Here is a 279,622-nt window from a genome sequence, read left to right on the forward strand (position 1 = left end):
ACGCAGCCGAGCAGCTGCCCGGCCATGCCCACCCGTCCCTGCCCCTGACTCTGCCGTAGCTGATTTGGGGGAGGCAGGGGGCATATAAACGTGAATTTGCAGCATGCCGGGCGAAGACGATCGTCGATTAGCAAGTACTTTCATAAATCCAGAGTGAGGCGGCAACAGAAAAATGGCTGAAATGGCCTCACTGACTCACTGCCCCTTTATTCAACAACATCTGTGGGGCCTCCCGCGAGGCAGGCGCTACTGCGCAGGTGCACGGGGAAAGGGTTCCTCGTGGCCAGCGTCTCTGCACGCCACGCCTTCCATAAGGCAGCACTTCTTACCCCAGCTCCCCCTGTCGTCTTCCAGGGCCGGTCTCATTTCAGCTTAACATTCCTAGACCAGCCTACAACACCCTAAATAATTTACCCCAAAACCTCAGTCTCCCTGTCTCTGTCCTAAGGACACCAGCAGACTCATAACATGAGGCAACCCTTTCTTTCTCTCTCTGATGATGTAAAGCTGCTTAATTTTTTACTGGCTAGGTCTGCTCTCCCATGAAATATTTATTCCCACGTGGCCCCAGAGCATTTCTTTGCTTGGAAAGCAGCCCCCACCTCTGCCACCCCAGAGAGGAGACATCGGAGCTCTCAGGAGGGGTTGACTCAGAGAGGAGAGGACAGAGGGGAGCTGTATTGCTGGGGACCAGGCTGGGGTCTCAGGGCCTGAGCCCCCTTCCCTGACCTGCACCCAGCCCTGGCCCGAGGCAGCCAGATGAGGTCATGGTCACCATGAATATTTAAGGAGATCGTTTTAATGTTCACACATGGATTGCTGCTGAAATGCAATCCCCCATCACCGTAGGTGCTTCCTGGATGCCCTGGAGAAATAGGTCTCTGTGGAACCAGGGCCAAGGGAGAGGAAGAAGGGGCAGGGCCCTGACCAGGACTCAGCTGTGAGGCAGGGCCCAGCAGGCTCAGGAGTGCATTGTCTCAGGGAGATCGACATGGAACACCAAACAGCTTCATTTTATCATGGCAGCCCCTCCCGGTTTAGACCAGGAAAATTAATTTGTAAATGCTCTAGAAATAAATGAGAGAGAGAGAGAGAGAGACAGAGAGAGAGAGACAGAGACAGAGAGACAGAGACAGAGAGACCGAGAGACAGAGAGACAGAGACAGAGAGAGAGAGACACAGAGAGAGAGAGACAGAGAGAGACAGAGAGACACAGAGAGAGAGAGAGAGAGAGAGAGAGAGAGAGAGAGAGAAGCCAACACTAACCCTAGCTGCTTCTGCTGCTTCTGCCGTTTAGGAAGCTTGGCAGGAGAACCACCTCCGCCTGCCCCTCAATCTTGGCCTCCAACTTCCCAGTTTCTATTTCAACCAGAAGAGAAAATGCTGAGCCCTCACTGACCATGGGAGAGTCAGCTGCTCAGCTGCTCAACCCCGCGGCCTCAGAAGGGGCAGAGGTCTCAGGCCTACCGGCCTGTGGTGGCCTCCTTATTCTCCAGAGCCGTCCTGGGCCAGGGGCCGCCCAGCCCACTGCCCGAGCCAAGCACCCTCCCCGCTAGGGCCAGACGGAACCCCATGTGGGGTGAAGGCAGAGCCAAGCTGAAAACCAAGGAGAGGCTGTACCCAGGCAGTCCCAGCCACCTGCAAGGGGCAGCACCGTCCAAGATTCCGTCGAGTATGAGACACCTTGGAACGTTATTTAGACAGATTCGTAAAACGTTTTATGCCCAGGGATTTGATAAGCCTTTGAAACATGATAACTAAATATAGAGAAGCCACAGAAGCAGAGAGAGGTCCACTTGGCTCAGGGGACGGCACTGCTTTCCTGGGGCTGGGGACCCTTAGCAAGTGCTGGCACTGGGCACCCACACAGCAGGAAGGTCTCGCAGTCCTGGAGGCCGACGTGAGACCAGGCATCTGGCAGGGCCAGGCTCCCTCTGAAGGCGCCGGGAAGGGCCTGTCCCAGGCCTCCTCCTGGGCTTTGGTGGGCATTTTCTCCTGCCTCTGTGCCACCATCCCTCTAGGCCCGCCTGGGTCCACGCCCCTTTTATAAGGACACTGGTCACACTGGTCAGGGGTGACCCCGTGGCCTCATCGTCACACACACCTTCAATGACCCTGTCTCCAAAGAAGTCACGCTCTGAGTCTAGGGTCAGGCCGCCCACCTGCGGATGTGGGGGCACAGGTTAGCCCATCACAGACCTGAGTCCGCGGCTGGGCCCAGCCACGACTCCGCGACTACCCCCCAGCCTCCCTCGAGGAATCACATGTTGTGGTTTCTTAGTGGGTAGATTCATGAGTTACCATATGGGATTACAGGGTGCTCGCTGAGCAGCGTGACGGGGTGGGGGACACAGTCATCCCCGGAACTGAGCACTGAGGGAGGGCACCTGGGCTGAGGGGGTCCTGGGGCGGCTGTGGGCCCAGCAGCATCCTGGCCTGGGGCAGAGCTGACCGACCCCTTATGTATGACCCGGCCAGGCGGCGAGGCCAGCACCCCCAAGTCCTGGGCCGGACACCAGATGCCAGAGCTTCACGGAGCCCCTCACCCACCTGCTCACCTCAGCGGCTGGCACCAAGGCGCCAACAGCATCCCACAGCTGGGGAGGAAAACTGGAATGCAGGCCCCCAGTGCCAGCAGGGCTCGCTGTGAAAGGAGAGGTGAGGCTGGGTCCGGATGTCAGGCAGGGGCAGCTGCCGCCGTTGGGGCCTGGGCTCCATGGAAAGGGGCTCAGGGAAGGGCCCGTCGCGCACCCCAGTGACACGTGTGCAGTGCTGGAGGCCCACGGAGCCCCGCAGGCTGGGGGGGCTGACCCCGAGGGACCCCATTTGGCAGGAACGTGGCTCCTCCTGGTGCCCCCGGAGGTCCAGAGCTCTCCCTGCAGCCGAGGTCTGCGCCCCGGGCAGCCCCCGCCCCCGCCCCCGCCCCTGCCCTGCTGAAACAGCGTCCTGTCGCCACAGGGCCGGGGGCCTCCCAAGGAGAACTTCGGGGGACTCTTCCCACTCCCTCACTCTGCGGCTACAGAGCCCCCCAGCCGGCTTGGGAGCGGAGAGGATTCTGGGCTCGGCCCCTGGAGGGAGAACGCAGCCCCCCTGAGCTCTGAAGCAGCACCGGGCTGTGGCTCAGAGGGGCGGGCAGCTCCTTGTGAACGAGGCCCTTCTCAGGAGTTCCCACAGACGAAGCCATCCCACTACACAAACAGCCCCTAACGACCCTTTTCTGAAACCAAATTTAAAACGAGACGGCAGGAAAATGGAAGGGGTCCTGCTCCCGCCGCGGCTTGCCTCACTCGTAAGTGTCGGCAGCTGCTGCTCGCTTCTCAAGGTCGAAAGGAGCCCCCTGGACAGGACTCAGCAGGACAACGGGGCAACCTTCCAATTTCAAAGAAAACCGCTGCCCTGCCCGGCGTGGGCCCTGCGGGGCCTGAGCCTCGCGGCCTGAGGCCTGCCCCCTCCGCAGGGCTCCTCCCCAGCTCAGCCCCGTCCCGGACTCAGGGGGGCCCTGGAAGGGCGGGGGCGCCTGGGAAGGACGGGAGGGGTGGGGGCGGCGCACAGCGGCCAGGGACGGAGACTCTGGGAGCCGGGGGGACCCACAGAGGGCAGGGAGGCCATGGCTTCCAGGCGGGGCTGCCCATGAGTTCTGTGTCCGCCCCCGGCAGGGCTCGACCCTGGTGCGTCCCCAGCATGTTTCTTGGGGGCGCTGGAGGCTGCTGATGCTGCCCAGAGTGGCCGGACACTCCTGCCCGAGGCCTCCTTCCGCCCTGAGCCCCCCAAACGTGTGGAGTTGGGAAGAGGAGCGGGCCGGGAAGGAGGGCGCGGGGGAAGGAAAATGGAGAAATGAGGAAAACGTGTCGGTTCTAATAAAACCATGTCTCCCTGTTCCCGGGCACGCAGCGGGGCAGCTGGCTCCGGAGGCGGGGCCGCCCACTCAGCACAGCCGCCCAGCCTGGCCGGCTGTAAACAGCTATTACTGCTGATCAAAGGCGCTACAAGGACTTAATCACAGGGCTTAAGGTGAAGGAAGTGAGAGGGGGCTGCGCACGACGGGGCACAAACGCGGCGTTAGGTTTCCACGCACCGCGATTCCCGCGTGCGGAGCGTCGGTCCCCGCCCTCGACAGCTGGAGTGGGGCCAGACGGCCGGGACCCCAGAGTTCAGAGGGCCACTGTGGCCCACCCGACAGCCACGTATTCACATGAGAGGGTGCGGGTTTCACCTCTCAAGGCGAAGGAGCCTCGCCCGACGCTGGGTGGTGAGCACGTTGAAGATGAAAACATCTGAGAGCGCCGTGCAAGATGGGCGACGTAGGAAAAGCAAGGAGCGCAATTCCGCCTCAGATGGCAGAGGGGCAGCCGGCAGCGGGGGAGGGGCAGTCGGCGGGGGAGGGGCGGCCTGTGGGGGGAGGGGCAGTCGGCGGGGGAGGGGCAGCCGGCAGCGGGGGAGGGGCAGTCGGCGGGGGGAGGGGCAGTCGGCGGGGGGAGGGGCAGCCGGTCGGGAGGCATCCAGGGGGAACGGGGCCCTCCTCGCTGCCTGCCTCTTGGACAGAGCCCAGGCGGCCGGTTTCAGCTCTGAGTCCCACAGCCACCACCCTCTCTAGGCCACGGACATGGTCCTCTTGAAGGTTTCCTGCAGCACCCACACCCCTGGACCTTATGGCTGCTGTGCCTCCCCAGAGAGACGCTGGAGGGGGAGGCAGCCCCAGGGAGTCCTAGGGACAGAAAACGAGAGCGACCTTTCAGGCGCACCACAGATCACGCCACTCTCCTTGTGAGATCTGCGCTGCTGTTTGTCGCTACTTCTAGAACAAAATCCAGAGCTGCAGCTGCCCCCAAGGTGCTGAGACCCACCCGCGCCCCCAGGCCCACTACCCATGCCCTTGGCTCATGGATGCACTGAGGCAGCCTCTGGGGCTCGGGGCTCAGGCCTCAGCTGGAGCTCTGGCCTGGGGCCTTTGCACGGCGGCTGCTGCCATCTGCTCCTCCCTGGCGCTGTGGGGCCAGCTCCTTTCTTCGAGTTCTCTCACTGGACGCATTGCCACCTCACACGGGACCCCTGACCCTGAGCTGGCCGGGTGGGGCCAAGTGACCCCAGCACCCAGGAAGTGGGCCCCCGCCCAGAAGCTGCTGTTTGTTTCTTACTAGCACCTAATAAGTTGGAATGTACTTCGCAAAGCCGTGGCTTTCGTTGACTGTCGACTTGTTCAACACCGCATCCCAGGTCTGTCTGTGCTCAAAGAAGAGTGAGTGCCTGACCAGAGGCGACCGGGGCATCCAGGCCTGAGCCACACAGCCCTCTGTGTCACACACACGGCTGGACTTCTCTCTGGCGCGTCCTGAGGCTGGCGGGCGTCGCCTTTGCAGGTGTATGAATACAATCTTCCCACCGTTACTCAGCAGGCACAGGCTCCTGGGGCTCTGCCCCTTCACTGGATGCAGGAGAAAGAATTCTGGGTAGGCAGGAGGGTGCCGGGCTCTGCCAGGGCCATGTTGGCCACGGGCAGGGCAGCCCAGGCCTCTCTGGGCCTGTTTTCTGTCTCGTTTCTTCTCTCCCAAGTGTAGCAGGATTGCAGAGTGGGGTCCTTTCCAGGTCTAAAATCATGTAGCCTCTTGTTTTCCTGCTGTGCATGTGTGGGGAGGGAGATTCAGATGACTGTGCACAGCAGAGGTCTGCAAACGAGAAGACAGGGTGCCTTCGTCTAGGACCCATTTGGGCTGCCACAGGCAAAATGACACATTTCCTGGTAAAGGTGACTGGCACGGCTAGGATCCTGTGCCCTCAGGAACCCAGCGAGCTGGAGCTGGTGTTCAGTAGCTGATGGCGTGGGGCTTCCCTGGCTGGGCCCATGCAGGTTTGCTTAGGCCGGTACACTCGCGTGGGGTCCACACTGCCTGAGGCAGGCACCCCCGCGCCCCATCCTTGTAGGTTTGTAATATGAGCGCCTCCTCCAAGCAGCCCGGAAGCCGGCCAGGCCCTGAATGGGTTCTGGAGAGTCTTGCAGCCCCATCCAGCACATGACCCAGGACAGGGCCACCCAGCTGTCCTCCCCAGCCCCATCCAGCACCCAACCCCACCCTGCATCAGCTGCTCTCCTTGGAACCAAGCTTGCGGGGTGGGGCAAAGGTGACCCCAGCACGCAGCACGGTGCCAGGCATGGAACTGACACGTGATGCCCGTCTGTTTAACGAGTGAACAAAGGCACCAGAGGCTTTCTTCCCTTGAACACCAATCTTCCAACCTAGATTAGCAGCCGAGCGAGAGGTGGCGTCTGAACAGCCTAGATTAGAGGCCGAGCGAGAGGCGGCGTCTGAACAGCACCCTGGGATCAGGCAGCGCACGCTTCCCACATGTGTCTTGCTCGTTCACTAAACAAATATTTGTGCTTGGCACCAGTTGATATGTTGGCATTGTGTTTCATCTGATTGTGTGTTATTTAAAAAACTCCTATTACTAAATCCATTAAGCAACCAAACTGCTAGAGTCACTAGATTAAAATGCATGACACACAACTACAGGAAAATGTCAGGAAATGCAAATCTAGGCAGGCGTCCTCAGACATATCAGCTATGAGGAAACTCTCTCTAGGAGATCTGTGTTTTCCTCCCAAAAGAAGATCATCTTTCCAGAAAAAGAGGATTTTACAGTCAATTTGCTAACATAATATAAATTTGTCTCCTTCCGGGGACTTATATATGTTAGTACATAATTGGTGTCTTTATTGATGGCTGTAAGAACCAATACCTCCAAAATAAACAGAATTTGTACAATAGTAAAGCCATTTAAAAAGGCATGCTCCACTTTATAGAATATAACTTATTAATCACATTTTGAAAGAATAGAAATGCATTCACTCTTAAGATTGCAAGCTGAGCATATGCTGAAGTCTTTCCCCATATGCACATCAAACTGTGAAATGATAGGAAAAAATAGTAAACATATGGAGAGGCATCTGGAAAAACAAAGAACAGGAATTCTCTGAGAATCAGCAGCTCTCAGGAAACCCGGACAGGTTCCATTAAAGATGCAGCTGCCGTTCCAATATTCGCCCACTCCTGGACTGGCTCATGGGAGCACACAGCCACTCCAGGAGTTCCACGCCAGGGAGGAAGGCAGGCAGGTGCATCCTGGAGAGCACACGGGAGTTCCCCAGGTCCCAGTAGAAGGGGCTGGCTTTCCAACTGCTACCGATCCCCTTACCCAGGCTGGGAAGCTGGCAGAGGGGTCAGGACCAGGCAGAGCAGCAATTGGGCCAGGGAGAGGAGGCCGCGCCAGAGATGTGCTGGGGAGGCCTGAGCCAGCCCAGAGAGCAAGGTTCAGAGGTCAGAGGCCACTCATCTCCCACTCTCCCTGGGATAACCCAGAACTCAAGCCCCAAAAGGTGACTTTTCTGGCAGGCTGTGTACGGGGGAATAACTACCTCAAAGACGACCCCACAGTCAAATATAGTCAGACGTCTGAAGCATCAACGCCATGAAGACAAGATTACCAAAGAATTTGCACTTGAGAAAACTGAGCTAATAGCACCACCGAAACAGAACATTTAAAGTGTAAGCAATAGCCTCAGAGAGCCAAAAGGAACATGCAGTATCTGCGACTCAGGAATGGAAAGTTATGAGTAAGAACCAATTAGAAATACAGGAAATTAAGGATACATTTGTTGAAACTTAAAAATTCAAATTATGCTTTGAATTTTAGAATGAATATAACAGCACTGTGAGTAAATGAGCTTTAAAAACAAGCAGAGAGATTTTTCCAGAATGTCAGAAATCTAGATGGTGTTAAAGTTGAAAGACATGAAAGATTAACTGAACACACATGTTCGCTCTGGCTCTTGGAGGAAAGCGTGGAGAAGTTAGAACGCCAGCCCATGGAGGGATGGTGCAGCTGTAGGCACTTCCTCTGCACTTTGACAGGAATACATTTGCGAGGTGTTTACCGATGGTCTTCGTCCCCACCCCACTCACCTAATTCTCTAACGTAAGAGGCCTCCGAAGTGATCACGCGTATGTCCCAGTACCAATGTTGCAGGCTCTGGAGAGGAGTGTGCCCCGCTGGGAGGGACATTGACGCCCACTAAACATGGACACCTGGGCCACTGCGCTGGCACCGGGAGAGGCAGCGTGTTTATGGTTGATTGACAGGAAGTTTGGTTGGAGCACAGTTTTGCTATCCTCTTCAAACACACACAAAGAGGTGCGTGGGGCACAGGTCAGCACTGGGTGGACGTGGTGGCTTGTTTTGGGTCAACTGGGTCAGCTGGGAGGGTGGTGAAAGAGTAATTTTGCATGGAATCTGCAGGCAGACGTGGGGCGGCAGTCGAGACCCTCCAGCAGGGCAGGGCAGAGCACCCCACAGGTTCCCGTGGGCCTCACTGTCCCTCGCAGCCTCCAGCTCCTCTTCCCAGCGGTGCCCTAGGCTCACCAACAGAGCTTTGGCTGAAAACTGCGGAGGCCACAGCCACACAGAGCACAGCCTCCCTCAGGCTTCCCTTGAGCTCCTGCTTCACCTGAGAGCTGGGGACACCTTGGATTCTCATCCTGGCTGGAAGCACCGTGTCTGTCCCCAGCTTTCCTCCCAGACCTCCACGCCCAGCTCCACAACTCCTGTAGCAAAGACCTCACCCAGTAACACGGATTGATTAGGGACTGCTCTCCACACTCCCATGGACCCCTGAGTAAGACACCAACAAGTACTTGTTGATGGTCTAGCTTGAAAGGCACTGTGCGAAGAGCTGGGAACTCAGAAAAGGGCCAGATGACGCTTCTGTCTTTAAGGAGTTTGTCCTTTATTATGCTCATGGTCCAAAGGCTCTGCTAGGATGGGTACGAAGAACTCCTTTTCCTGTTCCACGATTGTCCATGCTGTCAGGGCTGCTGCTGTCATATTCTGTAAAAGCTGCTCATGCACCCATTGCTGGCAAGGACTTAGAGAAGCTGGAGCTCTCATCACTCATGGGACTGTGGGTCACTGCCATTGCTTTGGAGCTCCTTTCTAGTCTCCACTACAACTGAACCTTTAGTAAATGGACACCCTGCGGTCCAGCAGCTCCACACCTAGAAACCATGCTCACAGGAATTTTCCTGGGAGTGCTGCCCTCCTCACAGCCAAAACCTGCTGGAAGCCACATGGATGCCCATCAATAGTAGAGGGATGCCTTCTGTATCCTCCACAGTGAGAATCCACACCTACACCCACAGGCAGGAACACGCACAAATCACACACAGGAAACAGCAAGAATCCACACCTGCTAGCGGGAACACATGGAAATCATACCCAGGAAACAGAATCCACACCTGCAGGCAGGAACACGCACAAATCTCACCCAGGAAACAGTGAGAATCCACACCTGCAGGCGGGAACACGCACAAATCACACACAGGAAACAGCGAGAATCCACACGTACACCTGCAGGCAGGAACACGTGGAAATCACACACAGGAAACAGTGAGCATCCACACCTGCAGGTGGGAACATGCGGAAATCACACACAGGAAACAGTGAGAATCCACACCTGTTGGCGGGAACACGCAGAAATCACACCCAGGAAACAGGAAGAATCCACACCTGCAGGCAGGAACACGTGGAAATCACACAACAGGAAGCAGCAAGAATCCATGCCTATACTTGCAGGCAGGAACACACACAAATCACACACAGGAAACAGTGAGAATCCACACCTGCAGGTGGGAACACACGCAAATCATACAGACGAAACAGTGAGAATCCACGCCTACACCTGCAGGCAGGAACACGCGTAAATCACACACAGGAAACAGCGAGAATCCACACCTGCTGGTGGGAACATGCATAAATCACACACAGGCAACAGTGAGAATTCACATTTGCAGGCAGCAACAAGTGTAAATCACACATAGGAAACAGCGAGGAAGAGACCAGAGGCACACGGATCATATTGTTCGATTCTGTCTACAGAAAGTTCAAAATCAGAAAAAACTGATCTGCAACATCAGAAATCAGGCTGCTCCAGGTGGGAGACAGGGGCACACGGTGACACTCCGGGGAAGGGACCAGCTCCCGGTGGCATCAGGCTTCCTCGCGCAGGTGCTCGGCTGTGTGCTTTGAGAGCTTCGCATTGTGCACTCAAGATTCATGCTCTTTCCTCTTCAAACACAAAAGTGTATTTCCCTGAAGTTACCCCTCTTTTTCTAATCTTTTTATTTCGTGCCCTAAAAATGTGTTGTCTTGTCATCATCCTCTAGTACCCAGTCAGAGTGAACAGGCACATCTCCGCAGTTCTCTTTGTGTTTTTCATGATAGAGGGCATTGTGCGCTCAGGATCTTCACAGAGATCTTTTGATGGTGGTGGTGGTAAAAGGAAAACCTTAGACAAATTAAATTGAACAGAGTTTAATTCAGCAAAGAACACTTCATGAACCAGGCAGCTCAGAACCTTCAGAAAGACTCCAGCATAGCCACGTGGTCAAGATGGTTTATGGACAGAAAAAGGAAAATGAGGCATAGAATGCAGGGGTGAGGTACCGAAACTGCCAGATTGGTTACAGCTCTGCATTTCCCTTATTTGAACACAGTTTGAACAGTGGGCCATCTTTGATTGGCCAAAACTTGGTGATTGGCACAAGAGTAGGTTACAGTCTGTTTACAGATCCAGTTAGGTTACAGTGCACTATGTAGAGAGAAACTTTTCAAATAAGAAAAGAGGCAACTTTAGGCTAACTTAACAGTGGTGATAGTGATCATGATGATGTTGGTAGTGGTGATGATGATGGTGATGGTGATGATGGAGATGGTGGTGATGGTGGTGTTGGTGTCAGTGATGGTGATAGTGATAGTGATGATGATGGTAATCATGGTGGTGGTGATGATGGTGATGATGTTGGTTATGATGATGATGGTGATAGTGATATGGTGATGGTGATGATGATGATGATGGTGGTGATGGTGCTGATGGTGCTGATGGTAATGGTGATGGTGATGATGGGGATGAGGGTGATGGTGGTGGTGGTGATGGTGATGCTGATGGTGATAGTGATGGTGATGATAGTGATGATGATGGTGGTGATGATGATATTTATCTCAGTGCATGTGACAAAAATGAATTGAGAATACTAATGTGTTTGAATTATTAGATAAAAGATATAATTAAAATTCAAAATAGTGTTATTTTATGCCATGCTCCCAGCTCTAGCTGGATTTCTGAATTACAATTTGGATCAGCAATGCAAGAAGAATTATGGCACTCTTTGGGAAAACCACAGTATGCCCTTTTCCTACTGCTGGTCACTTTTATTTGTAAACACTTAGCAACAACTGGAAAGGATTTTAGACAGTGAAGCACCTCCTGCGACCCCCTTTTCATGAGTACATGAGAATTCTTCCCTAGGGATGTCACTGTCAAACACAGACAAACACATACCCACGGCGACAGCCAAGGAACACCTCCCTCATTTCCATTTTCCACTTGGTTATCCAGAGGGTTAGAAAGAAAGGCGAGGACAAGACCAGAGTGACAGCCCAGAAGCCATGCTCCTGTCAGCACTTCCCAAGCCACAGGCTGCTTTGTGTGTCTGGGCCCATTTGCATGGGGAGATGGGGCTGGGTTTTGTTTGCAGCAGATACTGGGGGAGCATAACCAGAGGCAGACAGCAAGGCCACAGCCACAGCAACGGCCCGCCGGAGCCACAGGAGGGGCTGCTGATTCCGGAACTGCAGAAGGTGCCTGCCACCAGCTTCCTGTGGCCCTGGTAGTTTTCATGATTCTTGGTGACTGTTGTCTCTGTCTGTGGCAGAGGTGAACCAACAGCTGGCACATGTGGCAAGAGGATGAGACTTAAATGTATTCTCACTTCCAGAACGTACTGCAGCTAGGAGTGGGAGTCATCTGCCATCTTCTTTTTTTTTTTTTTTTTAATTTGAGACAGAATCTCGCTCTGTTGCGCAGGCTGGAGTGCAATGGCACAATCTTGGCTCACTGCAACCTCCGCCTCCCAGGTTCAAGCAATTCTCCTGCCTCAGCCTCCTGAGTAGCTGGGATCACAGGCACGTGCCACCACATCTGGCTAATTTTTGTATTTTTAGTAGAGACAGGGTTTCACCATGTTGGCCAAGATGGTCTCGATCTGCTGACTTCGTGATCCACCCATCTCGGCCTCCCAAAGTGCTGGGATTACAGGCGTGAGCCACCGCGCCCAGCCTCATCCCCGCCTCATCTGCCTTCTTTAGGTCTTTGTCTTCACGTATTAACCAATAAGCATTAAATAACTAATGATGTTTTTCCCAATAATCCTTGTGTATCTAAGGATGTTTATGATGTGTCTGCAACTTTTCAGAAGTTTAGAAAATATAATTATTATTACTCGACTTCTGGCAAGCAAGGGGAAAAAAGTGAATCACCCCTTCAATGGAGGCACCAGCTGCTCACCTGAGCATCGCCCCAGGGAACGCTTTGCCAGCCCCCCATCCTCCTCCTGTGCTCCACAGCACGCTGTGCAGACGCCACACACACAGACTCTGTCCGTGTGTGCCCTCAGGCTTCAGTCCCTGCGGTATCGCCCATGCTTAGAGGCCGCCCAGTGCTCAGTAAGTGCTGGCAGAATCGGGTACCGTTTTCTAGAAAATGTTGTAATTCTAACGCCTCTCTTTGTTCTTTCATTTGCATCAACAATAAAATATTCTTAAGCCAGGGATGCCCGTCCCCTCACACAGAATTCTGATCACATGATGCTTCCATAAAGTCTAAGAGACCTTGTCAAACGTCCCATTGTCACTGGCAGGCAGGACTCGGACACTGAGATTAAAGGGGCCCACCGTTCCCTTCACAGAACCAGCATCTTCACTCACCGTCGGACGTCCTACCGCTCGGCTTACCTTCCCGGCTCATGCAGCGATCCACGGAGGCCGGGCTACCGATGAAACCTCACCCACCCCAGAGCTCACCTCCTTTACTTTGGGAAATGGCGGCAGTTCCATCAGCTTCTGGAGAAACAAAGAGAACTCAGGTGAAGTGTGGAGCCAAGAGCCCAGAGAACCCAGCCACCAGCTCCCTTTCTTCAGACATCTCGGCTTCCCTGGGACTGAGGCCAGCGTGAGCTGGAGATGTTCTCAAGGCCGCGTTAATCCTTCTCAGAGGCAGCAGTGGAGGGGGCAACGTGGGCTCGACCCAGCAACCAGCTCATCCAGCCCCTCCCGTTTCCTTCCTGCTCTCCTGAATCTGCCCTTCCTTTAAAGCCGGCACAGGCCAGGCTGGGCTCCAGACGCTGTCCCAGGTGAGCCACGGGGTGTCTGGTGGCGATGCCATGGTCTCAGGCTGCCGGGGTCCTCTGTGTGGCCCGCTTTCGCCCAGATCACTCACGGCACACCCTGCCTGGCAGGAAAGAGGGGCCCTGCTGCCCCACCCCCATCTCTGACAAAGACGCAGGAATCCTTGCGGGCATGCAGACCCAGCACCACTAGGGAAGGCGACACCTCACTGCAGGGACTGCAGGGGACTTGGGCTCAGGGAAGCCCACCGTGGTCTGCCCGGGAGGAAGACTGAGGGAGGCCTCAGCTGCTGTCTGGCCACACCCCTGGGGGCAGATTGCTTCTGGGCTACACCCGTGGCCACATGCAGCCTCCTCCCCACTCCCCACACACACCTGTGTGCACACAAGCGGCTCCACCCTCTGTGGCCAGCTCAGGATACCCCCTGGGGGTGACAGGGTCCCTAGGTGTAGCCCCACGTGGCAGAACAGCCGCAAGGAGCTGAGCACACGAGCCCAGGGGAGTTTGGTGCAGAGGCCGAGGTAGAGACCTTGTGGGGAGAAATCTTACCAGCCAGAGCGAGGGCCGTGCCAGGCCGGGCCTGCCTAGACTGCAGCCTGCCCCAGCACTCGCCTGAGACCTGGAGCTGAACTCCAGCCACACCCGAATGTAAAAGGCCAGGGTTAGGGTTAGGGTTAGCCAGCCTGCGGGAAAATCTCTTCTGCGTTAATGCTAAGAAAACACAAAACCCAGCTTGCACTGGGAGCCCAGCCAGCCCAGGACAGACCACATGCCCTGCGGGGGCTGAGCAGCATCCACCCACCTGGAGGCAATTGGGGCAGAAGGCCCTAATTACACACGACACGTGGGACCCTCAGCTGCAGGTTTTCTGACTCCTCCCAGACAGCCAAGACCTGCTCCAGACCCCATGCCCACCTGGGTAAGCATGCAGTCCTCACCCTGGGGGGGCAGGGAGGGAACACCCCCACTCCACCACCTGGCAGCCTCACACCTACCCAGCCCAGCCCCGATGACAGGATCAGGACACCTGGCTGGGTCCCCAGCCTCTCGGTGTCTGCTTTTTCTTGAAGCCCAACATTGTCCAGGCCAGGTGCTGACACAGCGGCGGGAACAGAACCCGCCCTGGCACGGACAGCAGGCAGCCCGCAATGAGGTTAGTGGGAATCTCACCCTGGGGTCACAGAACTGGGGCAGCCAGCCTTGCCAAAGAGGAGCTGGAGGCTCCTGGTGTAGGGGCCTCCCCTCCTCCCAGCCCGAGATGAGACCACCAGGAGGGGAGGCATGGACCGTATTCCTGGCAACAGGTCCAGGGGACACCCGGTGAGGGGCAGGCCCCCCGCCCCGCCCCAACAGATGCTCCTGGGCCTTCTGGAGGAGGGTGCAGAACTCAAGGGCAGTGGCCACTGCTTTGCTGCCTTCGTGTGAGGCCGTGAGGTCTACTCGTGAAGCCCACTCAGTTGACGGCCACATGTCCCACCTGAGGTGCAAGTGTTTCCTTGGTGAGAGCTTGTGGCTGTGACCCCCACAAGGAAGCATGGTGCCACCGTTCCTGCATAAGAAACAGCTGAGTGCATACCAGACCCCGAATATGATTCCACCAAGGCAGCCAGCCCCATCTCCACGCCAGGCCCTCTCCTGTCCTGCCTGGCCATGCTCTGACCTCTCATGCCCAGTCTGGCTCCTGTCCGCTCGTCCATGGCTGCCTGGATCCCGGGCCCCTTGTCCCTGAGCTGTGTCCCCTTCTTCCTCATCGGGAGAGGTCCACTCGCCTGCCTTTGGGGTCTCTACTGCCCGGTGAGGTCTGGGATGCTGCATCCTGGCTCCTGATTTATGCCACACAGCCACACCGTCACCTCATCGCACGGTGTTATGGAGACTCTGCATTAGCAGTGAAGATGTAACACGTGCAAGGCCCTGGAACTAGAAAATGGGGCAGGAGGAATCCTACAGGGGACACCCGAAAGCCCAGCACCCGCAGTAAACTTCTGCTCCTCACAGCCAGCCTGGGAGGGACGTCGACAAGGACACCGTGCTGTGGGGCAGAGGCACCAGCCTCGCTGCTGGACTGGCCCTGGGGAGGCTGGTCCCACCATGCATGGTGAGAATAAAAATCCTGTCCTCCAAATTCAAGAAAGGACACACCTGACGGTTCTTTGGCCTTAGAAGCTGTGAACAAGTAAAACACAAAGGTGACTTAAGCCCCGTCCCAATGGGTCAGCGACGACACTTCAGAAGCTTCTGAAAGGTGGGACCTTGCCCTTACCAGAGCGCCCTGCAGGGATCACGCCCCCCTTGCTTCTGAACCTTTGCTGGTTCTGGACTCCACGCTTCCTCAAAGGCTGGGCAATATCTGCTTTTCGCTGTGTTCAGAGACCGTGCCTTGGAGATACAGCTCTCTACTGTGCAAGTAATAATTCCCCTTCATTTCAGATGCTGGAATTGATTTCCTCCTTCCACAATGGCGGGGGGAGGCCAGCCAGGTCACACTTTCCCAGGAGCCAGGCCAGCTGATGGACCCAGGAAGCTGGAGTTGGAGGGCAGCGGAGCCCCACAGGCTCTTCTGTGCACTGGGAGCAGGGCCCCTGGCTGAGCCAGCAGGACAGGATGGGCTCCAACCTTAGGGAACAGGTCTGGCCCAAACAAGCAGGTGGCTAAGAGCCTGGTTACACCAGGGGCACAGGGGACAGCTGCAGCTTGAGTGGGAAGGACACTGGGCCGGGCTGGACTGGGGAGAAGAGCAGAGGAGGTTCTTCGTCTGTTCTGGGAATGGAGCCCAGTGTACCTCCAGGGTGCATGCCAGACCCAAGCTGGGGCAGGCAGGTGCACGGAGGCCGAGCTGGCCAGCCTGTTTGCAGGCACAGGGTTCCCCACTCCAGGTCCAATCCAGGAGCCAGCTACGAGCCCCCTGTTTATTCCAAACAATTTAACATAGATTGCAACTCCAGGTTAAAAAAAAAAAAGTATTTTGCAATTAGTCACAACAGAGCCATCCTATAGACAAAAAAAACCCATAGTTGAAATGCTAGATAAATACTATTTTCTAAGAGACTCTTTCTTCTCAGCCACACCAAGTGAGAGCAATTCAGGTGCTGGACCTCAAGCCTCAGAGAGGATTCTGCTTTTCCTGTAAGTTCAGGGATCTTCTGTCACCTCCCCACAATGTCGATCCACAGAGCTGCATACAGCAGCTCAGGCCTGGCACACATCGGGCCGGCCTCCTGTCTTCAAGACTCCATCATCACCTCCTCCGGGGACCTGTCCCAAGCAGCCCCAGGTCTGTCCTCCTAGGGCCCACAGCCACTTGAGGTACAGCGTCCGCGCAGCTTCCTCACTGTTCCTGCCAGACAGCCAGCGCCGTCCCGACATGACCAGTGCCCAGCATGGCCTGGCACAGCCCAGAGGCACTGTCCATGCTGCTGGGCACGGATGTCACCAATGGCTGGGTGGGCTGCACGGCCCTGAAGGCAAAGTTCCAGGGTTGAGAACAAATATTTAAAAAAGGAAACCATATCTGGAGCCTACTAAGATTCAAAAAGCTTCATTTTACTCCATCTTCTTTCCATCTAACTTGGAAAGTACTGATTTAGGTCTGCAGACACCGGGTAGAATGTTTCACAAACCCTATAAGATTTCAGTGAAGTCTCATGTGGAACAATCTATGCAGGCCTTTTCTAAATGCCACTGGCGTGAAGGAAGAGCACCTGATCTATGCAGGCCTTTTCTAAATGCCCTTGAGGTGAAGCGTCTGTCACTTGTGAATGCTCAATCATTTCACATTCTATTTCTCTCTCCTCCCCTTTCCCACCCCCACCCCTCAAAAATTATGAATTTGCGTTTTTATTCTAGGCAAAAAATAAATAAATAAATAAATAACACTATCTCATGACCTTTTTAAATAAAAAGTCCCTCTTGCATAGAACATACCCGCTCAACAATGTTACAAACCTGCTTCTGCAGAGCAAGCGCTGCCCTGCTTGGCCCACACCTGGGCCCCACATCCACTCTGGTATAAAACACACAAGCCCGCTACTCACAAAAGTGTCTCCAGGTCACGCAAGGCCACTAATGAGCAAGTCTCTGCCTGGCTTGCCTGAGCAGGACACAGGTGGTCACCAAACCTAGGAGCATGCATCAGAGGGAGCTTTTCCAGCAGCACTGAGCTGTCTTCTCACCAAAAATCCCAGCAGTCTTATAATCCATCCCCTTCTCTCTGACCTCTGCACCAAGGACACCCAAGAAGACAACGTTCCCAGGGTCAGCAGACCATGCCTGTTCACAGACTGGCACATCATCCCATGGAGCAGGAGCTGGAGCCACAGGGCCAGGCCAAAAATGAGGGCGCGCCTCTGCTCCAGACTTGGCAGCAGAGATTCTCAAACCTGCTGTGAGGAGACCCCAGTCTCTGAGATTCTCAAACCTGCTGTGAGGAGACCCCAGTCTCTGAGATTCTCAAACCTGCTGTGGGGAGACCCCAGTCTCTGAGATTCTCAAACCTGCTATGGGGAGACCCCAGTCTCTGAGATTCTCAAACCTACTGTGAGGAGACTGCAGTCTCTGAGATTCTCAAACCCGCTGTGAGGAGACCCCAGTCTCTGAGATTCTCAAACCTGCTGTGGGGAGACCCCAGTCTCTGAGATTCTCAAACCTGCTATGGGGAGACCCCAGTCTCTGAGATTCTCAAACCTGCTGTGAGGAGACTGCAGTCTCTGAGATTCTCAAACCCGCTGTGAGGAGACCCCAGTCTCTGAGATTCTCAAACCTGCTGTGGGGAGACCCCAGTCTCTGAGATTCTCAAACCTGCTATGGGGAGACCCCAGTCTCTGAGATTCTCAAACCTGCTGTGAGGAGACCGCAGCCTCTGAGATTCTCAAACCTGCTGTGGGGAGACCGCAGCCTCTGAGATTCTCAAACCTGCTGTGGGGAGACCGCAGCCTCTGAGATTCTCAAACCTGCTATGGGGAGACCCCAGTCTCTGAGATTCTCAAACCTGCTGTGAGGAGACCGCAGCCTCTGAGATTCTCAAACCTGCTGTGGGGAGACCGCAGCCTCTGAGATTCTCAAACCTGCTGTGGGGAGACCGCAGCCTCTGAGATTCTCAAACCTGCTGTGGGGAGACCGCAGCCTCTGAGATTCTCAAACCTGCTGTGGGGAGACCCCAGTCTCTGAGATTCTCAAACTTGCCATGGGGAGACCCCAGTCTCTGAGATTCTCAAACCTGCTGTGGGGAGACCGCAGCCTCTGAGATTCTCAAACGTGCTGTGGGGAGACCGCAGCCTCTGAGATTCTCAAACCTGCTGTGGGGAGACTGCAGCCTCTGAGATTCTCAAACCTGCTGTGGGGAGACCCCAGTCTCTGAGATTCTCAAACCTGCTGTGAGGAGACCGCAGCCTCTGAGATTCTCAAACCTGCTGTGGGGAGACCCCAGTCTCTGAGATTCTCAAACCTGCTGTGGGGAGACTGCAGTCTCTGAGATTCTCAAACCTGCTGTGGGGAGACCGCAGTCTCTGAGATTCTCAAACCTGCTGTGGGGAGACCGCAGTCTCTGAGATTCTCAAACCTGCTGTGGGGAGACCCCAGTCTCTGAGATTCTCAAACCTGCTGTGGGGAGACCCCAGTCTCTGAGATTCTCAAACCTGCTGTGAGGAGACCGCAGCCTCTGAGATTCTCAAACCTGCTGTGGGGAGACCGCAGTCTCTGAGATTCTCAAACCTGCTGTGGGGAGACTGCAGTCTCTGAGATTCTCAAACCTGCTGTGAGGAGACCGCAGCCTCTGAGATTCTCAAACCCGCTGTGGGGAGACCCCAGTCTCTGAGATTCTCAAACCTGCTCTGAGGAGACCCCAGTCTCTGAGATTCTCAAACCTGCTGTGGGGAGACCGCAGTCTCTGAGATTCTCAAACCTGCCGTGGGGAGACCGCAGTCTCTGAGATTCTCAAACGTGCTGTGGGGAGACACCAGTCTCTGAGATTCTCAAACCTGCTCTGAGGAGACCCCAGTCTCTGAGATTCTCAAACGTGCTGTGGGGAGACCGCAGCCTCTGAGATTCTCAAACCTGCTGTGGGGAGACTGCAGTCTCTGAGATTCTCAAACCTGCTGTGGGGAGACCGCAGTCTCTGACATTCTCATACCTGCTGTGACATGACGTCATCACAATGTGAACCAGTGCATGGGGCAGAGCATGGAGACCACAGGGTTCCTGGGTGAGTCTGGGACAACTGCCACCCTTGGCGACACCTGGCTGGCAGGACAGATGGGCATTCGCCAAGTGCAGCTAAAGCAGATGGTGCCAGGTCCCCCGGGTGCACCTTGGTAAGAGCGGCTACTCTCTGGCTGTGCCTGTTTCTCAGAGAGCAAATCAGGAATGAAGAGGGAATGTCCTGGCCACCAGGATAACCCAGGCCCTGCTCTCTTGGGACCACACAGGAGGCAGCCTCTGCAGAGTGAGGTCCTAGCTGGGGCCACAGCCTTGCCACACCGCAGTCCAGCCGCCCCTCACTCAAGCCGTTCTTCCCAAAGAGGACACGGTGTCTGTCACCAGTGCAAGCTTTGAAGCCAGGCAGCCTGGACACCCAGCTCCTTTACTGGCCAGCCATGGCCCCTGGGACCAGGGTCTGGAGTCTCCAAGCCTCCATCCTCTCGCCATAAGGAGCTGGCGGTGTTTGATCTCTCAGAAAGCTGTGATGACCGAATGCGACATGTGAAGTGCATAGGAAGAGCCTCCACGGAGCAAGCATTTAAAGATTTTGGAGACTATTCTAGCAAGAACAAGAGGACAGTCAGCAAACTTCAGGTTGATGGACAAAACTGTTTAAAAATACTTGACAGTATAACTACTTTGCAACATTGGGCATCTCATGTAAAGACGTCAAAGCTATAAAAGCATAAGCCAAAGAGCAGTTTCTTCGTGACAAGGAAGCAGAGAAAACCGCAGCAGTGACACGAATGCAAGTTCTGCTTCCAGAAAGACGGGGTGGACTTACTGTTTCCTACTCCTTCAAGCACAACAAAAACCCTGGATGTTACCTATAAAACAAGATGCTGAATGAGGGAGAAAAGAAAGACCAGCCAGGGAACCCAGGACCCAAAGGACAGCAGGGTGGCAAGTTCCTGGGCTTTCTTTTTGCCTCACACATCTCAGACTTGGAAGTGCAGAAGCCACAACCCAGAAACACCAACGGGCACAAATAGAAGCAGCCCCACAAACGCTGACTCTCTGCAGCCAAGGCCCTGGAGGGGCCGCCCAGAAGCAGCCCCGGCAAACGCTGGCTCTCTGAAGCCAAGGCCCTGGACGGGCCGCCCAGAAGCAGCCCCACAGATGCTGGCTCTCTGCAACCAAGGCCCTGGAGGGGCCGCCCAGTGAGACAGAACTCTTCGAGATGGTGACCACTGCATTCCTGCCAACACCACAGAAAGAAAACGTGGTCCCACCCCCACACCATGCCAGGGAAGGTCAGGTCAGGGCCTCGGAGTCCACCCTCATGAGGCTCTGCCAACAAGCCTTGTCCAGCCCCACTGGAGTGGTGGTGGAAGAGGCCGAAACACACCTCCCCGCTGTGATGCAGGGACCATGCAGGAAGCCTGAGCTTTCACAGTCAGCACTGTCTTTCCTCTGTCAACAGGACCACATAGGAAACCTGGACTTCCAGCCCCATCCCACCCCTGCCAGAGCCGCTCCAGAAAAAGCACCCTCACGATGCAACACAAAAAGGTCTATATTTCATTCAAAAACCACTCATTGTACCAAGAACCAGGAAGATCCCAAACTGAATGGAAAAATAAATAATCACTACCTGCCAGCACTGACAGGGATATTAGAAACAATAGAAAGATCTTAAAGCAGCTATCACGAAAATACCTCAACAAGAAATTATAAACACACCTGAAACAAATGAAAAAAATAGGAAGCCACAACAAAGAAATAGCAAGTCTCAGCATAGAAATAGAAGATGTAAATAAGAACCAAAGGGAAATCATAGAACTGAAAATAATACATCCAAAATAAAAAGCTTAGCGGATGACTTCAACAGTATAATGCAGGGGACAGAGGAAATAATTGGTGAACTGGAAGACAGAATGAGAAAAATTACTCAATCTGAACAACAGAAAGAAAACAGACTGCTTAAAAAATTAACAGAGACTTAGGGGTCTTCTATAGGACTATAACAAAGATCTAACATTCATGTCACTAGAGTGATGAAAAGAGGAGAAAGTATGGAGCAGAAAATGTGATCAAAGAAATAATAGCTGAAAACATCTCCAATTCTGCAAGAGATGTAAACCTACAGGTTCAAGAAGCTGAACAAACCCTAAAAAGGGTAAGCCAAAAGAAATCCACATCAAGACACATCATAATTATACATCTGACAACTAAAGGCAAAGAAAAAAAGCCTGAAAACAGCCAGAGAAAAATATTTTACCTTTGGGGGAAAAGTTGCAATAACAGTGTATTTCTCATCTGAAACCATAGAGACCAGCAGGAAGTGCCACAATTTTTTTTAAAAGAACAGAACCGTCAACTCAGAATCCTATATCCAGTGAAAATGTCCTTTAGGAATGAAGGGAAAATTCATACATTCTCAGAAGAAAGAAAACTAAGAGAATTTGTCATCAGCAGATCTACTCTAAAATAATGTCTAAAGGAAGTTCTCTAAACAAATAGTAAATGATAAAAGGGGGTGTTTTAGAAATCAGGAAGTCAGAAAAAAACCCAGTAAGCAAAAATAAATAAATAAATAAATAAATACAATAGGATTTTTTTCTCTTGAGTTTTCTAAATTATGTTTGAATGTTGAAGCAAAAATTATACTGCTCTCTGCTGTTCTTCTAAATGTATATAAAGAAAATATTTGAAACAATTATATTATAAACAGGGTATAACAAAGGAAGATTAAAAAGAGTAAAGGTTTCTCTACTTCACTTAAACCAGTAAAATGATAACACTAGTTAACTGTGATAAGTTACCTATATATAATGTAATACCGAAAGCAGCTACTAAAACAGTTACAAAAAGATGTACTCATAATCACTATAGATAAATCAAAATGGAATTCTAAAAATGTTCAAGTGAACCACAGGAAGTCAAGAAAAAGAAAACCAACAAAAATGAGAGAGAATAATGAAAAAACAAAAAACATGCAAACCTAAGCCCTAACATATCAATAATTACACTAGATGTAAATGGTCCAAATACTTCAAATAAAAGAAAGAAATTGGCAGAGTGGATTAAAAACGATGACCCAAATATTTACACTCTACAAGATGCAATCTTCAAATATAGCAATACATAAAGGTTGAAAGTAAAAGGATATAAAAATGTATAGCATGCAAACATTAAAGGAAAGTAGGAGTGGTTATTCATATTAGACTTCAGAGCAGAGAAAATTATCAAAGAGGGACATTATATTATAATAAAGAGTCAATCCACCAAAAAATTTATAGCAATCCTAAATATGTATGGCCTAAACAACTGAGCTGCAAAATACAAGAAGCAAAAAGTGATAAGCGGAAGAAGAAATAGAAAAATTTACAATTATAGTTGGAGACTTCAACAACCTTCTATCAACAATAGGTAGAACAACTAGATATAAAATCAACAAGAATAAAGAACTCAACAACACAATTTACTAACAAGATCTAATAGATATTTACAGAATATTCCATCTAACAATAGCAGAAAATACACTTTCTTCAAGTGCTCATGGAATATACATCAAGATTGGCCATCTCCTGAGTCATAAAGCAAACCTCAACAAATTGAAAAAGAAAAAAGAAATTATAAGGAGCATGTTCTCCAATCACAGGAAATTGAGCAACATATTTCTCTAAATAATCAATGAGTCAAAGAGGAATTCTTGTAAAAAATCAGGAAAAAACATTGAAAACTGAAATGAAAATACAACATATCAAAACCTGTGGGATGCAGCTAAAGCAGCACTTAGAGGAAAATTTATAGCACTAAATTCACACATTAAAACAGACTGAAATCAATAAACTACATTCCTATCTCAAGAACCTAGAAAAAAGAGCAAAATAAACCTGCAGGAGGCAAATGAAGGAAAATAAGCATAAGTCAATGAAATTGAAAACAGAAAAACAGTAGAGAAAATCAGTGAAACAAAAAGCTCCTCTGAAACAAAAACAATAAAATTGACAAACCTCTAGAAAGACTGAAAAGAGAGAGAGGACACAAATTATCAATGTCTGCAATAAAACAGGGGCTATCACTACAAATCCTAGAGCCATCAAAAGAATAATAAGAGAATACTTTGAATAACTCTATAAAACTAAATTTGGCAACTTAGACAAACTTGACAAGTTCCTTTAAAAATGCAATCTATTACAATTCACCCAATTTAAAATAGGTAATTTAATAGCGCTTTAACACTTAAGGATATTGAGTTTGTGCTTTTAAGGCCCCCAGAGAAAGAAATTTCCAGGCTCAGACAGTTTCAGTGGAGAATTCTACTAAAGCTTCATAGAAGAATTAACACCAATTCTATAAAATCTCTTCCAGAAAATAGAAGCAGCAGCACTTCCCAATTCATTTTATGAAGCTAGTATTACCCTGATACCAAAACCAAAGACAGCACCAAAAAAACAGCAGCAAACCAATATCCCTCATGAACACAGGTGTAAAAATCCTTAACAAACATTAGAAAATAAAATTTATTAACATATGGAAGAAATTATACACCATGACCAAGTGTGTGGTTTATTCCAGAAATTCAAGGCTAGTTTAATCTTCAAAAACTAATCATTATAATCCACCACGTAACAGACTAAAGAAGGCAAACCACATCATCGTATCGGTTGATGCAAAAAAAAATTTGACAAAATGTAATGTCCATCTTGGGTTTTTTTAATCTCATAAAAATAAAAATACAGGGAAACGTCTTCAACTAGATAAAGAGCATCTGTCAAATTCTACCATTCATTAACATTGTACTTAATGGTGAATATTGATGCTTTTCCCTAAAATTGGAAACACACTAAGCCTATTCATTCTCACCACTTTTATTCAACATAGTTCTGGAAGTTTAGCCAGTGCAATGACAAAATAAAAGGAAAAGCATACAGATAGAAAACAAATAAACTGTCCCTGTTTGCAAATCACATGACTGTCTACGTAGAAAATTCCGAGAAATCTATGAAAGAACTAATAAGAGAGTTCAACAAGGTCACAAGATATAAGAGAAACCTACAGAAATCAATTGTATTTCTTCTTGTTCATAACAAACACATGGTCACTAAATTTTAAAATACAATACCATTTACAATTGCTGAAAAAACATAAACTACTAAGCTATAAATCTAAAACACCATGGACAGTGTGTGTGTGTGTGGAACACTACACAACATTCATAAAAGAAATCAGAGAAGAGCTATAAAAATGGGGAGAGATACCATGTTCATAGATTGGAAGGCCCCCACACAATAAAGATGTCAATTCTTTGCAAATCAATATATAAATTTGACACAATTTCTGTCAAACTCCCAACAGGATTTTTTTGGATTTAGACAAGATTATTCAAAAATGCATACAGACAGACAAAGCTAGCCTAGCTAAAACAATTTTGAGAAATAAGAAGGAAGTTAACGGAATCAGTCTACGTGATTTGAAAACTTACTATACCCCTATTGTAATTGACACTATAATATTGACAGAGGTAGACACATGGGTCAATAGAATAGAATAAACAACCCAGAAACAAACCTGCACAAATATGCCCAGCAGATTTTTTTTAAAGTACAAAAACAATTAAATGGAGGAAAGATCACTCTCTGAGTTAGTAGTGCTGGAGAAATTAAATATCCCCAGGAAAAACATGGCGGCATTTCCCCATGACCTAAATTTCACACCTTATACAAAAGTTAACTCAAAATGGATCACAGATTTAAAGGCAAAACATAAAAATGATAACATTTCTAGGAAAAAAGTCATAGGAGAAAATCTTCAGGATCTAGAGCTAGGCAAAGTTCTTAGACTTGACATCAAAACCTAATCCATAAAATGAAACATTGATAAATTGACTTCATCAAAATGTAAAACTTTTGCTCTGTAAAAGACCTTGTTAAGAGGATCAAAAGACAAGCCACAAACTGAGAAAAAATGTTTGCAAACCATATGTCCCAGGGCTGATATCCAGAATATATAAAGAACTCTCAAACTCAATAGAAAGAAAATAAACACTCCAGCTAGATAATGGGCAAAAGACATGAACAGACTTAGTTACCTAGAAGAATATACAGAGGGCAAATGAGCACATGAAAAGATGTTCAGAATCATTAGCCATTAGGGAAATGCAAACTAAAACCACGACACCCCTATCAAAATGACTAATAAAAATAATTATAACTTCAAATACCAGGAAGGATGTGGGGGAAGCATCACCCACGTATTGTGGGTGGGAATGCACAATGGACAGTCACTCTGAAAAACAGTTTGGCAGATTCTTAAAAAGCAAAATATGCAACTGTCATACAACCCAGCAATAATACTCCAGGGTATTTATCCCAGAGAAAAGAAGACATATGTTCACACACAATCCTGAGTACAAATGTTTGTAGCAGCTTTATTTGTAATAGCCCAAAAGGGGAAAACACACAGATGTCCTCCAACCAGAAAGGTTAAACAAACCATAGTGCATCCACACTGTGAAATACAGCCAGGCAAGAAAGGAAACACACTACAGATACACAATTCAGATGGATTTCCAGAAAACCACGCTGAGTGGAAAAAAAAGACAATCTCAAAAGGCATACACTGCATAGTTTCACTTATGTGACATTCTTGGAATGACAAAATTATTAAAACGGAGAACCTGTGAGTAGTCACCAGGGGCTGAGAATGGGGATGGAGGCAGGAGGATCTGGGATTGATGGGAATGGCCTGCGTCTTGACTGCACCGATGGCATCATCCAGGTTATGTGATTGTGCCACCATTTACCAAATGTGATGAATGGGGAAGTTGGGTAAAGGCCACACACAGCCTCTGTGGTATTTCTAACAACAGCATATTAACCTATAATTATCTCCAAGTTAAAAGTGTGATTTCAAAATAAGAATAATACCATCCTGGCTAACACGGTGAAACCCCGTCTCTACTAAAAAAAGTACAAAAAAATTAGCCGGGCATGGTGGCAGACGCCTGTAGTCCCAGCTACTCGGGATGCTGAGGCAGGAGGATGGCGTGAACCCGGGAGGCAGAGCTTGCAATGTGCCAAGATCGTGCCACTGCACTCCATCCTGGGCAAAGGAGCGAGACTCTGTCTCAAAAATAAAGAAATCAATAAATAATAATAACAATAATAATTCAAAAATAAGGCAAACTAAAACATTTTAAAAACCTTTCTACTTTGATTAACTAGGTATTTACCCAGGAAGGACATATTTCAAAGAATCAATGGCTTCTCTGTGGCTTCTCTATCATTTAAATAAGATAAACATCCTGGTCTCCCAGACAAAGATGGTGACAGTGACATGAAGCTGAATCGCAAAATCCTCTCCCACCAAACCTAACGAAATGCACCAAAGGAAACTGTTTATTAAAAAGACAACAAAAAATTAGCTCTTTATTTTCAGCTCAGGAGAGACCAAGGTGAAACTTTCTTGGTTGTCCCAAATCTGGGTTTACCTGACAGTGGCCACCGCCACCATGCACCTAAGTTTGACCCCAAGGAGATCAAAGTCGAATTCCTAAGTTCACTGGTGCTGAAGTCAGTGCCACGTCTGCCCTGGCCCCCCAGATTGGCCCCCTGGGTCTGTCTCCAGAAAAGGTTGCTGATGACATCACCAAGGCAACCAGGGACTAGAAGGTTCTGAGGACCACAGGGAAACCGACCATTAGAACAGACAGGCCCAGGCGGAGGCCATGCCATCTGCCTCTGCTCTGATTATCAAAGCCCTCAAGGAACCACCAAGAAGCAGAAAGAAACAGAAAAATATTAGAGTGGAAATATCACTTGCGATGAGATTGTCAACATTGCCAGACAGATGCAGCACCGATCTTTAGCCAGAGAACTCTCTGGAACCACTAGAGCTCCTAGGGACTGCCCAGTCTGCAAGCCACGGTGTCGATGGCACCACCTCATCATGCCACGGATGACCATGAAATGTGGAGTGCTGGCTAGTTAAGAAGCACAAAGGAAAATATTTCAATAAAGGATCACTCACGACCCAAAAAAACAAAAAGTAAATGAGTAGTAGAAAATGCAGTTAAAAACAAAAAATAATGAATAGCAGTAACATAAGGAAAGATGTCATAAATTTCAAAATGGTAAGATGAAGAGAAAATAAGGGCTCTGTCTCATCTCACCGCCCACATCCCAGAAGCAGGGGAGAGACAGTAAGAGCATGAGTCCCCCGCCAAGAATCCTCCCCAGCCCTCACAGGCGAAGAGAAGTGGACTGAGGCATAAACAGGCCACCCACGGAACAGTCAAAGGTGTCCCGGAGAAGAGCAGCCTCCCCGACAGCATCTGTGCAGAGGCAGAAGAAAACACCAGGCTGCCTCGTCCCAGAGCTCACAGCAAATGAGGGGACATTTGGGAGCCCAAGGCTTTCCCTGTAGGGATGTGAACCCCAGGACAGAATAAAATCTCAGAAGGAAGGGTGGCACTCGAATCCCACCAGAAAGCCTGGACACAGCTTCCGGCCAGACCTACAGTGGCCAGGAGGAGCTGGTGTGCAGAGAGTGCCAAGGAGAATGACTCACATTACGGGAAACAGGCAAAACTCAGGTTAGTAAGGCCATTTTTGGCTACAAGTGATGGAAATTCAATCCAAGCCATCTCCTGCACATCAAAGAGCATAAAGTAAGGAAACTGAAAATAATAAATTAATAAGACAAGATAATAAGTTGGTTCTTTGACAAAACTAAAAGTATAGATAAAACCCTAGAAAAACTAAAACAAGAAAAAATAGAAAAGACACCACATACATTATTTGAAATGAAATGAAACAAATTTAATTACAAGAGAATATCATGAATGATGTATCATGTAGCCATAATTTTAAAACTTCAATAAAGTTGATGATAGTATTTTTAAATATATAGTCAAAATCAAACCAAGATGAAATATATAAAAAGTAAATGAAGGAATAATCATTAAAACAAAAAAAAATACATTCAAAAACCAACCTTTACTGTAAGTTTTCAGTCCTAGGTGGTTATACTGGAAAGTCTTGCCAGACCATAAAGGGAGCAGCAGCTCCCGTCCCTCCCACACCGTTTCACGGAATAGAAAAGTAGGAACTACTATTCACTCTATTTTATCAGGCTGCTATACCCTAGATATAAAACATCAAACAAGGACCATGTGCCTCAGTCCATCCAGGCTACTGGGACAAAATGTCATAGACGGGGGCGCTGATACACAGCAGAAACTCGCCTCTCACCTTTTGGAGCCTGGAAGTCCAAGATCGCGGTGTCAGCAGGTTCGGTGTCTGTGAGGGCCTATTCCAGGTTTATGGGTGAATGGCCATCTTCTTGCTGTGTCCTCACGTGATGGAAGGGCTGAGGGAGCTCTCTGGGGTTCCTTTTATAAGACACTGATCCTATTTGTGAGGCTCTGCCCTCATGACTGTGTCACTTCCCAAGGATCTCACCTCCTCCACCATAACCTTGGGGGTTCCAAGATTTCAATTTATGAATTTGGTGGGGTGCAAATATCCAGACCACAGCACAGCAGGAGAAACTTTTTAATAATCTCCCTTATGTAAAAATGCTTAAGAAAACTCCCCCAAGAAAGAAGTGAGTTACATCTAAAAAAAAAAAATTACATCACAGCCAATTAGTACTATGTCAGCAAAGGAAGAGTAATTCAACATCAAAACAATATGTTTGTACAATTAACATATTACTTGTTACTAAATATATAATACTATCTGAAAGGAAAAAAATTATCTCAATAATTTAGTAACTGATAGTTATAATAGTATTATAATAGTTTATAATCAATGTTTTATTAAAAACTATTTGATGCAATTGTATACTCATCCATGGCTACAAAATGCAAAATATATTCTTAGCAAACTAGGAATAGAAAGGAACATTGTAACTAACCAAAAGCTATCTGTAAAGAATAATAAACTCATACTTAATGCTGAAACCTTAGAAGTATTCCCATTGACAAGAACAGTGTGGACCTCCCCTCTCACCACTTCCCTTTGACTCTGCATTAGAAGCCCTGACCCATGCAATAAAACAATAAAAAATGCTAAAAGATGCAAGAAACTGAAGGAATGAGCCAAAACTCTCATTATTTGTGGGAGGTATGATTACTAGAAAATTCTATAGCATCTACAGCCTATTAAAATTCACAACAGAACTGAGTGACATCAACATCAAGTCAATTTCTTTCCTATTCCCCAAGGATAACCATTTAAAACATAATCCACGTATGCTCGTTCACGCATTCCACAAGTGTTTTCTGAGCCCCCGCTGTCTGCTCAAGGTTCTGGGCCCTGGGGGAGAGACGTGAACAGAGAGATGGAAGCCCCCCGCCCTCCCTGAGCTTACAGTGAGAGCAAGGTCAGTGTGAAATACACCACAGATGATGACGAGCGCTTTGGAAAGTAACAGAGCAGGGAATGGGGTGCGTTTCAAGATGTCCTCACTGAGAAGGTGACTTTCAGCAGAGACCTGAGGAGGGAGGGAGTTGGAGGTGCTCAGGCAGGGAGAAAAGTGTGTGCAAAGGCCCTGGCACAGGAGTGTCTCGAGAGGCTTGAGGAGCCACAGAGAGGCTGGGTGGGTACAGCAGGGCAGTGGAAGCACCACCTCCAGCTCCCACTCAGAAAGCTGACGAATGTGGCAAAGGAAGGCCCAGTCTACTTTCTGCACTTCCATCTGTGGGAAAGAAGTCATGGTGGGCTGGACAGGATGGCAGTGAAGGAGGGCAGGCAGGGCTAAAGGCTGGAGAGGTCTCCCAGGTAGAGCTTTTAAGACTTGCAGACGCCATGGAGTCGAGGAGGAGTCCAGGTCAGGAACTCCCAGTTCCTGGTCTGCACAAGCTGGAAGGAGGGAAATGCCATCTGCTCAGGGGAATCACCAGAGAAGCAGTGTCAGTGAACAGTGAGGTGTGGGGTGAGGAGATCAGAAATGCAGAGTTAGACCTGTCTGGTTTTGAGATTCCTATTACATATCCAAGCAGAGATGTTGAGAGATGTTTGATAGACAAATCTGGAATGCGGGGGAGGGATTTGTACTGGAAACTCAAAACAAAAATCATCACGCCACAGATAATATTTAAAGTAACTCACAAAACCAGATGAGATCATCAAGCGCCTGAGGACGCATGACATTAAAGGGCCAGAGAGATGGGAAAGTCACTGGAGGATGAGAAGTCACAGCCAGAAAACCAGGAGCAAGCCAACGGGTATGGTAGACCAGAAGCCCAGTGAAGAACACAAAGCAGGAAGTGTCTCAGGGATGTGCAGGCACTCACTCCACCAAATGCTCAGGGCAATCGGGTCAGACAAGGCCAGGAAATGGACCACTGGATTTAGCAATGAGACTAGGAAGAATGAAGACAGTGAGTGCAAATAAATAATAGTAAAAAAAGATATTCACAGAAGCAACAAAATCTTTAAAATGAAAGAAAGTTAACCTGGCAATCTAACCAAAAGTAGGAATGACCTCCAGGGGGGAAATGTATAAAATATTATTGAAGATGATTTGAAAACACCTAATTAGACAAATATATGATATCATATAAAATATGATATCATATTTTACATATATATAAAATGTATAAAATATTATTGAAGATGATTTGAAAACACGTAATTAGACAAATATATATATATAAAATATGATATCATATTTTATATATATATATTATTTAAGGATACAAAGATTGAATGCCTTTTAATGGGAGGTAATTGAATCATGGGGACAGTCACCCCATGCTGCTCTTCTTGTGATAGTGAGTGAGTTTTCACAAGATGTGATGGTTTTATAAGGGCCTTTTCCCCTCCTTCACTCTGCACTTCTCCTTCCTGACACCATGTGAAGAAGGACATGCTCCATTTCCACCATGATTGTAAGTTTCCTGAGGCCTCCCCAGCCCTGCAGAACTGAGTCAATTAAACCTCTTTTCTTATAAATTACCCAGTCTTGGGTATTTCTTCATAGCAGCATGAGAATGGACTAATACAGGGGCTGTTGTACATATTATTTCATCACCCAGGTACTAAGCCGAGCACCCAATTGTTATTTTTGCTGCTCCTCTCCCTCCTCCCACCCTCCACCCTCAAGTAGGTCCCAGTGTCTGTTGTTCCCCTCTTTGTGTCCATGTGTTCTCATAATTTAGCTCCCACTTATAAGTGAGAACATGCAATGTTTGGTTTTCTGTTCCTGCGTTAGTTGCTAAGGTCTCCAGCTCCATCTATGTCCCTGCAAAGGACACAATCTCATTCTTTTTTTTATGACTGAATAGTATTCTATTCTGTCACAAAGACACATGCCTGCAAATGTTCATTGCAGCTCTATTCACAATAGCACAGACATGGAATCGACCTGTGTTTCACTTTAATATGTATTCAATAAGTAACATGAGATAGTCGGCAATGTATTATAAAATAAACTTTCTGTCAGATGATGTAAGTGGCCGGAGCAATTTAAGGCAGGCCGGGCCCCCATTTAAGGCAGGCCGGGCCCCCATTTAAGGCAGGCCGGGCCCCCATTTAAGGCAGGCTGGGCCAGCCTATGATGGTTGGTAGTTTTGGTGTAAATGCATCTCAACTTAGATTATTTTCAACTTATGATGGTTTATTGGGAAGTGCATCTGTATTCACATTTGAAACTGTTAAAATTAAATTGGATTAAAATTTCAGCTCCTCACCAGCAGAAGCCACATTTCAAGTGTTCATATCACACATGGCTGGCTGCTTCTGTATTGAGTAGCACAGAAAGTTCTATTGCACAGGGCTGGTACTTCAGGGTAAGCCTGCCTTACACCTCACAGAGGAAAGGTGCAATTAGGGAGACTCTGCCTCATTTAACCCTTGCACACAGGGACACCCCTATGCATGTATAACCTATGCACGCGCATGTGCACACACCTATGTATGCACATGCACTCTTACACACCTACACCTGCACACACCCACGTACACACATCTCTCGTGCAACCTAAACACCCGTCACAGCTGGGAAGGCCTTTGTGCAGGGTAGCACCACTCACTAAATGGGAGTGTGTGATGAGTCTAGCAGTTGTTCTCAGCCTGAGGCACTCGGGCAAGCTTTCCCCACTGCCCACCTTGCCTTGGGTGGGGGTGGTTCTCATGTTGGCTATGGAGGAAGAAGGTCATCTTGAAGGCACTGATTGGAGGGCCCTATTAGGGTGCTAATGTGGGTACTACAATTATGAGAACACATGGACATAAAGAAGGGAACAACAGACACTGAGACCTCCTTGAGGGTGGAGGGTGGGAGGAGGAAGAGGAGCAGAAAAAATAACTACCAGGTAGTCAGCTTAGTACCTGGGTGACGAGAAGTGGAGTGAAGGCCCCTATTTGGGAAGTTTGAGAGCATCGGTGAGGTTCCTGACTTCCTGGAATTGTCCAGCACAGGCCTGTCAGCTGGTGGGCGATGGGTAACCCCAATAGCGGTGTCTTTACTTCAGAGACAGATCTCAGAATGACGGGCACCCATGGAACATGCCATGTTCTTGTGCATGAGCTTCTACACTTAAGAATCGCCGTCAGAGATTTTTAACAGCCATCCCCTTCTTATGGACAAAAATCTCCCTTAGCATCGATCAGGCAGTGAGCAAAGTAACTGTTTTACTTTGCTCTCTTTTTAAAGATTTACAGCTGGCACAGTGATAACATTTCAAAACCCATTAAAACCCAATCCCTGGAAGTTGTCCAGTGCCTCACAAATCATGAAGTGATGATGTAGCAGAGCTGGCCCTAAAACTCAGCTATGGCCTCTGTGTGTGCGAGTGCATGCGCATGTGGAGGGGCGTGAGCACATGTGTGCTTGTGTGAGAGTGTGTAAGTGTGTGAGCAAGCATGTGTGTGAGTGGGTGTGAGCACGTGTGTGCATGGGTGTGTGTGGGTGAGTGCATACATGGGAGCAAGCAGTTCTGTGTGCATGTGTGTGAGCATAAGTGCATGTGTGTGCACGTGTGACAGCATGGGTGTGTGTGAACATAGGTAATACGTGTGTGCATGTGTGTGATCATGGGTGAGTGCATGTGTATAAGTGTGCATGAGCAAGCATGTGTGTGAGTGGGCATGAGCATGTGTGTGCATGTGTGTTAGCATGGGTAAGTACGTGTGTGAGCAAGTGTGCAAGTGTGAGTGTGTTAGCAAGCATGTGTGTGGGCGTGAGCACGTGTGTGCACACCTTTGACCATGGGTGGATATGTGTGAGCATGGGTGAGTGCCTGTGTGTGTTTGGGTGTGAGAATGTGTGTGCATGTCTGTGAGTATGGTTGAATGCATGTGTGTGAGCAAGGGCATAAATATGTGGTCGTGTGTGCACAGTGAGCATGTGTGAGTGTGTACGCATGTGTTTATGAATGTGTGAGCATTTTGAGCACATGCCTGAACACATGTGTGTGCATGTGTATAAGCAAGTGCATGTACACTTTAACTGGAAATTTCAGGTGTTCAGGGTGTGGGTCTACACACACGCACACACACACGCACACACACGGACACACCCACACTGCTCCCTCCTTCCGTCCCCCTGGCCTGGGGCTTCGCATCTGTCCCTCAGGCATCATCCCTGCTAATAGCCATGCAGCCCAACCAGAGCCAGGAGGAAGCTGCATTGGTGCCGCCACGTGGCCCTGCACAGCTGGCGAACAGCAGCTTCTCTCACTGTGGGGATGAGCTGGTCAGCCTGGAGCCAGTGTGGCCGCAGGCTTCCTACCCAGCCTCCCTGGGGTTGGGGAGGAAAAGCTGCCTCCGAGGCCTGGACTGTGCTGTGCTGATGTTTGACTGCACCTGCTGCCTGCAGGGAGCACAGAGGCTGTGGGTCCCTGCAGGAGTGGCACAGGGACAAAGGCCACAGCCTCCGAGGCCTGGACTGTGCTGTGCTGATGTTTGGCTGCACCTGCTGCCTGCAGGGAGCACAGAGGCTGTGGGTCCCTGCAGAGCACAGAGGCTGTGGGTCCCTGCAGGAGTGGCACAGGGATGAAGGCCACAGGAGGCGCAGGCGGGTGGCACATTTTCACTGGGTGTATTTGGTGCCTGAGAAGTGTGCACCCCCCAGCACAGCCCCGCTAACCAGGATGGCTGGCACCTGACACTCTCATCAGGAAAGCAGAGCCTGGTGAAGACGATGCCCCAGGCTGTGACCACTCAGCAGAAAAGTCAGAAACCCTGGCCTAGCAGCTCCTGGATGCAGGCTGCTCTGTGATCAATGAGATTTCAACCAAAAATGAGTCGCCGCTTATTTATTTTGCATTTGTGTGGGCCTGTTCTCTGCTAATAAGAAAAGTTGGCAGAAAAGCCCACTTCCTGGGGCAGGCAGCTATTCTAGGAGAGTGTGGGAATGGGAGATGGGTTCGAGGTAACCCCCACCATATGGCTTTCCTCGAGCCCCTCTCCCGAGTCCCCTCTGAGGGCCCTGAGACCAGCATTCCTGACCTGCATACCTCAGGTGGCAACAAAGGTCTCTGCTCCACAAAGGGAGACCTCCACAGACCACCCCTTCTCCAGCTTCACCCGGCGGCCTCCCTTTCTCATGTCCCAAGAGGAGTGGGGATCGGGTTTGGCTTTCTGTGGGGCATACGGTTTCCAAGTGGATGTTTAATTCACACGCCAGTCCCTGGTGGCAGATTTGGTTTTCCACTTCTGTAACAGGAGCTGGGCTGTCACTGCTGTTGGAATCAAACAGACCACTTCTTCCAGAAGAATCCTAGGCCGCACTGAAAACAAAGCAAAATAAACTCATCATCCAACAACCACCCCCATGTGGCATATCATCCTCCATTTGGATTTCCTTCGGCTTTGTTTGTGGCAAGAATGTGGAAACATTGAAATCCAGTATCTCCCCTGGAGACAGGGGATTTTGTTAACATTTGGGGGAAAGTCAAGACTGAGACTGGGGCAGCCCCAGCGTCCAGACCGCACAGCCCCCGGGTTCCAGCGTGAGGATGGCCAGCTCCTGGAGCTCCATCCCTTCTGCGCCTGGGCCCCAAACGGTTGTGCCAGCACCAGACAGGGGCTCACTCCTTTGGCGCCAGGTCGTTTGGACCACAGATGGGAGAAAGGGCCCTTAATGGTCCTGCAGGAGCGGTATAGGACTGTCCACAAAGAAGAGGGCACCTGGATGCTGTGGCGGGGCCATGTCAAGATGCCTCTGTGAGTGCCATGCCTGGACGCCATGGGAACCGACCGAGGGTCCAGCAATCACAGGAGTCGTTTCCTCATCAGAAGGATTTGCAGCTGTTCCTGTGCTGGCATTTAAGAGCTGATTCACGCACACTGACCATCAGCCCTGCTGAAAAGGGGGTCACAGCTGCTTGTGAGAAAATAAGAAAACCAGCCAGGACCCAAACCTGAGCATCTGACCTCCGCCATGTCAGGACCCGAACCTGAGTATCTGACCCCCGCCCCCTCAGGTCCCGAACCTGAGCATCTGACCACTGCCCCCGGGGACCCAAACCTGAGCATCTGACCACTGCCCCCCTCAGGTCCCGAACCTGAGCATCTGACCGATGCTGCATCAGGGTTGCAGGAGGGAGAGCAAGATTGCCCTTGAGGCCCTTCCGCCCTCACTTGCATGCACTCACCCACATTCGTGACTCTCCACTCTCAGCGGCTGTCAGGAGAGCACAAGCGAGTGCTTTGCAGACCAGGAGTATGGCCTGTGCCATGCCCAGCACCCACCAGGCCCAGGGGCTGCCCCTGCCAATGCCTGGCTACAGCTCATAGTGATCCCCATTCTACCCAGAGGCTCAGGGCTGAAAAAAGTGGCTCGGTTGGAATGTTCTTGCCCTCATCACACCTCAGAAGCTGAATTCTCGGATGAGGGACACGGACTCTGGAACCAGACCACTGGGCTCGAATCCCAGCTCTGCCACACACAAGCTGTTGGCCAGAGACAAGTTCTGAGCCTCCTCCTGCCCTGCTTTACTCCCTGTGAAATGGAGCTGTTAAGGGTGCCCCCCTCACAGCATGGTGGAGATTCCAGCGTCAGTCAGCATTTGCAGAGCCCTTGGGCAGCATCTGGAGCCCGGCAAGCGCACACAGGAACCTGATGGGCAGGCAGGACAGAGGGAGCCTCATGAGCACTGCACAGGCACCTGCATACAATTGGTAGCTAGAGGGGAATGCTTCTACCCACAACAGCCTGACGGCGTGAGAGGCATCTCCACCCCTGTGAAACAGGCTACAGGAGGACAGCTGGGCCGTGGGGGTCCCGATCACACGCTTTGGGGCAATTTTAAGCACCTGGCATCCCTGGCTGACCCATTCCGAGGGGCAGCCCGTGTTGTGGGTCCCTCCGGCTTTCTTGGCAGAGCCCTGCAGCAGAGGGAGGCTGAGTGTCCAAAGCCCTAAAGCCACAACCAGCCCAAGCAGACATCTGGAGTGGTGCTTGGTGAGCAGTGGCACGCCGTGCCCCAGGCCTTCGGCTCAGGCCTGCAGAGCTCCAGAGCTCCGGAACGAGAGAGCCAGGACACAAGCGTGCAGCCCGCGATCGCCCAGGATGGCCGGTGGCCCTGGCTGCAAGCCTCACCTTTCCCTTGGCCCACTGTAACCAGGCACAGCCCAGGCTGTTCCCCTCCCTTTCGAAGGGAGCCGGTCGTCAATACATCAGTTTGTAATCACATGAACAGGAAGGTTTCTGGAAGTGAAGCCACCAACAGGCCAGGGGTCCTGGCATTGCCTCGACTGGCTGCCTGGGGGTTTCCTGCAGCCAATGGAAACTGATCTTCCTGCGGAGGAAACAGCCAGCCCAGCCAGAGGCAGGAGGAGGCTCGGTCCAGGTGCCCTGGGGGGTCTCTTCTTCCCTTGAAAGGACAAGGGCTCGGGGAGGAAACACACAGGTGCATTCCCCAGCCCCCGGGATTCCCCGTGGTGGTTTCCTTCACCACTGTCAGCGCTGGAAACACAGAAATTGACACAGTCCCATTGAAGTGGGTCAAGTGTGTTGTCGAACGTAGTGCACACGTACAACGGCAGGTCTGTCGCACACGGACGACGGCAGGTCTGTCGCACACGTACGACGGCAGGTCTGTCGGCACCTGAGGTGGCCGGCCCAAGGTAAAGGCTCATCATGAAGCCATCAGTAACCACATCTTTTTTCTTTCATTCAATCAGAGCAAAGTGTACATCTTCAATGCATGACCTGGCGAGATTTAATAAGACACAGCAGAAACTGTGGAAAGAAAGAGGTTAATTCCAATCAAGGAAATCTGATTTGGCTTGAATTAGGCCGGCTGTTAATGGGGGTAAGGGCATTGCCAGCAGAGGGGAGACGGTGAGGTTGATGATGGCATTACTCAGAGAGCAGGAGATGGTGGGAAAGGAGAGTGAAGGGTTCAGCTGCAGGAAGACATGAACGCCCCTCCACAGGTTTGAACTCTACCAGTGTTGAGGGCCATGAGAAGTTTCTAAATAGGGGATCTTGGGTGTGGATGTGCTTTAGGGGGTCAGTAGCTTCGAGAGTAGAATCGTTTGGGCAGGAGAGAGGTTACCATGAGGACAGCTCAAAACAGATTCCAACAATACCAAGCAGACGCCTGCGGGCTGCACCAGCAAAGGAAGAGACATTCGGGAGGGAAACCCTCTGCCAGGCTGGTGAAGGTGAAGATGGGGCACACTGTTGCAAACAAGTCCAAGTTTTCTGTTAAAGCAACACTATCACCTTAACCTTATAAATGTCCTCAACCTGAACAAAATTACCCTTCTTGGCTGAAACTTGCAATGAATACTAATGACAAATTACAGTGCTTTTCCCTAATGCTAATGTCTACACTATAGCTACACAGCTGTACTTATTTCAGCCCAAGCCTAACTCCGAGACTGAAAGAGGCAGCCTTTCCACCTCCAAGGCCCTACCTGGCCCTGGTGTGGATCTTAGGGCTCTGGATGCTGCTTCCCCTGGTGGTGGCTGGCACCGTGAAGGGCCTGACCACCGCCAGCCGCGTCTGCCCCTCTCTGGAGATGTCATTCTAGACACAACCTCTCACCATCCAGCACTTTTATTTTCCTACCCACAATACAACAGCAAGCATTAACAATGTTCCTCTGATGTGTCCAGCACAAGGAGAGAACCAGAGAGTGTATGTAGGACCTGGCTTCTGCCTTCAAACATCTTGCAACTTGTTCAGAGAGTCCAGAATGAAACAAACGAGGTGTACAAAAGGCAAGCGGTATTCAGTCCCTGGCTTGTGTACAAGCTCACGGGAGGAGGAGGTTAACCCTCGGGAGAAGCTGTGCTGGGGAGGCTGCATGAAAGTCCTTCTTGGAAGCCAGAGACCAGGTTGGGGATCCAGACTGCGAAGTCACATGACTTGTGCCTGGCACGCCAAGAAAGACACGCAGCAGGAAGGGCCCCCGGGCAGGCTGGAGTCATGGATAGAGGGTCCTGCATGCCAGGCTGAGGGTTGGGATCACTGGTTTGATGCCATGGCTTCCATGAGGCCACCTCTCAGGGGTCAGGCGGATCAGGGCAGGGTGGTCCCAGGAATGGGCAAACGCGGGGTCTCGGGGGATGCACTGAGAGGGCAGGAGCCCAGCTATGGAAAGACACCTCGAGTTTTCCTGCCAAAAGTGATTCAATTCACTTTCCCCAGCACTGACCTGACTCTCAGCCCACATGAAACCTGAAGAAACACTGCAAGGGAAGGCTCTGTCTGTGCACAAGCAGATAGTCCATCCTCCAGTTCAGTGGCTTCTTACGATGCATTCTTAACTGGTTTAACATTTGTTTTGCAACCTCATACACGAATCCAAGCCCCTCTTCCTATAACAGCCATCACCATCAATTAGGCACCAAGTAAGTCTCCGACCCTGTGCCTAGGGCTTTACGTAAGTGGTTTCTTTAATCTCACAACAATGTCAACAAGATCAGCCCTGCTAACACTGAGCCCTGCGGGTTGTCTCCTATGAGCCCAAAGGGTCAGGGCTTATCAACTGCACAGGCAAGAGGGGCCCAGACCAGCCAACCAGGAGGTGGGCTCTGTCCGCCTCTCCCTGTGGCCCCAGTGGAAGGCGGTTCATTCACAGACGTGGAGACTGAGGCATGGGTGAGCTGGATCAGTGACTGCGTGTGCACCAAGGAGGCGGCTGCCACCACGTAGCTCCATCCACCAGCCAGAGCCCAAGCCTCGCTGCAGCCTCACTGCCGTTTGCTTGCCGCCGCCTCTGCCCCGGAGCCCAGGCAGGGTGTGGATGTCAGTGCAGCCTCAGCACCACCCACTCCTGACCGTTTTGCCCACCTTCACCGTCTTTCCTGCTGGCTCCCCAGTGCCTTCAGAATAAAGACCCTTGAGACCGTGTCACGGCTCCTGCCTCCTCCCGCACCTCCAGCTTTGTCTCTTGCCTGAGGTCCAGCGTCCTCTGCTGGGCTCCAGGGCCTTTGCCCCAGGACCGGACCCAGGCCCGGATGCTCTCAGCCTGCCTCCTGGCCTCGTGTTTTCTCTCAGGGCATTCCACAGTTGTACTTTTGTGCATTTTATGCAGTTATTGGATCAGCTTCTGCCTTTCCCAGTAGACTACACGCTGCATTACGGTGGAGACTACATATTTGATAAACTTCTGTAGAATGAATGGTCTGGAGCCCAGGAGATGGAGAGAACGTTGGCTCCCTTGGCAGGAATAGCAAAGTGGGCACAGGAATCCCCTCTGTAGAAGGGAGGAGACGATTTTGGTTTCCGACCAGTTGCGTCTGGGCGTGGGGCTGGCTCACGTGCTGAAGGTGCCCCTGAGCAGCAGAAGTCAGAGGAGGTGCGGGCTGCGGATGCGAGCCGGGGCCTTCACACAGAGCCTGAGCGTGAGTTTCTGAGGGAGGTGAGACTCACAACACGAGACTCCCACAGGGGAAGAGCAGACCCCGGGACCGAGCCTGGGGAACGCAGCAGAGCCAGCCCAGCGAGGCTGAGTGACCGGACCCAGGGAGGCAGAAGACAGACGGGCCCGGGGAGTCAGTACTGAGAGACACGGAAGGCGGCGCACTGAAGACTCCACACGGGGAGTCAGTACTGAGCGGCCCCCAAGGCGGGGAGCGCTGAAGTCTCCACACAAGGAGTCAGTACTGAGAGGCTCCGAAGGCGGGGAGCACTGAAGACTCCAGACGGGGAGTCAGTACTGAGCGGCCCCCAAGGCGGGGTGCACTGAAGACTCCATACAGGGAGTCAGTACTGAGAGACTCCGAAGGCGGGGAGCACTGAAGACTCCAGACGGGGAGTCAGTACTGAGACGCTCCGAAGGCGGGGATCACTGAAGACTCCAGACAGGGAGTCAGTACTGAGAGGCCCCAAGGTGGGGCGCACTGAAGACTCCACACGGGAGTCAGTACTGAGAGATCCGGAAGGCGGGGTGCACTGAAGACTCCATACGGGGAGTCAGTACTGAGAGATCCGGAAGGCGGGGAGCACTGAAGACTCCACACGGGAGTCAGTACTGAGAGATCCGGAAGGCGGGAAGCACTGGACTCCAGACGGGGAGTCAGTACTGAGAGACCTGGAAGGCGGGGAGCACTGAAGACTCCACACTGGGAGTCAGTACCGAGAGATCCGGAAGGCGGGGAGCACTAAAGACTCCAGATGGGGAGTCAGTACTGAGAGATCCGGAAGGCGGGGAGCACTGAAGACTCCACACGGGAGTCAGTACTGAGAGATCCGGAAGGCGGGAAGCACTGGACTCCAGACGGGGAGTCAGTACTGAGAGACCTGGAAGTCGGGGAGCACGGAAGACTCCACACCAGGAGTCAGTACCGAGAGATCCGGAAGGCGGGGAGCACTAAAGACTCCAGACGGGGAGTCAGTACTGAGAGACCCGGAAGGCGGGGAGCGCTAAAGACTCCAGACAGGGAGTCAGTACTGAGAGATCCGGAAGGCGGGGAGCACTGAAGACTCCAGACAGGGAGTCAGTACTGAGAGATCCAGAAGGCGGGGAGCACTGAAGACTCCATACGGGGAGTCAGTACTGAGAGACCCGGAAGGCGGGGAGCACTGAAGACTCCCCACGGGAGTCAGTACTGAGAGATCCGGAAGGCGGGAAGCACTGGACTCCAGACGGGGAGTCAGTACTGAGAGACCCGGAAGGCGGGGAGCACTGGACTCCAGACGGGGAGTCAGTACTGAGAGATCCGGAAGGCGGGGAGCACTGAAGACTCCACACCGGGAGTCAGTACTGAGAGACCCGGAAGGCGGGGAGCACTGAAGACTCCATACGGGGAGTCAGTACTGAGAGATCCGGAAGGCAGGGAGCACTGAAGGCTCCACACGGGAGTCAGTACCGAGAGACCCGGAAGGCGGGGAGCACTGAAGACTCCACACGGGAGTCAGTACTGAGAGATCCGGAAGGAGGGGAGCACTGAAGACTCCAGACGGGGAGTCAGTACCGAGAGACCCGGAAGGCGGGGAGCACTGAAGACTCCACACGGGAGTCAGTACCGAGAGACCCGGAAGGCGGGGAGCACTGAAGACTCCACACGGAAGTCAGTACCGAGAGACCCGGAAGGCGGGGAGCACTGAAGACTCCATACGGGGAGTCAGTACTGAGAGACCCGGAAGGCGGGGAGCACTGAAGACTCCACACCGGGAGTCAGTACTGAGAGACCCGGAAGGCGGGGAGCACTGGACTCCACACCGGGAGTCAGTACTGAGAGACCCGGAAGGCGGGGAGCACTGAAGACTCCACACGGGAGTCAGTACTGAGAGATCCGGAAGGCGGGGAGCACTGAAGACTCCACACCGGGAGTCAGTACTGAGAGATCCGGAAGGCGGGGAGCACTGAAGACTCCACACGGGAGTCAGTACTGAGAGACCCGGAAGGCGGGTAGCACTGAAGACTCCACACGGGAGTCAGTACTGAGAGACCCGGAAGGCGGGGAGCACTGAAGACTCCACACGGGAGTCAGTACTGAGAGATCCGGAAGGCGGGGAGCACTGAAGACTCCACACCGGGAGTCAGTACTGAGAGACCCGGAAGGCGGGGAGCACTGAAGACTCCACACGGGAGTCAGTACTGAGAGATCCGGAAGGCGGGGAGCACTGAAGACTCCACACGGGAGTCAGTACTGAGAGATCCGGAAGGCGGGGAGCACTGAAGACTCCACACGGGGAGTCAGTACTGAGAGACCCGGAAGGCGGGGAGCACTGAAGACTCCACACCGGGAGTCAGTACTGAGAGACCCGGAAGGCGGGGAGCACTGAAGACTCCATACGGGGAGTCAGTACTGAGAGATCCGGAAGGCGGGGAGCACTGGACTCCAGACGGGGAGTCAGTACTGAGAGATCCGGAAGGCGGGGAGCACTGGACTCCAGACGGGGAGTCAGTACTGAGAGATCCGGAAGGCGGGGAGCACTGGACTCCAGACGGGGAGTCAGTACTGAGAGATCCGGAAGGCGGGGAGCACTGGACTGCACAGCGGGAGTCAGTACTGAGAGACCCGGAAGGCGGGGAGCACTGAAGACTCCACACCGGGAGTCAGTACTGAGAGACCCGGAAGGCGGGGAGCACTGAAGACTCCACACCGGGAGTCAGTACCGAGAGACCCGGAAGGCAGGGAGCACTGGACTCCACAGCGGGAGTCAGTACTGAGAGACCCGGAAGGCGGGGAGCACTGGACTCCAGACGGGGAGTCAGTACCGAGAGACCCGGAAGGTGGGGAGCACTGAAGACTCCATACGGGGAGTCAATACGGAGAGACCCGGAAGGCGGGGAGCACTGGACTCCAGACGGGGAGTCAGTACTGAGAGACCCGGAAGGCGGGGAGCACCGAAGACTCCACACCGGGAGTCACTACTGAGAGACCCAGAAGGCGGGGAGCACCGAAGACTCCACACCGGGAGTCAGTACTGAGAGACCCGGAAGGCGGGGAGCACTGAAGACTCCACACCGGGAGTCAGTACCGAGAGACCCGGAAGGCGGGGAGCACTGGACTCCACAGCGGGAGTCAGTACTGAGAGACCCGGAAGGCGGGGAGCACTGGACTCCAGACGGGGAGTCAGTACTGAGAGACCCGGAAGGCGGGGAGCACCGAAGACTCCACACCGGGAGTCAGTACTGAGAGACCCGGAAGGTGGGGAGCACTGAAGACTCCACACCGGGAGTCAGTACCGAGAGACCCGGAAGGCGGGGAGCACTGGACTCCACAGCGGGAGTCAGTACTGAGAGATCCGGAAGGCGGGGAGCACTGGACTCCACACGGGAGTCAGTACTGAGAGATCCGGAAGGCGGGGAGCACTAGACTCCAGACGGGGAGTCAGTACTGAGAGACCCGGAAGGCGGGGAGCACTGGACTCCAGACGGGGAGTCAGTACTGAGAGACCCGGAAGGCTGGGAGCACTGGACTCCAGACGGGGAGTCAGTACTGAGAGACCCGGAAGGCTGGGAGCACTGGACTCCAGACGGGGAGTCAGTACTGAGAGACCCAGAAGGCGGGGAGCACCGAAGACTCCACACCGGGAGTCAGTACTGAGAGACCCGGAAGGCGGGGAGCACTGAAGACTCCACACCGGGAGTCAGTACCGAGAGACCCGGAAGGCGGGGAGCACTGGACTCCAGACGGGGAGTCAGTACTGAGAGACCCGGAAGGCGGGGAGCACTGAAGACTCCACACCAGGAGTCAGTACCGAGAGACCCGGAAGGCGGGGAGCACTGGACTCCAGACGGTGAGTCAGTACTGAGAGATCCGGAAGGCGGGAAGCACTGAAGACTCCAGACGGGGAGTCAGTACCGAGAGACCCGGAAGGCGGGGAGCATTGAAGACTCCACACCGGGAGTCAGTACTGAGAGACCCGGAAGGCGGGGAGCACTGGACTCCACACCGGGAGTCAGTACTGAGAGACCCGGAAGGCGGGGAGCACTGAAGGCTCCACACGGGAGTCAGTACCGAGAGACCCGGAAGGCGGGGAGCACTGAAGACTCCACACGGGAGTCAGTACTGAGAGATCCGGAAGGAGGGGAGCACTGAAGACTCCAGACGGGGAGTCAGTACCGAGAGACCCGGAAGGCGGGGAGCACTGAAGACTCCACACGGGAGTCAGTACCGAGAGACCCGGAAGGCGGGGAGCACTGAAGACTCCACACGGAAGTCAGTACCGAGAGACCCGGAAGGCGGGGAGCACTGAAGACTCCATACGGGGAGTCAGTACTGAGAGACCCGGAAGGCGGGGAGCACTGAAGACTCCACACCGGGAGTCAGTACTGAGAGACCCGGAAGGCGGGGAGCACTGAAGACTCCACACCGGGAGTCAGTACCGAGAGACCCGGAAGGCAGGGAGCACTGGACTCCACAGCGGGAGTCAGTACTGAGAGACCCGGAAGGCGGGGAGCACTGGACTCCAGACGGGGAGTCAGTACCGAGAGACCCGGAAGGTGGGGAGCACTGAAGACTCCATACGGGGAGTCAATACGGAGAGACCCGGAAGGCGGGGAGCACTGGACTCCAGACGGGGAGTCAGTACTGAGAGACCCGGAAGGCGGGGAGCACCGAAGACTCCACACCGGGAGTCACTACTGAGAGACCCAGAAGGCGGGGAGCACCGAAGACTCCACACCGGGAGTCAGTACTGAGAGACCCGGAAGGCGGGGAGCACTGAAGACTCCACACCGGGAGTCAGTACCGAGAGACCCGGAAGGCGGGGAGCACTGGACTCCACAGCGGGAGTCAGTACTGAGAGATCCGGAAGGCGGGGAGCACTGGACTCCACACGGGAGTCAGTACTGAGAGATCCGGAAGGCGGGGAGCACTAGACTCCAGACGGGGAGTCAGTACTGAGAGACCCGGAAGGCGGGGAGCACTGGACTCCAGACGGGGAGTCAGTACTGAGAGACCCGGAAGGCTGGGAGCACTGGACTCCAGACGGGGAGTCAGTACTGAGAGACCCGGAAGGCTGGGAGCACTGGACTCCAGACGGGGAGTCAGTACTGAGAGACCCAGAAGGCGGGGAGCACCGAAGACTCCACACCGGGAGTCAGTACTGAGAGACCCGGAAGGCGGGGAGCACTGAAGACTCCACACCGGGAGTCAGTACCGAGAGACCCGGAAGGCGGGGAGCACTGGACTCCAGACGGGGAGTCAGTACTGAGAGACCCGGAAGGCGGGGAGCACTGAAGACTCCACACCGGGAGTCAGTACCGAGAGACCCGGAAGGCGGGGAGCACTGGACTCCAGACGGTGAGTCAGTACTGAGAGATCCGGAAGGCGGGAAGCACTGAAGACTCCAGACGGGGAGTCAGTACCGAGAGACCCGGAAGGCGGGGAGCATTGAAGACTCCACACCGGGAGTCAGTACTGAGAGACCCGGAAGGCGGGGAGCACTGGACTCCACACCGGGAGTCAGTACTGAGAGACCCGGAAGGCGGGGAGCACTGAAGGCTCCACACGGGAGTCAGTACCGAGAGACCCGGAAGGCGGGGAGCACTGAAGACTCCACACGGGAGTCAGTACTGAGAGATCCGGAAGGAGGGGAGCACTGAAGACTCCAGACGGGGAGTCAGTACCGAGAGACCCGGAAGGCGGGGAGCACTGAAGACTCCACACGGGAGTCAGTACCGAGAGACCCGGAAGGCGGGGAGCACTGAAGACTCCACACGGGAGTCAGTACCGAGAGACCCGGAAGGCGGGGAGCACTGAAGACTCCATACGGGGAGTCAGTACTGAGAGACCCGGAAGGCGGGGAGCACTGAAGACTCCACACCGGGAGTCAGTACTGAGAGACCCGGAAGGCGGGGAGCACTGGACTCCACACCGGGAGTCAGTACTGAGAGACCCGGAAGGCGGGGAGCACTGAAGACTCCACACGGGAGTCAGTACTGAGAGATCCGGAAGGCGGGGAGCACTGAAGACTCCACACCGGGAGTCAGTACTGAGAGATCCGGAAGGCGGGGAGCACTGAAGACTCCACACGGGAGTCAGTACTGAGAGACCCGGAAGGCGGGGAGCACTGAAGACTCCACACGGGAGTCAGTACTGAGAGACCCGGAAGGCGGGGAGCACTGAAGACTCCACACGGGAGTCAGTACTGAGAGACCCGGAAGGCGGGGAGCACTAAAGACTCCACACGGGAGTCAGTACTGAGAGATCCGGAAGGCGGGGAGCACTAAAGACTCCACACGGGAGTCAGTACTGAGAGATCCGGAAGGCGGGGAGCACTGAAGACTCCACACCGGGAGTCAGTACTGAGAGATCCGGAAGGCGGGGAGCACTGAAGACTCCACACGGGAGTCAGTACTGAGAGATCCGGAAGGCGGGGAGCACTGAAGACTCCACACCGGGAGTCAGTACTGAGAGACCCGGAAGGCGGGGAGCACTGAAGACTCCACACGGGAGTCAGTACTGAGAGACCCGGAAGGCGGGGAGCACTGAAGACTCCACACCGGGAGTCAGTACTGAGAGACCCGGAAGGCGGGGAGCACTGAAGACTCCACACGGGAGTCAGTACTGAGAGATCCGGAAGGCGGGGAGCACTGAAGACTCCACACGGGAGTCAGTACTGAGAGATCCGGAAGGCGGGGAGCACTGAAGACTCCATACGGGGAGTCAGTACTGAGAGACCCGGAAGGCGGGGAGCACTGAAGACTCCACACCGGGAGTCAGTACTGAGAGACCCGGAAGGCGGGGAGCACTGAAGACTCCACACGGGAGTCAGTACTGAGAGATCCGGAAGGCAGGGAGCACTGAAGACTCCACACCGGGAGTCAGTACTGAGAGACCCGGAAGGCGGGGAGCACTGAAGACTCCACACCGGGAGTCAGTACTGAGAGACCCGGAAGGCGGGGAGCACTGAAGACTCCACACCGGGAGTCAGTACTGAGAGACCCGGAAGGCGGGGAGCACTGAAGACTCCACACCGGGAGTCAGTACTGAGAGACCCGGAAGGCGGGGAGCACTGAAGACTCCACACGGGAGTCAGTACTGAGAGATCCGGAAGGCAGGGAGCACTGAAGACTCCACACCGGGAGTCAGTACTGAGAGATCCGGAAGGCGGGGAGCACTGAAGACTCCACACCGGGAGTCAGTACTGAGAGACCCGGAAGGCGGGGAGCACTGAAGACTCCACACCGGGAGTCAGTACTGAGAGATCCGGAAGGCCGGGAGCACTGAAGACTCCACACCGGGAGTCAGTACTGAGAGACCCGGAAGGCGGGGAGCACTGAAGACTCCACACGGGAGTCAGTACTGAGAGATCCGGAAGGCGGGGAGCACTGAAGACTCCACACGGGAGTCAGTACTGAGAGATCCGGAAGGCGGGGAGCACTGAAGACTCCATACGGGGAGTCAGTACTGAGAGACCCGGAAGGCGGGGAGCACTGAAGACTCCACACCGGGAGTCAGTACTGAGAGACCCGGAAGGCGGGGAGCACTGAAGACTCCACACGGGAGTCAGTACTGAGAGATCCGGAAGGCGGGGAGCACTGGACTCCACACGGGAGTCAGTACTGAGAGATCCGGAAGGCGGGGAGCACTGAAGACTCCACACGGGAGTCAGTACTGAGAGACCCGGAAGGCGGGGAGCACTGAAGACTCCACACGGGGAGTCAGTACTGAGAGATCCGGAAGGCGGGGAGCACTGGACTCCAGACGGGGAGTCAGTACTGAGAGATCCGGAAGGCGGGGAGCACCGAAGACTCCATATTCACCTGTTTTTGTTTTATAATTGGAGTCATCAGCAGACAGTGTTTTTTGTTTTGTTTTGAGATGGAGTCTCGCCCTGTTGCCCAGGCTGGTGTGCAATGGTGCGATCTCGGCTCACTGCAACCTCCGCCTCCTGGGTTCAAGCGTTTCTCCTGCCTCCGCCTTCCGAGTAGGTGGGATTACAGGCGGGTGCCACCACGTCCAGCTAATTTTTTGTATCTTTAGTAGAGACGGGGTTTCGCCATGTTGGCCAGGCTGGTCTCAAACTCCTAATCTCGTGATCCGCCTGCCTCGGCTTCCCAAAGTGCTGGGATTACAGGCGTGGGCCGCCATGCCCGGCCGAGTGAAGTGGTTTTAAAGATCCAACTATAGATTTGGCTTTAGAAAAGTAATTGCCAATCTTAGATGCAGAAGCCCAAGGCTTTGATGGCCAGAAGTGGCGGTGGGGGGTGGGGTTGTCGGAGGGGCTGGAGCCGCGCAGGAAAGCGCCTTTCCAGCAAGGGGCTGCTGCCGTCTGGTCACCTTTCCAGAACTCCGACTAAGAAAGTGAGGATAGAAATGGGACCGTAGACGGAGAGGATCCCAGAGGAAAGAGAAGTTTCAGTTAGAACGTTTTATTCAAACATGAAGGGGAAGTTCCACCCCAGTGAGCACTGGGAAGTGCGTTCTCAGACGGGGATGGTTAAGAAGCCACAGTGGTGTGCCCCAGAAACCAGTAGCGTGAGCCACAGCTGCCTAATCCGTGCACAATAACCTCGCTGCCCATTCGTCCACATTTTCCTTAGGTTTTCAGAGAAGTATAATTTTGTGAGAAAGTTGTTGCATTTGGACTTTTAGCCTGGGAACAAAAAGAAAGTCCAGTGGACTGTGTTAGCACGCTCGGGAACCCGCGGCAGGCGAGTGGCTGTCTGGCACACCAGGCATCGATCTCCGCAAAACGAACTGGAAAATGCTCTTCCCCAGAAGCGCAGCACCTGAGCGTGTGACGTGCACATGTTTGTGTGGAAGGCCCGAGACGCCATCCAACCCCGTGGCTCTCAAACCGGGTCTCCAGAACCACGGCCTCAGCAGCATCTGCAGCTCCCAGCGTTCCAGATTCTCAGACTCAGCCCTTACCCACGAGTCGGAAACGCTGAGGCTGGCTCTGGAAACCCGTGTTCTCCTGGGGTCTCCACCCTGACTCTGATGCACCTGAAATCTAAGAGCTGCTGCTCGAGTTTGACAGTTCTCACTCAGTCAGAACCACCTGGGGACGCTGTTGAAATCCCACACTGGGATCCTGTTCCCAAGGACCCTGTGCATTTTGTCCTGGCTGTCAGCGAGTTTTAAAAGCTCCCCAGAGGCGTTTACTGTGCATCCAGGGATGGGGCCATCAGCAGGGTGGCTCCGTGGTGGAAGCAGACCTCGCAGTTCGAATGCACAGCTCCCATTATCTCATGTAAAGAGACAGGTTTTGTGTTTTTGAGCCTTTTGGAAGAGAAGCGACATGGAGATCTAAAAGAGTATGTGGTTTATGAAAGTTCAGTTAAAAAATGGTTAAGATGGTAAATTGTATGTTATGTGTATTTTACCACAAGAAAAAATAGAGGAAAATGTAGGATATTAAAAACAGTACTACCTGGAATTTGTATGCACACAAGTAATTTAAAGTCCAAAATGACACAAACTCCCTGGGCCGCCTCTGAACCAATGTGCTCCTGAGCCCTCTTCGGCCTCCCTGGGTCACGTCTCTGCAGATTAGAACCATGCTATGCTGAGCCCACCTTCCTGTTGCCATTTTGTGGGGAAGGAAAACGAGTTTAATCTCTTTTCCTGACCCCACCCTCCTTTTCCATAGTGAACAACAACAGAAGTCATATAATGGAACTCAGAATTGATGGGGCCCACAGCATACCGAGGCTCATTAAGCAATAAAGATCGTGACTGAGAATATTGTTCACGATTAATGACAGGCTGGGGGCCGAAAACGCACAGCTGACGGCCAGGAAGCCCAGTTGGTGAGAACCCTGCCAAGCATCCCCCACAAGGCGGTCGGTGCCATTGTCAGCAGCAGAGGACGCAGACCTGGGCAGGGTCTCCTCCCTGAGAAGCCCGCCCTCCGCGCCCGCACCTCCCCTCTGTCTGCCGCGCCCCTTCCCCGCCGAGCCCATCTGCGGCTGCAGCCACATCCTGCATTCCACCCACTTAAAGCCTGTTGTGCAATCCCTTTGGACCGGTGGACACCTAATTAAAACAAATTAACGATCTGAAGCAGAAACTGTGTTTAATGAAGCCTCGCTCAGGCTTGCGCGTAGTGCCAGGGCTGTTTGCCTACAAATATTTACCAGCCCTTGGTGCGGAAGAAGCACGGCCACCTGTCCCCAGCCTTCCTTCCACCCGCAGGCAGTGCCAAGCAGGGTTCCTCCCACCATCGCCACCACGACCCCTGGTCCCCATGCCCATGGAGCTGCAGGAGCAGCATCCACCTCCCTCTGGCCTGCTCTCCCTTGGGCCAGGGTCCTGCCAGGCCTCTGCTGGCCAACCCTTCTGATCCAGTCTGGGTCCAGCTTTGGCAACCTCAAGTTCACCCAGCAATTGGGTGGGGCTTCCTGTGGGTAGGGCCAACAGCCAGAAAGCCACCTAGGGTTAAAAGTAAAAAACTTGTGATTATTTTCCCGAAACAGAGATGAGACCCACCTTGAGGGTACTTGCTTCGAGAATTGCCTCAACTCTCATTTCAGGCCTGGTAAGATGGTGCGATTATTATAACAAAGAAGAAATAATTTGTTTTAAAGACAAATGGAAGGAGAAAGAGGAGAGGGGAGAGGAACCTCAAAGAGAAGGCGAGAACTAAGGTAGAAAGGCGGCCCAGGACAGCAGGAAGTGGACCAGCCGAGGGAGGCAGGAGGATGCCCCAGAGCCCTGACCTCCATCCGTCTCGAGTTCTTGGCCTCATCTGCCTCCTTCCCAGCATCTCACCTGACAGTGACTCTGAGGAGCACCTCCAGCCGGGGGCCCCCAGATCCGCACACTGTTCCCACCACGAGACCCTGCACACCCGGCTGCCCAGGTGAGGGCTCAGCTGCTCTCAGCCCTCCACGCGGCACAGGACTCCGCAGCCGTGAGCGTGAGTAATTCCAATGTCAGCCCCACAAGGCAAGGCCCAGAGGGAGCTCAGGGTGAGCCCCCTTCCACAGACAGAGTCCCTGAGCCACGCAGGAAGCCAACAGTCTCTGCAGGATCACAGACAAGGTGTAGAGCAGGTGCAGAGCTCTGTCACTGCTCCCAACATGCCCAGGATGGGATGGGATGAAACGGCCTCTCCACCAGGTGCCCAGGGCAGGGCCTGAGTCCACAGGACTGTCAGGGCCCCACAGAAATGTTTTCATCCCTTTTAAAATAAGAAGGAAGAAAACAAACTGGGAGGTAGAAGAAAATGTTTGATTGTATACAAATGTATTCATGTTTTTCCGATGCGGTTGTAAAATGTCATTTTTAATCTTTCTTATGGAGGGCAGGCCCTGCAGCAGCAGCTCTAGGGGCCAGGCCTGTGTGTCGCTTCCAGGACACTTCCTGGGCCGGCAACGACAGCACCAGGCAGCCAGCAGGGAGGCCAGCAGCCTTCCTTATCAGCCGCAGCCTGTGGTCTGGGCCTCTCCTCTAGAGTTGCCCCTTCCCCTTAAAAGAGCGTCTGTGCTGACAGTAATGTCTGGGCTGGCCCCTGGCCCATACTCTAAAGAAGACAGCCCCACTGCTGCCGCACACAGGCAGGCAGGTCGCTACCTGTCAGCTCAGGTCCCTGGAGACTCTGTGGCCCCACTGACCACCCCTGCCTCCTGGGCCCCGCTGGGGACAGGGCCGACACACGTCCATGCCTGCCTCTCCTTCCACACTGTCCCCGCTTCCCTCTGCCCTGCATTCCTGGTCCCTGCCTGCAGCCCCGAATTCCTGCAGTGTGCGAGGCAGCATGTGCATAACTCTGGAATTCACTTTCTCATCTGCCTGTCACAGCCTGAGCCCGTGAGCCCGCAGGGCTCAGCACAAGTCCCATCTGCTCACCGGGCAGACGCATGGCAGGCTGTGACTCAGGAGAGGGAAGTCCCTGGGCTACAGACTATTAATTGTAAACCCAGGAGGCCAGGTGACACCCTATTCTGAACATCAAATAAGGGAAAATGAATGCATCGCATACTAGGCAGGCCAGCTCCCAGGTGCTCAGGCAGGACACGGCCATCCCTGGGGTTGGTTCTCCCTGTGCCTGGCACTCTCCTCTCCAGGTGCACCAGAGCTGACTCTGCACTGCCAAGTGGGCTTGGGGAGCACTGCACCCCACAGGAATGCTACCTGCTGGGAAGGGCACAAGAAGACAGGAAGCCATCAGCCACACAAAGGGACAGCCTCCAAAATCAACACGTTCGGAATCAGCCACGCAAAGGGACAGCCTCCAAGATCAATACGTTCACAAGAAACCAGCAGCCGAAAAGAAGACTTTACCTCGAGCCATTCCGGGAAGCACGAGTCACTCCCACTTCCAGGCACACACCAGCATTTACCTGGTTTGGAGCTGCCCAGCCCAGCCCAGCACTCTTGCCAAGGTACCAGAGCCTGGAGGAGGAGAAGAGGTGCCTGGCCCCACTGTGCTGTGGGACGGGCAGGGCTGACACACATGTGCCACTGTGTTGCACAACCACAGCCTAGCGGGCTTCCTCTGCCTTCACCCAACCCGCTAAGGACATTGCTGAGGTCAAACAGGTCTTACATGCAGTTTTTTGGACTCCTGAACTGAATGGACTTCGTAAACATAGTTTACTTCTTAAATTTAGTCTTTTATCACGTTCTTCCAGATAGAGAACGGCTCCCTTAGGGACACCTAGATCATGTTTCTCCCAACCAGCCATTGTTTGCCGGAAAACCCAGCTCATGGCCACCACCTCCACAGCGCAGCATAATATCCATGTGAACCGGTTAGTGCTGTTAGCATTAGAAATGCCGGATTCTTAATGCTTAGAGCTGAAAGCGACCGTCCTCAGGGCCAGCGCTGTCACCTCACACGGGAAAAGCACGACGCATCACGTGCTCTGAGGTCAGCCCTGCTGTCTGTGCAGCTCCACCTCCAGTCTCACCATCCCCACAGCCCTGCCCCAGTAAGTTCACTGGACGCTGGATGCTAGATGCTGGCCTCGTCCGCTTGTAGCCTTCACCCCTGCCTTCCGAGTATTGTCAAGTGAGAGGCCCGCTCACATCAGTGAATGCCCGGTACTGCAGGAGGAATCGTGATCTGAACAATCAGATTTGAATATCTTTCATAAGCCTTCTTTCTAAATCTCCAGCGAGCTCACACTTGCCTGATGGAATCTAACCGTCATGCCCTCCCCGTCTTGGCACCCCAACAACTTTTGCAATATTATCATGACCTGGCAAGAATGTGCTGTTTGCAGATGCAGGCGACCGCGTGTTCTTTGTTGACATGCCAAGCAAAGGAGGCTGGAAGAGGAGCCCTTCCAAGATGCCACCTGCAGTTCTCACTGCTCTCGTCACTACATTAAACATATTTGGCCGCTGTTAGTCAGTTCGGATAAAAATACAAGTAGATTTCAGCCGTGTTTGGTAATTCCTAAGAGAAGGTTCACTGAGTCCCACGAGGGGCACCAAGACACTTTATCCCCCAAGACGCCCACCAGGAAGACAGGTGCTCCATGTTCCGCTGGTTTCCACCTCACACTGTGAACGGTGGTTTGTGTTTTTCAACAACACCCAAGGCTTTTTTTCTTTTGCCTTATAAGGAGTACTTTCCCCACGTGGTCAGCAGTGTAGGGACTGGTGTCCTCGACTGCGGAATCTGCAGGGCCTGTGCCCACTGCTCTCTCCTGCCTGTGTGTGGGCCTGACCTGGGGCCCCCTGCTCTGGATATGCCCAGGACTTCCCCTTGGTGTAGCCCCGGAAGTCCTGTGTCCTGGAGCGAGGCCTCTGTGCCAGGCAGACCAGGGTGGTTGGTGGGGTCCTGTGCCGACCTCCTAAAATCACGCCCCCTTCCATTTGTCTTATAGCAAACAGATTTTGACAACACAAAGCTTTCTTTAGAAATTTAAGGTTGGGCACGGTGGCTCATGCCTGTATTCCCAGCACTTTGAGAGGCCAAGGTGGGCAGATCACCTGAGGTCGGGAGTTTGAGATCAGCCTGGCCCACATGGCAAAACCCCGTCTGTACTAAAAATACAAAATTAGCCAGGTGTGGTGGTGCGCACCTGTAGTTCCAGCTACTTGGGAGGCTGAGGCAGGAGAATCGCCTGTACCCGGGAGACCAAGTGAGCTGAGATCGAGCCACTGTAGTCCAGCCTGGGCAACAGAGCAAGACTCCACCTCAAAAAAAAAAAAAAATTAAAGTGCAATTTTTAGTGAAGGCTAAAGAAAAATGGTGGGAAGAGCTGAGGGATGTGATCTCAATCCTGATGAAGGCCTGAGAAGAGCCATCAAAGGAGTCAGAACCAGAATGGGATTCTAAGGAGCTCTGGGGCCCCTCCCTCGTCCTCAGAATGCATGGCTTTTATTTACACGTGACGTAGTCTGCATTTGCCGGGGGACTGCTGGGACACTCCAGCAGGTTTTCCATCTCGAGTTCCTGTAACCAGCAGCGAAGGCATCAGAACGGCCACACATTACCAAGCTGGGGTGCATCCTGCCTGGTGGCTTCGCCCTGATCCTTGCTGCGTGGCCTCAGCTCTTCTCCCTCAGGAGCTGCAGGGGCTTTGGTCCCTGCCCCCTGTGAGACTGAGGCACCAACAGCTGCCTGGTTCTCAGCACTTACTGGGATTGAGTTGAACATCACATCAAAACTTGCAGAGAGCAGTGGTCAGCGGCCCCCAGGCTGGGCTAGTGCCGGTGACTCAGCCCTGAGCACGCAGGAGGCAGCCTGCCTGTGCCCGGCCCAGGGCCCTGGGTTTCCCCTTTGCTTTGTTCCCCAGGGGGTGCTGGCTGGCACGCTGTCTTGGAGGGGCAAGGAGACGCCAGCCCAGGCAGTTTCCAGGGCAGGCCACAGCAATGCCTGGCGTGCGTGGCGGTGAGTGTGGCCATCTGGTCATTAGGGCCGAGCTGCTGCCAGCGCCAGCGGCTCTTTCTCCGTCTCATTCCAGGGGCTTTGGAGCCCACGACAGAGATCCTGGGGAGAGCCTGGCTAAAGTTCATTCTCATGTCTTCTCCATCTTGGACAGAGAGAACGACTTGCACTGTGGGAAGATGTACACCTGTGCATGTGTGTTCTTGCGTGTGTGTGAAGACTAAGACACCAGGTGTCAAGGACAGCAGGAGAGTGAGGAGCCAAGGGCGACATGGACCTCAGAGTCCCAGGGAGCAGGAGTTGCAGGAGGAGGAGCAGAGGCCAGCTAAGGGCGGAAGACCAGGACCTCGTGCGAAGCAGAGGGTAGGGAGGCCCAGGGCAGTGGCCACAAAAACCAAACAAGGGACAAATTCTGCCCTGTGTTGCCGAGGAGAGAGGCTTCGAGCTTTGTTCCCCACGGGAGCTGTCATTGGAGCAAGGGGACAGATGCAGGGGGCTCCCGCACTGGCTGTGCACCAGGCTCTCACCCTCTCCTCACCCACGCGCCAGGCTCTCACCCCCTCGTCACCAACCACACTTCTTGGCACGTTTTCTTGTTAATTTCTAGCACGCTGACTTCCATGATAAAAGCTGCCACACACTTCAGAGCTAGTAAGAATGAAGCTGTTGAGGGAAAATTTGCTTCTCGTAAGTGGGTAAACCCCAAGAGCTCAAGCTGATCAGGTCCCGGTGGATAACACACCTCCTGCAGCTGAGCCTCCCACCTCACTCTCAGCCACTCACAGAGGAAGCCACTGATGCGGACGCTGAAGGTGTCCCCCAGACCCTCAGCTCCCTCCAATGAGCCCCCAGAGCAGGAGGCCTGGTCATCCACCCCCGTGCACAGCAAGTCAGTGCTAATGTGCCCTCAGCCCTCAACTGTCCTGAAAAACATGTAACAAAACATTCAGAAAATGCATGCACCCAGGAGCGTTGCAGAGTCCATGACAAACATTCACCGCCACACTTTTTCAGGGAAGGAATAGGGGTTGGTAACACTCTCTGGTCCAGGGGCTCGGGGAGGTGAGGCGGCTTCTCCACACAGCGAGGGGTCCGCTCCAGCCAGCATGGTCTGCAGACCTCGCACAAAGTGCCTGGAAGTGCTCAGGGCCATCCGAGGGTGAATGTTCTGCTCCCTCAGCTATCCTTGCCCTTGGCACACCCGGGCTGCAGACGGCCGGCAGGGAAACCATGGAGGAGGCCACGCGGCAGTGCCGGTATCTGATCACTCACCCAGAAAGGAGGCAAGTGAGTGGATTGTCAGGTGAGTCGCAATCCTTTGGAAATCGTTCATCTTACCTAACATTTATTCTAACTCCCTCTGAACCAGGCCTCCCCTGCCCTGCTGGATAACAGAGAAGTGACAGGCAGGACGTGGAATCCCACGCAGCTGTCCAGCCCTCCCCAGCACTCATGGCTTTGGGCTCCCAGACCTTGGCCCAAACCTGGAAATTTTACCATAGCCAGGGAAGAGGCTGAAAATACCACAAGAATGGAACCTTATAGCTCTTGGAGATTTCTGCTTCTAGCCGAGTGGGAACCAGGAAAGGCAGTGAAGCCAGCAGCCGTGTCCCGTGGCCTCCTGAGTGTGGGATCTGTCACTGAGACATCGGGGCACCAGGGCTCGGCGTATTGTCACCGCCACCCCACACTCGCCGCACTCGATGCTTCTCAGCCTGAATTGCAACGCCACATAGGTCTTCTGCTTCGGAGAAATAAACACGCTGAGAGAATGTGAAGGAGTTTTCCCTAGGGACACGGAAGAGGGTTCCGGTTATCTTGCTCACTTCCCAGCAAATTCTGTTCAGGAGCCAAATGCCCTGATAGGACAGAGACCTTAAAAATATGGGCCTAGTTGCTGCTGCTGTGTTTGTTCTGGAAGCTTCCAGACCCTGAGGGCCGGCAGCTCTGGTCTCAGGAACCTGGCTGTGCTCCGCCTGCCCTGGTGTGGGTCACTGCAGCCAGGAGGAGGATGTGTAAAACCCTCCCTGGGGCCACATAGTGGAAAGAGAGGTGTCCCGCCCAGCAGGGCAGTTTTGCCCCATCAGCCCAGGGACTCAGGGACACCCAGGAGCAAAAGGAGCCACGGCCACTCACAGTGCCACGAGGAGTGAGTTACAAGGCCGGGGAGAGTCACACAGCCACGGAGCATCAGTCACACAGCTGCAGAGCATCAGTCACACAGCCATAGGGAGTCACACCGCCACGGAGAGCCACACGGCCGTGGAGAGTCAGTCACACAGCCATAGGGAGTCAGTCACACGGCCTCGGGGACTCAATCAGACGGCTGTGGAAAGTCAGTCACACCACAACGAGTAAGTCTTGCAGCCGCAGGGAATCAAATGACAGCAGGGCAAGTGACACCTGATTGGAAGCCAGCATTCCAGGGCACTGGAGGTGGTAGCTCAAGCTCTACAGCTGGTGGTCCCTGATGGCCGCAAGAACAACCCCTCGAGGCTCCGCTGCACCCCCCAGCTTTGTGCCAGCCAGCGTGCGAGTGTGGGCGCCGAGTGTGCTTTGGCCCGATCCTGGAAAACGAGGCAGCTCCGATGCCGAGATTCATATCTTGATGCCAGACAGGGCCCTGCACGTGCCAAGTGGGCTGAGTGGGTCTTGAGGGGCTGGAGGGACCCAGGCGGGTGGCTTTGCACCCAGACGAAACACATGGGTGAAAAGGCAACTGACTAAATCCCGGCTTCTTCAGAGCTATTTGTAGATGGCACACTTGGCACCCTCAGTGGGAGTGTGTGCCAGCCTACGAGGAGCCCAGGACCTGCGTGGGGGCCTTGCAGCCCTGTCAGCCTGCAAATCTGGCTGAGAAATCACGTCATTTTGTGTGTCTAGAATAAACTGTATTCAGGTTGGAGTGAAGTGCATTGCATTTTCGTGATGAAGGCCATGAACTCTGAGTTACACGACAAGTATTTTGAGGGAGACACATGGTTGCCCAGTTGTCCAAGCACACTGCCCGGCTAGGGAAGGAGGGTGGAGTCTGGAATACTGGAGTGTTTGCAGGACTCTGGGGGAGCAGCTGGTGTTGCATGTGGGTCCCATGAGATTATAGACGTGTCTCTTCTTTATCAAAGTGGCAGTTCCTCCAGCCACGCCAGGTTCTATTTCCCTGGGATCACTTAGTCCCGTTGGAACCCAGAATGAGCCTGCAGACCTTCATCCCACTCACTCACCCAGAGACACCACCCACAGAAGCGGGCACGGGGGAGGCCTGGCCTGGCCGTGGCTCCCAGGATCCAATGTGAAATGCCCCCTGCGTGTTTGAAGACAGAGCTTGCTTCTAAGGGGAAGCCATAGAGAGAGCAGAAGGACACAAATGCTGCTGCCAAGTCCCTCCCACAGCTCGATGCAGAGGACACAGGTGATGGGAGGCTGGGCCGCTGGGGGCCTCTCACCACTCATCTTTATTCATTGCATCTTAGTTCTCTCCTCGTTATTGAGGCCTAACGTCCAGCCGCTAAACTGCTGTTTTGTGTCTCCTACACTGTGTTCAGGACACAAGCACAGAAGTCCATTCCCACTTGGCCAACAGGCTGCTGGTTGGCACCTCTGGTGAGTGACAGACCCTTGGGAATTAAAAAATAACAACAATCAGCACCGCTCGATCCCCTGTGGTGGCTGCTTCTCCTGGGCTTCTCTCCTCCTGGGTACGATGTGTGAGCCCTGCAAAGCCAGTGCTCCCAGAGCCCTACACGAAGCCGGGCTTTGCCGTCGCTCCTCTCTCCACGTGCCCCTTTTTCCTCCCCACCCCAGATAGTGCGGGGCCCCAGGTCGCCTTTCCAGGTAAGGGTGATGGACCAGAAGAGCCACAGCTGTTCCTCCCTCGTGTGGCCTCCCAGGCCAGCTCTGTAACTTGCAGGATTTGACTCTGTGAGATGCAGTTCTGTGCGTCTGAAGAAAGGGTTTGCTCCTGAACAGTGACAGCAAGAGTCACTTTCTGGTGATTTCTCTCTCCTTTGAATCACATTCCTCTGGCTCTTAAGCTCCAAACGCTGACATGCCTGAACATGCCGTGGGGTCGGGAGTGCTGAGATTTGGCCCAGGGAAGGCTGCTGACACCACTGGCGTTAGCTCAGCCCTGACCAAATGGCCAGACAAAGCTCAGCAATTTGCTGGACTGCCCTGGAAAACAGCATCCCTGTCTACAGACTTAGGGAGTTCCTGGAAAACAGCATCCTTGTCTACGGACTTAGGGAGTTGGACCTGGTCACTTTTTAGGCTGTTCCTAACGCTGAAACTACGTTCCCACTTGACCAAGTCCACAGCAGCCCCATGGAGGACTGCCTGGTTGTCCCATCTGAACAGAAGGGTGAGCCAAGCCCGGGGAGAGCCTGCGCCACTGACAGCGCCACGGCCAGAGCAAGTCTGGGGTCGGTGTCAGGGCGCGTGAGAGGCTGTGTGCTGCCTGCCTGCCAGAAATAATTCAGAAGGGGTAACAAGCTAATTAATTAATGGGAGAGCTCTGCGACCCTTGTGTGAAAGCCACACCAAGAGGTGTTATTAAGTCCCTGTCACAGAAAAAAATCTGAGAAACGAAGGCCTGGTCAGTTGCCGCCTCCTCCACCCAGAGAGCTGCACTGTGGCCCGAGGGTCCGAGGACAAGGTCTCAGCTCCCACGGTGTCCCGAGAGACCCCCACCCTGGGTGGGGGGGATGAGGGCAGGGGCTGGTGGGACCAGCGGCTCCCCACGCTGGAAGGCCCCATGCAGGCCCCGCTGTTTTCACTAATGTTTAGGCATAATGTCTGTCCTATAAAATAACCGTGTTATCATCCAAACAGCTGACTCACATCTTCAGAGTTTTGACCCAAACTTATACATCTGACATTTCAGATCTGTGAGTCAGCTCTTGCATCCAGCCACCTTTTGGAGTTTCTTCAATGGAAATATGAGGACTTAGAGTCACCTCTGGCCCTTTCCATCCTGGGGTCCGAGCCTTCTCCTCTCTGCTTCCTGCGCTGGGAAGGCTCTTCTCACCTGGTGAGCACCTCGACCAGGAGCAGCCACGCAGCTTCTGCAGCTGCACATCAGCCAGGAGAGGCTTGCATTTTATTTATTTTTATCTTTTTTTTTACGTTTTTAAGACAGAGTCTCGCTCTGTCACCCAGGCTGGAGTGCAACCTCCGCCTCCCAGGCTCAAGCGATTGTCTTACCTCAGCCTCCCGAGTAGCTGGGATTACAGGCACCCCCACCACGTCCAGCTAATTTTTTTGCATTTTTAGTAGAGACAGGGCTTCACCATGTTGTCCAGGCTGGTCCTGAACTCCTGAGCTCAAGTGATCCGCCCGCCTCGGCCTCCCAAAGTGCTGGGATTTCAAGTGTGAGCCACTGCACCAGGCCTGCATTTTAGATACAACATGAAAATCAATCCCTGGTTTCTTTCAAAACACCATCTGTGGGTTCAGGGCTGTTTTCCAATTCCATGATGACATCATTTCATGTGAGGGAACAGTCAGAGCTTCCGACAGCCAATTGGAAGGGTGGGCAGGTGTCCGCACTGTCCACAGAGAACCAGTCGGAAGAGTGGACAGGTGTCTGCAATCTCCACAGAGAGCCAACTGAAAGAGTGAGCAGGTGTTCACAAAGTCCACAGAAAGCCAATCGGAAGGGTGGGCAGGTGTCCACAGTGTCCACAGAGAGCCAATCAGAAGGGTGAGCAGGCATCCACAACATCCACAGAAGGCCAATTGGAAGGGTGGGCAGGTGACCGCAGCATCCAGAGAGCCAATCAGAAGGATAGGTAGTATCTACAATGTTCACAGAGAGCCAATCGGAAGGGTGAGCAGGTGTCTGCGGTGTCCACAGAGTGAGGCTCTCCTCAGAGTGAGGAGAGAAGACAGTGCGGGTCACCAGCCCAGGCCAGAGAGAGACAGTCTGGACTTGAGTCCAAACCCTGCCAAGTGCCGCTGTGGACTCGGCCTCGCGTGTTCTCTCTCTAAGCCCGAGCTCCTCTGCAGCAGGACCTGTCTCACAGGCTGATGTGAAGATTCAGCTCATAGGGTGTTCAGTGCACTGCCTGGCAAATGCAAGGTGCCAATGTTACCTGTGGTTGATGCCACACCAGGGAAGGACTCCCAAGCCCTCCCCACACAGAACACACAGCAGACACTGTGACTGGAAGACACAAAGGCCTTTATTTTATTAATGACTCTTGATTTTCTGTGGATTTCCTTTTGTCAAAAAGAGCATCCTTTGCCCTCCTTTTTAATGTATCATGCTGAAATCGCAGTTTTACGAAAGCAAATATTGCAGTAACGTGCACTATAGAAACAGAAAGTGAAATAAGAAAGAATTGCAGATTTGTTTACCCTGCATATTAAGTGGACTCCAAAATTACTTTAGAAATAAGCCCCTTTCAGGGAACAAAAAAAGTCTAGCACACTTACTTCAAGTGCAGAGAATAATCGCGTATCAAAGGACCACTAGGACTTACCAAGCTTCCCAGGGCAGAAGGCTCACCCTGTGTTAGGGTTCCGTAATCAAGTTGACCGAGTCAAGGATGGAAGGAATGCCTCCACTTTAACATCAGATGCTGCTTTTCTCCCATCCTCTGGGTCTCTGAAATCAGCGCAGCAGCGTCTGTGCATTCCCAGCAGCCTCCTTGCCGGCCGTCTCTGGCCGCCAGGACTGCGCAGGGCTGCCTGGGAGGCTGTGGCCGCCCTGCCCACTGCCTCAACTCCCTGGCTTTGTGGCAGGATCATCTGTCTCCCTGTTGAGTTGCTCTTTGTTCTGCTGGTTCTGACTGTGGTTTTAAACATACATGACTGACCAAAGATCCTCAGCACAGAATGGAGTTGTTAGACATTCCTGTAAAGTAATGCCATGAATTTTTCAGCAAAATTAGTTGAATTCGCCACTAAATTTTGCTTGTCAGACTGGACACTGTTCTTATTAAATCTTTGCTAGAAGATTTAATTAGACTCTAGTAGAAGATTTTGAAATCTGTAAAAGATTTAATACAATAGGATTTTATTTGAAGTAAATGATGACTCCATTAAAGGATCAATTAATAAAACATTCAAAAAAATTGTGACAATAAAAAATGTATATTTGGAAATAAGCATAAGATTCCACCAACAGTAAAAGAAGCTTTTTATAGATTTTTGTTGTGGTGGTTTTCCTTATATCTCTTTTCTGTGCTTTCTTTAAAAACGCCGCCAATTAGATGGATTTAACATTCAACCGAGGCAGGTTTTTATTCAAAGGAGACGATTTTAGTCTGAAGAGCAGCGGATTTAAAGCAGAGACTTCCCTGCTGTGCACTGATCAGCTATTGATTAGGGGGAGGGGGGGTGGTTAAACAAAATCATCAATGCCAAATAATAGGCCCTCAGCCTGCGGGGACTGACCTGGGCACATTTGTGATAGGAAAAGTAAAGCCAGCCTTTGTGGAGAACCAAAGGCCCTGGTCTCTCTCGAGCAAAAGAAATGTTAATTGAAAAATTCCTTAAATAGGTGGAGGCTCTGAAGTCTGCTTTACATAAAAGGTATGAAATCACAATCAGGGGAAAGAAAGGCCGTGGTGTCGAGTGGGAGTTTTCTCCCTAATGGCGCTGATTAATTTCCCATTCATAGATGACAGGGGCTGACGGAACAAGTCCCTGACAGCTGGACCTGCCTGCACAGGGAAGTCTGATTTAATTGGCTCCTTGATGGGGAAAAGTAAAACAAAGAAACTTCCTATTGCATGCAGAGAAATAAAACCTGACGATTTACATAGATAATCAATGGTTGACTGTTTTCCATTTGTCAGTTTACAACCGCAGAAAAATGGTCACTTTGCCACCGTTAGTTTCTCACGATGATCCTTAAATCACATCTGGGAAGCGACTCTTCCCCCCAGAGCATCTCCACGTGACCACGCTCCCCAGATGGAGGCCCAGGTCGGAGGTCAGCCACTCACTTTCCAGATAAACTGAACTCAGAGCCGCACCAGGAACCTGGCGCCTGCAGGGCCAGCTCAGGAAGGCTGGGGGGCTGTGGCTGTGAATGGAGAGCCAGGGGAGGGCCGCTGGGGGGTTCCTCCTCCAGAAACTGAATTCCACATTCCCCTCTGAAGCCTGCCCCCCTCCCTGTCTCCTGCCACCACCCTCCAGCATCCAGGACCCTGGGCAGACACAGCAGATCAGGCCCCTTCCTCCTCTAACCCCCCTGCACCACTCCCCCACAGCCAAGGGAGCAGGTGACGTGTCATTAGCCGGAGTCGACGGAAAGAAAACCCTTCAGTTCCTTTTTACTTCACCCAAAAATCAACCAAGACAGAAGAGGTTGGAGCAGCCGCCCAGGGCGCCCAGCATAAGCACTGGCCACCAGGACAGCTGGGGAGACACAGTCAGGCCCAGCACGGTGTCGAGAAGCTCCATCGCTCAAATACCACATCCCCCAAAGACCCCGGCGTCCCAAAGATTCTCGAGGCCACAGGAAAGCCTGCACCCCACACTCTTCCTGGGTGCAGAGCTGCTGATCCAAATATGTGCACACACTCCTTTCCCATCTACTCAACACGGTACATGGAAAACACACAACAAATCCAAAAGTAAGAGGAACGAAGATTTGGAAAGTGGCTTTCAGATATCAACTGAGCAGGAACAGCAGAGCTGGCCAGCATCTGAAACTAGCTTGTATGCCTTAGAAATTCACCCCTCCCTGCAGAGTAAACACTGTCTCAACACAGAACCTGTGCTTTGGAAGCAAGATGTGGTGAACATGGGGGAGTTTCCGTTTAAACGACTGAGTCTCCCTCACTGCAAAGGACAATGTCGCTGGATCCCACGTGTTAAACGACTGCGTCTCCCTCACTGCAAAGGACAGTGTCGCTGGATCCCACGTGTTAAACGACTGCGTCTCCCTCACTGCAAAGGACAGTGTCGCTTGATCCCACGTGTTAAACGACTGCGTCTCCCTCACTGCGAAGGACAGTGTCGCTTGATCCCACGTGTTAAACGACTGCGTCTCCCTCACTGCGAAGGACAATGTCGCTTGATCCCACGTGTTAAACGACTGCGTCTCCCTCACTGCGAAGGACAGTGTCGCTTGATCCCACGTGTTAAACGACTGCGTCTCCCTCACTGCGAAGGACAGTGTCGCTTGATCCCACGTGTTAAACGACTGCGTCTCCCTCACTGCAAAGGACAGTGTCGCCGGATCCCACGTGTTAAACAACTGCGTCTCCCTCACTGCAAAGGACAGTGTCGCCGGATCCCACGTGTTAAACGACTGCGTCTCCCTCACTGCAAAGGACAATGTCGCTTGATCCCACGTGTTAAACGACTGCGTCTCCCTCACTGCAAAGGACAGTGTCGCTTGATCCCACGTGTTAAACGACTGCGTCTCCCTCACTGCAAAGGACAGTGTCGCTTGATCCCACGTGTTAAACGACTGCGTCTCCCTCACTGCAAAGGACAGTGTCGCCGGATCCCACGTGTTAAACGACTGCGTCTCCCTCACTGCAAAGGACAGTGTCGCTGGATCCCACGTGTTAAACGACTGCGTCTCCCTCACTGCAAAGGACAGTGTCGCTTGATCCCACGTGTTAAACGACTGCGTCTCCCTCACTGCGAAGGACAGTGTCGCTTGATCCCACGTGTTAAACAACTGCGTCTCCCTCACTGCAAAGGACAGTGTCGCCGGATCCCACGTGTTAAACAACTGTGTCTCCCTCACTGCAAAGGACAGTGTCGCTGGATCCCACGTGTTAAACGACTGCGTCTCCCTCACTGCAAAGGACAATGTCGCTTGATCCCACGTGTTAAACGACTGCGTCTCCCTCACTGCAAAGGACAGTGTCGCTTGATCCCACGTGTTAAACGACTGCGTCTCCCTCACTGCAAAGGACAGTGTCGCTTGATCCCACGTGTTAAACGACTGCGTCTCCCTCACTGCAAAGGACAGTGTCGCCGGATCCCACGTGTTAAACGACTGCGTCTCCCTCACTGCAAAGGACAGTGTCGCTGGATCCCACGTGTTAAACGACTGTGTCTCCCTCACTGCAAAGGACAGTGTCGCTTGATCCCACGTGTTAAACGACTGCGTCTCCCTCACTGCAAAGGACAGTGTCGCTGGATCCCACCTGTGCTCTTAAACGACTGCATCTCCCTCACTGCGAAGGACGGTGTCACTGGATCCCACATGTGCTCTGTGCCTCTCACTGGATCCCACATGTGCTCTGTGCCATCCTCCCAGCCTCCAGGCTTCCAGAAGGGCAGGAGCCCGGTGCTGGGCTGGGCAAAGGAGCACCTGGTCCAATGAGGCTCACAGAAGAAGTAACTCCTGGCGGAGCCTGTCCAGGGAGAAATGCAGCCCAGCAACTCCACAGCTTCCTCAGAAAGGGCCTGTGCAGGGTGATGGAAAGGGCCCAGGAGGGCAGGCTGGAGCCCCAGAGCCGATTTGCACATGGAGGGGCTCGTACAGGGCTGGAGCTCAGGGCAGGAGTCAGGAACTCGCTTGTGTGTTCTTAAAAACAAAACAGCCCCCAGGCTCCAGAAGGGTCCTGACACCCACATCCCAGGGTCTCAAGTCCTCAGTCAGGAGCAGCTGCAAAAAGGGACTGCAACTGCCGTGCTCCATGGAGATGCAGTCAGCCCGGGGTCCCTCCTCAAGGGAGCACTATGCTGCCCGGAGGCAGGTTGGGGGACTGTGGCTTTTCGGCCATCGCAAACAGGAGAGACCCATGGACAGCACACCAGGCCCCGGCTGCCAGGTGCCTTGGGGTCTCTGTACATGCTGGCCCCTCTCCCGAGGAAGGTCTTGCTCCTCGGCCCCGCCTGGTCAGCCACAGTGGGTTCTCCGGGTGTCTGCTCAAATGCTCCTTTCTCAAGGGAAGTGCTCTATGGCCACAGCCCTTGTCAGACTGGGTTCAGGGCCCAAGTACAGCTTCTAGTGACCACGAGCCTGACCCTCTTGGCACTTGGAAAAGCCAAATCCTTGCGGGGGATTGTGCATGTCTCTGCCCCAGCCTCTCCCTGGGGTGAGGCCGTGCTATCTGAGTCCCGGGGCTGACCCAGTGCCTGGCTCACAGGACCCTCTCCACCAACAGCAATGGAGCGAAAAGCCCGATGTCTGGGGGACTCCAGCAGAGCCCCTCGTGACTCTTCCCCCTGCTTCACGGTGATGCCTGCACCAGCCCACAGTGGAAGAGAGAAGCTCCTTGTCAACTTCTGTGTGGCACACCGTTCCAAGGGATGTCGGGGGCCAGACTCCCCCAGGAACAAGAAAGGCAGGTGCAGCGCCACTAATACGGCGTGATCAGTTCAGAGCATCGCTTTCTTCTAAGCTAAAATATCAATGGTTTGGGAGGCTTGAAACGTGTTTTCTAGAGAGCCTGTGAGTATGGCTGTGTGGTTTTATCAGCCTCGACGCCCAGAGTGGCCTTGAAAACTAAACTGGGAGTGAGTGTTGGGGGCGTGCACTGGCCACTGCTCCCAGGCCTCTGAAGTATAAACAATGGGCTCAACTGCAAAGACTCCTGTTAGACATCAGAAGGAACCAAGGCTGCAAAATGCTAGGCATCAGAACAAGAACTCAGTCATAAAAATATATATTTATAACAAAATATAGCTAGAACATAAATGCCCAACAAAAGGGGGCTAGTTAAATAAACTTAGAATCTGTACCAATAGAACATCCTGTAGACACTAACAATTATGCGTAGAAGAAATTTCAAACCACCATCTGCAATTAGGTTGGTTGCTGGCTAGCCTCCACCTCAAATGTCTCTGACTTCTCTGTCTCAGAGCCACGGACTCCTTTGACAAGCCAGTGAAAGAAACTGACCATTTACCTAGAAAAACTCACCAACACCCACCATTTTGCCCAGTTTTAAAAGTCTCACAAAACCAACAAAGCCCACACGGAGACCTCCTACTGGGAATACCACATCTCCAGGGGCCACGCCTCCAGCTTCCACGCCTCCAGTGGCCATCACTGCCTGCTGCCTTGTCCCAGAAACCATGGCAAGAGTGCCCAGGCTTGAGCCCACACGGGTGTCAGTGGGGTGGGTGACACACATCTCTTCAAAAAGCAGCATCCTTGTTCCCTGCATGCTTGCTGAGCTTGACATAAGTGGAGTCCCCCAAACCCAGAACTCAGGTCCCCCACCAGACCTTAGTTTGGAATGACTGAACTACTGATCAGTAGGATACTCCAGCCCCAGAAGAATTAGGAAGGGCTGAGGGGCCTGGGGAGTGGTAGCTCCTTCCTAAGAACTCTCCAGCAGACCCCCATGTCCTGTAATACACAGAGAGGAGAGAAAACACCACTCAACCTGTTGTCCGTGGGGAAAGGGCCCTGTGGTTTCCAAGAGACCGAAGGATTCCAGACCCAGTTAAAACAGCACAATTCTACCTGAACTCAGGGACACAGGGACGCAGGCAAAGTCAACCTGGTTTTCCCAAATCCACCGCAGATCCCATGTAAGAGTAAAATGGGGCCACGCTTTCAGGAAGTAGCTCGTCCCTAAGTATGAAGCATCTGAAGTGGGTTCTAGAATAAGCAGTTCACCAAGAAGAAATGCAAGTGAACCATGAACATATTTTTATAGGTTAGATTCACAAGTAATTAAAATTGTACATGGTACCAAATTTGCAAACTTTTTAGTATCTATATTATTAATGTGATAAATATTATAATAAATACATTTATAAATATTCCATAATATTTAGTATCTGTATTTAGAGTTAGCAAGGACACAAGAAACTGTCATAAACTACACACACACGTTCAGATATTGGGAGGACAATGTAGCGTATAACTGAGAACCTTTCAAAGGTTTGTGCATTTTAACCAGTAATTCTGTTTCCCAAAATTGATCTTAAAGAAATAATTAGAAGTTTATGGAACCATTTTTATACGAGCATATTCATCGCAGCTTTATTTAATAGGAGTAATAAATAGATGCAACAATCATGATCAATGAAAGGGGGTTAAGTAAATTTTAGAATATCTGTATGATTAAACACTTTCTAGACATGATAAAATCATGTTTTAAAGAATATTTAATGACACAGGAAGATGCTCACAACATCGTAGTTAAAGAACTAGTTCCATTGCACGGCAATGAGTGTGCGGCTGGCAGTATCACACCACGCGCATGGGAATTTTGAGGAGAGTGAGTTTAATGCTATGTGGGTTTTTCTCACAATTAAAGGAAAGCTGCTTACAAAACTGAAGGACCCCAGTTTTGAGAAAGATGTATGTAATATAAGCAAAGGGAGGAAAACTTTAAGGATACACATTACATATTAACAGTGGCTCTGTTAGTTTTTTCTTTCTTCTTTCTTTCAGCTAGCTACAATGTCTCTTTATGAACTGAAAGAAAGGGAAATTATTTTGTTTCATATTTCTTTTTTTTTTTTTTTTAGATGGAGTCTGGCTCTGTTGCCCAGGCTGGAGTGCAGTGATATTTTGGCTCACTGCAACCTCTGCCTTCAAGCAATCCTCCTGCCTCAGCCTCCCAAGTAGCTGGGATTACAGGTGTGTGCCGTCACGCCCAGGTAAGTTTTTTTGTTTTTTGTAGAGATGGGGTTTCACTGTGTTGCCAAGGTTGGTCTTGAACTCCTGAGCTCAGGCAGTCCACCTGCCTCAGCCTCCGAAAGTGCTGGGATTACAGGCATGAGCCACCGTGCCTGGCCTTGTTTCCTGTTTCTACATGTGTCCCATTATTCTACTCCTGAAAAGTTAGCCCAAATAAGTTTTTTTAGCTCTAGAAAAAGAAAATATCTTTAAAGCAAGTTTATCCCAGAATTGTCTGTGAAAGCAAAGACTTTTACCATTTCAAATGTTCAAATAAGTATTAAAAAGAAGAAAATGTTAAATAAGAGAATATATCAAGTCAGTGGACTATTATATAGACAAGACAAAGGCAGAGACATGCACACATAATAATGTGAAGCAAACGAATCAAGGTTTAAAGTGAAGCTGTGACCCTAACTCTAAACACAGACAGTGGACGTTACGCATGGGAAAGGGAGGAAGAAATACCGGTCTCAGGCCGGGCGCGGTGGCTCACGCCTGTAACCCCAGCACTTTGGGAGGCCGAGGTGGGCAGATCACGAGGTCAGGAGGTCGAGACCATCCTGGCCAACATGGTGAAACTCCGTCTCTACTAAAAATAAAAATAAAAATAAATAAAAAAATTAGCCGGGCATGGTGGCAGGTGCCTGTAATCCCAGCTACTTGGGAGGCTGAGGCAGGAGAATCGCTTGAACCCGGGAGGCGGAGGTTGCAGTGAGCCGAGATCGCGCCACTGCACTCCAGCCTGGGCAAAAAGAGCAAAACTCTGTCTCAAAAAAAAAAAAAGAAAAGAAAAAAAGAAATACCAGTGACCCTAACTCTAAACACAGACAGCGGACATTACACGTGGGAAAGGAAGGAATACCACATGGCCAGTGCTGCCTATGCTGGCGAGACACAAATGATTTTATTTTTCTACTTCTTTCTTCTCTAGATTTTCTAGAATGAGCAGCAATTACTTTTGAATTGGAACAAATTGTGTTCATAAGCATAAAAATCACATCTAGATTTCTTTCTACCTCAAGGAGAGAAACATTTTATTTAAGGTCAAAGACTTGGAATTCTTCACACTTGCCCCTTGCTATACCATCGCAGACCGTAACGGCCCCAACAGAGACGCTTTGAGTACAGGGTGCCTGAGGCAGGATCCAGGCCTACAGAGGGCTCGACAGGCAAAGCCCCTCACAGCCCACAGGTCTGCCCCAAGACACTCCTCTGTGCGGTCAGGAAGCCATCTCTGAGCCTTGGAAAAGACGCAGGTGTGGCTTAAGGTATTAAAACATAAACGTTGTAAGAAATCCTACTATCGTGTTGGCCGTAAATGTGATAACCCTTAAAGAATCTTTGGATTCATTTCTGAAAGCATTTAGAACACAAGTTTTCTTTCTCTCTCTCTCTCTTTTTTTTTTTTTGAGACAGAGTCTTGCTCTATCACCCAGGCTGGAGTGCAATGGCGCAATCTCGGCTCACTGCAACCTCTGCCTCCCGGGTTCATGCCATTCTTCTGCCTCGGCCTGCCCAGTAGCTGGGAATACAGGTGCCCACCACCATGCCTGGCTAATTTTTGTATTTTTAGTAGAGACAGGGTTTCACCGTGTTAGCCAGGATGGTCTCCATCTCCTGACCTAGTGATCTGCCCGCCTCGGCCTCCTAAAGTGCTGGGATTACAGGCGTGAGCCACCGCACCCGACCCCACAGGTTTTATTTTTCATAAGGTAAGCTATTAAGGGATGTCTACACCTACACACACACACACACACACACACACAGCACCTCCAGTCAGCACACAGGAACACAAAGACACACTCACATATATGGACGGCAGACGCCAGTCCCGCCACATGCAAGCACACACCAAATCACATTCTCCCTCCTCACAGAGTCATACTCCTTTCAGTGAAACCAGAACGTCCTCCCGAGAAAGTCTCCAGAGTGGAATTTCCATCCCCAGAGGTCACGGGGAATCAGGTCTCTCCTCTGCCCGCTGACCTTCCACTGAGGAGTCTGCGATTTACAAGAACTTCTTTCTGAACACTCCTGATTACAGACACTCTAAACTGGGTGCCGCCTGAGCTCATAATAAAGAGAGAGTGAGTATTTGTCTTGTAATGAAAACAACTGACCTCGCACAATAGGATGATAGATAATGCATCAAACCAGCATATGAGCCCTTTAGAATCTCACATTTGGAACTGGCCAACATCAATTATTTAAACACAAATTGAATTAACAAAATATTCAACATATGTTCTTTTAAACTCTGCTAAATTGGATGAGACATCTAAAAGCTGATCTGTGGGCTCAGCCTCCTTCGAGAGGGGGGCAGGCAGCGGGGCAGGCGTCGGGGAGGGGCGGAGTGAAGCGCAGGGAGGTGGTCAGCTCCGGGCTGTGCTGGAGGCCTGAGCTCTCCACTCCCAGAGGAAGGGGTGATTAATGCCACCACCAAATGTGCCTGTGCCTAACCCTGACCTCATCCAGCCCTGCTGCCACCATCTGCTGTTTCTAATTCCTCTGCAATATTTGTATTTGCTGCCTCCCTCCGACAAAGAGCGGGGGCGGGGAGCAGTGCTCCCTACTTAGCGACGTGTGATCTGGTTGGCTGGCGGGGCCCGGCCAGAAGCATCTGTTGCTGCAGTCCAGCAGCATCTGCCACTATTTCTCACTTTCCCCAGCATGCTGGGAGATACGGTTTCTCCCAAAGGTGGCCTTTCCATGCACACTGTCAATCCCATCATTGTCCGCCCGCCTGTTCCCACGGTGCCGGCCCCGTTGCCATGCTGCCGGGCCTTTGCTTGCTGGCTGTCTGTAATCCAAGATATTGTGTGACTGAGTTATGCCATTAACCCTCCTCCTATGCATCGGGACATTCAATTAAGCTCAACAGGAGAGGCCGGCTGAGAGGGAGGTCTGTCTGCTGGGGAGGGACGGCCCACTTCTAGGAGCATTTACAACAATAATAATAACTGCGACGACCCGCGGGTACTGTCATAAATAGTGCTGAGGGCCAGGGAGACAGGAACGGTTCTTGGCAGGGCAGCTTTCTCCTCTCTCACTGTTTTTGTTTCTTTAACTTAAAATGCTATAAAAGGATGCATTGTTTTCTCCTGATTCTTGATAAGGCTATTAAGCATTGTGATAAGATGTGTGTGTGAACGCTATTATTTATGTGTCGAGTGTTAAACACCTTCTGCTAATGGGGTGCAGCCTGGCTGTGCATGCACGCAGTGTCCCAAGCTGTCCCTGGGCCTCACCCTTGGTCAAACGCCCAAACATCCAGAGCTGCTGCGGGGACCTTTCCGAGGCGGGAAACTTACTGAGGCAGCGCCTGCACACAGAACTGCAGTTCCCCTGGAAGATGCTCTGAGGCCCAGACGTAGAAGGACAGCAGCCTGTCAACAGCAGGGCCGCCCTTGGCAACTCGGCTCTGTGTCCCCAAAACACTCCCGAGAGCTCAGGGAGGCCCCGGGGATCTCCCCTAATCACTTCCTGAGAGCAAACGGCCTTCCTACGAATGGCCAGGTGTCAGGATGGCCCCACAGCTGCACCATCCTCCTCACGGGCCCCCCACTGTGGCTGGTCCTAGGTGGCTGAGCTGAGGGAGCGCTGTGGTTCGCTGTCCCCGCAGGACACAGGGCCCCGCGAGAGAGGCTTGTGGCCGCCCCAGATGACCTCAGCTCCCTGTCTGTGGCCGCTTTGTCTGTCGACTGCAAGGTCTCCAGGCCACACGACCACTTTGCAGATGATATTTGAGTACAACCAGACTTTTAAAGTAAGTTCGGAGCAGGAAAAGACTTTCTTCAGTTAGAAATTTCAGTGCTGATGAGTAATGCCATATTGAATATTCAGGAATTCTGGATATTCTAAATTTGTAAATAATCAGCAACTTGCTGAGCAGGGGACGTTGACTGAAGGCCAACTGTGCACCTGGCAGAGACACACGAGGAGCTTGTTTTCTCCTCCTGCCAGGCCCTCGCAGGTGATCGGGTCTCCTCACTTTATGGATGAGAGATGCAGCTAGCGACGTCCCGCACCTGACCCTAGACAGCACCAGCTCCTGGGAGAGCTGGGACGGAACCCACGTCGGCCCCAGGCCTTCTCCTCAAAGGCTTTGCTGTCACAAAACGTGGATGAGGAATAAATCCAGGAGAGGCCGGGGGAGAGCACCAAGGTCAGATTGCACCACGGGGTGGGAGAGCGAGGGTGAGCAGCCGTCGCGAGGGCTCTCACGCCAAGCCTGCAAATGCAACCTGAGGGCCTGGGATTTTCCCACATGGCTGAAACGTGAACCCCTTCCCATGGCCCTGGCTGTGCAGTCCTCCTGGTCGGAACATCACACGGCTGTTCTCCAAGAGTGGTTCCTGCAAATGGCCCCCGCTGTGAAGCCCTGGGAAGCCCTGGGACCTCACACCCAAGCGGATGCAAGCAGCGCCTGCCTGGAGCCCTGATGCCCGGCTGCTGGGTGCCCACGGGGGTGAAAGGGAGATGTTTACATGGCAGGCGTGGGCTCCCCTCCCTGGGCGAGAACCGTGGGAAACCAAATTTTATAAGTGTGGTTGTTTGCCTCACAAACCAGCTTCTGTGATCATCCATTATCATGTCATTCATTACACTGCATCCAGTCTTAATCAGAACTTCCTGGCCATGCGGAACACGAAGGTGAGTGCTGGCGCCCTTCTGCAGGCTGCTGTGTCTCCGTCCTGCAGCCGCCCCCAGCACCGGCCCTCACCGCCCCTGCAGCCGCCCCCAGCACCGGCCCTCACCGCCCCTGCAGCCGCCCCCAGCACCGGCCCTCACCGCCCCTGCAGCCGCCCCCAGCACCGGCCCTCACCGCCCCTGCAGCCGCCCCCAGCTCCAGCCCTCACCGCCCCTGCAGCCGCCCCCAGCACCGGCCCTCACCGCCCCTGCAGCCGCCCCCAGCTCCGGCCCTCACCGCCCCTGCAGCCGCCCCCCAGCACCGGCCCTCACCGCCCCTGCAGCCGCCCCCAGCTCCGGCCCTCACCGCCCCTGCAGCCGCCCCCAGCACCGGCCCTCACCGCCCCTGCAGCCGCCCCCCAGCACCGGCCCTCACCGCCCCTGCAGCCGCCCCCAGCTCCAGCCCTCACCGCCCCTGCAGCCGCCCCCCAGCTCCAGCCCTCACCGCCCCTGCAGCCGCCCCCAGCTCCGGCCCTCACCGCCCCTGCAGCCGCCCCCAGCACCGGCCCTCACCGCCCCTGCAGCCGCCCCCCAGCACCGGCCCTCACCGCCCCTGCAGCCGCCCCCAGCTCCAGCCCTCACCGCCCCTGCAGCCGCCCCCCAGCTCCGGCCCTCACCGCCCCTGCAGCCGCCCCCAGCACCCGCACTCACCGCCCCTGCAGCCGCCCCCCAGCACCGGCCCTCACCGCCCCTGCAGCCGCCCCCCAGCACCGGCCCTCACCGCCCCTGCAGCCGCCCCCAGCACCGGCCCTCACCGCCCCTGCAGCCGCCCCCAGCACCGGCCCTCACCGCCCCTGCAGCCGCCCCCAGCTCCGGCCCTCACCGCCCCTGCAGCCGCCCCCCAGCACCGGCACTCACCGCCCCTGCAGCCGCCCCCAGCTCCAGCCCTCCAGGCCCCTGCAGCCGCCCCCAGCTCCAGCCCTCACCGCCCCTGCAGCCGCCCCCAGCTCCAGCCCTCGCCACCCCCAGCAACTGTGCTTATGGCCCCTGTTCTTTCTGTTTGTCACTCTTTCCACACTGAGGTAAAACCTGACGAACAGGAAGGAGTGTAAAAGGAACAGCTTTCAGGGCAGACCTGAGCCACAGAAAAGACACTGTTCAGGGCGATGCCGCCTCCCTGAGCATAAACACGGGCTCTGCCCACGCGGCGCTCGCCGGAACCCCAGGATAACAAAGCTGGAATGACTTCACCCCGGCTCCGACACGGCTCTGCTCTCCGTGTGTGATTGATGACATCAGTCTCAGCACCTCTCCTCACACACTCAGAACACTTTTCCTCAGTTGCCACCAGCATCCACCGAGGTGGGGTCATGAAGGGGACCCAGGGGCCCGGCGGCTGCTCCTTCCCATGCACTGGGCAGCTGCGGCCCATGGGCCCCTCCGCCGGGTGTACCAGGCTCCTGGACAGGAGAGAATGACGCCACGCAGGAGACGAGCTTGCAGAGGCAGGAGGGCAAGGGCAGCAGCAGAGGCAGGAGGGCAAGGGCAGCAGCAGACCCAGGAGGCACCATGAGCTCTTCCCGAGGCACTGCCTCACATGGGCGCCATCCACCCAGCTCAGCTCCCAGGGGCTGGGAAGTTTCCACAGAATATAATGGGGTGGTCTTTTCTAAACTGTAAATCATCGTACAGCCTTAGGGCAGAAATATCAAAGGCAAGGACAAAGGACCAGGATGCCAGACCTCCTGACCCATCACTGGGCCCCTAGAGCCAAGCCCACTCCTGTCCACACCTTCGTCACACGTTTACAGAGTGAACAAGTGAATGAATAATGAGACAGGGAGATGAAGGGGCATCTGGCCCCAATGCCGGTGAAAACCAAGATGCCGGTATATGCAGAGAAGAAAACTGAGATGACGGTGTACACCGAGAAGAAAAACGAGATGACGGTGTACACCAGAAGGAAACCAAGATGAAGTCAAGTCGAGGCCTTCCAACAACGGTCTGTGTGCGGCCCGCGGGGCCAGAGGTCCAGCCAGGGTTTCCGGAGGGCTCCCTGAAGGCTCACAGCTGTGCCTGGCACTGGCCTGCTGCAGACAGCCAGGGTCTTTACAACACGGGGCTGTGTGTGGGAAGGGCTGGATTCCCATGCAGAGGAAAAGCTGTTCACCAGCGTCTGTGGCTCAAAGTTACTGCAACGCAGAGCGGGGAGCGCTGGCCGGTATGAGCGGCTGCATCTCACACCACAGAAACGCACTTGGAGACGTTTCCCAGTGAGCGTCGCCTCTCCTAATGCTGAGCCCTGTGGGAGCAGAAACTGGAGCCGTCTCACTCACTCAGTAACAACTAAGAGCATGATGTGGAAGCCGGCAATTAAACCCCCTCCAGTGGGCCGCAAGGTTCCCCAGCCATACCCCACCATCAGCTCTCAGAGCGACGCGACAGGGAGAGCAGGGTGTGCCCGCATGGTCGGATGGCAGCCTCCGAGGCAGCTGCAGCCTGGTCTCCGGCCACCCTCCTCTGCAGCCCGACCCACACCGTGCGGGAACGGACATCCAGAGAAGCCACCTCATTTCAGCGAGGCTGTCCCCAGAGAATATGGAGACTATGGAGATGCAGTGAGACGTTGTAGAAGAAGGCGGCTGCAGGTCCCTTGTTAGAGCACTTTAGCCTAAAACAACATTAAAGAGTGAGTTGGAAAAGTTGATTTTTCCTGTGAATATTGGTGCATGCTCAGGGACCAGCAGCACAGCTGTCCCAGCGGAAATGGAGGAATGAAGTTTCATTCATAGTCGCACTAGAGGAAAGCCAGCCCAGGACGAAGCTCAGCCCAGGACGGAGAGTCCCGCGGAGTGGGGGGGGTCCGGCTGCCTGCCTTCCCCTCCAGCGGCTGCCCCTCGGTGTGGAGACCCAGCCCCACCCCGGCCCCCAGGCCTTGCCGGAGAGGGGTCTGGCCTGCAGCCCTAGGGGGTCTCACTCCCTCTGGGGTCCGGCTCTCTGGCAGCCTTCCTGACACCTTCACAGCAGCACATGCGGCTCCCACGCTGTCCCCCACCCCGCAGCTCCCCTCATCTTTAACTACACACACGTTCTTCTCCCTTTCCTTCAACTCCCCGGGGGTGGGGCAGCAGTGCTGTGAGGGTCTAAGAGGGGTCTGTGATGACTGAGGGTTTTGTCATATCCCATCCATCCCGTCCTGGCCACCAGCAGCCCCAAGGTTGGGCCGGTGCCCGTGAACATGGCAGGTGAGTGAGATGTGGAAACGGGACAGGCATCCCCCCGCCAGCTGTGGGGTGCGACCCAGGGCTGTGGGCAGAGCGGGAGCCACAGGCTGGGCTGGGCACAGGCCCCACATAGATACAGGATGGATTTCACAGCCCCTCTGCTGCTCCCTTTGTCGTGCTGAAGTGAGGTTGGAGCAAAATCCACACCTGCCCCGTGCATGGGCCTCAAACCCCCTTCTCACTGCGCACTGGGCATTCAACACCCAGGAGCAAGGCCTGGGAGGGAACAAAGTCTACCCTCCCCAGCTCAGAGACACACACTGACCCATGCTCGGGCCGCAGGAAACACAGACCAAACCCAAGATTAAAAACCCAGTACCTACAATCAAATCTCGACCTTTAACGCAAGCTTTGTTTCTCACCTGAAAGATAGAATTTGACCTTAAAATTGGGGGTGATTTCATTCTGGATATGATCAGAGGACTAGTGAGGAAACTGAGGCTGAGGCCATGACATCACATCTTACAGAACCCATGGGAAAGTCCGCACATCTGTGGGGGACGCTTTGTGTGTGTTCCTGGAAAGTTGCAGGACTGTGGTTGGAGGGTGTGGACGCGTGCGTGTCCCACGGCCTGGGCAGGATCTCGCTGTGATGCCGGCCTGGAAAGACACTGGCCGCGGCCGCTGCCCTTCCCATTGGAACCAGACACCAAATGGTGTCTGCTTTGCTCGGTGCCTGTTATTTTGAGGAGTGGCCCTAACAGCTCTCCTGAGGGGTGGCCTTGTTAGCCTGCCTTTCCCAGAGCCCCTCGCTGTGAAGCCACCCCTGTAGCAGCAGCGTGTCTCCGGGAGGACCCAGAGAAGCAACATCACCCATGTGCTGCACGGAACCCTAACCCCCGCATGTCCACCCTCCTGCCTCTGGGCCTGGACACCTCAAGACTCCAGGAAGAAATGTCTAGTCCCTTTGCACCTCCCAGAAGCTGCAGCAGCACCTGCGGAGCAGACACAGACGCAGACGCAGACGCGACTTTCTCTCAAGTCAAGACCACATCAGACCTGAAAATTCAGTCATGCCCTGGCCTGAATGCAGCACCGCGAATGGAGCACTTTAAACTTTCTTAAGAGCTGTGAAAATGTATCTTTTAAAAATATTTTTATTTACTTAACATGTTAACAGTTCCTGCTAGGCACATTTTACCAAAAAAAAAAAAAAAAATACCCACACACACGGTTTGGGGCATCCAAAGGCTCTGGGAGCAGCTGCAGGGCTCACGGGGGGCGACACAGGCCTGTGAGTCAGCTCTTTTACTACGCTTTGTGCTGCCTGTATAAATGACCTAATCTATCCGCCGGGCGTTTCAAGGGGGAAAAGGAAAGGGTTTATGAAACCCAGGTTGAAATGGAGACACCGAGGCACAGTGCCTCTCCGGAACCCAGAGGAGAGTCACGGAGCCCACTGGAGAAGACCTCAGCCGCCATGAGACCCTGTGCATTCATTTCTGTGCATGCTGTTTTTAAATTAGAAAAACTCAAAGCTTCTCCCTGTGACAACAGCCATTCAGGACGAAGCAAGGAGCCATCCTGACACTTCATCAGCTGATTGATTGATAGGCTGGAAAGTCTACGGCGAAAGGGAAAAGAAAAAAGGACACGGGCGTTCACTGACGGGATTCGTGGCTTCCCTCGTGTGGCCACCTCATCCAAACACGGGCCAACGGGAACTTCACAGGAGATCACAAGTAATCCTGCACAGGCAGAAATTCAGATGTGCGGCCTCACCTAATCTGACTGGGATTTGGAAGAGGTAAGATGTTTGTTGAACTGACTCATCGGTGATAGTTCTTTTGTTTCAAATAAAATGGAAGTAAGGCTGACACCCACATGCCCTGTGTTCAGCTTGTGACCTGGAACGGATTGTTCCTGCAGAAGGAGCTGTGTGATCCAAAAGCCCAAGTATTTCTGGAGATTTTCCCCTTGGCTTGCTGCACCATGACCATAAGGTGGACGCCTCTCATCTGGAAACCAGGGTAGTAACATGAAAGGCTAAGATTATCTAGATGTTCCTGGGACAGAACGTGGAGAACGTGGCCCATCTGAGCTGTAGCCCTTTCCAGGGGCGTGAGCTCAGCATCTGCAGAAGACGCCTGTGTCAGAAGGGACCAGTGGCTTTTCCCACCCAACGTCCACGGGGCTCCAGGCCCAGTGGCCCCTGCAATGCCCCTGGGCAGGCACCTGCTTGAGCCCAGGAACATTCCAGGAAGCCCCACAACGGTGGTCCTGCCAACAGACCCCAGCCAGTCATCCTCCCCCACAGGCCGCCTTTTCCTGAGGGAAGCTTCCAGAAGCCAGGGTAGGCTGCAGGCCCAGAAAGCCCACGAAATGCCAGGCAGGCACCAAGGTGTTCCTGTGGCACTGTGTGAGCACCCATCGGCGGCGTGCACGGCCCTCTATGAGCTCACGCGTGTCAGCGTCTGCAAAGCCCATCGGCGGCGTGCACGGCCCTCCATGAGCTCACGTGTGTCAGCGTCTGCAAAGCCCATCGGCGGCGTGCACGGCCCTCCATGAGCTCACGCGTGTCAGCGTCTGCAGAGCCCTCCACCCGCACATGGGGTCCCAGCCACCATTCACTTCTCCTTACAGCTGACACGAGTCGTCCCAAAGCTGAGTGGCCTTGACAGGTCTTAGCAGCCTCAGTGGCTAGGTGAGGTCCTTTCTGGAGGGATGCAGGACCTGTCTCTGGGGCTGGACCCATGTGAAATGGCGGTCAGCATCCGCCGTGTGAGAAAGGCTCCGGCGTGGATGAGCTGAGCTCAGGAGACCTGGGCCATGGCGGCTGCTGGTATAGGAGGTGCAGTCACACAGCTCAGACCCAGGGCTCAGCTCCTGCTGCACGAGCGCTGATGGCATGGATTGCATAACAGGACAGTGTTCTCTAGGGCCCCTGCCTCTGAAAGCCCAAGTTACACAACCAACCCGACCCCAGGGTCCTAGGAAAGCAAAAGCCATCTCGCCAGAGGTGAGCTCCACTGACCCTGAGAGCAGCTTTGCTGTCGGTGGTTGGGGCACGGCGGCCCCGTCACTCGCCCCCACTCGCCAAGCATGTGCTGGGCACCCAGCCGAGCACTCACATCCATTATCTTCTTTAATCCTCCCAATACCTTATTAGGGAGATATTTTAATCCCAGGTCACAGAGAAGGGAAGTGTGGCCGATTGTACACAGCGATTACAGACAGAGCCAGGCCTCGGAGCCGTTCTGCACAGCTGTGCCCCAGCCCACAGGTAACCTAAGTGAACTCAACAAACACATTTTAAAGGTGGCCTTTCTCCAGCCTTTGCTCCATCCTTGGCAGCTTTGGCGTCTTCATCTAATACCAATGTCAATCAGCTGTACTTACCAGGCCTAACATGTGCATCGAGTGTTCACTTAAATGACCACTTGGCCCTACACTGCAGCCTGGATTCGCAGCCCCGGCCCACCTGCATGGCTAAGGAGTTCAAGCTGCACAACAACAGAAGTTTCAGATGAACAGAAGGAAGACGCGAAGGTTGGCGGTTTCGCTGGGAGTTAAATCGGCGCAACGATTCCCTAGGAAGTTCAGAACGTCCCTTCCTCAGGCTGTCTCCAAAGACTGCCGTTCAACTAAAGGGCAAGAGTCCGAGGTCAGTCCAGCTCTTCCCTGGCAGCCGTGGGTTGGGGGGCAACCCCAGGCCTCCCCCTCTGCTTATTTTCCTGAAATTCTGTGATTAACGGGAATGTCGGGTGAATGCCTGGATTCTCAGGATTAAGCCTTATTGCAAATCTAGAAGAAATCAGCCCTGCTGAAACACGGCACACCTTCAAACTCCACTGGTGCCGAGTCGTATCCAGCCTTTGTTTGGCATCCCCGGATGCCTGGACCTCTCGCTGGAACTCAACACCCCAAACGCTGCAGGGTGCCCTCTCGCCAGGCTGGAGAGGAACTCAACACCCCGAGCTCTGCAGGGTGCCCTCTCGCCAGGCTGGAGAGGAACTCAACACCCCGAGCTCTGCAGGGTGCCCTCTCGCCAGGCTGGAGAGGAACTCAACACCCCGAGCTCTGCGGGGTGCCCTCTCGCCAGGCTGGAGATGCATCTCAGGCCGCCAGGAACCCGCACTCTGCATCCCACCAACATGGGCATGCCCAGGAGTTGCCCTAACCAAGGAAACACGGAAACATCACCACAGCATCAAAGCCAGCGGCTCTCACACACCGGAGCCCAGAGCCCGGACACAGGGGCAAAGACGAATTGGTCTGAAACGAAAATCCACCAGGATGTGAACCTGTTTTCCCGAAGTTGATGGAGGAAGCCACGGAGCAAGGGTCAGACCTGACATCTGCACTCGCTGAAGGTCACAGGCTGCGGAAATGCCGACGCCGAGTCGCCTCAGGTGCAGGTCCTTGACAGTGCAGTTAGAAACTGCAGCCCCCTCTGCAACCTCAGCGTGGCTCTGCCGTCTCTAACTGCTGCCCAAACCAAGGGTTCCCATTTTTGACCCAGCGTGTTCCCTGTAAAACACTTCCAGATGCTTAGTTGAAATTTCCAAACTATAGGAGAACCAGAGTGTCATCTCCCCTCTCTGTCTGTGAGAGGAAACCTGAGGACCGCAGAGCTGTGTCAGCTGTGGGTTTTATCCCCCTCCGGAATCCCTGGGTCTGCAGCCACAAGCAGGCCAGCAAGTGTCTTCACTGTAATTACCCTTGAGAAGTCACGGATCTCAGCCCACGGCAGGACGGACGCCACTGAGAGCCACAGGGATCCATCTCTTAGCTGAGCAGCCAGGATAATAATTCAAGAAGTGAATTCAAGAGGCGTTAAGTTCATAATAGGATAAAAACGTAAGCCTGTGGCAGCAGGAAAGTGTGCGGAGAGAATGGGGTGTAGTTACTGCTCTTAGCACATGGTGGGTATTGTGGATCTTGTAAATCTGATACAGAAAAAAAACACCTGATACAAATGTTAATTCAGTACGTCTCATCCTTCAAATATACTGACCATGTGTTCAATAAGCACCCAGTGTGTGCCAAGAACCAGGTGGGAAGTGGAGGAAAGCAATGAAAAGACATCACAAGGACCCCGGGGAGCTCGCAGTCCAAAGAGGAGACAGGCACACCACCCAACACTGACCGGCGATGGAGGGTGGAGGGCTTCCCGGAGGAGGTGACTGTGAGCTGGGATTGAAGGATGAATAGGAGTTTCTGTAAGGATAATGGTGTGTTCAGAAAACAATTCACACAACAATATCTCTTCCAGTATGTGCAAGCAGGCAGGAGGTCTCTCCAGCCCAGCCCAGGGATGCTGTGTACAGGATCCATCAAAGTCCCTCCAGCCTGGCCTGGGAATGCTGTGTGCAGGATCCATTGAAGTTGTCTGAGGAGTGGCCAAGCCCAGATCTGGTCCTTCATATCTTCTGACACCCGGGGGCAAACAGGGCCCTGCCCTCACGCAGATACCTCCTGAGTGCCAGATGAGGCTTTTCACTCCAGAACCCTTTTCCTCTGTGGGCCTGGTGGGCACCAGGCTGCAGAAGCTTCTGTGCGGCCGTCTGTCAGCATCCATCTCCAACGCAGGTGGAATGCAGCTCCTTGTCAGGCTGGATTGTCCAGGCCACCCAGTGTCGGGGCCTAGCAGCTTCCTCAGGGCTGTGCAGCCTCACCACGTGCTGCCAAGTCTGGTCTCTGCCTCTGGTCATGCCCACTTCCCACATGGGAGGGTGCAGGTGCCACCCCGGACTCTGGTGCCATGGCCTCCAGCCACTCAAAATGCCCTGTGGAATGTGCCTGTGTGGGTTTAGTGTGTCTTGGTGCTTTGGCAACATGAAGAGCTGTACATTCATTCTTTCTGTAGGAAGCACTTCATATGAGAGACAGAACTCTCTAGAACGCATGACGTACCTCTGAGAAATGGAGAAGACCTGATTCACGCACACGACAGGTGTGATCGAAGGCACTCCAGGCACGAAAATGAAGAAGGAAACTCCCAGCCAGGGGCAGTACTTGTACTTCCTGAAGTTCACCAAGAATAAAACACGATACTCTTACTTCATGATACGGGTCTCTTTCAAAGACTCTAGTGCTCTACAGACACATTATTGCATTTAAGTTAACAAGATTCTATTGGGTAGATACTGTCGTTGATAAATGTTTCTCAGTTTCCATCAGAAAACTGGGCTGTATGAGTTTTGGAGACTAGCCAAAAGTAACAATAAACCAAAAACACATCCTGCCTTCATTACCAGTGTCCACGAGGAACTGCTGTGTTAGGCAATTTAGTATATCGGAAAGCCCCTAGGCGCACTCTCCACCCTCCCTGCCCCTGTGTGAGTGGCGTCCACTGGGATGCCTTCTCTGCAGTGGTCACAGGGAGACACCATGGAACCGAGCCCCTATGTCCTGTGCACCACAACAGCCAGCCGTGACCCACTCCCTCGTCCACGACCATGGAGCCAGCCGTGACCCACTCCCTCGTCCGCGACCATGGAACCGAGCCCCTGTCTCCTGCACACCACACCAGCCAGCCGTGACCCCACTCCCTCGTCCGCGACCATGGAACCGAGCCCCCGTCTCCTGCACACCACACCAGCCAGCCGTGACCCCACTCCCTCGTCCGCGACCATGGAACCGAGCCCCCGTCTCCTGCACACCACACCAGCCAGCCGTGACCCACTCCCTCGTCCGCGACCACGTAGGTCGGACACCTGACTGCCCCACAGTGTTTTTAACCAGAATTCATTTCTGGTGCCCTCTTCTCAGCTGAGGGTGCATTTCTGGGTGATTCTGTTGCCCTCTTTTCTCAGCTGAGGGTGCATTTTTGTCCTTGTCAGTTTTGTCTGTCTGAGACCCAAGATCTCTCTGGACCATGTGTCTCACCTGAGGGGCACAAGCCTGGTGGTGGATTGGCAGAGCAGTGACACAGGTGAGCACCCCGATAGGAAAATCTGAAATCCAGAATGCTCCAAAATCAGAAATGTTTTGAGCCTCGACATGACACCACAAGTGAAAAACTCCACCAGTCCTCATGTGATGGGTCACAGTCAAAACACAGTCAGCACTTTGCTTCATGCACAAATTATTTAAAATGTTACATAAAATGACCTTCAGGCTATGTGTATGAAACATAAATGAATTTCATGTTTAGATTTGGGTCCCGTCTCAAGATATCTCATTATATATATGCAAATATTCCAAAATCCCCCAAAAAATCCAAAAATCAAAGCATTTCTGGTCCCAAGCACTTCAGATAAGAGACCCTCAGCCTGTGCTGAAGTGGCTGCCGCTACCCCTAAAAGAGCAGAACAGTTTCTCACAAGCAAAGCCCCTGGGACCCGGGGGATGGGGAACGAATCTCAACTAGAAGCCCCCTGTGGCACCGAATCTCACCGCCCGCAAGTCCCAGCCTGAGCAGTTTTCCCAGGCCTTCTGAAAGAAGGAAGGCTGCTGTATCTGGCAAGTCGGGGGAGGACTGTTAACCCGGGGGCCTGCTGTAACTCAACGAAACATGGAGAGGAGTTCTGTGCCGACCCCAAAGCAACGCTTCTCCAACGCGAATGTGCAAGAAACCGCCTGGGTCTGCTTAAAATGCGCGTTTGGATTCAGGAGAAACCAGCACCCAGGTGGCGCCGAGGTCGACAGACGCTGGAATCTCATCCCTGAATTCTCAACGTTTGCTTCCCTCAAATAGACTTAGTAGAACGATCATGCGTAATACCTGACTCTATCACTATTCTGAAGACTGATGTGATGTTACATTTCGTATACTTTAAACGTGTTGGAAAACAGAAAAAATGTAAGTTGTGATTGTGAAATGTATTATATGCTGGAATCGCTAGTCCCAGTCACTAAAATTGTGGCACCCCAAAGACACGAGGAGAGAAAGATTAAAAGTGAGACACTCCTCAGTCTTAGTTCTTGTATCTCTCTTTCCTGTTCCTTTATTTATTTCATCTCATGTTTCTCTTCATATGAAACCGTGTGCAAGGTGTAGCTGTACCCCCACCCAGGCCGGTGGAGAGACCCCGTCTTGTTTTGGAGGTTACCTGTGAAAGTCAATGATGCCAGCTACAGACAATAGACTGCATGTTTATTTGGAGTGACTGCATCAAACGGAAACCAAGGTCCTGTCTCCAGGCAGCCAGCTGCTCCCATCTGTCTGTGCCCATGGCACAGGTGGGGCCTTCCGTGGGCTGCAGCCAGCACCAACCAGTACATCTGGTTGACCACAACGGGCAAAAGTAAAACCTCATGCCAATAAATGACCAAATCAAAATAGAATTTCTTTTTCTGGCTGATCTCTGCCACACAAAAACCTATCTTCAGAATTGGCTGAGTCAAGCACCCAGCCTGCCCTTGTCCAGCCCCTGCAAAGGGAGGTAGGATGGAGCCATCTGGCATGGACCACATGCACTGGCCAGTGTGGTCTCTCTACCTCCTGAAGGCCAGCACTTTGAAAACAGCATTGCAGTTTCCGGCTCACACTAAGGAGTCAGTTTGCAGATTCTGCTGGAGGACTGGCCACTATTCGAGATTCTGTAAGATATTCCAAGACATCGAACACATGGTTCCTGCCCTCAAAGAGCTTATAATCTACTCAGGCACAAACATTAAAATGCACACAGCAACATAAGGCTAAATGTAACTACTGCTGGCTTACTCCATAGAACAGGCCCTAACTGCCGAAAAATCTCAGCTGGAGTAGAGGGATTCCTGCCTGGGGTAACAGTAAGCTTCCTATAAACTTATTCACAGCTGGGATCAGCTGAGCCTTGAAAAACAGATAAAATTTGACTCAGAAAGCACTTTTTCTGGGTGGAACACAGGCAGTGACTGAGAATACGAAGTGTGTCTCTACTAAGCACTTTTACACATATTTATCTCGTTTAACCCTCACAGCAGCACTACACACTTGGACCTGGACCTGAGAGAGCCCAGAACCCCAGTAGCAGCTATTATCCCCATGTTTCCAATGGGGAAAGAGTTCTGAGAATTTGAATCACCTCACCAAGGGGACAGAGGTAACGGCAGAGTCACGCTGACCAGCTCCAGAGCCACCGCAGCCCACAGTTTCTATGTGACGCTTCGGCCCTTCTGCTGCTACTGGGGTTCTGGGCTCTCTCAGGTCCAGGTCCAAGACCTAAAGAGAAATAAAACACTCTAAGTGATGTGGGCCAAGCCTCACATGAGTATTACAAAACCAAAGAGGCTTCACAGTCCCCAGGAACCCTGCCCTGCTGCCGAAAACTGGCCACCCCTCGAGGGAAATGACACATAATTCCCTCCAATCTCATCATTAGTGGCCTGCTTGGTTAGCCACGGCCAAAAAGAGGAAATCTCAGGGAAACATTCATTTCTTCTGCCCTAAGCCCTGCAGCCATGATTGCTTTTATAAGCAAATTGTCTGCTTCATAAAAATGTTTACAGCATTTATTATATTTTTCTGATACACAGTTATTGTTTAAAAAAATCTTTTAATTACAGAAAAGGCACAAAGAAGAAAATTAATCCCTAGGCAACTTGTCTGAACCATGTAAAGTCCATACTTGGCCCAGAGCCCTAGACCAATTGACAACTTTGAAGCTTCAGATAAAAGATTAACAAATCCCGAAGGGATAACTGGGCAAGAATGGCGTCAGTGTCTCTGTTAGGACCCACAGCCAGTAAGAAGAGCGTAAGATTCAAGTCGGACGGGTCACGGCACTGCAGGTCACCCACCACATCACCAAGGAACACTTTACCCTGAGTTTCCAGTTTCTCCAACCTGGAGTAAAAAAACCCACCAGCCTTTTAGAATCGTTGTGAGGAGCAGAGACCGTTTACACCAAGCGCCAACTCAGTGCCTGGCACACAGTCAGCAATGATGTTTATCGATCCAGCTTTCTCACAATGCTTTGGAGGCAGAATAATTTTTCGAGAATTTCCATGAGTCTTCCAAAGTTCTGAGTCCTAATGTGAATTTGCAAAAATGAAATTAATTCCTGGCACCTCCTCCCTGCCCTGGGGCCCAGCAAGCCTCCTTCTCAAAGCCCTCAGCAGCCCCAGGAAACCCTGGGGCGTCTGGGCACCTTCTCACTGCACCCCAGTGAGTTCAGGCAGAGGATGACGCAGGCTGCAGATGGCTGGAGCCCATCGACCTTCCTGGAAGTGGAAGTCCTGATGGGAATCCCCGCGCTGTCATCCATCCTCCTTACAGAAAGGGTCAGAGTTCATTACCCATTCCATGCCCTGCAGAAACCAGGGTCTTTACTTTGGGCTGGCATGACATCAAATCAGATTTGCACACTGGTTGACCAACTCAACAGCTCCCTTTGGCAGTTAAGTGTGACTTCCATCAACCAAATGGTAAAACATTAAAGTAAAAATAAATGCAGGTTCTATGGAAAAAACAATTAAAAAATGGCCTTTGATGTTCCCGATATATTCTGACAATCCTAGAGATTTAAAAAGCAGCATAAGGGATTATTTATTACATAAAAAGATCAAACAAATTGATAGAAAAATGTATCGATAAGAAATCCATTAATATGATTTAGATAAACATGAAAGAAAAATTGTAAATCTTAATGAGAAAATAGCCAGACTTGCTCATGGTCAAATAATGTAATTAAATAATCGTTTATTTCATTATGTTACAAAAATGTAATGATAAGTTGTGGTGAAATGTATCCTTATATATTAGTGATACTGAAGCTTGTTCAATGCGGGGAGGAGAGATGTGGCAATGTGTATCAAGAAACAAAATTATGTTTATGTCCTTTGACCCAGTAATTAACATGGCATGAGGGAGGGGCATATATTGGTCATAGTGTCATTTATAGAACAGAGAATTTTCAAAATAAATGCCCGATGAAGTATTAAGCAGACTTTTACAATTATGGTTTTGAAGACTATGTAGCAACTTAGAAATTGCAGATAACATACTGAGTAAAAAGAAAAGCAGAATGTAAAAATCGTTCCTGGACTATGATTGCAACTTTGTAAAAAGTGCACATAGGAAAAAGAAGTGCAAGAAAAATGGCAAATGACTGTGGTTAAGAATACTAGGATTGGGCCGGGCGCAGTGGCTCACTCCTGTAATCCCAGCACTTTGGGAGGCCGAGGCGGGCGGATCACAAGGTCAGGAGATCGAGACCATCCTGGCTAACACAGTGAAATCCCGTCTCTACTAAAAATACAAAAAATTAGCCGGGCGTGGTGGCGGGCACCTGTAGTCCCAGCTACTCGGGAGGCTGAGGCAGGAGAATGGGGTGAACCCGGGAGGCGGAGCTTGCAGTGAGCCGAGATCGCGCCACTGCACTCCAGCCTGGGTGACAGAGCGAGACTCCATTTCAAAAAAAAACAATACTAGGATTGAAGTTTGCTTCCTAACTTCCAGTGACACGGTTTTTTCAATCTAGGATTTAAAACAAAAATTATGCTTTACAGCAAAGGAGAGTTTGGGTTTTCACTCCCGGAGGTGTTCGGAGGCCACCGCAGCCCACACCACGCCCAGGTGGAGCCACCACCTGTGCCTCTGCAGCCACTGATCTGGGAGCTGCCCCCAGAGGCAGCTGTGCAGATAGCAGATACTGCTCCTGGTTGAGGACCAAAATATGAATAAACGGGCTCTTCAAGGACAGCGTGACAATATTAAATAAATGTTGCATAATGCAAACACTGCACCTAGGTAAAGCCACTTACAAAATTGATTTATTTTGATCTGTTTTAAATTTAAAGGTTTGTAATGTGGAATTACCGTGCTGGGTAATTGCCCACACACCACATTCTACTGAGCCGAATGACATTCCATGTATACTTCAGAGCTGTATCTAATTTCTTAAACACAACCTTTTTTTTCAAATTTATGTCACTCCATAAAAAGCAACTCTTTTCACAGTGACAATTGTAAGTAAAAAATATGAAAATATTTTCCGTACCTTTTCCCAAAATTTCACTAAATCTTGAAAACAGACCTTAAGAATATTTTTCCCGCACTTACATATCTCTCTCCTCTGCCACCTCTGCTGCAGGTCTTTTGGACTTGAAGGCCTTGGTTGTATTGGGATTAATAAAATATGTTTATATACATGATTTATAAAAAGTAAAACAAGGTCGGGCATGGTGGCTCATGCCTATAATTCCAACACTGGGAGGCCAAGGCAGGAGGATCACTTGAGGCCAGGAGTTTGAGACCAGCCTTGGCAACATAGTGAGATCCCATCTCTACCAAAGAAAAAAAAATTGTTTTAATGAGCTGGGCATGGTGGTGCCTGTGGTCCTAGCTCCTTGAGAGGCTGAGGCGGGAGGATTGCTTGAGCCCAGGAGGTTGAGGCCGCAATGAGCTGTGATTGCACCCCTGCACTCCCGCCTGGGCAACGGAGCAACACCCTGTGTCTATTTTTTAAAAATAAAAAAGTAAAGCAAGACAACACTATGACTCTCCATCCTAACACAAGTCAAGTCCTGAGCTTCTGTAGAAAGAGCCCACCACGGCCATGCAGGACCTCATGGAGAATCAGCAGGTGCACGGGTGCTCACTGCAGCTCCCGTCTGCATCCTGGAAGCTTTGGGTCTTGGACTAATGAGGACTAAGCCTGCGCAGTCAGTTCTCTCAGCCAGAGACTGAAACCACCACCAAAGAACCTTGAGGAAACGCGCCCATCCTTGCTCCTTGGGAAAATGTGGATAGTTAACGTGACCAAGCAGGACAGCGCGGCAGCCTCCCTCGTGTTAAACCCACGTTGTACTCATCCTGGGGGTGCCTAAAACGTGGCAGCCTCAATTCCTCAATGGCTCTGGGATTCTTGGGAACCGAGGGGAGGGAAGGGTGGTGCTGGCTGCCCGAGGCTCAGCCCTCCAGGCCTTCCCAGAGCGCCAGGGCCGCCACTGCCCTCCTTGGAGCAGCGTTGCATGGCTCCACGAGGACCAGGGTTCGAAAATTTGAGGTGCTGTCTCTCAAGCTCGGAGTTTGCGGGAGCCCTTGCCCCGCCGGCTGCCGTAAAAGCTTTGGTTAAATGCTCTGAACTGAAGGTCCTTCCCGCGCCCCCTCAGAGACTCCAGAGGCACACTCACCCCCAGAGTGAAGCAGCAGACAGAACCCAGGACCTTCTCTGCACTCACACGGGAGAGGAGCATGGACGGGCCTGAGCCTGAAGCGTCGTTTCCTAAAAAGAAGGCGCTGCTCCCGGCCCCCGCACGAGGCCCTGCCGGAGTCTCTGCCAGCACTGCGCCTGCCGCTCTTCCCTCAGCCCCATCGGCAGGAAGTCGGCTCTTTAAAGAGTTTTAAATCAGCAGTAAATCACAGTTTCTAAAGCTGTAGCACTGATTGCAGCGAACCCTCCAGACTGGGCATCACGCGTGCCCGTCAGGAGCAGCAGCCGCTGAGACTGTGATTCTCCTGCAGCTGTGGGGAAACAGAAGTCCAGTGTTTATCCAGATGCATCATTTGCAACTATTCACTCGTGTGAATTAATAACAAGGAAAGCACACATGGTGGGGGGAGCCCGAGCTTCGTCCCCACACAGTGTGCCCCTGCTGTGTGACCTCAGGCCAGTCCCTTGGCTTCTCTGGGCCTCAGCAACTCACGCTTTTTTTTTCTTTAGGGACAGAGACTTGCTTGTTGCCTAGGCTGGAGTATAGTGGTGCAATCATAGCTCACTGCAGCCTTGAACTCCTGGGCTCCAGCCATCCTGCCACCTCAGCTTCCCAAGTAGCTCGGACTACAGGCATGCGCCACCACACCTGGCTAATTTGTGTATCTTTTTTTTTTTTTTTTTTTTTTTTTTTTTTTTAGAGATGGGGTCTTGCCACATTGCCCAGGCTGGGCTTGAACTCCTGGGCTCAAGCAATTCTCCTGCCTCGTCCCAAAGTGTTGGGATTACAGGCGTGAGCCACGGCACGATTCTACTCACACGTTTTGAAGCTTGCCACACTGACGCTGTCTTCTATTCTATTCTCTGCACTAAATTATGAGAAAGAATTGAGATTTTTTTCAGGGATCTAAACCAAATTGTACAGCACTGGTCTACACACATGCACACACACGCCCTGTGAAACAGCTTTTACCTTTCAGAGCATAATCGGGACATTGTAAGGTGTTCTATGTAGTTTTAAAGGAGTGGAGAAGGTACTCACATCCACCAGCAAAGACGTGAGACAAGGGATTCAGGGGCAGGGTGACATTTGGAGGGAAAGGGAAGGGTCCTTCACCCACAGGCCCTGCAGGAAACGCTCGCGGTGGGAGGACCTGGGCTTTGCTCATCACCTCCCTTCTGGTCAGGACCCCACAGCAGGACAGCGTGAGCCCACGTGCTTGTGTTCTGAGCAATGTCACCTCAGCAGATACACAGCAGCCAGGCGGTCCCAGGCTCCACAGGCAGAGACTCAGGTTGGGTGTTGGCTGTTTCTTTTTTCCAATATCCACCTCCCTTGAAATCAGGACTTTGAAACTTAGTTTTGCAGAGATTGTGTTTCCCTGCACTCTACTGAAGTAATTACCAGGTTTTTCCTGACCTTTGCTGACCCCAGGGAAGTGTTTTTATTCACATTTCCATTCTGGGATTTCTGCGATCTCCTGGATCCACTGCCTGCAATTCCTTGGAAAGACCCAAACCGGAGGAGGCAGAGGGTTCCCTTCAGCAAACACGCTGGGCCCCTGCAGTCACAAGGCACAGAGAGCACGAGGGTCCCACGTTCTCCGCACGGTCCCTGCAGTCTGGAGGTGCAGGGAGTGTGTAGCTGTTACACATCCGATGGCAAGGGCGTCGACTGTGATCACGGGGCCTGATGAAATGGATTTAGAATCAGTTTCCCCATCTGTGAACTGAAAGGCTGGGAGAGGTGATTTCTCCACCCAGGGGGCCTCCAGTCCTGGTGCATTGGGGCCATTCTTGGAACACCCAGGGGCCCTTCTAACAGCAGATTAAACATGCACTCACCGGTCCCTGCCACACAGAACATGACACTTCTGCATGAGTGCTGAGGGGTCTGGGTGGGAGCCATGGGCAGCTGACGCCATCAGAAAAAGCTTCCGCATGCAAGGCAGGAGGAGGAGGAATACAGCTGTGTGTTCTGAGAGATGCATGTGAGGTGATTTTGTCACTGTGTTAACATCACTGAGGACACACACACACACCTAGAAGGTGTAGCCCACCGCACACCCAGGCTACGTGCTGGAGGCCGAAGCTCCAGGCTACAAACTCACACAGTGCTGAATACTGCAGCCAATTGTCACACAATGGTAAGTATTTGTGCACCTAAACATATCTAAAAAATAGAAAAGAGGTACAGTAAAAACAAGACATAAAAGATGTAAAGTGGTACGGCCGTGTAAGGCACTTGCCATGAATGAAGCTTGGGCTGGAAGCTGCTCTAGTGAGTCCATGAGTGAGTGGGGAGTGAGTGGGAAGGCCAGGACATGACCGTACACTGCTGTAGGCTTTATACACACTGCACACGCAGGCTGCTCCGGTAAGTCCATGAGTGAGTGGGAAGACCAGGACATGACCGTACACTGCTATAGGCTTTATACACACTGCACACGCAGGCTGCTCCGGTGAGTCCATGAGTGAGTGGGGAGTGAGTGGGAAGGCCAGGACATGACCGTATACTGCTGTAGGCTTTATACACACTGCACATGCAGGCTGCTCCGGTGAGTCCGTGAGTGAGTGGGGAGTGAGTGGGAAGGCCAGGACATGACCGTACACTGCTATAGGCTTTACACACACTGCACACGCAGGCTGCTCCGGTGAGTCCATGAGTGAGTGGAGAGTGAGTGGGAAGCCAGGACATGACCGTGCTGCTGTAGGCTTTACATACACCACACACTTAGGCTACACTAAATCCATTGTTAAAAATTTCCTTCTCTAATAATAAATCAACCTTAGTTTACTGTAACCTTCTTGCTTTATAAACTTTTTAATTTTTTAACTCTTTGACTCTTATAATATGTAGCTTCAAATACAAACATGTTGTACAGCTGCACAAAAATAGTTTCTTTCTTTATATCCTTATTCTATTAGCTTTTTTCTGTTTAAAACATTTTAACTTTTTAAACTTTTTTGTTAAAAAACTAAGACACACACATCATCCTAGGCCTGCATGGAGTCAAGATCATCAATATCACCGTCTTCCCCTCCACATCTGGTCTCACTGGAAGGTCTCTGGGGGCAGTGATGCACAGAGCTGTCGTCTCCTGTGATAACACGGTTTCTCCTGGACGCCTCCCGCAGGACCTGCCTGAGGCTGCTCTACAGTTAACTTTTTTTTTTAATAAATAGAAGGAACGCACTCTAAAATAATGACTAAAAGTTTGGTATAGTAAATACGCACCCGGGAACAAAGTTTATTAACATTATCTGGTCGTGTGTGCTGTGGACGATCACGTGTGCTGGACTTGTGCCCGGCTGGCAGCGCTGTGGACTTGTTCACGCTGGCGTCACACAGGGGCGGGAGCCATGCGTTGTGCTGTGATGTGACAGCCAGGTGACAGCCGAGGGACCAGACGCTTTCAGCTCCATGACAATCTTACGGCGCCACCGCCACCTGTGGGGTGTGCCGTTGACGGCAAAGTCCCTGTTTGGTGCCGGGCTGTATCTGAGCACCTCGGCTCATCCAGAAGGGGTCTAACCAGTCTAAACTTCCGTCTGAAACTGGCCCATTTCATCAGCGTTCTTGGGAAAATGAGGCAAAATAGACTTGGACATTTCAGAGAAAACATTCACAGTGTTAGTACGTTTATCTGACATTATTTACAATCCCTCCGATTACAAGCAGTTAGAAGAGGAGAAGGAGGTCAGCTGGCCGTGGCAGGGAACAGGGCCTCCTCTCCTGATCTTTCCCATCTCAGCAAAATGCCCCATTGTGTGGCTCAGGGGAAGTTGAAGTCGAAAGCCTGGCGTGGGGAAGCAGCTGCTGGGCCATTGTTTAATCTGAGCTAATGCAATGTCACCACGCCCAATTATGTGGCCGCAATTTGGGTTACAGTTGCTTTGGTCAATATGATCACTTTCTTTTTTGTTTTTCAAAGAGGTCAAAGGTTGGGGGCTGGAGGCTGAAGCAGTCAGGCAGTGAGGGGATTGGGGACCCAGAGACTGGTTTCTTGGAAAACACCCCCAGGAAAAAGATACTCTGTCACAAAATATCAATGCCAGCCAGATGTCACCAGTCTTTTTTTTTTTTTTTTTTGCATGTGTTTCTTAACAGCTGGTAAGAATATCAGCTGAAATTATTCGCCACAAGCACACACTTTCTGTTTGTCTCCAGATAAAGGGATTTAAAATCCCGTTTGTCAGTGAGGGAAGGTGGAAACTGTGGAATGGATTTTTCTGGACCAAAAGGTAGGTGATTCCCCCCTTCCGTGCTGCCCAGCCACAGCCCAGAGAGACAGAAAGGTGGAGACTCACGGCAGGGCCGCACGCAGGGCTGTGTTGTCCGCTTCCTGGGACGGTACCCTGCGTCCAGCACACTCACGGCCAGGGCCGCACGCAGGCCTGTGTTGTCCGCTTCCTGGGACGGTCCCCTGCGTCCAGCACACTCACGGCCAGGGCCGCACGCAGGCCTGTGTTGTCCGCTTCCTGGGACGGTCCCCTGCGTCCAGCACACTCACGGCCAGGGCCGCACGCAGGCCTGTGTTGTCCGCTTCCTGGGACGGTCCCCTGCGTCCAGCACACTCACGGCCAGGGCCGCACGCAGGCCTGTGTTGTCCGCTTCCTGGGACGGTCCCCTGCGTCCAGCACACTCACGGCCAGGGCCGCACACAGGCCTGTGTTGTCCGCTTCCTGGGACGGTCCCCTGCGTCCAGCACACTCACGGCCAGGGCCACACGCAGGCCTGTGTTGTCCGCTTCCTGGGACGGTCCCCTGCGTCCAGCACACTCACGGCCAGGGCCACACGCAGGCCTGTGTTGTCCGCTTCCTGGGACGGTCCCCTGCGTCCAGCACACTCACGGCCAGGGCCGCACACAGGCCTGTGTTGTCCGCTTCCTGGGACGGTCCCCTGCGTCCAGCACACTCACGGCCAGGGCCGCACGCAGGCCTGTGTTGTCCGCTTCCTGGGACGGTCCCCTGCGTCCAGCACACTCACGGCCAGGGCCGCACGCAGGCCTGTGTTGTCCGCTTCCTGGGACGGTCCCCTGCGTCCAGCACACTCACGGCCAGGGCCGCACGCAGGCCTGTGTTGTCCGCTTCCTGGGACGGTCCCCTGCGTCCAGCACACTCACGGCCAGGGCCGCACGCAGGGCTGTGTTGTCCGCTTCCTGGGACGGTCCCCTGCGTCCAGCACACTCACGGCCAGGGCCGCACGCAGGGCTGTGTTGTCCGCTTCCTGGGACGGTCCCCTGCGTCCAGCACACTCAAGGCCAGGGCCGCACGCAGGCCTGTGTTGTCTGCTTCCTGGGACGGTCCTGTCTGGGAAACCCGGACAGTCGTTCCTGTCTCTTCAGTCTTGGTTTTCTGTTAGTATGACACCAATCTCCTACGTTGAGTTGCCTCCTGTAATTCCCTGCAGGATCTGTAATCACATGGCGTCTGGTTTGGGTGCCGGCCACACGTCCGCTCACACGTGCTGTCTCCGACTCCCCCCAGCCCCATGTGCAGCTCCCTCATGGCATCTTTTTGGGAGGGCCATTTTCCACGTCATTTATACCATCTGGGTGCTTTGAACCCAAAAAGTTCTCAGAAAAAGCTCACTGAAAAAAAAATGTATAACAGACGTGCCTTTGAAAAATTCATTTGATTGATGGTAGTAAAAGGCTCTGTAGTGGGCTGAGAGGTGTTCCTCCAAAATCCACGTCCCCCCAGAGCCTCGTGATGTGAGCTTGTGTGGAAACAGGTCTCTGCAGATAGTTGAGAGTGGAGATGAGGTTGAGCTGGATGAGGGTCAGCCTGGAATCCAGTGACTGGTGTTCTTATAAGGACACGAGACACAGAGGCAGGGCAAGAAGGCTGTGGAAGAGGGAGGCAGAGATCAAGGTGATGCACCCACAAGACAAGGGCACCAGGATCTCACAGCACTCAAAGCTGGGAGAGGCCTGGAGTCTCCCTGACAGCCACAGAGGAGCCAGCCCCGCCCACACCTGCATCCAGGAATTCTGATCTCTAGGACTGTGAGAAAACGAATTTCAGTTGCATAGAGGAGGTAATTTGCCATGGCAGCCCCCGGGAACTCACTCGGTGTACAAGGAGGAGGAAAGTGCCCGCTACTCCTAAGATAGAGCAGCCACACCCGAGGTAAAGGGGCACCCCATACCCGGAACAGCCCCCACTGCCCCACGGTGACCATCAGTCCTTGTCACTGAATGGATTCAGAACTCAACAACCTCACCACCCGCTAAGGAAGCCCCGTGGGAGGATGGGTCACTGTCTCCTAGGTGTGAGCCCGCACCTCACCCGTTGCCTGCAGCCCTCCCGGGAGGAAGGGTGACATCTGGGGTGCCAGGGCCCTCGGCCTGTGGGGCAAATGCTGGGCGGAGTGGGCTGACTGAGGCAGGAAATGTGAGCAGCTATCCAGAGAAGTCGGCCCCCAAAGCGTGAGTCTACTAGCAGCCTGAGAGCTGGCTACTGGCAGTCACTGGACAATTCCCACTTTACTTTGACCTGATAAATGGCAGGAAAAGTGCCCACCAGGAAGCCTGGGAACTCAGCAGGTGGTTGTGACGACAAGGCTCAGAGACCAGGTCACACTGGCTGGGGCCACTTTCTACGAAAAAGGCAGGCCACGAAATCCCTCCCTAAAACCCAGTCAGTGTGGACAACGGGATTCTACCTAATGCCTTGGGGACATCAGAGGTAAGTGTGCTCTTGTTTCTTAGGTGACATTCTTTTTTAATCTAAAAATATCTGTTGCCACCATTTAACGGTATGGCCCTAAGCAGCTTTCATTCCCACAGATTCAACACATTGTGAGCAAATAGCACCCGTTACTACAAATGCCTGTGAGGGAGAAAAGCCTACAGCCTTCCCCACAGAAGCATGTGTGACGCGGGGTGGGGACCCTGTACCTGCTCATATGTATGGAGAAAGTGGGGACATCTGTAATCCTCCACCTCAGGAACTAGCTGACTTGACTTGGACCCAGCTTTTCAGGAGGCACAAAACACAAATGAGAATCAAGTACGAAGCCCTTAGTGTTCCGGTCGTTCCAAGTCTAAGAGCTGTTGTGGGCGCCACAGAGCCTGCTGCTACTAGCGATCCCAGTTTGGCAAACACCGGGGCCTCACTTTGTCTCTTGTGTGGGGAATGCACACACCTCACATCTGTCTCACGGACCATAAACGCTCTCCCGAGAATCATGTTGACTCTGCTCACCGAGCCCAGGCCCAGCACAAAGACACACCATAAACACCTGCGGAGGGAGCGTGGCCCAGCCCAGGGACTCTGGGGCTCCCAGAAGACAGGGCCCTCCCCCAGCCATGCCGGGAATGCTGCGTGACAGCGGATCAGGAAATGGGGCAGAAGCCCATGAAACCCTCGGAGTCAGGTCACCAGGGCGGGTGCTCGCCCACCCCCAACGCCTGAGGGTGACATTTGACAGTTTACACACAGTCTCTGAGCGCCTGTTTTAGCCTAGGTTTGTAAAGGAGTCAAGAATTCATCTCAGAAAGCTGCCAGTAGACAACCAAATGCTATTTCAAAGCAACTGCAGGGGTTAGTAATTGAGATTTTTTTTATCCCTCTAACTTGCTACTTCCCTAGTTCTGTGGCAGGCCTCTTGACTCAGCTTATAAATACTAAAACTGTTGCTGTAATAAGAAAAAACAAGAAACATTCCTTGAATATTTCAGAGCAAAATGCTTGTGAAAGCCCTTGGTTTCCCCACAGAAAATGTATTTAAAAGAAGAAGAGCCGTGAATCGGTGGCAGCTGCTCCCAGCACCTGTTCCCCGTTCCCATCATTGAAGTTCTCGTGGCATTTTGGAAAGAACTGAGCAGTTTTCCTAGAGAAATACTCTGGGTTCTCGATTACACAGTTGACTGCACTCAACTGTTGGCTGAGACAAAGGGGCCTGAGAGGTGTATCCGTGCACAGAGCTCCGCACCCTGAAACCGCTCAGGGCATGGACCGCGGTGACGTGCCGCCTCCCTCCCAGTGCCCACTGAAGCGTCCTGCTCCCTTCTTCGCACAGATGGCAGTGTGGGGCCAGGGGACGTGTGGCATCATTTGCCCATGCCATTTTCACTTTGTTTTTTTTGTTTGTTTTTGTTTTTTTGAGACAGTCTCACCCTGTCACTCAGGTTGGAATGCAGTGGCACAATCTCAGCTCACTGCAACCTCTGCCTCCCAGGTTCAAGCAATTCTCCTGCCTCAGCCTCCCGAGTAGCTGGGATTACAGGTGCACACCACCATGCCTGGCTATTTTTATTTTATTTTATTATTATTATTATTTTTGAAATGGAGTCTCACTCTGTCACCCAGGCTGGAGTACAGTGGCATGATCTCAGCTCACTGCAACCTCTGCCTCCCGGGTTCAAGCAATTCTCCTGCCTCAGTCTCCCGAGTAGCTGGGACTACAGGCACACACCACCACACCCAGCTAATTTTTGTATTTTTAGTAGAAACAGTGTTTCACCATGTTGACCAGGCTGGTCTCAAACTCCTGACCTCAAGTGATCTACCCACCTCGGCCTCCCAAAGTGCTGGGATTACAGGCGTGAGCCACCACGCCCGGCCACCTTCTTCACTTTCATAGAATGTCTGGACTAAGTCTTCAAGGCACAAGGGCATCAAGCTCTAATGAGCACACGGGGGCACCACTGCAGATGGCCAGGGGGCAGGCGGAGGCCACCATGCACCCTCCCTCTTCATCGGCTCGCAGCCCCTCCTGGGGAGCTCTCGCTGCCATCACAAGCTGAGAGGCTTACAAGACACACATTCATCCCCTCACGGTTCTGCAGGTCAGGAGCCTGACAAGGGTCCCACTGGGGTAAAAAACCAAGGCTTGGCCAGCCTGGCTCCTTCCGGAGACTCCGAGAGAACCTCTTCATGTCTCTTCCCGTTTCCAGAGGCCACACATTCCTGGGCTCCTGGCCCCTTCCCTGTCTCTGAGCCACACTGCATCTCCAGCCTCGCTGACCCACCCCTGCCGCTGCCGAATTCCTCCCTCTGTCCCCTGTACAGACCCTGTTCTTCCACTGGGCTCCCCTGGGGAATCCAGGCTAATCCACATCTCAGGGCCTGGGGCTTAATCCACAACGTGCTGTTGGCTCTGGGGTCGGGAGGTTGGGGAGGCCGTGCCCGGGGGCCTTTCTTCTGTATTCCACACCATTGATCCACATCATGTTCAAATGATCTCCTAAATGGAATGGCTTCCTATCAACCCACGTCACTGGCTTCACCCCACTGTTACCAGGAGCTGGTTCTTGTTGGGCTCTGGAGGCCAAGAAGGGGCTCCTTCCCTCTGCCCATCAGCAGGTTGCTTGGCACGGTAGGGTGGGTGCCCCCGTGAGACACAGCTTGGGAGCACGAAGCGGCCGCAGGCCCTGGGCCCGGGCTACGGGCTGGGGAGGAGGGAGGATGAGGCGTGCAGACACTGAAAGGGCGGCTGCAGAGACTTTTTTGTCCAGAAGTAACCCAGAGCGAGCAAGTCCCTGTGGGTGAGGACCACGCATGCCCGGTTGGCGCTGATGTGTGGGAAAACGACAAATGGTGCAAGCCACACGGGTCACGTGCGTCTCCTGTGCTAATCGTGGATTTTCATTTCCTCCGGAGACCCAAATGAGAAAGTAAAAGTGTATGCAGGAGTCAAACCCACTTTCTAGAATGTGGTTAATTTCTAGAGGCAGCTGGGTTTCCTGTGGAGAAGACAGGTTTGCCTACGCAGCGTAGAGAGGAGACGGCTGTGTGGGCTCCAGCCCCAGGGGAAGTAGGGCCCGGGGGTCACCGCGAGGAAGCTCCATCGGCCGCGGCGGCTCTGTGGAATCTGAAGCGCGTGGTCTCACGGCCACCTCCCCCTGCACCAGCCGTGTGGCCCAAGGTGATGTCTGTGTGCCTTGGTTTCCTGATGCGTAGAACGTAGCCAGCTGGAGGACAGGGGGGCTGTCGGGTTCTTTGTGTGGAGGTCTCCAGAAGGCTGTTCGTGCTGTAGGCAAATTCCACAAGACCTAGGAGCCAGGACCCCAGGTGCCTTGATGCTGGAGGGAAGAACCTGGCTGAGACGCACCTGCAACTGTTTGGAGCTGGTGACCTTGGGCCCAGCACACCCTCGCTGCTGGTGGACACAGCCCCTCACAAGCAGCTGCGAGGCCCTCGGGCAGTGGCATGGGCGCCGTCGCTTCCTGCTAACCCCACATCCTCATTTCCCACGCTTCTCCTTCCACCTTCCATGATCACTGGGACCTACTGCCTCAGGAACCGCCTCAGAGGGACAGAGGGAAGCAGACCACCCTTTTCTTCAGAGAGTTCATGGCCCAGGGAGGGAACGCTGGCTGGGGACGATCACAAAGCCTCTCTGGTGCCCGGCCAGCGACAGGGACCCTCGGGGCTGCGGGGGGAGAGGACGCCCCTGCCCTGGCCGCACAGGGTTGGGTTAGAGGTGAGCTGGGGCCGGAGAAGCCACGGGAGCCATGTGGCGCCTTCTCAGGAGGTGCTCCCGCAGCTTCGCCTCCTCTCGTCTTCCGTGCGCAGGGAGGGACCAGCCCAGTGACAGCTGGGAGCAAAACTGGTCACCTCCCCTCGGGCTCTGGGCAACTGTCAACCTGCAGCTTTGAGTCTCTCCCCCTGGAATCTTCTATCTGGGGTATGATAATGTTATTACATACGTTGGTTATTTACAGCACAACATGAAAAGGCAATTTGTAAGGACTGGTCCGTCTAATCGGGGCGAATCACCAGTCTTCTGAGGCATCGTATTGAGTTTAGTTTCCGACTGATTGCTAAATGCCTTCACGCTGCGTGGATATTGCCCAGCTCTGCCTCCCTTGCTGCAGGTGCCCTGTGGATGCTGAGCTTCCACGGAGGGGCTGCTGCCCCCTCTGCCCCCACAGCTCAGCTCGAGTTCACCAGTGGGGAAGGCCGAGGGCCTGTGGAACGAGGGCTCCGTTCCCCCACCGCAAGGAGTGAACGGCACCGAGGTTCCCGCCGCCGAGCCGCAGCGCTGTGCAAGCCCCCGATGGGCGACGGACACCAGGCCCCAGCCCAACGCGCTTCCTTTGGCTCCTCCTGAACTGGGGGGGGGGCCTCGCACCCGCCTTGCCAGGGCCCTGGCATCTGTCTCACTGGCCTTTCTCACCTGGTATTCCAGTGAGGAGGGTGCTTCAGTTTTACTCCCTTTGAGAGGCAAGATCTTCTCAACCCACAAGAAGAGGCGACCAGGTCCTGGGTGACTGTCGAATAAGCCTGGTCCAACTGGGAACAAGTCTTCTGGGCCCTAATTTCCCACATGGTGTTCTTGTCTGACAAAATCACAGCCTTCCACGTTCAAGAATCTTCATTCATCTCTCTCTTTCAGCGAATGTTCCCTAAGCTCTCCCATCACTGAGCACTGCTGCCAACAGCCCAGCTGCATGCTACCACTTTGGTTTGATGGAGAGAAGGGCTCAGAACCTCGTGCAAGTGGGAGGCAAGCACAAGTACAAAGGCATCTTCCGGAGCCAAGGTGGGGGCGCAGAGGGCCTGTCTCAGTGAGATCCCACTGTCTTCCAGGGTTTGCCACCGCAGCAGTAAGCCCTGGAGTGGCCCCACACCCTAAGATCCACGGGGGAAAAGGTGGATGTCTCAGCATGGGTTTGTAACATTGTTCTCTTAAATAAGCAGAGGATGCAGAATTAGGAGCAAGCATTCCGAGGGGTGGCCAGCTGTGGCTTCCGAGGGGCACCTGACCTCCCATCTGCCTTCTGAGCACCAGCTGCCCCAGGTGAGGTGTGTGGAGTTCCACAGCTACGATGAGCCGTCGCCATGGAGAACAGCAGCTCACGATTGCTTTGATTTAAATTGAATTAAGGTGAAAATGAATCAGGGCATAACTCTCTTCTTTCAGCCAGACGTCTTTCTGAACCGGTGTATATATGACTTAAAAAAGTCACGAGGGTTTTGGGCCCAGGGATCAGGCAGGAAGGAAAGGCAGTGCCGTGCAAGGAGGGGTGGGTTAGAAATTGTATCCAGAACCGCTGTGGCTTGTACTGAAGGAAGAAACTTCGTAGTTCTGCTTCTATTTCTACCACAACACCAAGGAAGGTGTGTGGGGTGGGGAGCAGGTACACACAGGTCCTTGGTATTACCAGTGGTCCAGGATTGTATAATTCCGCTTATTCTACCCATCCCACAGCCTGACCCTGACTCAAGTCCTGCAGCCCCTTGGTGCCCTGAGCCCCCTCCCCTGCCTGTTCCTAAGCAATCAATCACCCTAAGACCCCGTTCTAGGTTTCAGCAGATGATGACGAGTTAATCAGACAAATAAGCCATGGGGTAGGCAGGGGTTGTGGGTGCTGCTTCCTGGTCCCTCTGGCAAACCAGAAGGGAGCTGCCTCCCTGCGGTCCCCACCCTGTCTCCAAGCTTCCCAGCAGAGCCCCACATCCAGCAACTGGGCCCAGCTTTAACCAGACGGAGGAGCAGCCTGACGTCCTGCCAGCCCCAGAGACAGATGTGGGCACAGGAAGGGAAGGCAGGGAGGAGAGGAAGCCAATAAAAAGTGTTAGCATCCGTCAGGGTGACCCTTTGCAGAACCTGCGTCAGCCTGAGGACGCAGGGAAAGGCTGCGCGGGAGAAGCCGCTGTTAGCATCTGCCAGGGTGACCCTTTACAGAAACTGCGTCAGCCTGAGGACGCAGGGACAGGCTGTGCGGAGAAGCCGCTGTTAGCATCCGTCAGGGTGACCCTTTACAGAAACTGCGTCAGCCTGAGGACGCAGGGACAGGCTGTGCGGAGAAGCCGCTGGCCTTTGCCGCTTGAAAGCTGGGTCCCTGCGGCCTCCTCACCCCAGGGCTCCCTCAGAGAAATTCTCATAGAACCCCTAAGCAATACGCGGGGAAAGAACGGATGCCACCCGGAAGCATGCCGAGGAAGAGTCCATTCATGGGAACTTCCAGAGCCGGTCACAGAGGCCAGATCCACGATCAGGTGCATGGCAGGGGCTTGTCCGCAGGACCGGAACCTTGGTGAGCATCAGCGATGGGCACTGTGTTTCCCCAAGAGTGACCTGGGGTGCCTTCAGGCCAGGCGCAGCTTCTACTCCTCATTTATCTCCACCACGCAGAGCAACGTGCGGCACAGACGAAGCACTCAGGGAACATTTAAATGAGTCCGTGGGATGCACCTAAAAGAAATAGAGGTTTCCAAAGAATAAGCAGGTACAAGTTAGACCCCACAAAAAAGATAGGCAGGCAGGCATTTGTTAAGTCCATTTCATTTCACCCTAGGGTTTTAACATCAAAGTATCCCTGTAATGAAGAGGCATTTTGTTACCCAAATTCTCATGTTCTTCAAGAGGGAGTAGAAAGGAAAAAAAGATGAAAAGGGAGAAACAGTACAGCCCCTACCTTCAAACTTACTACCCCCACCATACACACACACAGACACACACACAGTAAATGACATGGATATTTATCCAGTCTGCCATAAGACACCTGGCCCCACCTTATAAATGAGGGAAGCCTGGGCCAGCACAGTGGCTCTCAACTATAAGCTCAGTCTTTGGGTGGTCAAGATGGGAGGCTCACTTGAGCCCAGGAGTTTGAGACTAGCCTGGGCAACATGGCAAAACCCCATCTCTCCAAAAAATACAAAAATTAGCTGGGCATGGTGGTGGCACATTCCTGTGGTTTCAGCTACTCAGGAGGTTGAGGTGGGAGGATCCCTTGAGTCTAGGAGTTCAAGGCTGCAGTGAGCTGAGATTGTGCCACTGCACCCCAGCCTGAGCAAAAGGAGTAAGACCCTGTCTCGAAAAAAAAAGAGGGAAGCTCGGTGCTGGGTATGTCAGAGATGGAAAGACTCTTTCCAGTCTTTATGTCTCATTGGACAACGTGAAGATTCAACTTCCAGGGCTGCTCAGTAGAGCCAAGTCTGGAAAACAAGCTCGTGGGCACCACATCACAAGCACGTTTTCCCTGGAGCCCGCGTTGTCACTACTGTATTCCCAACTCCACTCCGAGGGCCTTTCAGGGTGGAGGAGAGAGCTGTGGCCAAAGGCAGTGAGAGGCAGAACCCCCAGCCCAAAAGCCAGATTTCAGCCTCAGGGACGAGCCAGGGCTCACCACCCCCGCGACACCGCAGGCCTCTGTGCGGAGACTGTGCTCAGGCCCAGCGCTTGCGCTGGAGAAAAGGCGGAGACATTCAGAACCCAGGGGATTCCAGGCTGCCTTCTCCACAAGGGTCAGGTTTGTGGAGGAGAAAGGGGAAGATTCTCCACCCACCAGGCGCCTCCTGGACTGTCAAGAACTAACAGGGACTAGATCACCCGAAATAGCAGATCAAATTGAAACAGCATACTTAGCTTTTGGAACGAACCACGAAGCAGGCAGGAGGACCGGAGATTGCAACATACTGACCTTCCGAGTCCTGTTTGGGTCAGTTTGTTAAAATTAGTTTGTCCTCCCTGGAGACACGGCCAACGCAGCCTTTTCCGTGGCAGGAGTCCAAACACAGTCTCTGCTGCTCTCCACGCACGGCAATGGGAAGGCAGCCCTTTCCCCTCCATCACTCCGGGGAGCTCACGTGCGGACGGGGTCCTCTGTAGCATCTTTAAATTGGAGGTGACTTTGTACCGTTGGAGCCGGGGGCAGAGTCAGCAGTGACCTCAACAGTTAGGACCAGGATAAGTTCCTTCTGCTGAAAGAGGACGTTAAGATGAGAAGGGCTTGGCCGGGCGCGGTGTTTCACGCCTGCAATCGCAGCACTTTGGGAGGCCGAGACCATCCTGGCTAACACGGTGAAACCCAGTCTCTACTAAAAATACAAAAAATTAGCGGGGTGTGGTGGCGGGCGCCTGTGGTCCCAGCTGCTCGGGAGGCTGAGGCAGGAGAATGGCGTGAACCCGGGACGCGGAGCTTGCAGTGAGTCGAGATCGCGCCCCTGCACTCCAGCCTGGGCGACAGAGCGAGACTCCGTCTCAAAAAAAGAAAAAAAGAAATGCTTTTAGCGCACTTAGAGCATTTAGAGCAATGGGATGATTAATTCCATTTTCCATTTCGGGCCTCATCTCAAGTATTTTTATTTCTTTCTCTTCCTCACCTTCCTGCCACCATTTGTGGTGGCAAATGTGACATTTCACATTTACACCATTGTCCAGTTTCTCTAACAGCTTGACTTTCTGTGCTATAAACATAAACACTTCCCCTTTATCCCCTTTAACAAACTGCTGTCTCTCTAGGGGTATCTGCAGGCCTCTTTGACATTTTCAACATTAACTTTAAGCTACTGAGCAAAAAATGAGCAAAAAACCCAGTCAGGGCTAGAGTGTAATCATGACGAATAAACTGGGGGTTTCATGATATTTCTGACACCTGTTTGACTACAGAGACACTGAACTGTCCTCTGCCAGGTCCAGCCTGGGCTCTAGAGCCTGCGTCTGAGGCCCCTGCCCCACTCGTTGGGAGCAGCTCCAGGGCTCCCCCACCTCCCTTCCCTCTCCTGTTTCAAAAGTATTGACTTTGAGGATCAGAAATGGTCCTAACTGTTGCTTTTTCATTTTAACTAAAACTCTCAAATTTAGAGTGTTTTTCCCTTTTCAATACACCTTTTTAATATTGCTTTTTTTTTTTTTTTTAAGATGAAGTCTTGCTCTGTCCCCCAGGCTGGAGTGCAGTGGCGCAATCACAGCTCACTGAAGCCTCGGCCTCCTGGGCTCAAGCCGTCCTCCTGCCTCAGCCTCCTGAGTAGTTGGGACCACAGGTGCCACCAGCACACTCAGCTAATTCTTTTAAAATTTTTTTGTAGAGACAAGATCTAACTCTGTTGCTTATTGCATTTTTTTATTTCAAATGTTTATACCAAATTTTTTTCTAAGCTTCTAAGAAAGAGCTGAAATTCACAAAATCCAATTCATACTAATTCTAGAAGAAACAATACTTGCCCTTCTGCAGGTGAGCAATTCCTATTGTAAGCGTCTGACACCAGACGCCCTTCCCCCCTTCTTCCTTCCTTCCTCTCTCCCCCCACAGGTCAGGGTGGGACAGCGCAAGAGAGAAAGTTGGAGACACCACGAATCCCGTCACAAACACTCTTAGGCCACTTCCATAAAAGTGTAAGAGGTTCTAGGCATCAGGCTAAAGTACTGCTGTTGAGGTCCATAATGTCTACACCAGGGTGCCACTTGGGGGTTTGGCAAGGCAGGCTGAGGAGCAGGAAGTAGCAGATTCTGATCCTGTCTCTGAAAAGTGATTTTATTTGTTGAATATCCCAGCACTGAGCTGTGAATTAAGATTCACTAAAGGAATCAAGGTTCTTGTAAAATATCCAGGACCACAAAGCAGAGATATTTTTCCTTATGGTTCAATAATTTTAAAGTTCAAATTAACTTAAAACAGTAACATGCTTTTCGTGAATGGTGCTTTGACCATGGGTTTAGACACCGAGGAAGCAGAGGAAGTTGGTGCACAGGAAACAGCCTGGGAGGCCCTTGGCAGCTGAGGCACACGTCTGCACCTCTTGCCATGGAAGGTTGGCTTGTCTTCTAAAAATCGTATCCGAGGAAGATTCTACCACTTCCTCGATAAACCACTGACAGCCTTGAAGTTTTCTTCATGCCTCGATCCAACGAGAATGCCCTGTCCTGCAATTTTAGATGATTTCCTCTTACACTGACCTTATTTTCTTTGAGAACGTAATTAATGACATGAGTCTTGTCATTTTTCTTTTCTGTGCTTTAAAAAAAACAAAAGGTTCTGATGCTCATGTTGCAATACATTTTAAAATGCTGCTTCATTCTGCCTTCCTCAGGTACCTCACTCCGGATTCTATTAAAATCGTAATCTCTAGAAGATGGATTCAGCAAATGCCAGGCGTGGAGCCATGAATGTTTCCATAAGAAACAAGAAAAATAGAAAGAATGTGTGTTAGCCAGACGACACCTTGATGGCACCCCTGCCACCTCCCCAGCCCTCCTCAGTGGCAAAGTGATTTAGCTCAGTTGGGCTTCTCCAAAATGGAAATAGTCACTTGTTTGAGCAAATAAATGTAATGAAAGTTGTTCCGGAAAAATTCTAGTACTCTGCACTAATACATATCATCTTAAAAACTTATCTCTGAATTGTTTCCAAATGACAAATGTGTAAAGTTTCTAAGTACTTTTTGTTTCCTTATCCTTGTAGTGGAAGATACTACATTCAACACAGACGTACTGTGTGCCTCCTGCGTGTGAGGCCTGGTGCTCATGGCGCGTGTCCTTGCATGCAAAATTCTACTCTTCATCTTGACGTTTCTAGACATTCAGCTGTTCCTCAGGAAACGATTTACCTTCCCTCTGCCTTTTCTGTAAAATGCATGGACTGAGGAATTACTAATGCATAACACTTTGTTTGCTGGATACCAAGTAGACGCACTCTTACCATATACAGGGCTGTATCTAGGCAGCCAGTTATTAGAATAAAAACAGAATACTATGTTCATCCGCTCAGATAATCCCTGTGTTTGGCTTCATGTTATGGTTCGAAACTCCTAGTGACATTGGTAAGAGTGAACACGAGAATGAAGCTTCTTTCATGATGAAATGTCCTGAGTGTGTGTCTGTGTGTTCTCAAATTATAGCTCACATGGATAGAGAACGTTTTCTTGCTTCAGCCTCAAGTGGGGATTGGGTTGCAGTGGTGAACCAGGGCCAACACAGCCCGCCCTCTTTGAGGTTGCAGTCTCCTGGGACACACGCCCACTAAACAAACAGCTACACGAATTAATCATGCCACAGGGCAAACTGCAAGAGCACCATCACGTGCGGCAGGTAACCCAGGCGGGTCATTTTCGTGGCGGAAGAAGGTCACACTGGAAGTCACCAGACAGATGGAAGATCCCACTCAAAGTCGCAGAGTGGGGGCGGATGGAGAACCAGGCTGCCAGGGCGCTGGCTGGAGCCGAGCGGTAACAGACCCGTGGGAGAATAACGAAACGAGGCTCCAAGACAGGCGGGAGCCGGATGGTGCATGACCTGAGAGGCCAAGTCAAGGATTTTGAACTCCACGCTAAGAGCAGCCGGAAGCCGTTCGCTGGCGCCAGCTGAGCACATGCGCAGAACCGTGCCCTGAAAGGCACCGTCCCCTGCAGACGGGAGGAGGTGCTCCCAGCACTGCTGCAGACGCTGCCGTTTCCCTTTCAAGGACTCAGCAGAGTGGGCAATCACCTAGGCGCGCCACCAGCGAGCCTGAGACTCTGCTACCAGCGTCCTTGACCGGACTCCCGCTCTCCACCCAGTTTAATTGGCTTGCTTTTGGCCTTGTAAGATTTCTCATCTGCGATGTGCGTATGCAACCACAGCAAGCCTCCCTCAGATGCATTCTGCTGTGGGTCACGTCACAGACACGGCGGTCCATACACACCCGGAAACTGTCGTGTTTGCGTGTGCGTGTATTCACTGTATGGTCCGGCTTAATGCTTTTGCTTATGGGAAGTTTCAAACGTGTACGAAAGAGGAAAGAACACGGAAGTGAGCGCCCCCATGGGCCACTCCCAGCTGCAGCGACCCCCAGCAGTGCTCGTGGGACTCCCCGTGCCACCGTGCCCGCGGCGGGGGGCTCCGAATCAGTCCCAGGCCTCGTATTGTTTCATCCATAAATATTTCAGAATTTTCTCTAAAAGATAAGGTCTCTTTTTAAACTGAACAGTAATAACACATCACATCTAAACTATTTAGCAGGTGCACTTTAAAATCATGTGGATATCCCAGTCAGCGCTTACATGTCTCCAGTGGGTTCATAAAATTTTTAAACTGTTTGAAACAGGAACCAGATCCAGACGCTGCGATGGATTGATATGTCCGTGTCTCTTTGTATCTATGGGTTCCCCCTCACCATTTTCTTGTTTTTTCCTTGCAATTTATTTGGCTACAGAGTTCCCTGGATTCGGCTGCGCAGATGCGTGGGGCGTCGAGGAAGGAGTTTTCAGTCCCGTGTTTCCGTAACTGGTAATGAGACTGAGAGCTGTCATCGGATTCAAGCTCAATGTTCTTAGCAAAACACTTCTCCTCTTTGCTGGTGTTGCTGGCCTGGCATTTAACGTGCCCTTAATGCAAGGAGGAAATGCAAGCGGAGTCGGGTCTGAGGGGAGTGAGCGCCAGTGCCTCCGCGCAGCTCCTGCTACATCGGTCGCCCTCTTTCCATCCTGGGAACCGCTCAGCGCTTTGAGGTACGCGCAAGTTAAAAATGCAATCACTACCATAAGGAACCCGGGCTTAGCGGGGGGCAAAGCGGCAAATGAGGGGTCAGCCCACAGGGAGCCCGTGCGGTCCTGCTGAGCCAGCAGGCGGGACGCGCTTAGAGACGGGGCTGCCCACCGACGGGAAGCGGAGGAGCAGCTTCCGTGACTCCCACGCCCCGTCTGGGGCCATGTTGGCGTCAAACGGCGACAAAATCATGACAGCTGTGACCCACTGGGTACAAAATAACTCACAAGTCTACACTGACATGAATGAATGAATGAATGAATGAATGAATGAATGAATGAGGAACGCTCATTCTTTCTGCGGAAAGAACTAATAAATGCATGGGGGGATGGAATTAGAAAATCGCGGCTGCTTCATGCGCGTGCCTGCTCTTACCAAGTCACCTCATGATGGCCAGCAAGCAGCTTCCTGAGGGAGGAGAGGAACGGGCTGCTTCTCATGGATCCAGGGAAACCAAAGCCTTGAAAAGAGAAACACCAAGGCCACCTCTGCCCTCAGCCTCGCGGGCCGCAGGTGAGTGAGCACACCTCCGCTCTAAGGCAAAGCCAAGTAACTACGCCTTCTGGTTGTCATTCATAAAATTTATTTTGGAAAAATATTTTAAAAAGGAATTTCTTCATTAACAAAACAGTAAAAAACTCAAATAACATTTGCACAATATTCCATAAATACATTTATATACAAAAAAATATAGTCACATAGACCCGAAGTGCCTTTGTACATATTTACCAAAATTTAAATTATAAAAAACGAACATCACAAAATACTCAAGCTTTACAGATATCATGAAAAATATTTTTACAAATCCAAAAAATAACACACATCTTTTCCATCTAGAAAAAGCACATCTTCGTATCAAAAAGGACAATAAAGGCAGTGTTTGTGTTTCTAATTCAAGAAAAGACTGGCTCATAAGAATCCAAAATATACACTCAGGCAGTGCATGCTTCTTATGCGTAATTCAGTTCACCCATTTAAATATATATTCTCTTAAGAGCAACTGTCCATAGTGCAACGGCGACGTCACGGAAGGCAGTGCCGCAGGCGGCCGGGCCGCGACAGGCTGTCGGCAGGCGTCGAGGACCTCAGGAGGAGAACCTGCTCGGTCTGAACTCGGTTTCTCAGCAGCAGTCCACGAGGCCTCCCTCCTCTTCAGCAGCATTCGTTGGGGCATATATCCTTGGAATTTTACTTATTTTAAGAGAAACGGGAGTCTTGCCATCTCACTTCCATTTTACACCTGGGGGGCCACAAGACAAATGGGAAGTTAGCCTGAGACCGATTCCCGTGCTCCAGCTTCAGGTGCTCCCATGCCGAGGAGGAGGGAGCGGCTGCTGCCTGCACTGACCTCAGTTGCTATGACGCACTCATCCTTCTCCTCGGATATGACGTACACCGACTGGTACTTGGTGTCTTTTGAAGTTGAACAGCCCGAGTCCGGCCTTTTTCTTTCAGATGCTTCTCCACTAAAAGGAAAATAGAGAAAATCCACAATGAATGCATGAGAACATTTGGGAAGAGAAACGGAGCAGTGGTTCCAGGAAGACACCCCCCAGGTACCCCCTCCTGATGCCCGGCCCGCAGCACGCACCCCCTGAGTGTGGTCGGGGTCCCCTTCTCCTCCCCTGAGGAGCCCTGGGGCTGGCACTTGGTGTCACGCTTGCTGTGCGCGTCCCTGACGGCGGTGTCGTCACCCTTGAGGTCCTGCACGAGGTTATAGTCCACCGCTGGGTAGCGGGCCTTGAAGCCATTCTTGTCGGCGCTGTGGTCCCCGTGGAAGTCCGCCTTCTTGTTGGTGTTCTTGATCTGCGTGGCCCCGATGATGCTGACTGAGATGTCCTTCTCACGCTGGCAGTTGGCCAGGTTGTTCATGGTCTCCGTCTCCCCCCGGCAGGGGTCGGCTGGGGGCCGGTGCTTCTGCAGCCTCAGCCGGACGCAGACCACCACAGCGGCACAGCCCAGCAGCAGCATGAGGACAAGGATGACCCCGGCGCACACGGCCACCCAGGGGAATGGCCCGCCCTGGCCCTCTAGCTTCTCAGTGAGGTCCACCACCGCTGGGCCCGGGGGCAGCTCGGGGAGCAGGAACTGGCAGTTGGGACCCCCGTAGCCTCGGGCACACTCGCACACATAGCGGTGGCCCCTCTCGTGGCAGGTGGCCCCATTGTGGCAGGGTGCGTGCTCGCACCTGCTGACGGGGGCACTGCAGTTCCTGCCCGTGTAGCCAGGCGGGCAGGTGCAGGAGAAGTCGTTCACGCCATCCCGGCAGGTGCCCCCGTTGGCGCACGGGGAGGAGGCGCAGTCGTCCACGTTGTCGTCACAGTGCCTCCCCGAGAAGCCGGCCTGGCAGCGGCACAGGTAGGCATCACCGAGGTCCACACACTTGGCACCTGGAACACAGGGACATGAACATCACGTGTCTCCTCGTAGGTTTGTTCACCAAAAAGTCACTCTGAAGCATCTATCTGTCTGACACTGTAGAAACCAGACAAACCAAAGACAGTCTGTGGCCTGAATGAGTCCACAGCGCAAGGTGACATGGTTTAGGACCTCAAATACGAGAGGTGTCCAGGTCTAGCTCTACAAGTCAGAAACCACACGGCCAGCATCTGGACAGGCGCTGTGCAGAACACTCTGGTGGCTGCATTAGTCGCCACAACAGCCGGGCAAGAGCATGTGCCACTCGACCCAGGTTTCAGATGGGGAAACTGAGGCTTAACGAGGGTGTCCTTGCCCACAGTTACACAGCAAGTGAGAGGAGCAGGCACTGACAACAGGGGAGGGAGGGAGGGGAAGGATGACCATTCCGGAATGCTCCGGCACATCTGGGGCCCAGCTCTCCTTGCTGTGTGTCTCCTTTGGGCAGCCAGCCCCTCGCTGCTAGCAGGAGGCTCTCTGTCCTCACTCAGGGACACCCCCAACTACTGTGCTGGGTGGCCACACAGCTGGGCCATCCTCCCAAGCTGGAGTGGCCGGCACCTGTGGGCATCACTTACTGAACCTCAGGCGGCCGCAGGTGCCCGAAGCACCTTGTGGCCCTGAGCAAGTCATTCACTGCTTGGTCTAGGTTTCCACAGAGAACTTCATAACAAATGCCCTGGCCTCTCTCATTCCCCAGGCCTTTCCAGACTCAAAGATAGAGTTTCCATCGAGAATTCCTGGCGGTCTGGATAAAAGTGATTCATAAACTCGAGGTCACTCACAAATGCTTGTTTTTAATGCCACCTCAGTATTGACCGCTCGCCCGAGTCTCTGAGCAATCACCAGCTGCCCCCTTACCATTAGAACAGGGTGAAGAGCTGCAGTAGTCAATTTTCTTCTCACAGTTGAAGCCGGAGTAGCCCACGGGGCAGCGGCAGCTGTACCCTCCATCGGGGCTGTCTGAGCACCGACCCCCGTTAAAGCAAGGGCCGTCCGCACAGGTCATGGCACTCAATTCACAGATTTTGCCGTAGAAGCCGGGTGGGCAGGTACAGGAGTAGCTGTTCTCGAGATCCTACACGATGGAGAGGTCAGAAAAGGCTTTCCAAAGTTGCTCCAAGGAGCCCACACACTCCATTCAACACCAGGGCACCCCAGCTTCCGGGTGAGATGCCATGGAGCCTCCGACTCACCGTGCAGCTCCCTCCGTTCTTACAAGGGCTGGGGTCACACTCGTCAATCCCCAGCTCGCAGGTGGCACCTGTGTACCCAGGCCGGCAAGAGCAAGTGTAGCTCCCCTGGCCCGTGTTGGTGCAGGTGGCTCCATTCTTGCAGGGCTTATGGTGTGTGCAGTAGTTCAGGTCTGTGAAGGGTGGGGACAGGAAAAGTAGGAGATAGGAAGCTCGACATCAAATGCAGGAAGACTTTATTTTTCCAGTGATCAAACAGCCAGGGAAGTCCAGGGCTGCTCTGGAGGGAGCAGGCTGCCTCAGGGAGAGAAGGCTTACCCTGGTTGCAGAAAAGGCCCCCCCAGCCTTCCTGGCAGTTGCACTGCCAGGGCTGCTGGCAGGTGCCATGGAGACAGCCTGGATAGCGGATACACTCGTCACAGTACCGGCCCTGCCAGCCCACTCTGCACCTTGGAGAAAAGCAGAAGACTCAGATGGACGTTGACTGTTGCTGGCTTTGCAGTGGACATTCTCACCCTAGAAACCATCTTCCCGCAGCACCAGTGAGCCTCTGGTTCTCCAGATTAGCAGAACACTGGGTCACCTTGGGAGCTGCAGCCTGGGCCTGGGCCCCACCAGAGGTTCTGGCTTCTTGGGTGTTAGGGCAGCACCAGTGTCAGCATCTCAAAAATCACTCCCTGAGTGATTCTAGGATGAGGCAACATTTGAGAACCATTGAACTATACTATCATTTCCTGTGCCAACTCTTTTTAAACTACTATCTGTAAATTCTCATAGCCGTTAAGGGGCTTAGACGAATGACAACTCCATGACCTTACATGCTGCCAAACATTGATTAAGTAGAAACATGAGAAAACGGCCCCCTGTTCAATCAATCTTACTGGAGTTTTTCGAATGATCACCTAGGGCTGTTTTTACAAATACACCAGCTGTGAAAAGATAACAAGAAAAGGCAACAAAACAAAACACCACCTTGTGCAGACTTACTTGCATTCCCCTGGTTTGTCACAAAATCCATGCTGCTCATCACATCCAGGCAGGCAGATCGCTACAAGCAAAGGAAAAACAGGGTCAAGCCCCACGCCAAGTACGTCCCAACAGGGCTGCCGCCCTTGGGGCCAGGACACAACTCGCCGGCTTCAGTCAGCAAATCCCAGCTGAGTTAATCTTCCCAGGTTGTGGAGGACTGACCCCCCTGCCTAGTAGCCTGGGACTTGACTCAGCCCTGGGGATGAGCATTCTTCTTAACACAGGGGCTCAAGGACAAAAGGGCTCTCGGAAGCCCCCACCCCCACCCTATCCCCTTTTCTTCTAAGAGAGGGTCAGAAGTCTTCCCCCTCCTCCTCCCCCACTTCCCAATTCTGTGCACAAAGCTCCACCTCTTAATATCCCAGAAAGTGTGTGTGCAGATAAGAGTGGACAGCTGGTATGCAGGGTGCCAGGGCAGGACAGCTGCTCCATTGTCTGTCCTCCACGGCAGCTGCCCCAGCGCAACAATGCCGGCCTCCCCCGCGCCCCCGGCCCCACCTCCTCACACACACCCCTCGCGTGTACACACACACACACACACACACACGCACACGCACCCCTTCCGCCAATGGGAGCCGGCGGGTGTCCCTGCGCCTATCCCCGGAGAGATCTAATCTATGGCACGCGCGAGCTGGGGGCGGGGAGAGACTTCAGTGTTTGAAGAAAAAAGTTTAAGTTTCTGGCTACCCTGTGGTGAAGAGAGGCAGGGAGGAAGGGTGGGAGGCAGCAGACTGGCCAGAGGCTCCCGCAGGGCAGGGAGTAGACAGTGGGCTTGAGGCTTGGAGCTGGCTCTTGCTGCCTGGTTATGAAACTCATTAACAAGCAGCTCCACAAGTTGTTTTTTGTTTTTTTGTTTTTCCCCAGAACCAGTTCAGGCCAAGGCAAAGCTTAGAAGGAGCTCAGTAAGTTCCGGAGGGAATTTGGGAAGCTAAGGAGCAAGGACATCAAGGCACTCAGTGAATGGGAAGACCCACCCTCAACCCCAGGCACTACCCAGCTCCTGCCAGAGGTTCTGGGCCTCCCAGAGCCCCTCTCCAAGGTTGTCCAGTTCCAAGGAAGGAGAATGACAGTTCCCTGGAGTTTCTGGGCAGCTCCAGGACCTACCCAATCCCCAGCTGTAGAGAAATCCGGTACCAATGGGCTGGGACGGCCAGGCGTGCAGGCGAGGCCTCAGTCAGCTGGAGAGAGGGCTCCTGAGGTCCCCATGAGCCAGAACCAGGAGCCAGCACGGCCCCAACCCTGCCCTAGTCACCTGCCTGCCATGACATTGACACATCAATACCTAATAAGAGGCAGGTAGAGCCTCTGTCACTATTGGGAAGACATTGCTTCTCCAGACAAGGTGCTGCCTGAGCATTCAAGCCAGACGGGGCTGTGCACCCCTCGCCCACACAGGCCTTGGAGACCTGGCCTCAGCAGCCCACAGGAGTGAAAGCCTGCTCTCTGGCCAGCATAGACAGTGCGTGTCACAGGGAGTATCCGGAAAGGCGTTTGCTCCAGAGAGGTCAAGCACACCAGCTCCAGAGAGAAAATGGAACGTTTCCCAGTGTGATGCTGTTCCAGCACTGGGAACTCGGGTTGAAATGGTGCCCCTGACACACAAGCTCTCTCTGTGTTCCTCCCTTCCTTCCTCCTCTCCCTCTCTAATACACACACCCTGGGGGTAGCACTGGCTTTACTTCCTGACCCCTGGCCCTGTCTCTAAAATCCTCCCTGATTAAGAAAGGCAGTTCCGATAGTGGATAAACACAGCCTGGGATGTTAAAATGTCTGCGTTGACCCCAACCCCCCCACTGACGAGCTGTGACTTATAGCAATCCACTTCTGTCCTCTGGGCCTCAGTTTCCCCACCAGAACATCTCTACAGTCCCAAGCCCCCCGTGGCTCAGGAAGCCCCGTCCCTGCGCGCGGTCCGTGTTCGTGGACGAGTGAGCCAGCGGTGCCTTCCCAGAGACTCACGCTCTGTGCAGTAGGGCCCTTTCCAGCCAGGGTTGCACACTTTCTCCCCACGCTCCCCACAGGTGAAGTGGCCGAAGGCATCGTCCCGGGGACGGCAGAAAACGGAGCAGCCCTCTCCGTAGTAGTGTTCGTCACACACGAAGCGGTAGGAGTACTTGAGGTCCGTGCGGCCGCTGCTGTGCAGGTCCTGGGACCACTCCTCGCCCACCGTCAGGTGCCTCTGGGTGGCCAGGCGGCTGATGAGTCTTTCTGGGTTTTCTACGGGGAGAAGATGCTCCTGGTTGGTTCTGAACGAGAACCCTGTGACTCGGGACAGAGCGGGGGTGGGCCGAGACATTCAGCACGGGAAGGAGGCCCAAGCTGCTCCACCCTGAACTTTCTGGGGCACGTGCAGAATGAAAGCTGTCCGGGTTTGGCTGGGGGATGGGTGGGCAAAGTCCAATGCTATTAACTGGGGAAAGCAGTTTTGGGGTTTGGGTTTTGTTTTTACCTGTTGCGAGGTCATCAGGAGAATCTGTGTGGAGAGCTTCAATAATCAGAGAGAAGGTGCCCTGGGAGAGAGGGGAGAAGACGTTAGACAACCCAGAAAGGTAACGAAAAGAAAACGGCAAAAAGCAGTCATTCCTAACAGCCAGGTCAGCAACAGAGGCCTGAAGGCTGCAGGTCTGGGGCAGCGTGTCTGGAGAGGGTCTCCACGCACCTCCTGCCTGCTCTCACCTTCCCTAAGGAAATGGAAGAACTTTTTAAAGAGTGGTTTCCTGACGTGTTTTTTCAGCCTGTACTACAGGATATTACGTTGTTTTTTTAATTAGAGAGAGAGAGAGAATGCAGGCAGGATGGGGTGGAAGAGGCCCGAGGGCCCTTGTCATTTTTCTTGGGGGATGGGCACGCTCCGGGTGGTAGCGGTCGCGCTGCGCGGGTAATCGCGCCACCAACGCGTCTAGGAGTCGGGAAACCAGAACCTTCCCACGTGAAGGGGCGCCTCTGACTGGAGACCTGGCACAGAGGCCGGATACGGAAATCTCCCGGGCGCGCTCGGCCTCTCCTCCTCGCCCCAGCGCGGTCCCCTCCTGCAGGCCGCGGGGCCCCGGGGCGAGGTGTCCGCGCTGCTGGGCTGGAGTCCTGGGGCCGCCGCTAGGCAGATCGCAGCGCCCACCTGCGCCTCGCGGGGTCCCCGAGGTCCCGCCACCGAGCGCCCAAGGCGGGATCCCAGCGCGTCCTGCAGCCCGCCCAGCTTCAGGGCCGGCCCGGCGCGCGCAGGTGCGGCACTCACCGGCCAGGTGAAGCCGAAGGGGAAGCGGATGGGGTTGCTGAACGCGGAGTCGGCGCCCCCGCCGTCGGGCAGACTGAAGGAGTCGACGCCCAGCACGGGGGTGACGGCGCTGCCGTAGGTGCAGGGCGGCTCGGGGGACACGCTGGCCTGGTAGTGCTTGAGGCACACGCGGAAGAAGGTCCGGCAGGCGCACGGCGGTGGCCCCGCGCCCCCGCGGCAGCAGTTGCGGTTCCCCAGCAGCCCCTTCTTGTTGACGAACTCCTGCAGCTTCAGTTCGAACACCCCAGAGCTCCAGACCTGCACGGGGGAGGGCGGGGGCGTGAGGACGCGGGTCCCGCCCGAGCTAGGGGGCGTGAGGCCTGGGTGGGGGGTGTGCGGAGAGCCTGGAAGGGCTCAGGGGCCGAGCGCGCTCGCTGCACGGCCGGCGCTGGGGTCGTCGCCCCCGGGATTCATCTTCCGGGCCGTGGCTGGCGCGGCCCGTGCCGCTGTCCGCCCCTCCCCGCGCGCTCCTGCCCCGCGCCCCGGCTACCCGTGAGACCCCGCGGGGCCGCGGCGCCCCCACCTGCCCGCCTACCTGACACAGCAAGGCCGAGAGCACCGCCAGGGCCAGCGCGCACCGACTGCCCATGCTGCTTCGCTCCACGCGCGAGCCTGGGGGGCCCCCACTTCTCTCCTTAGAACAGCGGCGGACGCGCGGGGGATCGATGGGCCACGGGGAGCGTGGGCAGAAAAGCGCCCTTGCCTCGCCCCAGACCGCAGGACCCAGGACTTCTTTCTTTAAAAGCCGGTCTCCGCCTCTTCCCAAGGCCGCGGTTCTTTATATCCGCCCTGCGAGGTCCCGCGGCAGCCCCAGGGATGCCCGAGGAAAGGCAGCTCTCGGGGGACAGCGCGGCGGCGGCGACTTTCGTTTTCCTCCTTCCTCCCAGCCCCCGAGGAGGTGAGGGTCGCCGGCTTCCTGGTTTTGTCTTGAGCTTCTTCGCAGGAGAGGGAGGGGGAGAAAGAGAAAGAGAGAGAGTCCAGAGATTGAGCTTAATTCCCAAGAGAGCTGCAGAGCTTCCTCCCGAGCCGATTAGAAAGCCGCGGTCTGGAAATCCCACGGGCAAGGCGATAATCCGGGGCCAGCGGCGCGCGCTGAGGGGACGGTCGGCGGCGGCGGGTGTGCGCGGCGGCCCCTGCGGATCGCGGCCCGGTGTCACTCGGCGGCGGCGGTCGTTCCGGGAGCACTCCGGGCTCCGATCTCCGGTGTCACAGCAAAGATCCGCGTCTTTCCGATGAATCCAGCCAATGCCATCCAGTACACACGCGCAGGACCGGAGGGGCCGGGCCGTGGGAGGAGGCTCTGCGCCGCGGCTGCCCGGGTTCCCCTGCGCTCTGCCCTCGGCCGGGTCGGGTCTCCGCGGGTGCGCGCAGAGGATCTGGCTCTCGCCGGCGCCTGCCGCCCTTATATTCAGCCGGCCGCCCGCATGGCTAATGAGATGCAAATCAGCAGCCCCCCAATCTGGCGAGAGCTGTCACAAAGGAGCCACTTTTCCAAACCCTCCTCTCAATGGATCGCCAAATGGTCAGTGAGCTGTAAAATGTGCAACCCTCCTCCCCGCCCCCACCCTTCCCCGCCCCCCCAGTCCTCCCCTGCCCCCGCCCCCAGCCCCCCCTTCCTCCCTCACCACACAAAACGCACTCATTTACATTCCTGCAAAATGTTCACCGCAAGAATCCCCCTGCTTCTGGAGCTGGTGCCGCCGCCCCGTCCCCTCCGCACGCCCTCCCGGGCCACAGACGCCCAGAGACCCTCGGCCACACGCGGGGGGCGGCGCTGCGGGCCCCACTTGAGCGGCGGGACGCGGCCTCCGAAACTCCGGGCCGCGGCGGCAGCCGAGGGGTCTCCTTGCGCCGACAGCGTCCCGGGGGCTTGGGGAGGGCGGCTGCGAGCAGGAGGACGAAGTTCGAGGCCCGAGCTCTTGGCGGGGCCGCCCCTTCTTCGGGGCAGGCGCTTCCTAAGGAGGAGTCTCTTGGGGGCGGAGGCGGGGGTGGCGATTCGGGGAGCATCGTAGGAAAGGGGCGGGCGGAGCGGTGGGCCGAGGGCTGCCAGAGCGAAGCGGCAGTTTCGGGAAGTTTGGGGAGGTCCGAGGCGGGGACACCTCCTGGCCCAGGACGGCGACTGAGCCTCGGGGAGTGCAGAGCCGACGCGCGGGCGGGGCCGGGACGCCCCCTGGGACACCCGCATCCCCGCGCCTTCGGTGTCCTCTCGTGGTCCGCGGCCACTGGGAGTAGGGGCCCGGGGGCCGGACAGCATATCCCCGGAGCCAGGAGAACCTGGCCTTCAACTCCCCCCACAGACACGCGCCCTCCCCCACAGGATCCTCGGCCGCCGCCACCTTCCCCGGGTCTCGGCCCCTCTCTCCCGGGTATCCCCCTCGGCCTCCCTCCGCCTGGTAAGAAGTGAGTTTGGTGTGTGTCGTTCGCGTGGCTGTCATTAAGGCAGCCTGTTATTGTGCGAGGCTGAATCAGTGGCTCTTTGTGCGCTCAGCTGTATGGTAATGCAGACAGCACCTGCTCCCCGCACAATGCGGAGAGAAAGAGCTCCCCTCCGCGCGCGCCGCGGCCTCTGCAACAATGTCCGGCGCATGTTCTAAAGCCCCTCCAGCCCCGGCCCCCAACCCACAACCTTTACACAACCGTCACCTTATTAGGTTTTTACACGTCCATCAGACACTAGAACTTTTGTTTTCATTTTTTAAAGGGAAATGAGTTTATTGGGAGGGCCGAGAACACACGTATGACACAATGAATTATCTAAATTGCCCTCCTAGGCACGATGGAGAAGTAAGTTGGGGCAGAGACTCCTACTCTGGCACCTAGCTTTGCACTTCTCCCTCTCTTTACCATCCCGCCCGTGGATCCCTGCCCACCCCCAACACCTCCGTAGCTTCATTAGGGTTCCAGGTGAGTGTTGGAGTGCCCCCTTTGATTGTAGCTCAGCCCCAAGGAAGCAGCCTGGCCACAGTGTCCTCACTGTAGGTGTGTTAGAGCTGCCTTATTGGTGAGAACAGGGCACCGTCAAGGTAGAACGAGACTTTCATCCCGGCAAATGTCTTGATCAAAGTGTCTAAGCAGAGGGAAAGTCTTCAAACACCAAGGACAACCACTGCAGCCAGAAATCTGAAGGTCACGTGGTGAAGTCGTCCAGGGCAGGCCCTCCGGCTGCTACGCAGCTGGAATTGCTACTCTGCGGCTCCTCTTCAAGTGACCCAGCCTGTGTCCTGCTACCTTGTTTCCCAAATACCTGTAAAGTTTTAGGATCAACAGAGATGTCCACTTTAGGTTTTCCACTGTTGCCTCATGGAATAGCGAAGAGTTAACCACAAGAAACAAGCATATGATGTTTAGTGCCAGGTGAGAAAGGCAGGCTGGGATCACCGTGAACCCCCTACTGTTTGGTTCAGAGCAAATGGAGGCTTCAGAAGATGCTGCCACCCCCATGATGGTGTCCTTTTTGGACTCTATAGGGACTTGCTGTCGCCACAGGGAGGGGCCAGCTCAAATCCTAATTTAATCTTGCCACCTAGTGTCAGGATCCTTTTTTCTCTAGGTTGATGTTTCCTCCAAAAGCTGACTTCGGAGCATTCTGCTTCCCTAAGGCACAGGAGCTGTTCCCTGTGCTGGGGGCTGGGGGTGGGGGTGAGGGTAGGTGAAAGGGTTTCAGGAGCAGAAGAAATGTAAAAAAAGAAGAGAATGCGAGGTCAGAATCCAGAATCCTCTGCCTGCAACACTGAGTGTAGATTTCAGTAAGAAATGAAATATCAGGAACCTTTTAATTAGAAAATGGAAGTGGAAAACAGGCTCATTTGAATGCCTGTTTAGAAAACTGGAAATAAAAAGTTCCACGCGCAAGGGCTTAAACCTTGGGGGGAAAAAGACTTGCCCCAAATCTCTAACAAACCCCCCTCAGTATCAAGTATTTGTTAAATTGACATGGCACAGATTTCTCGATTACGGCGGCAAAGCGGAACTGAAAGGCATCGTAAAATCCATCAGAATCCTGCCCAAAGCGTTCATTCTTTTCCAACTTAATTTATGCCACGCGATTCTGTATTGGGGAAATCAAGCAGAAAGCCCTTTTCTTCTTCTCCCTCTCCTTCCTCCTCCTCCTGTTCTCCTTTTTCTTTTCCTCCTCCTCCTCCTCTTTCTCCTACTCCACCTCCTTCCTCTTCTTCCTTCTCCTCCTTCTTCTCCTTCTTCCTCTCCCCCATTTCTCTCCCCCCACCCCCAAGTTGGTTCCTCTCTCCCTCTCTCTTTAAAAAGCTGTGCTAACGGGGAGACTGTTTAACTTCAGCGTTTCTATAGGAGCCTGTTGTAGTTTAACTCCTGCGCACCAGTAGCTGGGATGAACAAAGGAGAGACTCGAGGTCCAACTATTCATCCTTTCTTTGCACTTTAATTTTCATTGATTGGGAAGACAAGGGGAGCCCTTAGGGATTCGAGCTGGAGGGGACGACACGCCTTTAGACGCCATCAGCCCCCTAGCCAGCCATCTGCTCCGAACCAAATGGCGTTTTTTCACTCCCTAACTGCATGTCTCTATACTCCCACAACTAAGCACTCTGAACCCCACAAACGCAGGAGGGAGCTTAAGCCAGGGTATGTTAAATAGGCTTGCCTCAGTGTTGGCCCCGGCTGCCGGAGTCCCTCCTCCCCACACTATAAATCCTCACCTTGCTCATTAGGAAAAAACAGGAAACTTTCTTTTAAATACTTTTTTATGTCTCAGGAAATTTACTGTACAAAGTGAGGCTCATTAGGGCTTAGAAGGCACCCAATACATCAGACACAGAAGTGGAAGGAGGAATTTGCTGCCTGGTGGTGGTGTTTTTTGTTTTGTTTTGTTTTCTGGGCAGCACAACCCCACAGGCTGAGTAACCCCAGTGTCTAGGGTAAGCTCAGGCTGTATAATGATCAGAGCTGCAGCCACAGCAACCACATGTGGAGTTCTCTGTTTGCTGGAGACACTGAGTATCTCCCCACCATTTTATGAGGCCACCTGGGAATAAAAGCTTATGGCCATCATCTTATCAAATTCCAGTGCGGCCATCCTCAGCAGTGTGTGCATGACCTAATACCATGGTCACTCAATCCTATTCCAACCCCCCTTTCCAAAGAAAGGTTCTATTCTCCAGGTTCGTGTGTGGTGGTGACTGTGGTGGGGGCAGGAGGGCCTGGGCAGATTGCAATAAACAATGCCCAGAATAGGCTCAGACTCTAGGCCAGCCACAGGTTCAGTTTTCTGTGTAAACAAGTCTGGAGACTTGAGTGGGGTTTGTGTTTTCTCAGACCAACTGAATACTGTATACCCAACAGAGAGGTTCTCTTATTCGTAAGAAGAATTAGGGTCCTTGTTCAGAATAACAAGATAAAAAACTTCCAGGCAGCAAATCTGGTGTTGATCAAACATGCCAGCTTACTTGAAATAAAGAAGAAGAAGAAGGGGACGTAGACCATGCTTATTAATTAGTATTGGTATCACATCTGCACCAACCACCCTCTGCCCATTCTCCTTCCGTCAGTTTTGGAATCTGAAAGCAGTTAACGTAGCAGAGGAATGGACCTGCTGGCTGCCACACGGGAAGTTCTCAGAGGCGTCCGTGGCGAAGCCTCTGTGTCCTGGAGCTATCATGGTTACTTCCTTGCTGCTTACTTCTTAAAGCTGTCTTTGGACACGTGAACATAGACCTTACCCCCCAACACACACACTCACTGGGCCATGTCCCCTGCCCAGCCACGCCCACCCAAGTGGGTGCACAGATGTGTTCACACTCGGTTGCCGCGCGTGGACTTACAAGCCCACGAAGCCATCGTTCGTCACAGCCTGGAAAAGGGAGGGGGCATCGATCTGGTTTATGTTTGGACCTCGAGGCTCCACCAGCGCTGGCGCAGGCAGGAAGGAGGTGAGCGCCGCCCGCGTGCACACAAGGCGCGCGGCCCCCAGGCAGCCGCGCTTCCACAGCGGGCAGGAGCGCGACCCCCGGCGCGGGCAGCTCTGCGCGAAGGTGGGCGACGGTGGGGGCACAAGAACAGCAGCCGGGGGCGAAGGAATCAGCCCCGCAGCGGCTCCTAAGCCTCCCCGCTGGCCGCGGCTGCGCCGCTGGAGACCCGGCGAGTGACTTCCCCGGTGCGGCCGGGTCCCGGCGCCACACGCCCTTTTCCTTTCTCAGGATCCGCGGCCGTGCAGAGAACAGGAAGACGGGCTCCAACCCCACCTGGTTCGTGTCGGGGGGTCGTTTTGCGGTGGGGGGAGTCCGAACCGCGCCACGGGCCCGCGAGACGCCCACCTCTCGCGTGCGTGGAGCCCGGGGCCGAGGCCAGGCCCGCTGCGAGCAGCGGAGGCATGTGCTGATTTGCATGAGAACGGGCGGGTCGCGTGGCTCAGCTGGCGGCCCCGGCGCAGATGACGGCTCGGCAGCGGGCCCCCGCCCCCTCCTCTGCGCCGCGGCTCCTTCCCCTGGAACCCGCGGATCATCTGCTGGGGCTGTCCCGCGCCCCATCTCCATGACAAAGCGCGTGTTTACCTGCGGCCGGAGCACCGGCGGGCACGCCTTTGTCCCGGGATCAGATTACCGCAGCAGCTGCTGCGGGCCCGCCCCGTGCGAACCCCGGAGCTGCCCCTCCGAACTTTGTGCCGACTGAACGCGCCGGGACCCGGGGCTGGGGGGCCGGGTGTTGGGGGGTTAGAAGGAGGCCGCGTGTCCCAGGGAGGGGCTGTTTTCAGTGCGATGATTGCCGGACGCTGAGATCCGCGACGGGGAGTGAGCGCACCTGAGGGCTTCCTGGAGGTGGTGGCGGCGCCAGGCAGCATTACGAGGGGCACCAGTGCAAGGCCCAAAGCGCGAGGGCACAGGCGGCGCGGCCGTGCGGCGGGTCATCCCTGGGCCACTGCGAGGGCGGAGGGCGGCGCCAGGGCCCTCCCGGTGGACCCCAGTCGCCGTCGTGACGGCCCCACGCAGCCTCGCGCCCGGCCGCCGCCTCGTGCGGGACTCGTGCCCGCATTCCCACCTCACCGGGTGCAGCCGGCCCGGCCCCGGGCTGTGCGAGGCGACGGCGCACACCTCGGAGCCCTGGGGGCCGGGGTCGGCGGGCGGGGCCGGGGCGCGCCCTTTGTGCGCTCTTAGCGGAAACCGCGCGTTCCCAGAGGAGCGCGGCCCGCCGAGACCCCGGATCCCGACGCCAGGAGGTGCTGCAGGAGCCCGCGCGGGGTGGGGGTCTCCGGCCCAGGCCCCTCGGTACGGGCCCCCTGCGGCCGCCACCCTCCGCCTCCGCGCGGCGGCTCCTTTCCGGCTGCATCCGGGGGGTCGAGGCGTCGCACCTGGAAATCGCAGCCTGTGACTTTGTAAAAAAGTGAATGGGGAAGAAAAGGCGCTGAGAGGGGCGATGGGCGGACGGGCCGTGCCCACCACAGGGAGGTCGCGGCACCTGTCGCTCCTGGTTCCCAGGGCGGCCTGTCAATCACCCACGCTGGGCTCAGCTTGCCGGGAGCGGGGGCACGCGGGGGGCTTCAAGGCCCAGAGCTCAGAGGCTCGCAAACAATAAACTCAGAAACGTGGCGCGCACCCGCAGGGCCTGACACAGCCTCTGGAGTGGCCCCTGGGCCTGTCTGGCTGCAGGGTTGGTTGGCCGTGGGCGTGTGCGGCTCAGGGTTTCCTCCACGCCCTTTCACGAATGTCCCCACGGGACCCCGCGTCCCCCCAGGCTGCTCCAGAGGAGTCCCGGAGAGCGCGGCCGTGGAAGCTTTCGAACGCGCCGTGCTTCCCCGCCGCCCCCGCCTCCCTTTCTGTGAGCATCTGCCGGGGAGAACAGATGTGGGCACCTGCGGTGACCGGCTGCGTGCGTTCCATCCCATTCACAGGCATTCAGACGTGGCCACAATGAGCGGCCTTTGTGTGCACAGAGTCACTAAATATATTAATCTGTACTCCCCAGAGCACCGGGCTGTTTAATTTTTCACTAGCAATAACATCTGATCTAATCCTTAAATCGGCTCCCAAAGCCTTCCCTCCAGCCCACCCCGCCCCTCCCCCCGAAAAACGTGTGAAGTTATTCAACTTTCCACCTGTTGCCGGCTGCACTGGGCGTGGGTTATTGCAACCTCTAATGTTGGTTCAGGCTGGGTGGAGGTTGGGGGCCCGTGCTGGGGAGCTGTTGGCCCACATGGGCATAGGGAGGGTATGTTTATCAGACGGAAAATAAACACAAAGTGCGGAGTGTGGCTCCCCAAATGTTGTGCAAACAAAGAACAATAATTATTAAACAGCTTCCCAAGCAACCCAGCACACCCACCCCTTCTGTGTAAGGCCTTTAAAAATGTACATAAAGTTCCCATTTATCTTTTTGTTTATTAAACTCTAGCGGTTGTTATAAATACCGGTCAATAGGCCACACAGCCAAAAGGTAACATAAATCTCAGATGTAAGACTTAGATTTTTTAAGCAATTTTGTTGCATGACTCTTTTATCTTAGCATCCCTTATTTTATTTTGATTTGTTTTCGGCCACAATGAGTCCTTTAGTGCCATTGTGGACTCACAATGCACATGGACATCAGGCTGTGAATGAAGACAGAGGCAGTTTAAACAAACCAAGCTCTTTCTTTCCTTTCCTTCCATTGTAATATGAATGGGCCTTCTGCATTTGGCTGCTAGGAGACCGGCTTTGCAAAGCCCTGCTCCAATAAATGGGCTGGAGAGAAAGGGACCCCAATAAACAGCCCAAGTATCCAAGTATCAGAGGGGAAAAAAAAGAAGGAACAAAATTTAGGCAAGTATTTTCTCACTTTCAAATCAACATATTTCCTAATCTCAGAATGTTAGTTTCTATTGTTGCATTCCTTGCTTTCAACAGTTTCCTTCATTCTTGTCATTGTAATTCCTATTCCCTCTCTCCACCACTTCCAATGAGGAAACAGAACAGGGATAGTTCTGGATCACCATCAAGATTTGTTTTCAAGATGCAATATTTTCTTTTTTTTTTTTTTTTGTTCCTTTTAGTAAAATGGGAACTGGAGTGGCATATTTGTCGGTCATCATCACTAATAACTCATGATCATACAATGCCTTCAAAATTTATTCATTGGGGGATCAGTAGTAGCCTAGTTGGTGAGTCTGAATTTTTTTTAGGAACCATCACAAACTATGATTTGCTTTTCTACTATTGAGACTGTTCTTATTCCTGTTAATAAGCTGATTGAGGCAAGATGTGAGGCTGCTTGCAGGTTGCGAAGGTCCCAGGCACTGATTGTGTTAGAAAGTACCACCACCTGCCAGCTGTCACTCATTTCTCAGTGGCTAGAGCTCAGGCATCTGGGCACCAAGGAGCCAACCACTCTCCAGGCAGAGGGGAACCCACACTGACTTAGAGCTGGTGGGCTAGGGCAAGACATGCAGGAAGTAGAAGGCCACTTCATTTCCTCACTGGCTTGTTCACTCCTGACTCATCACAGGGGCTGAGGACCCAAAGTGGAACTGGACCTGTCTCTGCCACCAGGTGAATTATAAAATGAGTTGGGGAAGACTTTCTTGCTTTTCCATTTTCTGAAAGTTTGTGTAGGATTGCTATTTCCTCCTTAAAAGTTTGATAGAATTCACTAGTGAGGCTATTAGCACCTGGCCTTTTCTTTGTGGGAAGGTTTTTTTTATTGTTGTTGTTTTGTTTTGTTTACTTAATTCAACTTCTTCAATTAATATAGGCTTACTCATCATTTCTACTTCTTCTTTGTTCAGGTTTGGTGATTTGCATGGTTCAAGGAATTTCTTATCTAAAGTTGTTCAAATGTTCTTTTATTCCTTAACTGCAGGTGGTTTCTGTAGTGACACTGTCTTCCATTGCTGGGATGCGCAATGTGTGTCTTCTCTCTTCTTGAGAGATTATGATCAGAGTATTATAGGCTTATCAGTTGTATCAGTCTTATCAAAGAACCAGTCTTTTGTGTCATTGATTTTTCCCTGCTCTAGGCAGAGATGGGGCAGCCACTAGGCTCACCTCATTTGTTTTCCTCCTTTCAAGATTCTCCATCCTTTACTTCCTGTTGTCTGTTGTCTGAAAATAGTAATTTTGTATTTTTGTCCAGTTTTTTAGTTATTTAAAGTGGGAGGACCAGTTCTGTAGGAATTATTCCTTCTTGGATGGAAGCTAGAACAGGACACTTTTGGTTGTAACAGAACATCCTGATTCACTATCTGACTATGTATAAAGAAGATTCTCTCTCTTATAATCAGGAAAGAAGGTGGTTTGAGTGCTGGTTGATGTAGTGGCTCTGCCACGTCAAGGCCCAAGTGCTCTCCTTCTTTCTGCTCTGACATCCATGCCCTGTCAGTCACTCCATTTCCTGACTGCATGATGTCTGCAGCAGTACCAGACATCTTCACCATTACAATGATCATAAGAAGAGGAACATTGTCTTTCTACATGATACCTTTTATCAGCAATAAAACACTTCAGCAGCATTTAATGTGCATTCTCTATGTAGAAATCAGTATGTTTTCATGGTTTTGGCTTTTTGTCTTTCCTAATTTTTGGACGGTCAATTGTTACCTGTATTAGTCTGTTCTCATGCTGCTAATAAAGACATACTTGAGACTGGGTAATTTATAAAGGGAAGAGGTTTAATTGACTCACAGGTCAGCATGGCTGGGGAGGCCTCAGGAAACCTTACAATCATGGCAGAAGGGGAAGCAAACACATCCTTCTTCACATGGCAGCAGCAAAGAGAAGTGCAGAGCAAAGGACGGGAAAAGCCCCTTATAAAACCATCAGGTCTCATGAGAACTCACTCACTATCACCAAAACAGCATGAGGGTATCTGCCCCCATGATTCAATTAACCTCCCAGAAACTTCCTCCCACGACATGTGGGGATTATGGGAACTACAGTTCAAGATGAGATTTGGATGGGGATACAGCAAAACCATATAATTCCACTCCTGGTCCCTCCCAAATCTCATGTCCTCACATTTCAAAACACAATCATACCTGCCCAACGGTCCCCCAAAGTCTTAACTCATTCCAGCATTAGCTCAAAAGTCCAAGTCCAAAGTGTCTGAAACAAGACAAGTCTCTTCCACCTATAAGCCTGCAAAATCACAAGCAAGTTAGTTACTTCCTAGATACAACTGGGGCACAGGCATTGGGCAAATACACCCGTTCCAAATAGGAGACACTGGCCAAAACAAAGGGACCACAGGCCCCATGCAAGTCCAAAATCCAATAGGGCAGTCATTAAACCTTAAAGTTCTAAAATGATCCCCTTTGACTCCATGTTTCACATCCATGTCACACTGATGCGAGAGGTGGGCTCCCACAGCCTTGGGTAGCTCTACCTCTGTGGCATTGCAGGGTAAACCCCCCCCTCCTGGCTGCCTTCATGGGCTGGCATAGAGCGTCTGCAGCTTTTCCAGGTGCACTTTGCAAGCTGTTGGTGGATCTACCATTCTAGGGTCTGGACAATGGTGGCCCTTTTCTCACAGCTCCATTAGGTGGTGTGCCAGTGGGGATTCTGTGTGGGGGATATGACCCCACATTTCCTTTCTGCACTGCCCTAGCAGAGCTTCTCCATGAGGGCTTTGCCCCTGCAGCAGACCTCTGCCTGGACATCCAGGCATTTCCATACATCCTCTGAAATCTAGGTGGAGGTTCCCAAACCTCTGTTCTTGTCTTTGGCGCACCAGCAGGACCAATACCACATGGAATCTGCCAAGGCTTGGCACTTGCACCCTCTGAAGCCACAGCCTGATCTGTACATTGGCACATTTTAGCCATGTCTAGAGCAGCTGGGATGCAGGGCACCAAGTCCCTAGGCTGCACACAGAAAGGGGGGGCCTGGGCCTTGCCCAAGAAACCATTTTTCCCTCCTAGGCCTCTAGGCCTGTAATGGGAGGGGCTGCCATGAAGGTCTCTAACATACCCTGGAGACATTTTCCCCACTGTTTTAGTGATTAACATTCTTCTTCTCATTGCTTATGCAAATTTGTTGCCAACTTGAATTTCTCCCCCAGAAAATGGGTTTTTTTAATCTATTGCATTGCCAGCCTGCAAATTTTTCAAACTTTTATGCTCTGCTTCCTCTTGAATGCTTTGCTGTCTAGAAATTTCTTCCACCAGATACCCTAAATCATCTCTCTCAAGTGCAAAGTTCCACAGATCTCTAAGGCAAGGGCAAAATGTTGCCATTCTCTTTGCTAAAGCATAGCAAGAGTGACCTTTACTCCAGTTCCCAACAACTTCCTCATCTCCATCTAAGACCATCTCAGCCTGGACTTCATTGTCCATATCACTAACAGCATTTTGGTCAAAGCCATTCAACAAGTCTCTAAGAAGCTCTAAACTTTCCCACCTGTTCCTATCTTCTGAGCCCTCCAAGTCTCTAGGAGGTTTCAAACTTTCCCACATTTTCCTATCTTCTACTGAGCCCTCCCAACTGTTCCAACCTCTGCCTGTTACCCCATTCCAAAGTCACTTCCACATTTTTGGGTATCTTTACAACAGCACCTCACTACCTGGTACCAATTTGCTGTATTAGTCCATTCTCACACTGCTAATAAAGACATACCTGAGACTGGGTGATTTATAAAGGAAAGAGGTTTAATTGACTCACAGTTCAGCATGGTTAGGGAGGCCTCAGGAAACTTACAATCGTGTTGGAAGGGGAAGCAAACAAGTCCTTCTTCACCTGGCAGCAGCAAGGAGAAATGTGGAGTGACGCAGGGGAAAAGCCCCTTATAAAACCATCAGGTCTCATGAGAACTCAATCACTATCAAGAGAACAGCATGGAGGTAACCGCCCCCATGATTCAATTACCTCCCACCAGGTCCTTCCCATGACATGTGGAGATTATAGGAACTACAGTTCAAGATGAGATTTGGGTGGGGACACAGCCAAACCATATCATTGCCCAAATAAAATCTTGAGCTCATGTGGTTGTTATACTCAAAAGAAATTTCATTCAGCATCCAAATAAAAACTGCAAATACATCTTGCAGTCTATTTAAAGGGTCAACTTGTTACCAAGAGAAACCTGTCCCAGATGCCCCTGCCATTCATTTTCTGGGTTTCTCTCTCACAGCTGATGTGATGTCTCTCACTTTAGCTTTTTCCTCTGCATTAACCCCCAAATTCGCTCTACAGTTTCTTTTTTATTCCCCTTTCTTTTCCTATGTTTCTCTTTTATGTAAACCTCCATCCTATTTATAGATTTTTTCCCACACTGATAAACTGGCTGTGCACAGCAGAGCACAGGGAAGTGCTTGCCTGAGCTATGAAGCAGGAGGTGAAGCAGGATGTGGATAATCCTACGTAACTCTTCTTGCTCTTGTTACACTGATTTCTGCATGCAACTTTTCTTGTAGTCTCCCAGGAAAGAGACCTTGAAGTAATATTTGACTTTTCCTTCCCTTTGCTGTAGTGTACTGTAGTCATAACAATTTTTTAAAGCTTCAAGATTTAGACAGATTGGAATTTGAGTGACAGTCGTGCCACTTACTACCACTTGTATTAGTGAATAACTTTTTAAAACTTAAAAATTTTTCCTTATATCAAATATTTATAATCTTAAAATTCAAATGGTATTTCTAGATTTGTTAACAAAAATAGTAGTTGCCCACACCACACACTCCCACTCCCAATTCCTTCTCTTACATTTATCTCTTATATATTTCTTTTGTATATGAGAGAATTTACTCTACTTTCTTTTCCTTTTTTTGTGTGTGAGACAGCGTCCTACTCTGTCACCCAGGCTGGAGTGTGGTGGCACAATCCCAGCTCACTGCAGACTGAAACTCTGGGGCTCATATGATCCTCCCACCTCAGCCTCCTAAGTAGCTGGGACTACAGGTGCATGCCACCATGCCTGGCCAATTTTTAAAAATGTTTTGTAGAGATGAGGTCTCACTATGTTGCCCAGGCTGGTCTCCAACTCCTGGGCTCACAGAGTCCTCTTACCTTGGCCCCCCAAAGTGCTGGCATTACAGGCATGAGCCAATGTGCCCGGCCTTATGCTCATATTTTCTAAGAACACATATTTAATGTTCTGTCCTTACTTTTCAATTGTGCGTATAGTCTATGGACTTCCTAACTCTAGAAGACAAGGATTTAACTCTCCCACCCTCACTTCCTAGACACATGCACATTTATGTAAACACACGTAAGGTCACCTCCCTTTTTTCAAAAATAATTATAACACCCCTTTGGGTTAAACTCCCATTCAGCAATTATCTTGTTATAATTACATATTTATTCACAGCCAAGACATATGCTATATCCTTTTTTGCATATTGTTTTCACTAGATTCAATAATGGCCTCATTTATTTCCTTATTCACTTTCCTATCTAGCTATTACTTATCATCATCAAATTCTGAAGATCCCTTTTAAGATATTCATCCATAACAGGCATTCCATGTGATTCACTTCCTTCTGGAAACATCTCTCCTAGAGGCCTCTATCCCCTACTGTATAAGTCCTAGCTTCTGTCCTAGTACTTCCCTTCTCCTCTCTCCTAAGCTGGGACTTCCTGTTTTTTAGGTCCCAAATATTATCCTCTTTCTTGGCTAATTTCTTAATTTTGGAGAAGAATATCCTCCAGTAGCTTTCTGAGATAAGGATATCTGAAAATATCTACATCCTACCCACAAACAGCTAATATAGTGAGAGTTGAATTCTATGTTAGAATTATTTTCTTCAGAATTTTGAAGTTAATGCCCTATTGTATTCCAGCTTCCTGGGATTCTGTGGAGAATTTCCATGCCATTCTGATTTCCAGTCCTTTAAATGTGACCTTTTCATTTTTCCTTCAGGAAACTCTGAAGATCTTTTCTTTATCCTTGGTGTTCTGAATGCTGTGGCGATGTGCCTTGGTGTTGGTCTTCCTAGGTTTGTTGTGCTGGGCACCTGCTGGGCCCTTTCGATACGAGAATGTATCTTCTAGACCTGGGAAGATTTTCCTTCTCTTTTATCTTTCTCTTTCATTCCTATTTTTCACATGTCACATTTGTGTTTTCTCTTTTTCTTTTTTGTTCCATCATCTGAGCGATACCATCGAATCCATCTGGGAGGCCAATGAGCAGTCACCTGGTGGGGCTCCTTGCTCTGCCTGCCTTCAAGGCCTCCCCAGTCCAGCTCTGCTTCCTGCTCCCCTCAGCATGAACCTCCTGCGCATGAGAGTTTGGTCTCCTGAATTTTTCCCTCAGTCTCTTTCCTAGGTTTGCTCCTTCTGCTTGGAGTCCTTCCTCTTCTAACCCTTTGTCAGATCCTACTCCTCCTTCCAGGCTCAGTTCACAAACTTGCTCCTTGAAGCTTTTTCATCCCTGTCTTAGACTGTTCAGACTGCTACAGCAAAGTACCATAGACTGGGTTTAGAAATTCATTTCTCATAGCTCTGGAGGCGCTGAGGTCTCAGATCAGGCACCAGCATGGTTAGGTTCTGGTGAGGCCTCTCTTCTGGGTTGCAGGCCATCTTCTCACTGTATCCTCACACGGTGGAAAGTGGGCAAGAGAGCTCTCTGGCCTCGTTATGGCACTATTCCCATTCATGAGGCTCCACCCTCATGATTTATTCACTTCCCAAAGGCCCCACCTCCAAAGACCATCACGCTGGGATTAATTTCAACCTATGAACTTGGGGGGGGCGGGGGACAGAAACATTACAACCCTTACTCCTTACAATATGTTTCACTTGTTGCCTAGTATTTAAAGTATGTTAGTTTATGTCCCCAACCACGATGAGCACTCCTTAAGACTAGAGGTCATTTCACATACTGCTTGGTGTCACCCCACAGCACTAATCAGCAATAGGTGCTGAACACCATTTGTTGATTTTACTTAAAGAAAAGCCCATCAGGAAACGTAAGCCTTGTATGCTGAATCGAGATTCCTTCCCAAATCCTTTAATGCATACGTGGTGCCACTTCAATTTGGTAATGTTTTCTGAGTACCTGATCAAGTGCTTTGCTAGAGATTCTGAAGAAAATCAATAGAATGTTTTTCCTAGAACAATATTTGACCATTTTACTTTCCTGATGGAAGACTCATTAGCTCACCAGGGCTTATAGCTGCCTTGCTGAGACATACTGTGTGTAAGGATAGGTTTGGAGATACATCCTAAATAAGTTGATATTAAAAATTGACATTTGTCAATAACTTACTTTTCAGAAAAATAAATCAGATTGGTTTCAAGGTCGTCACTCACACGTGCCTGCCAAAATGTTTGCTTGGTTGTAGAGAAAAAGGCGGAACTGCAGCTAGAGGGGTGGACTTGCGCATCACCCGGAGCCCACCTGATCTCCTAGCCCAAGGGAGCATGTCCTGAAGGTGAGTTTCGCCATCTTAGAGCAGCTGCAGAAATAAGACTGAGATTGTGGACTGCAGAGTCCAAACTCCTGAATATGACGACAGGGACCTGCACGATCAGGTGGCACCTGTTCCCCTGTCCCCGCCACCATGTATCCACAGCAGCCACTGGAATTCCTCTGAAGCATCCTGCTCCCTCACTGCCATTGCCTCTGCCTTTCCTCTCTCTCCTTGGAATTCTCTCCCACCCAATTCCGGACTAGCAAACCTGCCTGAAACAACTTTCAGCTGAAGAGTAGTCCAGAGCAACAATGGTGACGGTCAGAACACCCGGCCGAGAAGTGCTCAGCGCTGACTGGGGCCGCGCCGTCCCGATACGGAGGCGAGGGTCGAACGCCAGGACGTCCCCGCTCCCTCCCCAAACGTGGCGGGGAAGCGCGCGGCGGGTCCCCTGTGCAGGAGCCCCCCGCTGTCCCCGTTTCCGGCCCAGGCGAGGCTCCCGGCCTCAGGGCCACCCGCCTGGGCCGCGCTCGCACAACTTCGGCCTGAGGCCCCGGGAGCCGCCAGTCCTCAGTGCCTCCGGCAGGACAAAGACCGGCATGCAGCGTCAAGACACCGTCCGGGCCGCAGGACAGTGTATGAACAAAGAGGTTCAAGGGCGGCACCCGCCCGACGCCAGCGGGCAGCTACCTGACTGCGCGACCCGAGGTCCGCCAGCACCAGAGCAGTTGCTGTGGCAACAGGCCGCGGCGTCCCACGCCGCCGGCGCCTGCGCGCCGCGTCCGCTGTCCGCGCCTGCGCGCCTCTCTCCCCGCCCAACCCACGACGCGGGCGCTCCTCACTCTCGCAACGGTCACGCAGACCCCGCCTCTGCGAACCCGGCCAAGTCCCGAGCGGAAGCGCCTTGAGCGGAAGCGGAAGTGAACGAGGCGGCTGTGGCGGTGGCTGAGGCGGCTGGGCCTAGGGTGCAGCGGGCGCGTCTGCGGCTGGTGTTGGCGCATCTCTAGGTAGGGCCGGGCCCGAGGGCACCCGCGGGTCTTCCGGGCCGCTCCCGGCCTGCGTGACCGTCCGTTACCCGCGTCCGACCCTCGCGCGCGTCAGCCCCTCGGCTTCTGCCCGGTCCCGATGCCTTCCTGGCCGTGCCTCTGTCCTTGTCACCGCGGCTGCGACATCATGGGATCCTCGCGTCCCCGCTGCCGAGCCCGTCGTCATCCCTGTCCCTGCGCAGAACCCTCCTGCCGAGCCCTGGTCCGCGTCATTGCGTGCTCCCCGACCTCGCGACCGTCGCCTTGCCTGCCCCATCTTGAGGTCACCTCTGACCCCTACTCCCTCCCTTAAGATGTGTGTTTGGCTCCTATATGTCATTTTTGGGTCAGAGCTGTTATCCTTCGTAGCTGCACGACTTTTCTGGTCGTCTCTAGAAGAGAGAGGCATCCTCTGATCTCTTCACTTTTCTCCCATCATCTGTGGGCTATCCCTGAATCAGGGCCCCAGCTCTTGGGGGAAAGACAGACAGAAAGACAGGGTTCCCTGCCAGCAAGGAGTTTGCAGACCCGTGGGATAACACTGAGCGTCAAGCAGATCCCACAATGTAGAAAGAAAAGGGTCCCTCGAGGGTGATTTGCCCAGGAGGGTCCAGGAAATTTCCATAAAGGTTGGATTTGAGCAGAGTTTTAAGTAGGAGTTGGGAGATGAACGAGAGTTGAGAGCCTATTCCTGGCAGTAAGAACATAAATGTTTAAGACATGAAGGTTTCAGAGTCTTGACATATTTGGGGAACTAGGAGTTGAGCATTTGTGAGACAAGAAATGTTGGTTAGGGATGGGGAATGGCAGGAAGGAAGCTAAAGAGAATGTGGGGCAAGGAAGTGATGTGATCAGATCTTAGCGTTAAAGAGATTCAGTCTGGCAGATATAGGGGTGGGGATGAGGGTGACTGCAGACAGACAAAAAGGCTTTTGTCGTCGTTCAGGGACTGGAAACCCCGAAATGGTAGTGGAGAGAACCTGGAGGTAAAGAAGTGAGAGGGTAGTCTTTCTGATGGCTTGAGCCCTTGAATAGAGAAGTGCCGAGAGGGAAAAGCCCAGAATGGGGACCATATCTGGAGCAGCAGGGTCCTAACCACCATCTCCTGAGTATGTGAGAGCATCTTATCCGCAGCTGTACTCCCAAGTTCCTCCGTGTCTAGTGTCATGCTTTTGTTTTTGACCTTTCTCTGGCCTCCCCTTCACATAGGCTCTTTGACCTGCCCATCTTTGGACTTTGCTGTTAGGAGCCACCCTCTGCCACCACTACAGCCTTCACACTCTGTGTTCTGATACCTTCTTCATCCCATTTCTGCCATCTCCCAGCTCCATCATTAGTGAGTGTTTCCCCTGACTTTGCCATTCCTTTTGTTTTGGAACTCTAATTGAGCCTTCTTACCAGTTGTATTCTTGAAAAGCACCAACACCATAGCTGGGTCGGGGTCTTCACTGCTCATCTTCATACACACGCACACCCCCACACACACCCCATTTTGTGACTACCTTGACCTTCCAGTTTTTTTGTTTGGTTTCTAACCACCTAATCTTCCAGACATACTGAAATCTCTGATCACCTGTGGCCCACTGAGAAAACTACAGTAGGTGACATCTGGGGTAACGTAGTTTTTAGCATTCTGAGATTTTACCCCATCCTGGAACCTGAATCTGGATACCATTTATGGGGCAGATTTACTGTAAAGCTAATGAAGTTCAGGTTTCTAGGTCTGTCACTTGCATGGGCCCTTACCTAGGCTCTGGGACCTCAGAGATCTTGTGTTTATAATTTGTATTCTTTTTTGAAAAGAGGGTTTCCAAATGGTATGTTTCAAGTCTTTCACAGCTTAGATCCCTGCAAAACTGGCTATTTGTCATATCCAGCCTTGAGATTTGCATTTTTGTCCTTCAGACACCTTCCCTTCCCTACCTCCTACTTCTTCCTCTTCTGGTGTGTGCTTTTTATTTAGGCCTGGAGAAACAAAATGTGAATGAATGGAACTGATCAAGTTCCTGCCATAACCTGACTTTATTTAGCTCTAGTGTCAGGAGGGAGATGTCAGAGCTTAGTAACTCAGCATGTTGGACAGGATCTTTGTAACTTCTTTGTTGCAAGCTTAAATGCCTGTATTGTTAGATTTATTTCACTGCTGAGTTGCCACTCCCTTTAAGAAAAGGTTGATGTTAAGAAGGATAGTCCGCTTAATGGAAATCATAAAAGCAACTCTTAACTCCATGGAAACTAGGGTTATACACTGTGTAAATTCACACAGGAATTTATTGTGACTTTTGATTTATTACTTTGAAAATGCCACCAGTTATTTTTATAGAACTTGATAATGAGTATAAATAATTGTAATTTGTGTTCTGTTGGAAAATCTTCAGATTTAAAACATGTTTAAAGTTTAAATTATTTATGCAAAGATAGGTATTTCTAAGGAATTTTTTAGTAGTAGTTTTAAATTTCCCTAATATGAGAAGTAAATAATTATCTTATTTTTGCAAATAAGGACATCAGTGATGTACAAAGAGGTTAAATGATTTGTCTTCAGCTGTACAGTAAATCAGGGCCTCCCTTAGCCAAAAAAGCCAGCTCCTGAGTACTGTTTTGCTTATAAACAAATATTAATAAAGAGGAATCTATTTTATCAGTTCTTATTATAGAACATTTAATATAAGATGGACCAAATTATATCTTTTGGTGTTTCCATATATTAATACCTATCTGTGCACATCCGTATATATCTACACACTAGGTTCTATAAAAGTGGGCAGTGTTAATACTGTTCCTATTAGGACTTTAGTCCAAAGAATTAATTTAATTTGGATTTGTGCAAATTATTATAAAGTCATTTACAGTAAAACCATGGCTAACTATGATAAGAGCATATTAACTTTCTGAATAGCAGAGGAGTTTTCTGGCTAGATTAGGTTTTTGCCCATTAAGCACCAAAATATCCCATTTAGGTTGGGAATCTTCCTAAAGTATATTATTTCTTGTGTTCTTAAATAGAATGTGCTGAATGTGATGTAAACTTTCCTCAATGCTCTCAAGTGACCATTTAGATATAATGTTATGTTGTGATGTGAATAGTAATGTTAGGCTTATTGAGGCATATACAGCTATTTCCTTTGGGGGTTTTTGCATCTTTCCAGTTTTTAAAGTTTTCTGTCCTATTGTTTCCTTGGGTCAGCTGTTAGCACTTCTAACTGCTGTCAGTTTTCCTGCCCAAAGTTTCTATATTTTTCTCTACTATGGGTTTAGGAGCTAATTGTTAGAACTGATTAGAAAGGTAGTCCGTAGATGATAATAAAAGCCTAAATAAGTGTCTTGTGAGTAAGTTGTTTATGCTGCATCAGCCTCTAAGGGGTTTTGTAGAGCACAGTGTGGGTAGGAAAGGCCAAGGGCACCAGAGTTCTGGGTTGCTGGGAAAAGCCAGAGAGTCTCTTTTATTCCTGATCCTCCTCTCAGAGCCCACCGATAGGCTGGTGACTGGGAATAATGTAGGAAGGAGAGATCTTGGGTAAGGAAACATCCCACAGGGTGGCTCTGTGGTGAGGCCCTTGCCCCACTGGCAGCACACAGCAATGACCAGATCACTAATCTACAGCAGTGCTAAGTGAGGGTTGTGGCCTAGTGAAAGGCAGCTGGGATCTGGAGTCAGATGGATTCAAATCCTGCCCTCCTTGTTAATTACTGCTTGTGGCTTCAGGCAGGTGATTTCACCTGACACAAAGTTTGCTGCCTCCCCAAAGTGACTCCTGCCTTCTTCTTTGCTGCTAGAATGTGTCTTTGACTTAAGAGGCTGCACAAAACTGATAATGTGCTCTAATCTGGGCCAGTGGGACTAGAGGGGCTGCCATGGGACTTTTGGAGTAGACTGCACACACTTAGACAATTGAGTACATTTTGATATATGTGTTACAGCCCCCAACCAAAGCTCTCTGCTTCTCAGAGGACTCCGAGTCTTTGTTTGCCTCCTTCCTCAGGGTTCATGGTCTTAGCTGGGGATCTTGTCTTATTCATTGCTGTATCCACAGCTCCTAACATAGGCCTTGGAGCACAGTAAATCCTGAATGAGTATTTATGAGTGAATGTGGGAATTTGGTTGAGTTTAGATCTCATGTTCTTAGTGTATTTCTGGGGGGATAGAAGAGGGTCTCTCTGCCCTTCTTTTTCTTCTGTGATAGGAAGTGGCCCTGCATCCCTCTAGCCTTGGGATTCTCCCAGAATAGGGAGGGAGAGTGGATGCTGAACAGCCATAGCACCTGGTTCACGATGGACCATCTGACTCCAGTCTTGTCTGCCTCCACCCATCCCCAGAACATACGCAGAGCAGTGTTTCTGAAATGCACTTGCTTGAGTCCTTAGTGACATCTTGTTTCCCTTTGGGTGAAGCGTAGACATTTTAGCATGGTTTGCCAGGCCTTTCATTCATCTGGCCCCAACTCCTCCAGCAGTATCTCATCTCTTCATCTTCCCTTAAAATAGGTTCTAGACATACTGAAGGTGAGTTTTTTTTCCCCATTTCTACACTTGATGAACAAATTTATAAATACAATTGCAAGTTAGATTAAACTACTTAATAGAGCAGATGTTTTGAGCACCTAATAATTTGAAAAAAGATACCTTGCAGACCTTTAAAAGATTTCCTCCGTGTTGCTCATGCCTTCCTCTGGCCACACCTGCCTGTCTTCAGGCCTTGCCTTGAGTACCCTCTCCTCAGGGTTTGTCTTAGAGCCCTAAACTAGGTTGGCTTTCCCTGCTGAAAATTCCCCAGCACTCTTACCTTCTCTGTCCTACACTCGTGTCCAAGAGACTGTTGTCTGCTGGAGGGCAGGGATCTCATCTGTCTTGTTCATAGCTCAGTGACTACTCCAATGTCTAACATAAAGGTGCTTGCTGAATGAGTAAGCCAAATTTATTTTCAAATAAAATTACCTGGTATTGTTGAAGAGAGCTGAATATTCATGAGTTACAAGTGGGTCTGTTCTTGATGCAATGCTTTTGGAGAAAAACTACCAATATGTGCCTATGCCGTGACTCAGCAGCTTCCTAACATACTAAGGAAATGATCAGAGGTCTAAGACTTATATACAAGGATGCGTTTCATATTCTTAGTTATGGCGTGCAATATCAGAAATAATCCAGGTGTTCTCCAGCAGAGTTAAAGAACTTACGTCCACGTTGTACATCTGTTATACATGACACTGTAGGAGAACAGTGACATCATGAGTTGGGAATATATTTATAACAAATTAGACACAAACAGATTATAAAAGTATAATCTCAATTTTTAGAAGCAGTGAATAGTAGAAAAAGGCTGAAATATGTAAAATGTTTAAAAATTTTTTCTTGTGTTTTCTCTGAATTTTCTGCAAATGGTTCGTTTTTTGATCAGATTTTTTTACAAATTAATATATTTCCCAATATTAAAAAGTAATCTAGCTTATAAAAATTATAAATACAATAAAACCTCCCTAAAATTTATGTCTTTGTTTTAAAATTTGTGATAATTTAAGAATTTTGACATATTGGGCTGATTTTACTAAACTTTAGGCAATTGATAAACATGTTTGATGAACAAATTTATAATACAATTATAAATAAAATTGTACCACAATTTCACTGTTACTAAGTGGCAGTTAGAATCTGGACTGTTGCATTTTATTCTGGAACTTTTCGTTTTATCAACAAAACTCTACCCATTATTCTCCCACTTCCCCTGTGACATCAGCTGGCACCAGTGGTTGTGGCCCGACTGTTCTGAGGTATCCTCCAGGGCACCCTGAGTCTAGACATCTATTCCTAGAAATTCTAAAGTGCATAATAGCTATAGGCTTTCTTTGAGGTGCCGATGTTAAAATTCTAACATTTGTTCAAACAGTAGGAAGATTTTACTCAAGACTATTGCAGTGAAGGAGAGAGATCTGGCTTAGCTCTGAATACAGTGAAGACAGCTGGGGATTTACAACCAAGGAGCAGAGTGAAGGGGTGAGGGGATGGGAAATTTCTAAGGGAAGACATCAGGGATAGGGAAATTCTTGCTGAAAGCAGGCCAAGGTAGCCAGATATCAAAGGTGGGTTCTCTTTAAACTGACTTAACAGGATTCTTGCTACAAGCCCCAGATTGAGGCCTGGTAGAGAGGAGGGCTCAAGGCCCTAGCAAAAGTGTGGTCAAGATGAGAGTCTTTATCGGTGATTGGGAATTCTTGCAAAGCTCAGCAGTTTAATGACCCCTGTATGGAGATCATCTGAAGCATCAAGACCAACTTAACTGGCACCCACCCTTATTTATTCACCTGGTTGTTTGTGCATTCATAAATAATAAACCTTCAGCAGATACTATCCTGTGTGCTGGCAAGGGATAAATATTAATCTCTTGGGATTTTCGGTCCCTGTTCTCACCCAACTGGTGTTTAAGAGGTCCCTATGAGTTTCACTTTTTAGGCGGGGGAGGAGAGGAGAGAAGAAAAAATAGACCTCAGATACTCCACAACAAGCCATGGGGGAACATCACTGGGAGAGCCTGGGCCCAGGCCCAGCCAGAAGTTACCATTGAAAGAAAAATTACTTTGTACTTGGAAATAAAACAAGAAAAAGGAAGACTTTGTGTTTTGTATTGTCATACTGGGCTGTTGTTTCAGACTCACCCAAGATTATTTAATTTTCTAACAGACTTACCTCTGTTTGGCTTTGCTGCTTACTCTCCATTAGAGTACAAACATTGTGATGTTATATGCTAGTTTGTAGATTCGAGATGCGAATTATTTCTGTGCAAAGATTATGGTTTTATTGTCTCCAGCTTACCTTGCTTATTCCAATGTGCCTTTGCTAATGGACTGTGTGAGCTTGAGCTCCTCTAGTGCTCTGATCCAGCTTCCCTGTCTCTTACGTGCCATTGCTTATTACTACTTGCCTGAGTTATGTCTTTTAGCTTTAGACAGTTATGCTTTGACATGGCTTAGATGCTGGGGGTCTGTTAAGGTGGTTACAGCAGCCAAGTATTGGTTGTCCCGCAGAGGCTGCTGTCCGTGTGGGGAGTTGCCCTTGGGCTGTCTGTAAGTCCCTCATCCCTGTGTCCAGAGTGACGCCAGATGAGTCTTCCTCACTGTGTGTGCGTCCATCAACATCAGGCAGCTTTGTTTATGCTGAGCGCATTGCTCTTAACCTCAAGGTTTGTAAGTTGAAAGATTATAGTAAAGGAGCTTCTGAACTTCTCTTTGCTCTTTCCATTTCCCTATTTACTGGTAACTCAATACCCTGGGACTGGTCTGACTGTCAGGAGAATGAGCCAGCCCTAGGAACAAGGCAGCCTCCAGCTGTACCTTATGCCTGCTGCAGCTCCTTACTGGGATTTCCTGCTGGTGCTTTGTTTCCCAAACCCTTTGTAAGCTGCTTGAGGGCAGTGATTCTACTTTGCACTGCTTCTTTGGCCATAATTGAAGTCTGTAACTTACTGATTCCTGATTTCTCTTTATATACTGTCCTTGGATTAATTCATTTATTTATTCAAATACTGGGCCTGTCCCATGCAGATGTTGTGCTAGGTGCTGGAATAAGACAGGATGGTGAGCCCCACCTCAAAGGGAGTGATCCCCAAAGGGTCCCAGGCCATATTTGGGGCAATTAGACTCCTCCCTAATGAGAAATAACTTCTGTTTTCTTTCTAAACAACTATTACCTAGATAATGAAAATTTCTTATATAATTTGCAGGTAGAATGACTTTTATATACACATATTATTTTCCCCAGTCATCCCATAATAACCACCTTTAGAGAATGAAAAGCCTGCATATATGCTCTTAGCAATGAAAGGCTTAAAAAAGAAAAAATTTAAAGCGATATCCATGGAATTTTCTATATCTTTTTATACATTTTATTCCCTACCTCACTAATTGCATTGATGAATAGATGTTGTGAGTATTTAGCACTTTGAAGATACTGAAATACTGGAAGGCATCCTCTAATATCACAAGTTCCCAAAACCTTTGCTATCCCAATTTTTCTTGGTAAGTAGTATAGAAGAGCACATTGTAATGTCACACTCTAACTCATGATTCAAACTGTGAGAAATTGGTCCTGTGTGTCTTGAGCAGTCCAACCAGCAACTCTGGGAACTGCCTGGCCTGAGAGCCCCACTGGCTGCTGACCACAGTGGGCGTGCGGTGAACCCTAGGGCCTGGCTTGCAGTCAGGTTCAGTCCTCTGCTTCGACTGTATTCAAATGCTGTTCCTTGTTTTTTCCTTTCTGCTGTCCAGGGGCTCTCCTGGGCCTGCAGCAGCCAGCACAGAGCTTGGTGAGAGAAGTGGGGCCTTCCCTCACAGCGTAGAAATCAAGTCACACTCCAGATTTGTGAGGCTTATCTTTGGCCAGCTCATCATCAGCAAACCATGCAAGGCCTGTTTAAATTAAAGCCAGGCATAGAGCAGTCGTCTAGAGCTGGTGAAATCTAAGCCTTCTTTTAAAAGCCATTTTGACCAACCTTTTTTGTATTCTTGTATTTCCTTTCCAACACCTGTCCCCTGCCTACTCTGTTGGAATAACAAATGAAAAAGAATACCCTTTTTCAGAAATAAGAGTGTAACCTTCCTGGACATAGGTTCCATGCCATAGAACCACCTTACAGTTGACGTAATCACACTATGAAGCCCAGTTTCCACTTCAAAAACTCAAATACCTTGGCTATGTTTCCAAGATAAACTCTTTACAAGTCACAATACTGTAGTGATTTGGTGTAGATGTGTGAATGTATCCCATTATATTTAATAACTTTATGAGCAAGCCTTCTCTAAATGTCATCATAAAATGTGTGCTATTTATGTTCACCCAATTTTTGCATATTTTCATTATGCAATTAATGAAAATCCCATTAATGTGGCTATTAAAAGCATACCCTCAAATTCTACTGTTAGGGGCTAGAGCCCATTAAAAATCAGTAAATTCTGTTTGGGCACAGTGGCTCATGTCTAATCCCAGCACTTTGGGAGGCTGAGGCGAGAGGATCGCTTGAGTTCGAGAGTTTGAGACCAGCCTGGACAACACAACATAGTGAGATCTTGTCTCCACTGGAAAAAAAAAAAAAGGCCAGGTGTGGTGGCAGCTAAGACAAGAGGATCGCTTGAACCTGGTAGGTTGAGGCTGCAGTGAACTGTGATCACCCCTCTGCACTCCAGACGAGGCAACAGAGTGAGACCCGGTCTCAAAAAAAAAAAAAAAAAAAAAAAATCAGTATATTCTTAAAAGATAGTCCTGTGAGGATGCCTTTTCTCAACCTAACAATTTATAGTTTCTTCATTTGTAAAATAAAGCTGATAATATTTACGTGTCAGGGTCGTCCTAAAGATTAGAATGTAGATGTTAAATGCCTACCACTGTCTGGCAGCTGGGAAATACCCTCAACATGAGAGATACCCATGTGCTTAGTCACCTCATGACTGCTGCCTTCAGCCTGTCTAGGAGAGGCGTCATTTGTTTTGTGCTGCTGTTTGTATATTAAGAATTTTTTGTTGTGTTTTATCAAAGGACATAAAGCCTGCATGACTCTTAAAGAAAACTATAGTGGAAAAAGCATAGATCATAAAAATGTCAGCACGGAGTTTTTCTGACCATTCACGCACATCATTGCCTACTTGAAGAACGCCTTTTATAATGTCATATACAATATTGTGCTCATACCTTTTCCAGATTCCAAATTCTAACTGTAAACTACTTTGTATCTGTCTTTAAATTTTCAAATGGGCAGTTTCTCTGCAAAGTCAGTCAATCACTATCTCAGATACTACAACATTTGGCATAGTGAATTTTATGTGGCCTTCTTAACACCTTTATTCAGGTGTATGTGACACATGTTTACAGTATACAGTTTGGTAAGTTTTAACATATGCATACACTTGTAAAACCATGACCACTAAGTGGTTAATGTATCTGTCACCCCCAAAAGTTTCTCCTTGGTAATCCTTCCCGCCACTGTCTGTCCCCATCCCAGACAACCACTGATCTGTTTTCTGTCACTACGGATTAGCATAACTCTTCCTGTACTAGAATTTTATATAAGTTGAATCATAGTGTGTACTTTTTTTGTCTGACTTCTTTTACTCAGAAAAATTATATTGAGAATCATCCATGTGGTGTTTCAATTTATGTTTTAGATTTTTAACAATAACTTCTGTTTGAGTTCCTAGATGAGAAATACTACTACTTTGAAAACTTAACCTCTTTTTGAATTTTATCAAGAAATACCTTGAATGATAATCTTAGTGAAAACATTAAAAGACTGCTATACTCTCTTGTCCTTGTGAAAGTCCAACTCAAGTAATTAACTTATACTTAGGTAAAGTTCCTCATATGTTTGAATTGAGAACTCTTAAGGCTCCTAACCAGCATATCATGTTACCTTGGAGACAAGAGTGTTTTTGGAAACAGTGTGAATATTAACTACTGTGTTTGCTTTGAAAGGTGCCATATATCTAATGATAATGCCATAATTACTGATTAATTTATCTTTCTTTCCAGATCCTTTCCCGGAGTTCAGTTATGGGTGTGAGAGGTTTGCAAGGATTTGTGGGAAGTACCTGCCCACATATATGTACAGTAGTAAATTTCAAAGAACTGGCAGAGCACCACCGAAGCAAGTATCCTGGATGTACCCCTACCATTGTGGTTGATGCCATGTGTTGTCTCAGATATTGGTATACTCCAGAATCTTGGATCTGCGGTGGCCAGTGGCGAGAATACTTTTCTGCTTTGCGAGATTTTGTTAAAACTTTTACGGCAGCTGGGATCAAGTTGATATTCTTCTTTGATGGCATGGTGGAGCAGGATAAGAGAGATGAATGGGTGAAACGAAGGCTCAAGAACAACAGGGAGATATCCAGGATTTTTCATTACATCAAGTCACACAAGGAGCAGCCAGGCAGAAATATGTTCTTCATCCCCTCAGGGCTAGCTGTGTTTACACGATTTGCTCTAAAGACACTGGGCCAGGAAACTTTGTGTTCTTTGCAGGAAGCAGATTATGAGGTAGCTTCCTATGGCCTCCAGCATAACTGTCTTGGGATTCTGGGGGAAGACACTGATTACCTAATCTATGACACTTGTCCCTACTTTTCAATTAGCGAGCTCTGCCTAGAGAGCCTGGACACCGTCATGCTCTGCAGAGAGAAGCTCTGTGAGAGTCTGGGCCTCTGTGTGGCCGACCTTCCTCTTCTGGCCTGCCTCCTTGGCAACGACATAATCCCAGAGGGCATGTTTGAAAGCTTTAGGTACAAATGCTTATCGTCCTACACCTCTGTAAAAGAGAACTTTGACAAAAAAGGTAACATCATATTAGCTGTGTCAGACCATATATCGAAAGTTCTTTACTTGTATCAAGGTGAGAAAAAATTAGAAGAGATATTACCTCTGGGACCAAACAAAGCTCTTTTTTATAAAGGAATGGCATCATATCTTTTACCAGGACAAAAATCTCCATGGTTTTTCCAAAAACCCAAAGGTGTAATAACTTTGGACAAACAAGTAATATCCACGAGTTCAGACGCCGAATCCAGGGAAGAAGTTCCCATGTGTTCAGATGCTGAATCCAGGCAAGAAGTTCCCATGTGTACAGGCCCTGAATCCAGGCGAGAAGTTCCCGTGTATACAGATTCTGAACCCAGGCAAGAAGTTCCCATGTGTTCAGACCCTGAACCCAGGCAAGAAGTTCCCACGTGTACAGGCCCTGAATCCAGGCGAGAAGTTCCCATGTGTTCAGACCCTGAACCCAGGCAAGAAGTTCCCATGTGTACAGGCCCTGAAGCCAGGCAAGAAGTTCCCATGTATACAGACTCTGAACCCAGGCAAGAAGTTCCCATGTATACAGACTCTGAACCCAGGCAAGAAGTTCCCATGTATACAGGCTCTGAACCCAGGCAAGAAGTTCCCATGTATACAGGCCCTGAATCCAGGCAAGAAGTTCCCATGTATACAGGCCCTGAATCCAGGCAAGAAGTTTTAATACGGACAGACCCTGAATCTAGGCAAGAAATTATGTGTACAGGCCATGAATCCAAACAGGAAGTTCCCATATGTACAGATCCTATATCCAAGCAAGAAGACTCCATGTGTACACACGCTGAAATCAATCAAAAATTACCTGTAGCAACAGATTTTGAATTTAAGCTAGAAGCTCTCATGTGTACAAACCCTGAAATTAAACAAGAAGACCCCACAAATGTGGGGCCTGAAGTAAAGCAACAAGTAACCATGGTTTCAGACACTGAAATCTTAAAGGTATGTGTATCTGCCCAGCCAATATGCCATGATTGAAAATATATCCGCTGATGGATTTGTTAGTGAAGATCCATTACTGCCTCAGTGTTTGGCCACTGAGAGGATGCACAACAGGAGTCTCTAAGTCTCGTTAGGAAGTGTGACGTTATATGTGTGGAAACTCACAACCAATGTTGGATACTGTCACATGAATATTATAGAAAAGTGCTATAAGAATACAAGAGAGAAAGAGAACATTGTGGGTTAAAGTACAGGGAGAAGGCCGGGCGTGGTGGCTCATGCCTGTAATCCCAGCACTTTGGGAGGCCCAAAGCAGGTGGGTCACCTGAGGTCAGGAGTTCAAGACCAGCCTGACCCACATGGTGAAACCCTGTCTCTACTAAAAATACAGAAATCAGCTGGGCATGGTGGCGCACACATGTGATCCCAGCTACTCGGGAGGCTGAGACAGGAGACTTACTTGAACCTGGGAGGCGGAGGTTGCAGTGAGCTGAGATTCTCCAGCCTGGGCAATAAGAGCAAAACTGTCTCAAAAAATAAAAATAAATAAAGTACAGGGAGAAGTTCCCCAAAGAGGTAGAACTGGAGCCAGACCTTAATGGGGCAGCCAAAATATGCATTGAATAAGCAAAGACTTGGGAGTTGTGGAAGTACTAAAGGTGTAGCGTTTTGAATCTGCATCACGCGGGGGCGCAGGGAGAAAGTCCAGGCTAGAGCGTGGGGTTTGGAGAAAAAAATGGGAAAAGGTGGACAATCATAGCCAAATTGGGAAGGTTATTAAATGCCACATGAGGAATTTGGACTTAATTCTGAAAGTATTACAGCGCCTTTGAAGATTTTTGATGGGGGGCCACTACGTGTGAGGTTCTGTGCTAGGTGCATTAGGTAACTTTTCTCATTAGATCTTCTCAACAGCCCTGTGAGATAGACTTATCCTTGTTTTACAGAAGAGGTCTGTGTCCACATGAATGTCTCAAAGGTACCTCAGCAAGTTCTAAACCAAACTTAACTATCTTAACCACACACCTTTCCTTGTTCCCAGCACTATGAGCACCACCATCTTTCATCTAGTTACAACTACATAGATCTGTAAGGAAGCTCCTGCTCCTAGTCTGATGCAAAACTCAGGCCCGGACAGCAGCTGAGCAGCTGTGTGGTGATACCTGGAGGGCAGCCATGTGAACCTGCCAGCCAACCAGCATTCGATTTTTTTTAAGCAGGTATATCGATATGATCAGATTTTTGGTTTTTGAAACATTACAGTGCAGTGAGTGGATTTAAAGTGGCCATTGTAGTAACTCAGGTAAAATACAAAAGAGCTAGAATTAGGAAAATGGCAGTGGAAATAGGAAGAAACAAATTCAAGAAATGTTTCAGAAGTGAAACTAATAAATAAGTCTTGCTGTGGAGGTGAAGTTCCTCCTTGAGTACCGGCGATGGTAGATGGTGTTAATCTAAAGAAGAAGGAGGAAAGGTTTTACAGGGAGAAGAAGATTAAGTGGGTTATATTTTAATTGAGTAGATGGCACCTCTAACACATGTTCTCGTAGTGAAATATGGACCTAAAGTTCTATTACTGGCAAGAGACAGACATCTGGGAGTTATCCTATTTTATGTGTAAAGTAAAAGATGATGTGGGATGGAGACTTAAGGAACAGTCCACTGAGAGATCAGGAGTGAGCAGAGGAGGAAGGAGAATAAGGAGGGGATAATCCCCACAAAAGTCCAAGGGGGCAAGTTTCAAGAATGAGAAAAGAAACGGTCAGGAGTATCACATGCTACAGAGGTAAAGAGGTAGAATAGGACTAGACATAGGGACTTGGGTCAGTAATTAGGAGGTCCTGATGGCATCAGAGAGTTACTGCAGCACAGGGTTGGGAGTGGAGGCAAAGCCGACAGGGAGTTTGGCAGTGGAAGAGACTTTGTTGGGGAAGGCAGGGTCAAGGAGAGTCCTCACAGGAAGGGAGTGCCTGGGCAAAGTGGTGGGTCGAGAGTTGTTCACATGGATTGAACTTAATTGTATCTTTGAAAACAATTTTGAAGTTTCTTACATTGCCCTTACATTTTCTCTATAAAATTTTTTTGCAATGTCATCTTCAAACCCTAACAGGCAACTAAAATTCAAACGTGTATTTTAACCATACATAGTCACCCTGGAAAAATGCTCAGGTAGAAAGGCTGTGGGCACAACAGTTACATTGGATACACGCATAACCACAGCCTTATATCTGTGTCTTCTCTATGTCAGCATTTTGGAAGATCAGTTGAGTTACTGTTTGTTTCTTTGAGTCAGGGTCTCACTGTCACCCAGGTTGCAGTGCAGTGGCACTATATCCTCTGCCTCCCAGGTTCAAGCAATTCTCCTGCCTCAGCCTCCTGAGTAGCTGGGACTACAGGTGCACTCCACCACGCCCAGCTAATTTTTGTATTTTTTAGTAAAGATGGGGTTTCGCCATGTTGCCCAGGCTGGCCTTGAACTCCTGACCTCAAGTGATCCACCTCGACCTCCCAAAGTGCTGGGATTACAGGCATGAGCCACCGTTCCTGGCCGGATAGTCTTATAATCTTATAGAACATGCATTGGCAGTGAGCTGCAAGCCACACCTCAGGACAAGTGCTTTTCTTATATTGACTCATTTAATCCTCACAGTAGTCCTGGGAGCCGGGCACGTTTTTATTCAACCCATTTTCTATAGGAAGAAGGTAAGGAACAGAGAGATTAAGACTGAAGCCTATGAATAATGAATCAACATAACTAGGACTATTTAAATACATATAAATGAGACACTCTTAGGATTCAGAGTTTTTGGTATCCAGGTTATTCTAGCATCACATTTTAATGCCTTTAGTAGTAGACTGGATTTAAATTTTGAATAGTAATCTAGATGAACTTATTCTCACAGTAATAAGAATGTTCTTCACTGGAAGGTAAAACCTATATATTCAGGCTATGATAGCCCTTCTGATTTTAACTACTTACTTAATGAGAAAGTGGAATTAATTTAAATCATGTATCTCATCACCTACCATGAGCCAGCACTGTCTTGACATTACAGAGGAGAAGCACCTGTGCCTGGCACATGGTTTTTCACTCAGTAAACAATTTCTCAACAAATGAGTGAATGAATATAGTACGGCTTCTAACACTAAGCAGCTTACAGTTTAATAAGGGAGGCAGACCAGACAGCTGCGTTACAGGGAAAATAGGATATGAGCTCCATAAGGCAAGCTGGATGTTGGTCCTGTCTAAGGGAGGAGGAGAGGGTGACATCAGCAAACCTTAAAGGGAAAAGAGGATTGTAAAGTGGGAGGCTGGGAAAGACTGGAAGAGAAAGATTCTGGGTAGGGTAAGTTCTTATGGGGCACAAGTAAAGGTAGAAGAGGATTGAGTACTCTTGAGGAGCAATGAAGATGTTCTGTTGAGACTGAATTATGGCTATTTCTATGAGGGTGAAATGGTGTGCAAGGCTAGAAAAAGGAGATTGAGGCTTTATAGAGGGGCCTCAAATGTTATGGTGAAGGATTTGTGGTAGCCATTCAAATGTTTTGAATAGGGTAGCAAAGTTTTCAAAGACAGTATGGCAATGGTGTGAAGGATGGGTTGGAAAGGGGAGAAACTGGTCTAGGGGATTAAGACCCTTTCATAGCAATACTGGTGAGAAGTAGTGAGCACCTGGTTACTGGGAGGTTATCAAGGAGACAGAACAGTGAGATACTGCAGAAGATAAGACTGGTAGACGTTTGGAGAGAGGAGGAGGAGGGGGAATAGAAAGTTTGAAATTGGTAGTCCAAAGGAAAGAGAACATGGCAACTTGATGTCATGAATTTCAGGGTCAGTTACATTTCTGAGGGCCTTAAAAAACTGGCATATGATGAAAGGCATTGACTTTTTCTATTTGAAGGTTACTATCCTGTTTTTAAGGAGAAATTCAGTTGTATTTAAATTTCAAACAGGTTGCTAGAACACATCACGTCCAAGCAGAAAGCTACCTGGTGTACAACATCATGAGCAGTGGAGAGATTGAATGCAGCAACACCCTAGAAGATGAGCTTGACCAGGCCTTACCCAGCCAGGCCTTCATTTACCGTCCCATTCGACAGCGGGTCTACTCACTCTTACTGGAGGACTGTCAAGGTGAGAATTGGTTGGTCCCTCTTAGTAAAGGTTCTATTTGGAGTTGAGTTCTGAGAAACTGGCCAGATGAAATAGAGTGCATTCTTTCAAGACATGGAGACAATTAAATGGGTTTTATATCCCTGTCAAATCTATAATTGAGAATACCACTGACATCTGTAAAAAATTAAGCGTAAGTGCCATTGGACGTCTATATCTAATGAACAGTAAGTTGATGAGTGTGCATTAAAAGAAGAATGCATGATTTCTATAAAATGTCATATTTTTATGCCTTAAAAGGATTTTTGCTTTTTTAAAAAATGTGAGAATTCTTTCCTCCTGTAGGGGAGAGTAGAGTATGCCTATTATTAGAAGAAAACAATGTCTACTTAGTCTTCCCTCAAAATGTGATTTTTATAAAATAATTTTACAAAATCTAGTGATCATGTTTTTAAATACAAACAATTTTCCTTTGGTGTTTTTGTAATTTGTGTTTTTTCTCATCTATATTTCCATTATGTGCTTAGCAACAAGAGTAGAGAGCGGACCATCAAGGACCCAAATAGTGAAAATGAGGAATTTTAACCCCAAGGAGAAAGTTAGTGAAGGTCCCATAACTCACCATTTGGAATAGTTTTGGGGGGAATGAGGAGTGTGGAAGAACACTTCATATCAGAAACCAGAGATGTTGAATGCATTTAGTGCCCTTCTATTTCAGTAAGGCCTTGTTCATTTTAGACAGAGACCTTAGGTACTTTATGGTCTGATTTGAGAATGTGTTGATAAGAAACATGGTCTACACACTATTACCAGGATAAGAGAGAGAAGGAGTAGGATACTGGTGCAGGTGGTCCATTTGCCTAAACATCATTATTTCCAGACATGTCAATATTAACCGTACTCTGTTGTTCCAGAAAGTGAACATTTACATAATCTAAAAGTGGTGATAGAATCATCAGATGGAAAAGTCATCATTATTATTTTTGGATGATGGGGCTCAGGGGTAGTGGGGTTATTTAAATCCAGTTTTTGTTAGATTCCTGTAGCACCACCCAGCATGCACTGCTTTCTCCCATACATACTGCAAGAGTTCACCTCTGTGACCTAAGGAAGCAGACATGAGAAAGATGTTTAAGCTGATTTAAAAACAGAAATAAAGAACCTGTGTAATAAACTCTGGAGCCAAACGATATTTAAATCATTTTTTAAAATTTCTGTTTCTTATGTGCTCTCTACCCGCATTCTTTCTTAACATGGATGTTTGCACATTGACTCTAATGATGGAAAAAAGAGATCTTCCTCATGAAAACATTTTTACATTAAATAATAATATTGGAATTATTTTCAGACTATTTCATTAAACTATATAAATTTCACTAACCTAAATTTCATACTTTGTTAATGTAATATATTTATGACCAAGTGGATAACTTTATTAGATAACCACATAAAAAAACCATTCACATTGAATTTGTCTTCATGGTTGATCTTTAGTTTCTTTCTTTCTCCCTCAACTTTTTGGCTTTCTACATGAAGTTTACATTATTAAGATATGAAAATAAAATGCTGTTTTTGCTGATTTATATATGATGATAATAATGAAGTGTATCCTATGTTATTTGTTTGACTTAGTTTATGATCCCATTTGTAGTTGAAAATGTTGTGTATTTTACAGTTGTTGAGTAGAGTGTTCTGTAAATGTCAGCAGTGTTAATAAGGCTATTCCAAGTCTTTTACTGATTTTCTGTCTACTTGTTCTTAGTTCCCAGGAGAAAACGGTTAAAAATTCCAGCTCTTACTGTGGATTTGTCTATTTATTCCTTCAGTTCTGTCAGTTTTTGCTTTAGGTATTTTGAAACTCTGTTGTTAGGTGCATATACGTTGAGGACTGTTGTGATTCTTAATGAATCGACCCTTTTAACAGGAGAGTTCACTTTTAAAAACATGGTAATACTCCTTGTCCTAAAGTTGTCTTTGTTTTATTGTAATATAGTCACTCCAGTATTCTTACTGTTAATGTTTGCATGGTATGGTATTTTTTCTATCCTTTTAAACTATTTCTTAACATCTAAAGTGCATCTCTTTTAAAAACAGCATGTCCAGTGTCACAGTCTCTCTTTTAATTGGAATGTTCAGACTGAACGTAACTCTTGGCATAATTAGGGCTCACTCTTCCGTTTTGCCTTTTGTTCTTTTTTCCCCACCTTATTTTCTCATTTTCATACTTCTTTTGGATTAGTTTAATAATTTTTAGTATTGTGTTTTATGCACTCATTTGGATTATTAGATTTACCTTTAAAAAAAAAAAAAAAAAGTAGTTGGCCGGGCACGGTAGCTCACGCCTGTAATCCCAGCACTTTGGGAGGCCGAGGCAGGCGGATCACCTGAGGTCAGGAGTTTGAGACCAGCCTGGCCAACATGGTGAAACCCTGTCTCTACTAAAAATACAGATATTAGCTGGGCATGATGGCAGGTGCCTGTAATCCCAGCTACTTGAGAGGCTGAGGCAGGAGAATTGCTTGAGCCCAGGAGACAGAGGTTGCAGTGAGCCAAGGTCACACCATTGCACTCCAGCCTGGGGACAAGATGGGGACAAGAGCGAGACTTCATCTCAAAAAAAAAAAAAAAAAGTGGTTGATCTGGGGGTCTGTTAGATTGGTGCAAAAATAATTGCGGTTTTTGCAATTACTTTTAATATCTTTAACATCACCATTTACTATCAAATAATATACTATGTTACTAGCAATGTAAAAACCTTGTAACTGTGTATTTTCATTCTCCCCAACATTTTTGCTATTGTCGTTTTATGTCTTGTACATATATATATATTTTAAATTTGAAATAATTACGGATTCACAGGAAGTTGCAAGAATAGTACATAGTTTCCCATGTACCCTTCACTCAGATTCCTTCAAAGATGACATCTTATATAACTGTGGTGTAATATCAAAGCCAGAAAGTTAACATCAGGTACAATGCTAACTAAACTGCAGACCTTATTCAGTTGTGCCATTTTTTACATGCATGCATTTATGTGTGTGGGTGTGTAGGTCTGTGCAAAGATCCTGCAGCTACCACCACAGCCAAGATACAGAGCTGGTTTGTTAGCACTCCCTCCATGTGCCCCTGTGTCCTGGCAATCTTTCTTCCCCCCATTCCTGTCCTCTGGCAACTGCGAATCTGTTTTTCATCTCTATGTTCTTGTTCATTTCAGAATGTTACATAAATGGCAGCATACAATATGTAACCTTTGGAGATTATGCATATGTTGTAAACCCTATAATACATGAGGGGTTGGCACACTTTTTCTGTGAAGGGTCAGATAATAATAAATATTGTAGGTTTTGAGGGCTCCTTCCACAGTCCCCGTCACAACTACCCAATCCTGCTGTTGTAGTGCAAGAGCAGCCATAGACAACATGTACATGAATGAATGTGGCTGTGTGCCAGGAAGCCTTTATTCAATTTTCCCATGTGACAGAACTTGAATTTTATTTTATTGATTTATTTATTTTTTAGAGACAGAGTCTCACTCTGTTGCCCAGGCTGGAGTGCAGTGGCACCATCACAGCTCACTGCAGCCTTCAACTCCAAGGCTGAAGGGATCCTCCTACCTCAGCCTCTTGAGTAACTGAGATGACAGGCATGCGCCACCACACCCGGCTAATTTTTAAATATTCTTTTTTTGAAGAGATAGGATCTCGCTATGTTACCTAGGCTGGTCTCAAACTCCTGACCTCAAGATATCCCCCACGTCAGCCTCCCAAAGTGTTGGGATTACAGATGTGAGTTACCGCACCAGGCCAAAACTTGAATTTTTTTTTTTGAGATGGAGTCTTGCTCTGTCGCCCAGGCTGGAGGGCAGTAGCACAATCTTGGCTCACTGCAAGCTCCGCCTCCCGGGTTCACACCATTCTCCTGCCTCAGCCTCCCAAGTACCTGGGACTACAGGCACCCGCCACCATGCCCGGCTAATTTTTTGTATTTTTAGGAGAGACGGGGTTTCACTGTGTTAGCCAGGATGATCTCGATCTCCTGACCTTGTGATCCGCCCACCTCGGCCTCCCAAAGTGCTGGGATTACAGGCGTGAGCCACCGCGCCCGGCCAACTTGAATTTTATAGAGTATAATTTTCAGGAGTCACAAAATATTCTTAAAAACATTTTTTTCCAACCATTAAAAAAATATGAAAACATTATTAGTTTTCAGACTGTAAAAAAGCAGGCAGATTTGACCCATGAGCTGGTAGTTTGCCAATTTCCACTTTAAATTATAGGCTTTATACACACTGCACACGGAGGCTGCTCCGGTGAGTCCATGAGTGAGTGGGGAGTGAGTGGGAAGACCAGGATATGACCATGCTGCTGTAGGCTTTATACACACTGCACACGCAGGCTGCTCCGGTGAGTCCATGAGTGAGTGGAGAGTGAGTGGGAAGGCCAGGACATGACCATACACCGCTGTAGGCTTTATACACACTGCACATGCAGGCTGCTCCGGTGAGTCCATGAGTGAATGAAGAGTCAGTGGGAAGGCCAGGACACGACCGTATACTGCTGTAGGCTTTATACACACTGCACACGCAGGCTGCTCCGGTGAGTCCATGAGTGAGTGAAGAGTCAGTGGGAAGGCCAGGACATGACCGTGTTGCTGTAGGCTTTACACACACTGCACACGCAGGCTGCTCTGGTGACTCCGGTGAGCGAGTGGGAAGTGAATGGGAAGGCCAGGACATGACCATACACTGCTGTAGGTTTTATACATACTGCACATTTAGGGCTATAATACATTCAAAAAATATTTCTTTCCTCAACAATAAATTAACCTTAACTTACTGTAACTTTTTTACTTTATAAACTTTTAAATTTATTTAACTTTTTGACTCTTGTAATTAACACCTAACTTAAAATACAAACACATTATACAACTGGACAAAAAATTCTTTCTTTATATCATTCTATAAGCCTTTTTCTATTAGAAAAATTTTTAACTCTACTTCCTGAATTCATACTTTAGAAACTTTTAATTTTTTTAAACTTCTTTGTTAAAAGCTCAGACACAAGCACGCACATTAGTCTAGGACTCCACGGGGTCAGGATCATCAAGGCTTCACCAGAAATGTGTGTGCAGTCCATCACTAACCAAATCATGGTTTATGCAGTACAGGACTGTATTTCATCTTTCTTTGGGGGGGTATAGTTTTGCTGCATATAGAATTTTAGGTCGTTCTGTATTTTCTCCTGGCATGTGTAGTTTCTGATGAGACAGCAAGGCTCATCTTTATCGTTGTTCCCCATGTGTTACGTGGCTTTTCTCCTCTAGCTGTCTTTGCAATTCCTCTCCTGTTTGCTGGATTTTGAGTAAGGTTCACTCCTGCCCCCTTCATGGGATTCTTGAGCTTCCTAAATCTATGGGTTTATATTTCCTATCAAATTTGGAAGAAATGAGCGTTTTTTTAAATAAGATTTTGTCTTTCTCAATCTCTTTTGCCTCTTCCTCTGGGCCATTTGTTGACTTCCTCCTACAGGGTCCACATAGTTTTGCTTATTCTCATGTCTAGCGTTTTTTGATTATATGCCAGAACATTTTGGATACTAAAAAGAGTGTAGAGTTTAGTTCTGTCAGACAGTTACTCTACCTGCTCCTTCCGAGACTTGCCTTTAAACTTCATTAGGCTGTGTCCATTGTGGCTTTTACTTTACAGCTAGCACAGCCCTACTCCTAAGGCAGGGCCTTCCAGGCTATCACCAGAGTGCCCAAGGTGTAGGACGAGGTCTCTTCATGTTTGCTGGTGGTGGAAGCTCCACTGTCTTCAAGCCCAGTGCAAGCTCCATTGGTTGGCCAGCCCCAGGACCTTGCCTGGCTTCTCTGAGTCTTACCCTATATCCTGATAGCTCTCTCTTCAGCCAGAGTCTAAAGGGCACTTGCCATCTGCACACTGCCCTGCTCTCTGGTGCTGTGTCCTGCAGATGGTGGCCTCAATAGTCTTGATCTCCAGTCTCTGTCTCCTCATCTGAGGAACTACCTCCCTCACTAGGATACAGTCTGGACAGTGCCTGTGGGCACAAAATTGGCGTGATAGAGAGTTGTTTCCCTTCTGTCTGGGATAACAATCTGGCACTGCCCATTGTCCGTCACATGAATGCAGTTGCTAGAACCATTTCTTCAGTTCTAGTGTTGATGGTAGGAAGGCTGGTCAGTGGCTCTGCCCTTTCACAAACGACCACCCCCACTGTCCCCTGCTCAGTGGCTCTGCTCGATCACAGTCACCCCCGCGGTCCTGTGGCATCACAGGTGCTGATAATGCCAGCTGCAAAGTCGAGTGCTGGAGTGATTCATGTTCCTTTTTTACCGACTTTTTTTTTTTTCTTAGAAGGTTTTGAGGTGTTCTCTTTATCCTGTGATTAGCGAATCTCTGTTGTCTCAGTTCTCTCCTGGAAGTGCTGTGAAATGCAGGTGGGGCTTCCTGGACTGATACTCTCTTTCTTCATCTTTTGATTCCTGTTTTTGTGTTTTTGTGCTACATTAAGGGGACATCTCTCCACTTCATTTCTCAGCTCTTTTATAGAAGTGTCCACTCTTCTTCTCTTCATCAAGGCCTGCTTCCCCCAGCCCTGGACCAAGCCCACTGCCTCTTTCTGCCCCGCATCGAAGCCCTCTGCCCAACTTGAGCAGCTGTCTGACTGATGATCACCTTTGTGCTGGGATATCTGGCATCTAGGGACACCACCTCTTCTTCCCTTCCCCCTTAAGCACCTGTTCTCTGCTGACCTCCTCCCTTCAGAGTTCCTCAGTTACACCCACTGTCTTCTTTACCTGGTCTTGCTTTAAAAAACTGTATCCATGTTGACTGTCCAATTCCAGCAGTTTTCTTTAAGTGTTTTCTGGAACAGTGTGAGGGAGGTAGGGAGGAAAGACATCGTAGGAGTCATTAACATGGTAAACTCTCTCTCCCATATTATTGTTTACTTACCCAGATTATCCTGAGGATTTTGTCGGTTCCACAGGGTATGGTTCTTGATGGAATGAACAGATTACCCTCAGATTGGAGGATAAGAAATTAATTGTTGGATAACTTAAGGTTACTCAGTCACCTTGGATTTGAGAGCTCACCTTTGAATTGGCCACCTGGGCAGAGCTGGGTCTGTGACACTGTGAGCCTGGCGATGCATGCCCTCATGCATCTACTGACCCAACTCTTTTTCTTCAGATGTCACCAGCACCTGCCTAGCTGTCAAGGAGTGGTTTGTGTATCCTGGGAACCCACTGAGGCACCCGGACCTCGTCAGGCCGCTGCAGATGACCATTCCAGGTACAGGCAGCCTTTCTTTAAATGAACCACAGATCTTTCCATTCTATGATAAAAGTCTAAGAATGCATCAGTTATGGAAAGCATCTTTTACCAGAATTGCACAAATACTAGTTTTTATTTAAACCCTTGGCTCATGATTAATGTATCCATCTAACAAAGTCCCAAAATAATGGAAGGATGATGCTGTGGCAGGTTTACCCTGGACCATCTGCGGCGGTGCTCTGCCTCTTTCTCCATCCACCCTGGTCCAGGTCCACAGCAGTGGAGAGAGAAAAGAGACAGAAGGATGGCCGTGGTCAGCGCATGTTGCTGCCGCAGCCCCAGTGCCTGATGTCTAGTTGTTGCTTGGTAGACGTCCAGAGTTTAACAGGATAGATTCTTGATATTCTGCTTGAATCAACAATCTTACCTTCTCCCCACCACTGAAAGCATATTTTGATGAGTTCTGGCACCAGAAAGAGAAGATAAAGGAGGGTTATTTCCACTGGAAAAAAGGTTATATTTTCATGAGCAATATCTTAAAGCTTAATGAGAGGTAAGGAAAAACAAAGTTCACCTGCAGATTAGCTGAAGTATATCCAAAGAGCAGCCTTTCTTTCTGTGAGTTCGTAGTATCTGAAACAGGTCAGGAATGTACAAGTGTCAGGGTAGGGTTCTACACACAAACAGTTAAGGAAGAGGAGGCTAAGCTTCAGAGTTTATTTTTAGTGGCTCATGTCATTGTTTCACCGAACAAATATTTTCCTACAGTTTTGCTATTCCATTTTCATATGCATTAAATTCTCTGGTTTCGCTACTATTTTCCATGACATGAACGTGTAATTTACCAAGTACAGATCTGAGCACTATAATTGGTTTTTAAATAAATGGAATTGTATTGAGAGAGAAGTTGAGAAAAGCTATTGTAGGGAGTGTTTCCTTATTCTGTTAATCATACACTAAAACCTTAAAAGTACTTACCAGAGAAACATAATTAGAATGCATTGACATTTGTTTTTGCAGTAAGGAGCATTTTTTTAAAGGATAGCCAAAATAATTTTCCAAAAATGTTTTATTATATATGTATTTTCATCTTATAGTATCTTTCCAAATATAATATGGAAAATGACTATTACATCTCTTTTCATTGTTTGAATTAAAGAGAACATTTGACTGTTCGTCATTGTGTCAAGAGTTAATTTTAAAGGCCACTCTATATAATGTTTTAATAAATTCCAGAAATTGTATAAGTATTAGAGAGACTACTTCAGAGCTTGTGAAAACATCCTCTGTTGCACTCCTAGAGTGGGAAAGCGTGTGTATAGCACCTTGGACCACACATTGGGTTCTCTTCTGGAAGGAGCTCCGGAAGCCTGTGCCCTACATGGAGGGCCACGTCTCAAACACACTCATTTTCACAGCTATTATTCTAGACATAGGATTTGAACTTTTATACGGAGGGCCACGTCTCAGACACATTCATTTCCACAGCTATTGCTCTAGAAATTGGATTTGAATTTTTATATGGAGGGCCACGTCTTAAACACACTCATTTCCACAGCTATTACTCCAGACATAGGATTTGAACTTTTACACGGAGGGCCACATCTCAAACACACTCATTTCCACAGCTGTTACTCTAGAAATTGGATTTGAATTTTTTATTCCAGATTATTTCAATGGGTGACTCCTTATTTACACTTGCACTAATGCAATATCATCAATAATGATGATAATTCAAAAGACAAGATTTTAAATTTTAAGTGCTTTTCCGTATCTATGAGGAATATTGCCAAATGATTTTAGACAAAAATGGAAAACAGAACATCCAATTGCCTGTCAAGTATTCACATGAATACAACATACGATTAAAAACAGATCAGCTGGGTGGGGTTGGGGGGCTCACGCCTGTAATCCCAGCACTTTGGGAGGCCGTGGCAGATGGGTCACCTGAGATCAGGAGTTTGACACCCGCCTGGCTAACATGGTGAAACCTTGTCTCTACTAAAAATACAAAAATTAGCTGGGTGTGGTGGCAGACACCTGTAGTCTCAGCTACTCAGGAGGCTGAGGCAGGAGAATTGCTGGAACCCTGGAGGCGGAGGTTGCAGTGAGCCGAGATCACGCCATTGCACTCCAGCCTGGGCGACAACAGCAAGACTCCATCTCAAAAAAAAAAAGTGAGATCCTGCCGATGGGCCCTTCCTGTCCACCTGTCAGGAAAACCTGCAAAAGGTTCTTGTCGCACCATTAGAGCCAGTTTTTCCCAAATGACACCCATACCTGATTTTCCTTGTTCTTCTAAGACAGTTTTAATTAGGATAATCTCATAAGTGCTACATTTTCAGTGAATTTTTCAATATAGTGGCCCATGTTCTTTCTTTTTTTTTAAAGTCTTTTTCCTCTGGTAGCACATGTGATTTAATGCTTGCTTTCCTGAATTGTAGAAATAAAAGGAAATCACAAGTATTTTCCAACAAAGTGGAACTGAGGCCGAAGGGTGCAGAAAAAAACTATAGAAATTAGTTAAAAATTAGGAAGGGGAAATAATCAAAATTAACGAGCCAGGGAGCAGAAAAAGAAATCTCATTCCTGGGTGCTATGGTTTGAATGTTTGTACCCCCACCCCACCGCCCCCCCGCCCCCCGCAATTCCTGTATTGAAAACCTAATCACTAATGTGATGGTATTGGGAGGTGGGGCCTTTGGGAGGGAAAGAGGTGATTAGATGGGATTCCTGCCCTTATAAAAGAGGCCCCTTCTTCCGTGTGAAGGTGCCAATGTGCCATCTGTGAACCAGGAAGCGGGGCCTCACCAGAAGCCAACCATGCTGGCACCTTGATCTTGGGCTTCCAGCCTCCAGAAATTTTCTGCTGTTAAAAGCTACCTAATTTATGGTGTTTTGCCATAGCATCTCAGATGGACCAAGACACTGGTTTGTTTTATTCAGGGAGCTTATTTACATGCATATATTTCTGTGAGCCTCATCTTTTTTTTTTTTTTTTTTGAGACAGAGTCTCACTCTGTCGCCCAGGCTGGAATGCAGTGGCACAATCTTAGCTCACTGCAACCTCCGCCTCCTGAGTAGCTGGGACTACAGGCACATGCCACCACACCCAACTAATTTTTGTATTTTTAGTAGAGTCTGGGTTTCGCCTTGTTGGCCAGGCTGGTCTCAAACTCCTGGCCGCAAATGATCCTTCCGCTTCTGCCTCCCAAAGTGCTGGGATTACAGGCGTCAGCCACTGCCCAGCGTATGGGCCCCATCTTTACGTGTGTGCATGTGGGAGCATGTATATAGGATATATATACTACATTTCATTTCTTTTACAATATATCATGGAAGATGATGTTTCTGATAACACAGTTTAGCTTCCATTTCCCAAACCCAGCTCGTAAAGGTCCTTGATGTGTGCATGTGTGTCTACCCTTTCCCAGCACACTGCCTGCTCTCACTCCCTTACTAACTTTCCTGACGTTCTCCATTCTGTGGCTGGGAGTCTTGGCCCACACCAAAGGCAAGCATTTGAAATTGCCTTTTCAGTCTCCAGAATTGGAGATTTGTCAATTCTTCATTTTCAAAGTGCTGGTGGCTTTTTTTCTCTTCTAAGTGTTGTTTTTTTAAGTTACTTTAAGCATATCCTTATTTTAGAAACCTAGGAAAACTAATGCACACATCTCATTGGTAATTTGTCTATCTTGAAGAACCTTTTTAAAGTGGTGTTCAACAATCAGAAAGCTTAGTATTTCTTGGCTATACACATTTGATTTACCAAAATTGCAGAATATCTTAGAAGACTATTTTACAAAACGAAATGAGGGTAAGTCATACATTTCATGAAAAAAGGACCATGTATTTGATTCAATCTGTCATTTGCTATCAAACAGTTGTAGTGGCTTTCTTGTTCACCTCCTCTTACATACACTGTTGAAGGTTTTCATCTGATCCTTGTTGCAAGGTCAGTCAAGAAAGTGCTCAACAAGTCTTGGAGGTTTCTGTGAGTGGTAAAAGGAAGCTGGTGTGTGTGTGTGTGTGTGTGTGTGTGCACATGCCCTTAAGGAAGCTGGGTGTGTGTGTGCCTGCCCTTGGTGAGGCTCTGCTCATGTGGCTGCCAGTGTCTGAAACTGCCCCGACCATTGCAGATCAACATAAATTGGTTAAAATCTCAAAAGCAGTTTTTCACCAACTTGTAAAAAATAGTGTGAAGCTTTGTCAAATGTGTTAACAAATTCACATTAGAGTCACAAGGGTTAAATTTTGCATTACTACTTTTTATAGCCACTTTCACTGTTGAATGCATTAGATGGGAGTGGTGTAATGATGTAATTTTTGCAAGCATGAAATTAGAAAACTTATCCATGTAAGTATAGAGTTTGATGTATTGAGATGTAAATGTATTCTGTTTTGTTTATATATGAATGAATTTTTTTGCTTATTATAAATAGGCTTTTGAATTTTGTTCATCTAAAGATTCACTTTGCATGTGCGTAGTCAGGGTTTTTTGAGTTTTTTTTTTGTTTTTTTTTTTAATGTAAGTTCTGGGATACATGTGCAGAACTTGCAGGATTGTTACAGAGGTATACATGTGCCATTGTGGTTTGTTGCACCTATCAACCCGTCATCTAGGTTTTAAGCCCCACATGCATTAGGTATTTGTCCTAATGCTGCCCCTCCCCTTGCCCCCAACCCCCCAACAGGACCCAGTGTGTGATGTTCCCCTCCCTGTGTCCGTGTGCTCTCATTGTTCAACTCCCACTTATGAGTGAGAACATGCGGTGTTTGGTTTTCTATTCTTGTGTTAGTTTGCTGAGAATTATGGTTTCCAGCTTCATCCATGTCCCTGCAAAGGACATGAACTCATTCTTTTTTATGGCTGCATAGTATTCCATGGTGTGTGTATGCCACATTTTCTTTATGCAGTCTATCATTGATGGGCATTTGGATTGGTTCCAAGCCTTGCTATTGTAAATAGTACTGCAGTAAACATACGTGTGCATGTGTCTTTATAGTAGAAAGATTTATACCTTTGGGTATATACCTAGTAATGGGATTGCTGGGTCAGATGGTATTTCTGGTTCTAGACCCTTGAGGAATTGCTACACTGTCTTCCACAATGGTTGAACTAATTTACAGTCCCATCAGCAGTGTAAAAGCATTCCTATTTCACCACATCCTCGCCAGCATAGTTGTTTCCTGACTTTTTAATGATCACCATTCTGACTGGCATGAAATGGTATCTCATTGTGGTTTTAATTTGCATTTCTCTAATGACCAGTGATGATGAGCTTTTTTCTTCATATGTTTGTTGGCTGCATAAATGTCTTCTTTTGAGAAGTGTCTGTTCATATCCTTCATCCACTTTTTGATGGGGTTGTTTTTTTCTTGAAATTTAAGTTCCTTGTAGATTCTGGATATTAGCCCTTTGTCAGAAGGATAGATTGCAAAAATTTTCCCCCATTCTGTAGGTTGCCTGTTCACTCTGATGATAGTTTCTTTTGCAGTGCAGAAGCTCTTCAGTTTAATTAGATCCCATTTGTCAATTTTGGCTTTTGTCACAATTGCTTTTGGTGTTTTAGTCATGAAGTCTTTGCCCATGCCTATGTCCTGAATGGTATTGTCTAGGTTTTCTTCTAGGGTTTTTATGGTTTTAGGTTTTACGTTTAAGTATTTAATCCATCTTGAGTTAATTTTTGTATAAGGTATAAGGAAGGGGTCCAGCTTCTGTTTTCTGCTTATGGCTAGCCAGTTTTCACAGCACCATTTATTAAACAGGGAATCTTTTCCCTGTTGCTTGTTTTTGTCAGGTTTGTCAAAGATCAGATGGTTGTAGATGTGTGGTGTTATTTCTGAGGCCTTTGGTCTATATATCTGTTTTGGTACCAGTACCACGCTGTTTTGGTTACTGTAGCCTTGTAGTATAGTTTGAAGTCAGGTAGCGTGATGGCTCCAGCTTTGTTCTTTTTGCTTACGGTTGTCTTGGCTATACGGGCTTTTTGGTTCCATATGAAATTTAAAGTAGTTTTTTCTAATTCTATGAAGAAAGTCAATGTTAGCTTGGTGGGAATAGCATTGAATCTATAAATTACTTTGGGCAGTATGGCCATTTTCATGATATTAATTCTTCCTATCCATGAGCATGGAATGTTTTTCCATTTGTTTGTGTCCTCTCTTATTTCCTTGAGCAGTGGTTTGTAGTTCTCCTTGAAGAGGTCCTTCACGTCATTTGTAAGTTGTATTCCTAGGTATTTTATTCTCTGTGTAGCAATTGTGAATGGGAGTTCACTCATGATTTGGCTGTCTGCTTGTCTATTATTGGTGTATAGGAATGCTTGTGATTTTTGCACATTGATTTTTGTATGCTGAGACTTTGCTGAAGTTGCTTATCACCTTAAGGAGTTTTTGGGCTGAGACAATGGGGTTTTCTAAATATACAATCACGTCATCTGCAAACAGAGACAATTTGATTTTCTCTCTTCCTATTTGAATACTTTTTATTTCTTTTTCTTGCCTGATTGCCCTGGACAGAACTTCCAATACTGTGTTGAATAGGAGTGGTGAGAGAGGGCATCCTTGTCTTGTGCCGGTTTTCAAAGGGAATGTTTCCAGCTTTTGCCCATTCTGTATGATATTGGCTTTGGGTTTGTCATAAATAGCTCTTGTTATTTTGAGATATCTTCCGTCAATACCTAGTTACTGGGAGTTTTTAGCATGAAGGGCTGTTGAATTTTATCGAAGGCCTTTTCTGCATCTATTGAGATAAACGTGATTTTTGTCATTGGTTCATTTATGTGATTGATTACGCTTATTAATTTGCATATATTGAACCAGGCTTGGCATCCCAGGGATGAAGCCGACCTGATCGTGGTGGATAAATTTTTTGATGTGCTGCTGGATTTGGTTTGCCATTATTTTATTGAGGATTTTCGCATCGATGTTCATCAGAGATATTAGCCTGAAATTTTCTTTTTTTGTTGTGTCTCTGCCAGTTTTGGTATCAGGATGATGCTGACCTCATAAAATGAGTTAGGGAAAAGTCCCTTGTTTTCTATTGTTTGGAATAGTTTCAGAAGGAATGGTACCAACTCCTCTTTGTACCTCTGGTAGAATTCGACTGTGAATCCGTCTGGTCCTGGGCTTTTTTTTGGTTGCTAGGCTATTAATTATTGTGTCAATTTCAGAACCTATTATTGGTCCGTTCAGGGATTCAGCTTCTTCCTGGTTTAGTCTTGGAAGGTGTATGTGTCCAGGAATTTATCCATTTCTTCTAGATTTTCTAGTTTATTTGGGTAGAGGTGTTTATAGTATTCTCTGATGGTAGTTTGTGTTTCTGTGCGATCAGTGGTGATATCCCCTTTATCATTTTTATTGTGTCTGTTTGATTATTCTCTGTTTTCTTATTAGTCTGACTAGCAGTCTATCTATTTTGTTAATCTTTTCAAAAAAAAACCCAGCTCCTGGATTCATTGATTTTTTTGAAGGGTTTTTCATGTCTCTATCTCCTTCAGTTCTGCTCTGATCTTAGTTATTTCTTGTCTTCTGCTAGCTTTTGAATTTGTTTGCTCTTGCTTCTCTAGTTCTTTTAATTGTGATGTTAGGGTGTCAATTTCATATCTTTCCTGCTTTCTGATGTGGGCATTTAGTGCTAGAAATTTCCATCTTAACACTGCTTTAGCTGTGTCCTAGAGATTCTGGTACGTTGTCTCTTTGTTCTCATTGGTTTCAAATAACTTCTTCATTTCTGCCTTAATTTTGTTATTTACCCAGTAGTCATTCAGGAGCAGGCTGCTCGGTTTCCATGTAGTTGTGCAGTTTTAAGTGAGTTTCTTAATCCTGAGCTCTAATTTGATTGCACTGTGGTCTGAGAGACTGTTTGTTATGATTTCTGTTCTTTTGCATTTGCTGAGGTGCGTTTTACTTCCATTTATGTGGTTGATTTTAGAATAAGTGCTGTCTGGTGCTGAGAAGAATGTATATTCTGTTGATTTGGGTTGGAGAGTTCTGTAGATGTCTCTTAGGTCTACTTGGTCCAGAGTTGAGTTCAGAATATCCTTGTTAATTTTTGTCTCGTTGATCTAATATTGACAATGGGGTGTTAAAGTCTCCCACTATTACTGTGTGGGAGTCTAAGTCTCTTTGTAGGTCTGTAAGAGCTTGTTTTATGAATCTGGGTGATCCTGTATTGGGTGCATATATATTTAGGATAGCTACCTCTTCTTGTTGCATTGATCCCTTTACCATTATGTAATACCGCTTTGTCTTTTTTGATCTTTGTTGGATTAAAGTGTGTAGTATTAGAGACTAGCATTGCAACCTGCTTTTTTTTTTTTTTTTTTTTGCTTTCCATTTGGTAAATATTCCGCCATCCCTTTATTTTAAGCCTATGTGTGTCTTTGCACATGAAATGGGTCTCCTGAATACAGCACACCAATAGGTCTTGACTCGTTATCCAAATTGCCAGTCTGTGTCTTTTAATTGGGGCATTTTGCCCATTTACATTTAAGGTTAATATTGTTATGTGTCATCATGATGCTAGCTGGTTATTTTGCACATTAGTTGATGCAGTTTCTTCATAGTGTCAATGGTCTTTATTTTTTGGTGTGTTTTTGCAGTGGCTGGTACCAGTTTTTTCTTTCCTTATTTAGTGCTTCCTTCAGGAGCTCTTGTAAGGCAGGCCTGGTGGTAACAAAATCCCTCAGCATTTGCTTGTCTGTAAAGGATTTTATTTCTCCTTTACTTGTGAAACTTATTTGGCTGGATATGAAATTCTGAGTTGATTTGCAGAAGAATTTTCTTTATAAAATTGAAGTTTTAAGGGATGTCAGTGTTTTTGCCATTTTTCCAGTTCCAAAATGATTCCATTCCATTCTAGAAATTTGAAGTATGTAACTTGAAATCCTTAATAAAATTTGGATTCAATTTAAAAAAAAAAGAGGGAAAGAAATTCTGAGTTGAAAATTCTTTTCTTTAAGAATGTCGGGGCCAGGCGGGGTGGCTCATGCCTGTAATCCCAGCACTTTGGGAGGCCGGATCATGAAGTTGGGAGATTGAGACCATCCTGGCTAATATGGTGAAACCTTGTCTCTACTAAAAATACAAAAAAGTAGCCAGGCATTGTGGCACGCACCTGTAATCCCAGCTACTTGGGAGGCTGAGGCAGGAGAATCACTTGAGCCTGGGAGGCAGAGGTTGCAGTGAGCTGAGATCATGCCACTGCACTCCAGCCTGGATGACAGAGCGAGACTCCATCTCAAAAAAAAAAAAAAAAAAAGAATGTTGGACATTGGCCCCCCACTCTTTTGCGGCTTGTAGGGTTTCTGCAGAGAGATCTGCTGTTAGTCTGATGGGCTTCCCTTTGTAGGTAACCTGACCTTTCTCTCTGGCTGCCCTTAACATTTTTTCCTTCATTTCAACCTTGGAGAATCTGACAATTAGGTGTCTTAGGGTTGCTCTTCTCAAGGAGTATCTTATTGGTATTCTCTGTATTTACTGAATTTGAATGTTGGTCTATCTTGTTAGGTTGGGGAAGTTCTCCTGGATAATATCCTAAAGTGTGTTTTCCAACCTGGTTCCATTCTCCCCATCTCTTTCCGGTACACCAGTCCATCGTAGGTTTGGTCTTTTCACATAGTCCCATATTTCTTGGAGGCTTTGTTCGTTCCTTTTCATTCTTTTTTCTCTAATCTTGTCGTCATGCCTTATTTCAATATGTTGATCTTCAATCTGTGATATCCTTTCTAACACTTGATTGATTTGGCTATTGATACTTGTGTGTGCTTCACGAAGTTCTCGTGCTGTGTTTTTCAGCTCCATCGGGTTATTTATGTTCTTCTCTGAACTGGTTATTCCAGTTAGCAGTTCCTGTAAGTGTTTATCAAGGTTCTTAGCTTCCTTGCATTGGGTTAGAACATGCTCCTTTAGCTCAGAGGAGTTTGTTATTACCCATCTTCTGAAGCCTAGTTCTGTCAGTTCATGAAACTCATTCTCTCTGTCCAGTTTTGTGCCCTTGCTGGAGAGGAGTTGCGATCATTTAGAGAAGAGGCATTCTGGTTTTTGTAATTTTCAGCATTTTTGCGCTGGTTTTTCCTCATCTTCGTGGATTCATCTATCTTTGATCTATAAGGCTGATGACCTTTGGATGGGGTTTTTGTGTAGGTGTCCTTTTTGTTAATGTTGATGCTGTTACTTTGTTTGTTAGTTTTTCTTCCAACTGGCCTCTCTTCTGCAGGTCTGCTGCAGTTTGCTGGAGGTCCACTCTATACCCTGTTTGCCTGGTATCACCAGCGGAGGCTGCAGAACAGCAAATATTGCTGCCTGCTCCTTCCTGTGGAAGCTTCCTCCTAAAGGGGCACTGACCAGATGCCAGCCAGAGCTCTCCTGTATGAGGTGTCTGTCAACCCCTGCTGGGAGGTCTCTCCCAGTCAGGAGGCACGGGGATGAGGGACCCATTGAGGAAGCAGTCTGTCCCTCAGCAGAGCTGGAGTGCTGTGCTGGGAGAAACCTCCTTGCCAGGATCCGCTGCTGCTCTCTGCAGAGCCGTCAGGCAGGAACGTTTAAGTCCACTGAAGCTGCACCCACAGCAGCCCCCTTCCCCCAGGTGCTCTGTCCCAGGGAGATGGGAGTTTTATCTATAAGCCCCTGACTGGGGCTGCTGCCTTTCAGAGATGCCCTACCCAGTGAGGAGGAATCTAGAGAGGTAGTCTGGCCACAACCACTTTGCCGCACTGTGGTGAGTTCCGCCCAGTCCAAACTTCCTGGCCTCCCAGCACTGTTGGGAAAACCGCCTACCAATCCTCAGTAATGGCAGACGCCCCTCCCCCCACCAAGCTCGATCGTCCCAGGTCGACTTCAGACTGCTGTGCTGGCAGTGAGAATTTCAAGCCAGTGGTCCTTAGCTTGCTGGGCTCCATGAGAATGGGACCCGCTGAGTGAGACCACTTGGCTCCCTGGCTTCAGCCCCCTTTCCAGGGGAGTGACAGTTCTGTCTCGCAGGGATTCCAGGCACTACTGGGGTACAAAAAAAAACTCCTGCAGCTAGCTCGGTGTCTGCCCAAACAGCTGCCCAGTTTTGTGCTTGAAACCCAGGGCCCTGGTGGTGTAGACACACAAGGGAATCTTCTGATCTGCGGATTGCAAAAACTGTGGGAAAAGCATAGTATCTGGGCTGGATAGCACCATCCCTCATGGCTTCCCTTGGCTGGGGGAGAGCAGTCCCCAGCTCCTTGCACTTCCTGGGTGAGGCAACACCCCACCCTGCTTCTGGTCACCCTCCATGGGCTGAACCAATGCCTAACCAGTCCCATTGAGATGAACCAGGTACCTCAGTTGGAAATGCAGAAATCACCAGCCTTCTGCGTTGGAATTGCTGGGAGCTGCAGACCAGAGCTGTTCTTACTTGGCCATCTTGCCAGATCTCCAGTATTTTCAGTTCATGGATTGATTACGATCATAGCCATGACATGATCACAAGGTCCCACAATAGGCCGTCTGCAGGCTGAGGAGCAAGGAGAGCCAGTCCAAGTCCCAAAACTGAAGACCTTGGAGTCCAGTGTTTGAGGGCAGGAAGCATCCAGCATGGGAGAAGGATGTAGGCTGGGAGGCCAAGCCCGTGTCTCCAGTTTTCTGAGTTTTTTTGGTTTGGTTGTTTTTTGTTTTTTGTTTTTTTTCCTTTTGGCCAGGAATGATCTACCAACAGATAATGCTAAATAAATACTCACTTAAATTGAACTTGTGAATTTAAGCTTTCACAAATGATCTGAGCTAAAAGATATATGCAAGTTAATTCTAGGAGTTTCACTTCTTACATCCTGAGAATAGACACAAGCCAGGCAGTTTTACGTTTTTATTAACCCTAGGAATATGTAAGGAAAATAACCTTAAAATAACTCAAAAACCTACCTATTAAAAAACTTATTTCCATGTAAAAAGCACATGTAAGTGCCATGGCTTAGCGTCCAGCATGCCTTTCACTCTTCTGTGTTTGTAGCTGTGGAAACAGCAATGGGGCACTCAGGAGGTGCGTTCACAACTCTCCCCCAGGGGCCAAGTCCTCCAGACACCTCTCAGGACAGCCTTCAGAGCTTCCCACCATAGAACTGCCTCCTTTGCCTGCGCTTCTGCATGGCCCCCTGGGGCTCGGTCCCTCCTGAAAAGACCCTGAGGCTGTCCTGTCCATCTGTTCACACAAAACCTTTTACCAAATTGTGTACCGGGGTTTTTGAAGCTGATGCGTTTTAGAAGTGATGCTGGTGGGTGACCTGGGGACCAGATTGCTTGTTTTGTCTCTAAGTTCTTGTTGGAAACATCTCAGCTGCCCATGAGGCTCTGGGTGAAACATGAGGGCCACCTTCGATCTTTATTGGCAAAGTCTTATCTTTATTCAAGACCTAGATGACTGGATGGGTGTGGATGGAGTCCTCTTACACACCAGATAAAGTTTGAGTTGCCCTCCCCTGAGTTGGTCTGCCTTCCAATTCTGATGCAAGTACATTTCCTTTAAACTGAAATTACTTATTAACAATTCTCTTGCATCGCAACCCTCCTGAGTTATCACACCTGAGTTAGCCATTCTTTTTAGAGAGTGTACCACTAGAAGAGAAGTGATCTAAATGATCCTCCAAAAACATCCACACCCTCCCCTGGATAAGATGATTCCTGGAAACCTGTCAGCTAAGAAATAAACCTGTGTATGGCTAGGAGGAGCTAACATTTTACCGCATTTATGAAAAGAAGTAACTTTGTAATTAAAGCCTTTTTGTAGAGTGGTCAGAGGACTTCCACATATTCTGAGGATGTTCCGTTGTGGTAGTAGCATTAAAAGACAAAAACCTTGGAGTATATTATCTTCCATTAAATACCTGCAAGTTCTGGAGAGAGCTATGGAGGTATCTTATCTCCTAAATTAGTATTCACATAGGCATTCAATAAATATTTCTTGGCAAAATATTGATTGAATTTAGGATGAAAATTTTTTATATTAAAAAGATTTATCAGGACATTTTTCCTACTCTGGTGATTTTCTATAATCTATTATATCATTAGAACTCCTCAAGAGCCAATTCCTTTATTGTTGGTGAGTTACTTGTTTTCTGTGTGTAAATGATTTTGTAGCCTTTTTGTTGAAACTCAGCAGCTGAATCACCTGGCTGGTGTGTTAAAACACAAATTGCTGGGCCCTACCCCTAGAATTTCTAATTGAGTAAGTCTAGGGTGGGACTGAAGAATTTGCATTTCTGAGTTCCCAGATGATACTAAGGCTGTTGGTCTAATAAAAGATGTGGGAGAGAGAAAAATAAAACCTGTTGATTCCATAAGTTGTTTACCAGCTTTGTTCACTAGTATGTCACTTACGTGTCACGGCCTCTGAAGACTGAGAACCGATGAAATCGTTCAGTCCATTTGCTGGCACTGTTGCCTGCGGTGCTAGCCTCTCTCTGGTTCCTGAGCAGCCCCACCTTGGAAGAACGGATGAAATCGTTCAGTCCATTCACCTGCACCGTTGCCTGCGGTGCTAGCCTCTCACTGGTTCCTGAGCAGCCCCACCTTGGAAGAACGGATGAAATCGTTCAGTCCATTCACCTGCACCGTTGCCTGCGGTGCTAGCCTCTCACTCGTTCCTGAGCAGCCCCACCTTGGAAGAACGGATGAAATCGTTCAGTCCATTCACCTGCACCGTTGCCTGCGGTGCTAGCCTCTCTCTGGTTCCTGAGCAGCCCCACCTTGGAAGAACGGATGAAATCGTTCAGTCCATTCACCTGCACCGTTGCCTGCGGTGCTAGCCTCTCACTGGTTCCTGAGTAGACCCACCTTGGAAGAACGGATGAAATCGTTCAGTCCATTCACCTGCACCGTTGCCTGCGGTGCTAGCCTCTCTCTGGTTCCTGAGCAGCCCCACCTTGGAAGAACGGATGAAATCGTTCAGTCCATTCACCTGCACCGTTGCCTGCGGTGCTAGCCTCTCACTGGTTCCTGAGCAGCCCCACCTTGGAAGAACGGATGAAATCGTTCAGTCCATTCACCTGCACCGTTGCCTGCGGTGCTAGCCTCTCTCTGGTTCCTGAGCAGCCCCACCTTGGAATCCCACTGTCTATTGCAGTGGATGTCCCCGCCACCACCTGGGCAAGTCCGTAGATCTGGAGTCCCAGTCACCTCAGCATGCTTCCCCTAATCGTTGCGTGGATCCATTCCCTCACCTCTTTGCCTGCCTCTTGTTTTTCCCTTTACATTCCCCCAGTCAGCTTCCCACTGCTGCCAGAGTCCTCCTGCATAGCAGACTTGATGCTGGTCTTCCTTAGGGCTTCCCTCCAGTGTGCTCCTATTGCACTTGGGACATTTCCCTTCCCTGAACTTCCCCTTTTCTTCTCTCGTCTTTGTTCATTTCTACCCCCTCTTCAAATCTCAGCTCAAGTCTCTTCCTCACAATGTCTCTGCCCTGCAGCAGCAGTCCTCTGCCCTACGCTTTGTAGTTGGACACGAGTGTATTTGGTTAGTTTCAGTGTGCTCCACTGATTGTAAATGTTCCCCGGGGGCAGACAGTGAGTCATTTCCCTGTGTCAGCACCTCCTGTGGTGCCTGGCATGTGATTGGTTGGATGCTTGGGTAGAGGTCAGGAAGGCTGGAAGGCTTTTATCACTGTCCATTGTTGCCTCCTTTCAATCCCAGAATAAGTTTTGTTTATAAGTGTCCTTTATCCAGCAAAGTCCAGCCCAATGTTCCCACCAGTCTCTTCCATGAAAATTTATTAATGCCCTGCCCCAATTTGTTTGTTACTCTCTTTGACCTTCAGAACTCTAACAGGCTGGGCACGGTGACTCATGCCTATAATCCCAGCTCTTTGGGAGGCCTAGGTGGGAGGACCACTTGAGGCCAGGTGTTCAAGACCAGCCTGGGCAACATAGCAAGACACTGTCTCCAAAAAAAGGGAAAGAACTCCTGTCATAAAACCTTCGCACTCTTGTAATATTTGCACAGCCTTCTCCTGCAAGCTCTTCCAAGGTAGCTAGCAGCTGTTCATCTTTCATGTGGGGCCACTCAGGTGCAGAGCACCTAGAATTGTATGTATCAGTGCATATGAATGGAGCTTCAGTTCTCAGCCTTCATAGAAACTTTTGTGACAGTATGGTAGGAAAAATGTTGGTAAACAATTGATGGATCTTGTGTTTCTTCCTTCCTGTCTTGTTTATTAGACAGATACCTGGAAATCTCTTCCTTGGATGTCTAAGCCCATCTCATGGAGTCTGAACCTGTAGGGAGTGAGTAAGAGATCACAAGTTCCTAGTTATGTATTCAGGAAGTCTCTCATTGATCATTTCCACTAGACAGCCCTGCATTGCTTAACCACAGTGATCAGTTCTGAGAAATGCGCAGCTAGGTGATTCTCTCATGAGAACATCATAGAATGTACTTGCACAAACCTAAATTGTGTGGCCTGTGTCTCCCAGGCTGCAAACCTGTGAAGCGTGTGGCTGCCGAATACTGTAGGCAGCTGTAACAGTGGCAAGCATTTGTGTATGTAAACATTCCTAAACATAGAAAAGGTAGAGTAAAAATATGGTATTGTGATCTTACGGGACCACCATTATATGTGAGATCTATCGATGACCAAAATGTTGTTATGTGGCGCATGGCTGTACTGGGTTCTACTAAATATATGTAATGAATCTTTTTTTTTTTGTATTAAATTTTCATGTGTAAGCAATGAAACACAGGTAAAATCTTTCCACTGTCCATCTCCCTGCACGCTGATGGGGACATGACCTTTCAGCCATGTTCATAAATGTCTTATTCACATTAAAAAAGGACTGGAAACTTGTATTTCAGAATATGGTTATATCTGGGTGGTAGAATTGTACATTGTTTTTATTTTCTTCTTTATACTTTCCTGTCTGAATTGTAGTCAAAAAATGATTTTCAAAATCGTTAGTATATTTGAAATAACTGTGATAATAGAAGATTCATTACTTACCTTAGATCCGAGACTAGTAAACTTATTCTGTGAAGGGTAATGTAGAAAATATTTCAGGCTTTGCAGGCCACATGGTCTCTGTTACTTAGGTTGGTCATTAAAGCCTGGAAGGAACCGTGGACGATACCCACGTGTGTATACATGGTCCAGTAAAGCCCAGCCTCAGTTGCTGTAATTGGAATTTTGTGTGGTTTTCCTGCATCATGAAATATCATTTTTACTTTGGTTTTTTTTTTTCAACCACTTAAAAATATGAAAGCCCTTCTTAGTTCATGGGGTGCATAAAAACAGGCAGGAGCTGGGTTTGTCCCGAGACTGCACACGTTGCCTGAGTTGGTTATTTTCCTGAAAGTATGTTTCTAAGAAGTAATTACTGACACTTGTGGTTGTCTTGGACTCATCTCTATCTTAAGTACTACTGCCATAGGGTTGTTTTGTTTTTGCTAATTATCCTTAGCATTTTCTTAAGAGAAAAATATGTTTTTTCTCTCTCCAAAATAAATAATGAAAAAGCTTTTCAGGTGGAGGGAATACTTCAGCCATTTTGGAAATGTAAGTGAGTTTTGTTGAGTTGTTTCACTTCTGATGGCGGGAAATATACCACTGAGAGTAGTCAGTGCTATCGTGGGAAACATAAGAAAAGAAAGAGAAGAATTTCCTTTTTTGGGTCATTTGGACTCTGAGGCCGTTTGGTTAGTAGGTTCTGTTTCCTTAGTAAACAAAAGGGACATTTAGATCCCAGCCAGCCTTGAGCTTTTGGCATGTATTTTATAGCCAAGTGGTCCTCACAGAAAATCACAGCTGTGGATAGCAAGGGAGGACATCTCAGCAGTCACAGATTAACAAGTCTGACCTTAGAAACAGCACCTTTCTGTTTGTCAGAGTGTGGAAGCAGAGCTGCACCTGCATCTGCAACTCAGTGTGAGTCGTCATCATTTGTCGTGGTTTCAGTCAATGAGTAAGGGTGTTTTTCTTTTGATTTTAATAGTTTAAACATCTATATAAAATATAGAAGTGAAACACTAAAAATTACATTTTAGGAATTTCTGTGTATTTAATAGTTTTAGGAAAGTGCTTTCCAAAGCCTGGGGTCCACAGATTGCCTGCATCCAAGTCTTCTGAGTTGTTAAAATGCAGACTTCCAGGCACCCATACCTGTCTAATCAAATCAGAGTTTCTGCATATAGATCCCAGGAAAATGCATTTTTTTTTACAATCTCTGCAGTTGATTCTTTTGCACATGAAAGGTTGAAAACCATTAATTTAAGAGAGTAAGAGAGCAAACTAAGGGGTAGATGGATGGTGTTTTATCCAAGTGCTCCATCAGCTGTGATACTGCAGGGCGGCAGTGCCTTGTTATATCCTTGAGACAGCGCATTTGAAAGATGTTCTGAAAGCATTCTTAATGGTCGAAAGTGCAGTATCCCTCAAAATTTAGCCATTAAAAAAAGAAGGAATGTTTTCATTGAAACGTACGTATGCCAGCCCTTTAGGTTTGGGCTTTTTAAAGAAAATCACTAATCTGATCATGTTTACTTTCTAGTTCCTTTTACATCAGGAAGGGAAGAGATTTGTTTCCTTTTACTGTATTTCTACAAGGAGCATATTATAACTCTGTGCTGCAAAGAACAATAGTTAATGGACTTTTTTTCTTAACTAGGGGGAACGCCTAGTTTGAAAATATTATGGCTGAACCAAGAGCCAGAAATACAGGTTCGGCGCTTGGACACACTCCTAGCCTGTTTCAATCTTTCCTCCTCAAGAGAAGAGCTGCAGGCTGTCGAAAGCCCATTTCAAGCTTTGTGCTGCCTCTTGATCTACCTCTTTGTCCAGGTAATGTCCAGCTGCCCGTTCTAGTCACTGCAGCCTGCGCTTACTTTATGAGAGGGAGCATGTGGGATATTGCCATGGCTGGTGTCCCGGATTGTCTTTTTCCAATGTCTGTTCCATGGAACATTATTAGTCCTTTGAAGTGCTCTAAAAATAAAAAGAAGATTGTATGGCAAAATACGTACAAGAAACTCTGTCACTACCTCAGCTTTAGAGATTGTATTAGAGACTTAGGAAATCTTGCAGGTGGTGGAAGCTGCTCTGGCCTTGACTAAACTTTCTCAAACTTTGTGGACCATAGTGTACCTCCTCTGTCCTCGTGGCATTGTTTAGGTGGTGGTTCTTGTTTCTGGGTTTTAGTGTAAAGGTGAGAAAGGACCTGGCTAGAGACCTAGCTTCTCGTAGCTCTTTGCCTCTGGACAGACTACTTCAGCTTTTTCCTATGTCAGTTTCATTCCATCATCCAGCAAATGTTTATTGATTATATGCCTTCATTTTCTAATCTGAAAATGAAATAATCTTAGTAGCTGCCTCCTAGGGCTGTTGGGGCGATTTCAGGTGTCATAACCTTCATTATTTAGGTCCTCCCATCCTGCTGAGCTAGAGATTGTAGTGGTAGATCCTTCATTTAGGCTCACTCGACAAGGTGGACTGTTTCTTTTGCATTAGCTTTATATGTAGTTTATATGTGAAAATCATAAAAATCAGTTAAAAGATTCACCTTTTTAATAGTTTTCTACATGCACAATAGTGCTTGGACACCTTTAGTAAAAGAAAGGCTGAGAATGCTCCCATCTCCCAGCCCCTCTTTCTCTGCTTTGCTCCTCCCCACCTCCCTCCCTGGCTCTGTGATTTAAGATGATTTTTGTCCCACTGTTGACAAAGTGTCTACTTCTTCAGGCTGTTGAGATGTCTCATAAGCTTTCTTCACTCCTTCAAGCCATCGTCTCAGCTTCTCTGACCTCCCTATATGGTGGGTCTCCATTGGCATAGCCTTTCAGTGTTCACTTACCTGGAATAGACAATTATATAATTATTTTTTCAAACCTGAATTTACTTTACAAATTATTGATTGTCTTTAAGAAATGTACTCTTATTGTAGAAATACATCTCAAGGGAATCTTGGACTGATTTTTTCTTTCTAAATGTCCTCTTGGGTCTGCCCATTCTATAGCTTGCTCTACCTTTTGCATTTTGTAAGATGTGATATGGTTAAGTAGTGCTTAGAGGATTTATTGCTTCATTATTGGTTTCACATGCACCAATGTAAACCTTGGTTTTTGCATTACCATTTTGAGTAGATTACTTCTTTATTTGCTCAAGACGTAGCAGATTATAAATTAATGTAGGATGGCAGGAACTATTTAAAATGTAGATGTAAAAAGAGAGGAGATGAATCCAAGAGGCTGATTAGAAGCAGCTGCGGTCCGTGGCACTCACAGAGAGGAATGAAAAGGGGCAAGTGAATTCAGCACCTTCAACTGAAATACTCAGATTTTCACATTGGGACTGAGTAGGCAAACAACACAACCCACAGAGAACAAAGTAAACTAGGGGTGGAGGGCAGTGCCCCACCTGGGAACAGTATGGAGCCAAAGGAACCCCCACCCCCAGCCAGGGGAAGCCGTGAGTGATTGTGTGACCCTGCCTGGGAAACCATGCTTCTCCCATGGATCTTTGCAACCCATGTATCAGATCCCTTCATGAGCCCATACCACCACAGCCTTGAGTCTGATACACAGAGCTGTTTGGAGTCTCAGCAGAGCAGCTGCTCAGGCATACACAGAGACCCAAGAGTTTTACATACTCCGGCTCTGGGATCCCTGGCAAGACAAGAAATCTGTCTGTACATATCCCTAGGAAAGGGGCTGAATCCAAGGAGCCAAACGGCATCATTCTGCAGGCTGCACTTCCATGGCACCTCACAATTTAAGACCCTCTGGCTTGGAATCCCAGCCGGCCAATGGCAGTGAATTAGAGTCCTCCTTAGAAGGGTCCAAGTTCCCAGGAAGAGGGACGGCCACAGTTCAGTCAACTTACCTGCTTCAGCCTGCCAGCTTTGGAGAACACAGGCAGTCCGGATGAGGGAGGGTCCCCCATCTCCAGTGCAGCACATTGGCTCTACCAAAAAGCAGCCAGATCCCTGATCCTGTTCCTCCTGACTGGGTGAGTCCTCCCAGTAGGGGTCTCCAGCCACCTCCTACAGGTGGGTGTGGGCCAGCAACAGGTCAGTAACCACTAGGACAGAGCTTCCAGAGGAAGGAGCTGGCTGCCATCTTTGCTGTTTCACAGTATTCACTGGTAGTACCTCTAGGTATGGGAGAAACTGAGGCAACTGGCATCTGGAGTAGACCGCCAGCAAATGGCAACAGCCCTACAGTAGAATGGCCTGTTAAAAGAAAAACAGAAAACAACAACATCAACAAAAAAGACCCCACCAAAACCTCATTCAAAGGTTATGGATAGGGTTAGAGATCTCAAAGATCAAAGATAGATAAGCCTACAAACATGAGAAAGAATCAATGCAAACATGCTGAAAACTGAAAAAGCCAGAGCGCCTTTTCTCCTCCACGACTGCAACACCTCTCCAGCAAGGACACAGAACTGGGCTGAGGCTAAAATGCCTAAATCGACAGAAGTAGGCTTCAGAAGGTGGGTAATAATGAACTTCGCGGAGCTAAAGGAGCATGTTGTAATTCAATGCAAAGAAGCTAAGAAATATGTTAAAACTACAGCAGCTGATAGCCATAATAGTCAGTTTAAAGAGCAACATAACCAACTTGATGGAGCTGAAAAACACAGCATAAGAAATTCACAGAACTTCACAGTGCAATTACAAGTGTCAATAGCAGAATAGACCAAACGGAGGAATCTCAGAGCTCGAAGACTATCTTTCTGAATTAAGATAGGCAGACAAGAATAGAGACAAAAGAATTAAAAGGAATGAACAAAACCTCCAAGAAGTATGAGATTATGTGAAGAGACCAAACTTATGACTGATTGGGGTACCTGAAAGAGATGGGGAGAACGGAACCAAGTTGGAAAACATACTTTAGGATATCATTCAGGAGAACTTCCTCAACCTAGCAAGATAGGCCAACATTCCAATTCAGGAAATACAAAGAACCCCAGTAAGATAGTGTATGAGAAGATCAACCCCAAGACACATAATCATCAGATTCTCCAGGTTGAAATGAAAGAAAAAATGTTAAGGGCAGCCAGAGAGAAAGGCCAGGTCACCTACAAAGGGAAACCCATCAGACTAACAGCAGACCTCTCAGCAGAAACCCTACAAGCCAGAAGAGATTGAGTGCCAATACTCAACATTCTTAAGAATTTCCAACCCAGAATTTTATATCCAACCAAACTAACTTCATAAGCAAAGGAGAAATAAGATCCTTTTCAGACAAGCAAATGCTTAGGGAATTTGTCACCAACAGGCTTGCCTTGCAAGAGCTCTTGAAGGAAGCATTAAATATGGAAAGCCAAAACTATTACCAGCCACTACAAAAACACACTGAAGTACACAGACCAGTGATACTGTGAAGCAACCACATAAACAAGCCTGCAAAATAACCAACTAGCATCATGATGACAGGATCAAATTCACACAGAACAATAGTAACCCTAAACGTAAATGGGCTAAATGCCCCAGTTAAAAGGCACAAAATGGCAAGCTGGATAAAGAGCCATGACCCATCCATATGCTGTCTTCAAGAGACCCATCTCATGTGCAGAGACACACATGGGCTCAAAATAAAGGGTTGGAAGAAAATTTACCAAGCAAATGGAAAACAGAAAAAAGCAGAGGTTGCAATCCTAGTTTCTGACAAAACAGACTTTAAACCAACAAAGATTTAAAAAAGACAAGAGTATTACATAATGGTAGAGGATTCAATTTAACAAGAAGAGCTAACTATCCTATGTATGTATGCACCCAGTACAGGAGCACCCAGACTCGCAAAGCAAGTTCTTAGAGACCCACAAAGAGACTCCCACACAATAATAGTGGGAGACTTTAACACCCAACTGACAAATATTAGATCATCAAGACAGAAAATTAATAAAGACATTCATGACCTGAACTCAGCTCTGGATCACTTGGACCTGATAGATAGCCACAGAATTCTCCACCCAAATTCAACATAATATACATTCTTCTCATTGCTGCTCGGCACTTACTCTAAAATGGATCACATAATCGGAAGTAAAACACATCTCAGCAAATGCAGAAGAGCTGAAATCATAACAAACAGTCTCTTAGACCACAGAGCAGTCATATTTGAACTCAAGATTAAGAAATTCACTCAAAACCACACAACTACATGGAAATTGAACAACCTGCCCCTGAATGACTCTTGGTTAAATAATGAAATTAATGAGAACAAAGAGACTACTTACCAGAATCTCTGGGCTGCAGCTAAAGCAATGTTAAGAGGGAAATTTATAGCACTAAATGCTGGAAAGATCTCAAGTTAACAACCTGACATCTCTACTAAAAGAACTAGAGAACCAAGAGCAAAAGAAAACCCCAAAGCTAGCAGAGCACAAGAAATAACCAAGATCAGAGCTGAACTGAAGGAGATAGAGACACAAAAAACCTTTTAAAAAAAAATCAATGAATCCAGGAGCTGTTTTTTTTTAAATTAATAGACCACTAGCTACACTAATAAAGAAGAGAGAAGAATCAAATAAATACAATCAGAAATGATAAGGGGGTTATCACCACTCACCTCACAGAAATATAAGCAACCATCAGAGAATACTGTAAACACCTCTGTGCACATAAACTAGAAAATCTAGATGACATTGATAAATTCCTGCACACATATGCCTTCTTGAGACTGAACCAGGAAGAAATTGAATCCCTGAATAGACCAATTGAATCCCTGAGTAGACCAATAATGAGTTCTGAAATTAAGGCAATAATAAATAGCTTACCAAACAAACAAAAAAAAATCCAGAACCAGATGGATTCACAGCTGAATTCTACCAGAGGTACAAAGAAGAGCTGGCACCATTTCTACTGAAACTGTTCCAAAATATTGAAAAGGAAGGACTCCTTTCTAACTTGTTCTATGAGTCCAGCATCATCCTGATACCAAAACCTGGTAGACATAGAACAAAGAAAGAAAACTTCAGGCCAATATCCTTGATGAACATTGATGCAAAAATCCTCACTAAAATACTGGCAAACCAAATCCAGCAGCAGATCAAAAAGCTTATCCACCATGATCTAGTTGACTTTATCCGTGGGAACTAACTTCAGCAAAGTCTCGGGATATAAAATCGCCAGTATTCCTATACACCAACAACAGGAAAGCAAATCACAAATAAACTCCCATTCACAATTGCTACAAAAAGAATAAAATACCTAGTAATACAGCTAACAAGGGAAGTGAAGGACCTCTTCAAGGAGAACTAAAAACTACTGCTCAAAGAAATCAGAGAGGACACAAACAAATGGAGAACCATTCCATGCTCATGGATAGGAAGAATCGACATTGTGAAAATGGCCATATGGCCCAAAGTAATTTATAGATTCAATGCTATTCCCATTAAACTACCATTGACATTCCTCACAGAATTAGAAAAAACTATTTTAAAATGCATACAGAACCAAAAAAGAGCCTGAATAGCCAAGACAATCCTAAGCAAAAAGGGCAAAGCTGGAGGCATCATGCTACCCAACTTCAAACTATTCTACAAGGCTACCATAACCAAAACAGCATGGTACCCATACAAGAACAGAAACATAGAACAATGGAACAGAATAGAGAACTCAGAAATAAGACCACACATCTACAACCATCTGATCTTTGACAAACTTGACAAAAATAAGCAATAGGGAAAGACTCCCTCTTTAATTAATGGTGCTGGGATAACTGGCTGAGCCATATACAGAAAATTGAAACTGGATCCCTTCATTACACTATATACAAAAATTAACTCAAGATGGATTAAAGACTTAAATGTAAACCCAAAAATATAAAAACCCTAGAAGAAAATCTAGGCAATACCATTCAGAACATAGGCATGGGTAAAGACTTCATGATGAAAACACCAAAAGCAATTGCAACAAAAGCAAAAATTGACAAATGGGATCTAATTAAAGAGCTTCTGCACAACAAAATAAACTATCATCAGAGTAAACAACCTACAGAATGGGAGAAAATTTTTACTATGTATTCATCTGACAGAGGTCTAATATCCAGAGTCTACAAAGAACTTAAACAGATTTACAAGAAAAAAAGCAAAAAAACAATCCCATTAAAAAGTGGGCAAAAGACATGAACAGACACTTCTCAAAAGAGGACATATAGCCGGGCGCGGTGGCTGATGCCTGTAATCCCAGCACTTTGGGAGGCTGAGGCAGGCAGATCACGATGTCAGGAGATCAAGACCATCCTGGCTAACACGGTGAAACCCCGTCTCTACAAAAAAAAAGAAAAAAAAAAATTAGCCAGGAGTGATGGCAGGCACCTGTAATCCCAGCTACTTGGGAGGCTGAGGCAGGAGAATGGTGTGAACCCGGGAGGTGGAGCTTGCAGTGAGCCGAGATCGTGCCACTGCACTCCAGCCTGGGCAATAGAGTGAGACTCTATCTCAAAAAAACAAAAAGGACATATATGCAGCCAACAAACATATGAAGAAAAGTTCAACATCATTGATCACTAGAGAAATGCAAATCAAAACCACCATGAGATACTATCTCATGCCAATCAGAATGGCTATTATTAAAAAGTCAACAAATGGTGGCGAGGTTGCAGAGAAACAGGAACACTTTTACACTGTTGGTTGGAGTGTAAATTAGTTCAACAATTGTGGAAGACAGTGTTGTGATTCCTCAGAGACCTAGAGGAGAAATACTATTTGACCCAGCAATCCCATTATTGAATCTACCCAAAGGAATAGAAATCATTCTATTGTAAAGATACATGCATGAGTATGTTCACTGCAGCACTATTCACAATAGCAAAGACATTGAATCAACCTAAATGCATATCAGTGATAGACTGAGTAAAGAAAATGTGGTACATATACACCATGGAATACTATGCAGCCATAAAAAGGAACTACATCATGTCCTTTGCAGGGACATGGATGGAGTTGGAGGTCATTATCCTCAGCAAACAAACACAGGAACAGAAAACCAAATATTGCATGTTCTCACTTATAAGGGGGAGCTGAATGATGAGAACACAGGGTCACATAGCAGGGAACAACACACACTGGGGACTGTGAGGGGGTCGGGGAGGGGGAAGGAGAGCATCAGGAAGAATCGCTAATGGATGCTGGGCTTGATACCTAGGTGATGAGATGATCTGTGCAGTAACCCATCATGGCACGTGTTTACCTATGTAACAAGCCTGCACATCCTGCATATGTACCCCCAAACTTAAACTTTGGAGGAAAAAAATGTAAAAAGATATTTCTTTTGATATTATATGTTAAATATGCATGTATGCACTATTGGTTAATATTTTCTATTTTCTAATAATCTACAGGTGTCTGTAGTTAACGTTGAGTCATAGTGGGACTTGAGAAGTGGTGCATAGCCAGTAAGCTGACTTTTCCCACCCATAAAAATACATGTGTTTTGTTCTTGATACTATGTGTGTGCACAACAATGGGAAGGCCATTGTCAGCCCCCCAGGAGGGACACACCGCCTGCTGTTCCATATGAACGATGCTTGCTGATCCTGTGTGTGGTCACGCAGCGCAGTTCTACCTTCCCATCCCTGTGCAGGTGACTGTCAGTTCTTTAAATTCACTTCAAGCAGAAAAAGCCCAGGACCCCAGAACAGTAACATCACATCCCTGTTTATATAAGCCTGAAGCAAGACAAGCGTCAGGAAGAAAATTTCCACTTTACCTTTTTTCTATTAATAAAGACCTTTTAAGTAAAATCTCTGTAGTGCAAGTTGGCATGAGCAGACTTGGTAACTTGTCTTTAAAGGAGAGGTTTAAATTGGAACTTTTAAAAACTAGAAAACAACAGATTGATAAATCAATTTTGTATTCGCTAGATGAAGAAGGTGCTGTATTATTCCCAGGGATAATAACTCTCAGAATTAATCAGGCTAAAAAGATACATTTATAAAAATATTACAGTTTTATATATTAAGCCTAAATTCGATGTTTTGATGTGTAATATGGGATAAAATAACATACTGTTCAGTGCATGAAAATGACAGAGAAACTAAATACAGTTGTGTCTTGGTATATGTGAGGGATTGGTCCCAGGACCCCCAAGGATGCCAAAATCCATGCATCCTCAAGTCCTGCGGTCAGCCTGTGGAGCCCACAGATTTGAAAAGCTGGCCCTTTATATTCGGGTTTTACATCCCATGAACATTGTATTTTTCCATCTGCATTTGGTTGAAAAAAAATCCACATATAAGTGAACCCATGCAATTCAAACCTGTATTGTCAGGGGTCAACTGTACTCTCATTTGGTCTGACCTCCCAGTTAACAACAGCCACAAATGATTTTATTAGAGACTCATCTGAGAATATCCTCTGGAAAGGTAAGTTTACATCATAGAAATGCATATATTTTATATTCCTTTTATTCCAAAGTAATACCTACTTGGAATAAAAGTGGACTAGGATAGTGACATGGTGAGTAAGAGCATTGGCAGGTCCAAGCAGCAGTCAGCACCCCCACCCTGGTGGAAGCAAATGCCGCCATCCTCCAGGGGAGCACAGGAGTCTTTCTGATTTATGGTGGGGTTGTTTTTATTGCAAATAGGCATGTTAGCCATTTTTAATATCCAAGAAGAATCAGTGAAGTTGTTATTCATGGGTCTGCTGTTGGCTTTCTGTTTCTTTTTCCGCGAGCCTTTACTTGCCGCAGAAGGTGCTCTTCTGAGAGAAGCAGCTCTTGCGGCCTTAGGATGCTGTGGAGTCGTTCAGTCAGCGGGCACGTCCTGCCTTTATCTGGGTAGCTGAACGCGGTGGCTGGGAGAGGAATGTCTCTACCTCCTCACAGTGTGGGGCAGGGGAAGGGGTGGCACCGTCTGCTCTTGATGGGGTCTGGACCGTCCGTGTCTTCCCCGCTCTTCACGCCCTCTCCTTATCTCCATCATCTACTCCACACCAAGCAGTGTTCAGTCTGTCCTTTGCTGTCTCTTGTTCCTCTGTCCCTCCTTCCTTTTCTCACTTTTGCTGCATCTTGATTCCACAGAGGATTAGTAGGGTCTCATATTGTGGGTTCTGATTTACTCTCAACTAGGATTCGAGGACACAGGTTTCCTCTAGGTTGCCAAAAGTGGATGATGACCCCAGCTCAGCCCAGCTGTGGATATTCGCTCTCTGAAAACCCCTGAACTGTTTGCTCTGTGCAATTTGTCCCAAACGTGATCAACTGTCTGGCTCTAAGACCTGGTCTTGGTTGGCACCTCATGATTATTCCCAGATGTTCTGCGGAGTTTTGCCTTGTTAGAGTCTAACCTGACTAGAAATTCAGGCTCCCCTTCCAGCTGGGCTGTGAGTTGTGTGCACAACTGGGGACACCATAGAGAGAGCTTCACAGCCAGGAGCCAAGGATGGTGTGAAGAGGCTGTGCTCTTTCCACCTGCATACTGTCTGCTGCCTGAGGTCTGATGCACCATGTGTGTGCCTGTGCATGTGCCTGTTTGTGCACCTGTGCGTGTGCCTGTGTGTACACCTGTGTGTGTACATGTGTGCCCATGTGTGTGTGCATGCCTGTGCGTGTACCCATGTGTGTGCACCTCTGTGTGCTTGTGTGCACATGTGGGTGCCTGTGCGTGTGCCTGTACGTGCCTGTGTGTGCATGTTTGCGCCTATACACACACTCATAGTTAATAACTGAGATCAATTTGTAAGAAATGTTTAATTTTTCCTGTAGCCTAACACTGGCCTTTCTCTGTCCTTTTCAGGTGGACACGCTTTGCCTGGAGGATTTGCATGCGTTTATTGCGCAGGCCTTGTGCCTCCAAGGAAAATCCACCTCGCAGCTTGTAAATCTACAGGTACAGACGTGACCAGTTAGTTGTCACTGCCCGGAAGACAGCTGTGCAGTCCAGCCTTCTCTTTCCCATTATAGTTGAAGTTTCACAGAAAAGATCAGGAAGGTATTTTAGTCAGGATCTTTTCGTGATGCAGTAGTTTGTCTTCGTCTCTTTAATGGCTCTGGGATGAGCAGCCAGATGAGGTACTAATAGGTGCTGCCTCAGTTCCAGTTTTGTGAAACTTGTAGTTCTCAATACTGCCTTTATAGGCTAGTGATTTGAAGAGAATAGGTTATGTGGTTCTCTATAAACCTTATTAATTTCTGGTGTTAGCAGTTTTGGCCCTCCCTTGGCCTGCCTCCCAGATGGCTGCTGGCTGAAGGGTGGGGCCGCCTGGCACCTTCCTGGATCCCTCCTGGCGCGTTGGCTGTGGCAAGCGTTCAGTAAAGAACTTCATATGAGGGAGAGGGTACACCTCAGCTGGGAGATCCGCAGCCTCTATTGTTTGTATTCAGACATGCCCTCCGGGAGTGCTTATTTCTTTAATTTCACAAAATGGCCCAATCACAGCTAAGTTCCACAGCTCTCCTCTGTGGCTGCACACTTGTGGACCTGGGTACTGGGTGTTGTTTCCTGTTAGAATATCCCAAGGTCAAGTCACCTGTGGATGGAATCTTAAAATTCTGCTTTATCAATGCCATCTGATCGTGGTTATTGGTTTATCCATAGCTGTAGTTTAGTTGCATTCGTTTTACTTGTTTTTCTAATGGAAAAAACTAAGTTTCATTTATAAATGGCTTTTACTCAAACCTCACAACTTAGGCCGGGTGCAGTGGCTCACGCCTGTCATCCCACCACTTTGGGAAGCCGAGGCGGGTGGATCACCTGAGGTCAGGAGTTCCAGACCAGCCTGGCCAACATGGTGAACCCTCATCTCTACTAAAAATACAAAAATTAGCCAGGTGTGTGCCTGTAATCCTAGCTACTTGCAAGGCTGAGGCAATAGAATCGCTTGAAACTGGGAGGCAGAGGTTGATGTGAGCTGAGATCGTGCCATTGCACTCCAACCTGGGCAACAAGAGCGAAACTCTGTCTCAAAAAAAAAAAAAAATCACCTCACAACTTATTTTTTTTTTGGTGTTAAGACTCACTCTGTTGCCCAGGCTGGAATGCAATGGCTCAGTCCCTGCTCACTGCAACCTCTGCCCCATAGGCCCAAGTGAGCCTCCCACCTCAGCCTCCTGGGTAGCTGGGACCACAGGCATGCACCACCCTGGCTAATTTATATGTGTGTGTGTACATGTGCGTGTACATGTGTGTGTGTGGAGACGACATCTCATTATGTTGCCCAGGCTGGTCTCAGACTCCTGGGCTCAAGCCATCCTCCCGCCTGGGCCTCCCAAAGTGCTGGGATTATAGGTGTGAGCCACCACACCCGGCCACAACTTTCAATACTAGGTTTCATTCATAAACTAATTCTCATAGCATAGCAGTCCAACTAATGAACAATGCCAGATTTTTTTTTGTATTAGAAATTTCATAGCATCAGTATCCAAAAAGTGGCCTTTTTTTCCTCCATTAAGCAAAAACAGAATTTTAAAATGTTAATTTTAAGTTATCAGTAGGTTAATGTGCATTCTTCACGCCGAGCGGCAGCCCTGGCCTCCCTCCTGGGCCCTGGTTGTGGCTGCCATTGGCTGTGGGTGTTTGTAGCAGCTGCTGAGCCATTTCCATTATAGTCTGGGGGCCTCACCTGCTCCCCTCTTCCCTGTCAGAAGAATTAAACAACAAGACAGAAGTATTACAGAAAGGAACCCTGGGTCCTGTTCTCTGGTCCTAGGCCATGTGGGCAACATAGCACTGGAGTCTGAGAGTCACACAGATGAGGGAGCTGGGTCTACCCTTCACCAGCTATGGGGTCTTGAGCAGGTTCTTAAGGACATACGGCAAGTAACCAAACTTCTGTGTGCCTCAGTGTCCTCTCATTTGTAAAATGAAGAAACCAAGATTTAAATGCAGCAGAAGGTGTACTGTTCTTCGTAGGCATTTAGTGCATTCGATCTTCGTTTCCACACCCCGTGGATGTGCACACCCTTGCCATGTTGTAATTGGCAAGGCTAAAGTAGAGCCAGGCTTTTGACACCCTGTCCGGGGTTCTGGCCATGCTGCCACTTTCCATGAGAAAGACATGATTAAATAAAGATGCTGTAGAAAAAGGTTGGTTTTAAAAGCACTCCCATAAGTACGCAGCCATCACACAGAGGCCACTTCCCCTCAGCCATCCACTCAGCAGCACTGGCGTATACAAACGTAGCAGAGACTTGTCCCATGCTTCTAGTTCTGTTCTGTTAGAAGTGGGACCTGTGCCAATTATTATTAATCATTGGTTCCTTCTGAGAATTGTGACTGGGCAGCTTGTGATCCCTGAGGTCACTTAGGAAAATGCTTCCACAAGGAGGGCGTTTTTTCTAACAAACCATGGCACTAAGAACAGAAAGTGAGTTTCGTTCATCTCCCCACCAGCCAAGGACTGGCTTGAAATCCTAGGTAGGGCAGAGTCACCACTCAGCAGCCCTGCTGGCTCCCTCCTGTGAAAGGTGGAGATGTGGTTTGGGGAAGGAGTTGGGTCCAGGTGCAGCCTCCCCACAGCCTGACTCTGTTCTGACTGCTTCACGTTGCAGTCGTATTGCATTGGGAGTTCGCAGTGGCTTTCTCAATAATGAGCTAATTGAGCCACAGAGGTGTGTGCCCTGGTGTCACCAGCCACTGTTGGGTAGGTGGCTCTTCTGGCAGTGGGTAAGTCACTGTTGCTCATAGTGAATTTTAAAACACCCTATTAGTTCTTTGCCCAACATTACTTTCCTACTCAAATATAGCCTTAAAACTATATATATATACGTGTATATATATATATATATATATATATATATATATATATACACGTATATATATATATACGTGTATATATATAGTTACATACATATTAAAAATTTAGGTGACTGGATTATATGTGTAAAGGTGCATAGTACATATTTATGTATATACACATTCATTTACCTACATAGAAATACATAAGAATACAAGAACCCTTAACCTGCAATAATGTTATAAGTAAAGGAAAGAAGAAAGAAGGAAAGCAGTATTACTTACAGTTTAAGAAAACCAAAACATGACTTTTAAAAGTAAAGGACAAAGGATAGTTGTGCACGTGACGGGAGGCTGCTGTTTTCTGGATACCAAGGACAGGCCTGTGAGCAGAAATGATGGCAGTTGTTTTCCCTTTGTAGTTAGGTCTCTGAGTGCCAGTTATGTGTTTGCCAGTTTTCCTATTCATGTCTGTAACTTTCAGTGTGAGCTTCTAGTGTATGGTTCTAGAGAACATACCTGCTCGACTGAACTTTGAATAGGACATGTGATCCTTCATACATAGTGTGTACAACCCTTGTGATCATACATACACATACGTATAGATGTATGTAGGATTTAAGTTAGAATCTTTCTTTTTTAATTTTTTGAGACAGAGCCTCGCTCTGTTGCCCAGGCTGGAGTGCAGTGACGTGATCTCAGCTCACTGCAACCTCCACCTCCTGGGTTCAACTGATTCTCATGCCTCAGCCTTCTGAGTAGTTGGGATTCCAGGCACACACCACCACACCCGGCTAATTTTTGTATTTTTGGTAGAGACAGGGTTTCACCATGTTGGCCAGGCTGGTCTTGAACTCCTGACCTCAAGTGATCTACTCACCTCAGCCTCTGAAAGTGCTAGGATTATAGGTGTGAGCCACCACATCTGACCAGAATCTCTTTATAGTACAGAAGTAAAGTAAATTAAGCAATAGGCTGAATTATATTATGGACCAGTAAATTGTGAGGTCTCCCTCTTCAAACAACTTGAAGGGGGGAGGTAGAGACAGGGCAGAAGAGGACATGAACTCTGGCACCCTCAGTACCCTGCTTATTGATGTGACAGGAGGAATGTTTCTGTGGACATTCAAGGTTATGGATCACTCTCCTGTTGCCATCCAGCTCTCCACAGCTGGTGCCCTTGTGGGCCTGGAGTCCAGCATCCTGGTTCAGGCTTCTGTCTGCAGTCAGTGGGCATACCATGTACTGTCTAGGAATGTGGAAAGAGGTATAATTGTCTACCTGCCACTCTCCCAGTGTTCTGTAAGAATCTGATACAGGCCCAGATCATTTTGTAAAGTCCTCTGTAGAACACGATGCCATGGTTGCCGTTATTCTCTCATTGAGCAGAGTGGAGTGTGTACTACGTATACTGCCGTGGGTCCAGGCCCAGTGTGTGCACTCACATGGTGTGTGCTCAGAAGTCATTTTGCTCTCATCCCAGGGTGCAATAATAATAATAATTTGTTTTCTTTCTTTTTTCTTTTTTTTTTTTTTTGAGACAAGGTCTGGCTCTGTTGCCCAGACTGGAGTACAGTGGTACAATCTTGTCTCACTGCAATCTCTGCCTCCCAGGCTCAAGCCATCCTCCCACCTCAGCCTTCCTAGTAGTTGGGACTACAGGCGCACACCACCATGCCTAGGTAATTTTTGTATTTTTTTTTTGAGAGATGGGGTGTTGCTATGTTGCCCAGGATGGTCTCGAACTCCTGAGCTCAAGCAATCCTCCTGCCTCAGCCTCCCAAAGTTCTGGGATTACAGGCAGGAGCCACCACCGTGGCAATGATGATTTTATAAATGAGCTCTTGCTCTCTTTTTGGAGAAAAAGCCGAGAAATTCCTCTGCCTTTCTTTGCCCCATCAGTTTATCTTTGCCGTGTCAGGGCTCTGAAAGCCACAAAACCATCACCCCTCCTCCTGCTGGCTTTGTCTCCAGCCCGCTCTCCAGGTGGAGGCTCTGACTGTTAGGGAATTCTGGCTCCGTCTCTTACACACTGAGAACTCCATGAGCTGGTACCTTAGCCACTTTTTCTAGTGCCTCATAGCTAATCATTGGGAAGTTCTTGGTCATTTTTTGGTTGGAAAATTAAAAGGAAAAGATGTGAGTTGATGAAAGATAAAATTTTACTATAAAATTCAAGCCATCTTCTTAAGATTCCCCTGCATGTGGCTGCCTCGTACCCACCGCTGTCCCTGGTGTGCATGGCGAGTGCAGCAAGTCACACCTGTGTCAGCAGCATCGTCCTCTGCCTTGTACAGCACAGCTTGGCCTGGGGCCTGCTGGGGCGCTCAGAAAACAGCAAGCTGTGTGTGCTGTGTTTGTTAACATAGAGTGTGATGACTGATCATTGTCTATGCCAGTAGCAGCTTTTAGTGAAAATACAGGTCCCAGGCAAGGCCTGAAGCCCCAGTTTTTACTTTATTTTGATTACAGGATCATAACAATAAAGTAATTCTGGATCTCCATTTCCTTGGTAATCACTGTGCTGTGATAGTGTGTGCACCAGCGAAACATGGCATTCCTACAGTGAGATTATATCAAGAAAGCACTTATTAAACATCATGTTTTATTTTGTTTTTTTTAGACAGAGTCTCACCCTGTCACCCAGGCTAGAGTGCAGTGGCGCGAACTCAGCTCACTGCAACCTCAGCCTCCCGAGTAGCTGGGATTACGGGCATGCACCACCACACCCAGCTAATTTTTGTATTTTCAATAGAGATGGGGTTTTACCATGTTGGCCAGACTGGTCTGGAACTCCTGACCTTCAGTGATGGGCCTGCATCAGCCTCCCACAGTGCTGGGATTACAGTCATGAGCAGCCACGCCCAGCCAAAACATAATTTTTTAAAAATGTGTTTTGTTTTTTTGGGATGTGGCTATGTGCTGGTGATTTGTGCTGCATTTCCCCTTGTTCAGTCACTGAGAGAGATGCCTGCCCCTTCCATTGCATGAAGTCACTGAAGCAAAGGCTGAAAAATGCCCAACTTCCATATCCAGGGGCCCTGAGTCTCCTCCACCTTCTCCGACCTCTTCTCCTTTGAGCCTGCGATGTCCCTTTTATTTATCTTTGTTCAGCAGCACCTTTCACACTGTGGGCCTTGTTCTGAATCCACATGCCAAGTCACTATCCCAGAGTCCTGGCTAGGTTGGTCTGGTGTGTGTTCTGAGGGGGACTCGTGGGTGAGAAGCCAGAGTGTCCCACTTAGGGTTTTCAGTTTCCCTTCTCTCCTAGACTAATGCCCCTTTGAGGAAAGGGACAGTGTTCTTGCTCCTCTTTATTTTCCAGCACCCAGCATCCTGCCAACATTGATTAACTTCATTAAATGGATACCTGCAATTTAAAAGTATACATGAGCATTTGCTGAGACAGGCAGAGTCTGTCTGGTTCAGCAAAGTGTTTGTGCAAATACAAAGCAGGTGTCTAGACAAAGCCCCATCTTTGCAGAGCTCCCTCTGACACCTCTCTCTGGGGTTCTCTACAATTCTAGTCTCAAGAGCTGATGGGGGCACTTGGGACAGGGATGCCTGGGGGCCCTTCAGAGGCTGGTGCTGCTGAAACACAGATGCTGGCATGCCTTTCTTTCCTCCCCAAGATCATCCTCTTCAGATAACTGTGGTGGCGTTTTCATTTCTCACCCCTCTGTTACCTGGAAATGCTATGAGCTTGTAGATTGCAGTGGTGAGTGAGACCTACAGTTGGTGAAGCTAAAAGCCCTTTCGTACATGTTCATATAGATGACCATGGGATGATTTTCTGATTCACTGGATTGACTTCTGGGTTGAAAAGCAAAGCTAGGGCTCTGGAGTTTACAACATCAGAATGAGAGGAGGAGAGGATGGGGCAGAGTGCAGAAAAGGGCGTGGTGTGCCTGGGGCACGTACTCCTGCCGAAACCCCCAGTCAGGCTGAGCCCTAGGCCATCTCCTGTCTCCTACAGCTCCCTCCTGGCACTTTACCCACATGGAATTGAATACGTATTTGTGTGTGTGTGAAGGTGGTCAGACTTTGAGCCCACTTGGATTTTCTGAGACCAAAATGTCATAAACCAAGGCTAATGAGAGGCTTATGTCTGAACATGGAGGACGAGGATTCATGCTGGCTGTGGGGATTTCTCAAGACGGTGGCAGAAAAGAGTCTAGGTTCATCTGCTGCTTGGTCTGCAGGGTTCCTTCTCGCCTTACTAGGGATGACAGCTGTGGTCTATGTCATGCATTCTTGGCTGTTTGAAACTAAAGTTGTGTCTTGGACTTCACCCTTTGGTTTTGCCCCTTGTTCTCAAATAATGTCCACCTGAAGAAAGAGGTTGCAGACAGTGCTTTTGATGATAGCAGATGCTGAAGCATGAACCCATGGAGGAAAGAATTGCCCAGGAAAAAAGCCCAGATGTTTTCTGTTCGTGAACTAGATGTGTCCTCCTGAGGGAATTCAAATCAAAGAGTTGGCAAAACTGGGTGGTGGCAGTGGTAGAGAGGCATGAGCACGGGCCTCCTGACACACACACACACCCCTCCCTCCCCCCCCTCCCCCCTGCCAGGCTGCCTGGAGCAGGGCTCGGCCCCTGACACCCCGCCTCCCCCACAGGCTGCCTGGAGCAGGGCTCTGCTGGAATCACGGAAGGAACACACACCCTTTTTGAGACTATCAGAATTGCAAAGCCTGGCCAGTTGGTGCAAGTGTTTATCCGCCTGCCATCACCATCGGGTGGGGTGGTCTGTGACAGGCTCAGCAGGTGTTGGTAAAAGGACCCTTGGCCAGAAATGCAAAGGGGACAGAGCAGGAACTCCTCACAATCATAACAGCAGTGAGCTGTTTCTTGTTCTCTGTGGGAAAATGCTTGGAGCCTAAGTCTTGTACGAAAAAATAGATAAATAAGCAAAATGTAGACTCAGTGGCATTCTGTCATTCAGTGGCATGTTGCACATCCAGACTCTCAAGATATAATACAAGTTTCTCTGCAGCTGTTGGGAGGTGGCACTAAATCGTTGTTCTTGGGAGTTAGATTCTGCTGCCTGAAAGCTGAAAGGGAAGCAAAGGCCTCCCCAGTTATCCTGGTGAGACGAGAGCTTGGTGTGTGGGGAGCTGAGAGCTGGGACTCATGGGTGGGGGAAGCGGTTAGGTTCTGGCCAGTTGCCTTGGCAGAGCCTTGCTGGCTCCTAGGAAAGAGTAGGAGTCTCTCCATTGCATCTGGGAAGTGGGGGTGGCCGGGAAGGGGAATGGCAAGTGGGGAGGGGCAGGCAGCTGAGTCTATTTGGCTGGACCTGTGCTCTGAGGGGCAGGTGCCAGGGCATGAGGGAGAGTGGCGTGTGAGCGCACCTGAGTGGGGTTCCCCTGGTGGCCTACACCCGTCAGGGGCCCATGTCACCCACAGGAGGGGAAGCTTCACTTGGGAGGTGAGGGGTGGAGTGGAGAGAGCTCAGGGCCAGCATGGTCTCTGGTGTGGGGTGAATGGGGGTTGAGAGGAGCCAGCGAAGGCTTAGAGGGTGAAAGACTAGGTGAGGCGTAGCCAGGGACAGCAGGCTGTTGAGAAGAACATTGTGACATTATCCAACAAATGAGTACTTTGTCGGCATGAGTACACAAAGTGAACAGTGTTCTGGGCCTTGATCTTCCCCTAGTCCTGTTGATTATGGCCTCAGGTCAGGACACACACACTCACCGCCCTGCCCAGCCTCGGATAAGCTCATGTTATTTTTTAGATTTTTTTTTTCTCTTTCTTGTTGCCATATTCATATTCAGGACTTTGATGAGAGAAGAATGAGGTAGAACATGCTCATTGCATCTGAGCCCACACTGCTTTGATCCTTTTCTTCTCACCAGAAACAGTTCATTAACCTAGAATAAGTCACTTTTAAGCTTGTTTTAAATTGTGACAATTCTGATTTAAACAAATTTTTCTTTTTAGGTTAGCTATAAAACTCACCAGTAGAAGTTGAAAATAAAAATAATTCTATGCCATTGAATCTCCAAATGATATTTTTATTTTGCTACAAATTAATGAAACTTTAAATGATAATGATACTCTCACTTTGTCAAAAGCTTCAACCAGGGGTTACCAGACTATCGCCCATAGGCCACATTCCGCCACCAGCATGTAGTGAAGCCTGTGAGCTAAGAATGGTGTTTGTTTCTAAATGGTTAGGGAAAAAGTCAAAAGAATAATATTCCATGATGTGAAAATTACATGAAACGCAAATTTCTATGTCCGAAATGGTTTTCTTGGCACATAGCCATGCTCAGTCATTTGCAGCTGCCTTTGCCCTGCAACAGCAGAGTTGAACGGCTGCGAGAGACATCATATGGCCCACAAAGCCAAAAGTGTTTCCATCTGGCTCTTTCCAGAAGAGCGTGCTGACCCTTGGCTGGAGCCAGCAGGTAAGTCCGCGGGGAGACGGCAGGATGGGGAGCCCCATGCTTTTGTCTCTGTGCCCCTCCTGCAGCCAGGTCTGCACGCACACACAGTGACAGTAATAACCCCATGCGTGAATGTAGCAAGTTTTAAAGACATTAGAGGGCTTTGGTAGTTAGTTTTCATGTCATTCCTTTGAGGTAATTAAGTCCTATCTTATTCTTAGAAAAATGAAGATATAATTATGTGTCTTGGCATTGGTCCTTATAAAGGAGCTGAAGTGAGGATATAAATTCCCTGACTCTTGGTTCCACTTCCACCTAATTCTCCTACACAAAGACCCTCGCCATGATAAAACCTGGATTTGGGAGTCTGTAGGGGTAGGGCTGTGGCTGACTCACATGGATCTCCTCACACCTATTAGGGGGCCTTACAAGCATCAAGTGCCTTTTTAAGATGAAGTCATGTTTCCAGTTGACATAATAATTGTGCATATTTATGGGGTACAGTGAAATGTTTCAATATGCATGTATGTTGTGTGATTTAATATTGAAGTGTAATGTTGCCTGTTGGTTCAGAGCACAGTGGTACCTTAGAGACAGTTCAGTCAAGCACTTTTGTCTTATAGACCAGGGTTTTAGGCTCAGATTAGTGGAACGGTTTGCACCAGGTCAAGGTATAGTGCATGTCTGAGCTGATCAAAAGGCCAAGGTTCCGAGTTCCACCATGCACTCCCTTTACTTCCTGTCTTCTCACCAGACAGTGAGACACCTCTAAAGTGATAAGCAGGTATGCCATGTGTCAAAAGCAGATTTAGAAACCTTCTCATAAAAGATCTTTACTCAGTGCTGCTCTTGGTGAATTCTCACTTTACAAATTGAATATTTTTCTGTAGGCAGAATCAAAATGCTTTGAAGACATAATGAGATCAAGCCGTTAAGATGGCGCTTTACCGATTAAATCCCTAAGACAACCATGAAAATACAGGATTGTGTAATATGTTTTCAAGGAGATATTTACAAAAATGTTTTTACTTCCCTACACAAGTTCACAGAAGAAATACAATTTTTAAAGAAGGAAAAATGCTTTCATTATTGGGCACTCAATAAAAATTTGGTGAATGAATGAATAGTAGATGTACTGGTCAGTTTGGGCTGCCATAACAAAACACCACGGACTGGGTGGCCTAAAACCACAGACATTCCCTTCTCAGTGTTTTGGAAACTTGATGTCCAAGATCCATGTGCCAGCAGCTCTGCTGTCTGCCGGGGCTGGGGGGGGGGCTCCCTCCTGGCTTGCAGGCAGCCAGTTTCTCACTATGTCCTCATAGGTTGGAGAGCAGAGAGCAGTCTCCTGAGGGCACTCACCTGCTTTGGTAGGGTGCCCCCCACCCCCCCACCATGAGCCAATCAGCTCTCATAGGCCCCCACCTCCAATTACCATCCCATTGGGGATTTAGCCTTCAGCATAAGAAATTTTGGAAGGACGTATTTGCCCGTAGCAGTAGAAATAGAAATCTTGAATGTTTTACTGGGCTTCTGTAAACACAGAAGATGACTGATGAGTCCCTCAGCAGCTTAAATGAGATAAGATAGAAATGAACAAAGCAAAAGAAAGCAAATGAACAAAGCAAAAGAAATTAGTATTCATATTTTTCCTCACTTTTATTCTCTCTTGTGCACATAGACTTTCCAGTATTTATCCAGAATTTTCACAGGCCAAGAGAGAAGAGAGGTTTGTGGCTGCGTTTGAACCTAGGAAAGGACTTTGAGAACTCAGGATGCCTGGAACCAGCTGTGCAGTGCGTCTGCCTCCTGGACTTGGCAGCAGGGCCCCACTTTCACTGACTTTGCCCATAGTCCTCATAATTGTAGTAGGTGTCTCCTGCTACAGATCTTGATACGTGTTTGAGAAAATGTGATCTCTATGAGGAAGCAAGAAAAGGTAAGAAGGACTATAGCAGAAAGCAGAGAATTCCGAGTCCAGTTTGGAGAGAGTGAGGAAGTCAACTGGAAAGGTCTCTCATGATAAAGGTTCCAGGTGTTGCCAGCAGTGCTGGGGCAGGCCCCGGGGCTGAACCCGCCACTGGATGTAGCCTGTGGCACTCCTCGGGTGACCTTTGCCTCAGCAAACTTAGGGTAGTTTTTTTTTTTTTTTTTTTCCTGCTCCCATACCTGACTCCTAGATAGGAGGTTTCTCTTGTCCTGGAGAATCTTAAGAGAAGTATGTCTATGTTCTTGGAATCAGGAGAGCTCAGTTACTTGGGGGTGGAAACTGAGTCTTTTATAATTTCCATGGAACCTTTGCACCTTGTAGGTACTCAATAATTAATTGTCAGTTTGCTGAATATGTCCATAAATCTTATACTTAAGAGTTTATGCTATAATGCTGGTAGATGGATTTTATCTTCGTGAATAAGAATCTTTCACATGTAACTTATTTTTCTACAGCAGAAGCAAATTTCAGGATGTAATTTCAATTTTACAAAAAATGTACCTTTTTTGAATATAGCAATCTAATTTCTCTTTTAAACCCATTCTGTGAGTCGGCAGAAATTTATCGCAGAGACATTGCAGAGGTGAGACGGAGACTCTCAGTTGCCCTTGAGCTTTCCTGGCCCTGCTCTCTGCACCTCACAGACTTCCCCAGCGGGGCGGCCCCCAGGCCTTGTGTCCTCCTGCTCCCACATGTGCTAAGTGGCACCTTAGGGGGCCCTTGCTGCCCAGACAGTCCATGCAGACCTTTCTTTTCTGAGACGCAGCTACGTCCCCGAGCTCTTTGTGGAAGACAGGGAAAGTGATGGTCTGCTCTAAGATGCCCCAGCCACCTGAGGGTCCATCACCCTTCCTCTGGGGGGTGAGGCAGAGGACCCTGTTTCTGTAGGGCTCCCAGTTTCTCTGTGCCCCTGGCTTCCTCTCGCCTTTCCTGGTTCCAGGAGCTGCTGTCCAGTCGTGCTCTGGAAGATCTGAGTTCTTTGAAGTTCTTCTGGGGGTTAAACCTAAACTCAGAAGCCAGAACTCGGTAATATTACCCTCTGATCCTGTACCTGTCATTGTGGGATGTCCTAAATGACTAAAGAGGGCGGGGCAAGGCAGTAAAGGGGAAGAACAGCAGAACTGCAGTCAGCAGTTCAGATATTACCTCACCGCATTTCTTATAAAGATTCGCCTTCTAACACCTTTAAGGACTTGTTTTCCTTAACATTCTTTTAAACTTGGTTTCTTCCTGTAGCTTTACATGTATAAATACAATTATTCCTATTCTTCATTATGCTGAGGTCTCAGGATGGTTGTGCGTCTCTAACAGACGGGAGATACTGCAGTAGAATTTGCAGCACTTGGCCCTGTGTGCAGGCGGGAGTCAACACTGAGCCACCACCCCACCAAGCAAGAAATGGTGTATATATATCTCAATACGGATGGATGGATAGACAGACATTATTTAGACAAAGTCACATGAACTATACAGTTCACCCATTTAAGGTGTACAATTTAATGGCTCTGAACACAGAGTTGTTGTTCAGCCACAATCAATTTTAGAACCTTTTTGTCACCTCAAAAAGAAACCTCTACCTCTTATGCAGTCTCCCTCCCCCCAGCCCCAGCCCCACACTCCTCAGCCCCTGTCTACCACTCATCCATTTTCTGCCTCTGTAGATTTCTTTGTTCTGAACATTTCATAAACATGACATCGCACAGTTTGTGGCCTTTCGTGTCTGGCATCATTCACTGAGCACTGTGTTTCCCAGGTTCTCAGTGGCTGAGGGTTGTGTGGATGGACGATGTTTTGTTTGTCTGTCATCAGCTGAGAGACACTTGGTAGTTTCACTTTTTGGCCCTGTGAATAATGCTGCTATGAACCTTTCTTTACAAGTGTTTGTGTGGACCTGCTTAGCAATTTCCTTAAATATGTGGAATGACATCCCCCTCGGATGTTAGTAACTAAAGCTTTTCTGTTTTTTTGATATGTACCTTTTGCCATGATAAGAAGCTGTCATTGAATTCAGGAGTTTCAAGAATTGTGTGTAAAAAACATTTGGAATAAAAACCTCCACCTTAAGATGCAAAAGGGTAAAAAAGAAATTCTCCAGAAAGATTAATTGAAGAAAAAAGCAAAAAACATCTCACAGTCAGCACTTGTCAAATGAGGCCTGGTGGTCAGAGCCCCCTCTGTGCTCCTAGCACGTGAGTCTTCAGGAGTCAGGCCTTGAAGAGTGTCTGCCATTCGTTCCGAGACAGGAAGTAAGAGATGATTGGCCAGGAGGCTGCAGCTGCAAGTCCCAAGAGCAGCGCCTGGCGCCAGCTGCCACCCTCAGGCTTGGAGCAGAGAAGAGATGGAAACCAAATAACCGAGGGCCTGGCTCAGGACCTTCACGCAGTTTTCAAGAAATTCATCTTTTCTTGCCGTTTTCCCTGTGTTAAGTGAGTCAGGAAATTGAAAAACAGAAAAAATAAGCGTGAAAGTAGGTAGTTGACTCTCATATTTATTCAGTTATTTTTAAAGAGTTTATCCTACTGATATGAGTAAAATAAAATTTTCGTTAGGAATAATAAGAGCTTATTTTCTATCTAGACATACAGTGTCTTGTTTTGCCATTTGATAAGAACATGGTTCATGCGGTCTGAGTAATTTGTTTACTCTCAGTTTTAATTAAAATTTTTTTTAAGAATGATTTTTTATACTTGATTTAGTCCTAAAAGCTAAGAAAGCCTCAATTCAGGTACTGCTTACATACACTATTTTAATTATATTAATGTTAAAAGAGTGATTAAATCTATTAGGAATCACTGAGATTAGTATTTCAGAGACATCTAATGAAAGCGGTTTGACTAACGTAAATTATTCCAAGATGATGGTAGTATCTACAGGGGCGGGGGGGTGGGATTTAAATTCAGCCTTGCCTGGCTGTGCTCCTGTCTCATCCGGCTCTGTGATTCTTTGAATGTGAGCGCGTTCTTAGAAGATAGTCTAATTTTATGAACTGACAGTTGTAACTCAGAGCCATGCTGTTTCCTTAGGTAAATACTGTGTGGGCTTTTAGACAGCTGTCAGATACAGCATGGGAATCTCAGATGAGTGCAGGTGTTAACTGCAGTGCTGCTGGGTTGGTGGGTTCTGCCCTCATGGAGCATCTTTACCAACATGGGAGGTTTTGGCTCCTCCTGCCCCTGCTAAAGGAGGCTGAGGAGTAGCTGGACATGAGTAGAAGCTGCACTGGCGCTCGCTTACGTTCTGTAAGACTGTGCCCAACTACAATCGGAAGACTTCTAGTGAAGAGAAAGAATTTTAGTTATAAAATCAAACTAGGCCTTTTGGACCAAAGAAAATCAGTTTATTTTTGCTGTTTTGTTTACTAATAAATAACAATGTATTCATAATGTTTTCCCTCTGTTTAGATTTCCGCCAACTTGTAGGACAAGCACCCTGATGAAGCAATATCTGAAACTTAAAATAGCAGTTTTGTTCATACAAGTATCATTTTACATAACTGCCAATAAACCCTAGTAAATGAACCTTCCTTAGCATATAAACACAAAAACAGTTGAGCTGTTTACTGTTCAATATTTACTGTCAGGTTTTAGGAACTTTAAGAACTGGTTTTTCCAGTTTCCTGGTTCCCATCAGATGCCCTGGGACCCTGGACTCTATGGCCTCAGCAGGAAGAGCTCAGCTTTCCTTGTCTTTTATTCCAGAGCACCTTAAACCCTATTTCCAAAATACAGGCTACTTTTATTTACGAATTTTATTCATTGGGTTGGACAAGCCAAAGGCCATACCTTTCAATCATATTGAAGTGGTGATGTGAGCCTTAGACCTGGGGCCAACCCTCTGTCACGCTGACTTGGGCTCCCAGAATGTTCCCTAAATTCCAGAGTTCCTTAGGGAAGGAGAGTCACCAGGTGACTTTCTCTGTTGCTGAAAAGATAACCTCAGATCCTCAGATTTTACTCCTGCAGGCTGTGAAAATGTTCTGTCTCCCAATGTAACTCCAGTTAGCTTAAATTAGTTGTTTTTTCTGTTTGATTAGTAATTTGAAAATTGGTCTTTGTTACCAAGCTTTTCACAAGTCCCAAGGTTACCGCACAGTGTTTTTGGTATGGACCTCCTAACAGAAATTTGCCGAGAAGAGGTGTAATTTACTTTATAAAGCTTACGTTATAATTAGAAAAGTAAAAGCACAAGGCAAACAGGCCTGAGAAGCACTTTTACAGTATATTATCTGGGAAATAAGAATTTTGCAATGAACACACTTTTAAAATAGTATCTTCTGTCTCCCAGACCTCCAGAAGCACAGGAAAAGAGCATAGGTGTTCTTGTTGATGCCGGATATAAATGCCCAGGTACCAAATCACAGAATATGCAAACCCAGCATCCCAGAGCCCCCAGCACCAACATGGTGCTGCTGGCATGCCAGATCATTCCTCAGTTCTACCTGGATTGTTTACACGGTGCTGCTGGCATGCCAGATCATTCCTCAGTTCTACCTGGATTTTTTACCCTCACTTCTGCTTAGAGTAGCAGCAAAAGAAAGCCTTGTTGAGGAAACTGAATGTCTATAAAAAGCATCTTGGGTTAAACTTCCCCTCTGGTCCTGACACCACTCCGCGCAGTAAGTTCTCTGACTTGGCAAGAGCACGTCTCAGGTTGTGTCCTACTGGCTCCTCGCCCCTCAAATCCTCCATTGGTTGTTTTGCCCATTTTGGATTTGATCATATGTGTAATTCTTTGAGGTAGAGAAATAAAAGAGGTAAATTATACGTAAATTGTGAAATGGGAGCATGGAAAGTTTGGTTGACTTTTAGCTTGAATGAACCTGACAGAAGTCGGTGTATTTAGGAAGAACAGGGTGAACTGGTGTGGACCCAGCAAGTTCCATTTCAGCCATTTACTCTGCCCGAGACGAGATCTCATTGCTTCTTGATGCTCTTGCACCAGGAGTTTGCAAGTTCCTGCTTGGAACAGAATTGTTTAATGTTTATTATTGACTCGTTGAGGCTTTCTTTCACTGAAAAACTTACCCACACGTAACACTCGTTCAGAGCACACCCTGACTTCTAAGAATGAACACGTCTTGTCATTTAGGCCAGGTTATTTTCAAGAGCAAACTTTTCAGTTTTCAGTATGGGAAATAATCACCTTTCTTCTTCCCTTCACTCAGTGTTAGTGCCATGAATAGGGCATTGTTGGTCGGGTGTCTGACCCAGGATGGCATCTGTTAGATGAACGGGTGATGTCACTTTACATTCCTAAGGAGTATTCACCTGTCCTTGTTGCAGCATGTCATAGCAGCTTTACCCGTGAAGGGCCGTCAGAGCACATCAGTAGATGATAGTTTGGTGCCATCTGTCTTTATTTCCATTATACTTTAATTTCTTGAGGATAGGACTTCCACATTTGCACTTGGTTCAGTAGTTGTCAGCTGTTGGTGACTGAGCTGAACCAAATCCAGTTCTTCATTGCACAGATGAGATCACCACAACCCACAGAAGTGGCATCACCTGCTTTCAGCCCCTTGGCCAGGTGGTGAGAGAGCTGGGGCTTCCAGTTCAGGGCTCCCTCTGCTGTAACTCAGGGATGGTCCCTAAGCTGGTGGTTAAAGTGTTCATATGAAGTAGGTCCAATCTGTGGTTGTTGCTGTAATCAGTGTGTCAGCACAGAGTTCCGCAATTTCAGTATCTTTCTAAATAACCGACTGTGGAATGTTTGTAATCACACAGCACATAGGCAACAGGGCCTCACAAAGCAAAGGCCTTGTGAAGTCCATTCCTTCAGGGTGGAAACTGACTGTTGGCAAAACACAGTTCTCAGGTTATCTGTTGTTCTTAACAACAAGCGTCTCAGGTCAGGGTAGGCTTATTGTGGTTTGCTTTTGCCTACAAAGGACGTATGTTGAGTAAGAATCTTGGCCTATTACACAGTAAGTTAATAATTGTGTCCTTGCAAATAAGCATTGTGTTCTAAAATGGAATCAGCATATTTCCCTATAAAGACACTTCCACTCATTCATTAATTGAGCAGCCCCAGTTGATAAAGAATCAGTATATCATGTTCTGATATTTAATCAGCAAACTCATTTATTCAGTAGAAATTTGAATTCCTGTGATGTGCCAGACTTGTGAGGAGGGGTACAGAGAAGATATGGCAAGGAGGTCCTTCAGAGAGCTCAGAGTCCTAAGAAAGTAAGTACAGCGGGCGAGAACTGCATAGGAGACGCACAGGGCACGGCGGGATGCAGGGACGAGGGATGGTCCCCGTCTGGGCATAGAAGATGTCTCAGAGACTCCAAGGAGGAAGTGACTTCTGGACTAGATCGATAAAGGGTGGGTAGGATTTAATGAGTCAGAGGTAAGAACAAGGGAAGGAGCGGGACTGTTTGTGAAGAGAGAGCATAGAAATTCCCTGGGGTGTTTGGGAGCCACAGATGGGTGGCCCTAAAAAGGCCAGAGAATTCAGTGAGGAGCCTTGCCCAGATACACGGGGAGCTGTAATGAATTACCTGGGACAGCAGAACTGGAGGTGGAGATGAAGAGAGAGATGGCAGGTCATGTTCAGGAAGTGAAATTGCTAGGCCCTCATCATTATTACAGCATGAGATACAAGGAGGAGGCCCTAGTGTGGTTACTATTTCTCTAGTTCGGGTCTCTAAGGTAGGTTAACAGACAAGGGGAGGAGGTGATGAAGTCAGCTTTGTGAGGACTGTGTATGAGATCTGTTTCCAGACAGATCTGGAAGTGTGAAGCTTGTAAGAGAGTTTGGCATTGAAGATTTGGGAAGCATAAGACATATGTCTTTGTAAATAGATAAGAATGAGGTTCAGTTGAGAGATACACATATAGTGTGATAAGGACAGTAAGCCAAGGGGAATAACACCTTCATTGAAGGACCAGCAGAAAGACAGTGAACACAGAGATCATAGTGTCGAGGAACACGGGGGTGGGGGGGAGGCGGGCAGCGGGGCGTTAGAGGAATGGTAGAGCAGAGAGCGCTGGCATGCGGGGATGACCACGTGCAGCAGAGCGGTATGCAAGAAAAGACCGGTAAGTACCCACTGGGCCTGAACCTTGGTCACTGCTCACCTTGTTGAGAACAATTCCAGGAGATTGGAGGAGCGGAGGCTGATTGGAGTGGTTTGGTTACGGATGAGTGGTGAGGCAGGAGAGACAGTGAGATCATCTTTTGAGGCGTTCGAATGTGAACCGAAAATCTGGACTAGCCAGATGGGAACATGGAGAGGAAGGAGGAGCGCCTGCTTGGTAAGAAATAGAAGTCTGAGTGCTTGGCACAGGGGTTTCGGTAACCCCCTAGAGAAGAGGAGGAAGTGCCTGTTTCCGTGTAGAGCAAGCGGGGAATGCCACTTTGTGCTTTGCACACGCGTCCCTAAACCCAGACGCCTGGGAGAGCACGAGCTCAGGGCTGCTCTGTGCTGTGCACACGCGTCCCTAAACCCAGACGCCTGGGAGAACACAGGCTCACGCTGCTCGGTGCTGTGCACACGCGTCCCTAAACCCAGACGCCTGGGAGAACACAGGCTCACGCTGCTCGGTGCTGTGCACACGCGTCCCTAATCCCAGATGCCTGGGAGAACACAGGCTCACGCTGCTCGGTGCTGTGCACACGCGTCCCTAAACCCAGATGCCTGGGAGAACACGAGCTCACGCTGCTCGGTGCTGTGCACACGCGTCCCTAATCCCAGATGCCTGGGAGAACGCAGGCTCACGCTGCTCGGTGCTGTGCACACGCGTCCCTAATCCCAGATGCCCGGGAGAACACAGGCTCACGCTGCTCGGTGCTGTGCACACGCGTCCCTAAACCCAGACGCCTGGGAGAACACAGGCTCACGCTGCTCGGTGCTGTGCACACGCGTCCCTAAACCCAGACGCCTGGGAGAACACAGGCTCACGCTGCTCGGTGCTGTGCACACGCGTCCCTAATCCCAGATGCCTGGGAGAGCACAGGCTCACGCTGCTCGGTGCTGTGCACACGCGTCCCTAAACCCAGACGCCTGGGAGAACACAGGCTCACGCTGCTCGGTGCTGTGCACACGCGTCCCTAATCCCAGATGCCTGGGAGAGCACAGGCTCACGCTGCTCGGTGCTGTGCACACGCGTCCCTAAACCCAGACGCCTGGGAGAACACAGGCTCACGCTGCTCGGTGCTGTGCACACGCGTCCCTAATCCCAGACGCCTGGGAGAACACAGGCTCACGCTGCTCTGTGCTGTGCACACGCGTCCCTAATCCCAGATGCCTGGGAGAACACAGGCTCACGCTGCTCGGTGCTGTGCACACGCGTCCCTAATCCCAGATGCCTGGGAGAGCACCGGCTCACGCTGCTCGGTGCTGTGCACACGCGTCCCTAAACCCAGACGCCTGGGAGAGCACCATTCATTCTGGATGGCAGAGAAACCCTTAGAACAGAGCAGTTAACTGAAGAAGTTGAAACCAAAAGGGAAATGTTTATGTTTTGAGTCAGTCAGCCCTTTCAAGCTATGACCTTTTTACCAGCTTAATGTTTGTTTCTTGGTTTAGAGTTTATATTTAATACCTGATAGAGTTGCCATAAAATGCTCATTTCTGTCTGTGGAATTTTCCTTGGTTCACACACTGCAGACTTCCATCAGAGATCACAGCCCAGGTGTTGAAAGAACGCTCTTGCCATTTATTTATTTATTTATTAATCTTTAGCATACCCAGAATAGCTGTAGCACATCTGATCTAAGTTTTCTTTCTATAAGGATTCTTTAACCCCGAGCAGTTTCTAAGAGGAGCTTGAGACTTGAGAGCCCAAGGCTTTTGATTTGGGCTTGACCTGTGGACACCTGGCACACACCCTGCCACCCGCTAGAAGGATGTGTAACTCAGAGTCCTCTTCACCATCACCCCTCCCTGAGGACTTGTTTCCGTTCATGTCCCACAGTAAAGTTTCTTGTCAGTTCATTCCGTTTGTTGAAAACAGTAAAAAAATACGTTGAGCGCCTATTCTATGCCAGACTCTGTGAAGAGAATGGGTATCAGTGAGAGACGCCAACCCTTGTCGGATCTGCAGCCTAGAGGGGGAAGAGACAGGAGGCAGGAAGCAGAACCACATTCTAGCAGGGGAAATGGACAGGAAGCAGGAAGCAGAACCAGGAAGCGGTGGCGTAGACGGGCCTGCAAAGGGGCAGCCAGTGCCCTAGAAAGCAGAGAAGCAGGGCTGAGCCCTGAGCTCCTGGTTGTGGGCGGGGTGGGCTGCACCTGAGCCCCGAGCTTCCGGTTGTGGGCAGGGTGGGCTGCACCTTTATTTGGCCACATTAAAAAGGGGCTATTTGAGCTAAGACTTGAAAAAATAAGAGAATTAACTATTCAGCTTTCTGTGAGAAGAGCGTGCTAAGTAGATGGCCAGTGCCAAGGGTGGGGGTGTGCCTGTGTCAGGCAAATCAGGAGGAGCAAGGGACGGGGCCGGAGCCATGGGCCCAGGCAGCCTTGGTGAGGGGTTTCTCTGGCGTTTATGCTGAGGGAAATGGGAACCTTGCTCAAGACATGGAACGAAGGAATGACATGACCCAACTCACCTTTTGGAAGGATCAGCCTGCTGGCTCTGTTAAAACTAGGCTATAGTGCAGGGGTCCTTTAGTGGGGATCTGTGGTCTGAGACAGGAAAAAATATACCTGTGTTTTCACTAACTTCTAACTGAAGTTTATCATTTCCTTTATGATATAGTCAATAAAACAGTAATAATACAGCACCTGTGATTTTGTTACCAATAGAAATCAGATATTTTCATTACAGTTGGAGAAGTCCTCATATATTGTTTACTCTTATCATTTTCTCAAAACTGTGATTATTAGACCCATTGCTAGGTCTTAGGTACAGTTTTTACAGGTTGAGTATGTCTTAGCCAAAGTGCTTGGGACCAGAAGTGTTTCAGATTTCTGAATATTTCATTATACTTACCAGTTGAGCATCTCTAATCCAAAAACCTGAAATCCGAAAAGCTCCAGTGAGTATTTTGTTTCAGCGTCATGTCAGTGTTCAAAAAGTTTTGGATTTGGGAGTATTTCAGATTCTGTATTTTTAGAATGGGGTGTTCAACCTATATAAAAAGGGGGTTAAATTACTGTATCTTACATTTGATTTTTATATTATTTTGAAAACTGTCTCATAATTAATTTCTTTATAAATCCGTGTATTTTATTATACACATTAACTGTTGTTCTAAGAAAGTGTTCGTAGGCTTCCTCAGGCTGCCATAAAGATTGATAATACAAAAGAGATTTTGTTTGTTTGTTTTTCCAAATTAACCTATCCATCACCTTTTGTGTATGTGTGTGTGGTAAAAGCACCTAAAGTCTACCCTCTAGGCAGATTTTCGGTATACAGTAGAGTGTTATTAACTCTAGTCCTCGTGCCATGCATTAGATCTCTCCAGACCCATTCATCCCACATAACTGCAACTCTGTCCTTGGACTCACTTCTTCCCATTTCCTCCCTCACCCAGTAACTCCCGTTCTGCCGTCTGTTTATATGTATTTGGCGTTTTCAAGATTCCACATGCAGGTGAGATTGTGCAGTATTTGTCTGACTTTGCCTGACTTATTTCACTTAACATAGTGTTCTGCACTTCCATCCGTGTTGTTACAACATGACAGGATTTTTTTTCTTTTTTTTTTAGTAGCTGAACAGTATTCCATTTCGAATATGTACTGTTTTCTTTATCCATTCATCAGTTGATAGATGCTTAGGTTGGTTCTGTGCTTTGGCTGTTGTATAGAGTGCTGCAGGAAACATGGGTGCAGGTATCTCATCAACATACTGATTTCAGTTGCTTTGGGTCTATAACTACAAGTGAGATTGCTGGGTCATATGGTAGCTCTATTTTTAGGCTTTTGAGGAACCTCCATACTGTTTTCTATAATGGCTGTGCCAATTTACATGCCCACCAACAGTGTACAAGGGTTCCCCTTTCTCCACATCCTCACCAGCACTTATCTCTTGTCTTTTTAGACGATAGTCATCCTAGGACATGGTGAGGTGATTTCACACCGTGGGTTTGATTTGCTTCTCCCTGGTGATTAGTGTCGGACACCTTGCGTATGCCTGCTGACCATTTGTGTACTGTCTTTAGAGAAATGTCTATTCGTGTCCTTTGCCCATGTTTTAATTGGGTTATTTGTTTTTTGCTGTCGAGTTGTGTGAGTTCCTTACATATTTTGGATGTTAGCCCCTTATTAGATGCATGGTTTGCAAATATTTTCTCCCAGTCCATAGACTGCCTTTTCATTTACTTCATTGGTCACTTTGCTGTTCAGCTAAGCTTTGCTATGTGAGGTAGTCCCACTTGTTTATTTTTGCTTTTCTTGCCTGAGCCTTGGGGGGTCACACTCCAAAATTGAGCTATAGAGAGAAACAATTTTGGAGCTGCCTCCAGGAATAGAAGACTGAGATAATTTGGACTCACTTTCTGGTTGAAGACAAATAGAAAAGCTAGCAAAACATTTTTTAAATAAAGCTATTTGAAGGTATCAGTGAACTGAAAAGGTAATAAAGAAGTCCCATGTCAATATCCTGTAGAAGACAGAGATCAAGGGAGGTCAGCTTGGCATTAGGAACCACTTATGCTCTGATGTGTTTGCCTGTCAAGAAGTAAGAAAACACAAATTAGTACTACTAGGGATAAGGCAGGGGATATTACTATAGACCCTTCTAAGAAGAAAGGGAAGCACCATAAACAACTCTACACACATGCATTCAACAACTTAGATGTAGGGGCCAAATCTCAGAAAAGCACAGGTGACCACAACCCCCCAATACCAAACAGGTTCTTTAAAGAACTTCATAACTGTTAAAGAAATTGAATCCGTAGTTTGCAAACTCCCCTCAAAAGAGGTCTCTAGCCCAGAGGTGTCACTCGGTAATTTACCATATGTTTAAAGAAGAATTAATGCTAGTTCTACATTCTCTTCCAGAAAATACAAGAAGATAGACCATTCCCCAGTGAGGCCAGTATTACCCTGACACCCAAACCAGACAAAAAAAAAATAGTGCAAAATAGAAAACTACAGGCCATTATCCCTTTTGAATGTAGGTACAAAAATCTTGAACAAAATATGAGTGAATCAAATCCAGCAATTAATTATACACTATGACCAAGTGGCTGGTTTAGTACTTAAAAATCAGTCAGTGAAACCCTCCATATTAATAGATTAAGGAAGAAAAGTCACATGATCATATGAATCATTCAGAAAAAGGATTTGACAAAATTCAGTGCCCATTCATGGTTAAAAAAAAAAAAAACTTTCAGAAAAATGATAATGGAGGAGATCTTTCTCAACTTGATAAAGAACATCTACAAAAGCCCCTACAGCCAATGTAACACATAATAGTAAAAGACTAATTGCTTTTCTCCAATATCAGGGATATTAGGGACAGAGATGTCTGTCCTCACCACTCTTATTCAACATAGTGCTGGAAGTTCTGTCTAGTGCAGTGAGGAAAGAAAAGGAAATAAAAAGCATGCAGACAAAAAGAAGGAAACAAAACTGTCTCTATTTGCAAATGACATGATTCTCTAAATAAAAAATCCCAAGGAATCTACAAAAAAAACTAGAGCTAGGTGGGGTGTGGTGGCTCATGCCTGTAATCCCAGCACTTTGGGAGGCTGAATTAAGAGGATTACCTAAACCAAGAAGTTCAAGACCAGCCTGCGCAACATAGTAAGACCCCCATCTCTACAAAAAATTGAAAAATTAGCTGGATGTATTAGCTACTCAGGGAGCTGAGCTGGGAGGGATTGTTTGAGCCAGAGAGGTCAGGGCTCTGGTGATCCATGATCACATCACCATACTCCAGCCTGGGCAACCGAGTGAGACCCTGTCCTTAAAAAACAAACAAAAACAAACTAGATCTAGTGAGAGTTCAGCAAGGCCTCAAGCTACAAGACCTATATACCAAAAATCACTTGCATTTCTATATACTATTAATGAACATATGGAAACCTAAATTTAAAAGATAGTACCACTTAACAATTGTTTCACAAAAATGAATTACCTGGGCATAAATTAAATAAACATATACAGGATCTGTATGCTAAAAATTGCAAAATACTGATAAAAGAAATCAAAGCAAACCCAAAGAAGTGGAGACACATACCGTGTTCATGTACTGGAAGGCTCAGCAGAGACGTGGGTTCCCTCCAGACTGATGTACAGGTTTGATGTACTTGCTAGCAAAAATCCCAGCAAGGTATTTTTTTGTAGATGCGCAAGATTATTCTAAAATTTGTATGGAAGGGCAGTGAAACTAAAAGTCACGAAAATAATCTTGAAAAAGAAAAAGAAAATGGGCAGAATCACTGTATTTGATAACATACCTTGCTATATAACTGCAGTAATCAAGACAGTATAGTGTTGGTGAAGGGACAGACACAAGGTCAATGAAACAGAATAGAGAACCCAGACATAGACCCACACAAGTACCACCAGTGGATTTGGACAAGGTGCAAAAGCAACTCATTGGAGGAAGGCAGCCTATTTAGCCAATGTGACTGGAGCACTGGATACCCATAAGCCAAAAAAAGAAAAAAAAAAAAAAAGGACCTTGTCTTTGGCCTCACACTTTTGTAAAATTAACTCAAATGGAAAATGAAATTAACTGTAAAACATAAAACTATTACACTTTTGGGAAAAAAATAGAAGATCTTTGGTATCTAGGGTCAGGCAAAGAGTTCTTAGACTTCATACCAAAAGCATAATCTATAAAAGGAAAAGTTGATAAATTGGAAACATTTTTAATTCAACATTTTAAATTCAAAATTAAAAATGTCGCTCTATTAGGATAAGGAAAAGACAACCTACTGCCAGGGAGAAAATACTTGCAAACCTCCTGTCTGACAGAGATCTTATACCTAGAAAATATAAAGAATCTCAGAACTCAACATTAAAAACAATCCAGTTAGAAAGTAGGCCAAAGATAGACATTTTACCAAAGACATTCAGATGGTAAATAAGTACATGAAAAGTTGTTCAACATAATTAACCATTAGGGAAATGCAAATTAAAACCACAGTGAGATAGCACTACACACGGATTAGAGCAGCTAAAATTAAAAATAAAATAGTGACACCACCAAATTCTGGCGAGGATGCAGTCCTTATACACTAGCCTCTTACATGGCTGGTGTCGGTCACTCTGGAAAACAGTTTGGCCGTTTCTTAAAAAACTAATAATGCACTTACCATCTGAACTAGCAATCACATGCCTGGGCATGAAAACTTAGGTTCATTCAAAAACCTGTGCATGAATATTCATAGCAGCTGTATTTGTAGTAGCACAGGTTGGAAGCAACCCAGATGTCTTTAAATGGACGAATGTTTAACAGGCTGGTGCATCCATGCCATGAAGCACAACTCGGCAATAAAGAGGAATGAGTGGCTGGCGCTTGGTGAGTGGCTGACGCTTGGAACCACCTGAATGGATCTCAAGGGAATTATACTGAGTAAAAAAGCCAATCCCAAAAGGTCACATATTACATGATTCTATTTATGTTACATTCTGAAAATGACAGGATAAAGAGATGGATAACAGATTAAGTTGCCAGGGATTTGGGACAGCACAAGGGAGGTCTTATGTGGAGAGACAGTTTTGTTTCTTGATGGTAGTGGCAGGGGCTACACAAACCCACCAGGTTTTGAAATTGCCTAGAACCTGAATAAGGATTGTGGATGGCACTGATGCCAGCTTCCTGGTTTGGATATTGCCCTGTAGTATGTCAGATGTTACCCTTGGTGAAGGATACATGGGGCCCTCTATCCTATCTTTGTCAACTCCTGTGAATCTATAGTCGTTTCAAAATAAAAATTAAAAAATAAATCACCAACCAAACAGATACCTAAGGTCTCAGGGACACTGGGAAATTAAAAGTTTTAGGACAGAAAAAGCTGTTCCGTGCAGCTGCTAACCCAAAGAAACCAGTGCGCCTGCATCAGAAGTGGACTTCAGGTAGAAATGGCCATGAGAGGAAGAAGGGACATTTGAGAAGAAAGGTCAGCGCCCCAGGATTATTTCCGGATTCTCTAGATCTGTAAGTTAGTATGCACAGTTTCCAGATGCATCAGATGAAAACTGACACAACTGAAAAACGAAGCAGACATATCTGTAATCACAGTGGGACGTGTGAGCACAGGGGTCCACAAACTGTAGCCAGTAGGCCAAGTCTGGCCTTTGGCCTGCTTTTGTGTGGGTCTGTGAGCTAAGAATGCTTTTTGGAGTTTTTAAAGGGTTGGTTTAAAAAAGAATATCTAACAGAAACTGTAGGGGGCCAGTGAAGCCTAAACTCTTCACTGTCTGGCCCCTGCAGAGGAAGTCTATGGAGCTTTAACAAAGCCTCTCTCAAGAGCTGATAGGACAAACAGACAGAAGGTTAGTATGGATTCGAATTGTTGAACACATTTTGAACACAGTGAACACACTCATCCTAACGGACATATAGAATCCTGCACCCAAAAGCTATAGAGTAAACACTTCTCCAGTGCATATGGGAAATCTACCAGAATTGACTAGATGACAGCTCATAAAGCAAGCTTCAGCAAATTTCAAACAATTGAAAGCATCCCTCTTTTTTCTGTCCACAGTAAGCTAGAAATCAGTAATAACAATAAGTAAAAATTCTGTTATTTGAAATTAAAATAGTACACTTCTAAATAATTCACAGGGAAAAAGCAGAAACCACAGTGGGCATTATAAAATATTTTGAATGACAGTGAAAATATTGTCCATAAAAAATGTGTGGGATGAAGCTGAAAGCTGTTCTGAGAAGGAAATTTGTAGAATTAAATGAATATACTTTAAAAAAAAGGCTGAAAATCAATGATCTAAGTATACATCTCTATAAATTAATAAAAAATCAAACTCAGGGAGTGTGGTAGGTAGGAAGGAAATAGTAAAAGCAGGAACTAGTGAAATAGGAAACAAATGGAGAATAGAGAAAGGTTTTTTTTATGTCATTCGCAGGAGTTCTCCCTCCTTGCTGGTGGGAATTCAAAGTGGTGAAGCCACTCTGGATGGCCATGAGGTGGTTTCTTAACAAAGCTAAACAGGTCTTAACACACAGTCCAGTAGCTGCGCCCCTTGCTGCAGCCACACCACAACCTGTACATAGAAGTTTCGGCAACCCTATTCATAACTACCAAAACTTGGAAGCAGCCAAGATGTCCTTCAGTGGGTGATTAGATGAACGAACTGTGGTCCATCCAGACAGTGGAATGTTATTCAGTACTAAAAATACGTCTATCAAGCTATGAAAAGACATGGAGGAAACTTAAATGCATGTTACTAAGTGACAGAAGCCAATCTGAAAAAGCTGCCTACTGTCTGATTCCAGCTATAGGAAGACTGGAAAAGGGAGAACTATGGAAACAGTAGAAAGATGAGTGATTGCCAGGGGCTCAGGGGAGGGAGGCTGAGCAGGCAGGCGGGAGGGCTTTAGGGCAGTGTGCCTGCTCCAGATGATGCTCTCATGGTGGCTCCAGGTCATTACACATTTGTCCAAACTCGCAGAATGTACACCACCAAGAGTGAACCCTCGTGTCAACTGTGGACTTGAGGGACATGTCAGTGTGGGTTTGCCGATTGTAACAAATGTGTCCTCCAGGGATTGGCGGGTGGAGGCACTGATCTGTAGAGAAGCAGAGGGTATGTGGGAAATCTCTGTACCTTCCTCTCAATTTTGCTGTGAACCTAAAACTGTTCTAAAAACATAAAGTCCTTTTTTTTAAGTTAATTTGAAAAGATGAATAAAACTGATAAACCTGTTACTAAATTGATGAAGAAAAGCAGAAAGCACAAATTGCCAGTATACAGCATGAAAAAGGGACATCTGTATACATAGATAATGCAGACTAAAGAGATGAGGGAATATTTATACCAATACATTTGAAACTTCAAGTAAAATGCGTGCCATGAAAATTTCAGGTAAAATGAACACATTCCTTGAAAAATACAACCTAATAAGACTGAAGTATGAAGAAATAGAAAACTAGAAACCTTGAATGGTTCCATGTCTACTGAAGACATTGAATCTGAAATGAAAACTCTGCCCACAAGGAAACCTCAGGATCAGAGGGCTTCCCTGTGAGTTTTTCCAGACACCGAAGGAGGAACCAGCAGCTGTGCTACGCCCTTTCTTCCAGAGAGCAGAAGAAGAAGGAAGGCTTTCCAACTGTTTCTCTAAGTCCAGCAAAATCCTGATGCAAAAATCTAACAAAGACATCACAAGAAATAGAAATTTAGGCCATTCTGTTTCATGAAAATAAAGCTTCCAAACAAAATACTAACAAATCAAATCCAGCAATATGTAAAACCAATAATACATGATGACCAAGTTGGGTTTATTTTTGGAATGCAATATTGATTTAACATTTGAAAACCATTGTAAATAACAATGAATAAGAAAAAGGATATAATGGATGCTAAAAAAATACTTGATTAAATTCAGTACCTGTTCATGGCAGTCACCTTCAGGCTTCTGTAGGAAATACACTTCTCACTAACACGTCCTGTTAGCATCTGCTCAGCCCTGTGTACGTGTGTAATGGTTGCTCTTTTTAAAAACGAGTGTTGTTTTGGATAATTTTGTAGAATAAAAAGTGTCGCACAGCACTATTTTAGGGTATAGTAGTGCTGTGCAACAAAAATCATTTTGATTAAACCTAGATTAACTCTCGGATAATCTCAGTTCATGATACGTTTCTTACAGTGGTGAGCAAGGTTCTTCTATTTTAGTAAGTGAAGCCTTAACTTCTAAAGGAGCTAAAATATCTGTTACTTTTTTCCTAATTTATTTTAGTTTTATTTAAAATAACTCTTGGTTAATTTGAGCTACATAGATAAGCCAGACAATGACGGATTCAGTTTCACTTACCTCATTTACGGACTCATGTGGACACTCGCTAGATATCGGTATCACTTTCCATGGGGCCAGTGTCAGCCAGGAGGTAGAGAGTATCTCATGCAGCATCCTCGCTAAATGCAGGAACCCTCTGCAGCATCTTAGGATAGCTTCCCCGTTTGAGAACAGAATGTTGGACATCAAGGTAAATTTGACAGTGAAAAGAAATATTTCATATTGGTATGGTCTTAATTTGCAAAGATTATCAGCCTATCAACCTAGTGAGATACATAAGCCATTTTATTCTTAAATGATAAGTGTTCATTTAAAGTTAGATCTTTCATAACAAATACTCATAATTACAACAATTATGATTTTTAAATACAATAAACTTAATAGTGTCTAAAATGATACTCTTTTGGCTTCCCTGTCTGTCCCTTTGCCTTTGAAGAAAGTTGTTCAGGAAAGAATGCACCCAGAAGTGAATGATCATGTGAGCTTTTTCCTAGTGGACCACAGTTTTCACCATTTCTGTTCTCGGCCTAGAGGTTCCTGGGAGGCAAGAGACACTGTGCTCACTGCCTCTGTATGTGGAGCAGGCCTGAGTAAGTGTCTGAGGTTTGAATGGATGGGTGGATGGATGAAGACACACTCTGACTGTAGAGGCACCCTCATTTCTGTCAGCTGAGGTTGTTTCCAAGGCCTCTGTAATCAGTAGAGCTGGTGAAGCTCAGCTTTGAGGATGCAGCTATGGTGATGCTGTCCAGTTACTGAGTGAGCATCCGTTCTGAGCAGAGTAACTTTGCAGAGCTGAGATCTGTTTCCTGCATGTGTGACTCCTGTCTTACATTTTTGGTGTGTGTTCTGGTCTCCACAGCCTGATTACATCAACCCCAGAGCCGTGCAGCTGGGCTCCCTTCTCGTCCGCGGCCTCACCACTCTGGTTTTAGTCAACAGCGCATGTGGCTTCCCCTGGAAGACGAGTGATTTCATGCCCTGGAATGTATTTGACGGGAAGCTTTTTCATCAGAAGTACTTGCAATCTGAAAAGGGTTATGCTGTGGAGGTTCTTTTAGAACAAAATGTGAGTTCACAGACACCTACCTTTCACCAGAAACATCCCTGTAGCTCCAGGCTGCACAAAAAACATGAAGTCGGCTGTTGCATTTTTCAAATTAATGCTTTCCAAATAAAGGATTCCGTTAAACCAGGAACACATGATTTGAAGCATTAGGCTTCTGCATCAACATAACTAATACAGGCTGAATATCCCTTATCTGAAATACTTAGGACCAGAAGTGTTTTGGATTTTGAATGTTTTTGGAATTTTGGAATGTTTGCATATACAGTTGATCCTTGAACAATGCAAGGGTTAAGGGCTCCAAATCCTTCTGCAGTGGAAAACCTGTATATAATTTTTGACTCCCCCAAAACGTTACTACAAAGAGCCTACTGTTGACCAGAAGCCTTAACCAATAACATAAGCCGTCAATTAACACATCATTTGTATTATATATGTATTATATACTGTATTCTTACAATAAAGTAAGTGAGCTAGAGAAAAGAAAATGTGATTAAGAAAATCATAAGAGAGAACTATATTTACTGTCCATTAAATGGAGGTGATCATCCTCACATTGAGTGGGCTGAGAAGGAGGAAGAGGGGTGGGTCTTGCTGCCTCAGGCGTGGCAGAGGCAGAAGAAGATTCGAGTGTAAGTGATCTATGCAGTTCAAACCCATGTTGTTCAAGGGTCAGCTGTACATACATAATGAGATATCTTGGGGCTGAGACCCAAATCTAAACACAAAGTTCATGTATGTCTCATATACTCCTTATACAATAGCCCGAAAGTAATTTTATACAGTATTATTAATGACGTGCATGGAACAGTGTTTTCACTGCATCCATCACATGAGACCAGGTGTGGAATTTTCCACTTATAGCAGTTTTAGATTTTGGATTTTCAGATTAGGAGTGCTCAACCTGTAGCTTCTTCCAGAATTCTTAAATAGGATTCAGGACTCCCAAACTTATGGTTAGGTAGGGCGAGCAGTATCACACCCAGTCTGACACATTTTTAATTTTTGAAGTGCTTTTCACTCCTCTCCCCATTTCTCACACACACACACGCACACATATATGTAATACACATACTTTTTTTTTTTGAAACAGGGTCTTGCTCTGTTGCCCAGCCTGGAATGCAGTGGTGCAATCTCCACTAACTGCAAACTTCCACCTCCTGGGCTCAAGTGATCCTCCCTCCTCAGCCTTCTGAGTAGCCAGGACTGCAGGCGCGCATCACCATGCCCAGCTAATTTTTGTATTTTCTGTAGAGGTGAGGTTTTTCCACGTTGCCCAGGCTGGTCTTGAACTCCTGGGCTCAAAGTGATCCGTCTGCCTCAGCCTCCCAAAGTGCTGGGATTACAGGTGTGAGCCACCGCGACCAGCCCCTCTCCCTATTTTTTAATGAGGAACTAATACTCCCTGCAAAAGTGCCCCACAGATATCAGACTAATCTGATAGGTGTAGTTATGATTTATTACTTGAAAATACTCCCCAAAGGCTGCCAATTTAGTTGGGGACGCTGGCTGCTGTCCAGCTTAATAAATACAATCGCTACATGACTCCTGGAAGATTTCCAAGTAAGGCCTCAAGCCAAGCTCATTTGGAATGTGTTTTAATACCCGCAGGGATGAGAAAAGCGGTGTGATCCGTGAGAGAGCATACCGGTCTGTCACGATAAAGCACTCCAAGCTTTCATAGCGGAGAGAACACATTTGGTAATGTGTTGCCATCACTGTTCCTCACATACACACACACAGATTCCAGAGTGGCATAGGACTGCAAGTATTTAGAACTTAGAAGCAGCCTGAATTTTATAGAGAGCAAAAGCAGAACAAGAGGAGAAATGTGCTTCTAATAAGCCAATAAGTATTGGAAAGTAGACTGTAGAAATGAAAGGTAAAGTAGCCTTAGTGTAGCCTGTAAGTCATTCCATCAAGGATCTTTTCCTTTCTTTATCCAATCTCTTGACCAAGTTCCAAGTGATTATACGTTCTAGTTTGGGAAAAAAAAAAAGTATAGGATAGAATATTCAACAATAAAACAGGAAGCTTGAAGGAAAGGTTGAATGTTCCATGTTCCATTTCTTGATCTGCTGATGTTGTTTTGTTTTTTGTTTTTTGTTTTTTTTCTGACGTTGGCATTTCTGCTGAATGTTCTTATAATTAAGAATCGAAAGATTAAGATATATTAAATCCAAACACTTTTTAAGGTAAGATTGTGTGGTAATCACCTAAATTGTCGTAATAGGACTTGAAGATTCTTTTTTAGAAATGATTGTTTAACCTACAGAAGCTGCTTGGTGTTCTTTTTCTGGGGGATTTAGGAGAATATGTTCTCGAAGAACCTCTTGGGATGTGGTCATGCTGAAGGAGAACTGTGCTGCGGTTCATGTCTGGGAGGAGGGTGCAGCCACCATTGCTGCCTCGCCTTGGGAACAGTGTGGAAGGGTGTCCCCTAAGCTTCCTTCCAGCCACATCTGGCCCTACTTTGCCACATCTGGCCCCTCACATCTCATTTGCATCTGGTCTGTTTGCAGAGATCTCGGCTCACCAAATTCCACAACCTGAAGGCAGTCGTCTGCAAGGCCTGCATGAAGGAGAACAGACGCATCACTGGCCGAGCCCACTGGGGCTCACACCACGCAGGTGGGAAAGGGCCAGGTGCCTCTAGAAGCCCCACAAGCGTAGACCCTAACTGCTTCCTGAGTTTTGTTGATAAATGAATTCTAAGAAGAGGCTGATATAATTGGATGAACAGAATAGAATTTAAATGATAGGGCCGGGTGCGGTGGCTCACGCCTGTAATCTCAGCACTTTGGGAGGCCGAGGCAGGCAGATCACTTGAGGTCAGGAATTCAAGACCAGCCTGGCCCACATGGTGAAACCCCGTCTCTACTAAAAATACAAAAATGAACCGGGCGTGTTGGCGGGCGCCTGTAATCCCAGCTACTTGGGAGGCTGAGGAAGGAGGATCACTTGAACCTGGGAGGTGGAGGTTGCAGTGAGCCAAGATCACGTCACTGCACTCCAGTCTAGGTGACAGATCGAGACTCCATCTCAAAAAAAAAAAAGTATTAAAATCTCTACCCAGTGGTTTAAATTCTGGTCCCAGCAGGAAAATTTCTCAGAAAGGATTCGCTCATTAATTAAATAATGAAGAACTCTTTCTCTGCATGTGTAACCTCCTTTCTAGGGTTCCCCAAAGTGGAACAGCTGCTTAGGTAATGTTTGTTTATTTGACAAGAGTTTAGGTTTATTTTTTCTTATGATAAAAGTATATTATAAAAAATGAGTATAAAGAAAGTAATTAAAAAGGAAATATACATGGCCTTTAATTCTATCACATAAAGACAACGAGCTTCTGCCAAGGTTTTCTGTGTTTGCATCTCATTGTGAGTACACTCCATGCAGTTTGCATCCTGCTTTCCCACTTAGCACTTAACTTAGGGCGTTAACACCGTTCTTCTTAAACAACGGCCACAGAATCTTCCACTACTACATAGCTTGTTCCCCTGTTTGGAGCTCTGAGGGTATTTCCATTTTTTTCTCATTACTCCTAATGCTTGTATGTGTATTATTATTATTTTCTTCAAACAGAATATCATTGTCTGTGGAATCATAGATTGAAATATAATCAATTTTAGGTAAATGATCACTGAATACCTTCTCCAGCAGTGAGCAAGAGTTTCCGTTTCAGGGTACCCTTGACACTTCTAAAAGTCTGGGGGTTTTTTGCTTTTTGTTTTTTTGAGATGGAGTTTCACTCTTGTTGCCCAGGCTGGAGTGCAGTGGCTCGATCTCGGCTCACTGCAACCTCCGCCTCCCGAGTTCAAGCGATTCTCTTGCCTCAGCCTCCCGAGCAGCTGGGACTACAGGCTTGTGCCACCACGCCCGGCTAATTTTTGTATTTTTAGTACAGAAGGGGTTTCACCATGTTGGCCAGGATTGTCTCAATCTCTTGACCTCGTGATCCGCTGGTTTTCAAAAACCAATTTGGTAGATGAAAAATCTATCTCATTGATTGAATGCTGCTTTGTCTGTCAGTGAAGTTAGATATCTTATTAGTTTATTTTGTTAATGAGACTTTTTAATTATTCTTTCATGCCCTCCTTCAGTTCATGTTTACACCTGTAACTACTGCAGTCCCATTATTTTTCTTGATGGAATAGGAGAACTCAGCCCAGATTCTTATCCACCCAGACTATCTCTAGGAGAACTACTTGGTGTCAGCCTTGCAAATACCATTCTCAGAGGTTTCGTGTCATGGGGGGAGTAGCCGCCTCAGATGCACCCAGATCCCACCAGGTGTCGTGCGTAGCACCCCATGAAGGGAGAGCAGCCAGGGTGTGTGGAGCCATGTCCAACCATGAGAGGGAAGGCTGCTTTTTCTACTGTTCCCAATCCTTTTCTCCATCTTTTGACTTTCTGCCACCAACTATAGATAGACAGAGATTGAGACCCCCAAAACAAAGTTGATTTATTGCAAAATAAATGTGTGATACTCTCTCACATTGCCTGTTTCCTTACCTGGTTGGCAGTAGGTCCTCAGAAGTTTGCGCCGTGGCTGGGCACACACCTGTAATCTGAGCACTTTGGCAGGCTGAGGTGGGAGAATCACTTAAGGCCAGGAGTTTGACACTGGCCTGAGAAACATAGCGAGACCCTGTCTTTACAAAAAAAAAAAAAAAAAAGTCTGCACTGCATACACAGTCCTGCAGGGTTCCCTCTCCTCTCCAGACTGAGGTTGTCAGCGAAGCCATGACAAGCGGCTGAGAGACCTGCAGATGCTGGACGCTGCTGCTTAGGTGGCAGTAGGCGTGGCGGTTGTCAGGCCAAACTCCTCTTTCATTTCAGAGGCCATGAGGTCCTGCAGGACAAGTTTATTTTGAGCACTAAAGATGACCTGTTAGTCTAATGCAGTGTGGTACAGTGGTACTTACAATTTTTATAGAAACTAAATTTTGACTATTTTCTAATGAAGTCTGCATACAAATGGGCAGAAATCAGTGTCCTGTCATATTATTCCAAGTTAATGAGGCAAACTACATTTTCCTTTTGTATTATTCCATTAATGAGGCGAACTACATTTTAAGAGCTATGATAGATTAGTAAGATCATTTCGTGATTTGGAAACTGTTCCCTTTTTTGTTCTCAAAGTAATTTTCTTCACAAATCCAACTTAAGGTTCTATGGTTCAGTCCCTCATTTTGCTGAAGAACCTTATGCCCCACATGGCTCACCCAAAACCAAGCTGATTCTTCGTTGCAGAACTTAGACTGAAGCCTCCACCGCTTGGCCCCAGCCCCATGTTCTTGGGTAATGCTGAGCTTGCACCTCCTGTGTTGGGGAAGGGCTGTAGGGACGTGGTAGGGCCCTGCAGTCCTGACTGCCGTTGTCTGCTTCCACGGGCCGCACAGCCAGGCCACTGCAACACCAAGCTACTCGGTGTGTTGGCCTCTGGACCCAAGCTGACAGCTGTGAGCTCACAACTGCTCCAAGCTTGGAGTCACCTGTTATTCTCAGTGTGTGGTCACAAGTGCTCATGCTGGAGGTGAGCTGGAGACCACGTGTGTAAGATGAGCACACACGGGCTGACCCTGGCCAGATGTGAGGAGCATGTCACCAGTCCTGCAGACCAGTAGCTCAGAGACAAGGGCAGCAGTCACAAAGGGATGACATCACGGCAGGAAGGTGGGTCTTGGGGGACTTTCAGTAGCTAGACTGGGGTAAAACACCACAATGGGAGGACACTGGGGAAGGTGAGTCAGCCTTAGAGACCACAGAGGCTGCTGAATGCCAGGCAAGTCGTGGCTTTTCTACCCACCTCATACTGGGGAGGTTTTGAAGTTTTTTGAGGTGATGTGATGAGAAATCTGTTAGTTCAGGACCTGTATCTGGGCCCCAGACAAGGGGGTTGGTCCTGAGGGCAGCCCAGGAGCATGTGCCAGCACAAGGCCACGCCTCCGTGGACACCGCAGCATGCCAGCACAAGGCCACGCCTCCGTGGACACCGCAGCATGCCAGCACAAGGCCACGCCTCCGTGGACACCGCAGCATGCCAGCACAAGGCCACGCCTCCGTGGACACCGCAGCATGCCAGCACAAGGCCACGCCTCCGTGGACACCGCAGCATGCCAGCACGAGGCCACGCCTCCGTGGACACCGCAGCATGCCAGCACGAGGCCACGCCTCCGTGGACACCGCAGCATGTCAGCACAAGGCCATGCCTCCGTGGACACCGCAGCATGTCCAGGGAGGACCAGCCTGGTGGAGGCACACCCTGCAAGGCCACTCTTCCCTCATAGCTAAAGCCCCAGGTGGCCTGCACACTGCATGTGTGGTCACGCACTGGGAGTCCTGGTCACAGTGTGGCCCACCTCGCGGATGCTTCCAGTGCACCTGTGGAGCAGGGACAGTACCCATGGCAGGGCTGGACGGCCTGGGCCTTCTTTGTGGAGCACCATGGACTATCACGATACCTTTAAAAAATCACATGAGTTTGTATGTAATCAGGCCTTCTAGTAGAGACAAACAGGACAAGGTGTCATGGACTGGGAAGTTATGGAAATTTTAAAGCACGAAAAGTGTGTGTGAGTGAAGTTTGTGGAGAATGGGGAGAAGCTCACAAGTCCCAGAAGTGCTGCTCCATGCCTCAACCAGGGCCCTAGAGGGATGGGCTTGGTCATGGGCGCCATGGCCTGCATGGGTCCAGGGGGCCCCAGGGAAGAGGAGTGGTTGGGCTGCTCAAGTCTTTGTTTGCAGAGTCCGACCTCTCACCACCAATACCAGATTCTCCTGGGGTAGGGTTTAACACGCAGATCTGTGACTCCACTCCTGAGCCGGGTTCTCTGGGGATGCAACCCTTAAATTTGCGTTTTTTCATGACCCTCCCTCTGATTTAAGTACGGGGATACTGCTGACCTGGTGCTGCCTTGCCACCCTTTACATGCTGTGTCATTTGGGTTAAGACATTTGACAACTTACTAATCTTCTGACTATGTGTTCCCACAGGGAGGTGGGGAAGACAGGGCTCCAGCTACCACAGGACGGGCTCTGGGTATAGCCGTTCCAGTCAGGGACAGCCGTGGAGAGACCAGGGACCAGGTAAGAAGGCCAGTGGTCACTCTGCTGGGCCACCTGCATGGCACTGCCTCTCACCTTGTGCTTTTGCTGATAACTGCCTTCCTCTGTTTCAGAAAGGTTGTATAGTTCCAGTAAATAAACAGATAAATATACCAATGCATCTAATTTTTATCATTTAGTGAAATAAAGACAAATAATTTCCATGGTTGATGCTAGCCCTGTCTGCATCTGGCCACTTTATTCATTTTCTATCAGTTCATTCTGCTCAAGATCCAGTTTTTGTAATTTACTTGCTAGAAGGTACTTGTAAAGTTTACATGTGGAAGATCCATTGTTCTCATGAAAAAAGGACAGGTTATAGTGTTTCACCAATAGCTGCATTCAGGTAATAGGATTCTGATATTTTCCGTGACTTGGATTACAGTGTGAGGTAGGAAATAGCCCCAACCCTTTGTTTTTTACATATGTTGTACAGATGCTGTTTTAATGCATGTATCGTGCTGAATTTAAATACATCGAGAACTTCACATCAGTATTTGAGCTCAAATTCCGTATAGTTTTGAGAGCCAAACTTTATAAACTTTGAAATTACCTAATATTTATCATTTAATCCCTTAAAATCCAAATCAGCCTTTGATTTATGATATCTGTGACTTTCACAACGTCTAAAATGTGTAGAGACTTCGCAAGCTGCTCAAATTATTCCCTAAAACACAGCAAGTCTTCAGTGTGAATCCAGTTGACCTTTGGGGTCTGTCTCGGGTGGAGTCTGCATGGAGGCTGCGGGGCCGCACATCTGTTGAGTACCGTGTCCTTTCCTCTTGGGTCTGTACAGTCAGCAAACATTGCGAGTCCACTGTATTGCTGACTGTAGATGAGAATTGATGGTGAATGTTTTTGAAATGCCCATCCTTGAGAGAGAGCTCCATGAATTTAATGCCCATCTTTGAGAGAGCTCCAGGAATTTAGATTTACATTTGCTTGAGATGTTTCCTTGAATGAGCTTAACCTGCAGAAACTCAACCCCACCGAGTCGTGCAGTCACTGTCATGTGGAGCTTCCAGATGGCCCCACTGAACACGTGCAGTCCATCCTTTCATGGTCTCTACTACAGTGTAAACATAAGGGTCACTTCCACTTCGTCACTAACTAAATCATCCGAGTATTTATACCAGTGCAGGGCAACTGAGATCTGGGCAAAAGACCTTCCATTTGTGCAAGGATATTTGAGATTGCTTTTAACTTAGAAGGTGCTGCAGTTGATTGGAGTAAACCACAAACAGGGAACCCAAAAACAATGGGAGGGGTTTTGTAAACTTACGTAGACTCAGACTGAAGCCTGGTGCTTTGGGCCATTGCCGCTGCCCTAGGCGACTCTGGCCTTGGGGTGCAGTCCTGTGTGATGCATGTGCTGTGGCTTTCCAGTTAGCTTCTCCACCCTGGTTAAGAGTCTGCTTTCAGGTCAGAGACTGCAGCCCTGAGGTCGTGTGTGTGTAGAGAGCTCAATGCCTGTCCTGGGGGCTCCCCGTGGGCTGGGGGCCTACAGCCCTGACTTGGCGGATCTGTCTGCAGCTGGCCGTGCACATTAGGGCTGCTTGGGAAGAGTGCAGGGTCTGGGCTTCTGAGTCTTTGGGATGAGAGGCCTTCCTCACATGAGCCATGGTGAGGGTGCTCCCAAGAGGAAGGTGAGCGTGTGCAGAGCACTTAGGTCCAAATGGGTGGGTAGAGCTTATGTTCCCCCTCCATCCCTCCCTCACTCTCTCTGCTGCTTGAAATAGCAAATCTGAGATCTCCTTGACAAGGTGATATTTAAGCAAAGGCCTGATGAGAGGGTGGGAGCTGATGCCAGATGCCTGTGGGCCAGATTTGGGGGCAGAGGGGCCAGTCGGAGCTGTCACGAGGTCAGGTGGGCTAGACTTGGAGGGCCCTGCAGCTCTGTGTGAATCTGGAGTCCACCCCGACCGAGAAGCTTGACCCAGGTGATTGCAGCAGGTGGTGAGACCTCATTGACCACATCCCGCAGAAATGCTCAAGGTCTGCAGACCGACCACATCCAGCTGATGATGGCACACAGCTTGGTCTAGATCTAGGGTTTAGTAATGTCGGAAATATTGGTGTTGACTGATGTGGAGTAAAGCTACTGGGTGAAGCGGGCATCCCAGCCTCATCCATCCACACCTTCCCACCCTGGAGATCCGTGACCAGCCTGGCCGTAAATGCCAGGCCAACCTTGATGACATGAAAGCTGTTGGCCCCTCTAGGTGAGGATTCAGCAGAACCCACCTGACCCAGTAAGGCAGGCTGGCAGGGGAGGGAAGAGCCACAGCCTCTCTTTCGGGCAGACTGACTGGGCAGGGCGTGCTGTCATGTCCCCTACTCCTAGCCTCGTGGTAAGAAAGGAGACCTTCTGCTTACCCTCTTTGGCTTGGGGTTGCCCCCTTTCTTCCCCCTGGGCCTCAGGAAGGTGGAGAGGGGATAGTCAAGAGAGTCCACAGTCCAGATGGGAGGATGGGAAAGAGGCTACGGGTTCTGCAGACAGGTGTGCCTGCCTGTCACAGAGGAAACTGTAAAGAGTGTGCCATCAGGCCTCCCACTGATGGGACTCATCGCCACAGGCAACGCACTGAAACCTTTCCATCAGGCATCTGGCCTGGATAACCTTGAGTGTCCTTTCTAGCTCTGGAATTCTGTGACTTTCTATTCTATTTATTGAATGGTGGGTGAGACATTAGTAAAGTGTAACTCTTAGGAGTCAATAAGGAAGGTAGAACTATGTCATAACTCTTAGGAGTGAGTGGGAAAGGTAGAACTATGTCATAACTCTTAGGAGTGAGTGGGGAAGGTAGAACTATGTCATAACTCTTAGGAGTGAGTGAGAAAGGTAGAACTATGTCATAAGCCTTAGGAGTGAGTGGGGAAGGTAGAACTATGTCATAACTCTTAGGAGTGAGTGGGGAAGGTAGAACTATGTCATAACTCTTAGGAGTGAGTGAGAAAGGTAGAACTATGTCATAAGCCTTAGGAGTGAGTGGGGAAGGTAGAACTATGTCTTAACTCTTCGGAGTGAGTGGGAAAGGTAGAACTATGTCATAACTCTTAGGAGTGAGTGGGGAAGGTAGAACTATGTCATAACTCTTAGGAGTGAGTGGGGAAGGTAGAACTATGTCATAACTCTTAGGAGTGAGTGAGAAAGGTAGAACTACGTCATAAGCCTTAGGAGTGAGTGGGGAAGGTAGAACTATGTCATAACTCTTAGGAGTGAGTGGGGAAGGTAGAACTATGTCATAACTCTTAGAAGTGAGTGGGAAAGGTAGAACTATGTCATAACTTAGGAGTGAGTGGGAAAGGTAGAACTATGTCATAACCCTTAGGAGTGAGTGAGAAAGGTAGAACTATGTCATAACTCTTAGGAGTGAGTGGGAAAGGTAGAACTATGTCATAACTCTTAGGAGTGAGTGGGAAAGGTAGAACTATGTCATAACTCTTAGGAGTGAGTGGGGAAGGTAGAACTATGTCATAACTCTTAGGAGTGAGTGGGGAAGGTAGAACTATGTCATAACTCTTAGGAGTGAGTGAGAAAGGTAGAACTATGTCATAACTTAGGAGTGAGTGGGGAAGGTAGAACTATGTCATAACTCTTAGAAGTGAGTGGGAAAGGTAGAACTATGTCATAACTCTTAGGAGTGAGTGAGAAAGGTAGAACTATGTCATAACTCTTAGTAGTGAGTGGGGAAGGTAGAACTATGTCATAACTCTTAGGAGTGAGTGAGAAAGGTAGAACTATGTCATAACCCTTAGGAGTGAGTGGGGAAGGTAGAACTATGTCATAACTCTTAGGAGTGAGTGAGAAAGGTAGAACTATGTCATAACTCTTAGGAGTGAGTGGGGAAGGTAGAACTATGTCATAACTCTTAGGAGTGAGTGAGAAAGGTAGAACTATGTCATAACTCTTAGGAGTGAGTGGGGAAGGTAGAACTATGTCATAACCCTTAGGAGTGAGTGAGAAAGGTAGAACTATGTCATAACCCTTAGGAGTGAGTGAGGAAGGTAGAACTATGTCATAAGCCTTAGGAGTGAGTGGGGAAGGTAGAACTATGTCATAACTTAGGAGTGAGTGGGGAAGGTAGAACTATGTCATAACTCTTAGAAGTGAGTGGGAAAGGTAGAACTATGTCATAACTCTTAGGAGTGAGTGAGGAAGGTAGAACTATGTCATAACCCTTAGGAGTGAGTGAGGAAGGTAGAACTATGTCATAAGCCTTAGGAGTGAGTGGGGAAGGTAGAACTATGTCATAACTTAGGAGTGAGTGGGGAAGGTAGAACTATGTCATAACTCTTAGAAGTGAGTGGGAAAGGTAGAACTATGTCATAACTCTTAGGAGTGAGTGGGGAAGGTAGAACTATGTCATAACTCTTAGGAGTGAGTGAGGAAGGTAGAACTATGTCATAACTCTTAGGAGTGAGTGGGGAAGGTAGAACTATGTCATAACTCTTAGGAGTGAGTGGGGAAGGTAGAACTATGTCATAAGCCTTAGGAGTGAGTGAGAAAGGTAGAACTATGTCATAACCCTTAGGAGTGAGTGGGGAAGGTAGAACTATGTCATAACCCTTAGGAGTGAGTGAGGAAGGTAGAACTATGTCATAACCCTTAGGAGTGAGTGGGGAAGGTAGAACTATGTCATAACTCTTAGGAGTGAGTGGGGAAGGTAGAACTATGTCATAAGCCTTAGGAGTGAGTGGGGAAGGTAGAACTATGTCATTTACAGATGTATCATCAAGAACATGCCCCATCCTGCCCTGATCTCAGAAGGCAGGTGGAGTGGGACCTGTTTGGTACTGACTCCTCTGGGAATGATAAGAGTCACAGGCTTTTCTTTATTTCTTTCATTTTCTTCCAGAGGCGGCCTGCTGTGGTAGCTTCAGACAGGCTGACTTTGTCTCAAGCGCTGGTTCTGCCCCTTCCCAGTGGCCTGCCCTTAGGGGATCCCTGGACCACTGGGCTGCTCCCTGGCTTCTGATCAGTGTGGCCTGACCGGCTGCAGGGACGGCACCTCCACAGCACCAGCATCCAGGCAGAGGGGATCGTGGCCACTTCTTCCAAAACCAAGTTTTTCCTTTCCTGGCATTAATTCTAACATTTCTCTTAATATTTATGTCAAACTATTTTGTTAAAGAGTTTTTTCTGTTAAAAATAAAGCAATGTCCGTCCTACCTCAGTATCGCTGTTCTTGCAGAATGAAGTGAAGCAGGAACATCACCAAAGCCTGCAGGTGTGGCCTGGCGGGAGCAGAGCCATCTGCTTCTCCCAGGGCTCCCCCAGAGCATGGCCCCCAGGTCAAGTGCCAGGAAGGATGCCATGCACATTGGCTTCTTTCTTTCATGTGACGACAGAGACTACAGGAGCATCTTTAAACTAGACCAAAAGAACCCCCTTCCTTGGATTGACAGGAAGCAGCTTTCTTCCGATTCTGTTAGCAGAGAACAGTGTCCAGAAATTTCTCATCCTCATGCAAATTAAAACAGCATAATGACTTTCCATAGGCGGAATTGTAGCTAGTCATCCTCAGCCCTGGGTCCCTGCCAGGGGAAAGTCTCACTCTTGGAACCCTGTGTGCCTCTGCAGCAGATCCCTCGGCCATCCAGTAACAGGAACCCCCCAGTCGCCCCGGTCTTGCCAGAAGTCCAGAGGCCACCATGGTTTCCTCGTCCTGCCTGATGGCAGCTCCTTGGGGCAGGCTGAGCTAAGCCTGAGGGGTCTCCAAGTGGCATTCAGCAGCTGGTGTGTGGGTGAGGAGAGAGCCCTCAGATGGACACAGGTTTGGGGGTGACAGGACATGGGGGGCTGGCAGGAGACAGACAGAGGCAGTGTCCCATCAGGACTGAGCTGGAGAAGGAGGCCGTCCAGAAGCTGGCAGAGAAGAGAGGCTCTGAGGATAGAAGCTGACAGAAAGGGCCAGGGAGCAGGGAGGGAGGGAGCAAAGGCCGCTGTCCCCTGCAGGAGCCAGGACAGGCACCGCCAGTATCTCCAGGAGTGCTTATTTCTTACTTCTTTCTGCCTGTAATAGTATAAGCTACTGATAGGAAGCAGAAAATTTATACAGGCTGAGTATCCCAAGTCTGAGATCCAGAATGCTCCACAGTCCAGAATTTTTGCCCACCAACAGGACACTCAAAGGAAATGCTCCTTGAAGCATTTTGGAATTTCGGATATTCAGATTAGGGTTGCTGAACCCCGGTAAGTATAATGCAGATATTCCAAAATCTGAAAAAAATCTGAAACCTGAACTACTTCTGGTTCCAAGCATTTCAGAAAGGGGTTACTCAGCCTGTAGTAAACAACCCAGGGCTGCCTCCGCAGCCTGCATCTGTGTGGCTTTGGATGCATGAGTGGCCACAGGCCTCCCCAAGAGGCACTCTCTCTTCCCCGAACATGCCATCCTCCCTCAGGACTCCCTGCGCCCTGGGCTCTGTGGGCCCTGCACCCTGCGTGTCCCACGCTTCAGTCCCTCATCATCTTTGCTGTGTTCCCACTGCTGAGGGTGCTGTGCACGTCCCAGGATGGACCTAAGGAGGCAGGCTCAGCAGACGAAGGCCCCTGTTTGTGCGCCCTCTTAAATATTAAATATTAAATCTAGTCTTGCTTTAATATTTGCTTCCTGTAGATTCCCGAATCCCTGAGCTGGTCCGCAAGGCTGTGGGGGTGGCAGAGGTCCTCCCTAGACTCTGCATTTTGCCAAGCTTTCCATAGCATGCCCAGTAATTTGCTTTTAAATCTAGTACGCACACCTGTAAGTACCACTTTAGCACAAGCTTCATTTCTGACATACATTTCTTTAGGATGTCATTGACAAATATAAATAAAAAGCCAAGTAACCAAAGTGAGTTAGTAGCTCTTCCTGACCCAGAAAGGAGCACGGAGGAGATGTGAGCAGTGGGCACAGGAGCAGTGCGGGCACGCTGGCCCTGCTGAGTGAAGCACGCGTGACCAGGAGAGCAGCTCCACACCTGTCTCTGTCGCCTCGTTCCTAAGTCACTATTAAGTGAAGTGGGCTCTCCCGGGCTCTGCGGAGCCCACAGCCCTCCAGAAAAAGGAGGAGACAGTTGGGCTACATGGCGTGAACTCCAGGTGTAGGGTTCCCTTCTCACCACCTACAGGACCACTTTGAATTTCAGGAATGATTTGGAACTCGAAGGAATGTTTGTCAGTCTGGGTGCAAGGCCTAAGGGAGCATGTTTTACCACTTCTGTTCTGGTCACTTAGAAACAATAAAACTGTAATGACCTCAGCAGCTGGAGCCTAACACCACTTCAAGGCTGTGCCCTAGTTTCATAAATAGGTCTTTGAAGAAGATCCCTGCTTTATTGGAGTAGATCATAACAGTAACACAGAAATCAAAGAGTGGTGATGCGTGTGGGTTTGGGGCCAGAAAGTAGCTCTGGGAGACTCTTAGGTTAAAGGCAAAATTGAGATGTTAAATGCTGAGTTTGTGTCAGATTTAAGAGTTTAGGAATGAGAGTGGGAGAAATTAAGCCGTTCTTGCAAGACAGAAGCAAGGATGCTATATTTCATTTGCATTCTGCCTTCCATGCGGAAGTAGTTACAAAAGTGATATTAGTGGTGCCTGTGTGTATTCTAATTTCAGAGATTCCAGTATAAAGTGTATGTTATACACACATGCACACACACTGCTCTCATCAGGACTGGAATCTGCTTTTCAGACCAAGTAATCCACCTTTTCAGTTGTAATTACTGTGAGGGAGTTTGGGGCAGCACATTTCTCCTGGGTTTTGCCTACCTTCAACTCCTCTTTTGGTATTTCTTGAAGATATTAAAGTAGTTCAAGTAGAAAGTTGTCACTATTTCCAGGGCAATTGATAGGTAAAATTTCTTGTGTTAGTAAAAAAACTAAAAATGCCTCTTCATGAAAGTATTCAGTCACTGCCAAAAGTTGTCAAGTTTCTGGAGCCTGAGTGTGTGGACAGGTAGGGGGTCCTGGGGAGCCTGGCCTGAACTCTCTGGTCCACTTCAAAGGCCTCAGAGCTCAGTGCAGGCAGCTGCCCCGAGAACAAAGGCTGCTCAAGTGAGAAGGCTTTAACCTCTTCCTTGCTGTTGCTCAGCCCCGCTGGAAAGAGATGACGTGTTAAATTCCACAGTCCATAGCTACAATTTGCCTGTGATTTTCCAGATTGTCACTTCTCTGTGGTGATTCTGTAGGAGGCCTGCCATAAAACTGCTGTGATCATCTGTGGTAACAAGGGTGGGGGCAGAGTAACAAGGGTCTGGAAACCTCACTTTGGCTGTAGCCCTCTCCTTTCACACCTTCTGCCGGAGCCCACACTTTTGGGGGAGGGGAGAGACCCAGGCTGCCCACGGCAGGAGTGGGTCAGAGGAGAGGCATGGAGACCATCCCCAGTCACGGCAAGTGAAGGCTCTTGCCGTCATACACCAGAAGATAACTCAGAGCAGGGAACTCTGGAAGAAAAGTGTTATTTTTAAAATGTGAAAAACTGTCACCGTTTTTGCTACTAGTAGGGAGGTTCTGCCCCGAGTCTCTTCCCAACGTTCCCTGTCTATCAGAAAGGCAGACAGTAGCCACCCAGGCTGGGCCAGCCGCAGAAAGAGCTGCACGTGGGCTTTTCTGTGTTGGCAGAACGTCCATGGTGAGCCATCTGCATGTGAATTTCCATTTCCAAAAGTCGTCAGCAATAGTAAATGCCTAGAAATCACGCAGATGGATGGAGCTGGTGTGAAGAGGAACAACTTTGACATTGTTTCCTTCCACGAACCTCTTAATTAATTGCTTCCACTTTAATGGAATAATTATGGAACACAGTTTTAATGGCATGTGGCCACAACTGTAAAGAGGATAAAGCTGTGTCCTCCAAATACAGCTCAGCATCTTTGTTCATACTTAGAAATGTGCAGCATTCTTGTTTGTGTATTGAGAGAGATTTAATTCTTACTTTGGTTTTCATGTCTGTTTACTGCAGGAAGCAGACAGTATGAGCATGACCAGTGGAGAAGGTACTAGTCAACCTCCAGGTAAGTTCATCACCTGCATCTCCAGAAGAAATCAGTCACATGTCTGTCTTAATAACATAAATCTTCCATATCAAGTACCAAAGTAAACAGAACTCAGATATTGAATCCTGCTGACCTGGTGCCGAGTTAACTTGGTTTCAAAACACTCTTGCTTCCTCCAGAAAGAGTATGGAGAGAAAAAGAGGCACACCTGGACGCAGAGCCCTGCCAGCGCCCTCCTCTGCTGTTGCAGCTGCAAGGAGACCATGCCTGTGGGAGCCAGGCCTCGCTTGCATGAAGAAGGAACGATGCCTTTTTCAATGGTGTCTCCCTCCCATTGTGCAGAAGAGCTTTTGTTGGCTTCTCTCCCGAGCTTGTGCCTGATTCTGTGGCCCAAAACAATCATTGTTAACATCTTCATGTGTTTCATTCTGATCTTTCATTCATATATATGATGCCTAGCTAATTTCATTTTAAAATAAATGGGAATCTGTTGTATTCTGATTTTTTATTAGCAACACTAGATTATGAGGGGTTATCTCCTGTTATTAAAAAGTCAGAAAACACTATACAGTAGTCCTCCCTTATCTGCGGGGGAGACATCCCAAGACCCTCAGTGGATGCCTGAGACTGGATAGTATGGAATCCTACATATCTATACCTTGGCTTTTTCCTCTACGTACATACCATGATAAAGCTTAACAAAGAACAGTGAGAGATTAACAGCAACCAATAACTAATAAAAGCTATGTGAATGTGGTCTCTGTCAAAATATCGTGCTGTAATCACCCTTCTTGCTATCTGAAAACCAAGAAGACCACTAAGTGACTAATGGTCAGAGAAGCTGGATGAGGGGCTGATTCATGTCCTGGGCATGACAGAGCGGGAGGCACAAGGTTTCATCACACTATTCACAATGGCGAGCAAGTTAAAACGGATTTCCCATTTAATTTAATTTTCAGACTTCAGTTGACCATGAGTAACCGAAACCACAGAAAGTGAAGCTGGGGATATTTCAGAAATTCTTTTCTAATCAGAAATTCTAATCAAACATAAGTTTCCAACTATGTGTTCTCTTGGTCCTCAGAAGTGTTTGAATAGAAAAGTAACAACTAACTTCCCATCTTTCTGGTGGAAGAGTTAATTCTGCCTGGAGGGTTCTGCCTGGGAGACATGACAGCATGTGTGTGACTCCTGTGTCTGTTTCTGTGGGGTCATCCCTTTCGTTTCATTTTGCCAGGGCCTGGCTCAGGATTTTTTATGGCAGTGCCTGTGAAGACAAGCCTGGCCCTCCATCCAGTCACACAGGAAATCCACAGAGAGCATGCTGAGAGCAGCCAGCGGCTGGGCTGCCATCAGGCCTGGTTTATGATGCCACAAGTGAATGGCACGTTTGTTCCTCTTTATCTCTGAGCATTGAAGGACTTTTGGTTAAAAAAAAAAATTAAGTTCAGAGTAATCCTTTTCATGGAAGAATCTTCAGGTCACCAAAGAATTGAAATTTTAAGCCCCAGATTGTACTGAGCTGTACCTGTGGGAAAAGGAATGGCCAGGGTATTGATGATGGAAAAGATTCAAATGAGGAGTTAGAAGGCAAGCCCTCTGTGGGCAGCCGTCTTCCAGAAACCTCGAACTTATGTCTGTCTCCACCTGAGAAAGGAGAAGAAAAGCTGGTGGTGACCCCTGCTCCTGCTGGGCCATGCCATGGCTCTGAAGATGCCCCGTGTTCTTAGGAGGTGCTCACCCCTGGCACCTAAAGACATTTCCTTCTGGTTGTTGCTCTTTAAAAACAAAATAAGCCCCTGAACGTGCTTGCAGGCCAGTTTGTGTGCCTGCACTTGACGAATTACCTTGACCAACGGGCCAAAGGCACAGAGCTCCAAGGCATCATCTTTCCTTAAAATCCTGAGTGTTTATTAAAAAGGGACATGGTCTCTAGGTATCTTATTACATTTGTATTTCTTACATTTGAAATATCCTAACCGCTCCCTTCGGTTTCTTCTTAAGAACATTTACATCTAATTATTTTTCGTGCAAGTCTTGTAGGACCCACATGTTTTCCTAGCTTTGGAAATCGATTTTTTTCATTCCTCTTATGAGGATTTCCCTATGTCAGTAAACATTAACTTTCTATTTCTTCCATTTTTGCTCATTTGAAACCCCTGCTGCTTCTAGATCTATTTCTTTGCACTTGTATAACTTTGAAATAAATTCCTCATCCCTTAGACTAAGAGAGTGGGTGTCTGTGAAAATTGTTTTCTCCTTCATAATACCTAAATTCTAGTTTGTCAGTAAAATATTTGTGTTTGGTTAACAAGCTCTTATTTAAGCCATTGAGTTAGTATAATCTTTATTACCTTTGAAAAACCAGAGAGCTGAATTTTTTGTCATTCTAAGTTGTAAGTAACACTGCAGTCAAGTCTTCTGATGAAATTTCCATATATCAAATTGAAAATAAAGCAAAATATATTTATTACTCATAACTAATATACTTTCACATTTCTCTGATTATTTGTAAGACATTTCAGCATGTGGATGTGGGGAAGGGTGAGCCTGCCCCAGAAACATCTCCCTGCTGCCACCATGGCCACGGCTCGGCAGTCTCCCTTCACTGACTCCTGAAACTCCACGTAAATCTACCATCACCCACCCCTTCTTTGACCGTTCCCTGCACCTTCTTGCTCACAGAAAGCTGGTGTTTCCCCCATTCCTCGGTGCATAGAGCCGACACCCCTCACATTCTTGGCCTGTTTCCAGGCTGTTGTAGTTGCTTCAGCACGTGGTGGTGCACAACACCCATTCGATCGTGCTCATAGATTCTGGGCGTTGAGTCCAGGCAAGGCATGGCAGGCACCACCTGTCCCGGCTCCCACGTCTGGGCTTGGCTGGAAGACCTGGAGTCAGACGAGTCTTCGTTCTCGCCTGTATCTGGCTCATGCTGGCTCTTAGATGGGGCTTGTGTCTCTCCATGTGAGCCTCTCATTGGTCCTGAAGACTAGTTAACTGATAACTGGATGGTAACTGGATTCTGAACACAAGCTTTCCAAAGGCTAAAGAGCCAGGTAGAAGCCATGTTACTCTTTATAGCCCAGCCTCCGAAGTCACAGCATCCAGCATCTCTTCTGCCATATCCTGTTCATCAAGGCAAACAAAAAAAAAAAAAAAAAACCAGTCCAAATTCAGAGATGAAGTAGCTGCTTCCTCTTGGCCAAGCAGGACAGAGTCCCAGGAAATCATGTGAGACCAGAAGTATTACTATGGCCATTTTTGGAAAATATGGTCTGCTGCACACACCATTTCCCCTTCTCCATAAAAGCCACAAACTTGGAATCTCATCATCCAACCTTGCCACCCACCAGTCCTCCCTGTTGGCCTTTGGGTTCCTGGCTGTCACTCTTCCCAGTATGACTCTTGTAATAATTTCTGGCAGCCTTAGTATCCTGCAGCTAATCCTTCTGGTGCCCTGCTCTCAGTTCCTTGATGTCCCCTCCCAGTGATCTTGTTCTCCACCTTTGGCCTTGTAATTACCAGTTACTCAACTCCTTCGCAATCTCAGTCCCCAATACTCACTCTCCAGCCACACAGGTCATTACCTCTGGCACATGGTGATTCCTCCGTCAGACAGGAGCTGGTGCATTGACCCAGCACACTGCAGCCGAGTGCCTGTCATCATTCCTGGTCCCTTCCTCACCTGTTCTACCCTATCTGCTGACTTCCGTGGTCAATGGAAGTGACTTTCTTATATACACTACATTGCCTCTCTCATTTTACTGTATCTATGTGGTAAAACCACACACCTAGGTTAAATCCAACTCTGCTTTTAGAATGTGGCTAGAGAAAATCCCACAGTCATCCTTACTGGTCCCACCTTAAATCCAGTGAGCCCTGGGTACTGCCCGGTGGCCATTCCCCACTTCCCCCTGCGCTCTTCAGATACTTGGTTCGTGTCCTCTGCTCAGCCTTCCAGCACTACTCCTGTCCTCAGTCACAGGTGACAACTTTGCTTTCTGTAAGTTCTCACAGCCCTGTTTGCTAGCCTTCAAGCATCTGCATCATCAAGTCAGAATTCATAAACAGAATACCAGTAGAAACAGACAAATCCACAACAGAGGGAGTATCTACTTTTTAACCTACCACATGGATGAGCTGACTCTGCCCCTACCTAAGGCCGTCTCTCCAGCTGTGAACCCAGGGTCCCTCAGCTGCTCAGACAGCCCCAGACAGCCCCTTGCCCCTGAGTCATCAGCGGTGTCCTCTCCATGCTGTCCCCCCCATCTTACAGAAAACCTCTGCAACCTGCTTCTCACTCCAGCAGCCACATCATGTTTCTTTACCTTTATAGAAAAATAATGCTGAGCCCAGAATCCTAAGGTCAGCCAAATTAGCATTCTACACTAAGGAAAAATTAACACATTTTCAGGAATCAGAAATTCTTTGACCCATAGAGCCTTTCCAAGAGAAAGTGGATAGCAAAATGAGCACATCTAACGGGAATACATGGACAATGAGAAACAATGTTGAGTAAAGAAATTAGTAAAATTTCAGTCATTGCTAAACAACTATTAACCCAAAGTGAAGAAGCCAAACAATTGGAGACTAAATTTCCATATTATTTCAAGGAAAGAGATGAATGAGGGCAATGAGGTAAAAAGAAAAATAAAAGCATACTAAATTTCTTACCTTGCTTAGAAAGGATACAAATTTTTATTAAATCTGGATGTTTTTGGAAAAATGTAAGTTTATGTATGTATGCTAAAATGTTAAGCATGCACATTAAAAGAAGAAAAGTAAATAATAAAAGGAAGGTCTTTATCATAACGTTCATGCATCTGGCATAATAAATGAAAATTACAAGCAAAATACAAGGAGAAATAGACCCAGTAATAGGACACTTAACATGCATTTCACTCTCAGAAATCAAAAGATTTTGTAAACCAAAAGAAATGACATACATTTGAGTAAGTCAGTAAACAAGCTTATTCTAATAGAAATATACAGAACAAATAGATGCCTTTTTATTAATATTCTCAAACACAAATGGACAGTTCACAAAATTTAACCATGTAGTAGACCCCAAAGTAAACCTCAATCAAAATACTGAAAAGCCAATTTACTGAAATCACACAAGCCTATTTTCTGCCCTTAAGACAATAGAGGCCAGGAGCGGTGGCTCACGTCTGTAATCCCAGCACTTTGGGAGGCCGAGGTGGGTGGATCACCTGAGGTCAGGAGTTTGAGACCAGCCTGGCCAACATGGAGAAAGCCTGTCTCTACTAAAAATACAAAAATTAGCTGGACGTGGTGGCAGGCGCCTGTTGTCCCAGCTACTCGGAAGGCTGAGGCAGGAGAATTGCTTGAACACGGGAGGCGGAGGTTGTAGTCAGCCAAGATTGCGCTACTGCACTCCAGCCTGGGTGACAGAGCAAGACTCTGTTTCAAAAAAAAAAAAAATACAATGATAAATCAACAACAAAAGGATAAAAAGCAAACATTTTTCCACTTAGAAATTGACTCACCATTTAAAAATATTTACTGAGGAAATCTAAACCAAAATTACTTTTAGAAATAGAAGTGTTACCTTAAGAAATTCATGGGAGGGGAATGATATCAGAGAAGATGGCAGAGCAGGAAGCACCAGAGATCCATATCCCCACCTAGACAAAAATGGCACAAAATGGCAGAAACTATCCAAAGTAACTATTTTGGAACTCGGGAGTCTACTTGACAACTTGCAGCTTCTAAGGGGAAGCTTGCCTGGTAAGTTATGGTTAGTTTCCATCAGTTTTGGATGCCTGGTTCCCAAGTGCATGGTAGACAGCCATGCACGCATTCCTGGTGCAGTTTGCTGGAGCCAGGATGAGCACTAAGGACCTTGTTCTCCAAATACCAGGGCTCCGTGTTGTGATTGCTGCTTTGGATCACTGAGTTCGAACAGAGACTGGGCACCATTGGTTCTGCCCACACTGGCTAAAGCACCTTCCATGGGATCTAAAGGAGTAATACCTGTGGGTTTCTGTGGATTTGTTTTCGCTTTTTTGGGAGTCAGGCATTTAAGGATTAGGACATTCAAGAGCAACCATATATAAGGGAAAATTTAGAAAGCCACAGCACATGGCCAGGGCAGTGACAGGCTCAGAAAAGACCTAAGAGAACTGAGAAGTTTTTCCCTCAGGCTGGTCTTCACCACAGAGGCACCCTTTAACAATCAAAAAGCAAACCCAAGGGGAGAAGGATTATCTGATTTCCAGAGGTACAACGTTATAAGATTCAAATGTCTGTTTTTCAACAATAAAATCACATGGCTACAAGAAACAGGAAAGTATGGCCCATTCAAACAAAGAAAAATAAATGGCAGAAAGTATTTCTGAAGAAGCCTAGACATCAGGCTTACTAGACAAGACTTTAAAACAGCTGTCTTAAAGATGCTCAAAGAAAACATGGACAAAGTCCATTGAAAATGTATGAACAAAATGAGAATAACTCAATAAAGAGATAGAAATTACAAATAGGATCCAAAAAGAAATTCTGGATCTGAAAAGAACAGTAACTGAAATGAAAATTCACCAGAGGAATTCAAAAGCAGAACAATAAAGTATTGAGCAGGCAATAAAGAATGAACAAACTTGAAAATAGGAAAATTATTGAGCCTGAGAAATGGAATGAAGAATGAAGAAACGTGAACAGAGCTTAAGGAACCTGGGGAACAGCAAGTGGACCAACACACATTTCAGGGGTCTCAGAAGGGAAAGAGAGAGAGAAATAGAATAAATAATTCTGAAAACTTCTCATATTTTATAAAAGACATATAAATCTTCAAATCCAAGAAACTCAACAAACTCCAACTAGGATAAACTTAGAAAGAGACTCATACCAAGACACATTATAGCCAAACCATTGAGGACCAAAGGCAATCCTGAGAGTGAGAAGTTACTCCTCAGAGAGATTACAAGGGACCTTCAATAGAATTATTGCCAGTTTATCAGCAACCTTGGAGGACAGAGAGCAATAGGTAGATACATTTAAAATGCCAAAAGAAAAAAAACACTGTCAACTGAGAATCATCTATCTGACAAGACTATCCTTCAAAAATGAAGGAGACACTCCCAAATAAACATAAGCTGAGGGAGTTCATTACCACTAGACTTGCTGTGCAAGAAATGCCAAAGGGAAATCGCTCAGGTTGAAATGAAAGGGCCCTAGACAGTAACTTGAAGCCACATGAAGCAGTAAAAAATCTCCAGTAGAGATAAATATATGGGCAATTATAAAAGCTAGCATTATTATAATTTTGGTTTGTAACTGCACTTTTTATTTTCTACATGATTTGAAAGACAAATGCATAAGAAACAACTGACTAATCTACATTATTGGGTTCACAGTGTATAAAGATGTCATCTGTTTCAACATTGTCTCCTACAAGAATTCATTAGCTTGATTTCCCAGCCTACTTACTCTTTTTTAATTTGAGGTTTAATTTTTTCAAAGTAAAACATTCACATAGTTTAGAGAGTCAAATAGTTCTATAGGCTGTTTTTAAAACACATCAGTCCCTTTCTGTGTTTCCCAGAAACACCTACTTATACTTTCAGCTTTTCAGATGATTGTTTCCTAATAATCTGTGTATTTCTAAATAATATTCCTATTGCTATGTCTTTATTTTCTGTTTTAGGAATTACCTCTAGTGCTCACTATAGACATCAAAGGATTTCCTCTCTTGCCTCTCATCTCACTGCGTTTCCCAGTTCTCCCGAATGGTTTTAATTTTACTTAGTTTATAGTACTATTTCCATGAAATCACTGTTCACAGCTAAACTAAATAATTATAATTACTTTTACTTTTTCACTTATCATTTGTTTTTCCCGAGATTCTTGTTTTTTTTTCTGTGGGTTTATTTAGTTTTCTATACATTTATCATAATTTCAGTTCTCAGTTATAGAAATCTCATTTCAGTATACCTATACATTAGGTATCCTGTCAATTTCATCTTCTCGACATATCTTCTGCTCACTGGCCCAACCCTGCCTTGTGAGCTGTGGCTGTTATCCCTCTCTCTGGAGTTGGGGCCCTGAGTCCCATACAATCCTCTTTCTTGATTTATTTCCTTCTCCTGAGAAAAGAGGAGAATAGGGAATATGTTTTTGAGGCCTTGCAGGTCTGAAAATGTCTTTATTACACTTTCATATTTAATTGAAAGTTTACCTGGTTGTAGAATTCTAGGTTGGAAATAATTTCTTAGAATTTTGAAGGCATTGCCTCATTGTCTCCCTGCTTCCACTGTTACAGGCAGGCATCTGATGCTTTTCAGGTTGTCGATGCTTTTCTGTACCAATATTTTCTCCCTGGATGTTTATAAGGTCCTCTGTTTGTCCCTATTTGTGTGAAATTTTGTGATGAGAGGCCTTAGTGTGGGTTTGTTTCTACCTACCATGCTGGGCACTCTGTAGAATTTTCAGTTTGGCCCCTCAGTCCTTCCATCACAGAACACATATCCTAGCAACTTAAATTGGCCTGACCAGATGGCGGTGTGATTGCCTCAGTTCATCTTTGACTGTTAGCCTCATTATTGTAGAGAGTGTCCAATCAAACCGTCCTACCTGAGCAGAAAGTGCAAGTGGTGTCTTCGCCACAGTTTCTGTCCCATCCTTAGCATCCTTGGGAGGAGGAAAATGGGTGGGAGGGTGTCTGACTTCTTCCCAGGTGGCCTTGTTATAATTTTCTGGAAACTTCTTCCAGAATCCTTCTGTCTTGCCTCTTTCTGCTAAGCCTCCCTTCACAGTAGAAGCTGGTTTTGGTGTGCTGCCTCTATGTCAGTGAGCTTCCTACCCCTGTCATCCAATTCTCCACTTAAAAGACACAGCTCTTTCCATCTTTTCCCAATATTGGAAGCTTCCGCTTCAGAACCAATGTTCAAGATTTTGCATTACTGAGATTTCACTGCATTTACTTCAACTTTCCATGTCTTTTATTTGCCAACTCATCTCTGTCATTTCCCCTCTACAGGCTTGAGTATGTGACTCTGACCTGTGGTGAGGAAAGTGTTCTCCCCCACTCTTAAGGAGGTTGGGGTGGGTGAGCTTCCTTTTGAAAGGACCCAAGTGTGGCTGCCCTGTGGTCCTGGGGCACCTGGCAGTCCAGCCTCTTGGTGCTTCCAGTAGAGGATCCCATGGGAGAGGCCCAGCCCCTAGAGCCCTCAAGCCCCACCTCCCATTGCCAGTGCTCCTGTCTGCAAAGGTAGCAGTGACATAAAGCTAATTTATTTCTTTCAGATCTGGAAAAGTTTTCTTGAATGATTTCTTTGATGATTTTCTGCCCTCCATTTTATCTGTTCTGTTCCCCTTCTCAGAGGTCAGACACTATATCATAGTTCTGTAATGATCTTATATTTTCTCTCTTAATATCTGTCATTTTGCCCTACTTTCTGGGAAGGTTTCTCAACTTTATCGTTCATCCCTTCTATTAATTCTTTAATTTTACTGTTTCTAAATTGTGAAAGCCCAGACTCTTCCTTTTTTGTTGGAAAGTCTTTGTTTCATGGCCGCAGCACTTTGTCTTCTATCTCTGAGGAAATTGTGTCAGTAGTTTTATTTTGTTATTTCATAGTGTCCTTTGTAGATACTATTTTTACCAAGTTTCTTTTTCTGTTTATTTGGTTGTTTCGGTCTGTTTTCATTTTCAGTTTTTTCCTCCAATGCCTGGTGATTCTTGAATGTCTTGTGTTGTGTAGGAGCTGGGCTTTAAAAAGGTGGCCAAAAACCTGCCTGCCTGGTTGGGCCTTCAGCTGTCTTGTCAGTCATGGGGTCCTTGGGGAAGTCCTGATCCTAGAATTCTTAGCTCTTTCATGGTGGGCTGTCAGTTTCCTTAGATAAGAGTCCTCTGGTCTGTTCTTGGAGACACAAAGAGAATGATACAGTTTAGAAATTCTAGAGAAGCTCTGAGCCTTTGAAACTAGGGGAGGATAGGAGGTGACAGAGGAGGGCCTTGGGACGATCTCTAGGCTTCTGACTTGAGTTGGGCTCAGATTCCGCTCCCCCCCCCCACCCTCCCGCATGACCTTAGGAAACGCAGGGGAGGAGGACACAAGCAGAGGAGAAAGACACAGCTTTGAGGACCCCTATGGCTGGGCAGCTGGTGTAGGGCCAGAGGTCTTGGCTCAGTGTCTGCCGCCTGTTAGCACAGGGCGTGGGCAGGACAGCCACCTTGAATCTGCACGTGTGTCTGAGAGGATAACACCTCCCCCAGGATTAAACAAGAGAATGTGTATCCATAAAGCATCTAGCCTTACACAGCACGGTGAGCAAACACCACCGTATTCGCAGTGGCACAGCTTCTTTCCAACACTAGAGGCGCGCAGGCCCGTCAGGCTGGACACAGGCATGGCAGGGACTGGCACCACTCAGGAATCTTGTAGAGACCCAAGAATAGAACCTGGGAACACCAGCACTCATGGGTCTATTGGAAAGGGTGAGTCTACAAAGAGGGGCAGGGAGAAAACTGATCACACAGCACCACAGGCCATTAGAAAGGGCACATCCCAAGGAAAGACATGCGGTGTCCCTGAGATGCCAGTGATCCATAATTAGTCATAGGTTAAAATGGCTGAAAATGTGATCTTTGGTTTCAGCAATTAGGAGATCCATAGTGATGGCTTCGATCTTCCTTTCAGGAAGGGAGGGAGCAGGTCTGAAGGGCATTCTAGAATTAGGTCAGATATGTACATAAAAAATAGAACAGTTTTCCCAACCAATCTTAACATTTCTTACAAATCCACAGATTGGTCACTTTGCCACATTTACACACACCTGGAGTTCAGCCAGTGTACTCAGAAAGGGAACTACAAGTGACAGATCCACAAGTCCACAGTCGACAGATGCTCAGCCTCAGCCACTTGCCTTTCCTGGGGCTGCGTCCCACGCCCCAGACCCTCCTGTTGCAGCCTCACTCTCTACAGGATGAGGGAGAGGTTGATTCTGTCACCCATCCCAGGAGTCAGCTTGGACTATCACATGATTGCTGGTGTTTTAGGTGGCCCAGCTGATACCTACTTGCCGGAATAGGACAGAACCCTTTCAGGGCTGAAGAAAGCATTGTTTAAAAACTTGGACATTGAACATAAAGTCAATACATCTTGCTTATTCTACAATCAAGGCATATGATGAAATTCACCGTGCATTTTACACAGATGCCCAGTACAGATGTGTTGCGTGGCATCACGTGGACGTGGCTTAAGCTGCTCTGCTGTGCTGTGCATCCTACATGCAGCAGTTAGAGTGGGGCTGACTCTTAGAACAACAAGGAGTTGAAGCAGAGTGGAGACACAGCTCAGGGGGCTTCAAAGGACCTTCTGGCAGACACTTCATCAAAAACAACCTGCTGGCCACATAACAGTCTCACTGATCTTCACCCTTAAATACAATGATTGTGTTTAACTTAAATATTTGTAAATTTTTACATAAACATGGTGAATGTGTTTTCAGAAAAGAATAAAGAAAGGAAGAACCATCTTCCTGTGGTCAGCAGAGGTTTGTGCTCTACTAAGTAGCTGAGAGCAGCCTCTGTGAGCTCTCTCCTTTGGAAAGGTGGAAAACAGCAGGAACACCTCTCCTCCATTCCACATGTGCCCTGGCCACATTTGCAGCACCAGCTCAGCATGCGGTGTCCTCTGACAGCTGCCCTCAAACCCGTCACCCTTGGGTTAGGATGCGATTTCATGCAAGTCATTGTCACACTGGCTGGCTTGATACATACGTGTCTGGTGCAAGTTTATGGAGATGTGCACATCAGTGCATATGCTGTGACTTCTTGTTTAAGTTTGTCTTCTTAGAAATGCCCTTGTCATTAGCTCATGAGCTCTCTATTGGAGAGAGGAAGTGACTGGCCTGACTCGGGGCTCATAGAAGATGACCTGGTGGCACACACAGGGGTGGGCAGGAGTGTGCCCGAGGCCCCTCCTCCATTCCAGCATTTCATCTGCCAGCGCCTCGGACGAGGCCACCACACAGAGGAAGCACTACAGCCTCACAGACTGAGGGCTTGGCGGCTCTCCTGGGTGTGTGGCAATGTCCAATAATGCAGCCTTGTGACTTCTTCTTCTACAAATGGTCTGCTATTACTCGCAAGAAAACATAACTGTTTGCTTTTGGTTTTCATCAAGACCTGTTACTAAAGTTCGAGAGTTGGTAAGGCTGTAGGGCTTCTAAGACAGCCCTCCCAGGTGACAAGCGGAGTCCAGTGAGGTTTGCATGGGGTATTGTGACAGCGTCATCACCTGGCTCAGCTCTGCACTCGGCCACCCTTGGTTTTTGACTCCCTAAGACAGTGTCATCATCCTCAGGGAAGTGGGTTTGCTGCAGTTCAGGATTTCTCCAATTCAACTCATGTGTACATTCCCTTGGAAAGAAGAAAAAGTGTGGAGTCCTGTGTTGATTTGTGATTGCTAACCTAATGTTATTTAAATATGTGCAAACATAAATTAGATTCCTTATGCTTAGGGTTCTTTCTTAATACAACTTTCAATCTAAGGCATCACAGAAGTGAAATGAAAACAAAATTATAAACACACACTGTTGTTGCCACAACCCCCAGTAGCTCTCCGGGCCAGCCAGTGGCTTCTGAGGCCAACCCATGAGCTTCACCCAGGAAGAGGGCTTCACACCCCATGATGGTTGACTGGAACCTCCTTCTGGGGGCTGCAGGGCAGGGGACAGCAGAGCAGAGAGGCCCAGGGAGGGGCCAGGTGTCAGGAGCTGCAGAAGCTTAAGACTGTGCCCAGGGCACCCACCATACCACCGTCTGGGCCCTGTTCCTTCCTACCCCTCCTTCCCCACGTACCTGCGATGTGAGCCTCACCTGAGCCAGAGCACCCCCCGACGTGCCACCCAGCTGCACGCCAAGTGTTGACTAAGGTCGGTGGTACCGGGGACAGGATTGCGAGGGGGACCCTGCTTCATCTACATTGTTTAAATGTCTGCAGCAAGAATGACTTCATGCATCATGTGATTGAAGATACAGAAAAAGAGGATGGCCAGCAACCGTTTGTAAGCCTCAGATAAAGTGTCAATTTTTAAAGTACTCATTGCTTGGATTTAATTAATCGGACTTTTTTTTCTTTAAGTTTCAGCACCCTAGGGACGTGTATGTTAACTTTTTTCATCCATTGAACTTTTTGTTTAAACTTTCAAGCTCTCAGAAAGAAAACTAAGTAGGCCCTGGCATTTCCTGACTGCCACACAAATGCCTACCTTCTGTGTGTGGTGGGTCCATCTCTGCTCCCATGGTATGGAAGTAAGACCTGTGACCGTGAGCTGGCTGCACACACATGTGGCATGTGGTGTAGCTTTCACTTACTTCCATCTTCTCAGAAAGAGCTGCACTGTGGCCCCAGCTTTCCACCGTGCCAAGGCTCCTTACACGCATCCTCATTTTTGGCTTCAGGAGGAGAAGGCGCATGGCTGGGTCACGTGCTCACTCAGCAGAGGAGGCACTGGCCACTTCTGTGTCCTCCGGATGCCCCTGCTATAGGGAGAGGCAGCAGCACATGCGGGTCATCTTCCCAGAAGTCGGCGGCTCTTGGGGTTCTGGAGCATTGAACTTCCTCCTGTTTGATGCTACATTGAACCCCCAGGGTACAGCCTCGTTCTCACCATCTGCTTCCTGTCACACAAGCAAGAGCTGCTGGGTGCCTTTTCCATCTTGGTTCCCATTTTCCAAATGGTCCCAGAGGGACTTAGTAAAGCATTAGAAGAGCCCAGAGGCTGGAAGCAAACACAAAATTGACCATGAAATTTAGTCAAACGGTGATGAAATTTAGTCAAATGTTGATGAGATTTAGTCAGTGATGAGATTTAGTCAAACGGTGATGAAATTTAGTCAAACTGTCTTGAAACCAGCCAGTCATTGGAAATGCCCTGATTTCTTCCTTTTCCCTCACGTTGAGCCAAGTGCACGAGCTGGTCCTGGCTGCCTGGAAGGCTGCTGGCCATGTGCCTCTGCAGCCTCCCGTGCCGTCCTCGGGCCCCGTGGCCTGTGCTCCTGCTCCAGCCCCCATTTCCCTGACGGCCCTTGCTGCCTGCATGGCTGATTTTGCTCCTGCCATTGCTGCAGTAACGAAGCGCAGTGGGAAAGCCCCTCAGCCTGTAGAAACAGCCCTCGGCGGCCGGGCGCGGTAGCTCACGCCTGTAATCCCAGCACTTTGGGAGGCCGAGGCTGGCGGATCACGAGGTCAGGAGATGGAGACCATCCTGGCTAACACGGTGAAACCCCGTCTCTACTAAAAATAAAAAAAATTACATGGGCGTGGTGGCGGGCACCTGTAGTCCCAGCTACTCAGGAGGCTGAGGCGGGAGAATGGCGTGAATCCAGGAGGTGGAGCCTGCAGTGAGCCAAGATGCACCACTGCACCCCAGCCTGGGCGACGGAGCGAGACTCCGTCTGAAAAAAAAAAAAAGAAAGAAAAGAAAAGAAACAGCCCTTGGCTTGCAAGCTGTTCATTTTTCTGAAGGAGGAAATTGAAGGGTGAAATCAGCCTTTCTAAGAATCTGATTCATCTCATTATTGCCAGCATTATTAGATGTTAGATAAAAAACAGTTAATTTCAACCTTTTCTACCTGGCACGTTATCTGAACTAAAAAGAAAGAGAAGCAGCAGCCCTTCAAAAATAGATTTATCTTTATTTCTTTATGGCTTCCCAAAAAGTCTCTTTTATCTGTGGAAGCTGGAGTAAGAATAAACCCCATAAGACACATTATGAGAGACTGAGGTGATTTCTGTTGGCAGCACCCACACCCTGGGTTGGGGTCCCTCAGGCCTCACCCTAACCAGGAGACAACCTGAGAACCCAGGGCACTGCGTCCACGTGTGACCGTGGACATCAGGAGAGCACCGGCTCTTCACTGATTACAGCTTTGCGTTTCCCCACGGGGGCCACTGAACTTTAATCACGTTTTCAATAAAACCAGATAAAGTAGTCAGGAAGGTCATGCGGGTCATATGTTTCCCCACTGGCTCTCTCTACGATTTCACTGTCTTCTGATCCCATCTTATATGAGACACATTTAATACCAAGAGTGAAAGGGGCCCTGGGTGTGTTTCTCGGTGTCCACTCAGCCCTCTGCCCCTTTGTGAGCATCAGGTTTATACGTTTTTATGAAATGGTGGGAGACAGGCTCTCCCTTGATGCAGTCCCTGTAGCTATAAAAATATGGACAATGCAGATAATTCTGTTAAATTAAGATACCAATTCGTCTATTAAATCAATTGCTTCCAGCCACAGCCCTTGTTATTCAAATCAAGACAAAAAAAAGTCTGTGGAGTGTGAGGAGGCAGCTGAACCTGTCTCTTCCAGAAGCTCCTCTGGGGATGAGAGATGGGCAGGAAGCAGCGTGTGTTTGTGACGGAGAAACGTGAATTCCATGTGAAAGGGAGTATGTTTTCTAACTTGGGGTTGGAGTTGGCTGTCGGGAAGCTGGTTCTGAGATGGTGGTGTCGGTGCTGGAGGTGCCACCCCTCGGGAGGCTGTCTGGGTTCTAAGGTGGCAGCACAAATTTACAGTTCTAGAACTGTATTTCTATCTGAAAGGGTTTAACAGTCAGATGCTCTTTTTTTCCTCAGAAATCCTCCTCTATCTTTGCTACTTTACAATATTCTGGGGTTTTGTACATTTCCTGGCAACAATTTGACCCTTCCATCTCAAAGCTGGTTTAAAGGAGCGTTCACCATCGGTTGGCATGAAGTGAGACCGAGCTGTCAGCTTTTCATAAAAGTTCTCCCAGCACAGAATCGGCTGACTCCTAAACTAAATATTTCTGCGTTTATATATTGCTTTCCTGTTATGTTTGGATACTGGAAGACTTTTTTCTCTTACGAAAAAGCAGCAGGCACTCATTGAGCCATGAGGGTTGCCAGGGTGCTGTGGGTAAGTGACCAAAGACAGAAATCAGACGGTCACAGACAACACAGCTTCTGTCCAACCCAGTTACCCTCCAGCAGCAGGTCTCATTCTCCTTGGTCTCAGACCCCTTTACACTTAAAAGTTATTGCAGATTACAGGTCTACCAGAAAAATTTTAAAATATGTATTTATTCATTTCAAAATATCAGTACAGCAACTACATGTTAATGTTGTTTTTGCAAAAAGACTCTATGTTTTCCAAAAAAAAAATTAAAAGAGCAGCATTCTTTTACACTTTTGCAAATCTGCATAATATCTGAATCCCATGAAAGAGGGCTGGGCCACATGCAGACTCCTGCAGTCAGGCCACGGCAATGTGTTGTTCTGCTGTTGAAGTCAAAAAGAAAAGTCAGGGAGGTCCTTGTTAGTCGCCTTTTCAGGCAACTGCGGACTCTTCCTTGATACCACATCAAAACTCAACAAGCCGTCATCCTCTAAAGACCACGGTGTAGAATCTGAAGCCGGTCGGTGACCGCGTGCCTGCTGCTGTATCACAACACGTTGGTCTGTCCTGCACTTTGAATGAATCTTTTTCCTGTGAACATCATGTTTGGGTCATGTGGAAAATACTGGTTCACTGAGTTACGGAGATTTTCCAAATGCTGACACAGTTCAACAGATGGTATTTTTAAAATCACGTGTACAACGTACAGGGCCTCGTACGTTGCAGACCGGTTGTGTCCACAAGCGTGCTGCCTGTGCCGGATGCCAGGGCCCAAAGATGAGTCTACCTGGGCCTGCCCACCAGAAGCTCATTCTTGGGCAGGGCAGACAGTAAGACGGGCGACCCATGTGGGCGAGGTGACAGCACGGACTCAGGTAACCGGAAAAAAGAAGACGGTGGCGTGCGCTGTGAGCCGGGTGGGCGGGATCCGCGCGTGCGCTGTGAGCCGGGTGGGCGGGATCCGCGCGTGCGCTGTGAGCCGGGTGGGCGGGATCCGCACGTGCGCTGTGAGCCGGGTGGGCGGGATCCGCGCGTGCGCTGTGAACCGGGTGGGCGGGATCCGCGCGTGCGCTGTGAGCAGGGTGGGCAGGATCCGCACGTGCGTGTGCTATTGAGGACCTGCGTCCAGTGTGCGGGAGGCGGAGATGAACCCACAGAGCAGGGCGCCTGCCCTTGAGGACCTGCGTCCAGTGTGCGGGAGGCGGAGGTGAACCCACAGAGCAGGGCGCCTGCCCTTGAGGACCTGCGTCCAGTGTGCGGGAGGCGGAGGTGAACCCACAGAGCAGGGCGCCTGCCCTTGAGGACCTGCGTCCAGTGTGCGGGAGGCGGAGATGAACCCACAGAGCAGGGCGCCTGCCCTTGAGGACCTGTGTCCAGTGTGCGGGAGACAGAGATGAACCCACACAGGAGGGCGCCCGCCCTGGGCAGCAGCAAGCCTTCCCCACCCACCAAACAGAACCTGGCCCACGAGTGTTTCACCACCAGGTCTGATCTGATTTAGGAGGGCTGTGGGGTTGTCCTGATAAGTCAAATTTTGTTAAAAACGTGTTCTTAGAGCCGTGGCATTGGCCACACTCTGGGTGTGAGACTGCAGGGTGCTCAAAGGGTGTGGCCCTTCCCGGTCACCTTCCTCAGTCCAGACGTGCCTCTGCCACTCAGAGTGCGTGCCAGGCCCAACCAGCCGTGGCCCTCGGTTCCCTGGGGTGACAGGAAGGGAGAGAAAAGCACATCAGGTAGGCAGGAGCAGGGGAGAAGGCAGCTCCACGTGAACTGTAATGAGACAAAGAGGGCAGGAATCTCGTTTTAAAAGTCACAGAAACAAATGAATTTTAACCTTTTTCTCACAAGATAACCCTCCTGCAACATTTCCTTTTCTTCGTTTTCTTTGCTTTCATGGTTATGCTGGGTTGGAACATGCCCTGGCTACAAATCATAGTAGGCCTTTGATAGACTTTAAAAATGGCCAAATGAAATACAGAGAATATAAAGGATTCAGAAGTAATTAATTCAAAACTACAACCTACTTTGAAACATTTATGCAGAGAAATTCGTTGTTACAAAAGAGGGTCAGGGCCGGGCGCGGTGGCTCACGCCTGTAATCCCAGCACTTTGGGAGGCCGAGGCGGGCACATCACGAGGTCGGGAGATCGAAACCATCCTGGCTAACACGGTGAAACCCCGTCTCTACTAAAAAATACAAAAAAAAAAATTAGCTGGTCGTGGTGGCGGGATCCTGTAGTCCCAGCTACTTGGGAGGCTGAGGCAGGAGAATGGCGTGAACCCGGGAGGCGGAGCTTGCAGTGAGCCGAGATCGCGCCACCGCACTCCAGCCTGGGCGACAGAGCGAGACTCCGTCTCAAAAAATAAAATAAAATAAAAGAGGGTCGGTGCATTCACGATCTGACCCTTTAATCCCATTGCTGTTTTCTGCACCGTTGGTCTATCCCCTTCTTTTTTTTTTTTGGAACACTCACACGCAATCACCCGGCTGAAAGATGGTTAGAAAAAGAAATTATGAAGAGCCTGGAAAATCCACAAACCAGACAGTCAGCCCCTGAGGCGTGGAGACGCCTTCCCTTCCTGGGTTTCTGGCGCGGGCGCAGACCCTTCCCCAGCCTGGAGGGCGCTGCCGGTGTCAGAAGCGGAGGTTTCGGAGGCGGCTGCAGCCTCGGAATAGCCGGTCACAGCCACTGCGCTGCTGTCGGTGAAAGGCAGCCCGGGACCTGAGGCCAAACGCAAGCTCAGGCCGCAGCTACCAAGGGAACCTGCCTAAGCGGGCGGCACAGAAGGGAGCGCCGGGGACGCTCTGGTTTTCAGATCCCCTTTCGGAAGGTGAGATTGTTTTTCATAACAGGCAAAGGAAGATAAGCCCCGCGCCCGGCGAAACCCTGGCCCTCCCTCGCTGCTGCCTCTGGCCCTGTGTGCAGCTGAACGCAGCTCTTATTTAAATCATGTTGAGGAATTAATACTGGTGCACTGACAGGTTTTTTCTAATACAAAGTTTAATAACCGCTTAAAACAAGCCAATAAAGAAGAATGAGATGTTTTTAAAATCAAGAATTTGACCTGGCTCAGTATCTCACACCTATAATCCCAGCACTTTGGGACACTGAGGTGGGGGGATCACTTGAGGCCAGGAGTTCGAGACCAGCCTGGCCAACATGGCAAAACCCAGTCTCTACTAAAAATACAAAAATTAGCCGAGCATGGTGGCGGGCGCCTGTAATCCCAGCTACTCCGGAGGCTGAGGCAGGAGAGTCGCTTGAACTCAGGAGGAGGACGGAGGCTGCAGTGAGCCGAAATGAATCCACTGTACACCAGCCTGGGTGACAAAGTGAGACTCTGTCTCTAAAAAATAACAAATAAATAAAATCAAGAATTTACTAAGCATAACGTAGTTTAATGTTATCCTCATCCCTTTGAGATGTGTTACAAAAACATGTCTGATGGGAGCTCGAGAGCCACGAGTCCCTTGTCCTGTTTTCAGTGAGTGTTTTCTCCACACCCCTCCCCGGCCCGGGAGCACAAACAGGCCTGGCCTTGACCTAAAGTCTCTCTGTTTTTTTTCCTACTGCACTCAGGCCCCCAATGGCTGCTCTTCTCTTCCTCTTTTGCCTACTAGCTGGAACAGGAATTTAAATCCAAGAAGCCTACCTCCTGCACAGGACACAGGTGGATGTGAGGGAATGGTCTGGGTGGAGCTGCCCTGGCTGAATGTCTGCAGCTGTGCCAGCTGCCTAGGCACGTGAGGAGGGCGGCCAGGCTGCCTCACAATCTCTGGCTGGTCGTCAGTGGGCTGGATGGGTGCAATGGCGGTGTGAGGACACAGGACAGTGGAGGCCGTAATCCACGTCCCCTGAGCAACCTTTCACGCAGCCACTCTACACTCCCGTGTACCAGAGAGCTCTGCCCCACCCAGAGCAGGACCTGTGTCCTGAGAAACCACCCAGCAGCTGTGGCTTCTCCCAAAGGCCTCCGTCCCAAGCCGCCGGTTGTGTGGTTGCATGGCTGCTGTGGTGGCATTCTTAAGGCCTGAGGAAATATGCGTTGAAATGCACACAGGCCTGGGCTGGGGGAGCCCAGGAAAGTGCTCCAGCTCCTGCATATTCCTGGATGAGTTTCGCCCCCCCGTGGTTCCTGGCTGCTCCAGTTCAGCATCCTCTTGTGCCCAGCTGGCTTAGAGTTAGCCTAGAAAAACACAGTTGAGGAAGTAAATCTTCCACTGAGTAAGGGTATACATTCCAAAGTCAAATAAAGGGTGATGGATTAGAAGCTGTCCCCTCCAGTGTGGCTGCCTCCCAGAAATCACACATTCTGAACCATGGAGGTGTCGAGCACAGACCGCACCTCCACCCGCAGGTTGCCCTCTTCAGACACCAGCTCAGGCTAGAGGGCAGGCAGCGACAATGTACCTGGCCCCTGAGCACTTAGACCTACCGGCTCAGGTCTGTACTGCCCTGCTTGGCACAGATTCCCCAAGGGCAGGGTTCTGTCCTGTGCACGGCTGAGTCTCCGCTGCCTTGTGGAGCTTCTGGCACATTCTTAGTCATTTGAAAAGCTATTGAATGAAGGAGCCCATGAGGTATGTGGATTCACCTTGGAAGGAGCAGGAGCTGTGGGTCACCACAGATGGCCATTCTAAGACTGCCCTTGCCTGGAAGCACAGAACAACTCAGTGGGCAGTGTCCCCAGGCACACAGGGACCCCCCGCCCCCAGCCCAGATGCTCCCAAACATCTAGAAACACGGTGATCCCAGCTGCTCTGTGTTTCAACAGGAAGGATAGAGGCTCATGAGAGCCGGGTCTGTGTCTCAGCAGGAAGGACAGAGGCTCATGAGAGCTGGGTCTGTGTTTCAGCAGGAAGGACAGAGGCCCATGAGAGCCGGGGTCATGGGGGAAGCTGGGGCAAGGAATCCACAAGGGGTGTGTCAGCTCCTCAGGGAGACGTGGTTCTGTTTTTCTTTTCATGTGGTTTCATGGAAAATACCTTGATGAAAACTATCAGCAAAAGTCAAAGAACTTTTTACAGGAAAGAAAATAAATGCACCAACTCATCTACCTGCATATCAGACGTGATCCCATCAAACGAGGAGGGCCACAACAAACAGAAACCCCCCATAAAGAATGTCTACTTTCCATAAGTGAATAAAGTCACAAAACATATCACCTGATGATCGCCATTTTCATTTCAACGTCATCCTTCATTAAGTTGTCTACACAAGTTTTATTCCGTTCTCTTAACCTGAAGCTTGCTTTTAAAAACAAAATCCACGAACCCATCGCACATGCTAAGCAGTTACACTCCTGGATGGCCAGGAGCTTGTTCAGGTGTTTATTCACTCATTCATGGTTTTTGGAGCAATTACTGTGCCCAGTGCTGGGGCAACAAAGGCAAGAGACAGTTCTCACCTTCAAGTTGCTCCCAGGCTGGCTCTGCTACCCAAGAGCTACAAACAGAGATCTTCCTGAACTCGCCTTTTGGCCTCAGGATGATGTGGTATAGAAAAAATTCATTAGCAAACAGTCACCTAGAAATTTAGAGCTGTAACATTTGTTAAGGAACACACAGAAAAAGAGCACACATTGATGCTTTGAAACAAAATAAAAACTCATTGCATTATATTTGGTCTTAAGGTGTGAATTATGTGCAAGGACATCTGCTCCGTCAGTATTTCTTGAGTATCTAACGAAGGCAGGACACTTCATTCACTCCACATCTAAATTCATAACAGTGTTGACTTCATTGTTACTGAAAATACTGGAAAGAAACGAAAAACTATCAGATAAAAGTGTTCTCAGTTCTGAGCAGCAAAGAGACTATTAAATAATTAACATTTAGAACATTGATGGAAAATATTTGGTGTTTTCTCCCTTTTCCAAGTTAATCTAAAACAAGCCATAGTAAATGCCTCAAAACATGTTTCCTATGCCCTCCATGGAAGAGAAGCTGCAACTTGAACAGGTCCTCAGGGCCTCCTGTCACACTAGCCCCCTGCCTGCAGCATCAATTTCAGGAGTGGGGAGAGAGCCATGATGTCCATCCACATTGTTGTCCAAATGTCCAGAGTGAGTGCAACTGGGGTTGGGGTAATAGGCTGTCAACAGAAATAAACAGAGGGAGGCTCTAAGAGAAAATGACATTGATTTGGGAAATAGGACATTGCAATGAGAATACACGTGCCATTGTAGATTATGTGCACATTCAGGGAAGCAAAGAAGACAAAGGTTTTTAAGGGAAGAGTGAGGAGGAACCCAGGATTGTTTTGAGATAAGTATCCTTGGCTACAAAGATGAATAACAAGGGAGATTGCAGTTCAGTGCTGGACAGGCACTTGCTGGACAGATGTAGAAGAATTTTTTGTGTAAGGTTGCAATGGCGTTTGTGCAGGGTCATGATTTTTTTCAGTCTTTTGTGATTGTTCTTGTGCAGTGGCGCATGACCACCCTCCCTTTATGGTCTTTCCCAGCTCTATTTGTCAGAGCATTTCTTAACACAAGTGACTCCATTTTGATTTTGAATCTGACAACTTCCACATTTTCCGCTTTTGATCAAGGTCTTTCTCCAAAAGTATCACAAATCAATCCCGCCGTAGTGAGGTCTGATGTCCCCTGATGCCAAGATGGACCTGTCCTGGGCTGCTGGTCTGGTTCCACACTAGGGGTAGTGATTGGTGAGTAGGAGTCATTGTCAAAACCCTTTAGCCACATTTGAGCAACAAGGGAGGTTTGAAGGGAGTGGCTGTCAGGCTAAGTCTACCTGGAGTCTAGTATTACATTCAATTTTGTCTTTTTCCATAGTCTTCTGTTATCATCTCAAAGTGCTGGGCCAGCATTATTCTGTTAGGAGTTGTACTTCTACAAAAATTTAACAAGTAACAAATACAAAGTTTTAAAAGGGGAGATTCAAAGTAAAATTATTAGTAATGTGACTATCCTAGTCTGCATAATGGTTTTGAGCCATGAACCTTAAAGGCAGCCAACTGGATAAATCAATTGACCATGATCCCGTCAAGTGAAATAGGTGAGCTTTAAGAGGGTTAAAAGTCTTATTATGATACAGAGTTCTGTTCTAATGTCGGAAAAATCTGTCTACAGCATGGAACCATCCACTTCTCAGCCTGGTTTGCAGTTTGAATGTCTCTGGTTGTGGTACTGGGTGTTCCTCAAACATCAGACATATGACTTGTTCCTTAAAATTTATATAATTTCAGCTTACAGGGCTTCAGGAAGAGAGCAGTATTCAATTTTAGTAACTCTGGAAGAAAGTTGGATTGGAGGAATTAGGATAATTCAAGTCTAGTCTGTAGGTAGATAACAAGAGCTGGAAAACAATGCATAGAGCTACAATCTAATAAGAGGTGTATTACAGCTTTTCTTCAGAAACATTTTCTCCCTACATTTGTCGCACAGGATTCTCAGATTTAAAAACTTCTGGGGGCTAGGAAGCCAAACCAAAGCAGACTTTAGATTTTACTTATAGTCTTAAAGTTCCTGGGCCTGCCGGGAAGTGACCATTTTTACCTACTCACTGTAAATCCAGGAACCCTTGAAACCAGGCACTCTGTGCACATTCACGAGTATGACATAAGCAGTGTTTTAAATTATGTTCTGTTGTAAAGAGAGAGCTGATTTTTATTGAACTTAGCAAATCACTTTATTGCCATAAAAATACTCATGAATGATTTTCAAATTTTGGAGAAATCAGGAAGGGAGAAAAAAAACAAATGCTTCCATTACAAAAGTATGCTTTGCCAAATTGCTGTAAATTACAGATAGTTTAAGAGAGAAAATGTCATTACAGCTGGAAAGCAAGACATTTAAGTAAAGAACTAATAATGTTTTAAATAAAAATAACAAAAACATTATCAATTATTTAATCTCATGTGATTAATCTTTGTTCTGCTTGACCTGGAGCAGTTTCATGAGCCCACCAGTTTCTTCATTAGAGTTTTTTAAATATTGTATTTATTCCATTGATGTTAAAGTTATAAGAATCTATATGTAAGAGCACTTGTTGAAATCTTTTCCATGAGTCTGATTGCAGATGCTTTTAGGGGAGAATGTAAAACAATAACTGTAGATGACACTTAGAATAGCCATGGTTAAAACTCTGATGGAAGTTTATTATAATCAGTAAGTAACAAGGAAATAGAGTTATTTTTATAGCACATGACATAATATCCAGAATTAGGACTGATGACATATTAGAGTTCTATGAATTTATATAATTTTTGAAACATTCACATCCATAACATTCCCATAAATGTAACTGAATGATCTAGTGTCACTTATCATTTCACGATGCTTTCCATATAATTTATCGAATAAGCCTAATTATTTAATATCTCTACAAGATGAGAGATAACATTGTGTGAGGCTCTCCAGGGGCCCAACTAGAAAATTTCAAAGTTAATTCTAGACCAAAAAGACTTAATTTAGAATTTCAATCCTGGGGAAGCCTGCCAAGGATACAAAAAGGTTCAAAACACTCGACCAAAACAGAACCACAGGTCACAGTGAAATAACTTCATTTAACCAGAATAAAGTCATTTAACCAGAGTAGTAATCAAAAGACTTCAAAGCAATACAGAAAAGTACATGGATGTTAAAACCTTAACCCTTTTCAAGCTGTTTTCCTAAGTAACCAAAAACGTAATAGAGACAACACAGGAAATTGTCTTGGTAAAAGGTAAATCCACTGGGCTTTTTAAAGGGCCAGTTACCAAGAAGGTGGAGAAACCCTCCTGCACTGCGATTGCTCTTCCTTCTGGGAAGCCCATTTAGATATCTTGGAAATTGAATCTGATGAAAGGTACTTGAATTTAATTAAACACAGAAAAAAAAAATGTGTGTCCAAACTTATGAATGTGTCCCATATTGTAAAGGAGTATAAATAAGAAAACCAGTACCTTCAGCAAGTCAGAGTGCACGGCTCTTAGTGTCAGTATATGAGATTTCCTGGTTACATGGAACAATTCAGACTCATCAAGGAAAGCCAAGAGTACAGACTCAAGTTATACGGGGGAAAGCATTGCTTTTCCAGGCCTCCAAGGTAAACATTTCTGCTTCAGGCCCTCACAACAGAATTAGAGCTGGAGAAAAACTTTACAGGAGCTGATGAAGTTGGAGAGAGTTGTCATCCCAGGCCTCCTCGCGGGGAGGAAAGGAAGAGCAGAGGTTGATGATGCCTGGCCGGCAAGTCACGTGCAGTGAGATCCAGCAAAAGAGCCTGTGAGATACGAACCTGAGAGGCTTCAAGAGGAAAACGCTGCCTTGAGAAATGAAACTACTGTTCTGAATGAAAAAAGCAGGTCTAATCTGAAACTAGGGAAACAATGGAGACTGTAAAACAGAAAAGAGAGAAGCTGCTGTTAAGACCAGATCAAAATTTCAAAAAAACCTTGTTCTAACATAGAGTACCAAGTTTTTAGTTTTGTATTAGTGTATTTTTAATATTGAAGCTCAATCTTCAGAAAGACTTATAAATAATTTCCTTCTAATTATAGCCAACTTAATTCCTTTTATAAATTCATCCTTCACAAACCTCATCACAACTTATTCCAACGTTTGACAACATACTTAGAATTTCTGCTTTGTCCCCTATTTACTGTTTCTTAAATAACCAGCTGTTTTAAGACAAAAATTTCTACTCAAGATTTTTTCTTACATAAAATTATTCTTTTCTTTTTAATAGCCTTCCTCACCAAGAATGCATCTTCAAACCCATAACATTCCTCGTATCTCTCTCTCCTACTTACTGTCTTGCCTCTGTTTCCTACTTTCTGTCTTGCCTCTGTTTCCTTCCTAAATCCATATTTGGAAACAACCTTTAAATAACCTGGCAATTAGACAGAATTATTCTTTCTCTCAATAAAGAACCCATTTTATGCCTTTATCATTTTTCTAATCAAAAACATTTTCCTTTTTTGTATATTTTATATGCAGAATTATATATATATTAATTAGAATTTTAACTCTTAGTAACCTTAATTTCTGGCAAGCAATTTTGAACTATTTGTCACATATTGGTATTTTATAGATGAGAACAATTTTATAATTCTTAAAAATATGTTTCTCCATACAACATAATATTTTATGTATATTAATAAACCCAAATATATTTAGTCTTTCTATAAAATGTAAGAAGACAAGAACAAATGTATATTTATGTTTAGCAATTGATGTTTCAGGTTTTTAAATCTTATTTAGAAATGACCTAGACATTTAATGAATATCTGTTGTTTAACTTAACATAATATGAAGATTTCAAATTACAAGAAAAGCTTATTTATAAGCATTTATTCCATTTACATTTACCTAGTTTGTTTTTAACAATTTACCTAGATTAGTTATGAAAACTGAGATACTAGACAAAGCTTGTCATCATTTCAAGTTATTTCCTGTTAACCATTTTTATAGCCTGTGAATATCAGGCATTCATCTAAGTAAGAACCTTAAAGTTAAATATATGGGTATTTTGTCAATAACCTTGAAGATACAGCTGTCTTATTAAACCACAATATTAAATTAGTCTTATTTATCAAAGAATTGCACAAAGATCACTCTGTTTCAGGCTAGCAGAGACAAATATAAAACTATTGCACCAGTCAACCCAGGCAAAAATGTGTACTCACAATTTTGAAGATATTACTAGTTTTATTTTACCAATGATTTTTAAACCAGCTTATTTATCAAAGATCTACTTAGGTCACATGAAATAGAAGACATTTAGGTTAATAGCTGTGTACTTTATATGAGCACTTGTTTAAGCAAATCTGAATAGAATTTCTTAGGGATTTCTGGCCCACTATGCCAGACTACCACGTAGATACAACGTACAACATAATACATGTACATGTGCATAAACACACCTAAAGGTATATACATACACAAAGCTCTTATAGCTTTCATTTTAGAATTTTAGTCATGAGACAGTAAAATATACAAACTCACTAGTTTATAAAATATAGTTGGCTCCAAATTACATTTCTGACAAAATGGGAACTGTTCACATGGCAAAAACTATTTGCCCTGATAGTCTAATGAAAGCTGTGGACCAAAATGTTGGGTTAAGCAGTTTGGTTTTAAAAGACATTTTTGTTTGTTTGTTCCAAATGAGTTTAATGTTAAATTTTTAATGTTTATGTTTTAGCTTGAACTGGCTGAATTATACAAGAAAAAAAAATCCAAGTAGCCTTGCATTAGTAAAAAATCTGTCTTGTGTTTGCAGTCTGGTTCCCTTGCACCTGACTGGTCAATGCAGGTGGGGAAACATTTTAGCAGGTTTTGGGGGGCTTTTTTCCCTTGGCTCCTGCATGACAGAAAAAGCAATGTTTATGCCAGAGATATAAAAAATTATATTACTGCTCTGAGCTCAAGATTTTGACCTGTTTGATCTCAGATCCTAATTTTTATAAACATTTATCTAGGTCTTTCCTTTTAGACTATCAGTCTTTCAATTAACTGTTCCATCACCCTAAGCAACTGTTAGGCAAATCTAAATTTACATTTTCAAAAAGTGTCTATGTTGTTGGCTACCATGGAGCTGTTATAATTTGTAAAACCAGTAATTTGAAAGCCCTTTAAGACTTTTTTAAAAGAACCTTGGCTGGAATATCATAAGCAGTGAGTTTTATCTCAATACCAGCAGAAGGGTCAGCAGATTGGACATAAGCAGAAAAAAAATAGAGGACTTAGAATGCTAACTCTATAGTTGTAGATTTGTTTTAGAAAGTTCAGATAATGACCACTCAGCTCTGAATTTTCCTTGGTGTAATTTGCCCATCAGTTTAAAAATGTAATGAGAACGGGCCATAATACAGCCAGCTGGAGTCCCAGAATACCTGGCACATCCTCATGTTTGAGAATCCCATTCCGTTTCTTATTAATCTCTTGAGAGCAAAGAAAATCCTATAAATCCTCTCAAGAGAATGTTGGGAGTCTGGACCAGCATTTTAGAGAGACTGTCGGGAGTCTGGACCAGCGTTTTAGAGAGACTGTCGGGAGTCTGGACCAGCGTTTTAGAGAGACTGTCGGGAGTCTGGACCAGCGTTTTAGAGAGACTGTCGGGAGTCTGGACCAGCGTTTTAGATAGTGGCAACCACTCTAGTGGCTTTTAATGAGCCATCCTGGGTCCAGCATTTAGAATGCTTGTTTTTGCTCTTAGAAGATTTCCAGAAATAAGCAAGAGAAAAGAGCCACATCAAACAAAATATTAAATTAGGTGCACAGAAAGAATCAAAAGCAAATTCACTAGAAAAGACATGCCTCAGAGACGGAATGGAGATTCTGCACTTTATACCAGAAAGGACTTGCTGGAAAAGACAAAAGGTCTTTTATCACCCCAGCAGGGATGTAAGGTCCGTTATTAAAGGTGGCCTTATCACCAAAACAAACTCCTATGAAATCAAAAAGACTACCAAAAAGCAGTGAGGCTCTGCCTGAGAGAAGACTCACCAGGGTAGAAAAGCAAGTGGCAGATGCAGAGAGCTCAGAGGGCTCAAGTGAGAACTACACACCAGCTCTAAGAATCACCAGTTCCTTCCAATCACAATCTTTCTTCAGGTTCTGTTCTAGACACCACTTATGTAAACCTAAACCACAAACAGAGACAGGCTCTCTAACAGAAACTGATATTTATTTGGAAGTAGGCATTGCAATGGGAATACATGTGCCATAGTAAACTATGTGCATATATATGCAACAATGGGGAGCCAGTTAATAAGTTACTATCCGTGCCGAGGGGACAACAGCAGGATAAAATAATTCACAGTGGCTCGGGCCAGGTGTGCGGAGGCACTGGCCGCGTGGGATATCCAGGCCTTCTCTCCACTCACTCAGCACTCAGTCTTCTCAGACACTCGCAAACTGCAGAGGAATTAGCCCTCCAAGGCCCCGTGAGGCTGATTGCTGTTGACAGGTGAAAGCCTCTTCCCTCCCTGTCCCACTCACTGAGCAGCAGGAAGGCTCTGACAAGGAGCCGGCAAAGGGAAGAGAAGAGGCACCGGGGTGTGGTCCCAGTACCTTGCTACTTGCTGTCCATGGTGTCATCCCCATTGTCTTTGCCACTGGTCGCCAAGCTCTGCCTGCCTCAACGCTACACACAGCTCAGAGCATGGAGCATGGCAAGCTCATGGGGCAGCCGGTGGGGCACATGGGGCAAGTGGTGGGCCCTGGTGCTGTCCCCACCAGACTGGGGACTGCAAAGGGACCCTGCAAGTGTGATTAAATTGAGGATCGGATGGTCCTGAGTTATCCAGCTGGGCCCTGATGCATCTCAAGGGTTCTCATAACAGGGAGGCAGGAGGGCCAGACAGAAACAGAGGTTGGAGTGATGCAGCCATGAGCCAAGGAAGGCCGGCTGCCTCTAGAAGCTGGAAAAGACAGGAACAGTTCTCCTCTGGACACTCCAGAAGGAACCAGCCCTGCCGACACCTTGATTTTAGCCCAGTGAGACCCATTTTGGACTCCTGACCTCCTGAACTGTATGGTAATAAACTTGTGTTGCTTTAAGCCACGAGGTATGTAGTAATGTATTACAGCAGCCATAGCAAAAATACTGTCCAATAGGGTCCAGAAATCACAGGTGGCTGCAGAGACCAGACAAGTGGCCCCTCTGCAGGTAAATAAGGCACCTCTCTGCAAACACTCCCCTTGTCTTAGTTCCGGTCGCAGACCCTGAGTGTGGAATTGGGCTCCCGTTTCTTAGCCACTCAGCCTGACATGCTGGTCCCGGCCTGGACCTCAGCTGATGGGGAGCTCAGGTTACAGCAGGGAGGAGATGAGTGTGCTCTGTCCTTGCAGGCTCAGGTCTGGGGAAACACAGACAAGGGTGGCTGGACTGGAAGTCCATGTCGATCGGTGCCGTGCAGAGCTGGCACCCCAGCCGTCTGTGAGGTCTGTGGGTGCAGCAGGTCTTCCCGCAGCTTCCCCTCCCCCAACACCCTCCATGTCCCGACTTTGTCCATGCAACCGTTGGTCACTGCTGCCCTCCATCCTGTGGCTGAGGATTCACGGATGCCTGGACCACATGCTCTGGAGTCATGATCTACTGGCAATACTTGTCGATCTTTGCTTTGGAATTCGGGATTGAGACGGGAAGGGCTAAATTTAGCATCTGCATTCCCACATAGCAACCTCATCAGGTTCCCAGAGCCTCTAGAAGCTCCAGGTTGAGCCTCCAGGAAGGCAGCACAGCTTGGGGGACAGTACCTGGGGCCACGTCAATGAGGGAAGGCTGGGGTTTGCTTCAGACAGCACTTTGCAGGGGGTGGGGCAGGCCGCAGTGACTCGCAGCACCATGACCTTGACCACCCTATTTGGCTGTGCGCGTGTCTGAAAGAAGTGCTTACCCTGGGGAACCAGGAGGACTTCAGAGTCCTCTGGAGAAACCCACGGGCTCACAGCAGCCCTGCATTCCCTCCACCTGAAGCGGATCTTTGCGGTGAAGACAGGGGCAGGTCCCGAGAACCAGACTCCGGTCGTCATTCCTGCAGCTTGGAACCCACCGCAGCGGGCACGCAGGACAGCCAGCCCTGTGGGCAGAGCGCAGGTTTCACGGTGGGCAAAAGTCGACGCCCCCAGCCGCCTCTGGGTGGACGAGGGCTGCCTGGCATCAGCACAGCTGAGCATCTACTGAGGTGAACTTCCCAGGGGCGGAGAAACTGCGAACAACACAAGCCTGATTAGGAAGAAAAAACTAACTTGAAACGAGCCTTAGTACTTTTGGACGTTGAGTTGAAAGCTGGGTAGATATCTTTAGATTTTTTTCCCTGCCCACTAAAGGCCTCAGCGTGAAGCGGCCTTTCCCCAGGAACATCCCCAGGTCTCCCCCACGCGAGGCTCAGGCCCGGCTGTCAGCACGGGAGATTGACAGGTGATGCCGCCTTTCCCCAGGAACATCCCCAGGTCTCCCCCACGCGAGGCTCAGGCCCGGCTGTCAGCACGGGAGATTGACAGGTGATGCCGCCTTTCCCCAGGAACATCCCCAGGTCTCCCCCACGCCAGGCTCAGGCCCGGCTGTCAGCACGGGAGATTCACAGCCTTGGCTGGGCTGTTGTGAGACCCTGAGGGCAGGGGATTGCCTTGCTCATTTTCGTGTCCCCCACAAGGCTTGAGACAGTGACTTCCACACAGTGGGTATCCAACAAATATTTGATTGGGTTTTGTAAAATTCCAGTTCCCAAAATGCATCATTCTGAGAGAGTTTTTAAATCTTTCTTTTTTCCTTTTACAGATTTGGCCCAACTGAAATAATTATGTGTATGGCTCTATTTGCCTAAACAAAGGCAAAAATATGTGTCTGGTCATGAGAGATCCCAGAGCCTAGTGGACCCCAAAGGGCACCTCAGTCATTCATCTGACAACCTCCATTTCCTCCTAAGTGTGGCTACTTCCTGAGGAAAGCACAAGTGACTCCAAGGCCCACTCAGAGCACCTGATCCCGACAGCACAGGGACACCCATCTCCTTCAGAGGCCTGTGCAGCCCCAGAGCCAACCCTGTCAATATCATGGCTTCCCAGGCTGGAGCTGGTGGGAGCCACATACCAGAGGCTTGGAGGGTGAGGGCTGGCACCAAGGAAAAGTGTGGGTTGACCCCAGGGAGAGGATGGGCCCAGCTGCCCCCTGCTATGGGCATTCACTGTGACAGAAGCAACCAGCACTCACCTCCCAAGGGCCTCCACAGTGTGTGGAAATAGAACGAAGTGTAATGAATGTCTGAATTTATAGCAGAGGAACATGAAAAATTGTCTCTGTTTAAGAAGGCAGGAAAACCTTTTTACTGTTGATATCAAGTTCATTGAAGTATAACATACATCCAACAAAATTTTGCATCTTTAACAAATGGAAATACCATGGAAATACTCGTGTAACTATCACAATTGATACACAGGTTTCTGTCCAAAAAGCTCTCTTTAGTCTGAGCTGGGGCCCAGACAACGACCATCTGCTGCTGATTCTCTTGATGCCTGTAGGGTCTGTTATGATGACCCTCCTCCATTCCTGGTCTTGCTAACATGTGCTCTCTCTCTTCTTGATCAGTCTAGGTTGGAGTTTATCAAGTTTGCCAGTCCCTTCAAAGAACCAACTTTTGGTTTTGCTAAATTTCTCTGTCATCTGCTCTTTATTTCATTGATTTCTGTTCTTTATTTTTTGTTAACACTTACTTTGTGTTACTTTTGCTCTTCTTTTTCTAGCATTTTAAGGTGGAACTTCAGGTCGTTGATTTTAAGCATTTCTTCTTTTGAGGATGGGCATTTAGAGCTATAAATTTCCCACTAACCAAGTAGTGTTCTAAATGCTTAATTGGAATGATTAAAATTTTATAAATTTTGTAAAAGTTTTAATCTGTAAAATTTATTCAGATTCACACATTTCCTTGAAGATGCCCCTGAAGCTTCCTTCGCATAGCACTGGGGTGATGTGGCATGTTTAGGGCTGCCCTGGCCTTGTCCCGCTGGCTGTTTCTCTTGGTTTTGGGGAGCTGTGACCCAGGGATTGGTGACCGTGGGCTCACTCAGTGATGACGACAGGAAGACGGATGTTTTTCACACAAGTGCCTGAAGAGAAAATGCACATTAATTTTTTTTTCTCTTGGATGTACAGCGTTGGTAAACCAAGTCAAGCAGAAAGGAGGTGGAAGGAAATTCCTGGCTTTCCTGGCAGCTTGTCTGTCTGGGCACTTCATGGTAGTTTGTTCACTGGCACCAGCGGACCTAGCAGGTCCCATTCATGCAAACGTTGTCTCTGCCCCCAGGCTCTCTGCAAAGCACACCAGGGTGTTTGTTTCTATACAAACTGGATTTATCCCTCTGGTCAGTCAAGCCTACTCCTTCAGATTTTAACCTGATTTGTTATGGAAAGGAGAACTGTCGAGCGGCTGCCCCTGCTGGCCTCTTCCCAATAACTTCTGAGCTTGCAGGTGGATTTCCACCGCATTTGACCTAGAGGCGGAATATTGAAGGCCTCTCCACAGGGCAGGGTCCTGCTCAGGACTGGAACGCATCCAGCCCAAGCAGAAATCTGCTGTGGACATTCCTGGGATGGGATAGGATCCAATTGAAGATTGTTACAGGACCCCAGAGGGTTAGCTCTGTGCTGGTATTGGGTACCAGTGAGCAGTGAATTTGTGAGGCCTGGTGAACCAGGCAGACTCGTGTAGAGCACAGACAAGCCTGAGAATACAGACCAGAGATATAATGGGAGCTGGGAAGTTGTGCCCACTCTGGACAGAGCTGCACCCAGGACCAGCAGACACTGAAGAAAGGAGCCCAGGGCTTCTCTGAAGCTGACAAGACTGTCCCCAAGAGAAAGGGTGCCTGGCTTCTCCTGGCCACAACATAGCCCCAGTGCAGACACAGCCAGGCCTGCCCTGTGGCTTGTGACCACAAGACGGCCTTCCTGGAGCCCAGCTGGGCCTGGAACTCAGAGCCAGGCTAGACACCTCCTCCACCCTTGCTGGCTGGCAGAGATGGGATCCTAGAGGTGTATCCAGGGTCTGGGCATAGTAGATGTTCAGTGAAAGGCAGTTGCTGCAATCATGCTGGCAATCAACGATGTAATCACCAATATCCTTTCTCCCTGAGCTATCCTCATGCTGGTGATGGTGGAGAGATTGGGGACCTCATTCTGAGGGGCCAAACCAAATGCAGGGAATACAAGGTCTGAGAGACGAACCACATGTCACGGTAGCCAGTGGCCAGTGCACGCGAACCTGTGTATATTGACTTTGATCGGCTTTGAGGCCGAACCTTCTGGGATCCCACCTCCATGGCCGAAAGGCATCTAATTCTCCTTTGATCCTGTAAAGGGCAGTTTGATTTCTCCTGTAAACATCCACAGAAACCGGAGGCCTGAGATAGTGACACTGGAAGGTGGGCAGGCTGCTAATGAGGATTCCTGGCTGCGATTCAGCCTCAGCACGCAGCTCTGTGTGCCTGGCTGTTGTTAACTGTGCAGTGCTCTGGTTAAGCGAGGCTGGGAGTGGCACTGGCGTGTTAGTAATCCGCACTCACCAGCACCACGCGGGCTCCCCGGCCTCTGTGCCTCTCGGCAATGCCGCACCCATGGGAAGGGAGGAGAAGCTCCCGCCCACCCTCCATCTGTGCCCGTGTCAGGGCTTACGGGAACATATGCTGCCTGTTACTCACTGACCATCTGTTCACAGAGCTGATGAAGTGTCCCGGTTACCCTGGCAACGAAGCCCTTGATTGGCGGCGGCTCCACAAACATTTGCTGCTCAGGTTTCACTTTTATCTGTGCTCTGGAATGGGGCTGGGTGGGGGATGCTGAGGCCTGGGGGCTGGGGATCAGCAGGCTGGGGGGTGGGCTGGAGGCTGGGGAAGCAGGCTGGGGTGGTGGGCTGAGGCTGGGAGGTCAGAAGGCTGGGGGATGGGCTGGGTACTGGGGGTCAGCAGGCTGGGGGGTGGTCTGGGGCTGGAGGAGCAGGCTGGGGGTGGTCTGAGGGCCTAGGGGTCAGCAGGCTAGGGGGTGGTCTGGGGCTGGGGGAGCAGGCTGGGAATGATCTGGGGGCTGGGGGGTCAGCAGGCTGGGAGGTGGTCTAAGGACCTGGGGGGACAGAAGGCTGAGGGATGGTCTGGGGCTGGGGGAGCAGGCTGTGGGGAGCAGGCTGGGCCTGGGGGTTCTGCAGCTGGGAGGCCAGGCTCCCCTTCTCCATTTTCCTTTCTCACCTCTCTCCCACCTCCTTTCCCTCAGCACTCACCCACCTCCAGTCCAGCCCTTCTCCCCAAAGTTCAGAGCAGGTAGAGCTGGGAATATGGCTGACCAGTCTGAGAGCTGGGTGGGGGCTTGTTCTTGTTCACCTGGTGCCACGTTCTTGTTCACCTGGTGCCACTACCTTTTTCCCAAATTGCAGGCTGGAGTCTAAGGGCTGAGGATTCTCAGCCTCCCAGTCCAGGGCAGCAGCTGCCCAGAAGCCACCTCACGGCAGTGGACATCTGTGCCCCCGTTTTGGAGACCTGGTGTGATGAGGACACATGGGCTGCAATTAGCTGTTAGCAGGGCCGTCCATGGACCACAGTCCCAGGAAGACGTTCTGCTCAGTTGCTCCGGAAGGGACCTAGGGTGCACTGCAATTGCGGAGGGGTGGTTGCTGCTGATCCCAGACCCCAGAGGGAGTTCCTGAGTTTTTAGCTTGAGTTGAGGAGCTGATAATGGAAGCTGCAGCAGCCCGTTCATGGCAGTCCCAAAAGGAGGCAAACCACCTCCTCTCCGCTAAGGACATCGGCCAAGTGCTGAGGCCAAAGGCCTGCAGATGAACCCTAGTGTGAGATGGACAGGCTGAGGCACAACACTAGTGCCAAACTGAGCCTTCGTTCTTTTCTTTAGCGAGACCTGGGATTGAGCGTCACAAAGTCTAGATTCTATTTATTCCACCGTCTCACAGTCTGGTAGCACATGTCTGTGGGGAGCCCTCCTCACTCCTGTCTGAGCTTGGAATCCTGGGACTAAGAATAGCAGCGTGGCCCTGCTCTGCACAGGACTGGTGTGAGTGCCAGAATGCTGAGTCTCAGGGCATGTGGATTGCACATTCATGGCATGTGGAGGCCACGTGGGGTCTCAGACAGCACAGGTGAGGGAGCTCTGTGTCCACAGGGACCACGACATTTTATCACAAGGGGCACAGCACGCCAGCGTCCTCTCTCCCAGGAAGAGAGGCCCCAGGCTGTCTGCTGTTGGCTGAGATGATTGAGTCACTGGCCCTGCCGCACAGCTGGGGTCAGACACGGAGGCCAGGCTCTGCTCCAGGCTCTCTGGGGCCTTCTTGTCACCGGATGCTGAGCAGAAGTGGGGTGACACAGAATGCCCACACCCCACAAACTCCCTGGGAAGTCAGTGTCTCTGAAAGATTCCATCTGGGACAAACAGAAGCCATCACTTGGTTAGAGTCCGCCCATCACGGCTCTGCCTGGAATGGAGACGGCCTGGACCCAGGTGTCATCACTCTCTCTGCTCATGGCCCCCAGAATTTTGCAAAATCTGTTTTAAAAGTTTCCTTGTAAAAGTGACCCGTCCTCCGTCAGGAGCCTGGGTCTCACTGGCCATTTTAGGAGTGCAGCCTTCCCGAGCTCAGCAGAATCCCTCCGTCACAGTGAGCACGGGTGGCACTGTCCTTCCCCTTCCTGGGTCCTCCCAGGCTGGCGACCCCTCGTGGCCTTGATTCTACCCTTTCAAAAGTCCAGCTCCCACCGGCCCCTGCAAGGCGCGCTGCGGGGTCACCACAGGTCTGTCCAGGGCACGGTCAGGCCCATGAGACCCCTTGTTCTATAGGACGCTACTCTCCTTAAAAACAGGGACTTTGTCCCTCACTGAATTGTAGTTTTCTGTATCATTCGTCATTGCAGCTTTGAAGCATCAAGAGTGTTTCCTAAATATGATTAAAATCTGGCCTTCAGACAGCTTTTGAATTAACTGACAAATGTATGTTGGGCACGAAACGGATTTAGGGACGTCTGCCCTGGGCTTTTACCAAACTCCAGCTCTTACACTTTATTATCTCACCTGAAATAAAATTGAAATTTCTTCATAATGTCTGATATATATTTTAATTTCTGGCAGAGATACATTAAAAGACCTGTTTCAAGGTTACTTGGCTAAAGAATGGAAAATGTCAGTTTTCAGCTGTACCATTTCCCATCTAGTCCAACAGTATTTAAGCTTCTCCAAACAAAAATAGAAGGAAAGCTTCCACATTTTTTTGTCAGGCCAGCATGACATTGCCACCAAAGAGACCAGCTTAAAAAAAAAAAAAAAAAAAAAACAACTACCAACCAACCTAATGTGTCAATAACAATATAAAGAGGCCCAATAAAATATGAGCAAATGAAACGCAGCGGCATGTTGAGAATTACACACCACGACTAAGGGTGGGTTGTTCTGCCCAGTGCAAGTAGCAATGACTCAGTATTGGGTCTATTAATATAAATCACCATTTAATAGAGCAAAAGAGAAAAACAGTATGACCAGCCCTAGAAATGCTGGCAAACAGTGGATGGAAGTCAACATCCTCCTCTGTGTTTTGAAGTAGAGACTGAAATGTTCATGATAAAATGGGAAGGAATGAATAGTTCTTTTACAGGATAAATGACCTCTGCCTCATCCTGACCATTCCCTACAGCCATGAGGAGGCCAAGACACTCAGAGTTTCCAGGCTGCATTCTCTCACTGCTTTGCAGGCACATCTCATGCAATTAAGGCACAGAAACTGGGAGTGCAAAAATGAGAAAGGAGCAGAGAAAGTGATGATTACTTATAGATTATTTTATTGTGCATCTGGATAACCCTGAAGGAGCAATTGCAAACAAATATGCAAAAATATAATTCAACAAGGTTAGCAAGAAATGTGAAAACGGCCCTGCCTCGGAGGGATGTGCACAGACGGGGCAGAAGCCAAGCAGGTATACAGACTTTCAATTTTTGCAAAGTTAGTCTCTGCACATATGATACAATCCCAGTTAAAAGGCTAACTTTTTAAAAACCAGACAGGCTAAATCTAAATTTGTGTAAGGAAATATTTAAGAATACATAAGACAAACCTAAAAGAAAAAACAAATAATAGAGAAACTATTACTATCAGATCTCAAAACATATTATAAAATTCCATTTAAAGCTATGTCCATTTAAAAATATGTTACTGGCAAATAAATAATTAGAAAGCATAGAAATAGACCTCAAAATACTGCAAATTATAAGACAAAGACATTCAAATCATGAGGGGAAACAGGATATTCATATAATGATGTTGACTAGGTAGTCTCCTGGAAAAACTATGAAGTTGGTTCTATACTTCACCAAAATTAATTCCAAATAGAGCAAAGGTGTAACTCCCAGAAAGAAAAAAAAAAAAGGAAGAAAAGAAGCAAAGAGGAGACCATGGGAGAATTTTTTATGACATTGGAGTAGGGAAGATCTAAACACAAGACAAAATCCAGAAGCCATAATAATGCTAAGAAATATGATGACACAAAAATAAAACCTTCTGCCTAGAATGAAACACCACCACGAGTCAATTGAAAGATAATAACAAGCTGAAAAAGAAATTTGCAATTAATACCAGAAACAGTCATTTCCAAATATTTAAATCAATAAGAAAGAGACCAGTAAGTCAATAAGTAAAAAGAAGCAAAGGATTTCAACTGAGTTCACAGAAAACAAAATATAAGGCACTCTTAACCGCATGAAGAAAATGCTCAACCTGCTCACAAAGCCCTGCTCAGGGCCAGGGTGTGGGCAGTCAGTTCTTGTGTGTTGTGAAGGCTACATAAAGCCCATCTCTTCGAAGAACAGAAAACTGGCCACATCCATCGCATGGCAAATGCATGTGAAACCTGGTCGAGCAATTCTATTAACAATTCTATTCCTATGAATTTATTCTATGGATACAATCATGCAGACGTGAAACAACGCATGTGTGGTTACTCGCAAAGGCAGGGCCCTATAAGCTTGGAAGTGGCCGTCAATGGTAGAGCAAGTCTAGAATTTGGAAAAGGCTCACACAGCACATGGCCATTAGCTGGTTTGTGATTCCTCCTTCATCATTCATCCGTCAAGGGCGTTTCTCATTAGGCCCTGGGGGTGTACTCAGCCCTGCCAAGCAGAGCAGGCACAGATTCTCCCTCAAGAGTTCAGAGCTTCTCACCCTGGCTCTTCCCTTAAGAATCTGGCTCCCAGGGCCACCTCCCAGGGACCCCATTGTCAGAGTGGAGGAACGGGCTTGGGCAGGTGTGACCTCCAGAATCCTCAGAGGCTTTTCCCGCTCTGGGAGTGGCTTCAGACCTGAATCATGGCAACCCAGCCCCCTCCTGATTACAGACCATCCTGGAGTGTTACCGTGGAGATGGGAGAGCCCAGACAACGGAGATGTTCTGAGGGAATTTCCATTCCTGTCTTCAGGACATTCTGCCAGGATGCGGACCTGCTAGAAGTATGGGACACCAGTTGTCTCTTTGCTAGAAGGCCCCCGTCCCAGGTGTGCCTCCCTGCCTCACTGTCACCTCAGCACAGTCCAGCGGGGCCAGGAGAAAACCACCAAGATAGCGCAGTCCCTGGGAAGGGGTAGCTGCCAGGCCCTACACTGTGGGAAGAGGGCTCTTGGGCTCCCCCTGGGCCCTGTGGCCTGGCAGGAGCCACCAAATGACAAAACTGGGCAGGCAACCTGTTCTGTTGTCTGGAGGGCCTCAGAGCCCACACGGCTTTCTCTGTGTACAACGTGTGCTTGGGGAACACGGGCAGCTGCCCTGACAGGAGTTTCCACACACAGAGTCCCTCCAGACTTCTGTGCCTCCACCTCAGAAACGAGCCACTCTTCCAAGCCATCAGAGTGCTTTTTGGTCCTGAATCGGGCCTTGCATTTGTACGTACCTTGGATCCGAGAGGCTGTCAGCCTAGAGAGAAGAGCACGCTGATGAGCTGCAGGGCTGGGATGGAGAACGGACAACAGAAGTCATCACCTGACTTGCACAACCACCTATGCTTTCTTCTTCATGTAGAATTCCCTTCCAGAGCCAGATAGAGTGAGAAGCAAGAAGAGAGCCATGTTGAACAAAATGCTGGGTCATAAGGCTGTGCCTGGCGCCTCTGGGGTGCCCTGTGAATGCTGACGGGCCCGCAGCTCTGCCTGGCCAAGGAGCAGCTCAGAAACGCCCCGAGTATGAGCTGATTTGACACCTGGCAGCTAGGCCTGGGCTCAGAGCAGAAGGCTTGTAGGACTTCTCAGTCAGTCGGCACCTGTCACCGCTGCGAAACACACCCTCAGTCAGTCTCACCCATCACCGCTGTGAAACACACCCTCAGTCAGTCTCACCCATCACCCCTGTGAAACACCCTCAGTCAGTTGGCACCCGTCACCGCTGTGAAACATCCTCAGTCAGCACCCATCACCGCTGTGAAACACACCCTCGGTCAGCGAGGACGCACAGTGGAGGAGCAGCCCTGCCACCCTCTTGACATAGCTCAGCCTCTCCACTGGGCAGGTGCAGAGGCACCTGCCAAGGCTTCTGCCACTGCCTGGCAGAACGGCCCTCTTCAGACTTGCTTCTTAGGAGTAGGGGCTACAGCGCTGAGTCCCACAGGTGGGTCTGGTCTGGAGGACACCCGGCACCCGGAATCTCATAGAACAGCCCTGACAAAACATTAATATCCCTGCTAATGATGCCTGGCTGTCAAAGCTGGGGCAGAAGCCTCAGTCCAGGTGGCGGAAAACACTTGGAAGGGCTTTGAGAACTTGCTTACAGAAAAGGCACCAGCTCAACAGGTAAAGTTGTTTCCTGTCATCAAAGCCAAAGGGAAAATGCAAAGTTTCAAGTCTACCTTCCCTGGCAGCTTCTTCAGACGAGGTCTCCCTGGCTCCCTGGTTTTTCTCCTGGCATGGCCCTGCCTCACGACGCCTACCATTGTTGCCATCCGTGCCAGGTTTGCCCACAGTCCGCCCTCGACTCTGTCCCCTCAGGCCTGGCTGCCGTGTGCCTTCCTGGGGGCAGCTCAGGGCTGAGTCAGACACCTCACACCACATCCTCCTTGACCCCGACGGCCTCACGCCCTCCCTGCCACAGAGAGGCTGCAGCCCACTTGGGCTGTTCCTGATGGAAAGCCCTTTGAGCCGGGCCCAGACCTGCAGCTGTGGGATCCTGAGACAGCAGCCCCTCTGGACGGCATTCAGGGTCCCAGGCAGCGCCTGTGCTGTACCGTTCATTCAGCTCCAGAGGTTCCTGCTGCTTGGCGCTCTGCTGCGAAGCCACTGCAGCCCGGCGGTGGGAGGGTGAGCCCCTCGCTCTGCCCACCTGCTGCACTGCGCTCTGCGGGACCCTTGGTGCTTCTGAAAACAAGGGTGGGTTTTGTGGGCTGAGGTGAAGCCTCTGCTGGGCCCAGAAGTCCCTTCTGAGAAGGAGAATTGGGGCCAGCTGCTGAGGCCTCGAGGAACACAGACCAGGATAGACACTTGTGTATCAGGACTTTGCTTCTAAGAAAGGAAACCTGTGAGTGTTTTTTGTTTTTTGTTTTTTTTTTAATGGAAGTCAGAGCCTGGAGTGAAGACAGCCTCTGTCCCACCCTCCGTCCTACGCGGGCGCGGTGCTGAACTGCAAAGGCAAAGCTCCCGGTGGAAATGGCCTGCCCGCTATTCTGCGCCCTCTCTGACAGGCCCTGAACAGAAGTGTGGAAATGCCTTCCGGGAGGGTGCTAGCGAAGTCACTGTCACGCCTGCAAGTTGGACTCAACTGTAACACTTTTTCTGTTTGGTTTCATGCAAACAATTCAGCCAAGCCAGCACACAGCTGCCCCAGGAGCAGATGGATTTGTAATTGCCGGAATAACGGCGTTGCGTCAGCTACCCCACACATCCTCAGCCAGACCCAAGGGTGATCTGCGGAGTCCAGGCTGAGCCGCTGCACTCTGAAGCCTGTTAAGCTATCGTTTGGGACGCATTTTCAAAGTTCCTGAAGTAGAATATGAGCATTCCTTCCTTACTGGTATTTTGACGTATGTCTCGGTGGAAGATTTTTACTCCTTGAATTAATTCCTGGAGAAAACACACTACAATTCAGAAACAAACGCAGGCTTTATGTCCCTTGTTCATATTTAAAAATTTAAAAGGCAGAGAAACATCCTTACTGGATTTCCCAGTAGCTTACTTAATGACGTGACGGATGCCTCAGCCCAACAGAGCATGGCTTAGTCCTGCCGACTGGAGCTGAGGGCTGTGTCTCCTCCAGCTCGGAGTGCACGGCATGACTTAAATTTGGGTGTGTGACCAAGGGTGTCTCACTCTGCTCCAGCCTGGAGAGGACTCGCCTATTAGAGTTACCTGCTGCCAGTCAACATTCTTCCCACAACACAATCCACATCAGTAGGATAGAACCAGTGGGTCGTGTAGGCTACATTCACTGGGGAGAGACATGAAAGTTATCTATTACAGAAGTTATCCACTATGGGAGTTATCTACTATAGAATGGCTTCAACGTGAAGTGAGTTTAAGGGCCCTGGAACTAGGGATGTGGGTTTACTGTTGGGGTCTCTGATTCTGAGAACCCACCTGATGCAAACTCTGGTGAAAGGAACATCCTCCCCCCAAATCACGCGAGTTCTCCTGATCGGATTCTCCTGACCGAGTGAACGTCCCCCTCCCGGATCACGCGAGTTCTCCTGATCGGATTCTCCTGACCGAGTGAACGTCCCCCTCCCGGATCACGCGAGTTCTCCTGATCGGATTCTCCTGACCGAGTGAACGTCCCCCTCCCGAATCACGCGAGTTCTCCTGATCAGATTCTCCTGACCGAGTGAACGACCCCCTCCCGGATCACGCGAGTTCTCCTGATCGGATTCTCCTGACTGAGTGTTTCCTGACACATGGGCACCAGGCAGTGCCTCCCTCAGGACACACAGCAAGGGGCTGTGGCCACATTTCTTCCCTTCAAGCTGCTCTTCCAATTCCTGGCCTCCCAATCTTCCTAACCACACCTCACCACAACCGTCCGACACCAGAAGCTCCAGTGGGAGTTCAAAGCCCTCAGTGCGGCTCTGACCCAGGCTGTCACAACTTGCCAACATGAACCCTGTGGCCAGAGCCCTCTGACCACTGACACCACATGTGCTTCCCCATATCCATGTCCCTGTGGCCTTTCCCCCGGGGAGCTCTTACCATGGGGTGGGGGTTTGACCTTGAAGGACACCACTGCAGCAAGCAGCACCAGCCTGGCGGGCCATGAGCCAGCACCCCACGGGTCGCACCCTTCCTCTCTGCTCCTTCCCCAAGGCCAGCTCCATAAAAGCTCTCTGGAGCCCTTCACGGCTGTGTGTCATCTCTGCAGAGCCTCTGTGGCTGTGTGGCTGGTATCCAGCGTGCTTAGCAACTCTCTCGTCAGAATGGATGCCAGCTGCTGGTGCGGGCCCTGCCGGCCCAGGTGTGGAGAGGGCACTCATGGACCCAGCACCAGCTCCTGATGCATCACCAAGAGCCTCTCAGCTCCACATCCCTGCACCAGATGGGGGCTCACAGGGCAGAGAGCTCACCAGCTCAGCAAGGCCATGTTCATGGTATGGCGAAGGTCGCCATCTGCCTCCCGCCCATTCTGATGGTCTCAGTCACAACCATGAGTCCTCCAGGCAGCTCTGCGCTCGTGCAGGCTGAGGCACCTCCACACTGACTCCACAAGGACTCAGCGAAGAATTGTGAGTAGATAGATGGTGCCTAACGCATGAGAGAGTGGTGAGGGCCACGCATGTCACCCCGTGCAGCCGTGAGCCAGGAGCACGAGCTCAAAGGACGCTGAGGGAGAGGGCAGTGGAGGGGCTTTTAGAAAATGGGCAGTGGAGCCAACCGAGAGCATTGGCAGAGGGTGACAGCACTGTCCCGGGAGGGCGTTTGTACGTGTGAGTGGCAGGGACCAGGACAGGAACCACCACTCTCCGTGTCCTTTACCTTTTTATTGTTTAAATGTGTTACAAGCTTGTGTGGCGCTCGTAATTAAAAGACAGACTTGGCCGGGCATGGTGGCTCACACCTGTAATCCCAGCACTTTGGGAGGCTGAGGCAGATGGATCACCTGAGGTCGGGAGTTCGAGACCATCCTGACCAACATGGAGAAACCCCATCTCTACTAAAAATACAAAATTAGCCGGGCATGGTGGTGCATGCCTGTAGTCCCAGCTACTCGGGAGGCTGAAGCAGGAGAATCACTCGAACCTGGGAGGTGGAGGTTGTGATGAGCCAAGATCGCACCACTGCCCTCCAGCCTAGGCAACAAGAGCGAAACTCTGTCAAAAAGAAAAAAAGGACCTGATTCTGCCTAACTCCTGCCTGTGATTTGACCTCTGACTCTGAAAACTGGGATCTTCCTGCAAAAACTTCAGAGATGAGGGCTTGCCCTGTGGAAAGCCTGGTGGTGAGGGCCTGCCCCGTGGAAAGCCTGGTGGTGAGGGCCAGACCGTCGACAGAATACGAAGGCAGAGATGAGCACTGTGGGCTGGTGGAATCACACCCAGGGCAGATCAGCAGACGCGGAGGCCTGAAGCGCCTCCATCTGAGATGGAGCTCTAGGCACTGCCTCCCGGGTGGTGGATGGAGGCAAAGGGGCCAGGATCTCCTCGGCGCCCCAGGCCCTGGCAGGCGTGGGCCTGGCTATGGAGGTAGAATCTTGTGGTATCTCAAAAGTTGATGCAGTTTTGAAATGCAGTTATTCCTTAACGCTAATTCCCTCAACTGTTCTCTCAATGAGTTCAGAAAGACTGAGATCGCAGCCTCCAAAGGCACATGCAGTGAGTACCCTTGAAGCTTCCGTTCCATTTGCCTGTTCGCTCTCTGATCGCTGCGTCCTCTGCTCTCGCCCAGCAGATGAGTGTGGCAGCTCTTACGCACTGGGAACCGTGCCAGTTGCTGGGGGCCAGGGACAGGGTGGTCTCAGACCCCTTCTCCAAGGAGAGTCAGCCGACGAACAGCACACAGGAGGTGTAAAAGCAGGAAGAGAAGAGTCAGGCTGGGGCGCCTCCCAGGGCAGGGGAAGGATGGATGCTGCCCAGCGCAGAGGACGGGAAAGGCTGGGACTGAACCACAGGTCTCTGCAGCCTGCCATACTGAGCCCCCCACCTCCCTGGGCCCATAATTTCCTTTCTCTGAGCTCCTCACGTGGCTCTCTCTGAGCCAGGGCCCCAGCAAGCCAGCAGGCAGGCACAGCGTCCCTGAGAATGAGTGCTGGTGGATTCTACGTCTTTGCTATTGTGAACAGGGCTGCAGTGGACACGCCTGTGCAGAAATCCCTTTGATATGTTGATTCCTTTTCCTCTGGGTGGATCTACAAGAGTGGGATTGCTGGATCTAATGGAAGCTCTGGCTTTAGTGTTGGGGAGCTCTCCACGCTGCTTTCCATCGAGGTTGTACTTACATTCCCACCAGCAGCGTCTAAGAGTTCCCTTTTCTCCAAATCCTCGCTAACATCTGTAATTTTTTGTCTTTTTAGTAATGGCCATTCTGACTGGGGTAAGATGGTATCTCATTGTGGTTTTGATTTGCATTTCTCTGATACTTAGTAATGATGAGAATTTTTTCATAGACCTGTTGGCCACATGTGTGTCTTCTTTTGAGAAATGTCTGTTCAGGCTTTTTGTCCACTTTTTAGTGGGATTTTTTTTCCTGTTGTTTGATTTCCTTGTACATTCAGGACATTAGTCCCCAGTCAGATAAATAGTTTGCAAATAATTTTCTCCCATTCAACCAGCTCTCTCTTCACCCTATTGCTCCCTTGTGCAGAAGCCCCTTGGTTTGACGTAGCCTCCTATGCCTGTTTTTGTTTTTGTTACCTGAGCTTTTGATCACACTAAATACCCTGACTTGACCACTACACATTAGACACACGTAACAACATTTCTCATGTACTCCATAAATTTGCACAACTAAAAACAAATAACTTTTCAAATACAAAAAATAATAAAGGATAAGCATTAGCATCAAAACCATGGAAATGATGGGTGGCTTGGGAGCCAAGCAGGGCCATGGTGGGGAAGGGCCTCCGCTCAGGGTCGCTCGTGGTCAGGGCCGGCCTGCGGACCGGCTCGGGGTCGCTCGTGGTCAGGGCCGGCCTGCGGACCGGATCGGGGTCGCTCGTGGTCAGGGCCGGCCTGCGGACCGGCTCGGGCTCTAATTCCAGCTCGGTGCTCTTCAGCAAGTCACTCTCTGAGCCTCAGTTTCTTCAGCCAGCAAGAAGAGCTTACAATAGGATTGGGGTGGCAGGTGGATCGAGCTAACGCTCATGAAAATGTTACCGCAGGCCCTAGGGCACAGAAAGCACTCAACCATGCCTGTTCCTCCCTCTTTCTGCAGGAACCCATGTGAACCCTTGAGGCATATGGGACCTAAGCTAGACACCACATGGCTGATAATTACCACTTTTCTTAGCAAATCTGCTACCTCACTCCCGCTCCCGTGACACTGAAGATAGGAGCGGAGCCCCTCAGAGGATGAGTGTGAGGAGAGGAGGCCTGAGGGGTGCCCCTCCCCACACTCCTCCAGGGGCTTCCATTAGCAGAGAAGCCTCACCCAGCTTCACACTGGGAGCTCTGGAAGCCCCCCCGAAAGGTGGAGTTCAGAGCACAGGACACAGTCCTTCTGCAGAAGACCACCTGTGACAGCTTTGCAATCACAGCCAGGATCAATATCACGTTCTCACCACTTGGCAATTTAGCAATTACTGAATTTGTGTCAAGAAAACACGCGTTCCATAAAAGAATCTTAAAATATGTTGACTCAATACCTCGGGTGATTGTCTTCGACACCCGCCCACTTTGACAATAGACATTACAGTGGCGTTCTAAATATTCTAAGGGATCTGCTGAGGCTCAGGAATTGCAGCCCTTTCTTTATGGTGAGAATGTGTAATTAGTAAATTGAATAGATTTCAACACTATTTTGGGAAACTGTTGAAGGGGCAATTGCAATGCTGCGGTGCTTGGGTCTCATTTTGTGTGTGTGTGTGTGTGTGTGTGTGTGTGTGTTAATTACATACTCAACAGCAGCTGCTGAGGCAAGATGAGCCAGTGTTTTTCTTCCTTCTCCTCCCAGGAGACACGGACTAGCTGTCACAAAGATGCGGCAGAAGTTTGTGAGTGTCCATTTGGAGTTTTCCCAGGCCAGGCCCTGGGGTCACTGCACAGCCAGCAGCCGCCTCACTCTTGCCTCCTTTCTGCTCAGGCAGAGCTAAGCTCTAGGGAACTCACTGTGAGCATTCCCACTGGGGATTCCCTGGGACTTTCTGGGTCAGGTCCCATCCCTGATCCTCTGCTGCAAGGGACTGTGATGACTGTGGTCTGGGGAGGAGGCCGAGGGCAGGGAGGGGCGTGGGCCCGGTATCCCTCAGGCCCATCACCACCCATGGCCACTGGCCAGCTCAGCTCGTGCCTGGCAGAGGATGGTAGGGGCAAAGGCCAGGTGACCCTGTGTGGAGCCTTTTAGGACCCATGGGAGCTCCTCCACCTCGTTTGTAAATGAGCCAAACAAGACCCTGGAAAGCAAGATCTGCCTAAACCTCAGGGAGAGCCCAGGCATCCGCTCAGCAACAGCTCCAGGCAGGCCGTGCCCAGGGCTGAGTATGGCCACATCATCGCTCGTCCCGCGAGGGACATGAGAGCCCTCCCGGCCTGAGCTGGCGAAGCTGAGACGGGGCCTTTCCCATGGGCTCTGCTGTGCACCGGCTGCTCACTTTGCTTTAGCAAGACCCAGCCAGACATCCCTTGCCTGGAGCAGCAGCAGCACCTGTGACCCAAACGTGGGTCAAGGGGTTTCCTCTATTGCTCTGTCCAGCCCCCACCCAGCCCCAGAGCCCTGTTTCTTAAGCAGTTTTAATAGGACTAAACTAAAGCAACTCACGACATGGTGGCGGCTCTCAAGCTCTGCTGTCCATCTGAACCTGGAGGGCCTTGCTGAACACAGGTCTTTGGCCCCACTCCAGAATTCGTGATCCAGGTGAAGCTTGAGACTGGCATTTCTCACAAGCCCTGCGATGCCGCTGGTGTGGGGACCACAGTTTGAGAACTTTGGACTTGATTGCTGATGACATTCAAAGCTTCAATTACAAGAACAAACTGAAGCTGTCTGCAGGATGCAGAGTGCCTCTGGCCCACGGTGCCTCCAACCCCCCAAGAAGGCTGCCGGCCCCTCCCGCACCAGCCACTGTGCCCTGGTTCAAAGGCCAGAGCCAGAGATGCCGGCCCCTTGTGGGTTCCGTCACCAACCAGCACTGATGGAACATGGCGATGCTGAGCTGCCAGAACAAGCCGCATTAAAACAGTGGAGTCCACCCTCCAGAACCTGCAGGGCTCAGTCCACCAGGAGGGTGCTGCTGAAGCCTCGCCATCCCCCCCGGAGGCACTGTCCCCTGCCTGGGCCTGCGCGTGGGCTGTGCTGGGACCCTCCACATGCACCCACCCTCCCCAGAAACCCTGCAGGACAGGGCCTGGGATGGGCAGGAGCCCGGTCACATCCCCCCTGCCACCTCAATGCCTGGGACCCCCTCAGTAGGCACCTGGGCCCTGCACCCTGGTAGCA

The 279,622-nt window shown here is 48.6% G+C and overlaps 2 protein-coding genes, 7 long non-coding RNA genes, 1 other non-coding gene and 1 pseudogene across 26 annotated transcripts, besides 32 other annotated features; 6 read left to right on the forward strand and 5 right to left on the reverse strand.

The window, feature by feature from the left end:
• Positions 7,979-8,186: a silencer, noted in NCBI's record as "fragment chr6:170496100-170496307 (GRCh37/hg19 assembly coordinates)". NCBI's record gives its function as "represses an EF-1alpha promoter that drives an FKBP-Casp9 reporter gene in an ReSE screen in K562 erythroleukemia cells {active_cell/tissue: K562}" and the evidence as "EXISTENCE:reporter gene assay evidence [ECO:0000049][PMID:32094911]".
• Positions 12,799-13,373: an enhancer, noted in NCBI's record as "H3K27ac-H3K4me1 hESC enhancer chr6:170500920-170501494 (GRCh37/hg19 assembly coordinates)". NCBI's record gives its function as "activates a minimal SCP1, AML or CMV promoter by ChIP-STARR-seq in naive H9 embryonic stem cells {active_cell/tissue: H9 hESC(naive)}" and the evidence as "EXISTENCE:reporter gene assay evidence [ECO:0000049][PMID:30033119]".
• Positions 16,073-16,573: an enhancer, noted in NCBI's record as "H3K4me1 hESC enhancer chr6:170504194-170504694 (GRCh37/hg19 assembly coordinates)". NCBI's record gives its function as "activates a minimal SCP1, AML or CMV promoter by ChIP-STARR-seq in primed H9 embryonic stem cells {active_cell/tissue: H9 hESC(primed)}" and the evidence as "EXISTENCE:reporter gene assay evidence [ECO:0000049][PMID:30033119]".
• Positions 26,893-27,338, forward strand: RPL12P23 (ribosomal protein L12 pseudogene 23; annotated as a pseudogene).
• Positions 33,692-34,191: an enhancer, noted in NCBI's record as "H3K4me1 hESC enhancer chr6:170521815-170522322 (GRCh37/hg19 assembly coordinates)". NCBI's record gives its function as "activates a minimal SCP1, AML or CMV promoter by ChIP-STARR-seq in naive H9 embryonic stem cells {active_cell/tissue: H9 hESC(naive)}" and the evidence as "EXISTENCE:reporter gene assay evidence [ECO:0000049][PMID:30033119]".
• Positions 34,192-34,698: an enhancer, noted in NCBI's record as "H3K4me1 hESC enhancer chr6:170522323-170522829 (GRCh37/hg19 assembly coordinates)". NCBI's record gives its function as "activates a minimal SCP1, AML or CMV promoter by ChIP-STARR-seq in naive H9 embryonic stem cells {active_cell/tissue: H9 hESC(naive)}" and the evidence as "EXISTENCE:reporter gene assay evidence [ECO:0000049][PMID:30033119]".
• Positions 35,238-35,739: an enhancer, noted in NCBI's record as "H3K4me1 hESC enhancer chr6:170523369-170523870 (GRCh37/hg19 assembly coordinates)". NCBI's record gives its function as "activates a minimal SCP1, AML or CMV promoter by ChIP-STARR-seq in naive and primed H9 embryonic stem cells {active_cell/tissue: H9 hESC(naive and primed)}" and the evidence as "EXISTENCE:reporter gene assay evidence [ECO:0000049][PMID:30033119]".
• Positions 35,740-36,239: an enhancer, noted in NCBI's record as "H3K4me1 hESC enhancer chr6:170523871-170524370 (GRCh37/hg19 assembly coordinates)". NCBI's record gives its function as "activates a minimal SCP1, AML or CMV promoter by ChIP-STARR-seq in naive and primed H9 embryonic stem cells {active_cell/tissue: H9 hESC(naive and primed)}" and the evidence as "EXISTENCE:reporter gene assay evidence [ECO:0000049][PMID:30033119]".
• Positions 49,616-50,597: an enhancer, noted in NCBI's record as "H3K4me1 hESC enhancer chr6:170532303-170533284 (GRCh37/hg19 assembly coordinates)". NCBI's record gives its function as "activates a minimal SCP1, AML or CMV promoter by ChIP-STARR-seq in naive H9 embryonic stem cells {active_cell/tissue: H9 hESC(naive)}" and the evidence as "EXISTENCE:reporter gene assay evidence [ECO:0000049][PMID:30033119]".
• Positions 52,560-53,540: an enhancer, noted in NCBI's record as "H3K4me1 hESC enhancer chr6:170535247-170536227 (GRCh37/hg19 assembly coordinates)". NCBI's record gives its function as "activates a minimal SCP1, AML or CMV promoter by ChIP-STARR-seq in primed H9 embryonic stem cells {active_cell/tissue: H9 hESC(primed)}" and the evidence as "EXISTENCE:reporter gene assay evidence [ECO:0000049][PMID:30033119]".
• Positions 52,560-53,610: a biological region, named in NCBI's record as "H3K4me1 hESC enhancer GRCh37_chr6:170535247-170536227".
• Positions 53,392-53,610: a silencer, noted in NCBI's record as "fragment chr6:170536079-170536297 (GRCh37/hg19 assembly coordinates)". NCBI's record gives its function as "represses an EF-1alpha promoter that drives an FKBP-Casp9 reporter gene in an ReSE screen in K562 erythroleukemia cells {active_cell/tissue: K562}" and the evidence as "EXISTENCE:reporter gene assay evidence [ECO:0000049][PMID:32094911]".
• Positions 59,219-60,063: an enhancer, noted in NCBI's record as "H3K27ac-H3K4me1 hESC enhancer chr6:170541906-170542750 (GRCh37/hg19 assembly coordinates)". NCBI's record gives its function as "activates a minimal SCP1, AML or CMV promoter by ChIP-STARR-seq in naive H9 embryonic stem cells {active_cell/tissue: H9 hESC(naive)}" and the evidence as "EXISTENCE:reporter gene assay evidence [ECO:0000049][PMID:30033119]".
• Positions 61,156-61,706: an enhancer, noted in NCBI's record as "H3K4me1 hESC enhancer chr6:170543843-170544393 (GRCh37/hg19 assembly coordinates)". NCBI's record gives its function as "activates a minimal SCP1, AML or CMV promoter by ChIP-STARR-seq in naive and primed H9 embryonic stem cells {active_cell/tissue: H9 hESC(naive and primed)}" and the evidence as "EXISTENCE:reporter gene assay evidence [ECO:0000049][PMID:30033119]".
• Positions 61,707-62,256: an enhancer, noted in NCBI's record as "H3K4me1 hESC enhancer chr6:170544394-170544943 (GRCh37/hg19 assembly coordinates)". NCBI's record gives its function as "activates a minimal SCP1, AML or CMV promoter by ChIP-STARR-seq in naive and primed H9 embryonic stem cells {active_cell/tissue: H9 hESC(naive and primed)}" and the evidence as "EXISTENCE:reporter gene assay evidence [ECO:0000049][PMID:30033119]".
• Positions 71,502-72,267: an enhancer, noted in NCBI's record as "H3K4me1 hESC enhancer chr6:170553487-170554252 (GRCh37/hg19 assembly coordinates)". NCBI's record gives its function as "activates a minimal SCP1, AML or CMV promoter by ChIP-STARR-seq in primed H9 embryonic stem cells {active_cell/tissue: H9 hESC(primed)}" and the evidence as "EXISTENCE:reporter gene assay evidence [ECO:0000049][PMID:30033119]".
• Positions 72,268-73,033: an enhancer, noted in NCBI's record as "H3K4me1 hESC enhancer chr6:170554253-170555018 (GRCh37/hg19 assembly coordinates)". NCBI's record gives its function as "activates a minimal SCP1, AML or CMV promoter by ChIP-STARR-seq in primed H9 embryonic stem cells {active_cell/tissue: H9 hESC(primed)}" and the evidence as "EXISTENCE:reporter gene assay evidence [ECO:0000049][PMID:30033119]".
• Positions 78,862-79,362: an enhancer, noted in NCBI's record as "H3K4me1 hESC enhancer chr6:170560847-170561347 (GRCh37/hg19 assembly coordinates)". NCBI's record gives its function as "activates a minimal SCP1, AML or CMV promoter by ChIP-STARR-seq in naive H9 embryonic stem cells {active_cell/tissue: H9 hESC(naive)}" and the evidence as "EXISTENCE:reporter gene assay evidence [ECO:0000049][PMID:30033119]".
• LOC154449 (uncharacterized) lies at positions 81,437-89,672 on the reverse strand. The gene is made up of 3 exons (NR_002787.2): positions 89,519-89,672; positions 85,473-85,604; positions 81,437-82,480 (listed from the first exon to the last, which is right to left on the reverse strand). It is a non-coding gene; the product is annotated as an uncharacterized LOC154449 (long non-coding RNA).
• Positions 93,723-94,299: an enhancer, noted in NCBI's record as "H3K27ac-H3K4me1 hESC enhancer chr6:170575708-170576284 (GRCh37/hg19 assembly coordinates)". NCBI's record gives its function as "activates a minimal SCP1, AML or CMV promoter by ChIP-STARR-seq in naive H9 embryonic stem cells {active_cell/tissue: H9 hESC(naive)}" and the evidence as "EXISTENCE:reporter gene assay evidence [ECO:0000049][PMID:30033119]".
• LOC285804 (uncharacterized) lies at positions 93,772-103,865 on the reverse strand. Its single transcript, NR_126021.1, has 3 exons — positions 103,788-103,865; positions 102,434-102,691; positions 93,772-95,388 (listed from the first exon to the last, which is right to left on the reverse strand). It is a non-coding gene; the product is annotated as an uncharacterized LOC285804 (long non-coding RNA).
• Positions 94,300-94,876: an enhancer, noted in NCBI's record as "H3K27ac-H3K4me1 hESC enhancer chr6:170576285-170576861 (GRCh37/hg19 assembly coordinates)". NCBI's record gives its function as "activates a minimal SCP1, AML or CMV promoter by ChIP-STARR-seq in naive H9 embryonic stem cells {active_cell/tissue: H9 hESC(naive)}" and the evidence as "EXISTENCE:reporter gene assay evidence [ECO:0000049][PMID:30033119]".
• Positions 99,577-106,572, forward strand: LINC01624 (long intergenic non-protein coding RNA 1624). Its single transcript, NR_104177.1, has 2 exons — positions 99,577-102,533; positions 106,312-106,572. It is a non-coding gene; the product is annotated as a long intergenic non-protein coding RNA 1624 (long non-coding RNA).
• Positions 109,247-110,446: an enhancer, noted in NCBI's record as "P300/CBP strongly-dependent group 1 enhancer chr6:170591232-170592431 (GRCh37/hg19 assembly coordinates)". NCBI's record gives its function as "activates an origin of replication core promoter dependent on BRD2, BRD4, P300/CBP, MED14 and CDK7 cofactors, with strong dependence on P300/CBP, by STARR-seq in HCT116 cells {active_cell/tissue: HCT116}" and the evidence as "EXISTENCE:reporter gene assay evidence [ECO:0000049][PMID:35650434]".
• Positions 109,309-118,181, reverse strand: DLL1 (delta like canonical Notch ligand 1). 2 transcript variants are annotated; one of them, XM_005266934.5, is made up of 11 exons: positions 117,189-118,181; positions 116,615-116,911; positions 115,832-115,892; positions 115,342-115,599; positions 113,341-113,401; positions 112,672-112,802; positions 112,357-112,526; positions 112,022-112,238; positions 110,931-111,132; positions 110,091-110,208; positions 109,309-109,982 (listed from the first exon to the last, which is right to left on the reverse strand). In XM_005266934.5, exons 1-11 carry the CDS (start codon positions 117,240-117,242, stop codon positions 109,977-109,979), a joined length of 1,575 nt encoding a protein of 524 aa, XP_005266991.1. In that variant the 5' UTR covers positions 117,243-118,181; the 3' UTR covers positions 109,309-109,976. The 2 variants fall into 2 exon arrangements, with proteins under 2 accessions (XP_005266991.1, NP_005609.3); NM_005618.4 differs by having other exon boundaries at positions 110,334-111,132.
• Positions 117,806-234,170, forward strand: FAM120B (family with sequence similarity 120 member B). Of its 15 annotated transcripts, none has more exons than NM_001286379.2 (11): positions 117,806-118,175; positions 144,473-146,227; positions 150,182-150,362; positions 157,552-157,653; positions 175,254-175,426; positions 185,329-185,421; positions 215,390-215,596; positions 218,116-218,224; positions 222,590-222,682; positions 231,653-231,704; positions 231,866-234,170. In NM_001286379.2, exons 1-10 carry the CDS (start codon positions 118,161-118,163, stop codon positions 231,691-231,693), a joined length of 2,769 nt encoding a protein of 922 aa, NP_001273308.1. In that variant the 5' UTR covers positions 117,806-118,160; the 3' UTR covers positions 231,694-231,704; positions 231,866-234,170. The 15 variants fall into 15 exon arrangements, 12 of the variants coding, with proteins under 12 accessions (NP_001273308.1, NP_001273309.1, NP_115824.1 ...); NM_001286380.2 differs by lacking the exon at positions 117,806-118,175 and adding an exon at positions 122,424-122,556; NM_032448.3 differs by lacking the exon at positions 117,806-118,175 and adding an exon at positions 133,861-133,945.
• Positions 122,770-123,397: an enhancer, noted in NCBI's record as "OCT4-H3K4me1 hESC enhancer chr6:170604755-170605382 (GRCh37/hg19 assembly coordinates)". NCBI's record gives its function as "activates a minimal SCP1, AML or CMV promoter by ChIP-STARR-seq in naive H9 embryonic stem cells {active_cell/tissue: H9 hESC(naive)}" and the evidence as "EXISTENCE:reporter gene assay evidence [ECO:0000049][PMID:30033119]".
• Positions 131,712-131,881: an enhancer, noted in NCBI's record as "experimental_91390 CRE fragment used in MPRA reporter constructs". NCBI's record gives its function as "activates a minimal promoter by MPRAs in K562 erythroleukemia cells, with activity observed for both the introgressed and non-introgressed 6:170613782 variant alleles {active_cell/tissue: K562}" and the evidence as "EXISTENCE:reporter gene assay evidence [ECO:0000049][PMID:34662402]".
• Positions 157,864-157,947, forward strand: MIR4644 (microRNA 4644). The gene has a single exon (NR_039787.1). It is a non-coding gene; the product is annotated as a microRNA 4644 (primary transcript).
• Positions 182,783-183,313: an enhancer, noted in NCBI's record as "NANOG hESC enhancer chr6:170664768-170665298 (GRCh37/hg19 assembly coordinates)". NCBI's record gives its function as "activates a minimal SCP1, AML or CMV promoter by ChIP-STARR-seq in naive H9 embryonic stem cells {active_cell/tissue: H9 hESC(naive)}" and the evidence as "EXISTENCE:reporter gene assay evidence [ECO:0000049][PMID:30033119]".
• LOC124901474 (uncharacterized) lies at positions 207,250-220,241 on the reverse strand. Of its 2 annotated transcripts, XR_007059897.1 has the most exons (4): positions 220,106-220,241; positions 214,546-214,682; positions 209,779-209,948; positions 207,250-208,262 (listed from the first exon to the last, which is right to left on the reverse strand). It is a non-coding gene; the product is annotated as an uncharacterized LOC124901474 (long non-coding RNA). The 2 variants fall into 2 exon arrangements; XR_007059896.1 differs by having other exon boundaries at positions 208,045-208,262; positions 209,779-214,682; positions 220,106-220,190.
• Positions 213,912-215,111: an enhancer, noted in NCBI's record as "CDK7 strongly-dependent group 2 enhancer chr6:170695897-170697096 (GRCh37/hg19 assembly coordinates)". NCBI's record gives its function as "activates an origin of replication core promoter dependent on BRD2, BRD4, P300/CBP, MED14 and CDK7 cofactors, with strong dependence on CDK7, by STARR-seq in HCT116 cells {active_cell/tissue: HCT116}" and the evidence as "EXISTENCE:reporter gene assay evidence [ECO:0000049][PMID:35650434]".
• LOC124901475 (uncharacterized) lies at positions 222,689-227,872 on the forward strand. Its single transcript, XR_007059898.1, has 2 exons — positions 222,689-226,242; positions 226,319-227,872. It is a non-coding gene; the product is annotated as an uncharacterized LOC124901475 (long non-coding RNA).
• Positions 230,454-231,048: an enhancer, noted in NCBI's record as "NANOG-H3K27ac-H3K4me1 hESC enhancer chr6:170712439-170713033 (GRCh37/hg19 assembly coordinates)". NCBI's record gives its function as "activates a minimal SCP1, AML or CMV promoter by ChIP-STARR-seq in naive H9 embryonic stem cells {active_cell/tissue: H9 hESC(naive)}" and the evidence as "EXISTENCE:reporter gene assay evidence [ECO:0000049][PMID:30033119]".
• Positions 260,570-261,069: an enhancer, noted in NCBI's record as "H3K4me1 hESC enhancer chr6:170742555-170743054 (GRCh37/hg19 assembly coordinates)". NCBI's record gives its function as "activates a minimal SCP1, AML or CMV promoter by ChIP-STARR-seq in naive H9 embryonic stem cells {active_cell/tissue: H9 hESC(naive)}" and the evidence as "EXISTENCE:reporter gene assay evidence [ECO:0000049][PMID:30033119]".
• Positions 261,224-261,518: a silencer, noted in NCBI's record as "tiled region #11687; K562 Repressive non-DNase unmatched - State 20:ReprD". NCBI's record gives its function as "represses a minimal TATA promoter and a strong SV40 promoter by Sharpr-MPRA in K562 cells {active_cell/tissue: K562}" and the evidence as "EXISTENCE:reporter gene assay evidence [ECO:0000049][PMID:27701403]".
• LOC107986676 (uncharacterized) lies at positions 263,335-268,123 on the forward strand. The gene is made up of 2 exons (XR_001744494.3): positions 263,335-265,817; positions 266,450-268,123. It is a non-coding gene; the product is annotated as an uncharacterized LOC107986676 (long non-coding RNA).
• Positions 265,110-266,879: an enhancer, noted in NCBI's record as "VISTA enhancer hs1310". NCBI's record gives its function as "enhancer in: neural tube[4/6] | hindbrain (rhombencephalon)[5/6] | somite[3/6] | midbrain (mesencephalon)[5/6] | forebrain[5/6]" and the evidence as "EXISTENCE:transgenic organism evidence [ECO:0001131][PMID:17130149]".
• Positions 265,189-266,388: an enhancer, noted in NCBI's record as "CDK7 strongly-dependent group 2 enhancer chr6:170747174-170748373 (GRCh37/hg19 assembly coordinates)". NCBI's record gives its function as "activates an origin of replication core promoter dependent on BRD2, BRD4, P300/CBP, MED14 and CDK7 cofactors, with strong dependence on CDK7, by STARR-seq in HCT116 cells {active_cell/tissue: HCT116}" and the evidence as "EXISTENCE:reporter gene assay evidence [ECO:0000049][PMID:35650434]".
• Positions 267,097-267,675: an enhancer, noted in NCBI's record as "H3K4me1 hESC enhancer chr6:170749082-170749660 (GRCh37/hg19 assembly coordinates)". NCBI's record gives its function as "activates a minimal SCP1, AML or CMV promoter by ChIP-STARR-seq in primed H9 embryonic stem cells {active_cell/tissue: H9 hESC(primed)}" and the evidence as "EXISTENCE:reporter gene assay evidence [ECO:0000049][PMID:30033119]".
• Positions 268,124-268,833: 710 nt separating the features above from the next.
• On the reverse strand, positions 268,834-275,092 carry LOC124901477 (uncharacterized). Its single transcript, XR_007059900.1, has 2 exons — positions 274,229-275,092; positions 268,834-273,473 (listed from the first exon to the last, which is right to left on the reverse strand). It is a non-coding gene; the product is annotated as an uncharacterized LOC124901477 (long non-coding RNA).
• Positions 270,996-271,226: a silencer, noted in NCBI's record as "fragment chr6:170752981-170753211 (GRCh37/hg19 assembly coordinates)". NCBI's record gives its function as "represses an EF-1alpha promoter that drives an FKBP-Casp9 reporter gene in an ReSE screen in K562 erythroleukemia cells {active_cell/tissue: K562}" and the evidence as "EXISTENCE:reporter gene assay evidence [ECO:0000049][PMID:32094911]".
• Positions 275,544-276,051: an enhancer, noted in NCBI's record as "H3K4me1 hESC enhancer chr6:170757529-170758036 (GRCh37/hg19 assembly coordinates)". NCBI's record gives its function as "activates a minimal SCP1, AML or CMV promoter by ChIP-STARR-seq in naive H9 embryonic stem cells {active_cell/tissue: H9 hESC(naive)}" and the evidence as "EXISTENCE:reporter gene assay evidence [ECO:0000049][PMID:30033119]".

This window comes from Homo sapiens, chromosome 6 (genome assembly GCF_000001405.40).
Source record: "Homo sapiens chromosome 6, GRCh38.p14 Primary Assembly".
NCBI classification, from domain to species: Eukaryota; Metazoa; Chordata; class Mammalia; order Primates; family Hominidae; genus Homo; species Homo sapiens.

Excerpts from the sequence above, each read along its gene's own strand:
- DLL1 (NM_005618.4), bottom strand. The coding sequence starts at position 117,242 with ATGGGCAGTCGGTGCGCGCTGGCCCTGGCGGTGCTCTCGGCCTTGCTG. Across the intron at positions 113,402-115,341 it reads AGGGCCCTACTGCACAGAGC|CGATCTGCCTGCCTGGATGT; the intron begins GTGAGTCTCTGG and ends CTTTGCTTGTAG. Across the intron at positions 111,133-112,021 it reads CTCTTCACCCTGTTCTAATG|GTGCCAAGTGTGTGGACCTC; the intron begins GTAAGGGGGCAG and ends CCTGTGTTCCAG.
- FAM120B (NM_001286380.2), top strand. The coding sequence starts at position 122,509 with ATGTTTGGACCTCGAGGCTCCACCAGCGCTGGCGCAGGCAGGAAGGAG. Across the intron at positions 122,557-144,472 it reads CTGGCGCAGGCAGGAAGGAG|ATCCTTTCCCGGAGTTCAGT; the intron begins GTGAGCGCCGCC and ends CTTTCTTTCCAG. Across the intron at positions 146,228-150,181 it reads CAGACACTGAAATCTTAAAG|GTTGCTAGAACACATCACGT; the intron begins GTATGTGTATCT and ends AATTTCAAACAG.